This window comes from Phascolarctos cinereus, unplaced genomic scaffold (genome assembly GCF_003287225.1).
Source record: "Phascolarctos cinereus isolate Bilbo 61053 unplaced genomic scaffold, phaCin_HiC Scaffold_1;HRSCAF=81, whole genome shotgun sequence".
Lineage (NCBI taxonomy): Eukaryota > Metazoa > Chordata > Mammalia > Diprotodontia > Phascolarctidae > Phascolarctos > Phascolarctos cinereus.
Genome location: NW_027555514.1, coordinates 209,666,992 through 209,955,349, shown reverse-complemented (window position 1 = coordinate 209,955,349; position 288,358 = coordinate 209,666,992). Strand labels below are relative to the sequence as shown.

The 288,358-nt window shown below is 39.7% G+C and overlaps 4 protein-coding genes across 7 annotated transcripts; 2 read left to right on the top strand and 2 right to left on the bottom strand.

Annotated features, from left to right (window-relative positions):
• Positions 1-3,885: 3,885 nt before the first annotated feature.
• Positions 3,886-40,650, bottom strand: CCDC184 (coiled-coil domain containing 184). Of its 2 annotated transcripts, XM_020977200.2 has the most exons (2): positions 39,684-40,650; positions 3,886-4,312 (listed from the first exon to the last, which is right to left on the bottom strand). In XM_020977200.2, exons 1-2 carry the CDS (start codon positions 40,238-40,240, stop codon positions 4,309-4,311), a joined length of 561 nt encoding a protein of 186 aa, XP_020832859.1. In that variant the 5' UTR covers positions 40,241-40,650; the 3' UTR covers positions 3,886-4,308. The 2 variants fall into 2 exon arrangements, with proteins under 2 accessions (XP_020832859.1, XP_020832861.1); XM_020977202.2 differs by lacking the exon at positions 3,886-4,312 and having other exon boundaries at positions 38,442-40,650.
• Positions 40,651-81,151: 40,501 nt separating this feature from the next.
• Positions 81,152-90,390, top strand: ASB8 (ankyrin repeat and SOCS box containing 8). Of its 2 annotated transcripts, none has more exons than XM_020977179.2 (4): positions 81,152-81,282; positions 84,050-84,210; positions 86,633-86,737; positions 88,306-90,390. In XM_020977179.2, the coding sequence occupies exons 2-4, from the start codon at positions 84,082-84,084 to the stop codon at positions 88,936-88,938; spliced, it is 867 nt and encodes a 288-aa protein (XP_020832838.1). In that variant the 5' UTR covers positions 81,152-81,282; positions 84,050-84,081; the 3' UTR covers positions 88,939-90,390. The 2 variants fall into 2 exon arrangements, with proteins under 2 accessions (XP_020832838.1, XP_020832839.1); XM_020977180.2 differs by lacking the exon at positions 81,152-81,282 and adding an exon at positions 81,822-81,910.
• Positions 90,391-92,558: 2,168 nt separating this feature from the next.
• Positions 92,559-143,208, bottom strand: PFKM (phosphofructokinase, muscle). Of its 2 annotated transcripts, none has more exons than XM_020977149.1 (23): positions 143,125-143,208; positions 117,346-117,438; positions 108,053-108,126; positions 106,661-106,738; positions 104,068-104,257; positions 103,377-103,542; positions 102,653-102,697; positions 102,029-102,137; positions 101,342-101,437; positions 100,806-100,898; positions 99,984-100,109; positions 99,369-99,433; positions 98,751-98,817; positions 98,038-98,184; positions 97,671-97,741; positions 97,269-97,356; positions 96,973-97,125; positions 96,274-96,438; positions 95,330-95,391; positions 94,960-95,071; positions 93,482-93,581; positions 93,289-93,394; positions 92,559-93,079 (listed from the first exon to the last, which is right to left on the bottom strand). In XM_020977149.1, the coding sequence occupies exons 2-23, from the start codon at positions 117,428-117,430 to the stop codon at positions 92,935-92,937; spliced, it is 2,343 nt and encodes a 780-aa protein (XP_020832808.1). In that variant the 5' UTR covers positions 117,431-117,438; positions 143,125-143,208; the 3' UTR covers positions 92,559-92,934. The 2 variants fall into 2 exon arrangements, with proteins under 2 accessions (XP_020832808.1, XP_020832807.1); XM_020977148.2 differs by lacking the exon at positions 143,125-143,208 and adding an exon at positions 121,414-121,638.
• Positions 142,454-216,254, top strand: SENP1 (SUMO specific peptidase 1). Its single transcript, XM_020977150.2, has 18 exons — positions 142,454-142,489; positions 159,135-159,182; positions 162,961-163,088; positions 163,850-163,934; positions 168,532-168,685; positions 177,401-177,572; positions 183,434-183,537; positions 183,624-183,916; positions 187,369-187,423; positions 188,667-188,705; positions 190,778-190,862; positions 191,060-191,215; positions 193,234-193,365; positions 206,578-206,781; positions 207,924-208,003; positions 210,791-210,875; positions 211,382-211,477; positions 214,549-216,254. The coding sequence occupies exons 2-18, from the start codon at positions 159,179-159,181 to the stop codon at positions 214,609-214,611; spliced, it is 1,935 nt and encodes a 644-aa protein (XP_020832809.1). The 5' UTR covers positions 142,454-142,489; positions 159,135-159,178; the 3' UTR covers positions 214,612-216,254.
• The last annotated feature ends 72,104 nt before the right edge of the window (positions 216,255-288,358 follow it).

The window sequence follows — 288,358 nt, the reverse complement described above, 5'->3', positions numbered from 1 at the left end:
AAGGGCCACCTCATTATGTGAGATGGGTGAAGGAAGAGATAGTGGCAGAAGTCATCTGAGTGATGTGTGAGGAGAAAGGGGGGAGAAGAGGAAGCTTTCTGCAAATGGCCTCAATTTTCTTCTGCTTAAATATGGGACAAAGCTCTCAGGTGACAGGATAGGGGTGGGGAAATGCATGGCAGGTTTGGGAAAGGATGAGGAGGTTTGAAAAAATCTCTGTGGTGGGATAATAGTCAAATAAATATACGTAAAAGAATTGCCTTGGTGCAGTGAGAGCCCAGCTGAAATTATATAACATGAATTTGTAATGGACCAAGTCAGCAGTTTCATGATTTTCTTCAGCTCTATGCAGCAACATACAAGTAAGGAGTGAAAACAGCAGATGGTGGGAGGACTATAAAGCTGAGACTTGACAGGACAAGATTGGTTTTAAGATAAAGAACAAGGGACCAAAAATAAGAGGACAGTGTAGAATTGTGAAGGGGTCAAGGTGGGGAAGGGAGGAGAGTATAGTCAATACAGGAATGATGACTGGGGAAGACCTGAAGGCTAGAGAAATTAGAGGTAGTGTGGTGATGAGATAGAACTGTGTTCAGGATTGCAGGGCAGAGGGAGAGGCTGCATGGCAAGAGACTGTGATCATAAAAGGAAATTTCAGAGTTCATTAACCTGCAAGTAGAACATTTGCAGGAGATGGCAAGATCAAGGGGATGTTCATCAAGGTGAGGTGGAAGACTAGGTCATGGAAAATGATTAAGTTGAAGTTACAGTGTTTGAGGGATTATCAATATGTATATTGAAGTCCCCTACACTGAGGGCAGAATTTGGGGAGGAGAGAAAGATTATGAGTCAAGTACTGAACTATTGAGGAAAGAAGGGGAGTGTTCATAACAGTTTCCAGGATCTTGATTGAGTGGTAAATACGGATTGAATCAACCTCAGAGGAGAGGTTACTGAGGAATGGTGATAGAGGAAAAGGGAGGAAGGAAACAAGCATTTATTAAGAATTTTTTAGGCACTGGCTAAGCATTTTACAAATATCTCATTTGATTTTTACAACAATCCTGGAAGGTAAGTATTATTATCCCCATTTTACAGTTAAGGAAACTGAAGTACACAGAAGCAAACCTTGCAAAGTTACTCTCATTACCTCTACCCAAATTGACCCTTGCCAAAGGTCACATAACTGATAAGTATCTGAGGTTAGACTTAAATTCAAGTCTTCCTGATTCCAGGCCCACTACTCTATCCACTTCACCACCTAGCTGCACCTTGTCTAGAAGTAGCAATGGGGAGCAAGGAATGTTCCATAAGGGTATGAGGGAAAATGCAACCAGTGATGGAAAAGGTGGCCAGAAAGGGGATATCATGAGGCAGATAGGTGACACAGTAAATAAAAGCTGGGCCTATTATCAGGCTAGAGCTGAGTTCAAATCCAGCCTCAGACACTAGCTATGTGATTATGGGCAAGTCATTTAATCTCTGTCTGAATCATTTCTTCAGCTAGCTATATAAATGCTAGCTATCATTATTATTATTAATAGTAGTAGTAGTAGTAGTGGTAGTATGATTAGGATTTCAATGACAGCCAATAGATGGAAGGAGTAGGAAAGGAAAATATTTCAGATGAAAGCAAGTTTGTCACCTATGGGCCAAGCATTTCAGAGAGCAAAGTGGGAGGGGCATGAAGCTTTAGAGTGGGACATTAGGAGAGTTGAGGGGGATAGGAACAACGGAGCAAGCATTGGGGGGTCGGAGAATGGGTTTTTGGAGGGTTCAGAATCACTAGAATAGAAAGGGCACAATAGGATAGGATTTTGTCAATTATTGAAGAATGAGTTCATGTAGGTTATCGTCATCCCTAGAGATTCAGGCTCAGGGGAGAGTGTTCTCAGGGGGAGTGCTATAGAATGGTGTCTCTCCTTTCCCAGTGGGCAGGCCCAGGCAGGTTACTTGTGAAGAGAGCAGGGTGGAATGGTATATGGCTCCTTCCCTGGCCAGGGGGCTAGGTCAAGCCAGGAAAATGATGGAGGGAGCACTATTTACAAAGTACTTTCCTTTAAACAACCTTATGAGATTGATGGCATAATTATTATTATTTCAATTTTACAGGCGAAGAATTTGGAAAATCAGAAATATTAGGTGCATTCAAAGCCCAGGTTTCCTGAACCCAAGTCCAGTGTTCTTTCCCCAAGACTTGTGGAGATACAACAGAAATATAAAACATGTTCTCTGCCAGCATGGCTTAGGAAATAAGATGCACATGAAACAATGATTTTTTAAAATGTGCCCCAGTATGGAATCAAGTATTTTTATGTGATGCTGACTAACTCTAAATGCTACATGAATTTAAAGAAGACAGTGATCATAGAGAGCTGAAGAAGGAAAGGAAGGCTTCTCAGAAGAGTCTGGATTTGACATGGGCCCTAAAAATGGGCAGGTTTTAGAAAGGTAGAGGAAAGGACATTATTTTTTAAAAGACAAATATAAGTAAAAATGTAGGGACAGGAATAAACATGGCAAGAATGATGGGGAGGAAATAAGTAGACTTGCTTGACTCGAGTAAATTGTTCATATTAGACTATAGTGGGGAATGAGGCATATAAGACAGGTAAGATGGAGTCACTTTAGAAAGAGGCTTGGATGCTTGAACTCTAGGTAAGAAATTTGGATTTGATTTCCCTTGAAATAGTGAGATATTGCCAATTGATTGGATTCTTGAATTGGAGAATAAATTCTTGAGTTGAAAGTGACATTTTAGGAAGGATGGTTAATCTTGCTGCGGCATGCAAGATGGATTGAAGAGATTTTTGTGCATTTTGAAAGAGGCTTTCTGTTGATGATGACTAGTCAAACTCAACGAAGATCCCATTGGTAGAATATGGAGGCCTGGAAATAACAGCTATTTAGCCCATGGAGGAGATGTTTTGGGACATTCTACTGTTGCCCCTTAAAGAGTGCTGCAGATGAGATTGGCTATGGTGCTAAGACAAATTACTTTGAATACTAAGAAAGTAGGGGAGGTTTCTGGACTCCTGAGCTGTCTCAGCTCTTTTTCTGCTCATTCATTTTACAAATCCCTCTGTAAAGTGCCCCTGATCTTCTCTAGACTGTTGCTGGGAGAATTTTACTAAGGGCTCCCTTCCTAACTAATCTCCCAAGACTCATTTGCAGCAAAAGTGAAACTCTGGCTGGGCCTAATTGGTCTGATGCAAAGCTGCCTTTGGAGACTTCTAAATTGTGCAGTCTCTAGAGGCTGCTAAGCCCCAAAAGCTAATGAGGCCAAGTTGGTCTCTACTTCAACTTTCTCTCTCTTTGCACTATTGAGGGTATCTTTTTCCACAGGGACTAGGACCATGAAAGATGATTGTTTAGTGCTTCTGACTTGGCAGAAATACTGCTGAGACTTAGATGCTTATTCAGAGAATGGGCTGAGGTTTATTATTAGGACTCCCCAGGGAGCAAAGTTTTGAAGTTCAAAGTCATTGCCATTGACCTAGCAGTAATGATATGCTAGGCATTGCCATCCACATGCTATAAGTCACTGGGGGAGCTAGAAAGCTTGAAATTGACGTATTTAGAAAAATTATAAATGTAAACTAATAAATGTTGCCAGGTCTAGATAAGCTGGGACCATTACCATTCCCCTCTCCTTGTCTGTCCCTTTCAGCTCTGGATCCATGTATGTAGACCCTATCTAGTAGTGTGGGAGTCTTAGGATCAGGTTCTGGGGGGTTTTTTGTTTGTTTTTTTGCACTCTTTGGCATACTATATCTCTGGACCACAGACAAAGGGAAAATTCCTTAAAGCCTAGTTTTTGGCTTTTGTTTAGGGTCTTTCCAAGGAGAGGGGCAGAGTAGAAAGATATTCAATATACAATGTTGATCAGGTATACGACAACTATTTATTTCCTCCACAAAAAGAAATGCTAACCACAAAAGGCTCTCACAAGTTGAACATATGAATATTGTTCTCAAATGAACAAAACTTAAAACAAGCCATAGCAGTAGTAATATAACAACTGTTATACTCTTCTGAGGTTTGAAATTTAAATATTTAAACATGAAGTAGGGACTGCTGAATAGTTATGTTTCACTTCAGTTCTTCACTGTCCAAACAATTCCCTCCATGTCTTCTGGCAAGCTAGGCTGGGTATTGGATCCATCATGTGGCCAATGGTCATCTTTTCCTCTATGAAGGGCTGTAATGGATGTGGAGAGGACAGCTCCCATGCTGACAGAATATGCAGAAGCTCTGTACCTCCTGAACTCAAAAGCTGGGATTGTGCATCTCAGGATCACTGTTCAGTTACCTATATTCAGGAAAGAAACATAAAATTGAAAAGTCAGCTAGGGTTCTGAGATCCAGTTTTAAACTCACATAAGCAAGATTGGAATTTTAGCCACTATGTGCTCACAGCTACCATGTGGCCAGGATTGGGAAAGGCATCAGCTCTACTCCAATCCCTACAAGGAGTGAATCAAATAATCCTGATACAATCGGCAAAGAAGAAGAGAAAGCAGAAGGCAAGTCACTCACTTTTCAAGATTCATGAAGTCAGCAGCATTTATTGTTCAATGGCCATTAAGGGGTTTGCTTCATTATTTCAAAGTTCAGTGCCCTTCAGCATTGTCACCCATGTCCCTGGAATATTCCACACATTTCCTGGGATAGACCCTATAGCACCATTCTTATATATGGTCCATGAGGTTACACCTCCTATAGCTGCCACTATGTAATGAAAAAGTTTAACCCTTTCTTTTATTCCCTTGCATTTCAAAGAATAAGGTATAGAGAAGCGTGTATAACCACAGGAAAAAAGAACCCTGTGAGAAGGGCATATGACTTTGAGGGCCAGGCACATTTTCAGAAGGCCTGGCTGGTGGCAGATCATCTAGAAGTTCTAACCATGGTTCCCTACTTCTTTCACTCTGGAAAAGTATAGGCCAGAGAGGGAGCTAAGATGGAGAAATAGCAGGGAGCAGTGCAGCCAAGCTCCCCATTGCAATTCCACAAAGATCCTGGAGACACATCACACCAAGTCCTGATCAGGAAATCCAAGAAAAAAATCACAGTGAGTCCTATTTCCAGTCCAGTTCAGAATAGGGAAACAGATAAAGACATCTGCAGACACTAGGGATAGGCGCTGGCCAAAGAGTAATGAATCTGTGCACCAGGTCAAGAAGAGGCCCAACGCCTATACGGGCGTTTATTCAGAATGTAAGAACAAGTGTCAGCTGGCAGATCTATTGTTCACTATCCAGCTGATGGTCAGAGATCCAAAGGGGACAAAGGACGAGATCTGTGCCTAGGGATGGCATTCCAGGGCAAGGAGTGGTCATAGGCTGTAGGTTGTATACTAAAGAATAAGTTCCAAAGCAAACAGTAGCTATGTGTCTGACTCCAGGAGCAGAGCAGGGAATCAATCCTAGCCTCCAGTCAAGTTTTAATCAAAGGCAGAATAACTGGGGCAGAAATCCCAAGACCAAACAGGAATCTGCAGATCTGTTACGTTGAAAATGCAGAGCTTTCTAGCTGAAACCAGCAGCAGCGTGCTGGGATTTCCAATCAGGGGAAAGCCCGCAGGAATGTTGCACTGGCTTAAACTCAGGGCAGGAAGTGGCAGAGCTCAGATGAGGAAGGCAGTGATGAGACTTTGTCTTGGATTGGACCACTTTGGGAGCACCAAAAGATTATGAGTCCCCAGCTAGAGCTGTCCCTGACATCTTGATACAATGCCCTAAGAATGCCTACCCCGAGAAAGTAGCAACAGAACCAGTCTAAACCTTCCCTTCAGAAGTGTGCAGAGTACCGCTCTAACATTAAATCTGAAGTCAGGAAGTAGGTTAGTAGAATGAATAAGAAAAAGGGAATCCCACCATAAAAAGGACACTCAAGACACAAACCCAAAAGAAGAGCATGACTCTTAAATATCTATAAGCAAAATCTTAAAAAACAAAAACAGCTTGGGCACACATTCAATTAGAATTCCTAGAAGAGATGAAGAAAAATTTTTAGAAGACTTAAAATATTTTTTATAAGGGGAATGAGAGTACTAGAGGAAAAAATGGGAAAAGAAATTAATACCATGAAAGAATGACTTGGAAAGAAAATTGACATCTTGGAACAAGAGGTACAAAACCTTACCCAAAGAAAAATCTATCCAAAAAGTAGAATGGAACAAATAGAAATTAATGACTCAATGAGATAAGAAATATTCAAAAAAAGTCAAAAGACTGAAAAATAGAAAATATAAGGTATCTCATGGTAAAACCAAACAAATAACTGGCCTGGAAAATATATAATTTAAGTAAGGCTCATTGGACTACCTAAAATCCTTGACCAAAACAAAGGGCCTAGATATCATAAATCAAGAAATCATAAAAAGAATAGTACTCAGATTTCTTAAAAGCAAAGAGAAAAGTGGAATAGAAAGCATTATCCCCAAGAATATTATAGCCAAGATTAAGAGTTTCTAGGTCAAAGTAAAAATACTGCAAGCATTCAGAAAAAAAGAATTCAAGTCACAGTTGGGACCACGCATGATTTAGCAGCTACCACCACAAAGGAACAAGGAGGTTGGAATATGATATTCCAGAAGGCAAAGGACATGGGCTTACAGTCAAGAATAATTTATTCAGCAAAAATGAGCTACAGGGGGAAAACAATAGATCTTTCACGAAATAGAAGACCAGAGCTTAGTAGAAGCTTTGAAATATAAACACAAGAGTTAACGTAAAAAAGTTAACAGGCAAAACTTCTTCAAAAAGATCTAGAAAATGCGCCACTACTAATACTGATAGGGAAATCTAGAAAAACAATAGTGAGTCATTTGTCCAGTTCAAGTCGGCATAAAGAGACAGACAGAAATGTCTGGGGACATTAGGGATAAAGTCAGGCCAGGAGCATGCTGTGTGGAGTGCTCCAATGCCCAGGGAGAAACAGTATACCAGGGCAAAAGGAGATCCCAGATTCACCTTGGAGCACCCCAGACCCAAACTGGGGCACTGCAATAGAAACAGGTGCCAACTGGCAGCTTAGTTACCAACTACTCAGTTCTAGGCCACAAATGCAAAGTGAAGTGAGGAGGGGACCTGCACATGGGTGGCATTCTTGGGTAGGAAGGCCCTGGGCTGTGTATGGAGAAAAGAGGAAGTTTGGAAGCTGGTGGTGGTGTGGCTTAGATCTCAGATGCGGAACAGGGTCTCTCTTAAAACATCTAGCCCAGCATGAAGAGGAGCAACCAGGGCGGGAATCTCAGATTAAATGGGTAGGTACGATTCTGCCATTCTGAACCAATAGGGCTTTCTAGCTGACTGATTAGGACTGAGTCCAGCAGTGGTCTACTTTTACATAGACCCAAACCCAGGCCAGGAATTTGCAGAGTTCAAACCAGTGGGATAGCAATCAGACTTTGCCCTGGATCAGACCACTTTTGTAACACTGAAAACTTGCAGGTCCCCAGTCTGTTCTTGAGATCCTGGAATAACACAACATCAAATTGCAACAGGATCAGTCCAAACCCTCCTTCCAGAAGCTAGCCCTGATATTAAATCTGAAGTCAGAAAGTCAGCTAGAAGAATGGACAAACAAAATAAAGAACCCCATCATAATGAACTATAACAGTGGCAGGGGTGAAGAGGATGACTAAAAAACATCTACAAGCAATGGCTTAGAGAAAAGCACAGCTTGGGCATCAATTCAACTCTAATTCCTGGAAGAGATAAAGCAAGAGCTTTTTTTAATTTAAAGAGTTTAAAATGTTTTTTGTCAATGAAATAAAAGCACTTACGGAAAAGAAATAAGAGCTATGGAAGAAAGATTTGGAAAGAGAGTTAATAGCTTGCCACAAGAGGCATAAAACCTTTCCCAAGCAACAAACTCTCTGAAAATTAGAATGGATTAAATAAAGGCCAATTACTCTATAAGACAACAAGGAATATTAAAACAAAGTCAAAAAGCTGGAAAAAAAAGGAAAAAATTTTAAAGTGTCCCATAGCAAAAAACAATTGATCCGGAAAACAGTGTGAGGAGAAAAACATGTTCTAATCATTTGGACTACCTGAATATCATTATCAAAAAAAGATCCTAGACACAATATTTCCATAAATTTTTAAGGAAAACTGTCCAAATCTCTTAGAACCAGAGGGCAAAGTAGAAATAGAAAGAATACACTGGGCACTTCATGAAAGAACCTCTCCCCCACAAAAAACAAAACAAAACAAAACAAAACCAGTATCATGGCCAAAATCTAGGTCAAAGAAAAAAAAAAAGATACTGCAAGAAGCCAGAAAGAAAGAATTCAAGTACCAAGGACTCAGTCAGGATCACACATGATTTAGCAGCCACCATTTTATATGAGTGGAAAACTTGGAATATGGTATTCCAGAAGGCAAAGAATATGAATTTATAGCCAAGAATATTTTACCCTGAAAAACAGTATTATGCTACTTGGGGGGGGGGGATGGATCTTTAATGAAATAGAGGACTTCCAAGCATTTCTGATAAAAAGATTGTGGAGAAACTTTGAAGGTCAAACACAGAAATGATGAGAAATATGAAAAGATAAACATGAATGAACCATGATAAAGAACTAAGGGAAAACTGCTTATTTGGGGAAATGATACATATATCTCCTCTGAACCCTATTAGCATCAGGGATCATAGATGGAGTCCAATTAGAAAAGACCTGGGAGTGGTCCTGTTATGTTCTGATGATCTTAAGGAAGAATGGAAAGACAGGGAAACAGGAATACATTGGGAGGAAGGGGAGAGGAAGGTTGGGGGAAATTACCTGGTTGTACAAATGGGTATCTAATACAAACAAGGAAAAGTGGGTGGAGTGAAGTGGCAAGCACTGGAACCTCATTTTCATCTGAACTGGTCAAAAGAAGGAAGAACACACACATATATATATATATATATGTATATATATATATATATATATATTTGACTCAACAGGGAAATGATAGGAAGAGGAAAAAGGGAAAAGGAAGAATTGGAAGGAGGGTAGATTAAAGGAAGAATTAGTTTTGACCAAAACAAAATCTAAGGACATACAAAAATATTTATAGTTCTTGTTAAGGTGGCATAGGATGGGTTTTGAGGGGGCTCCCATATATTGGGGAATGGATAATTAAGTTATGGTAGAATGCTATTGTGCTGAACTCTTATCAACATCATGATCAACCAAGATTCCAGAGAGCTAATGATAAAACATGCTACCTCCCTCTTGATAGGGAGATAAAGGACCCAGAAAGCAAAATAAGACAAATAATTCTTTTGGACATGGCCAATGTAGAAATTTTTTTTTTAATTCACTATACATGTTTGTAATGAGTTTGTTTTTCTTGTGTTCTCAATTGGAGAGTGGGTTTGAGGTGGGTGGGGGGGTAAAGAGGTAGATCTTAGTTGATTAAAGCAAATAAATGTTTTGAAAACAAACAAAGACAAAAGAGCCACAGTGGGATGGCTCTGTGAGAGGAGGAGGGGGAGAAACACTGGCTATAACAGTATGAAACAGAAGCCATCGATAAAAATTTATTTTTAAAAACATAGAGAATTAACACTTGGCAACTTTATGGATACTGCAGGTGAGGGAGATGGTAAGGTCAAGGATGACTCCAAGGATCTGGAAGATTGAAAAGTATGATAGAGTTCTCAAAAGAAATAGAGAAGTTTAGAAGAAGAGTAGATTTAGGAAGGAAGATAATGAGTTCTAGTTTGGACATACTGAACTCAAAATGCCTATGGGACATCTACTGGAGATACCCAGCAAGCAGTTGGCTATAAGTTGATTCAGTAGAAAAATTAGGTTGGATATCTAGATTTGGGAGTTATCTATGTGGAGATAATTGAACCCGAGAGTGCTCAGAATGGAGTCTCACGGAACTATAGGAACAACTATAGGAAGATGATCCAGAAAAAGAGTCTGAGGTCAGCTTGAGACAGACTGCTGAAAAATAGCCAGATGGCTATAAGAGGATGGTCAGGAGAGAGCATCATGAAAGCCAAGGGAGTTGCTAAGAAATTACTGAGGCATTGAAAAATAGTTTACATGTTACTGGGAGTAACTCTCTTTCTCTCTCTCTCTCTCTCTCTCTCTCTCTCTCTCTCTCTCTCTCTCTCTCTCTTTCTCTCTCAATTATTTACACATTGTTTCCCCATTAGAAGGCGAGCTTCTTGAGGGCAGGTACCAATTTTACCTTTCTTTGTAACCCCATTGCTTATCATAGTATCTGATACATACTAGGTTCTTAATAAATGCTTATTAATTGACTCACTGGCTGATGTATTATAAATAATAATTTATATCTTTGTTTAAAATTTGTTATTCTGTTAATATATAGTGTATCTAAACAAATTATTTAATGAAATTAGTTACTATTGCCTAAAATTAATTAATAATTAATTTGGTAGGATTCTTATTTAATGGTATTTCTTTATTTTCTTAACAAGTAGTATAGATAAATAAAACTACTTAGGAGATTGGGGGTATGATATAGAAAGAAGGAAGAACACACTTAGGGGAAAAGAAGTTTCTCTAATTTATTGCACAAGTAATATACAATAAAAAGGGGTAAAAAAGAAGGGAGGGTTTAGCGGAAAAATAATGAATTCATTTTTGGACATGTTGAGTTTAAAATGTCTATGGTACATCTAGTTTGAGATAGCCAATAAGAAGTTGGAGATGTGATACTTGAAGTCAGGAAAATGATTAGGGCTGGATATATTGTACTGAGAATCAATTGCAGAGATGACAATTGAATTCATGAGAGTTGATGAGATCACTAAGTGATATAGTATAGAAGGAGAAGAAAGAAGGGCCCAAGGCACAGCTTTGGGGAACACCATTTGTGGGCATGACCTGGATGAAGATCAGTGAGACTGAGAAATGGGTATGCAGGTAGGAGCAGCAAAGAGTAATGTCACAAAAATTTAGAGGGAAAAGAGTATCAAGCAGAAGATGTTGATTGACAATGTCAAAGACTGCAGAAAAGTCAGGAAGGCTAAAGATTGAAAAAAGGCAATTTAATTTGGCAATTAAAAAACCATTTGTAACTTTGGAGAGAATGGGCTCCAATGAATGATGAGGTAAGAAGCCAGATTGTAGAGAGTTTAGAAGAGAGAGGAAAAGAAGTGGAGGCACTGATTGCAGACTGCTTTCTCAAGGAGAGATATAGGATAATAGCTAACAATGCTGGACAGCTTAAGTGAGGGTTTCTTATGAATGGGGAGATGTGGGGGTGTGTACAGCAGGAAAACAGTAGATAGGAAGAGATTGAAGATTAATGAGGGAGTGGGGATGATAGATGGAGCTGTATGCTGGAGATGACAGATTAGAATGTGCATGTTAACCTTTTATTTTTAATTTAATTTTTTTTTGTTTCATTTTAAGTTCTGAGCTGTCTCTCTCCCTTCCTTCCAATGCCTCACTAGAAAAGGCCAACATTTGCCACAGATATATATGTGAAACCGTTCTTTCTCTGAAGGTGGATAGCATCTTCTTTCATATGTCCTTTGTAGTTAATTTGAATATTCATATTACTCAGAATAGCTTAGTCATTCACAGTTGCTCTTTGAACAATATTGCTATTACTGTATACAACGTGGCTTGATTCTGCTCATTTTCGCTCTTCATTATTTCATTCAAGTCTTTCCATATATTTTTTCTTTTTCTTTAACAGAATGACAAAAAATTTTACTGTAAACATGATAGATTAAAAAATTGACACTTAAATATATAAGGTGCGTTAAGAAATAACAGAGGTGGGCAGCTAGGTGGTGTAGTGGCTAGAGCTCCAGCCTTGGAGTCAGGAGGAGTTCATATCCGGCCTCAGACATTTGACACTTATTAGCTGTGTGACTCTAGGCAAGTCACTTAACCCCACTGCCTCACCAAAAAGCAAAAAAATAAAAATAAAAAAATAAAAAAATGACAGAGGTGATATCCAGTCCACAATGGATCTGTAATCAAAGATTATAAATAGGAAATTTAAATAAATATTATATATATACATACACATACACAAATACATATGTATATACATATTAGAAACTTTCCATTAAATATCATTACAAAGAATTGTACTTGTTTAATAACTAAATTAATTTAAATACGTAAAGAATCAATATTTTAATAATCTACTTTAAAAAAATGTTTTATTTCCCCCAAATTACATGTAAAAAACAATTTTTATCATTCTATTTTTTAAGTTTTGAATCCCAAATTCTATCCCTCTCTCCCTCCTGTCCCTTCTCCCTGAGACAGTAAGCAATCTGATATAGGTTATACATGTGCAATCATATAAAACATATCTCCATATTAATAATTTTGTGGAAGAAAACTTGAACCAAGAAAGAAAGAAAAAGAAAGAAAAGAAGGAGGGAAGGAAAAAAGAAAGCAAAAAATAGTATGCTTCAGTCTGTATTCAGACACCAACAGGTCTTTTTCTGGAGGAGGACAGCATTTTCCATCATTAGTACTTTGGACTTTTCTTGGATCATCACCGTATTGCTGACAATAACTAAGTCATTCACAGATGATCATTGCACATTATTGCTGTTACTGCATACAAAATTCTCCTGGTTCTGCTCACTTCACTTTGCATCAGTTCATGTAAGTCTTTTCATGTTTTTCTAAAATTGACCTGCTCATCATTTCTTACAGCACAGTAGTATTCCATCACAATCATATACCACAACTTATTTAGCCATTCTCCAATTGATGGTCATCCCCTCAATTTCCAGCTGCTATAAATATTTTAGAACATATAGGTTCTTTTCCTTTTTCTCTGATCACCTTGAGAAACAGACCTAACAGTGGTATTGCTGGATCAAAGGATATATACAGTTTTATAACTCTTTGGGCATAATTCCAGAGCGTTCTCCAAAATGGTTGGATTAGTTCACAGTTCCACCAATGATGTATTAGTATCCCAATTCTTTCACATCCCCTCCAACATTTATCACTTTCCCCTTCTATTATTTTAGCCAATCTGACAGGTGTGAAATGATATCTCAAAATTGTTTTAATTTGCACTTCTCTAATCAATAATGATTTAGAGATTTTCTCCATTTGGCTATATATGGTTTTGATTTCTACTTCCAAAAACTGTCTGTTCATATCCTTTGACTATTTATCAATTGAGGAATGACTCATATTCTTATAAATTTGACAACGTTTTCTATATATTTGAGATATAAGGCCTTCATCTGAGAAACTGCCTGTAAAATTTTGCCCCAATTTTTTGCTTTCCTTCTAATATTGGCTACATTGGTTTTATTTGTACAAACTCTTTTTAATTTAATGTAATCAAAATTGTCCATTTTACATCTCACAATGCTCTCTATCTCTAGTTTATTTATAAATTCTTCTCCTATTCATAAGTCTGACAGGTAACATGTTCTATGTTCTTCTAATTTACTTATAGTACCTCCCTTTGTGTCTAGGTCATGTATCCATTTTGTCCTTGTCTTGGCAAATGATGTAAATATTGGTCTATACCTAGTTTCTGCCAGACTACTTTCTAGTTTTCCCAACAATTTTTACCAAATAATGAATTTGTATCCCCTATCAAACACAAGATTACTTTAATCATTTACTACTGTGTATTGTATATCTACCCTCTTTCACTGTTTCAACTTTCTGTTTCTTAGCCAGTACTAGATAGTTTTGATAAAATCTGGTATTGCTAGACCTCCTTCACTTTTTTCATTAATCCCTTTAATATTCTCGACCTTTTGTTCTTCCAAATGAATTTTGTGATTATTTTTTCAAGCTCAACAATTTTTTTTTTGTAATTTAATTGGGATGGCACTGAATAAGTAAATTGGTTTAGGTAGAATTGTAATTTTATTATATTGGCTCAGCCCACCCATGGACAATTACTATTTCTCCAATCATTTAAATCTGACTTTATTTGTATAAAAATGTTTTATAATTCTGTTCATATAGTTCTTGAGTTTGTCTTAACAGGTATATTCCCAGCTATTTTATATTGTCTATAGTATTTTAAATGAACTGTCTCTTACTTTCTCTTCTTGCAGGGTTTTGTTGGTGATATGTAGAAATGCTGGTGATTTATGTGGGTTTATTTTATATCATGCTACTTTGCTAAAATTATTAATTGTTTCAATTAACTTTTTAGTTGAACTTCTAGGATTTTTCAAGTATACCATCATATCATCTGCAAAAGAGATATTTTTATTACCTCATTGCCCATTCTGATTCCTTCAATTTCTTTTTCTTCTTTTATTGTTATTGTTAGCATCTCTTGTATATGATTAAATAATATTGGTGATAATGGGCATCCTTATTTCATTCCTGATTTTATTGGGAAGGCTTCTAGCTTATTATCCCCATTATAGATAATGCTTACTGTTGGTTTTAGGTAGATGCTTCTTATCATTTTGAGGAGAAACCCATTTATACCTATGCCTTCAAGTGTGTGTGTGTGTTTTTTAAATAAGAATGAGTGTTGTATTTCATCAAATGCTTTTTATGCAACTGTTGATATCATAATATGATTTTTGTTACTTTTGTTATTGATATAATCAATTATGTTCCTAGGTTTCCTTATGCTGAACCAGTCCTACATTCCTGGTATAAATTCCGTTTGGTCACAACACATAATCTTTGTGATATATTGTTGTAGCCTTCCAGCTAGCTTCTAGCTATATTTTATTTAGGATTTTTGCATCAATACTCATTAGTGAAATTGGCCTATAATTTTCTTTCTCTGGTTTTGCTTTTCCTGGTTTAGGTATCAGTACCATATTTGTTTCATAAAAGACATTTAGTAGGACTTCTTCGTTGCCTATTATTCCAAATAATTTATTTAATATTGGAATTATTTGATATTTAGATTCTTGGTAGAATTCACTTGTAAATCCATCTTGTCCTAATACTTTTATCTTAGGAAGCTCATTTGTGATATGTTAAATTTCTTTTTCTTAAATAGATTTATTTAGATGTTATATCTCCTCCTCTGTTAATGTGCGCAGCTTATATTTTTGTAAGTATTCTTCTATTTCACTTAAATTGTTAAATTTATTGGCATATTCATTGGCTTTAATTTCATCTTCATTAGTGGTGTATTCACCCTTATCACTTTTGATACTAGTGATTTGGTTTTCTTCTCTCTTTTTAAAAATCATATTAATTAATGGTTTACCTATTTTATTGTTTTATTTTAAATAAAACCAACTCCTACTTTTATTTATTAATTAAATAGTTTTCTTACATTCAATTTTATCAATCTCACCTTTAATTTTAGGATTTCTAATTTGGTGTTTAATTGGGGATTTTTAATGGGTTCTTTTTATAATTTTTTAAATTGCATGCCATTAATCTGCTCTTTCTCTATTTTATTGATATAATCATTTATATATTCTCCTCTGATTATAGCTATTGCTGCATCCTATAAATTTTGGTATGCTGTCTCATTATTATTCTTCTCTTTAACAAAATTATTTATTATTCCTGTGACTTGTTCTTTTACCCACTCATTTTTTTTTTGTTAGGCAGTGGGGTAAAGTGACTTGCCCAAAGTCACACAGTTGGTAAGTGTTATGTGTCTAAGGCCAGATTTGAACTCAGGTCCTCCTGAATCCAGGGCCGATACTCTATCCACTGTGCCACCTCGCCGCCCTTCCACTCATTCTTTAAGATTAGGTTATTTAGTATCCAATTAAATTTTTTGGGGGGTAAGGCAGTCGGGGTTGCGCAGGATCACACAGCTAGTTGAGTGTCAAGTATCTGAGGCCAGATTTGAACTCAGGTCCTCCTGACTTCCAGGCCAGTGGTCTATCCATTGCACCACCTAGCTGCCTCTCCACTTAATTTTTAATCTGTTTCCATGGGCCTTTATTAAAAGTAATTTTAGTTGCATTATGATCTGGAAAGGATGCATTTAGAATTTCAACTTTTCTACATTTCACTATGAAGTTTTTATGGCCTAATTTATAGTCAATTTTTGTAAAGGTGCCATGTACCACTGAGAAAATGGTATATTCTTTTTCTATTCCCATTCCATTCTTTCCAGCTGTCTATCATATATAGTTTATCTAAGATTCTATTCATCCCCTTGACTTTTTTCTTATTTGTTTTTTGTTTAGATTTATCTAGCTCTGAGATTAGAAGGTTGAAATCTCCCACTATTATAGTTTTGCCATTGATTTCCAATTTACACTTTCCTTTAAAAATTTGGATGCTATATAGCACTGGTACATATATGTTCAGTATTGATGTTACTTCATTACTTCATTATCTATTACTTTGTTACCTATTATCTTCATTATCTAACATAACATCGTTTCTCTGTTCATTTCTTTAAATTACATCTATTTTAACTTTAATTTTGTCTGTGATCATTATTGCTACCCCTGCTTTTTTTTTGCATCAGCTGAAACATAATAAATTCTACTTCACCCTTTTATTTTTATTCTATGTGTGTTTCTCATTTTAAATGTTCTTGTAAACAACATGTTATTGGGTTCTGGTTTTTGAACCATTCTGCTATCCATTTCCATTTTATGGGTGAGTTCCATTTATATTCAAAGTTATAATCGCTAGTTGTGTATTTCCCTCCATCCTATTTTTCCTCACTGTTTATCCTTCTCTCTCTCTTTTTCTTCTTACCCTATTCCTCCTCAGAAGTCTAGGTTACTTCTGACCACTGCCTCCCTGATCTACTCACTCTTCTAAAAGTCCCTCTCTTATCCTATCCCTTTGCCTTCCTAGTTCTCTGTGAGTTAAGAAGACTGTTATACTCTACTAGATGTATAAGTCATTCCCTCTTTAACCCAGTTCCAATGAGATTAAGGTTTCTACTTGCCCTCCACCCCCACCTGTCTTCTACTGTAACAGTTCTTTAATTCATGCCTCTTTTGTATTACATAATTTGCTCCATTTTACCACTTCCTATCCAATTTTGTTTTTTAGGATTATCCCATCATAATCAACTGAACCCCAAGCCTCCTATCTATGTATACTCTTTTGAACAATCCTAGTAGTGATAACATTCTTAAGAGTTACAAATAAAATTTTCCCATATAAGAAGTTTGGACACTAATGCACCATTGGTGGAGTTGTGAATTAATCCAACCATTCTCAAGAGCAATTTGGAACTATGCCCAAACGGCATACCCTTTGATCCAGCAATACCACTACTAGGTATGTGTCCCAAAGAGATTTTTTTTAAAAGGGAAAAGAACTTATTTGTTCAAAAATATTTGTAGCTGCTCTTTTTTTGTGGTGGCTAAGAAGTGGAAATTGAGGGGATGCTCAACAATTGAGGAATGATTGAACAAGATGTGATATATGATTGTAACAGGATATTATTATGCTATAAGAAATGACAAGAAGGATGATTTCAGAAAAAAACTGGAAAGACTTACATGAAAGACTTACAAAGTGAAGTGAGCAGAACCAGGGGAACATTGTATATAGTAACAGCAATATTGTACAATGAATGATGAATGAAAAATGAATTCCAATGAAAAATGCTATTCACCTCCTGAGGAAAAGCTAATGTCATCTGAACACAGAGTGAAGCAAACTATTTTTCTAATGTGGAAATGTTTTACATGATTTCACATGTGTAACCTGTATCAGATTACTTAACCATCTCAGGGAAGGGATAGCGGAGGGATGGATAGAATTCAAAACTCAAAACTTAAAAAAAAACCCAACAAATGTTAAAAATTGTTTTAACATGTAATTGGAAGAAAATAAAATATTAAAAAAAGAAGTAAATAGTTTAACCTTATTAAATTTCTTATAATTAATCTTCCATGTTTACCTTCTTATGTTTCTCCTGATTGTTGTCAGTCAAATTTTCTGTTCAGTTCTGGTTTTTTACTCAAGAATATCTCAAAGCTCTTTAATTCATTAAATATGTGTGTGTGTGTGCGTGCGTGTGTGCGCGCACGTGCATGTGTGTGTGTATTTTCCCTTGCAGGATTACACTAGGCTTTGCTGAGTAGGTTGTTCTTGGTTGCAAATATCTCCTTTGCTCTTTGGAATATAATGCCCTTCAATCTTTTAGTGTAGAACCTGCTAAATCTTTTGTTATCTTGACTATAGCGCTTCAATATTTAAATAGTTTCCTTCTAGTTGCTTTTCATAGTTTCTCTTTGACCAGGGAGCTTTGAAACTAGTTATAATGTTCCTGGGAGTTTTCATTTCGGGATCTCTTTTAGGCAGTGATCAGTGAATTTTTAAATTTTCTATTTTGGGGGCAATTTTCTTTAATGTAGTATAGTATAGTATAAGATAATGTAGTATAGTATAGAAGTATAGCGTCTAGATTCTTTCTGATCCTTAATTTTAGGTAGTCCAACATTCTAATATCATCTCTTCTTATTCTGTTTTCCAGGTCAGTTTTTTTTTAATGAGATGGTCCACATTCTCTTCTTTTTTTATTCTTTTGGCTTTGTTTTATTATTTCTTAACGTCTTGTGAAGTCACTAGCTTTTCCTTACCCAATCCTAATTTTAAGGAGTTATTTTCTTCCTTAAGTTTTTGGATCTCTCCAATTGCTTGGTTTTCTTTTCACAATTTTCTTGATTTTTCTTGTATTACTTTTACCTTTTTCCTAATTTTTCCTCAACCTCTCTTATTTGATTTTTAAAATCCTTTTTAAGCTTTTCCAAAAAATTTGGGCTTGTGACCATTTTAATTTTTTTTTTTGATGCTTTACAAGTAGCTGTTTTAACTGCATTGCCTTCTTCTGAGTTTAACTCCTGATTTTCTCTATCATCATAGTAGCTATCTATATCCAGGTTCTTTCTCTGTTGTTTACTCATCTTTTTTTCATGGCTTATTTTTTGGTTGTTAACTTTATGTAAGGATTGAGCTTTGCTCCTGAGGTTTTGGGGGGTAAAGATTTAGCCTTGGAGTTTTTCAGCTGCTGTTTTCTGTGCTCTATCTGGTGGTCTTTGACTTTTTGGTTCTTCCAATGTTCTATAATCCAAAGTCAGGTATGATCATTGCTCCTGTGTCTCATCCCTTGGTCTATGCCACCTCTCTGCCCCTAAGCTGTGACCAAAGTCCTCTGCACTTCTGCCACTGTAAATGCTCTTGTTTCCTGTGGTCTCTCAGGTGGCCACAAGCATCAGCTCACCCTTCTGCCCTGGAACCAAAATCAGGGACTCCACTCTTCTGCTAGTGACCACATCCAGCTAGGCCCCCACCCCTCTATAACTGCATTCACTAATGTGTGCTTACTGTTCCCCACCACATCCACAGCCCGGAATAGTGTCTGATCAGTGTTCCTGAGCCTCTCATCCATCACTAGTGGAGGGCCCTTCCCCGCTGCAATCTTTTGCTGATCAATGGCATGATCCCCATGTAATCCATAGGGCAAAATTTCCTGGAGCTGAGGCTGCCACTGTGCTTCCCCCAGGGCTTACTGTTTGTTGATTCCGCAGAATGTAAAATCTGCACTGTGCTCAGGCCAGACCACCACTCCAGAGGTCAGATCTTTCCTAAAATCCTCCCAAGTTGTCTCAGGCAGGACAACTGCTTTACTCTGACCTTTAATTATTTTTGCCACTCTAAAATTCACTTTGGGGTGTTATTTTAAATTACTTGGGGGTAGAAATTTCCCACTATTATTAGAGGAGTTAACCTTGACAAGGCAAAGGGCCCCCTCTTCAGGTGAGACAGGAGTGAATGAGAAGATAATGAGGGAAGACATTTGAGTGATGTGAGATGAAGGGGAAAGGAAAAGAGGAACTCCTAGAAATTGCCTCAACTTTTTCAGTGATGTATGAGGCAAAGTTCTCAGCTAAGAGAGTGGAGGGAATGTGTTTCATGGGAAGGAATTTTGAGAAGGGATGTAAACGTTTTTGGGGAAAAATCCCAATATAGTAAGTGGGATAATGAATTGATCAGGGAAGTAAAAGGATTGCCTTGTTTCAGTGTGGACCCAGTTGAGATAATATAACACAAATTTATGGTGTACCTCCAGTCAGCATGAGTTTTCAATTTCTCCAGCTCTATTAGCACATGAATAGGAGTAAAGACAACAGGTAGTAGAATTAATTCAAAGTTGGGACTTAGCAAAGCCTGATCAGCAGGAGGATAATAGGGCAAGAGACCTAAGTGTAGAAGATAGTAGAGTTGAACTGGTTCACCAAAGGGTCAAGATGGGGAAAGTGTAGCCAGTGAAAGGGTAATGGCTTTGGAATGAACTGAAGGGTAGTAGGATCGTGGAAGTCACAATAAGGATGAAGAAATCTATAAACACTGAAAGGAATTTGGCCTAGTCATCTACACAAGAAAGACAAAGTAGATTAAGAATGTCTATTCCCAAGATTACAGCATGCATTTTGATAGACAAACTATAGAACTCCCAGTATGTATATTTGGGACAGAAAATACAAATGGACAATGAGGTGGAACCAAAGTTGAAAAAGAGGAGAGTGGTCTGGATTACCTTGGGGAAATTGTAAAGCTTCTTTACTGACTCCAAGTTTCCTACAAAAATTAAGGCCCATATTTTTAATTCCAGTGAAGCCCCTCTTTATATGTACAGAAAGAGAGAGAGAGACAGAGACAGAGAGATAGAGACACAGAGACAAAGACACAGAGACAGAGCCAGAATGAGAAAGGAAGGGGGGGGGCTCACAGTTAAGTCTAGGCCTATTTGTTTGAAGGTTTCCCTTCTTCCTTCCTCATAGCGATCCTCTGTTTTATAACAAAACCTCAGAACGTAACTTTAAAGACCATTATAACAAAAAAAATTCATTATAAAAGTATAGACAACAAATAAACAAGATTCAAGGGTAAGCTACCAGTTTAACAGGCAGTGGTGAGACAGAGGAAGGGGAGGAAGCTGAAAGAGGAAATACATCCACCTGATTCTAGTAACAACAACAACAACTAACCTTTATATGTGCCAGGCACTGTGCTAAGTCCTTTACAATTATTATCTCATTTGATCCTCACAACAACCCTGGGAGGTAGGTGCTATTATAATTCTCACTTTGCAGATGAGGAAACTGAGGCAAATAGAGGTTAAGTGACTTGCCCAGGGTCACACAGCTACTAACTGTCTGAGGCTGGATTTAAACAGTAAGGTAGGTCTCTCCTTCAGCAGGTCAGGGAGCCAAAGGAAACTCCAGCTGTTCAAGATTATATTTAGTTTGGGGTAGCTGTACTTTTCCCTTGCAATCAGCTGGCTGATGTCCTTATCATCTTCAGTTTAGCCTGTGCATAGCTAATTTGTACACAGTCTTTTGCATGTTGTCTACTCCATTAGACTGTGAGCTCCCTGAAAGTAGGGATGGTCTTTTGCCTGTCTTTGTATTCACAGAACTTAGTAATAAATGCTTTTTAACCTGACTTAAGTTATACTTTTTTAGATGACTAAGATGGAGAGTTGTTCATAGCTGGTAGCATAACGATGAATAGCTTTTGTAGCTCATTCCCCCAGGAGAGATCTTCAAGGGAGGGGGGAAGTTTCTAAAGGAAATGGATTCCATGAATTGGATCTATATGTTCCCACACAAACTCAGCTCAATACCCTATAATCAGCCTGTATTTTAGATTTCATTTTCTGGGCAGAGGTCTAGCCAAGTGATGTGAGGCTTGATTTAGCTAGGCTTGTCTTCCATTTGAGCAAGAGATCTGAACAATATTGTCTGGGCCAATGCTACTCTTAGTGCAAATTGACAGTATTGGGAATGGGGCGGGGAGGGGGGGGGAAGTTCATGAAGACTGCCACCCTACAAGATGGATGGAGGGTAATGACACCTTCTTCTTAAGGGAACTTTGGGAGTGACTCCTGAAATACAAAGTTGATAAGAAAACAATCACCAACTTATTGGGGTACTAATAAATTTGTACCATAAAATGCAGCACAATAGGGATCTTTCAGCTCCATCCAAGCTAAAGATATTCCCTAAAGCCCTTTTCCACATATGGATATAAGGAGCTGCTGGTCACTGGCTATTATGATACCAAGAGACTTCTAATAACAATTAAAATAATAGCTTACATGTATAAAGCACTTTAAGGTTTGCAAAATGCTTTATATATATTGCCTCATCTCATAATAAGGGGTTATCATTTGATATTGGGGAGTTATCATGAGCTCATGGGAGCAGGTATCTGGCCATTTCATTATTTTCTTAGTGTGTTATTGTGAGTAGGGCCAAATGAAAACATTGAAGTCACTTGAGACATTCCATATAATTAGCACAAACAACATAAGCTCCCCAGGGTGGGGAGTGTGTGTGTGTGTGTGTGTGTGTGTGTGTGTATGTGTGAAAGATATTTCCTCTCTAGTGATCAAAACAAAGGAAGCTAGAGTAGTTAGCATACCAATTCCCCTTACAACATCACACTACATGGCTAGGGAAGAAGGAAGATGGAATCTAGTAGTTTTCAGTATACTGTAGAAAGTTGAGCAGTCATCATGCTTATCACATAACCATTCCTGATTTTTTCAATGTGGTAAACCAGGGACCCTAGGCCTGGGCTGAGCAGTATGAGGTTACTGATCTCACCAATATTTTTTTCTCCATTCCCTTGGCTAAAAATAGTAAGGAACCATTTGCTTTCACTTGGGAAAAAGTTCAGGGTACCTTCCCCAGGGCTACATGAACTTTTCTTCAGGCTGCCACATTCTGGTGGGCAGAGACAAGAAAAAAACTTCCCTTCCTTAGAGCATTGATGCCCAACACTACGTGGTTGCCATAATGTAAACCAGGCTAGACAAAGCCATAAGGTCTGTGGCCCATATGTGGGATAAGGAGAGACAAATCAACACAAAGGAAATCTAAGAAGGAGCCCACTCAGTCCAGTTTTGGGGAATATGGTAGACGTGGGGAGAACTCAGATGATAAGCTGTCAACACTTGCTTCCATTAATCTAAAAAGAAAGTCTAAAAGCTTATGGAACTCATCCTGTTTTGGAGAATGTGTGTTCCTCACATGCACATCCTAATGGCCCTCATTTACCAAGTCACTTGCAAGTCTGCCTCTTTTAATTGGTTTCTAGAACAAGCTATAATCTCTGGAAGACTTAAAGGGGGCCATCTAGGAGTGCTTCTCCCAGATCCTTGGGATCCTGTGGGGCCTGTATTTTTAGAAGTCTTTGTCCATAAAGATGAGGCTGATTAAAGCCTTTGGCAGGCACCTAGTGGTATCTAGGCAATGCTATGTAATACCTAGTGTGTTGGGGATCCTAATATACCTCCTCTCAGACCCAGACAAATCTTTTTTAAAAAAGGAAAAAAAGATAAATAGCACCTTTACAAAAACTGACCACAAGCTAGGGTATCAATCTGTAAACATTTATTAAGCATCTATTATATGCCAGGCATTGCACTAAGGACTGGGGAAAGAAAGAGGCAAAAGACAGTTCCTCCCCTCAAGGAGCTTACAATCTAATTAAAACACCGTAAACCAAAGAAGAAAAGCACAAATATTAAGCACATCCTTTATTAGTCACAAAGCAATAACATTATAATTGATAAAGGGTATTTGAAGAAAGAATGCAAACTTCGATGGAGAAGAAATCATTTACTTTTAAATAATAATTGGATCAAATAATAAACCATAGAAAATTAGATAATCTCAACAAATAAGACAACAAGGAGATAACATAACAAAACTTTTGGAATTGCAGTCCTTATCAGAAAATTTATATTTCTAAAGACTTTCATTAACAAAAGATATTTTTTAAAATGGGGCATACAACCTTTAAAAACTAGAAAAAACCCAAAAAACTAACTAAACACACAAATAGAAATTATGAAAATTAAAGAAGAGATAAATAACATTGAAAGCCAAAAGTCTTAATTGATAAATAAAACTAGGAGCTGCATTATTTTGGGGGAAAACTAATAAAATAGATAGACCATTAACTAATATGAAAAAAAGAAAGCAAACCAAATGTCTAATGCCAAAAATGTAAAAACAAAAAAAACCCCAAACAACCCATAACAAATGAATAGGAAATAAGGGAAATTATTAAAGACTATATTATTCAGTTGGGCCAGTGAGGTGACACAATGTGGCTATAGAGTGCCAGGCTTGAAGTCAGGAAGATTCATCTTTCTAAGTTCAAATCCCGCCTCAGATATTTACTGGATGTATGACCCTGGGCAAGTCACTTAACCCCATTTGCCTCTGTAAAATGAACTGGAGAAGGAAATGAGAAATCATTGTAGTATCTTTGCCAAGAAAACCCAAATGGGGTCACAAAGAATTAGATACAACTGAAACAACATATTGTTCAATTATAGGCCAAAAAAGTGACCAATTAAATGTGTGAAATTTTTAAAAAATATAAAATACCCAATAACAATAGCCAGCATTTGTATAGTACTTTACAAGTGCTTTTAAGGTTTACAAAGCACTTTACAAATATTGTCTCATTTTAACTTTATGAAAGCCTGAAAGCAGTTACTATTCTTATCTCTATTTTACAGAAAGAAATAGAGAAAGAAACTGTAGACCAATATCTCATAAGCATTAACACAAAATATTGAATAAAATGTTGGCCAAAAGGTTCATACAGCATATTAAAATGTTTATATATGATGGCCAGGTTTAGGCATTCAAGATTAGATCAATGCTAGAAAAAAACCAGAAACATAATAGACAATACTTATACAAAAACAATAAAAGTAATAGTATATCAGTAGATTCAGAAAAGGCTTTTGGCAAAATATAATATCCCTTTATGTTAAAAAAATTTTAAATATAGAAATATCACTCAACTTCCTAATATAGTAAAGTATATCTAGAACCAAGATCTAGCTTTATTTGTAATAATGAAACCCTGGAGGCCTTTTCAATAAGGTCAGGGGCAAAGCAAGGACATCCATTGCCATTGATATCATTTGATAGAAATAGTAGCTATAAAAAATACAAGAAAAATAAACCATGTGAATAAACATAAGTAAAAAAGAAATAAAATTATCATTTTTTGAAGATAATAAGCTGGCTTAGAGAATCCTAAAAATTTAACTAAAATTAATTGAAATAATAACTTCAGTTAAATAGCAGGATATAAAATGGGCCCAGAAAAATAATTAGTCTTTCTGTGTATTACCAACAAACTCAATAAGAATAAATTAAAAAAAGAAATTCCTTTAAAATGAATATAGAATATATAAAATGTCTAGAAGCTTTGGTGCCCCCTTGCCAGCTCAGTTGTTATTTCTACAGGATAAAATCACAAAAGACAGCGTTTTAATATGCTGACAAAGGATTAATATCCTGTTATTGCTTTGTGAAGCTTTGTGAACATCTCTGTCTGTCTGTCTGATTGTCTATCTCTTCCTCTCTTCCTCCTCTCTTAACAATTAAATTACCAAAGCATTATTTTATGGGCCTACAATCAGTCAACAAATATTTATCAAGTACCTACCACATGTCAGGCACTATGCTAAGGGCTGGGGATACAAAGAAAGGCAAAAAACAGCTCCTCTTCTCAAGTAGCTCACGTTCTAATAGAGGAGAGAACATACAAGTAACTATGTACATGTAAGATATATACAGTGCAAAGGGAAGGTAATAGCAGAGGGAAGTAGTAGTTAGAGGTGAGGAGGAAGAGCATTCCAGGTATAGGGGGTAAATAGTTCAAATTCTTGGAGTTGAGAAATGTCATGTGTGAGGAACAACAGCAAATGGGCTGTTGTAGCTACTGAGTAAAGTGTAAGAAGAATGGAAATGTAGGAAGAGGCCAGGTTGTAAAGGGCTTTAAATGGCAGTAGATTTTTATGTGTACCTTCAGTTTTCAGTCAAGCATAAAGCATTTTTCATAAGATTCTCCTCATTGGTAGAGAGAATGAAGTCTCCATGTTGTATTCATGAAGGATGGACCTGGCATAAGGGCTTTGGAGGGGAGAGACATTCTTCATTATTGCCTTGAGAGAAGACACGAGCAGTTCCAGACTTTCTAGGGAACAACCTCAGGCATTTAGAGCGAGAAAGAGACAGATTTTGGACAGTGGATGTGTAGGCAGAGACAAGCACTTCAACATATCATCCTTTCTACTTGCCTCCTTAGAGATTCTGGGGAATTCTCCCTTGCATGAGATCTAACCACTCTCTTGGTTAAGTGATCTCAATTCACTCCCATCTAAAGAGTTAATTCGCTCTAATGTAGTATCTGTTATACTCTAAACTACAGAACTCCAATTTTTGTTTGCTTATCTCCTTGGATAAATGGGTTTCATGGTTCAGTATTTGTGATAGTTTTTTGTGCAACCTAGCATTTGGTAGGAATAGGTCAAGCCTGCTTTCTCTTTAAAACAGCATAGCTGAGAAAATGACTTGACCCTAAAAATTGTGTCCCTTAGGCCAGCACCATATGTGTGTGTGGGCAAATAGATATAATTACACAAATATATTTAATTTTATTTATATACATTGTATGTTTACAGTTTTACATAAATAGAATTTTAGATGCACATGTATATGTGTCTGATAACCCTCTCTCTCAAAGTAAAATAAAGTGCCAAGCCTTGGGGCCCCCTCTCTTGCTCCTCACAAGCAGGAATCAACATCCTTTGGAGAAGAATGGGAAAGATTCCAGAGATATCTATCCATGAATCCTCTCAAGTATCCTGTCCATACATTTAGACATCCCACATGATTTTACATATGACCTACAAGGGCAACATGTAACCTACATATATTTGATCCTGGAAGTAACACGGAGCCACTTGGATTTATTGAGTGGGGAGGTGATAAGGTCGGAACTACACTTTAGGAAGTTCACTTTGTCATTTAAGTGGAAGATAGATTGGAGTGGAGAGAGATTTGAGGTAGAGACATGTGGAGGCTATTACAACAGAACAGGCAAGAAATGAGAAGGGCCTACAACAGTGCGGCAGCTGTATGAGTGGAAAGAAAGGGATACGAGAGAAAGTGTGAAGGTAGAAATGGAAACAGATTGGATATATAGAGCGAGTGCAAATGAGAAGTCAAGGATGATCCAGAGGTTGTAAGCCTGAGTTCCTGAGAGGATGGTGGAGCCTAGACAGTAATGGGAAAGTTTGGGAGAGGTGAGGGTTTGGAAGGAAAGAGAATGATTTCTGTTCTGGACATGTTGAGTTTGAAACGCCTGTGGAACATTGAGATATTCTAAGAGGCAGAACTAGAGCTCAGGAGATAGATTAGAGCTAGATGTAGAGATCTGTAAATCATCTGTATAGAGATTACAGTTTGACCTTTGGGAACTGGCAAGATCGCCAACTGAGATAATACAGAAGGAGACGAAAAGAGGGCCCAGGATTCCCAGGATTAGCGGACATGACCTGCATAAAGATCTAGCAAAGGAAAATGTTAGACTTGCAGTATAACTGAGAAAATAACAGTGTCAGGAAAACTAGAGGGAAGAAAGTATTTAGGAAGAGAGGGTGATTGAAAATATCAAAGGTTGCAAGAGGTCAAGAAGAATGAGTATTTAGGAAAAGGCATTTAAGAGACCATTGGTAACTTTGGAGAAAGTAGTTTCTGTTGAATGATGTGGTCAGAAGCCAGATGATAGAGGATTTTAAAGCAAGAGAGAAGAAAAGAGGTGGGGGCACATAGTATAGATGACTTCTCAAGGATTTTGGAAGAGAGGGGATGGTGGTATGATCCACTTCAACAGCTGAACCAGTTCCCCCCCCCCAGTAGACAGAAACCAGTGCCGAATTCCCTTTTTTTTTTGTCTAGGGGAAAATCAGATTCACACATTTACCCCCCTTTGTGAATTTGTGAAATATAAATCACTAAGCTTTTTTAAAATTTAGATCCAGAGCCTTCAGTCAATACCAACAATCTCCTCCAAAGATTCTATGTTTCTGTCTCATTCTCTGCAGTGAACCAGTTCATCCTTTGCCCTCAAATCCCATTCCCAATAATAGTGAAACACCTACAAATCAGAAATTGCTATAGTTGAATATACTTCTTATCTTACTTCAGCTTTCAATACAGACAACAGAATATAAACAAATTTTGTTGTTGTTTAGTCATTTTCAGCCATATCCAACATTTTGTGACCCCATTTAGGGTTTTATTGGCAAAGATAATAGAATGGTTTGCCATTTCCTTATCCAGATCATTTTACATATGAGGAAACTGAGGCAAACAGGGTTAAGTGCCTTGCCCAGGGACACATGGCTAGTAAGTGTCTGAGGCTAGATTTGAACTCTTGACTCCAGGGCCAGCATTCTATCCACTGTGCCACCTAGCTATCCCTTAGCAAACTTTAAATAACAATTAATTGTTAGAGTTAACATAAGCTCAGGAACAGGCAAATAAAGGCCTCTCCCAAATGCAAAGTTTAGCCAGGACTACTTACCCAGATACACTTCCTTCCTCCTCAGTCTGCTCTCCTGGCTGCTGTGGGCAGAGTCAGCAACAGCAACAGCAACAGCAACAGCTAAATTCTAGTAACTGCTCAAACACCAGCTATTTTGCTCACTTCCACATCCCCTCCAGTTTCTCCTAAAATTCCCAATCAGAGGGTTTGAATTGGCTTGTTTGCCAGCTACACCTCACCTTAGTGAGACCTCTGTTCCAAGGGAAAAGTTACACTGTCCTTTAAGACACAGGTCCTCACTAGTCAACAGATCAAAAATAAACTGAAGATTTCTGTCCTGACAAACAAGCTTCATCTCAGCTGCTCTACATCTTTTTGTAGAAGGAGTGATACTTAGGTGTCATAGAAAATACATAGGGAGAGGGCAGCTAGGTGGCGCAGTGGATAGAGCCAACCTCAGACACTAGCTAGTTGTGTGACCCTGGGCAAGTCACTTAACCTCCATTGCCTCCAAAATTTAAAAATAAAACCACAAAAATACATAGGGAATATAAAAAAAACAAAAAACAACAATAAAACCAAGCTATAAGTAATAGAGATCTATGGTATCCTTATACAATCCTCTTTTCCTTTCTCATGTTTGTCAAGTTCATAATAATAAAAATAATTTTTAAGAAAATGACTATGATGAATTCAGAGAATCATAAAGGTATGTATGAAGTGATGGAAAGCAAAGTAAATAGAACTAGGAATCAAAATATACAATCACTACAATAATGTAAAAGGAAAGAACAGCAATAGAAATTGTCATGGCCAAGCTTGGCTCCAAAGAAAAGAATAAAAATCGCAGGAGTGGGGAGATTACCCTGGATTTATAACATAATGTCAGATTTTTTCCATTGTGTTGGTTAATTTTGCTCAGCTATTTTTTTTTTGTTTGTTTGTGCTAGGCTATGAGGTTAAGTGTCTTGCCCAGGGTCACACAGCTAATAAGTGTCAAGCATCTGAGGCCAGATTTGAACTCAGGTCCTCCTGACTCCAGAGACAGTGCTCTATCCACTGCACCATCTAGCTGCTCCCTCTTTTTTCTTCAGTGTTATAAGGGGTGGCTCTCTGGGAGGAGTAGAGGAAGGGATACATTAGGAAATCTAGATGATATAAAACCAAAGTTAAAAATAAAATTTTATTTGAGTGGTGGGGAAGGAAGCCAAATTGTAAGGGGCTGAGAGGTGAGGAAGTGGAAGCAACAAGGGTAGGTAGCTTTTCAAGGGTTTGGTTGCAGAAGAGAGGATGAGTATAGGATGACAACTTGAATGGATAGTAGGATCAAAGAAAAGTTTATATGGATGGAGGGATGTCTGTGCATTTTTTTTTAAGGCAGCAAGGAAGGAGCCAGTGTGTGAGACGTTGAAAATTAAGCAGACACCCTTATATGCAAAGGGATATGGCTATGGAATATTGTACTGCAGTCATTTCCTTGCTGTCCATGCTATGACTATAGATCCCTGGGCCTCCTGCAATTTATGCCCACTCATCTTTAGAATCACCACCACCTTGGGGCTGTACTGTTCTGACTGATGAGTCAGCCAGCACAAACTCACACTGCCGATTATATCTAGCCAGTCTCAGACCCAGACATCCCATTTAAACATCCATCCTGGTCATCTACTTGCAATATGCATATATGCAATATGATCCTCCTTTCTACCTTTTGCTTTGTAAATGGCAAACATATCAATACTGCCAATGCTTCTCTGAAAGGCATGTCAATTGTCTCCCTTATCTTCACTCATCAACCTTATAACTTCTCAAATTAAAACACCTTTCGTTGGTCACTACTCTCCTTGAAGGGACTCTTATTTTTGTTTTTGTAACCCCCAGCACTTATCACAGTGTTTAGTATGTAGTAAGAGTTTAACTAATGCTTTCGTTTAGCCATCCATTCATAATTGCTTGGGCATTTGATTGGTTTTGCTGAACTTTTTCTTTTTTATTCTTTGTAACAAGGGATGACTTTCTGGGTGTGTGTATATAGGGGTGGGTGGGACATATATAGACATGAAGGTGATGTAAAAACAAAAGATACCGATAATTTTACAAAGAATATTAGGAAGAAATAGAGAGTGACTGGAGAAGCTAATTGCTGGAGGAGAAAGGAAGGGATGGGATCAAGGGTACAAGTTGGCATTGTGAAGAAGGGTCACTTCATCAGAGACTGGAGCAAGGAAAGAAAAAATGGACACTGATTCTTAGCTGATTATAAGTGTGGTATTAGGAAAGGAAGGAAACTTGTGATTATGGATGGCCTTTCAAGTTAATCCCCTGAAAGGGGCAGCAATGGATGGTGCAATGGATAGAGCACTAGGCTTGGAATCAGAAAGGCTAATCTTCCTTAGTTCAAATCTGGCCTCAGACACTTACTAGCTGTGTGACCCTGAGCAAATCACTTAATCTTCTTTGCCTCAGTTTTCTCATCCATAAAATGAGCTGGAGAAGAAAATGGCAAACTACTCCAGTATCTTTGCCAAGAAAACCCCAAATGGGATCATGAAGAATGGGATTTAAATGAAAATGAATGATCAATAATAAAAATCTCCTGAAAGATAGAGGACACGTGGTGGTATAGGTATAGAAGAGAAAGAGGAAAGAAGAGGAGAGAAAATTTGGAATAGTTCCTGTGGCAATTCAATAGTTAATCAAGGAAAAATAAGAGGATTGGTTTACAGCAGTGAAGGTCCAGGTGAGTTTTGAATAACATTCATTTGTAGTAGACCAAATCAGCATGGTTGTGTGACTTTCTTCAGGACTGTTCAGCAGAACAGAAATGGAGAAGGCGGATGGTATAAGTAATTCAAAGTTAGAAGTGAAGGACAATGGGGCAAGGGATTCAAAGGTTGAGGACAGCATAAATTTGAACTGGTTAACTAAAGTATATTTTGAAGGGAGGACAGTGAAGTCAGTTCAGGGGTGATAATTTGGGAAAAGAGGAAAAAGTGAACTCCCTGGAGGGGGAGGTGAGGGAAGGGAAGAAGGTTTAAGAAGGGTGAGACACAGGGGAAGCTGGAAGGACAAGCTACAATCAGAGAGAGGACTTTCAGAGTTAAGGATTGTGGAGGTAAAACACTGATGAGATAAAAAAACATGACTGTCCCCATGCATGTCTAGAGTGGAATGAAAGTGCAGGTCATAGGAGTTGAGGACATTGACCAACAAAAAACCAAGGGTATCTGAAGCAATGTCAACATCTAAGTTGAAGTCCCCAAGTATATGAGCAGGGGTTGAGTGGAAAGGAAGACAGACCCAGCTATTAAACTCATGAAAAGAGGGAGAATAACCCGGAGGCCAGTAGAGACCAGTGACCAGGTTCTAGATAGAGTGGACCTCAAAAAAGAGGTAGCTAGCTAGAAGAATGAGAGTCCAAAAGTGGTGGAAGATCTATTATTCCTTCCTGGCCTAATGTGTGAGAGGATGAGAGAAGGAACTGGAAGCAGTTGCCGAGCCTCTAATACCTTCAGAACTGAGCTAGTTCTCTTTGGCTGCAAGGAGACAAAGAGAATGAGAGGAAGTGGTCTAACATGAAGGAATTTGTTAAGAAGAACAAGATTCTGTCCATGGTACACAATGGAAGAGGAGGGTAGTTATATAGGAAGATGGGAGGGATGGGGATGATACGGATGGGTATAAGGGAGCTGAGAGTGGTGACCAAGGAAGGGAGTTTTGCTCTAGGAATGTCAGGATCACAGAGATTCTGGGTAAAGCAATAGTAAGTAGATTGCCATACCTTTTTCAATAGCAATGGATTTATTGATTTATTATCCCCTGAGTGAAAGGTAGTAGGGGGCAAGGAAAGTGGTATTCAGCTAGGCCCTGGTGTCCTAGTGGGATGGCTGTCTGGAACTAGCTATTTATAGAGAATGGATGTGAGCTTTTACTTATTCATCCTCCAATCAACATCCTCTGCTAGCACTCTGAGATCCTGACACAGTTTTATTTGGCCCTTTATCTCCCAATGTTGTGAGATTAGTCAGGGAAAAAACCTGATTTGCTTATACTAGGGCACCCTCCATGATATATGATTCTGGTACTTTTCTATGGAACATGTGTTCTGGCTTCTTGCTACAGGACTTTGTCATTTGATAAAGGACAAAGGAACACCTTATCGGTGGTCCCCATGACTGGAGGGATTCAGAATCCCTGAGGGTCTACCCCTCCCAAACTGATTCTTTTGGGAAGGCAAATTAGGTCATCTTTTGCTTTAATTCTTACTAGCCTTTAATCATTGAATGGGTATTGCTTCAGATAAATTGAAACCTGGGAAAAAAAACCTTAGCTTAAAAAGGCCAAGGTCTCCCATTGCATCTGGGGCCAATTGCCAGTAGTCCTGACCTAGGTTTGCCACTAGACTCCGAATGACTCTGGAGAAGTGAGGCTGATGACTTTGCACAGCCCTACCTCACTTAAATCTAATTCACTTGCAAGTCAAGACATCACTGTTCTAACATCATCGGTTCTCTTTGAGAACAAAGCATGAACAACAGCAATGACAGGAGGGTGGTGAAAATGATTGGTGACCGAGTCAGCGGGAACCATCCACTCTGGTGTATAAGAAGAATAGGGATAAAAGCTCCATCTCTATGTGGGGGGCTTTTTACTTTTGGGACTCTTCTAGAACTTCTTATACTTCCAGGGACCAGCAGTCCTGAGAAATGGATGCTTTTATGTTACTGGTTGATGAAAGCAAGTCCAAACCATGCCCTGGCTGGCCAGGAAGAAGATTTGGACCTCTTTGGTTGCTCAGACAATACAAGTCTGAGGTAAAAGTGAAATATCTGTGCGTGATTCCCACAATAACCTTTGGGATATATGTGGATAATGAATATAATGGACTAATTGAGGTGTTTTATATTTTCTATACATTAACTCATATTTGTGAGTCTGTTCAATCTTATGACATTTCTGTGGTCAAAGAAATAAAGACTTACCCTAAACCTGATATTCATAACGTACATTAGGTATCCTTTTTTAGAAGTGATTTTGTTACCCACATTTTGTGGAAACTCTAAGACACCTAATGTCCACTTCCACAGACATCTCTGAGCTTCCTCCTTGAACCCTGTTGTCACTTCCTACTTTAAAGGTTTCCCCAAAGTTGTTCCAGTGAGCCAAAGAGAGAATAAACTTGTCCTTCTTATTTGGGGTAAGGACCCCCAAAATGAATCTGGGTCTCTGTGAGTTCCAATGAGACTCTTCCGTTATGAGATGCGTATCCCTGGGCTATCAGTGGGATTCATAGTACCTGGCTAGGGGAAGATGGGTAACCTGCACTCTGGACAAAGGAGGTTATTTTAGGGAGTGGTACAAACTTCAAAAAAGCAAACAGAGTTGGAAGAGAAGAGAAATGGTATTTGAGATCTCCATAAGCCCTCTGCACCTTCCCTTTGCCTGGGAATAAGACACTGAGGATTTTCTACTCCTTTCTGTAATCTAGCAGCCCCCAGTGGGAAGCTGCTTCACTCCTGCCTCACTGAGTCAGAGCCAGGGACAGTGGAGCCAGGATCTTGGAAGTGGCAATCCTGATTTCTCCACATCTATGGAAGTAGCACCAACCTTGACAGAAAAGCCTAGAACACAATCCTCTTCTTACTCACCGTCAGTGCAGCTGTGAGCATCCCCTGCCTGGTTATATGCTTCTCTAGCAAGTGTCTTGAATGGTGACTATTAAATTAGGTAAACTTTCTGACTGCTTCTGCTTGGGAGACTGAAAGGAATGTAAATGAGCTCTAGCTAGGAAGGAGGGAGGAAGGCAGAATGAGAGACTGAGCCACAGACAGACAGATGCTTTGTTCTGGAGCACAAATCTGGAAAGCCCCGGCTGTTCACTCAGACCTAATCTGAGAGAATGTAGGGTAGTGACCCAAGTCCTAGTGCATGCCTATGCAGTGAAAAACCAAGTGAAAGAGTTATGATGAAAAACTGTAATAAAGATTCTGTCTTGTATATTATGTCTGAATTGTGGGCTTATGAGATTTCCCTAGAACAGTTTTGGGAATACATACATGCATACATACATACATACATACATACATACATACATACATACATATATGTGTGTATATATATATACACATACATGTATGTTGTGGAGGTCAAGTGCACTTGTCCTATTGGTACAGGCAGTGTACCTATACTATGAAAGGAGATCTGAGCAATGGCTCTCCCTTGGATCAGTCTGAGATCACATACACACATATACACAGATTCACTCACAATTCCACTGCAACAGCAGAAACCTGAGTTTAGGCTCACTGAACAGAAGAGACTGAGCCCCCAGAATAAGATAAACAGCTAGGAAAGAGGGGATCACTCTCCTTCTGGCCCCAAGGAGGCAGGGGTCAGATGAGTCTGGAGTCTGGAAGGAGACTCCAGTGAGACTTTCATATTCTAGCATCATCTCAGGCAAACAGACCTCAACCTTGACTCAGAGATTTGGGTTGTTCCTTTAGTAGCCCTCAGCCTTAGTCCTGTTGAGGAGCAACAGGAAGAAAGAATAGCTAAATGCTGACTAGGAAGCACTTGAGAAGGCTTTTTCATACATAGTCCAAGGGGAGCTAGACAGTTCCTCTTCTGATCCCTATATGGCAGACTGAATTCAAATACTCTGGATCTGGAGATGCTGCAGTGCTAAAGGTGGGGGTGTGGGGTGTGGAGGAGGAGCGTAGGAGAAGAAGCAGCTATGCACCAAAGACTTCAAAGGGACGCAGGTGCTGGTTTAAGAGTGTTAGGAAGTGACAACAGGGTTCAAGGAGGAAGCTCAGAGGTGTCTGTGGAAGTGGCCATCTGAGGGAACATTGAATGGTTCTAGAAGCATGTTGTAGAAAGAGTTGTTCAGTTTCACATTACTGGGGAGAATGATTTGTGTGTTTGTGTGTGTGTGTGTGTCTGTGTGTGTGCGTGTGCGCGTGAGAGAGAGAGAGAGAGAGAGAGAGAGAGAGAGAGAGAGAGAGAGAAACAGAGACACAGAGAGACAGAGACAGAGAGACAGAGAGAGGGACAGGAAGAGGAAAAGAGGGAGGGAGACAGAAGCATTCAAGGTCTTTCACAGTTTGGCTCTAATCCACCTTTCCAATATTACCTCATGCCCCTTCATGTAATCTAGGTTCTAGCTGAAGTAGACTACTTTTTATCCCCCATTTTCATTCTTCCATAGAATGCCTGTAATGGACTTCTGCTATTCTCTGGCTTCTGAAGTTTTCTCCCATAAAGTAAGCTATTTTCAAATGCAGGTTGTTTCCCTCTTTATTCTTGCATCCCCAGCACCTAGTATGTTACAGTGCCTGGCACATAGTTAGTCCTTTATACTTATTGACTGATTCCTTCAAGACCTATCTAAGATATCACCTCTACTTTAAAGCCTTACGTCATGCCCCAGGTGATAATGATCTTGGACTTTCCCTCCTCAGATGTACCTCTCCTTTACATACTCTTTCCCTTCAATCAAATTATTTGTATCCGTCCCTCCTTCCCTCCTACCTAAGAACAAAATCTGTGCTTTATCATTGTATTTGCAGTGTTGGTGCTTAATGTTTGTTGAATTCAGTTTTATATATTCTTAAATCTATTTCAACATTCCATAGATATTCCAAAGTCCAACAAAATCATTTCAGATTTATACACGTATTTCATTCCCTTGGGATCGGGAACTACTAACACCATATTGTTTATTTCTTGTATATTACTCCATAGTGCTTAGTAGTATGCTCTGCAAACAATAACTTTGGTAAGACTGAAAATTCTGTTTGTTGACAGTGGCCTCACATGCAAGGCTAAGGCCCCTTTCCACAAAGAGGATCATTGCTCATGGAACCTTAGGAAGCCTCCTTAGGTTCTCAATTCTCAAGACTAGACACAAACTTACTAGAACTCTAGGCCCTATTATGAGCCTCAACTAAAGAGGTACATGGGAAAATATCTAGCAGGATCTGAGGAGATACACAAATAGGGTAGCAGGGCTAGAGAATGAGATCCATGGGCAAAGACTAGACGATCAAAGACAGGTAAGTAGTAATAGTATTTAACTTTGTGAAGGATGGGAGACATTGAAAATTGTATGGCAGAAGAGATTTAGACTAATGAAGAGATAACTTCTTGACAGTGAAAATTGTTAAATTGGTGGATTTTTGTGAACCATCTGGGCAAAAATATAGAAGATACTAAGACCCAAAAGGGATATACAAAATGGGGTCATCCTGGGCCATTTCTTCTTGGGCAATTTTTAGCTATGATGAAATGTGATTGTTACATACTGAGATTTGCCATTTCGGTGTTTGTCTATTACTTTCCCCCTATCAATTGGTCCTATATCCCATTCAACAGGAGTGTATAACAAGGGACAGGTAATAAAAAGGAAAATGGGGTGAGGCATGGAATTTATGTTCAATCATTAATTCAGTTTGAAGAATAGTTAGTTAATACGTGTCTACTATATTCCAGGCAGTGTACTAAACACTGGATTCTATACAAAATGATGGAATGGGTGACTCATCTATAGCACTTTTAAGGGTTACAACAGACTTTCCTCATCACAATCCTATGAAGTGGAGTCAGGGTCCAAAACAGGTGTCCTTAGGAGATGGACTTAGCCAGGGTTCTTCCTACTGACTAAAGAGATTTGGGATATTGCTGGAATTTGTTCCTAGTCCTGGTTTGAAGGAAATGGATGAGGTACCAGAGTACAGTTGGGAGTAAGAATCCGCAAGGAATAATAGCTCCCTTCTCTTCAAGGAGCAAGCCTAGTCTTCCATCTTAGTGATGTCCTTGCCAAAGAAGTAAAACCATCATACTGCAGACTCTAAGGAGTAGGACAAAGGGAATTGTTTTCCATCTAACCTCAAGGTAGAATAAAAGACTAAAACTGTAACAAGAAAAATGAAGGATTCTTATCAGTACAGCTCTCAGACCATGGAGGGATAAGGGAATCTCCATCCCTTTAAATTCTAATGAATGCCACCAGATGCTGGAACTGTAACAGTCATAATTTCCCCAGGGACTCTTCCTTGTATACATACATAAGCCCCTATATACACTAGCTTAGTTCTTAGCTGTGAAGCTCCCTGGCACAGATTTCTGAACGCCATGATGGCTCTAGGACTCCCCTGACCACCCTGTGGGGACAGGGTAGGATTTGAAGTTCCATTTAGCCCACAATTGCACCAGAGGATAAATACATTCAGGTTCAAATCAGCCCTCAACAACTGATCAGTTTGAAATTCCCCATCTCTCCTGATTCAAATGTATTGGAGATAAAAACAAAGACAGAATGAAACAGGGTTATCCCAAACCCTTCCCAGGAAATTTGGATTACTAGAGGGGCCTATCCAGAAGCACTCTAGGCTACTGCAGATCCCCCAGGGTTCACAACTACAGCCCCCAAGGCAGCCTTAGGAAACTTCCGCACGGTGATGTTAAGGAAGGAAACCAAATTGTCTCTCTCCATTAGAGGCTGAAAGGAGTACTTTGGTTTTTGGAGGAGAATCCATCACTCTCTTGTTGCGCTCCCCTCCCTGACAACCTCCTTACCCTGCTTCTGTGGAAAGGGGTTTCCCTCTTCCAATGTGTGGTACGTTGGGAAATTCATGTATATTGATGCAAAGTGCCTCACTGGACAAGAGACTTTTTACCATATCTCAGCTGAAATTCTGGCTTCAACTTTAGTTCCAGCCAAGGACAGAGAAGTTGGGCAGAACTAGCCACTAACTCAGGCCCAACATCTCCTTGGGCATGGGGATCATGGCCCTGGTCAGGGAAGATAAAGGGTGGTGAATCAGCATTACAGGCTTTAGAGGTGGAAGGAATTATCTAGAAATTGTGACACAAGACATGTAAGGCACTTTGCAAACTTTACAGCACTGTCTAAATGCTAGCCCTATTATCTAGTCCAACCCCAAATATTAGCCATTTTTACTACTAGAAAGCTAAATCCCAGAGAAGTTAAGTGACTTGTTCGAAGCTGAACTGTAAAATGGCAAAGCCAGGATTCAAATTCAGGTCTTCTGGAGCTTTTTCCACTACACACACTTCCCCTGAGTTTGTGTGGCTCTCTGCTCTGCACTGGGCCCTGCATCATACAACGGAGAGCCAGACCATGCCCCCAGGACCAGTCAGCAAGGAAGGGAGATGACGCCTCTTTATTATTAAGGTCAACATTGAGGAAAGTGCTAAGAAAAAGGGTACACAGGAGCAGGGGATAGGGCACACAGAGTCACTACTTGTAAGGGGAGGGAAAGCAGCACATCATTTACAGAACCCCAGGACAACCACATGCTCCATGCCCTGAAGGGGTTGTGGGAAGCTTCAAGATAATTTGGGGCTCACAAAGGGGTCTGAAACCCTCTGAACCAGACATGTGAACCACAAACCCTGTCCCTTGAGGCTCACACACTACAACACAGTGGCCACATAGAATATAACACAGGACATCATGGAGGCAACACAGAGTGGCTGGCTACAAGAGGGGAAATTTTGTTAAGGAAAGGAACTGGAGTTAAGCAAGTCTGGCCAGGAGAGACAGATCTTGGCTATGGTACCCAAGAGTCCCTCAGGAGCACCCCAACACCGCTGTTGCTGAGCATCCCTGCGTCTCCAGGTTCCCAAGTCTCTGCCTGGGATCTGGGGTCATTGTTCCTAAAACCCCAATGATATGCAATCCCAGGTGAAGTCACAACAAAGCAGGATCTTCTCAGCATGCAATATCCTAAAAGTTGAGCTAACAAATCTTCATGCACATTGAGAGCCATTGCCTTTTAGCCCAGATGCCTTTGGAACCCCCTTCATTCACATTCCCTGGGCTGCATGCAGTTCATTCCTCAAGTTTCCTTAACCAACAAGAAAGTGAAGAGATCTCTGTACTGGGGGAAGGGGCTTTGGCAGCAGCACTGTCAGTGGGTTTCAGCAGAGGGGTGTTTCTTGCTGCCAAAACAAAAGCCCCAATTCCTTAATTTCTATATACATCTCTAGGGATTTAATTTGCCTGGGTCCTAAGGAGTACATCTTCAGAATATAAAAAGCAGAATTTTATTTACACAATTCAGGGGCTCTTGTACTGGCGGGGGGCAAGGGGAGGGTTCAGATAGATGGGAGTCCAGAGGTGAGATGGCCAATGGTTTCCTCTCCCTTGCATTTCACCTTTCCCTGTTAGCCTCTTTGTCAGTCATTCTGTCTGTTAGGCAGAAAGAATCCATGATGATCCCATTCATTACAGGTTCCTCTTTAGAGGAGTCTCTGCCTAGCATCCCATAGCAGACACCCAAGTGAAGCATGCTGCACCGAGTTGTCCAGTTCCCTCATCATCATGCACCAAAACCCCAAAACCGTGCCTCGGAGGTACTGCCCCCCGCTGGAGCCTCCTTACATTGAGTTCTCCCCCTCCAGATGTAGCAGGGCTACGTCAGGCAGGTCGTGAGCATCCACGAGTGGCCCGTCCCCCTCCAGCAGGCAAGCACAGGGGTTCTCCAGGCTCTCACAGTGATTAGTGGGTGTGGCCGGCCTGGGAACCTCCTTCCCTTCCTCCTCGGGATCCTGCGAGCCACAGCCCCATTCCTTGGGAGGGGGGGTGTCGGGAGCGCCCGGCGAGCCCCGGTGGCTTCCCTCGGGGCCAGCGGCCGCGCCCAGGCCCTGGCGGGGCGCGGTGGTCATAATCTGGCACATGGAGACGATGGCCCGCTGGTTGGCGCACACGTCGTCGGAAAGCACCTGGATGTGCGAGGCCTGCTCGTCCAGGGCCCCCCGCATGGCCCGCACGTCCTCGAACAGGGCCTGCAGCTGGGCCTTCAGGTGCTCCATCAGGTCCTTCATGCCGCCGTTGTACTCGCCCGAGATCACGTCCCCCACAGCGGGCACCGAGGACACCTCCCGGGGGCCCGGGAGGTCACCGTCCTTGGTCAGGATCTCCAGCGGTCCGTCCTCCATTGACTCGCGGAAGCGGCGCCGGTAGCGGCGGCGGCAGGAGGTCCGGCCCAGCCCCCCGGGCTGGGGGCAGCGAGGGGAGCAGGGAGGCCCCACCGGTGGAGGGTCCCAGGAGAGGAGTCGGGGTCCCGGGGGGAGCGAGAGAGTACCTGGGAGGGGGGGCCCTCGGACTTGGCCCCCGGCAACCCTATCAGATTCACCGGCCGAGTGCCGGGAGCCGCAAACGCAAAGCCCACCCCTGGCCTCGCAGGAACGTGCCCAGCAGCTAGCTCTGAGGCGGGAGCCGAGGCCGAGTCCGGCTCTGGGTCCGAGGGCTACCTCTACGCCGCCATTAACTGGCAGCGGCCGCTGGAGAGAGGCGGAGAGGGGCGGGTCTCCCAGCCGCGCCTCGGATGCTCCTCTGTTTCCAAGGCGACGCACGGCACGTATATGACGTGAGTCTCCATGGCAACTAGGAAAGGAGGACCAGAGAGAGAAGGAAAAAAAGAGATAGGAGGGAGGCGGGGGTATACCCAAGATGATGGTGGAGGACCGCAATCTGCCCCCGGAGCCAAAGTCTCAGACTATCGGGGAGCTGTAGTTGTTCCTCTGGCCTAGGGGCTGGAAAGAAAGAGAAAGGGCAGGATTAATGTTCATTGGGGAAGAGTGAGACTGCAGTTTGCAGCATAAACCCCACAGCAGCGCAGCAACAGAGCAGTGGTTCCCCTTGAGAAAGAGGGAGAGGGAGAGAGAGAGAGAGAGAGAGAGAGAGAGAGAGAGAGAGAGAGAGAGAGAGAGAGAGAGAGAGAGAGAGAGAGAGAGAGAAGATTCCCTGGGTTCCCTGCAACTTCTGGAAACACACACATATAATGGCTCCCCTTGAGAATCACCCTGGGAAAATACACACACAGTTCTCTTGGGAATCACCCTGGGCTAGGTTTCTTTCTCAGTCTTTCTCAGACTGAGTAACTGGAGCTGGGGTCATGCTCCACTCCCCTCTCTTCTAGTGCTTGGGGACTTCTGGAGCTCCCAAAGTACCCTGTGGATGGAGGCACCACTTCCAAAAGCAAGGGAGAGATTGCTGTCCATCTGGTGCTGCTGTGTGGACCACTGGCAGTAAGCACAGAAACTGAGAATGGTTAGACGCCTCCTAGATTATTGTAGTTGCAAACCTACAGTTCAATCTTTCCGGAAAACCTAGCAAATATTTTGTCCATATTAGCCCTTCCTCGTCTTTTCCAATGCCTGGGAAAGAAAGGAAACAAAGATGTAGCTAGAAATAAAACAACCTGTACTCCTAAGTAACCCTGTGGATAGGAACAGCCCTTTATTTGTTAAATGAACCCAGTCATCTATATCATTGCTTATCTCTTCAATAAGAATGATACATACCTCTATATCAGGTCACTGGGTGCAATGGGTTATGTGACTGAGCATACCTAGGTAGTTTAACATCTCAAAGGAAAGACCAGCATGCCAAGAAAAATTTCCTGTCTTATTCCCTTACTGAGAACTACCCATTCCTGCTCTCTTTTGTTCATCACTGAATAATAATGATGATAATATTTCATATTTTCATTGCTCTTTAAGGTTTCCAAAGTATTGCTTGCCCTCCCTGATGGCAATTGGTCAATCTCATTTTTAAAATGTGGCTCCCAGGACAAAAACAGTATTCCATATATGGTATTTTATTCTTCCCTGTTAGACTGACTGATTCTCTATTATTCCACCAAGGTCTTACTCAAAGTCACAAAGCCTGTTAACTCAAGAATTCAATTCAATTAATTTGTCATTAATGGTTCAAAGTCAGTATAGCTGGAGGTCTATACTGGAAAAATACAGGGATCTGTTGTGGCTCTGTGCTGTTTGGCTATGACATAAAGCTTGGGAGTGGTTACCAACACAATGAATGTCAGTCAAAATCTAAAACTATTTTGAAAGGCTGAGGACATTGAGATAAATGTAATAAGATGAAAGTCAATAGGAATACATGTAAATTTTTACACTTGTGCACAAAAAAAAAATCAACGTCACAAGCACAAAATGGTGGAGGCATGATTGGATAGCAGTTTGTAAAGCATAAGGGAATTTTTAGTGAACAGCAAATAAAAGTCAGCAAAGTGATGTGGCAGCCAAAGAAGGAAATGTGGTCTTGGGCTGAATTAAGAAGGGCACAGCTTCCAGGAACACGGTAGTCTTTTCTTGTAAGACCTCATCTAGAGTACTGTGTCCTAATAATAATAAACAGGGTACCTCAGTTTAAGAGGGCCGTTGAAAAGCTATAGAGAAGCTCTTCCTCACACTCATCAGATAGGCAAATTTAACAAAAGAAGAAAATGAAAAATGTGGATAGATGTTATGGATGGATGTGACACCAACACTCCATTCAGGTTTGACAGTGGAAAGAAATAAGGCACTCCTAAGTCATTGAACAGTAAAACAAAAGGAGCTTTACTCAACCTTAACATAGCAATGATAAAGTCTTAAACAATGAGCAGTAACTTATTACTACCATTATGTAACTACCATTATGGGGTATGGGTGTTCAAGAAGGACTAGCAACTCTGGTGTGAGGGCTTGTCAAATGCTTTTCAGGGCTGCTCATCCACCTTTGGTGTCCACCTGACACTTATCACCTGTGGCTCCTAGAATCTCTAGTATGCTCATAGGCCATAACCCAGTAAACCATCTTGGCAGATGGGCTAAACCAGGTTGAGGGTAACTGAGGGGCCTCAAACCCAACAGTGAGTTAGGGGAGTGTCTATCCTAAACACATGAAGAATTCCCCTGGATGAATGGGCAGATGAAAATAGTTTGTTTCAATGGCCATGAAGGTAGCTGACAAAGCAGCTGTGGAGTTTGGTCAGCTATCAAAGATACCAAGGTCATCCACTTTGTGCCGAGTCATTGCCAGTCTTCCTGACTTTTGTCTTGCCACTGGCTATCACTAACTCTGGAAGAGAGAGTGAGGCTGACATCTTTGTACAGTTCTGCCTCACTTAAATCCAATACACACAGGAGTCAAGACATCATCCTAAGATATCATTTGTCCTCTTTGGAAATGCAGGACAGACAATAACTACCATTAAGCTCTACGAGAAGGTTATTATCTAAAACATGAAAAGATGAAACATTTCATAGGAATGCTGAATCAACATTTCATCTTTGACTTGGTTATTCACGGTCTTTTTTTAGGTCCATGTCTTTTGGCTAGCTAGGCTAGGTGCTGGACTTCTGTCAATGGCCATCCTTTCCAATGCATAAACTTTCCTGCTGCTGGCAAGACCCTACTGAGGGACCCATAAGCTCCTTACCTTTGTAACATCTCTCACATGCCTCCTCTCCTCTGACACTGCCATCACCTCATGCCTAAATTATTGCAATAGCCTGCTGATTGGTCTGCCTGCCTCAAGTCTCTCCCCACTCCAATCCATCCTCTGCTCATCTGTCAAAGTGATCTTCCTAAAATGCAGGTCCAATAATGTTTACCCCACTACTCATAAAACTCCAGTGGCTCCTTGTCACCGGAGGGATCAAATATAAAACCTTCTATTGAAAGGCATTCAAAGCCCTTCATAACCTGCTCTGCCTCTAGTCTTCTTATATTTTGTACCTTCCCCTGACACCTCCCCCTGTTGTACTCTAACATCCAGTGACAGTATCCTCGCTGTTCTTTGCACAAAACACTTCATTTCCCTACCCAGACATTTTTTTTTTGGCTGTCCCACATACCTGGAATGCTTTCCCTCCTCACTTCTGCCTCCTGGCTTTTCTGGATTCCTTTAAGCCCCAGCTAAAATCCTATCTTTTACAGGAAGCATTTTATGATCATCCTTAATTCTAGTGCCTTTTCTCTGCTAATTATTTCATGCACACTACACTGAGAATGCACCCCTCAGTAGCTACAAAATTTTAGTTTTGAAATTGAGCCTTGCTATCTTTTTTTTTTCTTTTTCTGGAGAACAGAGCAGATTTCCCCAAACACCCACATCACCCAGCAATATGGGGTAGATCCTGTAGATACCATATTTGTACATAGTTATTTGAATGTTATACCTTACCCCTCACCTGTGCCCATTACCCCATAACTCTGTCATTAGATGGTGAACTTCCTGAGAGCAGGGACTGTCTCTAACCTTCCTTTGTATCCCCAGGGCTTGGAATAGTGCCTGGTACATAGTAGGGGCATAATAAATGTCTGTTGACTGACCAATTAAAGGATACAAGGTGTTGTTGTTATAAATAGAAATGTTGATGCCTGAAAGAAGAGGAAAAGAACTTTGTTTTAATAAAAGTTGGTAAAAATAATGTGCTTGAAGAAACACAGTTGTAAGACGGGATTTCAGTAGTTTCAGAAAAAAGATAAATTATGTTGTAAATATATGTCACAAATCCATCTTCATGACCTTGAACTGGTTATTCCTCGTACCTAGAATGACTCTTCTCTTTATCTCTGCCTCACAGAATTCCTCTCCTGCTTTAAGACGTAGCTCAGGCACCATCTTCTATATTGAAGCCTTTTCTGATTTCTCCCCCACTCCCAACTACTAGTGCCCTTCCTCCCCAAGTGCCTTGTATTTAACTACCTTGTACATATTTGTAAACTTTATATTTGGCTGTATATATATTTTTAAATATTCTTGTTATTGTACTCCTATCCCTAGCACCTTGTACAGTGTCCAATTAAGTACAGACACCTAATAAATACTTTGTGAAGGATATCACACAGTGCCTCACTTAGATGTAAAGTTTAATGGCTTAAAGTAGCATAAAAACAATTTTTATTTATTAAAAACTGGAAAAATGTTAGTATGAAGAAACAGTCTCTAGGATACAAAATGAGGTAGAGGATTGTTTGAAAATGTAAGAGTTGCAGGGCATTTTGGTCCCTTAATATATGTGTGTGTTGTGTGTGTGTGTGTATACACATATATACACATATACGCATATGTTTATGTACACACAAACATATATGTAAAGAGAGAGAGGGAGAGAGAGTTAATAAGGGAAACTTTTTTTTTTCCAGAGGGGGAGGCATCAAGGTTAAGTGACTTGCCCAAGGTCACACACCTACTAAGTGTCTGAGGCCCGATCTGAATTTAGGTCTTCCTGACTCCAAGTCCGGTGCTTTATCCATTATGCCACCTAGCTGCCCCACGAAAACGTTTTTTTTTTGTTTTTTGTTTTTTTAAATGAAATATCACAAATATTTGGAGACATGTATGATTTCAAAAGGATTATATATTCCCTAGGGAGATATTGGATGCAAGTGAAAGGTGAGTCAGTGAGTGCCAAGAGATTTTGATTTAAGTCACAGAAAGGTCCCAGGAGGTGTAGGAGATATGAGGCTGTTGGGAAGGTAAGTGAAGATTGAAGAGGCACCAGAGGGTCAGAAAAGTCACTTCATTGGAGCTGTTTGAAGGGACCAGCAAAAGGAGCAGTCAGTTGACAAGAAGGTTGTTTTTTGTTTTGGGGGTTTTTTTTGGTTAGGCAATGGGGTTAAGTGACTTGCCCAGGGTCACACAGCTAGTGTTACGTGTCTGAGGCTGGATTTGAACTCAGGTACTCCTGAATCCAGGGCCCATGCTCTATCCACTGTGGCAAGAAGGTTTTGATGCTGGCTCCTGGTCATCTGAGTAAGGACTACAAATTCCAGTTATTGCCCTTCAATGCCACCAAGAGTTTAAATGAGGTAAAGCCTCTCAAAAATAACTTGCATTCCTCCCTCTACCCCTATCCTGCTCCATTCTTTTTTCCTTTCTCTCTCTCTCTCTCTCTCAATCTCTCTCTCTCTCTCTCTCTCTCTCTCTCTCTCTCTCTCTCTCTCTCTCTCTCTCTCTCTCTCTCTCTGTCTCTCTCTCTCTTTTTGCACAGGGAAAACCATAAAGGGAAAGGACAATTGTGGTAGCTGCTTTGTTTTTTAAGAGCTGTGTGGGCTGATTTCCTCTGAGCTCTTTGCTATGAGCTCTATTCTGATTGGATGATGAATGTCACATCATGACGAATGAATAACTGGCTGGTCTGATTTTTCTAATCCAGAGAAAGTCAGCCTGATAAGCTTTGCAGTTCTCTGACTTAAAGGAACCTGATACCTAAATTAAGAGGTAACATTTTCTAAATGCCCTTTCAAAGGCGATTGTAAGTTAAAAGTTTGTAAATGCTATGTCAGTTCTAGTACAGAAGAGAAGAGAATGAGAGGGCTCTGAAGATCAGTAGAAAAGCAATTTCCAGAGAAGCAAAGCAGATTCTAAATGCACCAATGACATTAAAGCCTGAAGTCCAGAACTGTGTTACTCCAAACTCATGGATTTTCCTCCCTGCTGTACCTCCCCTCCAGGTTCTTATAAGTGTGTTCACTTCATTCCCTCCCCCCCCCCCCCCCAATATTGAATGCATTGGTGAGAGAATCTTACCCAGGCTTATGTATGAATTGTGGTATATTTTGTAATTCATATGCTTAACATGAGTATTTGTGATTTTTTTTTATTATTTGCCTTATTGCCAAGTAAATGGTTATATTTGTTATCTAAAAGTGTCATCATTGTGAGTGGCTGGTTTACATAAATAGAAATGCATCAGTGGGAGCTCAAGAGCTCAAGAGAACTTGAACACAGTGATATGTCACTATGTTAGAGGTCACTGTGTTGGATAAACCCAAAGATCTCAGTTACTGAGGAAAAGAATTACTATTTGACAGAAATTGCTAGGAAAACTGGAAAGTAGTTTGAGAAAAATCAGACCAACATCTCATGCTGAATATCAAGATTAACTCCAAATGGATACGTGACTTAGATATAAAAAGGAATACCATAAACAAATTAGAGAAGCAAGGAAGGAATTCTTTTTCATATTTATGGAGAGGGGAAAAGTTTGTGATTAAACAATAGATAGAGAAGAACACAAAAGATAAAATTTACAATTTTAATTATATAAAATAGTTTAAAGTTTTTGCACAAACAAAACTAATTGAGTTAGAAAGAATACAGGTAGCTAGGGGGGGAAACCATACAGCAAGTTTCTCTGATGAATATTTCATATCCAAGATATATAAGGAACTAATTCAAATTTGTGACTAACAGCCATTCCTTAACAGACAAATGGTCAAAGTATATGAACAGGCAGTTTTTTCTTCCTTCTTTCCTTCCTTCCTTCCTTCCTTCCTTCCTTCCTTCCTTCCTTCCTTCCTTCCTTCCTTCCTTCCTTCCTTTCTTTCTTCTTTCTTTCTTTCTTTCTTTCTTTCTTTCTTTCTTTCTTTCTTTCTTTCTTTCTTTCTTTCTTTCTTTCTTTCATCTTCCACCAGGTGGACTTTCCCAATAGTGGGTTATTTCCCCTCAGAACTCCATTTTGTTATTTTTAAATGATATTTTATTTTAAAAATGATATATAAAAATAACTTTTAACATTCATTTTTTAAAATTTGAGTTCCAAATTTTCTCCCTTTCCCATTATCCACTGCTGTCATTGAGAAGGCAAGCAATCTGACATAGGTTATACATGTGCAGTCATGTAAAACATATTTCCATATTAGTCATGTTGTGAAAGAAAACACAGACCAAAAAAAAACCCAAGAAAAATAAAGTTTAAAAAAAAGTGTGCTTTATGGGGCAGCTAGATGGTGCAGTGGATAGAGTACCGGCCCTGGATTCAGGAGGACCTGAGTTCAAATGTGGCCTCAGACACATAACACTTACTAGCTGTGTGACCCTAGGTAAGTCACTTAACCCCATTGTGTAGCCAAAAAAAAAAAAAGTATGCTTTGATCTGTATTCAGACTCCATCAATTCTTTGGAGGTGGATAACATTTTTTTTTATCATGAGTCCTTAGAGAATATTAAGTCTTTCACAGTATATCATCCTCCTGGTTCTGCTCACTTCACTTTGCATCAGTTTATGTAAGTCTTTACAAGTTTTTCTGAAAGCATCCTGTTCATCATTTCTTATAGTACAATAGTATTCTGTCATAATCATATTCTACAACTTGCTCAGCCATTCCCCAGTTAATGCGCATTCCCTCAGATTCCAATTCTTTGCCGTTACAAAAAGAGCTACTATAAATATTTTTGTAAATATAGGTCCTTTGCCTTTTTAAAAATCTCTTTGAAATACTATTGTTGGGTCAAAGGTATACACAGTTTAATAGACCTTTGGGTATAATTCCAAATTGCTCTCCAGAATGGTTGGATCAGTTCACAACTCCACTAACAGTGTCCCAATTCATGTCCCAATTTTCCCACATCCTCTCCAACATTAGTCATTTTCCTTTTGTGTCATGTTAGCCAATCTGATAGATGTGAGGCAGTACATCAGAATTTTAATTTGTGTTTCTCTAATCAATAGTGATTTAAAGCATTTTTCATGTGACTATAGATAGCTTTGATTTCTTCATCTGAAAATTGCCTGTTCATATCCTTTGACCATTTATCTTTTGGGGAGTGACTTGTAAACAGGCAGTTGTCAAAGGAAAAAATCCAAGCTATCAGCAAAAATTTGAAAAAAAATACTCTAAAATACTCATGAATAAATGTGTATTAAGCAATGCTAAAGTTTCACTTCACACTCATTATATTGGCTAAGATGGCAAAAGAGGAAAATGGAAAATATTGGAAGGCTGTGGGAAAATAGGCACACTAATATACTCCTGGTGATACTATAAATTGGTCCAGTTATTCTGATGGCATCTTTTATGTCTAAATCATGTATCTAAACGAAACTTACCTTGTTATGCAGTGTAAGATGTTGGTCTATACCTAGTTTCTGCCAGACTGTTTTCTATTTTTCTCAAAATTTTTGTCAAATATTGAGTTTTTACCCCAGTAGCTGGGATCTTCGAGCTTACCAAAGAGTAGGTTACTGTGCTTGTTTACTCCTGAATATTGTTTACCTAATCTATTCCACTAATCAACTTCTCTATTTCTTAACTAGTACCAAATTGTCTTGATGGTTATGGCTTTGTAGTATAGTTTGAGATATGGTATTGCTAGCCCCCTTCCTTCCCACTTTTTTTCCCATTAATTTCCTTGATATTTTTAACCTTCTTTTCCCTTCCAGATGAATTTTGTTGTTGTTATTTCTGGTTCTACAAAGTAATCCTTTAGTTGGCCCAGCCATTCTGGAAAGCAACTTGGAACACTGCTCAGAAAGTTACTAAACTGTGCATCCATTTTGAGTGAGCAATACTCTTTCTTGGCCTAAACTATATCCCAAGGGACACATATACAAAGATACTTATAGCAATTCTTTTAGTAGTAGCCAAAACCGAGAAACAAAGGGGGTGCCCACTTATTAAAGAATGGCTAGCTAATTTAATTATGGCATGTGACCGTAATGAAATGTTATTGTGTTGTAAATGATGAAAATAGATGATTTCAGAGGAACCTAGGAATATCTCTGTGAGCTGATATGGTGTGAAATGAGCAGAACTAAATAATTTATATGACAACAACATTATAAAGAAAAAAACAACTTTGAAAGACTTTAGAATACTAATCAATGCAATGACTAATAACGATTCCAGAGACTGTTCTTTGATAAACTATGCTATCCATCTCCTGAGAGAGCAGCTATGAACTTAAAAGGCAAAATGAAATGCATTTGTGCATATAGCCAATGTGGGAATTTGTTTTGCTGTGTGATGCATGTTTGTTAGAGGGCCTTATTTTTCTCTTTAAAATGTTATTGTTCAGTGGGGGACAGAGTGGGAGGAAAAGAAAATGAATGCTTGTATAATCTGCATCTCAAAGTCTATTTGCATAAGACTCCTCTCATTGGTGGAGATTCATTCCTCAATGCTCTGCACCTGTGTTTGACTGGAGTTGGTGAGAGCTTGAGGAGAGATATTAGGGCTTCGAGACACTTGCAAAAAACAAAAATGTAAACATTTTAAATATATAAAAAAAAAGAATAGCACAGAGAGTGCTAAAAAGCTGTACCTGGCAATAAATGCTTTGGACATTAAAAAGAAGAGGTGAATCTTGTTGCTGTGTGAAGAGCTATCTGGGTTTATTGCTCTCTAGTGCCATCTACAGGACCTTTGAAGGGTGCCTTTGTGGTTCTCTACTGCCCTCTCTGGTTGGAAAGGGAGAAAGAGAAAGATAGCCAGGTTTTGCATCTATTTTGTTTTGAGCTCTGCTTTACTGTGAAGAGACTTAGAACATGGTTGCACACAGAAAACACTTAAAAGTGCTTTTTCCATTCATTTAATAAAGATTCATGGTGTCATATATAATCCTCTTTTTATATTCTTTTTTAAAAGGAAATGTCATATTGATATTTTTAAAGTTCACAATAATAAAAAAGAAAAATTTTATATGGAATCAATTGAAGAAAACACAGGCCTAAAAGTGAAAATCTGAAATATGATTGGAATAAGGAATCCTATAAAATGGAAAAAGTGGCAGAATGGAAATGAAAAAAAATTTCTACCCTATCCTCAAATCAAGACTTACATAAAATACAATAATGAAACATTCTTCTAAAAAATAAAGGATAACAAAATTGTTGGAGGGATATTCGTTGCTGGACCACCAAACTGGAGTGAATCATGCTTAGCCTACAATATTTGGAATTAGCTGGCAGGATTGGATGGAAATGAATTCGTGGTTCTCATGATTGAAGTGTAAGAAGCAGCAAAATGGGGAAAATAGATGACTGGACAATCAGATGGTTCTATATGGGAACATGGCACCCTGGAGCTGCCATTGGAAAACTCCTTGTGTCACAGTAATTTTAAGAGATCAGCCTATGGGTACTAAAGGAAGTTGTTTTGAAGGATAAAGATAGTGCAAAGATGAGCATTCTCTGGTTATTATTGACAATCCTAAAAAAGCTAAATTACCAGCATGAGAAAAAAGTTGAATGTCCAACAACTAGAGACAGAGCTTTGGTTTTTAGGGATTTTATGGGGCCAGGTACAAAGAACTCCCTATCTCAGCCACCTAAGAAGGAACAAAGAACATCTATAGCCTTTACAAAATTTTTAGCTGATTCTGGGCAGAGGCAAGAGGGTGGAGAAAAGGCAGCCACTCACCTAAGCTCTCCCCCAAAACCTCTCTGAACACTTTTAAATAATGCCATAAAACAATTGCTGGAGCAGCAGAATCCACAAAAGGACAGGGCGAAATAATTTGCCAACCAAAGACAACTTAGAAGGTCATCAGGAAAAGGTCTGTTGTACCTGGGTGAAAGTGAAGCACAGTCCAGAGCAGGTTGCACCAGCACAGCTCCACTCCAGCAAACCAGGAGGAAGCTGGGAGCCATTGAAACAGCAGTGGCAGCAGCTGCTTCCAGAGCTCTCAGTTCAAATTGGTCAGAAGGAGATTATAGGGATCTCTTTGCTAGACTGAGGCAGGACTCTGTTGCTTTGCCCATACTCAGATATAAGTCACAGTCCTGTGGGGCAGACCCAGGGCAAGGAGGAGCACTAGTACAGCACAGCTTGTGGCCTCAGTGAAGTGGAGACCCTTCTCACAGTTTCAGGGCAGAAAAGAGTGCTTGTGGTCACTCACAGACCAAAGCACAGGACAGGAGAGTAGTAAACACACCTCTCCTTAAATCATACCACTTTGGAAGAACTGAAAACTTATATGTTCCTAGAAGTATCTCTGAAAACAGCTGCACCAAACCCCTCAAGCTTGGGACAGTGCATCCTCCATCCTGGAAGCAGAGCCTTAACTTAATTTAACAGTTAAAGTCAAGAAATAGGCTAGGGAAAATGAGCAAACAACAGAAAAAATTCTGACCATAGAAAGTTACTGTGGTGACAAGGAAGCTCAAAACACATGCTAAGAAGATGATAACAAAGTCGAAGCTCCTCCATCCAAAGCTTCCAAAAAAATATGAACTGGTCTCAGGCCATGGAAGAGCTCAAAAAGGATTTTGAAAAAATCAAGTAAGAGAAACAGAGGAAAAATTGGAAAGAGAAACGAGAGTGATGCAAGAAAATCATGAAAAATGAGTCAACAGCTTGGTAAAGGAGACACAAAAAAATACTGAAGAATATTTTCTTCACCTTAAAACACCTTAAAAAACAGACTAGACCAAATGTAAAAGTGGCCCAAAAAGTTAATAAAGAGAAGAATGCCTTAAAAAGCAGAATTGGCCAAATGGAAAAAGAGGCACAAAAATTCACTGAAGAAAAAAATTCCTTAAAAAGTATAATTGACCAAATGGAAAAGGAGGTCCAAAAGCTCACTGAAGAAAATAATTCCTTAAAAATTAGAATTGAGCAAATGGAAGCTAATGACTTTATGAGAAATCAAGAAACAATAAAACAAAACCAAAAGAATGGGGGAAAAAATAGAAGAGAATGTGAAATATCTCATTGGAAAAACAACTGATGTGGAAAATTGATCCAGGAGAGATAGTTTAAAAATTATTGGACTATCTTAAAGCTATGATTAAAAAAAGAGCCTAGACATCACCTTTCAAGAAATTGTCAAGGAAAACTGCCCTGATATTTTAGAACCAGAAGGTATCTAAAATAGAAATGGAAAGAATCCACCAATCACTTCCTAAAAGAGATCCCAAAATGAAAACTCCCAGGGATATTATAGCCAAATTCCAGAGCTTCTAGGTCAAGGAGAAAATATTGCAAGCAACCAGAAACAAATAATCCAAGCATTGTGGGGCCACAATCAGGATAACACAAGATTTAGCAGCTTCTACATTAAAGGACTGGAGGGCTTGGAATATAATATTCTGGAGGACAAAGAAGCTAGGACAGGGGTGGGGAACCTGTGGCCTTCTAGGTCCTTAAGTGTGGCCTTTTGACTGATTCTAAATTTTACAGAACACATCCTTTTATTTATTAATACATTTTTGTTCATTTTTTATATTTTTATTTTATTTTTTAAATGAACGTATTTAAAATACTAAAGAATAAAATAAGTTTCAATGAAATAATCCTCCCAGATTCACTGGCACAATTAGAACATTAGTAAGCCATAAGGGCTAAATTGATGGCTGCTATGCTTATTATTTAGTTCTAACTTCCTCTGCCTGACTGGTGCCACTACTACACGAGGCTGGTTGGTGAGAGTTTATGGGAGTCAAGTACATCAGTCTGTTATCAGCTTTTGACAATGGTGCACTGTGTTTCTGTTTGAAGTGGAATTTGTGAATATATAGCTTGACTGTATTTTTTAATTCTGTCTGCTTAACAGCCCATCATGTTAAAGAAGACTAAGAGAATGCTAAAGGAAGAAAATAGATTTTTTAATGAGGATTGGGAATTGCAATATTATCTTGTTTCTGCTACAGATAAGATGATTTGCTTGCTTTGTGATACTGCAATATCAACATTAAAGAAATTCAATGTTCATCATCATTATAATACTCATAAGGACCACAAATGTTTTAAATTAGAGGGAGAGACGTGAAAGGTTGTATTTGCAGAAATTAAAAGATGAACAGCAAAAGCAAAGACAATTCTTTCAAGCAGCAATAAGACCTGGAAATAATGCCACTGAAACAACTTATAAAGTAGCTTATATACTTGGGGAAAAAAGGAAAGCCATTCAGTGATATAGAAATTATGAAGAATGCATTGTCAAAGTTATAGAATATGGCATAGTGGAGAGAGCACTGGCCCTGGAGTCAGGAGGACCTGAGTTCAAATCTGGCCTCAGACACTTGGCACTAGCTATGTGACCCTAGGCAAGTCACTTAACCCCATTGCCTCACAAAAAAAAAAAAGGAGCTGCGAAGTTACAGGATGCTTAGACCCTGACAATGTTTCAAAATGCAAACAACTGCTTCTTTCAAGGAGAACCATAACTGATCAGCAGTATGAATTAGCCTTCAATTTAACAGAACAGCTTCATGCAATACTTCAAAAGGAAAATATATATGATTCAATTGCTTTGGATGAATCAATTGATACTACTGACTTGGCACAGGTTTTATACTTCATTCAGATCTTAACAGAAGATTTTCTTTGCTATGAAGTCACTCACTTTGGGCATTCTTGTGAACAGAACATGGGGAATGGATATCTTCAACAACTTTCAAGATAAATGCCATGGAGTTGGACTGCATTTGATAAATTTAGTGAGTGTATGTACAGACAGTGAAACATAAAGGATTTATTGTACAGATTTAAAAAAAAAAGTGTTAACAGATCCAGATGCTCTCACTTCTTTTCATTGCATTTTGCATCAGCAAACTCTCTGTGCCAAAGCTACTATTTTAAATGACACTTTGCAACAAGTTATAAGTACTGTTAACTGTATTTGTGCAAATGCAACATGACATTGTCAGTTTTGTAACAAGCTAAAAGTTGAATGTGATGTATTCAGTGTGGATTTGCAATATCTTTCTAAAGTGTGCTGGCTATCACAGGGACAGGTGTTAGCTAAAATTTTATCTCTGCAAGAACAGATTTTTTTTATGAATTTAAATTTTATGAAGAACTGAATCAGTAATGTGAATTGTTGAAAGATTTCCATAGACATGCTGAATTTCTGTGTGATTTCATGTCAAATCAAAATGACTTGAATATTTCTTTGCAAGGTAAAACTAAGTCTACACATGATATGTGGCAAAAAGTCTAAGCATTTCAAAAAAAGCTATCTTTTTTCAAAATGCTTCATCAAAAGGAAATTTCAGATGAACATTTTCCCCAGTTAGCAAAGGTCATTGATGAGCAGGATGATATATGAGAATCATTTGAAGAATATGCAGCTGTTATAGAGCTTTCAATTAGAGAATACAATGAAAGGTTCACTGACTTTGAGAATCATGACATCACTCAAATTAGCATTTCAGCCTCACCTGGTTGCTATCACCAAGGCACCTAAAGAACTACAGATGGAATTGACTGAACTCTCAGGCGATGACATTTTGAAGTCATTGTTTGATGCTAAGAAAGATCCAACTGAAATACGGAAAGATGCAGTATTATTCCCATGCCTTGGGCAACATGCAGAAAAAATGCTTTCTTGCTTTTCAACCACTTATTGCTGTGAATCTACATTCTCCTACCTAACCCAAATCAAAATGCCCTTAAGGTCATAAATGACTAATACCCATCTAGGAGATCAACTGAAACTTTGGGCCTCCGTTCTGCAATCAAATATTCAAATGCTTTCCAACAAAAAGCAGGCACAACAAAGTCATTAAAAGGTTAGTTAACTTTAAAATTAAATAGTTTTCAGTTTTTGAAATTATTAAGTACATAGTAGTTAGATTTTTACAAAATAATGTGCATCTTTAAGTATATCTAATTGAAGTTTCTTGAATGTGGCCTTATTTTATAACAGCTAAATATTAATGTGGCCTTCCAACATGAAAAGGTTCCCCACACCTGAGCTAGGATTACAACCAAGAATCACCTACCCAGCAAAATTGATTATAATCCTTCAGGGGGGAAAATGGATTTTCAATGAAATACAGGGCTTTCAAGGATTCTTGATGAAAAGACCAGAGCTGAATAGAAAATTTTACTTTCAAATACAAGATGCAAAAGAAGCATAAAAAGGTAAATAGGAAAGAGAAATCATAAGAGATTTGATGATAAGGTTAAGCTATTTACATTCCTACATGGGAAGATGATACTTGTAACTCATAAGAACTTTCTTATTATTAGCATAGTTAGAAGAAGTATATATAGACAGAGAGCACATGTGTGAGTTGAATATGAGGGGATTATATCTAAAAAATAAAATCAAGGGGTGAGAGAGGAATGTACTGGGAGAGAGGGGAAGGGAGAGGTAGAATGGGGCAAATTATCTCCCATAAAAGAGGCAAGAAAAAGCTTTTATAGTGGAGGGGAAGAGGGAGGAGGTGAGGAGGAATGATCAAACCTTACTCTCATCAGAACTGCCTCAAAGAGGGAATAACATACACACTCAATTGAGTATAGAAATCTATCTTAACCAACAGGAAAATAGAAGGTGAAGGGGATAAGAGAAGGGGGAAGGGATAGTCAGAAGTGAAACACTTTTGAGGAGGGACAGGGTGAAAGGAGAGGGAGAACAGAATGGAGGGGGGAGAAATAGGATAGAGGAAAATACAGTTAGCAAAATTGTAACTGTGAAAAATATTTTAAAATAAGATTCTCTGATAAAGCCTTTATTTCTCAAACATTTGGAGAACTGAGTCAAATTTACAAAAATAAGAGCCATTCCCCAATTGATAAATTTTCAAAAGATATGATCAGTTTTCAGATGAAGTAATCAAAGCTATCTATAGCCATCTGGAAAAATGCTCTAACTCACTATTGATTGGAGAAATGCAAATTAAAACAATTTTGAGGTATTAACTCATACTTATTAGATTAGTTAATGGGACAGAAAAGGAAAATGACAAATATTAGCTGGGATGTGGGGAAAATGAGACTTTAATCCATTGTTGATGGATTGTGAACTGATTCAACCATTCTGTAGAGCAATTTGGAACTATGCCCAAAAGGCTATGAAACCATACATATCCTTTGACTAGCAATACCAGTACTAGGTGTGTATCCCAAAAGAGATAAAAAACAAAAAGGGAAAGGACCTATATGTACAAAAATATTTATAGCACTCTTTTATGGTGGCAAAGAATTGGCAATTGAAGGGATGACCATCAACTGGGGAATGGCTGAATAAATTGTGGTATGTGATTATGACGGAACACTATTGTGCTGTAAGAAATGATGAGCAAGATACTCTCAGAAAAACCTGGAAAGACTTACATGAGCTGATGCAAATTGAAATGTACTTTGAACAAAGTAATAGTAATATTATAAGATGATCAGCTATGAATGACTTTCACAATACAGTGATCCAAGACAATTCTGTAGGACTTATGAAAAATGCCATCTAATCCCAGAGAAAGAACTGATGATGTCTGAATATAGATTGAAGCATCCTTTTTTTTTTACTTAATTTTTCTTGAGTTTGTTTGTTTTTTGTCTATGTTTTCTTTCACAACATGACTAGTATGGAAATGTTTTGCATGACTACACATGTACAACCTATATCAAATTGCTTGCCTTCTCAATGAGGGAGAGTGGGGAGGGAAGAAGGGAGAGAATTTGGAACTCAAAGTTTTAAAAACAAATGTTAAAAATTATTTTTACATATAACTAGGAAAAAATGAAATATTAAAATTTAAAAATAAAACTAAATAAATAAATTTAGCTGATGCTGTAAAAGTAAATTGATGAAGTTCACTTAATTGACAAGTCTTCAAAGAGCTTTCCCAGCCTATACAAGCCCAGCAGTGGAGAGCCTCTCAGCATTGACTTCATTAGACCATGACCTCAGGAGCTCCAGTGACTCATCAGATTTCTGTTTAAACTTCTCCTGAAGTTACCCTTGGTGGAGAAGGTCCACCCACTCCCTATACCTTCAGGGCAGGGAATTACTCTCTTCCCTGGAGCAGTAATAGGATAAACCTAGCCCTAGAGCTTTCTTATTCTTATTTCTCCATTGGTCTTGACCCCAAAGAGGAGAGCTCTTGATAGTCTAATCCTAGGATCTCTAAGCCCCAGAAAACTCATTCAAGATCTATGCTTATCATCCAGAAATCAGAGTAACTAAAAATTATATCTACCTCATCTCTCAAGCTTCTTTTCATATGCCAGTTATGGGTGTTACAATTTTGTTTACTTGAATCACTTGCCAGGACCTCCATTACTCCAGGTATCCCTCATTATACTTTTAATGAGCACCAAAGTCCAGGTGGTATGTCTCTTCCATTGTTTGATAAGCCAATGGTGAACTAGGCAAAACAGCATTCCTCAGGAGCCAGATCCTCAGCAGTATGGCCCAATGGACTAGCTGAGGAAACAAAGTCCCAGAACTGAAATTGAAGAGTTTAGCCTCTGGCTGAGTCACAAACTGTTTACCTGGGGCTATGTCACCTGGAAGACCTAGACAATTGTGATCTTGGATATATCATTTTCATTTAATAATAGAGGCCTCTTCCTCATTTCTAAAATGTATAGAGAATTAAGTCAAATTTATAAGCATACAAGTCATTCCCCAATTGGTCAAAGGATATGAACAGACAGTTCTCAGATGAAGAAATTAAAGCCATCTATAGTCATATGAAAAAATACTCTAAATCACTATTGATTAGAGAAATGCAAATCAAAACAACTTTGAGGTACCACATCACACCTATCAGATTGGCCAACATGACAAAACAGGAAAATGACAAATGTTGGAGAAGATGTGGGAAGATTGGAACACTAATGCATCATTGGTGGAGTTGTGAAATGATGCAACCATTCTAGACAGCAATTTGGAACTACGCCCAAAGGGCTATAAAAATGTGAATACCCTTTGACCCAGCAATAGCACTTCTAGGGCTATATCCCAGAGAGATCATACAAATGCAAAAAGGACTCACACATACAAAAATACTTATAGCAGTTCTTTTTGTGGTGGCAAAGAATTGGAAGTTGAGGGGATGCCCATCAATTGGGGAGTGGCTGAACAGGTTGTGGTATATGAATGTAATGGCATACTATTGTGCTATAAGAAATGATGAACAGGCTGACTTCAGAAAAACCTGGAAAGACTTCTATGGTCTGATGCTGAGTGAAGTGAGCAGAACTAAGAAAATGTCGTACACAACAACAGCCACGTTGTGCGATGACTAATATTGATAGACTTAACCCTTCTCAGCAATACAAGGATCTAACACATTGCCAAAGGCCTCATGATGGAGAATGCTGTCCACATCCAAAGAAAGAACTATGGAGTTTGAATGCAGATCGAAGCATACTATTTACTTTTTTTTTCTCTTCTGTTGTGTTTTGTTTCCTCTTTCTGGTGGTTCCTCCTATTGGTTCTAATTTTACCTACAATATTACTAATGTGAAAATATGTTTAATAGGAATATATATGTATAGCCTATATCAGATTGTGTGCTGCCTTGGGGAGGGAGGTGGGAGGGAGGGGGAGAAAAATTTTAAACTGAAAAGCTTATGGAAGTGATTGTTGATAAATCAAAATAAATTAATTAGTGGGGCAGCTAGATGGCACAGTGGATAGAGCACCGGCCCTGAAGTCAGGAGTACCTGAATTCAAATCCAGCCTCAGACCAAACACTTGACACTTACTAGCTGTGTGACCTTGGGCAAGTAACTTAACCCCAATTGCCTAAGAAAAAACAAAAACAAAACAAAATAAATTAATTAAAAAGAGAGAGAGAGAGAAAGCCTGAAAATGCCTGAGTAGTTAATGTAGTTTTCCTCCAAAACCCAAAGAGCCAAATGTTGAGCTTCATTTTTTAGATTGTGAGGAAGCAAGTATATGTAGTTTATCCAGACGTATAAACCTGTCCTGATGGGGGCAAGCACTGACAGACCATAGCCAGAAGCCCACTCTATAGTATCTGACCTAGAAATTCCAGTGCTTACTGTGATGGGAGCCATAAAACAGGAGAGTGAATGAGGTAGAGATTTTGGAACTCTCATCAAAAGAAGGTTCTAGGCTTATCCTATTACTGATCCTGGGAGCTAAAGCTCTCTGAGCTAAAGGAATAGGAGTGGGTGGGCCATCTCCGGAAGGGTGATTTCTGGAGAAGTTCAAACAGAAGCTTGAGGAGTCACCAGAGATCCTGAGGTCATGGTCTAATGGAGTCAATGCTGATAGACTGTCCACATCTAGCCTCCATAGGCTGGGGGAGCTCTCTGCAGATTTGTTAACCAAGTGGAACTTATCAACTTACTTTTATAGAATCAGCTAAATTTAGTAAAGGCTCCAGATGGGAAATGTTCTTTATTCCTTCCTTAGGTGGCTGAGATAGGAAGTTCTTTGCACCTGGTCCCATAATGATGAATTCCTATTGCAGCCAAGTCCACACTGGGGATATATGTGGGAGGCAGTGAAGTTCCCTTCTTTTTTTTTTTTGGCTAGGCAAAGGGGTTAAGTGACTTGCCCAGAGTCACACAGCTAGTTAGTGTCATGTATCTGAGGCTGGATTTGAACTCTGGTCCTCCTGAATGAAGGGCTGGAGCTCTATCCACTGTGCCACCTAGCTGCCCTTCAGCAGTGAAGTTCTTAAAGAAAATGGGTTTGAGGGGCAGCTAGGTGGCACAGTGGATAGAGCTCCAGCCCTGCATTCAGGAGGACCTGAGATCAAATCCAGCCCCAGACACTTGACACTTACTAGCTGTGTGACCCTGGGCAAGTCACTTAACCCCATTGCCTCACCAAAATGCAAAACAAACAAAAAAGACCCCCACAAACAAACAAAAGAAAAATGAGTTTGATCCATTAGATTTATGTAAAGCCCTGCCATACTCTATGTTTAGTCTGCCTCAGAGGTAATTAGATCCTATCTTCTGGGTAGAACCCCACCAGAATCACTTTAGCTATGAGTCTTCTCAGACACAATAAGGATAGTAGAAGTGATGAAATTCCTGCTGAGCTATTTAAAACCCTGAAATATGATGCTGCTAAAGTGTTGCACTTAATAGACCAGAAAATTTGGAAAACTCAACGGTGGCCACTGAGTTGGAAAAGATCAGTTTACATCCCAGTCGTAAAGAAGGCAATGCCAAGGAATATTCAAGTCACTGAACAATTGAGCTCATTTCATACACCAACAAGTATGCTTAATATTGGCTTCAGCAATACATGAACTAAGAATTCAGTTTCTTGGCATGGTGCTGGCATATTGTCCAGGTTTCATAGGAATACAACAATGAGGTCAGCGCAATGGCTCTGTAGACCTTCAGTTTGGTAGTCAGTTTAATACCTCTTCTCTCCCACACTTTCCTTCAGAGCCTCCCAGACACTGAGCTAGCTCTGGCAATGCATGTGTCAACCTCATTATCAAAGTATACATCCCTGGAAAGTACACTACCAAGGTAAGTGAACTTATCCACCACATTCAAAACTTCTCCATTTGTTGTGACCAATGGTTCCACGTATGGAAAGTGTGGTGGTGGCTGATGGAATGGCTGATGGAACACCTGTGTTTTCTTAGTGTTATTAGGCCAAAATTAGCACAAGCAGCAGAGAATTGATCCATACTTTGTTGGATCTTAGCTTCAGAGGCTGCATTGAGTGCATAATCATCTGCAAACAGAAAATCATGCACTAACACTCCTTCCACTTTGGTTTTGGTTTGTAGCCTTTTCAAGTTGAAGAATTTGCCATCAGTGAGATAACTGACCTTGATGCCATGCTCGTCTTCACTGAAGGCATTTGACAACATGGCTGAAAACATCAGGCTAAAAAGCATGGGAGCAAGCACACAGCCTTGTTTCACTCCATTGGTGATTGGGAAAGCATGAGAGCACTGTCCATTATCCAGAACCTGGTCAAGCATGCCTTATATACCAGCATCATGCCAGGAAACTGAATTACCAGAAGAGCAGGTTGGTTTTCAAAGAGTCAGAGGAACTAGAGACCAAATTGCCAACATTCTCTGGATTATGGAGAAAGCAAAGGTGTACAATAAAAGGACTACACTAAAGTCTTTAACTGTGTGGATCCCAGGAAAATGTGGCTAGTCCTCAAAGAAATGGGAGTACCAGATCATCTTACTTACCTTCTGAGGAGCCTGCATGTAAGGCCAAGAAACAACAGTTAGAACTGAACATGGAACAACTGATTACTTTAAGATTGGAAAAGGAATATGACAAACACTTATATTGTCACCTTATTTATCTAAGTTATATACAGAGTACATCATGTGGGATGACAGACTGGATGAATCAAATGCTAGAACTGAAGTTGTTGGGAGAAATATCAATAATCTCAGATATGTAGATGATACCGCTCTGATGGCAAAGAGTGAAGAGGAATTAAGAAGCCTCTTGATGAGGATGAAGGAGAAAAGTGTAAAAGCTGGCTTGAAGCTTAACATAAAAAACGACAACAACAACGACTCAAAATCTTGGCAACTACTCCCATCACTTCCTAGCAAATAGAGGGAGAAGAAATGGAAGCAATGTCAGATGTTATATTCTTGGGCTCAAATATCACTGTAGGTGGTGACTGCAGCCATGAAATTAAAAGACACATATTCCTTGGAAGGAAAGCTATGGCAAATCTGGACAGTAAACTAAAAAGCAGAGATATCACCTTGTCAACAGAGGTCCACGTAGTCAAAGCTATTGTTTTCCAGTACGGCCATGAGAGTTAGACTATTACAAAAAGCTGAGCACTGCAGAAATGACACTTTTGAATTGTGGTGCAGGAGAAGACTTTTGAGAGTCCCTTGGAAAGCAAGGAAATCAAATCAGCCAATATTTTAAAAAATAATTTTTTTATTCACTGGAAGGCAAAATACTGAAGCTGAAGCTTAAATACTTTAGCTACATAAAGAGAAGATAGGACTCATTGGAAAAGTTCCTGATGTTGGGAAAGATGAAGGCAAAAGGAAAAGGGACAGCAAAGGATGAAATGGATAGAAAGTATCATGGAAGTAATGAACATGAACTTGGACAGGCTGAGTAATAGTGAAAGACAAAAGGGCTTGGCATGCTATAGTCCATGGGGTCACGAAGAGTTGGACATGACTAAATGACTGAACAACAACAAATGTTTGGTTCTCTATTCCTGTGGCTAACACTAGTTGGGAATAGTTTTCTTTCGTGTGGGAAGGAATTCAATATACCTTCACTGTCCTTTCCCATGGATACTCTCTCATACTCTTCTGCCAGATTATGGTGGATAGAGATCTAAAAGACACCTCCCTTCTTGAGGGGACTGATGTACACCACTGCATTGATGACATAATGTTGACCAGAGGGCAAATGGTGGCCCACATGAGAGACAAGTGAAAATCCAAAGACAAGCCTATTCAGTCAGGTTTTAGGGAATGCAGAAGATGCCAAGCCCAGCCCAAAATAAACTACTGACACTTTTTTTTCTCCATAGTCCAAGAAGGAAACCTAGAGACTCTTTTGGAGAACTCATATTCCTCACCTGGGTATCCTGATTGCCCCATTTACTGAGTCACCCACAAGTCTACCTCTTCCCAGAAGAGGGGCCCAGAAAAGATTATAACCCTGGAAGATGTAAATGGATTGTCCAGCAGTCTGTCCACTTGGGCTTTTGTGACCCTGCAAGGCCCATGTTTCTGGAGGTCTCTATCCACAAATACCAGGTCAAGTGGAGTCTTTGGCAGCCAAAAGAATTGATTCTGTTATAAATAACTGTTAGGTTTCTAGAGTTCCAAGTTCCCTAAAGAGGTCATTCACTATATAATTTATGAAAACAAATTTCTTTCCTGTTAACTGGACCTTAATTGATACTGAACAGATCATACTGGACAATATAATCACCATTTATCCAGAATCCCCTATTATAAGTTGGTTCCTATAAAGATGGATAGAACATGGGAGGCTAAATGAAAATGGTACGTTAAAAATCATGTTTTTCTGAGTCCCTCTGGAGTTAGTACCATTGAAAAACAGATAGTAACTATGCCAGAGATTAGAGTTTCCAGTCCAAATCCTGGAGTCCTGCCTCTTCTACTGGGCCAATTGGTCCCCACCTATTAGGACTTGGCTCTTGAGGGAGGCCATTTTGCCTGGTTTACTGATGGTTCTGTCCTCTACAAGAGAGGCATAAATAATTGGACTTTAGCAGCTGCTGATCCAGTAACATGGGATAACCTAGGGGAATGAGGATCCTGGCAAGTCCTTTTAGTGGGCTCAGCTCCAGGCTATATGGCTATATGGGAAGCATTGAAGGAAAGGGCAGAGAATATCTTTATCTACACTCTGATTCTTGAGCAGTGACTGGGTCTGGAGTTAGACAATCAATAAGCATTTATTAAGTGCCTACTATGTGTCAGGCATAAACTCTGGGGATACAAAGAAAGCCAAAAGACCTCTAGGAGCTCACAATCTATGATTAAATACTCTCCCTTTTGGGGTCAGGACCAAGGGAGGAGTTTTGCCAATCCCTCCCACTTCACTTCCTGTTTGTGGGACATTCATTACCAATCAGATAACAGCAGAAGTTGGGGAGTAGGTCCCATGCCAATATGAACATTGGGGTGGTGATGTCATGTCATGCTGGACAAAGTACCATATTATTCCCCTAATGACTGTGTCTATCTAATTGGGTTCAGTCAGAGCACCCATCTAACAAAAGTGGCATCCAACCTGTCCCAAACTGGCAAAATAGGGGGGAGGGAGAAAAAGTCTAGGATTTCTGGCTCCACTTTTTTTTCTTTCTCTTTCTTCTTTTTCCTTTTGGTGACTTTGAATGGGGGAAGGGGGGAAGTTTTCTATAGAATGGGCAGGAAGATTGTAGTTTTTTTTCTTCTTTTTCTTTTTTCCCTTAGTACTTCCTGTGCCAGGAAAACTGTCCAGTAAAAGCCCTGAAAGCATTTTTACATAATGAAAGGTCCTCTTGAAGAACCTTGGCACCTTGCCACCATGAGATAGTATGTGATAGGACCAAGGTTTCCCTGCTTCCCTGCAATAAAGGTTAATTTTCTCTAAAAGTCAACAAAGCTGCCACCCCCCCCTCCAGGACTTGATGCAGCTTCCTTGTCACCTAAGAACATAAAAAATCTCACTCACATGGAGTCTTCCAACTTTGTAAATGTCTGAAGGTCATGTGAGTCATCATGCCCTTGCCCTGTGACCAGATAGCTTTGTATATGGAGATGAGGGAGGCTGTATTCAGAAAGCTAACTTTTGTATCCTTGTTTCAAGTCCTTGATGCGTTAGGACAAAGTAAACCTCCTTGTGTTAACTGGAATGCTTCATTCAGTTCATCCCAACACCAAACCCGAATGGGGTTTTAGACCCCTGGCATTATACCCTCCCCTAATAGCAGGTTACCCACAAATTTCATTTGAAAATAATTCACTAAAAGAAAGTAGAAGAACTCTCAAAACAAAAGAAAAAAACAAAAATAAGATTACAGAATTAATAGCAAAATAAAATTCAAATAATTTTGATGAGAAAAAAATGATACATCATCTTACCAGAAATAAAATTATCCTGTCAAAAAAATGCAAAAAAAGTACAAAACTAGGATTAAAATAATTATCAATACACAGTAATCTTCCACAAAAGTTGCTAGGATTGGGCTAAATTCAGCTCAAGCAATAAAAGAAAATAAATAAATCAATTATGTTAAAATAAAAATGCATAGGGAAAGAAAAAATAAAAGATTAAAATTAAAACCATTGTAGCACTGGCAGAAAAAACTGCTTGTATAATAAAACAAGCAGTCCTGCTTTAAAAACAAAAAAAAAGCAAAAAAAAAAAAGCCAAACATTGGAATGCTAATTACTCCCAATTCAAAGAAAAGAACTAAAACTGTAGAAAAATGATCCAAGGATGAATTTCCCTCTTTGTAACGCTAGGTGTTGCTGTAGCCTTAACTACTCGCTTCCTTTACCTTTCATCAGAGCTTAGTCTCCAGGACCTGTGCTCATAACCCTCAGGTAACTTATTGCAAGGGCTTAAACCTCCAGGGAAAATGTAAGAGACCTCGAAGTTCAAATTTTAAGGTTCTGTTCAAAAACAAATGTGATTCCAAATAGCTCCCAGGGAGTTCTTTACCTCCAGCCAGAATTGCAGGATCTTAGACATAATTTGTGAAATACAAAATCCTTTAAGACTGTCCTTCCTTGCACACTCTGATTCCAAGTGATGACATACCGATAGACAATGAGAACAAATTAATTTTTAAGAGGAGAATCAGGCTCACAAAATACCTTTAAAATCTGTTAGTAGTTGCTGTTTTTTAGCTCTGCCTACCCCCCCCCCCAAAAAAAAAGAGGAAGGGGAGAAGGTAGGCAAAAGATATCTTTCAGCCACTGTACTTAATAGGAGGAGTAGAATCTACTAGCTATCCTATCAAACTGCTATAGACCCATATGCCTGCTGTGAAAAATGATGCTTATTTTCCAGTGCATTACATAGTCTCTACACTGTATTGTGCCTCCTGGCCACAATCTTCTCTGCTCTTCCAATCTCCAAACTTCCTGGGACCGCTAGATCTCATCTCCTTCAGATCTCAAATACTGCACACAGCTGTCATATGTTCCCCCTTTCCGAGGGAGCTATTGACTTCCTTTCTGGAAACTTGTGGGTGTGGCTACGTTCACAGGTACCACTGCAACAGAGGCAAAAGTTATTGGTGACATTTGTCTTTACCAGCACTCAGGATCTAGTGTCCTGTGGGACCACCTTCTCTAAGATAGTCTTGCACCTCATTAACAACACCTTGCCTCAGAAGAAGGGAAACAGAGCTCCCACAAGCATCTGAAACCCAGAGCATTTGGGGTTCTGGGAGGGAATGGACCCAGAGATGTGCCCTTCTTTGAAGGGAGGAAATTTAAAAAAAATAAGTACTTGGAATACAAACATGAATCAGATATGGAACAGGCAGTTTTATTATCACACAGGAAGGGGTTGCTAACCAATAATCTCAGAATGATTACAATCATTTTAAGAAGCTATTATTCAGGTCTCACTGGGGCATTTGCAACAGGGCTGCTCATTTGATGTTTCACATCCACTGAGTACAGCCATATCAATGCCAAGCGGGTCCTTTTCTTTCTGGTATCTTCTATCTCTGTGGGCAACTCTTCTTCTCTTGGCCGGCTGGTGTGCTTTTGCTGCTTTTTGCACCACAAGTACTCCAGTAGTTGATACCCTGCTGCTGGGGTACTTGGTGGAGGGGAAGATGCCAGCTGGCTTTTCAGACCTCACAGGTCCTGTTCTAAAGGAAAGAAGACAGAAATAGGAGGTAAGCCCTGGTCCAGATGGATTTGCAGAAGAATTCTATCAAATTACTAAAGAATAATCAAAAACTAACCTATAAATATTTTTTCAAAACTTAAGAAAGCACTTTATTAAACTCTTTTTATAAGATATAGTCCTAATAACTAAACTATGGAATAATAAAGTGAACAATAGACCAATATTATTAATAAATATTGATTCAAAAATTATAAATAAAATCCTGGCAAAAAAAAAAAGACTAAAGCCATTTATTCCTGCCTCCACCCCAAGTCATTCATTATGATCAAGTTGGATTTATACCGTCTCTTCAAAGATGACTCAACTTAAGGAAAATTGAGGGCTATTGCCCTCTCTTAGCTGCTCTCTGGCCACAAGAGGATAACAGGCTCTTCACAGATGATTCCTCAGGAATTATCTTCATAATGTTTCTTTGTAAAACAAACTAGACAGTTCTAACAAGAAGAAAGTTTCTCTTTACCTTCTTTCTCTCTGTCTTCTCCATAGTTTAATCTTAGAGGATTACAGAGACTTTGGAAGCCTTCCAAAGATTTTAGAGAATTGTCATGGGCCTGACTACTCGGGTAATTTAGGTCTGATATTAGAATGAAATGAATATATGTCATTCAAAAGTTCACAAAAAGTTTGCTTATTGTAATATCCTCTATATGTAGCATGGATGTGTCATTGTGTGGTTCACAAGGAAGTAGAATAGACATCTCTAGCTTCTTCTTCACTATCTCTCCCTTCCCCCTTTCTCCAAGGAACACTTTAATTCTTGCCAGGAGTTTCAAAAGCAGGAGGTTTTGGGCCAGTCATTTGATCACTGTTGTCTCTTAAGAAAGAGGGAGTACTAAGCTAGAACTGTATCTATTTGCTTAAACATAGTTATTCTAGGGGTTGTTTTTTCAGGTTCAATCTAATTTTGTATTACTGTTTCATTCATTGGAAGGAGGAGGACCCTAAGCTTTATGTCTAAGGCTTAACTTTCTTCTCACCAGATACCAATTCTATAGTGAACACACATAGTAATGAGCAAAGAAACCCCATTTGTCCAAATCCACAGTCAAACAAAAATTAGAAAAAGGATAAATGTGAGAATGGGCAGCTAAGTGGTAGGGAAGATAGAGCACCAGGCCTGGAGTCATGAAGAGCTGAGTTCAAATCTAGCCTTAGACACTTGCTAGCTGTGTGACCCTTGGTAAGTCACTTAACCCTGTTTGCTTCAGGTTCCCCATCTGTAAAATGAGCTGGAGAATGAAATAGTAAACCACTCCAGTATCTTTGCCAAGAAAACCGCAAACGGGGCGTCAGCTAGGTGGCACAGTGGACGGAGCACTCACCCTGGAGTCAGGAGGACCCGAGTTCAAATTCGGCCTCATATACAAACACTGTAACATGTACTAGCTGTGTGACTCTGGGCAAGTCACTTAACCTCCATTGCCTCACATACACACACAAAAAAAATTGCATGGAAGAAAACCCCAAATGAGGTCATAAAGAGTTGGACACAACTGAAATGACTCAACAAGAAGAAGAAACATTTGTTGATTGATTGAAGCAAGTAGGAGTTCTGCTGCCCTAATAGCCTGATGCAGTTTGGGCAGGGCTTGACCCAAAAGGATAGCTAGTTGTCACTGTTATTGAGAATGAAATCTAGTCATCAGCACCTAAAGGAGAGATCTAACAGAGGGAAGCTCAGGCTAGTCATAGGGCCTGACAGGCTGTGCTGTGACAATAAATCCAATTTCTCAAACCCTTTTTCTTTAGAAACTTCAGTCCCTCCTTTTCAGAAGCCCACTGGGGAGCTGCCCACAATAGAATCTATGTTTGTGAGGGCTAAATATATCTGTCTTAGCTACCAAAAAGGGCCAAAGGATGGTTTCTGTCTGGGGTATCTAACTGCCTGAATTGACTCTGCAAAAGTAAGTCTTCTGAGAGTTCCCTAAACCTATGGTACTTTTTGCTGAAGTCTTTGAATCGGCTCATTTGGACTAGGCCCTCCACAATCACTGCTTGAGTGAACCATAATGTTGCTGTTTAAACTTCTCTTAAAATCTTTCCAATTCCTTGGTGGCAAAATTTCCTTTTCTCATAAGAAGAAAATCACATCCTGGGGGACATTAACAGGTTAAGTTCTGTGCTGTCTTACCATTGGTTCCCAAGTCTCACTCTCATTTTCCCTATCAGTCATAAGTCTTATGGTCCTAATCTCAGTGATTTGCAGTAAATTTTCAAGCAAAACAATTTGGTCTGTACTTCCTACTTATCATTTCCTACCTGAAGCCTACCAGTCCACATGCCTATAAACAATGCCCTTTTTACCAGTCCTGTTTTGCTTTTATTACAATCCTTAAAAACTAAGAGCTCTTTCAGCTGCTGAATGCACTAGGGTAGTTTACAGGCAGCTTTCTTATGCTATTAATTTGGATTCTCTATGAAGGTTAATAATAACCAGGGAATGGTAGATCTGGTGTTTTCTTTGCCTTCTTCCAGCACCCACTACATTAATCACTCTGTATAAGTGGGGCCTTCTTTCTGTTTCATTGAGAAGACTCTATACACCACAAGAAGGGCTCTTGTCACAGGGTGCCATGTTATCATATTTAACTGTCCAATACCTCTGTCTTCCTCGTATTCATAGCTCTTCCCCTCATTTTGACTAAAATGTAAGCCAGTATGCCATTGAATTTCTACTACCAACTTTAATGACTCAGGTCTGTCCTGTGGTAGATTAGGATCTGAAGCTGGAATGAAATGAAACACTTATAATCCACCTAACATTTTTAAAAGCAAGTTTGCTTAACCACAGTAGTAGGAGAATATATAGTTGCCCCAGTTATTGAGAACCAAGTCTAGTTATCAGCTCCTTTCTTCTCCCAACTTTCCCCAAAGTTTAAATCTGAATCCCTTTCTTCAGAAACCCTGTTAGAGTTGTTGGGAGGGTATTTCAATGTCTCTCTGAGTTTTTAAATAACTTAATACTGCTAATAAATTACATAGCTATTGATAGTGATTTTGCCTAAATCTATAAGTTTTGTGGTTGGAAATTGTGAGAGAGGTTGGCTTTTCACAGCAATGCAAGAATCTAAGACAACTCCAAAAGACTCATGATGGAAATTGCTATCCACATCCAGAGAAAGAACTATGGAGTCTGAATGCAGATGGAAGCATACTATTTGCTCTCCTTTTCCTTTGTTATTTTGTTTTATTGCTTCATTCTCATGGTTCCTCCCATTAGTTCTAACTGTTCTTTACATCATGACTAATGGGAAAATATGCTTAATATGTGTATAAGTATAGCCTATATCAGATGGCACACTGTTTTGGGTGGGCAGGGGTAGATGGGAGAGAAGGCATAGGAGGGAGAGAAAATTTAAAACTCAAAATCTTATGGAAGTGAATGTTGAAAACTAAAAATAAAGTAATGAATTATGAAGAAAAGAAAAGGAAAAAAAAAGAAATTGCTAGAGAGGAAACTACCCCATGGAGGAAGAGATCTCCCCAGTGTATATTGGGGTAGTGAACAAACAATTTACAGAAAGTTTCTGCAAATTTGATAATTTCTTATGCTAGCAATTCAGAGCATGCTCAATAGACTGCCCTTGAACCTGGAAAGAGAGGGGATAAATAAGATAAATAAATGAGACAATAGGGGTTGGCATAGCTATTCCCTAGTGTACCTGAAAAGCACTGCATCACTATATTTTTATCCACACACATACATATATATTTTGTAACATCAAAATCATATATATGTATATATTTGAGTTAATGTATATATATCTGCATATCTTTGTAAAGTACTGATGAAAAGTTCACCTTTAATAGTTTTTTTTCTCAATCATAAATTTTCTTAAACTCTGGAAAAAGTAGTTTAAAAAAAAGAGCAGTGTTTGAAAATTGAGGGCATGTCTAGTCTGGGATAGACACTGAAAGAAACTGCTGTTTCCCCCTGATGACATGTCTTGGAAAAATATTCCTGCTGCTAATAAACACTATTACTTCCTCCTCAGAACTGCTTATTCCTTCGCCACAGAACAAGGCTTTGCAGTGTAAAGGGCTTAATGAGTTCTAAGTTATGTCTCCTTTGGATTTTACTCTTTTTACCCATTTACTTCATTTCCAAACCATCCTTTAAGGTTGTTCTTTCTAAACTTCCTCCCCACCTTTTTCAGAGTCCGAGTACAGAAAAAACAATAATTCAAATAATTTGGCTCTGGTAGGTTTGTTTAATTCAGTTCATTTCAGTTCAATTCCATTCAGCTGACATTTATCAAGGGCCTCTTGTGTATGCACCCTGTAGTATGCTAGGCACCATGAGGGACACAAAGCAGTAGAATATAGATATTTGTGTATTTATCAAATACCTAGAGAACAGTTCTAAGGCAACATGTGAATTAATGTAGTACAGACTGTATAGATCAGAGCTGAGAGACTCCCCTCCCCCAAAGGGGAAGATCACTGGGGCGGTTATTTAGGTAAGGCTTTTTAATTTTCCATCTGCTCTGTCACTTACGTACTCATTATTCTTTCCAAAGTTTTTGAATGCTCACTTTGTCACCCACGGCCAGGGTAAAGGAGCACTCCAACAAGGAGCTCTGCTCTGGATTCACCCAGAGCCTGGGGTCACCTGACCCCAAAAAGAAGACACACGGTTTTCTTGCACCCTTTGGCTGGTTATTCCCCCTCCTCCAAGTTAAAACTCTGAGGAAAATCTCTAAAACAAAATAAGTATGGCTCACATACAGGCTTTCTTCAAAAGAGCTTACAAGGGTCCCTTCTAGAAATTGAATTCAATGTACAAAGTAGATATTGGATATAGAACAATTATTTCTTTTCTCCTCAACAACAAAACAAAATTTAAGACACAAAAGACTCATAAGCATATACTACCAGATTCTTAATATAAAACAATACCATCATTATCATTATAATCTCCTTGAAAATAAAGGTGCTTTGTAGGACTACTGACAGACACTCCATTTTCACCTCAGACCTGTACTGTCTAAGCAACTTCTTTCAGATCCAGATCTTTTGACCAGCTAGGCATGGCTTTTTAGTCCTTTTAAGTTCAAGGTAAGCCTGTCAGTGACCATTTCCTTCTGAACGCCTGAGGTTACACCAAAACTGGAAGTGTCCATTTCTCAGGATTCCCTGTGGTCAGGGAATTCAAAACACTGGACATGACCATACACTTCAGGACCATTCTCAGGCTCACTTAGGTAAGCACATGTTCTTGCTGCTGTGTAAGATTAGCCTCCATTGCCATTGGGATAGAGTAAAAAGGAGAGAAGTTCTATTTTCCACTTGCCGAAAGTCCAAGGGAGGGCTGGCAGAGCCTCAAAGTGATGAGCTCAAAAGAGTAGTGGAGCCTCCTTATTGTTTTATAACCTACTAAGGGGGTAGCTCTTCTTAGCTCAGTAACCAATCATCTTCAATGCCATACCAGTCCCAGGAACCAAATGACCAATTAGAAGTTGCGCTTCACATAGCTTAGAGCATGTTGAACTTCATGGGAAGTTCCCTGGCCCTTTGGGTTGAAGGGGTTAGGGAGTGCCTCTGCTAATTCCCCCTTGCAACCTTGTTACAACCTTTCCCCTTATGTTTATCTCCTAGAGAGCTTCAGACTGCTGCTAGGCTCTTGTTTTCTTTTTCCTCTGCTTTTGCCTTAGTCGGGAATTAAGAAAGGCTCCTATAGGAGCCACCTTGCCCTGCCCCTGTTTTTTTTTTTTAATTAAAACTTTCTTCTCCAAGAAGTAACACGGGAATCAGTTATGGTCAGAAGTCAGACTTCCTATGGAAGAACAGGGTAATGCCACTGAGGCAGGAAATAATAAGTAGATAGTCTACTTTGTTGATTTCTGGCTAGTAAGATTCCAAGAAGTAAGTCTCTATAGATTAAAAGAAAGCATATTTTTCTCTGCTCTGTACTGTCTCTCAGTCCAGAAGACCACACTCAGAGCAGAGAAAGAAGTTTTGCGGCAGTTGGGTGAAGAGAGGAGCTGTCTACCCAAGGAAAAAACATAAGAAATCCTGAGACCGTTAGGTACACAGGGCTCACCTGGCAAGAAACTTAGCTTGTAACTCAGAATCAGGGACAGTCATCAGAGGAAGATGGGTACTAATTCTTGTCAAACAGTTATAAAAGCAATGGTGACAAGCAAAATATCATTATCAGATTTCTAGGTCATGCTTAGGGTCAGGCATGAAAACAGAAACACCAGTCACACTGTCAATCAACACCCTGAAATGAAATCTTGTATTTGGATTGGGGGGGGGAGAAAAAAAAATAGAGAGAGATAGGGGAGCTCCCAGTCTGCTGAGAAATAGGAAATGTACAAATACTTAAGATCACATGTAATATAAACACAAAGAATAGAAAAAAATATATAAGCAACTACATCTATATTAGTGACATGTACATGGATGCTAATTTTTCATATGTAATAAAAACTTTCAGTCTTCCAGAAGTGACCAAATATGCTATCCAGACTAGTTATTTTACATCTGTGAATTCCATAATAGATCCAATGAAATGTTTTATAAGCAAGACAAAGGTTTTTCCAGGCAATTTTAGAGTATATGAGCATAGAAGAAACTTGGCTCACAGTGTCTGTAGCCTGCTTAGTTTGACTCATGCCTCTGAAGCAACCCAAACTTTTCTCTGTCTCCATGTCCAAATGCCCATTCATAGAAGCTTTTCCTTTCCCCAAATCTCCTTAGTCCCTCTCTTCAAAAATCTGTTCAATATTTCCCTCCTCAAAGAAGGCTTCCTAGATTTATATTCCTCAACTTAAGTACCTGAAGTCAAGCCAAGAACTACCCTAATTCTTCTGATTACTTAACCATTGTATAACTATTTCCATTCATATGAGAAATGAACAACATCAAATTGGAGAATATCCGATGTATTAGACATGGGGATGGACCTGCAGGGGTCATCCAATGGAGGGTGTACTGGGTTCTCCCGACAATTTCCAAATGGTTTGGTGCTTTGGGATGTTGCAGCCAACATCCCTGAGTGGCCTCTTGGTTTTTTCTTTCTCTTCCATCCTGTTATAGGGGCAGGATATTGCATCAGTTTAAAAAAATGAGACATGTTCCACTCTGTCTTTTCTATCAACTCTCCAAAATGTGTGGTAAGTAACTCTTCTTCCCTGGTCAGCCCATGAGGTTAAAGGAAGGGCTTTTCCTTCCTCACTATAACAGCATGGAAATTGTGAGCTCATGGCATCTAAAACACATGTTGACTTGGGTGAGGCTGAGCCTGGGCCTTGGGACCCTGGCTGCCTCTTGTGTTCCTTCCTTGAGGATAGGTGACCAAACAGCAACCAAACAGCAATCCTGAGATGAACAGGTCCAGCCTTGGAGGCAATCTTGTGAGTTTCAGAAGTCCTGACTTGTCTCCTTATTTCTTTTCTCTTTTTCTTTCTTTCTTTCTTTCTTTCTTTCTTTCTTTCTTTCTTTCTTTCTTTCTTTCTTTCTTTCTTTCTTTCTTTCTTTCTTTCTTTCTTTCTTTCTTTCTTTTCTTTCTTTCTTTCTTCTAGGCAATGGGGTTAAGTGACTTGCCCAGGGTCACACAGCTAGTGAGTGTCATGTGTCTGAGGTCAGATTTGAACTCAGGTCCTCCTGAATCCAGAGCCGGGGCTCTATCCACTGCACCATCTCGCTGCCCCTCTTTTCTCTTTCTGTAGAGCTCAGTTAGAGCTTATAATAGGGAAAGTGCTTTACACCCCATACTTCTTATTGAAGATGATCACCTCTAGCAGTGGTATGAGCCCAAGCCAAGCCTGGCTGGATAGATCACGGATCTGATGGAAACTGTTTGGACAGTGCAGAGCTAAGGTAAAATGTGAAACGTCAATTTAGCAGTCCCACAAGCTGCTTCATGATTTAATGTTAAGTCCCTACTTCCTTGGAGACTATAACAGTATTTCTAAGTTACTGCTGTTAAAGTCTTTGTTAATTTGAATTTGTGAGTTTCTTGTATCAAGAAAACACAATAGGGGTGGAGTGAGGAATGCTGCTGCTTCGAGGAGACCCTATATATGAGCCAGATATAGTCTTAATGAGATTTTTCTTGCCTTTAATATGGGGGTGAAGAGAGCTACACAGTTTGAGAAAGTCTCCACTTTCTTTAGAGGCCAGGCTCCCCCAAGACTGGACCTTTCTGTGTGCATGGTTCCAAAGCTGAGAAGTGGCCCTTTAATGGTAATAGAGGATGAGTGAAAGAAGCTTGTTTTGGTTTGGTTTTTTGGGGGGGGGATTTAGGCGTTAGGAGCAGTGAGCACTACAGATCAGGAAAGAGGAAATGAAATAGGGAAAATTTGTTTTGCTAGATTAAAGGGGAGACAAATGTTCATTCTCTCCATCTCCAACACTGGTGTTCCCTGCTTGCATATTCCCAACCCAGAACAGTTTTGCAGTTTCTCTGATATGGAGAAGGACAACTCTCTCATAGAACAAGTGGAAGAGTAGTAGATAAGCTGCATAGGAATGTATCAGGTTTTCAGGATAGTTTCAGGAATTCAGATAGCTATAGTTGATGGGACAAACCCTCTTTGCAAAATGGCAGATCTTAAAGTAGTACAGTCTTATGAATTATGTGTTCTAGAAACCTAAAGTGAGGATCATCACTACCTCTAAACTGGTTTAGAAAGTGGTATTTCTCCCTGGAAAATATGATGGAAAAGAGGGGAGATTAGGATACCCAAGGACAACAGAAACCATCACCCTCTCTAGATCTTACATTGGGCTTTCTCAGAACTAATTTTTCTTTGTAGCTCCATTACTGTGATCATATACACAAATATCTCACTTGAACTGGGCATAAGTCTTTGGGAAGCAGAGATTCTTTGCCCTTGTGAGAAGGAAAAATGTCAGACCATTTTAAAACTGGAAGAGATCTTGGAGATCATTCTGTATGGCCCCATTATTTTATAGAAAAGGAAATTGAGGCCAAGAAAGGTTAATTTATAAAAGGTCAAACAATGTGTCAGTTATAGAACTGAAACTCTTGATTCCTAGTTTAATGCTCCCTCATTGGTACCATCTTCATGACATTCAGCAGCAACCTCAAAGATACCAACTCTCTGAAAAGAAACAGATATATTATCTTTTTTATACTTTTGCTTGGTGAATTCTGTTTGTTACTAACTCAGCTTTCCTGTATACAGATGGAAGCCTCTTCTCTTTCTACGGTGAATATTTCAAAAACACAACAGAAGAAAATAAAGCCAGAGACCTAAGAGGAACGTAGCAGGGGTTGGATTAGAGCATATGCCATAATATGAGCATATGCTCGGAGCCTTCCTGGCTACTTTTAGGGACATAGGTGCTCAGTGCTGAAGGACTTGTCTTTAAGATGATGAAACAATCTTTGGTCCTGTCTCTGTGACACAAACTGTGTTTAAAAGAATTGGCCAGTGAGCCAAGAAGAGTGGACTGAGTAGAAATTATAAGTAGTAACTCTCTGCCCTTTGGTGCTTTCTCTGTTCCTATCTGCTGAACATAACGGGGACTCTGTGAGACTATACTGGACTTCCTAAAAGGAAGGACGGGTCTCCTTTCTGCCCCACCCACTCTCCACCCCCCAGCTGCTCATAAATGGCAAGAAGCACCTTGTTGGCTCTGGGCAGTCACTTCTATTTGTGTGGCCCCCCCCCCCCCCCCGGTGACTGATTGGGAAATTCTACATTCTTAAGTAAGGGCTTACTGACAGCAGAAGTTTTATACAACTACACCCTTCTCAGTAGAAGACCACTCCCAGTAGAATGAGCCCAAGATGTGAAATGACTTGTCAAAAGATATGGACAATGCACAGCCCAAATGAGAGTGAAATGGCCATTCAGCACAATGCTTCATGTTTTATTATTTCAAGCACAAATCTCCTGGAACAGTATGAGAAGTTGTAAGTTACTCTCTGTCAATGTGTCCTTGTGAGTCTTGTGTTTTGGGCATTTCTTTTATGTTGAGGAAATAAATCCCTCTACCATACCTGATCTGCATTGTACATTGAATACATTTCTACTCCTTTTTGGGGAAATTCCTGGTTTGGAAGTGATGGGCAGAGTTCCAGTGAAACTAGTAGTCTTGTGCCAGGTTCTGGCACCTCCAGTGATGGGATCCAATACAAAAGAGGGCAGTGTGCTCGAAAAACTTCTAACTTTACCCTGAGCCTCAAATCTCTGGTCTCCAGAATTATGTTAATTATGCTCTAGAACTTAGGGAAAAGTTTTGGCAACTATTGTTGCAACTTGGTAGGATATTGCATAATAGAGAAAAGAGCCTGAGTTGGAACAAAATATTACTTGCCTTGTTTATTTTGCTTTTCATTTCTAGATTTTCTACCACGTGATACTGGTTTAATTAAATTATATGTACTTTTAGTTAAAGTCTATATGTTTTGCATGTTAAGACCATTCCTTTGAGAAAGTCTAAAGTGAGGACTTTCTGATTGGGGAGGGTGATTACTTATAATTACATTGTGATTTATACTTTTGAAAACTCTCCTAAATATATAAGAAATAGACTTGCTGGAGGGCAGGCTTTCAGAGAATCACAGATTTAGAGCTGGAAGGAACCATAGAGCTCATCTTACCCAACCTCTTCATTTCATAGATGAGAATACTGGGCACCAGAGAGACTAAGTGAGTCGCCCCAGGTCACACAAGTGAGAAGTAGCTAAACCCATAATAGCCTTTGACTCCAAATCTAGCTTACTCTCCACTTCACCACGATGCCTCTCTGGGAACATCCAGACAGACCAACACTAGTGAGAAATAATTTGAGAATTGTGTATCAGTCTCTAGAAATTCAGGTTTGAAGGACTAGAGAATAGTGAGGAAGATTTCAGAGAAACACAAAAGGGGAATTTACAACTAAATGTAGGAAATTCCTCATATTGTCCAGAGTCATCTTCTAGGTAAGTTAAATTTACTAAGCAACTGTGTCAGTGGACAGCTATGGAAGTTGTGTTTCTAATTTATGCTAGAAACAACCTATGTTGCAAATAGCATTTAAAAAAAGTAGAAGGGTTTAAATACCCTCTCTAGTTGTCCGGGGTTCTTGATGGATGTAATCATTAATATGGTTGCCAGTATTCTACGGCTCAGATTCTCCTCTTGCTACCGATGTCAAGGGGGTGTTGTGAAGATCCGGTTGCTTGGTTGTTGTCCTTTGTTCTCAGAGGACCAAAATGACATCACTATGCTGATCAGAGCAATATGAGCTTGGGTCAATATGAGGTCGGGCACAAATAAACCATATGAACATTGGGGGTGGATTCTCTAAATTTTCGCATCTTGTGTTTCTTTTTGAGCTATTTCAATTCTACTTTGCTCATAGACCACTGCACCTTCTCTGAGGTGGTCATGCCATGCTGAGCGGTCCTATGCCAGTGTCTGCTATGTCACACAATCAATTCTAAAGTTCTTAAGGGAGACCTTGAGAATGTCCTTGTATCGCTTCTTCTGACCACCATGTGAATGCTTGCCCTGTGTGAATTCTCCATAAAATAGCTTTTTTGGCAAGCATATTTTGCATTCGAATAACATAGCCAGCCCATCAGAGTTGTGCCCTCTGAAGTAGAGTTTGAATGACTGGCAGTTTAGTTTGAGAAAGGACCTCAGTGTCTGGTATTTTCTCCTGCCAGGTGATTTTCAGAGTATTCCTAAGACAATGGAAGAGATTCAGTTTTCTTTTTCTTTCTTTTTTTTAAGCAATTGGGGTTAAGTGACTTGCCCAGGGTCATATAGCTAGTAAGTGTCAAGTGTTTGGTATGAGGCCATATTTGAACTCAGGCCCTCCTGACTTCAGGGCCGGTGCTCTATCCACTGCGACACCTAGCTTCCCCAACATTCAGTTTTCGAGCATGGCGCTAGCATACTGTCTCGGTTTCACAGGCATACAACAATGCGGTCAGCACAGCGGCTCTGTAGATCTTCAGTTTGGTAGTCTAATACCTCTTCTCTCCCACACTTTCCTTTGAAGCCTCCTAAACACCAAGCAAGCTCTAACGACAACTGCACCAATCTCGCTATCAGTGTGTACGTTCCTGGAAAGTACACTACCAAGGAGAAACACCAGGAGCAGAACAGAGGTCTGTACATAATGTGTGTAGACCTGACCAGACCTTTGATACTGTCAGTCATGAGGACTTATAGAAAATTATGTCAAAATTTGGTTGCCCAGAGGAGTTCATCAGAGTTGTACACCAATTTCGTGACAGCGTGCCTGCCCAGATTCTGGATAATGGATAATGCTCTTGTGCTTTCTCAGTCACCTATGGAGTGAGTCAAGGCTGTGTGCTTGCTCCCATTTTTTTTTAGCATGGTGTTTTCAGCCATGTTGTCCAATGCTTCCAATGGGGATGAACACAGCATCAAGGTCAGTTACCTCACTGATGGTAAATTCTTCAACTTTAAAAGTCTATAAGCCATGACCAAAGTGGAGGAAGTGTTGGTGCATGACTTTCTGTTTGCAGATGATTGTGCACTCAGTGCAGCCTCTGAAGCTGAGATGCAACAAAGTATTGGTCAATTCTCTGCTGCTTGTGCTAATTTTGGCCTAACAATTAACACCAAGAAAACACAAGTGCTCCATCAGTTACTAATACACCTTTCATATGTGGAACCATCAGTTACAGCAAATGGAGAAGTTCTGAATGTTGTGGATAAGTTCACTTACTTTGGGAAGATCTAATGAGATAATGGATGTGAACACTTTGTACAGCAAGTTGTAAAATGCTGCAGAAAGGCAGGAGGAAATTATTATTATGGAAGTGGATTCCCTGAAGTGGAACAAGTCTCTTGACTCTTCTGTTTTGCATCTTATACTGCAGATGTAAAAGACAGCTAGCACATTCTTAATATGTTGAAGAGAGTTATGTCTAGCAGTAAGCAGCACTGTGGAGAAGAGAAGGCAGCTCTCTAGCAGCACCACCTTCTTTCAAGTCCAAGGACACATGAATTTAGCAAGCTTCCACAATGAGGAGGGTAAAAGAGATAGATAGGATTACTCAAATACCAAAAAATCCCAACTATAACACAGCACATCAGTGTGGAACAAATGGTTCCTAATGTAATAAGACCATGAAGCTGGTCACATATTCATTGGTTGGAAGCATGAAATACAGATTTATGCCACAGATATTAAAGGATTGAGTCTTCCATATTACTATGACAACATTTATATAACGCTTTAAGGTTTGCAAAGTGCTTTACATAATTATCTCATTTAATCTAATAAGCACAGGAAAGAAGCAGGATAACTTAGACGGGTATGTAGAAAAACACAAAAACCTTTCACATGAGGTATAATCTTCCCCTGACTTTTCATCCTAAAATGGGTGGTGCTAATGAAATGGTCAAGCAGAAAATCAAACAATGGGAATTCAGTGTCCACTAGGTGTGGGCACTTGAACTAGGGACCAGAGAAATTGAAAGAGAATCTTACATTTAGAGTTAAAAGGGGCCTAGTCCAACTCATTTATTTTACAGATGATGAAACTGGGGTCTAGAGGAGTTACATAACTCACTAAAGCTCACACAATGACAGAGCTAGACTTTGAACTGCAGGTTCTCCGAATTCAAGTCCAGCATTCTTTCTAGTATACCACACTGCCTTCCAGAAGCAGAAGCTATGGTCCTCACTCTTTTAAAGTTTTCAACAGTGGAGAAATATGACAAACATAAGGTAGCATATTATATATTTGAAATAAATTATGCAGACAGTAAGTGCTATGGGCTTACAAGAAAGGAAAGATCACAGTCTGCCCAGGGATGGGCCAACATATGCCCATGATGAACGGAATTACCAGAGCTGGGGTGTAGTTTGGATTGGGAACCAAGTAAGCATAAACAAAACAAAAATCTACGCTGAGTCAATGCCGTGACTTTACTGAGTGCCCAAATCCAAAGAACTGAAACAGAAATTAGAAGCTTAAGAAAAGGCTCTTTCTGCACAAGGGTGAGGTAGGCAAGGCAAGCATTAAATTGCCACCCATTTTACTGATGAAGAAATTGAGGCTTGACTTGCTCAGTTACGAGGCTCGTAAAAAAAAGGAGGGGGCTGTGGAGGAAGCAGGGGTCTTCTGATTTCCACTCCCCCGCCCCTCCTCCCCTGGGGTTCTAGAACCACGCCTCAACCAGGGGCAGTGCCAGCCATTAATTGCCAGAGGAGGGAGACTGGGAAGAGGCCCAGCCAGCGGAAGAGCGGAAGAGCCCAGCCCCAAAGTGTGCGCAGGCGCCCTCCGCCGCCCGGTCGCAGGCATGTGCGCAGGCCCACTGGCCCCCCTTCTGTCCTCTGGTAGTCAGAGGGGGAACCACCTGCGCCTGACACCTTGTGCTTCCGGGTCAGCCTTGGTAGCGGTTTTCGGTACCCATTTCGACTTGGTGGTTCGGTAAGGCCTAGCTCCCAGCTCCGTCACCGCCCGGTCCCTCCAGAGACCTGGCTCCCAGTTCCTCCCTGCCCCCCGCGGAGCCGCCCTCTCTCCCGCTCCCTTCTCTCGGGCGAGACGCTGGAAGGAGGGAGGGGCTGAGGCCCGCGCCGTGGGGAGAGGCGGCGGCGGCGCCGTCCCCCCCTCCTCCGGCGGGTGTCTCCCTCCCCGGGAGAGGCAGTGGTGCGGCCTGGCCCGGAGCGGCCGGAGCGTGCGCCCCGCGGGCAGCCTCCGTTCCGCCCCCTCCTAGCAACAGGCCCTCGGAGCTGGGCCCCGCGGCGGGTCCTGGCTCCGGTCGTTCCCCGGGGCCGCCGGCGTCGGGCCCTGGGCAGCCCGGGGGCCCGCGGTGTTCGGGAGGAGGGCAGCCCGGGGGTGAGGAGCCGGCCACGTCTCCTCGAGGGCTTCTGTGCTGTCCGCCCTCCTGTCCCTTCGTCCGGCTTCGGGCGCCACTGCCCTTCACGCATCCCCAACGGTTGGAGTGACCATGACCCCAGACCGGGTGGCTAATGCCAAACCTTCGGACCCGGGCTCAGGGAGGCGCTGTCGACGTTCATCTTGTACACATCGCTTCGGTTCCGAAAAGAACCTCGAGGTTGATTGTCACTCCTCCCGCCAAAGGAAAAGCTGGGGGCCATCAGCCCCAGAAAGGGAAAGGGGTCTGCGGGGGGCCACAGAGCGGAATAAAAGCTGCACTAGTGCACGGACGCGGAAGTGGACTTGTCGGCCCTTCTGTTAGTGTAGTCTTCAGCCTGCAGACACCAAGTTTGGGTAGCCTGAGCTGCTGCTGCTGTGTAATGCCAGGGCCACTTGTTTATGGCTGATGTTGATCATTTCATCGATGAGGAGAATTAAAACACGCATACGCACACACCTTTTGAAGCATTTAAAAACTAGTTGAGAAAATACCTAAAACTAGAAAATAATTCTAAAACACCATATGTAGTTAAGTGAAAGTTTAATACAGAATACTTTATTTTCCCAGAAGAAACATGGAAAAGAATGTCCCAACTCAATTAGTGAAATGACTGAATTGTATAATATTTTAAAATTAATTTATTTCAACTACCATTATGTATACAAAGTGCTGAGGATGAATAAATAGGTGAACTTACTGTTTATAACATAATAATGTATCATAGCATAAAAATCTCAAACATGCTACCTCAGTAATAATCAACTGCACTGATCAATTATTGCAAATGAAATTGAGGCAGCTAGATGGCACAGTGGATGGAGTGCTGGACCTAGAGTCAGAAAGAACCAGATCAAACCCCAGACACTTACTAGTCATGTGATCCTGGGCAGTTCATTTAACCTCTGACTGCCTCAGTTTCTTCATCTGTAAAATCAAAATAATATAGCACCTGTCTCCCAGCTTTGTTGTAAAGATCAAATGAGTGTTTTTTATGAACTTAAAGTGCTATATAAATGCTAGCCATTATTAGTCTAAATCAGTAACGTTTTATTTTCTAGGTATATTCTCCAGTATCTAGAAGTTAGACTGGATCCTTCTGAGGTCCCAGCTTTAGAATTCTTTTCAAATTTTTCAATAACGTTTCTATGAAATTGTACAATCTTCATTTAAAAAAAAATCTGTATTTTTCAGTTCTCCCTGAATGGTTCCTTTATACAATTGAATCCTTTTGTAGTGGGACTCCTGGTGTAGTAGAATTTGAACACATTTTGCAGTTTTCCTTAGTTTTCATGACCCAGGAATTACTATTGTATTTTTTCCTAAAATAAAATTTCTCCCTCAAATGAAGGTATCTCAAAGTCTCTGGGTATATTAACTTGGTACTCTGTCCTCATTCTCTACTCCTCCTTTAAAGACATGAGCTAAGCAACTGTGTCATTGTTTTCCTTTCTTATAGTATGATGAAAAAATTTCCCAAACTGATTAGATAGTGGAATACTTTGAAACTTGACAGAAAGAGAGAAGGGGAAGGAAAGGATTGGTTAGTCTAAGGGAGAATATCCGTAGATTAAAAGAAAATTGAAGAAACTGAAGAATAAAATAGAGAACATTAAGCCCATTTTTAGTCTTGCCAGATGTTTTACAATAATAAGCATTTGTGATAATTTGATATTCACTATATTATTGCTAATATTGTAATTTTCCTATGGAAACCTTATTCACATCCTTTGAAACCCAAGGTTCCATGGAACACAGTTTAGGAAAAGTAAAGTAAGATACAGCATGGTAGATAATGGGCTAGCCTTGGAGTAAGGAAGGCCTAGGTTCATTTCCTTCCTTAGACACATACTAGCTTCTTAACTTCAGAGTCTCAGCCAACTTTGAGATGTTAAGTTAGCAGATCAATTGCTGATCTTCATTGGTAGAAGGAATTGCATACCAGGAGTTCCCTATGTGTTTAAACACCCCTCCCCCACAAAAACCCCAACCCTCTCACCATCCCATATGTACTCTTGCTGTTAACAGTATAGTATAAAAAATACTAGATTTTTCTAAAGACAGGTTGGTCATGTCATACACTCCTCAAAAACCTTTAATAGCTCCCTCTTGTTGCTAGGATAAGAGAAACTCAGGGCCTCATAAATTGTACCAACATAGACATCTGATCTCAATATCTTCATTTGAAAAGCCCTGAGCACTGGAATGGAGAATGGACTACAACATATGACACCTAGGTCCAGGTTTCCCTTGTTCACTTAATGATTTATAGTCTGGTTGTTTCACTATGATTAACAAAAGTTTTTTTGTTTTATGCAGTTTGGAGCATGTAAACATATCCTGAGTCCTTGATGAGTTCCAGTATGTGGTATATTATGCAGAGCATTCAGAGCAAATATTCTCTCTCAGAGCGCTTAATTCGAACAATTGCTGCCATACGTTCCTTTCCTCATGATAATGTGGAGGACCTGATCAGAGGGGTGAGTGTGCTCCTGCTTCTGTGAGAAACCCCTGAGGGGTAAAATGGAACCTGGGGACCATGTTGTGTTACAAGCCTGAAGCATCAACTCTGCACAGAGTAGAATTTCCGTTATCTAGGAGATAATAAGCTGTTGGTCCTTATTTGTTTTTTGTTTCAGTTTTCCTACCCTTCTCCCCTTTGTCACGTTGTAGTAGCCTTTTTGTCTTGAAATGTGTTGAGTTCTACATGGCTAGTGGTTAAAGGTCCAGTTAAGATATCATGCAGAGGAAGGTAGAAATACTGTACAACTTATATAACTAAGTTATTCTGTACAAGTGGTTTTCTGTTTGGCACACTGATCTTCCCATGTCTGGGATAGAGCAGTTAGAACTCTTATTTCTCTTAAGTAATTTATTACCTGTCGTACCATTTTTTAAAATTAGGTATTTTATTAAAGATACGTTATTGAATATCAGTAAAACCAGCTTGGGGAGAGGGGAACTTGGTGGTACAGTGGGTTTTAGAGCACTGAGCCTGGAGTCAGGAAGATCTGAGTTCAAATGCAGGCTAGGACACCTACATTTGTGATGTTGGGCAAGTCACATAACCCATGTTTGCCTCAGTTGCTCATCTGTAAAATGGGGACACACTAGAGAGGGAAATAGCAAAACACTCCAGTTATCTTTGCCAAGAAAAAACCCCAGGAATGACAACAACAACAACAAAAAACTAAACAGATGGAACAAAATCCTGTATTTTGGAAACTATTTACACTTTAATTTCAGTGTGTAAAAAATTATAACTTTTCAGTCACTCCAAGTCCTTTTCCTCTTATGCTTTAAAATTGAATGTGCTATATTTTAGTTGTTGTTTTTTAATCATTTTGCATTACTTCATTTAGGCCTTTCCACATTTATTTGTATTCCTCATACTCATGCATATGTTATTTGCATTAATGTGCTACAGTTTATTTAATCATTCCTCCGTTGTTGGGCATTTATGTTAATTTTCTTTTTTTTGTATTTATGTATAATGTGGCTATGAAAATCTTCAAACAGTTCCTTTTTTTGTTGTTCTTTTTGACACTTTCAGGGGATATTCTTAGTAGGTCAAAGGGTATGATTATTTTTTGTTTTACCATATACTGCTCTGTTGCTCAAATGCTGCCATTCCTGACTTTGGGTAGTATTCTGACTCTTGAAAAGCACAGTGTGATGTTATATTTAAGAAATGCTGGTTATAAACCTAAGACTTTCGAAAATCTGTGGCACCTGACCATAAATTTCTGTCGGGCAGTCGTGGCAGGTACAGTTTCTTGGCTGCTTCTGAATGCAACCAGACCATTGTCATGGTAGTAGTACGTGAGACTTAAGAACCATTGTGAGCAGCCTGATGTTTCATGGCTATGAAAAGTAAAATGTGCAGTTAATTAAGTCTTGGTAAAGGACTCCATACTAGAAACTCTTAAGTTCTGATTCTCCTGTTTAATCAGCCTGACTTTGGCTGTGACTTAATTATCTTTTTTTCATATTTACATTAGGAGCAACACTACCACTGGGCTAAACAATCTTTAAAATTTCTGTGCTGAAGATTGGTACTACTACCTATTGAAGTAGCAGTGGATACACAAAATTTTTTGTAAACAAAAGTGGCTATTAAGTTTCATTTCCTTCTTGTTAGGTGTAGCTACCTATAAAAATCATTGAGGGGCAGCTAGGTGGCGCAGTGAATAGAGAACCAGCCCTGGAGTCAGAAGGACCTGAGTTCAAATATTGGCCTCAGGCACTTGACACTTACTAGCTGTGTGACCGTGGGCAAATCACTTCACCCAGATGGTCTCACCAAAAAAAAAATTTTAAATATAAAAAAACAACAACATCATTTAAAGGGCAGAAGAGCTGTTACCTAGTTTTCCTGGTCCCCATGCTGATAGTGTTGTTGCCCTACCTTCTAAAGAGCATAGTGGGATAGGAAAGTATCTCAATATTCCAGCTTTCTTCAACACAGCAAATTCTGCTTAGTCTAACAAGGGCTTCACTGTTGGTACAGATGATAGGATTGAGCTTTTGATGGTGGTCTGAGAGTTAGACTTCTTAATAAAGGTGGTTATTAGTGTGATTCAAAAAAAAATTGGCAGTGCTTTATTTGATTGTCTCCAACAGTAGAGCTGTATTTCTTTAGTTTTCAAATGGAGAAAATGGGTTGCTGTGTTTCTATTGCATGGCATGTCTGTTGGAGGCAGGATTCATTTTCCTTGGTACCCAGTCTTGAGCCTTTTCCCTGCCTGTCTGACTAGCTTTTTCAGAACATGATGAAAGAGGGAAATGATTCCATTTTCATTCCATTCCAGCTTTCCTCAAAATAGCAAATTCTTCCTAGTCTGACTAGGGTCTCGCTACTTAGGCAAAACTGATGGAAGTTCTCTGTTTTTCGGCCTATAGGGAGCTGATGTGAATTGTACTCACGGCACACTGAAGCCACTGCACTGTGCATGCATGGTGTCAGATGCTGACTGTGTGGAGTTACTCTTGGAAAAAGGAGCTGAGGTAATTTGTTTTTAATAACCCACTCTAACACTTCATTGAAAAGGATCATATTTTCTAAGAATCAGTTCTCTCCTCCATACCTCTCCACCTTTTTTCTTACCCTCTAGATCCATTGGTTAGAACCACTTTTATTGCAAGGCATCATGGTGGCTAGCTAAAGCCCATGAATATCTGTTGTTTATCAGCCCGGTTGTGTACCTCAGTCACCTTCCCCCTCCTTAATTTGAACTGTTGTTGGTGTTAGTGAGGAGTAATTTCTCTTTCCCTTTTTTGTTCCCAGCCTATTTTTTTGGGTGGCACTCTTCAATATCCTTGAAACTTTTTTTTTTTTGCATGGAGAATGAACTGGAACTTTACAAAGGAAGTCAACCCCCAACTCTCACTCTTATGTTGTCTAGTCTAGGGTTGGACCTGATGTCAGACACAGCCTCCCAACATTAAATGAAAACAAAGATATACCTCTCATCCCTTCCTGGGAATTCTGCCTTCTCTGCTGTCATCTCTCTGCTATTTTGAATATTGGTCTCAATCTTGTTCCTTCTGTTGTGGCAATCACAAGTTTAGGGCCAATAGTAGGCTATTTTAAGGCAGCTAAATGAGCTTATGGATTAGAATATAGCAACTAACATCCTTATAATTTTGTCCAGGTTAATAATACTGTATATATTAGAGCTTTCTCTAGATTGTCCTTAACTGTACAGGACAAAAAGAACTAGGATAAAAGGTGATAATCCAAAATTTCTACTCTCTTTAAACTTTTCTTCGATAAACCTCTCCCATCACTGCTTAGTAGCAAAAGATGAGTTTAAGCTGCATCCTTCTCCTTTTCACCTTACCCTGTTATGAAAGTACTAAGTAGTAGCAGCATAGTCAAAAGATAAGAAGGAAGAGGAAAGATAACCACAGAGCCCTGGATGGTTCAGAATAGATAAGAGTCCATGAGTTCAGAGCTAATTTTTCTGTAACTAACAACTACCTCTATGCTTCAGTTATTTAAAGGTTTTCTTTCCTCCCATGTTAACAGGGTGGTTCTATTTTTTCCCTTTGACCGTCTTAATTGTATTTGTGGTAGCTACTGGATCTTCCTGTTAATTAAGTACTTAGGACTAAAGAATCGTTTCTACAGTCTCTTTTTGAACTTTCCTCTTAGGAATCCTAACAGAAAATTTCTTCTTACTAAAGAAGTATCCACTAGCTTCTCTGCTAAGAGCTCTATGGGCCTACTATAAAAACATCTCCTTTCATACCCAACCTTCCAAACTTATTTCCAGGGAACTTCAGTCCAACCTTACAGATATGGAAAATGTACTCATTTAAAATGGTTACTGCCAAATAATCAGTACCTTTTTCTCTGAACTTCCTTTGCCTTCCTGTTGCCTTATATGATTATTCAAAGCTGATTCCTCCCCCCACCCCAGGTACCTGTCATCTCCCTTTTGCTTATTGACTTCCTTGTGCAGCATAATAGATTATTAGTGATGGTGTGTAGATGAATAATTTGGATCTGCCTGACATTCTGTATCTGCTTATTATATCCACTGCAATATATTTGTTATTTCTTTTTATAGGTAAATGCTCTAGATGGCTACAACCGGACGGCTCTCCATTACGCAGCTGAGAAAGATGAAGCCTGTGTGGAAGTCCTGTTGGAATATGGTGCAAACCCCAATGCACTAGATGGCAACAGAGATACCCCGCTTCACTGGGCAGCCTTTAAGAATAATGCTGAGTGTGTAAGGGCCCTTCTAGAAAGTGGTGCCTCCGTCAATGCCTTGGATTACAACAATGACACACCACTCAGCTGGGCAGCCATGAAGGGAAACCTTGAGAGTGTTAGCATACTCCTTGACTATGGTGCAGAGGTCAAGGTCACCAACTTAAAGGGCCAGACACCTATCTCCCGGTTGGTGGCTCTGTTGGTTAGGGGAGTAGGAACAGAAAAAGAGGATTCTTGCTTTGAGCTCCTCCACAGAGCCGTTGGACACTTTGAATTACGGAAAAATGGCACCATGCCTGGTGAGGTAGCCAAAGACCCACAACTTTGTGAAAAACTGACTATGCTGTGCTCTGCCCCAGGAACCCTGAAAACATTGTCTCGATATGCTGTTCGACATAGCCTGGGACTCCAGTATCTGCCAGATGCAGTAAAGGGCCTGCCGTTGCCAGCATCTTTGAAGGAATACTTGTTACTTGTAGAATAACTGAGGAAGAGCTTGGGCCATCACACAACAATTCTACATGAGGTTTGCTCTGCAGACCTAGTTGTCCTGTTCTGTCATGGGGAAATGGGATGCAGATGCTCATGCCTGGTGCATAGATTTTGAAACAACATATCACAGCAATAACACCCTTGCCACCTCCCCTCTAAGCCAAACAAAAAAAAAATCCAGTGCTTTTTTGTTTGCAGAAAGTGTGTGTATTGCTTACTCAGCTTTTGTTATTTGCACCTTCTAATGGAAGAGGTCTCCATGTCCCCTCTCATTTAGGAGACTTGCAGCTAGAGCCAGCTGCACAGCTGAATTTCTTTAGGAAAATTAAATATATTTAAATAATGTGTGTGATCTCCCTGCAGAAACATTTGGTGACTAACCCTTTAGGAGCTTTTTAATTGGTCATTGGAGATTTTCAGGGAAAAAACAGACCAGTTAACACTGTTCACAGTCTAAAGAAGAAAATATAACAGTTTAAATAGTGCAATTTAATAATGACTTAACTGAATGACATGCTAGCATTGCCATGTTATTGAGGGGGGAATTTTCCTTTGTTTCCCATCATAAGAAATAACAAGCTGTCCTTTTTTTTACCCCTGTTTGAGTGGTACAGCAGAATTAACTTATCTGCTCTCCAGTGTAAAGAAAATAGTTATCTGTAGTCCTGAAAATGCTAGTTTCTCACATGTATTACCTCTCAGACTTTCCCCAATCAGGTGTTCCAACCGCACCAAGAAGCCATCGTCCCTATCCTTTAGATCTTTTAGTGTTTGATTCTAGAAGGGAAAGGTATAAGCTAGGCTGCTTTCTTCCAAGCTCAAGTTCATAGTCTCTGTATAGAAAACTCCACTAAATGTTTGGAATTGTTTTTCTTTCATTGTTAAGTTGTGCTTTGTACTAATTGACATTTTAGTCATTTCAGGCTGTGTGTATGTATGTGTTGGTAGTGGGAGATACTGTATGGAGAAGAACCAACTGCCTAGAAAAGTGTGGTTTGGGTCAGTAGGACTTTTTATTTCCATATTCCTAAACTTTGAATCAAATAATCTGAGGAATACTTGACTAAAACAAAAAACTCTGTGTATGTGTGTGTTGGGGGAAGGGAAGGGAGGGAACTAAGGAAAATGGTGGGAGGAAGCCATATGCAAAATAGGAATGGAATCTGTTGAGGTAACTTGAAAATAAGTGAGAAGAAAGGCAGTTTGATATATTGAATAAAGAGTAGACTTTGAATTCAGGAAGACCTGGGTTCAAATTCTTCCATACATACTGGCTTTGTAACCCTGGGCAGATCATTTAGTACTCTATTTAGCTTAAGACTATATATAAAGTACCGAACAGTTGCCAGTTGGTATTGACCAAAAGAGTTTCCTCATTAAGAGATCCCTAAAATCACATGTCTGGTCCAAAAGTAAAGTGAATCTGATTTTTTTGTTGTTGTTATTTGTGTGTTACATTTATTGAGGTGATAGAGTATGGAAGAGTAGTAGTTCCAAAGGGGAGCTTCTAAATACCTACGTTGTTCCAGTTATTTTCTGGGTATTCTTTTGTGTCCTTTTTTTCCACTTATAAGTATAAATACAATATCCCTGTCTCCTTCTCTCACATACATTTTGGTGATACCTAATGTAAATCTCTCTTCCCCTATTTCACATGTCACTAAGCTTGACACTACATTAATAAAATCATTTTCAGAAGGATTGGGTAGATAGATGGGAATCATACCCACGTGGAAAAAGGAATAGCCTTCATTTCATAGAAGGTATAATAGAGAGGCCCATAGAGAACATCTAATCCAACTCTCATTTTACAGCTGATGACAGTAGATGAGGTGAAATGTCTTGCCCAAATTCATACCATTTAAGTGGCTCAGTGAGGACTAGAACCTGGGTTGACTTCAAGTCCAGTGCCCTTTCCCCTATGTCATGTTGTCTTTTTCCTCTCTATTTAACAAATGTTTTTAGCTGGCTGAGAAACTCCCACTTCACTTTAATTTATAACTAGTTCCATTCATCTTGCCTCTGAGAAAATAGTTTTTCTTCCATTTAAAAAAAAATCATACTTGACTAGATTTTCAGAGTCAAAGCATGATAGGAAATCCCCTGCTCTCTCTGATTGTTTACTTACAAATTCTTAGCGCTTCAGTAAATGGTATTCCTCACAGCCTTCCTATTTCACTTTGTTGCGTTTCTATTCAATAGACATAAAGCGCTAGGCGCTACCTGGTGATGGAGATACAAAGACATGAATGAAAAATCACCTGCCTTCAAGGTTGTGTTCTTGTTAGGGGAGTTCTACGTAAATGTTTTATCATTTCATTTCTTGGTTTAAAGTAAAGACCAAGCTTCACATGTTTTCATTTATTATTAGCTCCAGACGGTTAAAAACAAAACAAAAAACAACTTGCAGTAGGAAGTATATATTTGCTCTTTAAATCTGCTTTTTCCCAGAAACTGATGCATCCCATTGAATTTAGAGGAGGAGGGCCTGAATTCAAGTTTTGGCTCTGCAACAGACTACCTGTGTAATTTTTGGCAAATCCTATCACAACTCGGTTGCAGTTATCTGCAAAATTAGGGGGTTGGAGTAAATAACCTTTAAGGTTTCTCCTATCTGTGGTCCTATGAACTCAACCTCCTTTTAATATCCCTTATGTTTCTAAGTTTGGACAAGCACTCTGAACATAGTTATAAAATTATTTTTCTTAGTGACTTATTTTTCTCTATTGACATAGATCTAAACTTAAGGAAAATTGATCATAGTCTTGTTGAATCGTTTCTATTGTGTCTGACTGTCTGCGATTCCATTCGGGGCTTTCCTGGCAAAGATATTAGAGTGGTTTGCCATTTCCTGCTCCAGATCATTTGATAGATGAGGAACTGGGGCAAATGGTTAATTGACTTTCCCAGGGTCATATAGTTAGGGTCTGAGGTTGGATTTGAATTTGGGTCCTTCTGACTCCAGGGCCAGCGCTCTATCCACTGCCCACCCAGCTGCCCCAATTATAGGCTTGGCTTCTAACAAAGATGGTGTACTGAGGGCACACTCTTCCTTTTTACCTCCTCAGTGCTTTGACTGGTGAATGGCAGGAAAAAAGCAGGACAAGAAAGAAAAAAAGAGTAGCTGTCCTTGCAAAACAACAACAAAAAAACTTGAGGCTAGAGTTTCCTCTTAGGAAAGTGAGGGAGGTGGATGGACAATAACACACTTCTTAGGAAGTTGTGGAGAATATATACCTGATGTTCAGTGGTATGAGCCCTTACAATGGGTGCCCCCATGAGAAATGTAAAATCTCAGCTATATCTGTCTCAAGATAGTCTAATGTTCTGATTTTGGTTCTAGGTGACCCAAAGCAAGTGTCCTGTTCCTCCAACAGTATTGAGTTCTGTGACCTTTAAACAAAATTGTAGGCATTACAGAGATTATTGCAATATGGAGAAGGGAGGTAAGAAAGATTTTAACACTGTGGAGAAGGGAGGGCCTGAAGGTGATAAGGAGTCTGACTCTTCCAACCTGTGCATAGATCATAAATGATCTATGAGAACAAGCTGAGACAAGTAGCTAGTACTGTCATAACTCATTTAAAGAAGATAGCCTAAGGTGAGCCAAAATCACAATGACATTAGCATTTATTACTATACCGACAGCGTTTGCCACTGCAACAGAAGTCACATGGAAGCCACAGTCATTTTGTCCAAATTACAAACAGGGAAATAAATAAAACTTGTTTTTAGGAAACTGGTAACCGAGTGACTGACATCTGGCAAGGAAACCTGCTTAGGGTAATAGATAAATGTGGAGTAGAAGTGACCCAACTTGCCATGTGCCTCCAGCTTTTAAGATTGAGCCACTTGCTTGTGGCTATGATTATAGGATGAGGTAAAATTTAATGAGAAAGGAGCTAAAACACTGAGAATTCAAGAATAAGGAGTTTAGGCATGGACTAGCCAGAGAGTGAGATGAACACTTCCAGCTTTCTCCATCGACTCAAGGGCTTGTAGAGTCTGCAGACATGCGCTTGACATGTTCCAGGTGGGCATGTTCTGCAGCCTCCAGGTCAGCATCATATTTGGCCAAGATTTTGAGGAGAGGCCGAATCCTCATCCACCATTGCTCCTTAGGGATCCTGTGTCTGTAGAGAAATAAGATAGGGCCAACTGGCAGCCTCCAAGCACCACAGTCACTTGTAAAAAATAAATCTAGGGGGTCCAGGACTTGTCATGCAGAAGAGAATATTTTGGAAAGGGATTTAGTAAAAGAGACTCAGCATTCTTAAGGAAGAGGCATGAGGCTGGGGAGATATAAGGAAGAGTTTTTTGGAACTGGGATAAAGGTACTCACTCAAAGTCTGTTTCTTCTTTGAGGTCAGATAGTGGTTGGAAGATCAAGGCCCTCTTACGCATCCCCAGTACACAAGCTGAGTCATGTGAATTGGCAAAAACACGTCCTGCAATAAGAGTTTGTCAATAAGGTTCTCATCCCGTAAAGTGCTGGGTGGATTCCAGGCCCCTCCCCCCACTTTAGCCTCACCTACCATTACGGATACTTTCTTGGATTTTTGTTGATATCCAGGTCATAGCTTTGGCTCCCATCTTGGTAGCAAAGTTTCTGTCAAATGGACTTGGACTTCCACCCTAAAAACAGTACAGGGGAAAGTTGAGAAAAAAGAGCCATGGGTTAAGAGGAAGAAATTTTGAGGTGCATATTAGGTGGGAGGATAAGATACTGGAAACCCAAGCAGGGGAATTACTTGAAATCTTTTTGAACTAGGAAATAAATGCAAGGGCTCAGTTCATAAGTAGTTTATCAAGCCCTTGCTGTTGCTGTGCATGTTTGGTCTGTTGAGGGGAAGACGATGGCAGGGGAGCCTTCTCTCTGGTATCCTATGGCCACCTGGCTCTGTGCTGGCACTCTAAGCCTATCCATTTACTGTGGGAATGCCACTCAGGGCAGTGTCCCCACCCTTGTTAGTCTAACTACACTTGCTATTGTCTTAGGGAAGAAGATATTAAAGCTTTTCCTGGGACGGGAGGATGTAGATGATAAATGAGGAAAAATGGAATTTGGTTAAGAGGGGACAGGGTCAGCCCTAGGCAAAAGTGTGAAGTAGGCAAAATTCATCCATTTATGGCACGTTCCCCTCCTTCGTAACACACACATTTTCTATGTTCCTTTTAACTATTTCCCCATCAAGGCTCTCAGCCAGTCCTGTGTTTGTGGCCTAGAGGAAAGGATTTGAAACCTTTTCACCGTGGACTTCATCTTTTACGCCAGATGTTCAACATTTGCCTGAATAAGCAACAGTAGATAATGAGCTCAGCTAGAGGGGATGGGGGTAGGGCATGGAGTGGTGTACAAGCCTCCCATAATAGGGTCCTCTACACCAGGGGGCCAACATGGTGAAAAGCTGGTTATAAATAGAACCATGCTGTGCTCACTGTCATTCTAAGGTCAGGCCAGGACTTATATTCAGCAACGAAGTGTGATATAATAGAACGAGTGGTGTATCAGGGAGTTGGGAAACCTAGGTTCTTGTCCATACTGCATGAACCTGGGCTACTCAGTTTGCCTCCCTAAGCCTGTTTCTTCAGTTATAAAATGCAGATGATACTTGCACTATTCTGCCCCATGGGGTTGTGGAGAAAGTGCTAGCTAAGTAGGAACTGTTATTCATCGTTTAAAGTGTTAGGTTTTCAATATGTTGTTTCTTCCTTGTGCTTTTGGTTCAGGGAGAGGGAAATAGTAAGAACCTTTCCTTGAAGCCCTACCCTATAAGGTCACCTAATTATCCAATGTCTTGACTTGACACTGAGGAGAGGAGTGAGGGAAAGAAGCTAGTGGACTTTGGGAGTGGGCCACAAGGGGGCCATCGTCCTAGCAGGTGAGACTTCAGAGAGGTGGCTTTTCCAGGTCAAAGGGTTAGAAGGGGGAGGGGGTTAAAACATCGTGGCAGGGGCTGGGATCTTGACAATGGAGAAGGGAGGGTCTGGGGACAGGTATGAGTTCCCCCACCTGTTGCATGTGGCCCAGTATATTCTTCCTGCTGTCGAAGATGCCTTTCCCCTCTTCTGAGTACAGGTTGAAGATAAAATCAGTTGTATAATTTTCATTGCACTTCTCGTTCCTGCTGAGCAGAGGCTACGATCCAGCAGCTGCAGCTCCGCCTTCCCATTTCCTCCCCCATTTATCCGTTGTGGGCTTTGTGCCTGCCTCCCTCCCTCCCTCCATCAGTGACTGACAGATGATAGGACTTCCCTTTCCTGTCCTTTCCATTCTCTTATGAAACATTTTCATAACGATGGGCCCTCACGCAGGTTTACCCTGAATTCTGACTTTTTTTCTGTTCTCTGGAGGAAGCATGGGAAATGGGGGCAAAAAATACCTTACAACCAATCCCCTCTTCACTGTCGACTTCATCTTTTGCACCAGATGTTCAACATTTGCCTGAATGAGCAACAGTAGATCATGAGCTCAGCTGGGAGAGGGGATAAGGGTAGGGCACAGAATAGTGGACAAGTACTTAAATTCTCCCTTCCTCCCATAATAGGGTCCTAGATATGAGGGGGCCAACATGGTGAAAAGCTGGTGGCACACGGAATCCACAGATCAACTGTGCTCGGTGTCATTCTAGGGTCAGGCCAGAACTTATATTCAGCAATGAGAACTAGGAAAGGGAAACCCTGGAATGAAAGGCACAGCTTTGCTCTGAGCTCCTTTCCCTTCTCTAGTGGCTTTAAGTTCCCATCTCCTATTTGGGCTGAATATGTTTTGGTGAACCTGATTAAAATGCTACTGTTTAGGTGTTTGTGTGCTAGAGACCATGTGAGATGTAGTTATCCATCAAATGGGAAGATGCAGGCCACCCTTGCTTTAGGTTTGGCGCCTGCCCCAGCTGCCCACCTTCCTCCCCAGGGCTTCTGGCGATTTTGTTCTCTAACAGGCTTCCATCTAACGGCTTCATGGCCTTTTTACTTCTTCCTCAATATGGAGGATAATAAACAGCATGTCCTTTCCTCTTTCTTACCCTCATACTTCCTATATGTAAAGTGGGAGTCTGAGCTCCAGCTCAAAAAGGGGATGGCCTGGCTGTGTAGCATGGAGAAGGGGGTCACTCAGGTGGGTAGTTGAAAAGATTCCTAAATGGACATTAGCATCCCCCTTCTAGGCTTCCTGCTGTATTCCACACAGAGGTCAATCAATCAGTCCTTATTCTTGAACTCTGGATGCTTCTAGGGTTCCCTGAGAGCTGGAGTGGGGTGGTTATCAGTGGAGTCAGAGATTGGGCAGGTATGGACTTGCTGTCCAGGTCCTAGCCTGGGCTCCCACCTGCAAGTCATGGATATTGAAGGGCTCTTCAAAGATGTAAGCAGCATCAGCCCCAGCTGCTAACCCTGCCATGGTAGCCAGGTAGCCGCAGTAACCACCCATGGTCTCAATGATGAACACACGTCGCTTGGTACCTTCTGCTGACTGCTTGATTCGGTCACAGGTCTAGGGAAAAGGGTAGGGAATGGTTAGAAATTCTTGTGGCTCCTCCAACTCCTTACCACTAATTCATAACAGGACATGTCACAGGCTCCACCCTCCCTAGGCTGCAGGTATCTCTAGCAAATTATCAAATCCAGCCCTCTGCTATCCAGTGGGGTAATCCACAAAAACCAATCTCCTGTAATGGAAATGTTGTAGCCTCTTTTCCCTTCTGCTCAGAGAAGGGAAGTCCTCCTATTTGAGGTCAGCCATGAAGAGACATTTGGTATGGGAATGCAACTGAGACATCTTCAGACTACTAAGGCATATATAAACGTCAGTGGGGAGGAGAATGGATGTTAGGAATGCAGTGATAACAAGCCCTCTCATTGTCTGAAGAAACAGAAGTACTTCCAAAGCACTGCCATCGCTTGCTTCAAGGGAAGAAAATTTGCCTCTTGTTCACTGTCTTTCTTCCCCCCCACCCAAATATGCCACACTCTTACTGATGGGGCCTTTGGGTATAGCAGCTGGCAAAAAGGGTGGCGGGGCCCTCACCATGCAAATAGCATTAAGCGCCGTGTCAGCTCCAACACTGAAGTCAGAGCCAGGGACATTGTTGGAAACGGTAGCAGGAATGACTACATAGGGGATGCAGAGCTCCTCAAACTTTGCACGGCCCTCCATCAACTCCAGAGCTCCTGTGTATGCCTGGGAGAGAATGGGTAGGGGAGAAGTGGAGAGAAGGAAGCAGAAAAGTTCACTGTCAAAAGGAATGGTCATAGTACAGAAAAGAGGCGTTAGAAGGAGGGTGGAAGAACAGTGTTAAGAATTCAGGTAGGGATTTTTCTCACCTCAAAGCCCCCAATAATGATCAGGCCTTGGATTTTAAACTTGGTGATGTTAGCACTGATCTCCTTAAAGAACTTCTTGGGCAGAGTCCTGGTAGATGCAATGAGCTTCAGGTAAGGATAAAAGAAAATCTAGAGGAGTACTTTTTACAGACAGAACCCTCCCACTGAAAAGGCCTCATAGTTGCACAAATCACAGACTTTCTGGTTAGTGTCTTTGCCCTCCTTGAAGCACCTTTGAGCTTGGATGATGGAAGGCCCAAAGATAGAAAGGTCTAGAGTTGAGAAAGGTGCAAACACTAATGACCCAGTAAGATGGTGCCCACTGTTGGTGGTTAAGCCCGAGTTTGAAGCAACAAAGCTCCAATGGCATAATCCTGAAAGGTTCTAATAATACCCACTTACCTCTTGGTTCCAAGTTTAGAGCCACCTTGCCCGGTCCAGCCTCCAACATAGGTCCAGCCAGCTTCCTCAATCTACAAGGGAAGAACACTCAGCACTGAGCTGGTTAAAAAAAGAAATGGGTAAAAAACAAACAGAATAGATACCTGAACCAAGATTGGTATCTTCTAGTTTTCCTCATTTTCTTTTTTTAGTTTTCCTCATTTTTAGAAGGAGCTTGACCCCACTTTTTTGAGTATCTCCCTCCCACCAGACTGTTGGAACTTGGGGAAAATGAAAATTTACTCCCCCATACCTATTCCTTCCCCCCCATGCCTCCTTTTTGGCTCCCAGAATCTGTGCCCTCCTCTCTAAGTCTTACTCCTCATACCTGACCCTTGGCCAGCCCCTCGAAGCCGTCATGTACAACCAGTACTTGGTTGCCTTGGATGAGGCCAATTCTTACAGAAGAACGAACAGCTGCATTCATGCCTGCAGCTGGGGCTCCTACATTCATCACAGCTATTACGTTCTTAACCTTGTGGGAGGGATAGGGGGAAGAGGAGGAGGGAGAAGGGGAGAGAGAGGGGGGAATATGAATCATTAAAGTGGGGGGGGTGGAGATCTTTGAAGGGATTTGTCTATTCTGTCCCATCAGAACATGTTCTAATTTCCCCTTCTGACTACAGTCCCAGGACCCCAGTGATCACTAATGCCAGTTACTATCATCATCTAATTATGAGAAACCCTTTTAGAAGGACCTGAGGACCTGTTAAATTTTTCACTCTCCCAGTACAGAGTGAAGAGACAGAAGTCCTTTCCCCTAACTGCTCCATCCCACCCCCACCTTTCCTTTGCAAAGAGAAATAAAGACATAGAAGAGTCAAGGGGTAGGGGCAATATATGTGGTTGGATCATGGGGAACCTGGGGAAGGGAAACACCCCAGAGGATACATGGGACAAGAGTACTGTCACTGGAAGCTGTGGTAAAAGCACCTGGGAGACTAGAGATGGAGGGAGGGGTCTTGGGGAATTGTAATAATCCTACAGGAAAGCATTAGGAGAAGCTGAATTGAAAAATTGGGTTGGTGGGTCTGTTAATACCTGGCTAATCACTGGGGCTTTGACATGAGCTAGCCGCGTGTATACATCCCAATTGTTCTGGAAGCTCCTGAAAGGAGGACAGGCAGAAGAGGAAAATATAATCATGTTAAATCCCTTGCCCAATAGCCTTGGGGACCCATCACTTTGACTACTTGCCCCAGTTGGGCATTAAAGCAGGCTAAGGGTCTGGGAAGAGACTCTAAGCTTAATTCTCCTGCTCCCTGTCTAACAGAAGCTGGTGACCCCTGAGAGCTTATTAGGAGGCACAGTGGTATAATAGAAATGAGCAATGTATTTGGAGTTAGAAGACCTGACCTCTGTAACCTTGGGAAAACTGTTTAATATCTCTGAGCCTCAACATAAAAAGATAAGTCTGGCCTGGATAACCTTCCAGCTTAAATACATGATCTCACAATCCTTAGGTTGGACAAGGCCTCCTGGTCACTCTTCAGTCATCTTCTTGAAGGAAGTAATTGGAGCCAACAGGATGAGGAAGAAGATTGGAAAGCCCATATCTTTTGTCAGAAGTTGCCATATGCAGACCTTTCTGGCATCTAATCCCTGTCCTTCCACAGTACCCACCCAGGTAGCTTCCTTGTCCCTTAACCATACTCTTACCGGCCTCTCAGCTTCATGGCATCATCAAACTTCTTATTTTGCATGGCCTTAGTCACATCTTTGGTCTGAAGGAGGAACACAGCCACAGTCACTGCTCCAGAATAGGAGTCTTTATGTCTGGATTTACATACCCAGAGAAGTCCCTTCCTCTTTGAGGAGGTCTTTTATATGGCCTCAGTTTTCCAAATTTCTCCCTGATTTTCCCCACCCAGGAGAAGAGTCTTGATTTTTTTTAAGTGATGGAAAAGAAAAAGTAGGGTTCTTTATTATGGATATCTTCCTCAGCTTTCAACATCCCAGCTTCACCAGTGTGGTGAACAACCAGACAATGTAAAAAAAAAAAAACAAAACCAAAACTCCTACCATCATCTACCTCTCTTGCTAGTTTTTGGAATTTGGAATTCCTGGGCCTGAGAGGAATGGTATCCTTGAGAGGATAACCTAGATTGGCACTGAGAATTAAACTCAAGTATTCTTGCCTCATCCCTAATGCTTATGATCTCCTCTCAGCCCTGTGGCCACAGTGGAAGAGGTATGGCTACCATCTCCCAAATGTCCCTTGGATTTCTACCTAAGACTCTGTCTCCTGGGAGTGAGATTTGGGGAGATACTCACCACTTGGACACATTCCATGAGTGGTAGACGCACAGCCTGGTTACCACAGAGGCTGACTACACAAGCAGGGGTATCTGGTGTTCCCTCCAATAATGCCATCACAGCCTCCATCCCCATTCTGCTACCCTGTGGGAATCAGGAGAGCAACCAGAGTCAAGGGTAGGGCCCTTTCTCTTGCCTCAGTTTAAGAAGAACCAAGGGACCAAAAACTCATCCCAAACAATATCTATGTTCTAAACTGAAGAACTGGGGCCTTGAATTCATTGTACTTTGTCTTAGTACCCACCATACAGCTAAAGATTAGCAATGCCACCAGACTAGGAAGGTCCTCAGAGAATTTCAGGGTCATATGATACTAGGATTTGTTACTTAGGAAGGTTGTCAAGTCTCCATCCTTGTCTTGGAACAAGAGAATGCTCTTCTGCCCAGAAGCAGGGGGAAAACACAACAGCAGAAGGCTAACCATTTGTGGTTGTGAGATCCCCATATACATCTGCACAGAAAAGGCCTTGTCAGTCAGGACTGGTTCAGATGTCTAGAGCTTCTCTTCAGTAAGCACTGCCAGGAGCAGGAGTTGGAAGGGCTATGTTTGGGAAGGATGGACTGGATTGAGAGGAACACAGATCTAAGATTTTCAGGCTTCCTCCCCATAGCACAGGGAAATTTGTTAGTTGCAGAGTATCTTGTCCCTACCTATTTACCTCATACTTGGCCCACTGGAAGATGGGAGAGGGACAGGGTTGAGAGGGAAAGTGTTAAAGAAGGAAACCAACAAATTGAGGCTTCTAGAGGGACAGGACAAGAAAACCCCATGGCTCCTACCAAAATTCGGTCAAAAGCTGAGGGGGTACCACCCCGCTGCACATGTCCCAGGACAGTGACGCGTGTATCATATCCCAAACGCTTCATCACCAGCTGTACAGAGGGAAAATTGAAGAAGAGATAGAGACAAGAGATATCAAGCAAGTCAAGAAGGAAAACAGCCACAGAAAGACTTGGGATGGGATGAATATACCTCTTACAATAATCAAACATTTTATAATAATGAAGGATAGAAAGAAGGAAAGATTAGGAAGGCACTGAGCTCTTCTGGGGATAAGCGGGTAGAAGAGCATAGGATGGGGTTACATAATGCTAAGGAAATTATAGACATCCTTAGGGGATAAGGAAACTAGGGATAAAAGGGATCAAGGATTAGAAGGCAAAGAGGAAGCGACAGAAGAAAGTGGATAGGAATGAAGGATCTGGGGACAGACAGAGACACAAAGAATCTAGGGGAATTCAGAGATCTGTAAGGAAGGAGGTGTGGGGATGGGTTAGGTGTGTTCACTGGGGACTCTCTGCCTCCAGCCACTAACACTCTTGATGTCCTCAGATGTGATGGGTTTCCCATGCCTGTCAATTGCTCCTTCAGCCACGATGATGATGTTGAGACGGGAACCACGACCCCTTGTCTGGCCAAGAATAGGAGACAGTCAGTGGGATAAGGGCAGTTCCGCAGAACAAGAATAGTTAGAAATGACAGTGAGACAACATGACTACTATGGAAGTGTTTTGCATAGCTGCGCATGTATAACCTATATCGAGTTGCTTGCCTTTTCAGTGAGGGTGGGTGGGGAGGGAGGAAGGGAGAAAATTTGGAACCCAAAGTTTTAAAAACACATGTTTAAAAAAAATGTTTTCACATGCAACGGGGAAATAAGAAATACAGGAAATGGGATATAGAAATCTATCCTGCCCTACAGGAAAGTAGAAGGGGAAGGGGATAAGAGAAGGGGGGGAGAGACAGAAGGGAGGGCAGACTAGGGGAAGGGATATTCAGAATGCATGCCATTTTGGGGTGGGGGGAGGGGCGAGATGAAAATTTGAAACTCAAAATCTTGTGGAAGTAAATGTTGAAAACTAAAAATAAATAAATTTAAAATAAAATAAAATAAAATAGTGACACTAGAAAAAAAATAAAAATGCCTTGGTATCTTCTGATTTAAAAAAAAAAAAGAAATGACAGTGAGATAAAGACAGAGAGATATATAGGGAGCCTTTACCTCAGTGAGCCGTCGGCAAAGATGATCCTCCCAATCATCATCTGGTGGACACTCAGGAACAAAAACCCAGTCAGCTCCACAGGCAATAGAGGTGATCAGGGCGAGGTACCTGGGGTGAGAACCAAAGAAGCCTCACTCCATAAATGTCTCCACCTAGTCAGGATCCTGCACCCAACCAGATGCTAACCTGTTCCCATCCCAGGTACAAATATTCTGTCCTCTAAAGACATCCCCCACACTATAATCAATCATCTACCCTAGACTGGCGAGAGGTCTGGGGTTTCCATAGGTAATTTGAGTTGATAAGGTCGAGGGCATCTTCTACTCTAATTCCGTCTCCAAAGGAATATCCAGGGAAACGTAATCCAGCCACCATGGCCCTCCAACCTCAGTGAGTGTGGGTATAGGCAGGAGTGTGGGATGAGCAGCATGAGGTCCTGAGTTGAAGCGCTTCTGTAAAACCCTTTAGACTAGAGGAGTATCTGTCCAATCCCTGCCCCCCTACAGTCACTCCAGAAGGAGGGGGTTGCTGTGGTATCTTTGTTAGACACGGGAATGAGAAAGTAGTACAAAGTCCTGAGTCCATGGGGGGGGGTGGTAAATGGATCAGGATGGAGCCCTTACCCACAGTGCCGGCCCATCACCTCCAATACAAAAGTCCTCTGGTGACTGCAAAAGATGAATATGAGAGAAGATCAGGAATTCTGATCACTGAGACCTGGATATCACTAGTAGGCTCTCCAGCCTGCCCCCTGGGACCCTGGAGGAACTATATTGCAGTGGACCCAGAAATCCAGATTGGGAATAAGGCAAAATTTCAAGAAGTCACTTCACTTCATTGATGGTATCTTGTGGCTTTCCTAGGCCTGAGGGAAACTGGTGGGAGAGAGTCAATTCTAAGACATAATTCATGATCCATTATACTCTACATCAGTTAGAGTGGGAAGGGAAGAGAAAGAAGGATTGGATTGAAATGAAATCTTCTAGAAGCTCTAGGAAGCACATCAAAATCTACTTTGGTGGGGTGAAGTAAGGGAGAGATGTTGGGGGTTCTTCAGAAATGACTCAGCCCTATCTCCAACCCTAGAGGGGTTCACATTGACTCTGGAAGCTCCAAGACTGAATATTCAAGGAATAGCCTGGAAGTCCTGAATTCACTGCCAAATGTTAAACTTGCGTTTAGTGAAATAGAAGGACAAGCTGGGTCATTTTGGTAAAGTTTAGTCCAAAAACTATCCTAGTCTTAGAAAGTGGTCGTCAAAGTTATTGCAGCCCCGAGATCCCAGTTAAGCAGCCGCTTCCAACCCTCTACCCTGCCACATCTCCCAGCTCTTAGCCCTTTTCCCACCTCTGGGCTGTGGTGGTGATAGCATCCACAATCTCTATGATACGGTGTAGGGCAGAATCAGTACCGATGGTCATGTCTGTGCCACAGAAGTCATTGTCGATGGAGCCAACCAAGCCCACAATGTTCAGGTAGCTGGACTTCTTCGCCTCTTCTTCTGTGATCTTGCCTTCAAGTAGGAAGCAGACCAAAAGCCATGTACATACTAGATACATATGGAATCCATAATGAAAAGGGAAGGAACCACAAACCCAAGAGTGGGCAGTGAAAAAGAAGGCAGAAGAAAAGGTCAGGATACAGTAGGGAACATTAACTGTTCTTTCCTGCTAGGCAATACTGTGCAGTGGATAAAGCACTGGACCTGAAGTCAGGAAGATCTGAGCTCAGATCCAGCCTCACTAGCTGCATGACGCTGGGCAAGTCACTTAACTCCCATTTACCTCAGTTTCTCATCTGTCCAATGGGAACATACTGGAGAAGGAAGTGGCAAACTACTGTAGCATCTTTGCCAAAAAAAACCCATGGAGTCACGTAGAGTTGGACATGACTGCATGACTGAACAACAGCAACTTCTAGGCAGTACCTTTCCAGCTGCAAAGTCAAGTTCTTGAGAACTGCTTAAAGAATTAGCAGGCATAGGGAGGGGAGAGTGGCACCAGAGTCTAGTGACTAGACCATGGTAGGGGCTTCTCACCTTCCTTCTGTAACTCGGCCAACAGGCTGCTCCATTCGGCACGGAAAGTGTCTGCTCCGGTGAGGCTGCCATCACCCCCAATGACACATAAATTGGTAATCCCAAGTTTCACAAGGTTGCGGGCAGCTTGAAGTCGGCCCGGACGTTCAAAGAAATCTTTGCACCGGGCGCTACCTATCACTGTGCCTCCCTGTGAGGAGAATCATTAGTTAGGCTCCTCGATGATATTGCTAAATTTATGTTCACCCTACTGGGCCAGTCCTAAGCCCAACTCTTCAGTGGGCCTACAGCGATTTATGGTCTCACCACCATCTCTGAGTCTCCCACCATCTTTTTGACCATGTCACTGCCCTGCTTAAGAAGTTCTAGTAGCTCTTTAGTGTCTTAGAACAGGGGCTCTTAATCTGAAGTCTGTGAACTTTTTTTAAAAAAGAAATATTTGCAAACTGTGTTTCGGTATAATTGGTTTCCTTTATCATCCAATGTATTTTATTTTATGGATTTAAAAACATGATTCTGAGTTCATAGGCTTCACCAGATTGCCATAGGATAACTAAGCTAGGACAAAAGGTCAAGAACCCCTGCCCTAGGATAAAATGCAGCTTCCTTTGTTGGGCATTTGAAGAGCTTCACAGTCTCACTCCAGCCTCTCTCCAGATGTACCTGCTGATCCCCAGACACCATATTCCATCTGCTGCCTCCAAGCCTGGGCTGCTCTCTCTGCTCCCCCATCTTTCACCCTGCTCCCTTGAATGCTCTGCTTGAGGGTTGCCTACTACAAGGAGCCTTTCCTGATTCTCCTAGTTGTTGGTGCTGCTGAGCCATGATTAAATTACTCGGCATTCATTTAGTATTTACTTTGTTGCACACGTGTTGTATCCTTCCAACGGAACGTAAACTCCTAAAGAGCAGGGACTATTTCATTTTCATTTTTGAACCTAGATCAGTACCTGGCACAGTGTACGTACTTAATATGTGCTTTCAAAATTAAATTATTAATTTGAATCTGTTCCTGCAGAAAGAAGTGTGTGTGTGTGTGTGTGTGTGTGTGTGTGTGTGTGTGTGTGTGTGTACACATGTGGTAGGGAGACACCATCAGGCTGTCTGTCCCCTGGTCTGAAGTCTTATCTGAAAGTTGATTCTCCCTCCCAGACAGCCTTTTGACTTGTGGTGTTTCCGAATTTCTTGAACCTTCCTAAGGCTATATGGAGAGAGTAGTAGATTTTTCTTTGTAACCTGGTATCACAGGATTGAACCTAAACTCCACTGGGGAGGTCACTGTTGTTGGATTTCAAGGTGGTTTTTTTTTTTTACTCTTCTATGACCTTTCCCATTCCACCACCTCCCCATTCATACCAGAATCTGTTCCTCATCCTTTCGATCCAAAGGAAAATACTAGGTACCAGGAACAGAAGCTACAGTGTCCAAGTTCAGGCAAAGATGAAGATACCTCTGACTCTGGAAATCTTCCTGGACCCCCAGAGTGCCATGGACACTTCTAGGGAGAGTGGTAGGCATGTGGGTTTTGTAAGAGCTTCATCAATTCTGAGGCAGCACTGATGTTAGAGAGTTTTTAGTATCTCTGCCCCGTCCTCAGAGTGTTTTGTAGAAGAAAGCCATCTGGGAAAACCCTAAGAACAGCCAGAGGCAGGCGCCAAGCCCCGGAGAAGGATTTAATTAGCTTTGAAGGAGGAGGGAGCTGGGGAAGGACACAGAGATAGGGGGAGGTGTGTAAGGCTATCTACTGCTTTCTTCGGTTCTGACTGTGGCATTTACTGGCTGGATGACTGGACAGCAAGACTGTTAATCTCTCTGGGTCACAGTTTCCTTATCTGTAAATTAAGAATAATTGGACTTGTGAAGCCTAACTTACAGGGTTGTAATAAAGACAACATTTTGTAAACACTTCCATGCCAATAAATTTAAGTTATCGTTATTATGTCTATAATTCATCACATGGGAATGAATATCGTTGCTCTGCTGGCCCTCAATAAACACATGGCATTCGGGTGGGGGGAGATGAGAGAGGGAGACACCTAACACAGCAATCTGAGCAGAGGCCATTCTGAGTGTGGTAGAAAAGCGATTATTTTTGGAGACCTAGTAAATTGTTGGAAGTTCTCTTGAAGGGCTGTCTGAGATATTACCTTGTAATGCCTCCCAATCTCCCTTCGCCCTGCCCCAAACTTTCTTCCCTGAAACCTAATCTCTATCACATGGTTAGTCCACAGGCTTTGGCTCTGCTACTGGATCCGACTCCTGCTCTCCAGTCAGGCTATTTTCAGGCCCAGACCTTCTCCACCATCCCAAAACAGATTCTGTTTATATGCCAGCTCCCAGATTCCTGTCCATGACCTTTCTCAAAAAGATCAAACTATCTTAGGGGTTGTCTCATGACCGTCCTCACACCAGAAAAACAAAATGAACTTGCAAAGCATAAAAAACAAATAGAAAATGTTGTCCCACTTCTGTCCTTGAAACTTTCCACCTCTAACCACTGGGTAGTGGAGCTTGAAAGAGAATCTAGACTCAAACCAAAATGCAGGGAGCCAGGGACAAAGGAAACATTGGCCGCAGGTCTCCTGGAACATACCAGCTGGACAATCATGGAAACACTTTCCCAGCTGGCCTCTTTGATGTGATGTTCACCATCTACCAGGCCTTGATAACCCTGTAGAACACAAAGGATCATAGATTTAGAGGCCATCTAGTACAACCCATTCAACTGAGAAACTGAGGCTCAGAGAGCTTACGCAAATTGCCCAAAGTACTCATGTTCCGTGACTCCAAATCCAGCGTTCTTTCCATTGCATCACACCATACATCCATTCAACTCCTGCTCCATTTTTAGGTCTGGTTTCAAGTTCTTAATTACCAAAGCCCCTGAGAATCAAGTGTCCTTTTTCAGCCCATGGGGAATCACCCATCTGTGTGCGGCATCCTCTTAAGTTCCTCTAGTTAGTTTCTGACGGGGGGCAAAACAGTTCTTGCTCTTAGTCCATGTAGACTGGGGAGCTTCTCTGTTCTTCCCCTTGCTCCTCAAGAAGGGGATGGCCAGCCTTTACTCAATATCCTCCCATACTTAACAGCAAGCAAATCCTATCCTTCAAATCTTAATCTCCCACCCACTTTATCCCTTATATTACAGTGCTCAAAGAAGATGGGTAACCAAGGGCCTTTCTGGAGGAGGCATGCCCTGATGAAGGAATGGAAGACTAGGGTATCAAAGGGCAAACAGACCCACCCAAAGGGGAACAAGAGGGATGAAGGCAGCAACAGAAAGGGAACTGAACTGAGAAGGTAGCTTTTCCGCTTTTCCAGGATGGGCTAATATCTCAGGATTAGGATCTGATCAAAGCAGAAGTTGGAGAACTAGCCAGTGAAATTTCTCCCATCCTGAGAAAAATTTTATTTAACTCTCAGATTGCCTCAGGTCTATTCCTAGATACACTCAGCTTACTGTGTTACTGACCTTCTCACCTCAACTCTTTTATCTCACTTTCCCTCTCTGAGGAAGAAACAAGAACAGGTGCATATGGAGATGCTGGCAAACAAGTCTCTTCTTTTTAAGTTCCCTATGCCCTGGAACCTTTAGGAAGCATGGCCCTATCATCTTGTCCATCAAGCTAGAAAGGACTGGCCTGAGAGGGAAAGTGTCATAAAGGACAGGTCAGGAGTCGGGGTGCTAAGTCAGGGATAGTCTTATTGATGACAAGAAGAGAGGAAACGGAAGAAATGGAAAATTTGGTCAAGGAATAAATGGTAAGTTTGTCCAAAAGTACATTTCTCTTCCCTATGAGACCTAAAATCAGGAAGAAAAAAATAAGATGAACTTGGGAGGGCCCTGTCACTTTTGGGGGAGGGAGGGAAGGTGGAAGAGAGGAGTTCCACAATATTTGCTCTATCCCTGGCGATATGAAGTAGAGCACATAAGACTGAGGAGAGAGCAGAATACAGAGGGAATGATAAGGAGCAGGATACCAACCTCATGGACAAAGAAAACCTTTGCTCCAGTGAAGAGTCCAACACGCACCACAGCTCGGACAGCAGCATTCATACCTGTGTAGAGAAGGAAGGAGAGAAATCGGGAGAAAACAGGGAATAAGGGGGTGGTAATGGGGGAGAATGGGAGTAAAACTCATCCAGGCTCCAGAAGAAGGAAGGTGATATTTTCCTGCAGGCTGTATTCTCTGAGTTTGGAATACCATCCTCATCTAAACCTATGAGAATGATCCATTTCTTCCTCTTCCATTTCAAAGTCATTAGAGACCCAGCCCCTTCCTAAAATCTCTGTGAATCCAAGATGATCTGGTCTGCCTTCTACACTAGTCCTACACATTTGATTTCCCTCCATGTTGACATGACTCCTCAGTGGGGTGTTTGAAAGGTCAGGTCCCTGTTGCTGGTCCAACCTGATTTTCCCAGGACCTCTACCCACATACAGTTGTGTGTGGCCAAAAGGGGGTAGAGAGAGGGGTCACAAACCTGGGATTCTGCAATCCACCCTTCCTTACACTGGTCAAAGGAGCTGTGGCTGAGTCAGCTGTTTCATTTTCTCTCCCTGAGTTCCTGGAGTCAGTCAATAAATCAACAAATACTTCTTGAGCATCACCTAAATCTTGATAACAGCTCCTGTCGCCGTAGCCCATCTGGAGAGGAATGAGGGCCCAAACCCCATGACATCACAAGCCCAAGGGGTAGCCCTAGAAACTCAATCAAGGGAGGGAACACATTCTGGAAGCTTTTCAGAAGGTATTTAATAATCCCAGGTGCTGTAAAGCAAAATAAGCTCGGGGTCATAGCAAAGCGGGCAGTGGATTAGGAAGGGTATAGCGCGGTCTAGCAAAGTCAGAACCAATGTGGAACTCCAGGTCTAGGAAGGTTCTGAAGACACAGGGATGAGCAAAGCCCTAAGGAGAAGTTGTGCATGGTGAGCAAGCACCACAAGCCACTCTATTGGTAGAGCTGGGGAGGTATGAGTTAATTCTCCACACTACCACAATACAAACTGGGGGCTGTCCTGAATGAGGGAACTTACTGGGCAGGCCTAAGGCAGTTTGGATTAACCTTGCCCCCAGGTAGACTGAGGTGACCCACACAGACATAAGCCTTTTGGGAAAGGAAAGTGGAAGAGCAGTTTTTAGGCTTTTGGTGGGGAACTCCTGAAACCCCAAGGAACCTCCTGGCTGACTGCTTTTTATCACCTTGCTGAATATTTTTATCTGTTTTTGTCATGCGTAAACTGCTTTCAAATTACTTAGAAACCGTTATTGGCTGAGAAGCCATATGGAATATGCTTTTAGTAAAAGGATTGTTAATTTAACAAATTCTTGGGTGATTCATTGACCCTGATGCAGAAGAGCTACCTGGACATAAATCTATGGTAAGCGACATGAAACACACCCTAGAGTTGGGGAGGAGGAGTTGGAACCCTGTGAGGAGAGATATAAATCCTTGGACACCACGAGGCCAGTACTGAGAGGCTGCCCATCCCTCACATCCCCCCCTAGGAATCAGGCCATCTGGTAACTTCCTATTTAAACTAATTGCTCTTGGTAACCAGGAGCTAAGGTCAGGTGTTTCCTCATAGTTGGCATCCAAGAAGCCTGATCACTGGGGGTAAATCCATATAGCAAGGAGAACTCAAAGCCATTTCTCTCCCCATGAAATATAAAATTTGAACTGGAAGGGCCTTTAGACATCATCTATTCCAACTCCTCCATTTTATAGAGGAGAAAAGTGAGGACCAAGACAGGGGAAGAGACTTGCCCAAAGACTTTGCTCAGACAGCAAAGCTGACTCAAACCCTTATGAAAATTGAGGCTGAGCTGAGCTGGAGTTAGATGGAAGTCAAGTTAAAAACTCCTAGACTGCTAGAGCTATAAGACACCTTTTAAGATTTCCTTGAATAATTTCTTCATTTTATGAAGGAGGAAAGAGACTCAAAATGAGTGTCAAAGCAGAAATTAGAGCCCAATATCTGTTGAGCCAAGATGTCGAAATGTGGCTTTTTGGAGGGACAGCAGATCTTCCTGAGCAGTGGCCCCCAGTCTCATGGTTGAGGATTAAGTGGAGAGGAGACGCACATTCCCAGCCCAAATTTCACCCCAAACCACCCCTACCCTTCAGGCCCCACTCTCTGAGGTTCCATGACTTATGAAAATTCAAGATTCCAAAGAATCCTGACCACCAAGTAGGTGGTACAGTGAATGATTTCTGGACTTGGAGTTGGGAAGTTCAAATCCTGACTAATATTTACTGGCTTGGTGACTTTAGGCAAGTTTTAATCTCATTTTAGCCTCAGTTCTCACATCTATAAAATGGGTTGTTTAAGGGATGAAATGAGATAACATATGTAAAGCGCTTTGTAAATCTTAAAGCATTATGGAAATGCTAGAAAAAGTCCTTGGGATCAGGGAGGCATGGTTCTGGAAGAATAGGTGGTGCTGCTTCTTCCTTCCCTGGTTTTGCCCCACTTAAAGGGCGCCCCCTCTTTGTGGGCTGATCGTGGATTATTGCCAGGCCCAGAAACTGTACTCCCCTCCCTCCCTAAGTGGTGAGGCATGCTACAATGAAACCTTTGAAGAGCAACCCCTATTAGCATTAAGGATACCGGTGAGGTATAGGACTCCCTTCTTGGTCATAAGTTCAAGCTCTGCCAGATGTGATCTGTGCCCTTTTCTCACCAGACAACCAATAAGCTGGGCCTGTCATACACATAGCTGCATCCACCATGTCAAGTTCCACCCCAGACCTCTTTATTAGAGGAGTATAAGCACTCTCAGCTTCCTTCTCCAACTTAGTTTCCTCCCTCCCCTCCCCCAAATTACAGCAAATAGCACTGAGCCCCTGGGAGGGGTTATACTCTCCAGACCGCCAAGCCTTCAGTTTGGGTTGGTGAATTGGTAAGGTCCTGGGTGGGAGTACTTTCAGGACCCTTAGCTCAGTTTGTCTTCGAGTTAGTTTGGGGGCATTTAAGGAGTAGCTCTATATAAAGCCCAATCTTAAGTGTCTGAGCTTAAGGCTCTTTGCAGGAATAATATAAATCTTCTACCATCAGAATCAAGGCCAGAGCTGTAAACCAGAACAGTGGACTATAGGGGAAAATGCCTCATATGGAGTGTGGGGAAAGAAACTTGAGAAGATGATGATCATATTTAGACTTTGCATTTATATAAGCACTGTAGTTTTTAAAAAACACTTTCACATATATTGTCTCATTTTATTTTCATAAGAGCCCTGTGAAGTAAGTAAGAAGGTATGGTCCCCATTTGATAGATGAGGAAACAAAGATTCATGTAAAATGAACTGTTCAAGGCCACATAACAAGTAAGTGATAGAACTTGTTTCTATGTAGATACAACAGATTACCAATCCAGTTTTCCTTTCACTGGATCATGCTGAATCCCTGGAATCTAATACTGGCTCTGCTGTAACTTTCTTCATTACCCCAAGTAAATCATCGAGTTGATTTAGGATTCTCTTTGATTCTACAGGGTCTTAGCGTTTCTCTCATCATACGTACCTGCCCCTTCCCTGTTCCATGAAATAAGAGGAGGATATTTTTTGATGGGTGGTGGGGAAGTAGGGGAGGGGAGCAGCAGGGGTTGGGGTAGAGTAGAAAGTGTGATTCTACCAGCTATATAAATAGGGAGAATGAGATAGAGAGAGGATTCAAAGATTTGACCAGAGCTGTATGCTGTCATAGGTGGAGCCAGAGTCCAGATTTCCTAACTCTCATCCCAGTACTTTGAATACTGTACTACCACCAGCTACCAGCCTGGGAACCAGGTGCAGAAGGAGTCGACAAGAGAGTGGAGGTCTAGAGTCAATCCTGGAGCACTCCTCAGGCCTAGTGTCCTCTGGAAGACCAGCTCTGAGCCTCAAGGCAGGACGGTCACTTCTCCAGCTGAGGACTTTCTTGCACTGAGATAACTCTTGGCAAAGAAGTTTCACAGCCTCAATTTCCTGAACCTGTCTCTCATACCCTATTTCTCTGGGATGAATATCAAGAAAGCTTGGAGGGTAAAGGTCCAGGAGCACCCTCCTCTGCCCTGCTTCAGCCCTTTGGTTGGTTTGGTCTCTAAGCAGTCCTGGTCTATCTTTCTTTAGCTGCTCCATGTCACTCTTAACGAACCCTCTATGAACAGCTGCCAGGTCCATTAGAGGCAAGAAGAAGAATAGGGTTACAGGCCTCGCCTAGAGTGAATTTTCAGCTGCGCCAGAAGCCCTAAGGAGTTCTAGGGAACATCACAGGCACGTGATTCAGATTCTACAATTACTACCTACCCAGGAAGAGGTATGGCAACAACTTTAGATGACAATGATAGCAGAGGATGAATCAGGCAGAGAGCAAAGGAGCTCCAGCTTCAGCTGGGGCTGCCCAGTAAGACAGGCAGCTGAAATTACAGACTGGGCAAGATTAGACAGAGAAGGCTGAATTCAGTGAATCTGAAAGAAAATGGAGGGCTAGTTTCTCTCCAGATTGAGTCTAAAACTATAGTGCAAGAACCTAAATTGGAAACAGAAATGATTAAAGCTAGACACCAAGAGAACTGCTTGAGTGACACGGTAAACATATATGAATAGAAGTACTGAAATCTCTTTTAAAATAAAATAGACAGTCATATACCTGGGGAGGGCTGGACCACTAGATGATCCCTTGAGTTCCCTTCTGGGCCAATGATTTGTTCCATAAGGCTCAATGATAGTGAGTTTGTGAAATTGGGAGACTGTGACAAGTTGACATTGAATACATTTAGAATCCCAGGCTTTTTACATGTAGGGATGAACCTGTAGCAATCTTGGCCCTGCTCTGATTTTTGGCAGATGTGATGAAGTCCGTGAGCTCATGTTGACATAGATCCTATAGCTCTGAAAGAGTCAAAAGGTCTGTTTCTGATAATTCCCATGATACCTGCTCCCAGCCCCTGCCCCCGCCAAGCACTAGAAGATCTTGACTGGAGGCTCTGAATGTCCAGCTCTGGGGAGCAAACGAGACTATATTATTTCTACTCTACTCTCCCCCATATTGTCCTTCCTATTATACCGGCTCCAATCTAGACCCATGATACAAGAGACCTAGGGCTCCACTGCAGTGTGTTTTTAGGCTTTTCAATTTCCCCTCAATTATATTCCCTCCAATTCATCTTGTCTATATCTTATATGTACACAAATGCTTTTGCATGTTGTTTCCTCCATTAGACTGTGTGTTCCCAGAGGGCAGAAACTGTTTTTGCCTTTCTTTGTATCCCTGGTACTTTACCACAATGCCTGGTATATAGTAAGCTCTAAATAAATGCTTGTTGACTGATATTTCAGTTGGAGGCCTCTTTGAAGGGCCTTATTTCTGACCCTCTGCTCTATTCTGTCTGTTTGCCTTCCCAGGTCTTACTCTCACTTTCTTTAGTCCCCAGTGACATGTTCATAAATGCTACGGGTGTAACTTTGCACCTGTCAAAGAATCCTGGGAAATTTTGTCTAGAAGAAGGTCAGTAGCTAGACTAGATGACAATAATAACTCAGATTTAGACAGTACTTCATGGTTCACAAAGCACTGATTTCACAACAGCTCCAAGTGGTAAATACTTCTCCTCTAAACTACTTTCGAACCCTTAAGATTTTGTGATTCTACAGCATTTCACCCATCATGCTCTGTTTACAGAGAGAAAGGCTATTCCATAAATATTATGCGTCTGTTATATTCAAGGATACTGAGCTGTGTAGTGGCAATGGAGATATATACAAAACAATTCCTGCCCTTAAGAAAGTTCCTAACTCAGGAAGATGTTGCCCACTCCTGGGCTAAGTGGTCTTCAAGGAAGTAGCTATCCTAGCCACCTGTCTGAGTTTGGCTCTCAGAATCTATAGTTGGAAGGGATACTAACCTTGAATGAAAGGAATTATATATATATATATATATATATATATATATAATATATACATATATATATATATATATATACACACGCACACACACACACACACACACACACACACACATATATGTATGCATGCATTTTCCCTCTCTTTCTCTAAATAGTCCTGGCATGGCATAGTGGAAAGAGCCCTAGATTAGAAGTCAGAAGACCTCTACTATATTGTTGTTAGTCAGTCAACAAACGCTTAGGAAGCACTTATGTGACAGGCATTGTGCTCGGCACTGAGGACACCAAGAAAAAAAAAACAACCCAACAACCATTTCTGCCTTCAACGATCATCTGAATGAGGGAAACATGTAAATAACTAGGCATATGCAAGATATACACAGCATAAATGGAAGGTGACTTCGAAGGGATGTCACTGGAATCTGGGGGACCAGGAAAGGCCTCCTGCAGAAGGTAGAGTCTTGAAGGAATACAGAAAACTTAAGAGGTAGAGGTGAGGAGGGAGAAGTTCCAGGCATGGGGGACAGCCAGTGCAATGGCATACAGAGGGGAGATGGAGTGTCTTGTATATAGCTGGATAGGAAGTAGCATGGAGGGAAGTAAAAAGCAAGAAGACTGGAAAGATAGGAAAGGACCCGGCTATGAACTGTGCTAAATGACAGAGGACTTTCTGTTTGATCCTTGAGGTAATAGGGAGCCACTGACATTGATTGAATAAAGGGGTGATGTGATCAGCCCTATACTTTAGGAAAATAATTTTGGCAGATGAATAGTAGATGAATTAAGAGTGGAGAGAGGTTTGAGGCAGGGAGAACAATTAGAAAGCTATTGTGATGGACCTAGGGAGAGGTGATGAGAGTATGTGAGTGGAAGAAAGGAGAGGTATATGAGAGGTGTGGAGATAGAAATGACAAGACTTGGCAATGGACTATGTGGGGTGAGTGACTTATGGATATGCTTTCAACTAGACCATATATGTCTTATGTCTGTGTTTTGGGTATGTATGATACCTCCCTATTGAACTGTAAGCTCTCCAAGGCAAATGCTCGTTCTTTCTTTCTATTGTTGCATAGATTACAAAACAAAATTCTAGGTGAAGTTGGACTTCTGGGTCACACGATCAACAAGATGGAGGACTAGACATTTTCTATAATTCCTACAACCTTCAAACCTTTCCAAAACAGAAATTATGTGTCAAAGTAAAGCAACTGCAGCTATCTCCATGGTTTAGGACACCTGGAACCTAAAAGATGGTTTTTTAAAAAACCTATAAATTGGCACCTACCCCAAGATCAGCATCACTCAGCATCACCTCCCCCACACCTCACCATGCTACTGGCATTGAGGCTGTGTTAGCTGACGCAAGGACCTGACATATAGATTTGCAACAAAACCCAACCTCACAAAAAAAAAAACCAACCAACCTCACAACCCAGACTCTCCTCCCTCTTCCCAGTGCTATGGAGATCAAGGATCCAGGCTATGGAAGTTTGTAGCCAGTACCTAGGAAACTTGCTGGGGACACTCTGTCTATAGACAGCCAGTGCCATAGCAGCACTGTTCTGTGCCATAAAAGATCTCTTCAGGAGAGCATACATCTGGCCTTGAAATAGAACTCAACCCCATGCCCCACCCTACTCTCCTCCCAGAGCCCTGGAGAACCAAACTACAGAAATCAACCCCCACAGCACCCCATGGCAGGTCTCTGAACATTTGGTGCAGGGCCAGAGAACTAAGGAATGGAGTGGGACAGGATGCTAAGGCAGTATATGGGGGGTAGGGAGAGAAGGAAAAAAGGTGCTGTGCAGCACTCCACTAAGCCTGAGGAAAAGAGCCAGCACCCAGGTAGGCCCAATTCTGTCCTCCCAAAAATCCCTTGAGGCAGGGAACCAGAACCAAGTGAACCATGAATTGCCCATTGTGGGAGGAGGCTGAGACATATCCAGCTCCCCCCCCCCCCCGGGATACAACTATCAGAGGGGAGGGAGTCAGAAAGTGAGCAAGAAGTGAAAATAACAAAAAAAAAAGAAAGACTGAAATTATCAAAGATCTCAGGAGGAAGAAAACTCAAAGACCTTGAACATAAGCAGATAAAATCAATATGGGAAATATGGCTTCTGGATCTCATAAAGAGGGCATCTATAAATACTGCAAAACAAATGAAAATAAATGATTCAAAACCTAATGAGGCAGAAGACCCTGTGGAATTTGAGGAAGACATAGAACCACAACATACTGTTCCTGAGTGGTTTAAAAGAGAATTATGAAAATTATGAGAGCAGAATTTATGGCCTGAACAGCAAAAATAATTAGCAAAATAGAAAAATGTGAATCCACAATAGCGAGTCTCACCAAAGAAACTAAAGAGAAAATAACAAGTTGGCAATGCAAATGCACAGAAGTGAAAAACATTTTAGAAAAAGAGAAGCAAAAAAATAATTTTGTATATAATAAATGCTTTACATAGCCTTCAGTATAAGGGTTAACTAAGTGACCAGGTGCCTCTCTCCTCTCTTCTAATGGGTTTCTGTTAGGGCCTGAACAGGATGGTTGTTCCACTGTCCTTGATTGTCTCCTATTCGTCAGTTCAGGGATTAGACAAGGCAAGAAAAACCAAGGAGAAAAAAGGGGAAATCCTTCCACTTTTATTCCCTACTTCTTTGTCCTCCACATCTAACCTTCCTGCCCCTCAAGCCTTCCTTGTCCTAGCTGATTCTTTCTTTATTGCTCTTCTCCCCACGGTGGTCCTAGTCTATTCAACTATTTCTATTTCTGTCCTGTTTTTACCCTTCAGGAAAAGGAAGGGCAAATGTTTAAAAAAAAAAGGGGGGGTGGGAGGAAGCAAGGAAGAGGAAGGAGCAGAAGGCAAATAACTTGTTAGGGCTAAGACAGCTGACCTGCTGTTTAATCCTAGGATATTTAAACTATTCGTGTTAAAAAACATGGGGGCATATCAGAATCCACTCAGGTCTTAGCACCCCACTTGCCACTGATCCTGCATACCTCTTCCAGGAACCTGAGTCTCTGTCTTCCATCCCCCATTTACCAAATCACTGCCACTCCCTCTTCCTCTTTTATCTATTGCTGCTTCTTCTACTGAATAAATGAATGACAAATAAACTTGGTGCCAAATCCCTTATGGTACCAAACAGTCCAGGGGACACTCTATCTATCCTGCCTCTATTCTGGAAAAACTTAAAAGGAAGTTTAAGAATCATTTCGGTAAATAAAAGTAGTGTGGGGACTTCATAGGCTTCAAATCCACTGAGGGTATTAAATGTGACAGTGGCTTTTCAGTGAGGCCCAGTTTTGGAGGCTGAAGTTTCTAATGAGGTCTTGTCCACTGATCACAGCTGTCAGATCCTTCTTTGAGCAGAGCCCTTTCACTTACCTTGGGCATCTCCCCCAGAGGTGAGCACAGCGATGGCTTTGCCAATACCCAGTGTTTTTGCCTGAAGATGTGAGTCATGCTTCATGGTCCACTCTGCAAGGCAAAAATGGTCAGTTAAGAGAGATATGGATCACTATGTTGCTCGCTTGGACAGGCTGTCGGCCCCTTTTTTCTGCTCTCCGCTTCTTTCACTGAGTCTGGACTCTGTGACTTGGCAACTTGTTGAACTTTCCCGAGACAAGAGCCCCAGAGCTGTTCCCTGTCAGACTGACAAGCTGAAATGTCAGTGTAATCGAGCCCAAGGCTGTGTCAGCCCTTGGTTAATCCCTCCTACTTCCCTCCCACTACAACTGGGGTCTATTTGGAGAACAGGGCTAAATTAAGGGGAGGTGTCTGACTGGAAAAAAAGAAATGGGACAAACTCCAGGGCTCTTCCCTTTTTTAAAGGTATCATGATGGAAAGAGAGGTAGAGGTGGCTGGGTAAAGAAAGAAGAAACTTAGCTAGGAGAGTAGAAGGGTAATGGAGAGCTAGTAAAGTAGCAAGATTACGTCTCATGTTAGGGTTGGGAATATAATCTGTATTTTAGGAATATGGAGAAGGCCTAGAATTAGGAGTTGAGTTAAATCTAGGACTAGGGTTAGGAATAGGCACTAAAGTTGGAGTGAGAGTTACTGATGACTTAATTAAGAAACTTTCTATGGTTCTCCGCATCCCGTTCTCACTCTCAGGCTCTTGACTATCTTCCAGTTTTCTCTGTATCCAGGGTTAGCTTTTCATATTGTCCATGTGACTGTATGTACCTGTCCTACAAACATATACACCCCCAATACACCATTTTATTCTATCTTATTACTGTCTCTTATACACGACAATACTTGCATCCATTTCCCTATCTCCACCTACTCACTTCTGAACCCCTTCTAATGTCTGTCCATTATTCTTCAGTCTCCTTTGTAATCATCCAAGTCCTTCACCCTTCAGGTGGATATACCTTTGGATTCTGACCTGGGTGCTCTTATTTCGTTATACTATTCATTTTTGGTGATCTCATCAGCTCTTGTAGTTTCAACTATCATCTGTATGCAGCTATTTCCTAAATCTACACATCTTACCCTCATCTCTTTTTTGAGCTCCAGTCCTAAATCACCATATGCCTACTGGACATTCAGCTAGATATCCTGTGGGCATTTCAAACTAAACATGTTTAATATAGAGCTCACTATCTTTTCTTCCCCAAGCCTATACCTCCTCCAAACTTCCCAATTTTTGGTTGAGTGTACCACCATTCTTACAGTCACTAAAGTTCACAACCTCAGAGTTATCTTTGATTCTTTATTCTTCCTCACTTCCAATCCAATCCAATCCAATTAGTTGCTATCTTGTCAATTCTACTTCCACAACTTCTCTTGTATCCATCCCTTTCTTTCTACTTACAGAGCCTAATTCAAGTTCTGACCACTTGTCACCTGGACTATTGCAATAGCCTCATAACATTCTCCTTGCAACCAGTCTCTCCCTCTCTTCAATCCAGCCTCCACACTGCTGCCAGAACAATACTCCTCAATCACAGTGACCATGTCATACTCCTTCCCCCAAAATCTTTAGTCTCTCCCTATTGCCTCTAGTATAAAATATAAACTCCTGTGTTTGGAGGCAGCTAGATGGTGCAGCAGATAGAGCACTGGCCCTGAAGTCAGGAGGACCTGAGTTCAAATCCAGCCTCAGACACATGATACACTAGCTGTGTGACCCTGGGCAAGTTATTTAACCCCAACTGCCTCGTAAAAACAAACATACACAAACAAATAAAAGAACAACCTCCTGTGTTTGAAATTTAAAGCTCTTCAAAATGGGTTTTAACCCATTATTATTTCAGACTGATTTTACTGATCCATACTCTGTATTTCAGCCAAATTAACCTATTTTTGCTCCAAATCCAAAATCCCATCTCCTATTCCTATGCCTTTGCACAGGCTCTCTCTATACCTGGAACACTTTCCCTCTTCCCCCTCTGCCTCTTAGAATTCCTCACTTCCTTCAAGGCTCAGCTTAAATTCCATATCCCAAAGAGACCCTTTCTGATTTCCCTAGGTATAACTGCTCCCCTCTAAACTTAGAGTCTGCATACATTTTGCTTTCCTTCTGTAGAATATAATCTCATTAAGGGCAGAGACTGTCTTATTTTTTCCTTTGTATCTCCAGCATAGTACCTGGCACCTACTAGGGATTTAATAAATGTTTGTTCAATTGAACTCATACTCATAGCATAGAGAATAGATATGTCTTCATTCTCTCAGTCATGTAACTTAAAATCTCAGTTGCTTTTTTTCTTCCAAAGTAACTTTTGATTTCATTTTAATCAATTATCAAATCATGTTAAGGCTTCTTTTATGTCTTTCTTGCTCATCCCTTCCTTTCCATTTTCACTATTACCAGCCTTTACCATTTCCTACCTGAATTCCTACATGACATCCCTGTTTCTAATCTCTCCAGTGTTTAATTTATCATACATGCTGGTTTTAAAACATCACTTCAATCACTTCACTACACTGCTCAAATATATTCAATGTGTGTGTATGTGTGTTTCCATTGCCTATGTGATCAAGCCCAAATTGCTTTGTTGGGCAATCAAGATCTTCTCCCATCTAGATTTTCAACCTTATTTTCCACTGTTATCCAATACAAACCCTCAGCACTTGTCAGGTTGGTCCACCAACCACCACATTTCTCATTTTTGCTGGTGCTTATGAAGTATGAACTCTCTGCTTACAATGCCCCCTCTTTTTCAATCCTTTAAGGCATAACCCAATTCTAGCCACTTTGATGAAAAGCTTTCTCTGAGTATTCACAGTCCACTGAACTCTCATTTCTCTCAATTCTTTTTATAATCTATACTATTTTGTACATCATATACTGCCTTGTATTGATATTTAATTATTTCACACATGTATTTCTTATTTCTTCCAACCAGACTATAAGTTCCTCGAGAAAAAGGAATGTCATTTAATTTTTTTTTGTATTCCTTAGTGCCTAGCATATTCATGCTCATAATGACCACTTAAATATTTAGTACATGAATGAAAAGAGCCAAATACATAGATACAAACACAGATACAGAAACACCATATTTTTTCTATACATATAAGACATGGAGTCATACAATAACAAATAGTTACACATATAGATACATTCATTCACACACGGACAAAGACACCTCAGTCACTCAAGTAACCTCAAAAGAATGGAAAAAACAAGAATAAAACAAAAAGAGGTGTAAATGAAAGAAGGGAAGAGCTATTCAGCATTTGAGTTCACTGATTCCTTTCTGCTTGACCATAGCCCATCACTATCAGTGCTCCCTTCAGAAAAGAAGTGACTACATAAAGGTCTCATACCCTTGAGGCTTCACTGCTAAGGGAATCATAGCAACAAGGGGAAAGTCGAGTCAGTGCTAGGTCAGAAGTCTGTGCATCACACACACCCAGATGCATTAATATACTCTCACAGATGCACACACAAAGACAAAAATCCGTGGGCACTACTGAAGAACTAAATCTGCACAGGTAGATGCATACATATATTAAGAGAAGCAGTCATACGCTGGTATATACAAACACGTCCAATGACATACATCTATCTATACATACATCTTCCCCACCCCCACTCCCCACGCACACGTGGACATAAAAACAAAACACAGAGAGAGACTGCGTCATGTCACAGGGGGCACTTCCTTGTCCTTAGATGACTGCTAGGGCAGGGGAGTAGATGGGCAAGGGCTGGGCCATCTAACTAGCCTTCATTACCTTCTTGCACCTTAGACTGCTGAGCCGTTCTTGGCAGGTGAAGCAGTCAGGTAGGAGTGGGGTGCCTGGCTGAGGGACCAGGATTCTCCAGGTCTGTCCTTCCCCATCCCCCTTCTCCCCTCCAGCTTCTCATTCCACATCCGCTGTTTCCCTTTCCCATTTTCCTCCCGTTCGCCCCACCGTATCGTCCTAGTACAGTTCACCCCCATTTAACTTGCTCTGATTCCCCCTTGGCTCGTCCCCGGTAACCCCCAGCTTGCCTGTAGTCTTGAGCTTTCTTGTGCGGCTGCTTCCCTGCTGACTGTCCTTGGGGGGAGGGGAGCGTGCTGAAGTTGGGGCGGAGCCAGGTGGAAGCAAAAGAGGAGGGGGAAGGAAAAGAGACTTTCTCCTTCTCTCAAGGAGATATTTCCCCGGCTGCTCCGCCCTCTCCTCTCTTTTCTCTCTAAGGAACCAGCCCGGTATTTTCATTCACTCTCCAGATGGCTCTGGTTCTCTATTAATATCTGGGAAGTTACTAGCACCTGCACTTAGCAGGAAGAAGATGGCATATACATTTAGCATATTCACTTGTTTATAAGCAGGACAGCCTTCTCTCGGCTCAGATTGACAGGGGTTTCTCCTATTCAAGCTGATCAAAACCGAGATAGCACAGCCCTCTTCCCTGGTCTGATCCAACATCTGCCTATGACGGAAAGTTCTTTCTAAGACATAATTTTAGTCCCTCCTGCTGCAATGACATAGCAAACAAAGTGCTAGATTTGGAGTCTGGAAAACCTGGATTTAAATACTTTCTCAGACACTGCATGTATCCTCGGGAAAGTCATTCAACTTTCTCCACCCCCCAATTTCCATATTCAATACAGTATCTATCTATCTCCTACTATCTGTAGCACTTACCTCACAGGGCTATTGCAAAGATCGAATTTTAAAAAAACATGCAAATCATTTTGCAAATCTTAAAATGCTATGTAAATGTCATTTAAAAATTATTATATACTTCCCTCAGGTTGTATCCTTAGGGGAGCTAGAAATACAGGCTCAAGAGGTTTCTGTGCTTCACCTGTTTTGCTTTCAGCTTTCAAATCATTATTACATCATCAAAGTAATTAATATTTTCCTGTGTATGTGTCATTACTGGACCTGGTCAGTACAGATGTGGAGTTGGAGGAAAGAGCAATAAGTGGGGGAAGATGTCTAGTGTAGAACAGAAGGGCAAGTAGAGAGCTGCCTTAGACTGTTTGGGGATGCTGAAGCCCATGGCTGCATGTGTGCTAAGGTGCTACAAGGACTCAGGGCTTTGGGAATGATGAAATCCCCTTATTGGCTGCTGAATAGGAAAAGCTGCTGACTCAGTGAATCTTTCAAAGAGAATGACCGTGACAGTGACTGGTCTTCAGTCACTCTCTTCTCCTCCATAGAGTATGTTAGGACTATTCTATCTCTTGAGGGCTGGGGAGAGGAACCACCCTTCTCCAACCCCAGTTAGAGAAGGGGAACTCAACTAGGTGAACATGAGTCTGGGCCCCTCACTGCTTTTTCTGCTTTGTGTTTCCTCCCCTGATTACAGCTGATCAAAAAGCAGGTCCAGGATGGGTGTGCTGGAAGCAACCTTTTGAGTTGGAGAGCTCTGTAGTTAACTTGGTACACAGTCAGTGCTGCCTGTATTTGGGGGAGTCTTGGAGAAGCTAACCACCACTAGGAGGAGCTGGAGAGAGTTGTTTGGACAGTGCAGAGCCAAGATGGAAAGTAACAATACCTATTCACCAGTCTGGCAAATTCCTTTGTATTCTGAAATTTAAGGCTCAACCTCGCTGGAAAGTATGACAGTAGTTATTGCTGCTGCTTGTTTAAGTTTCTGATGGTTTGTGCTTGTAGGTCTTGTGTATGTTAAGCACTTTGTGTGTGTGGGGAGAGGGGTGGGGAGGTAAGGGGGGAGAGGAAATAAACATCTATCCCATACCTGATTTATATTGTACACTGACTACCTTTCTTTTCTTTTCTTTTCCTTTTTTTTTTTAAGGCAACTGAGGTTAAGTGACTTGCCCAGGGTCACACAGTTAGTAAGTTTCAAATGTTTGGTCTGAGGCCGGATTTGAACTCAGGTAGTCCTGACTTCAGGGCCGGCACTCTATCCACTGCGCCACCTAGCTGCCCCCCTGACTACCTTTCTACTGCTGTCTTTTGGGGAAACTTTAGCTAGCCAAACCTAAACTTTAAGCAATTTTCCCTGGGGTATCAGAGTATGGGTGTAAGCAGCCAAAAAGAACAAGAAAAGGAATCTAACTCCTCTCTTTAGAGGCTGGGCTCCTCTAGCACTGAATCCAATCACTGATTGGATTGGAGCTTAAAGGAACCCCTTAGTGGAAAGGGTGAATAGAATGTGCCCCAGCCCCATAAGGCCATAAGTAGTTAATAAGTTAACTTATATGTTAAGTTAAGCCCCATAAGTAGTTATAATTGTTAGACTATGAAGGGACATCAAAGCGTAAGCAAGGATCAGGAAAAGACTTTAATTTCCATACAAACAGATACACTCACTTCTATATCTCCTCCTCCAAACGCAATATAGGATCATAGACCTTAGAAGTCATTGAGTCCAGCCCCCTCATTTTACTGATGAAGAAACTGAGGCACAGAGAGGCCCAGGGTCACACAGCTAGAAGTTTCCAAGGTGAGATGTGAACCCAGGTCTTACCCAAACATAGGAGTTCTGGACTAGAAGTGTCCTTAAGAGGTCATCACCTTGTCTCTAGCATGTTCTTCCATACATGAGGAAATGTCTTTTTCTTTAAGATCTTCAGGAAAGATACCATAAATTCATTCTATATCTCACAGCCTTAACCACTGGAAAGTTCTTCCTCAGGTCTAAGCTCATTCCTTCTTGAAAGGTCCTCTAGAGAAATGGTTCTTTTCTGGATACTCACCAGAAGCCACATATTGCCACATTCCCAGGTGTGTGTGTACAAGTATATATCCACGTACAAATGACCCTCTCTAGATTCAATGGCTTTTTCTCAGTCCTCAGCCTTCTTTAATTCTCCACAGCATTTGCAATGTTGGTCACCTTTTCTTATTGGATACTTTCTCCTCTCTTTGTTGAATATTTCTTTCTTGGTTCTTCTCTTACTTGTCTCATCCCTCCTTAGAATCCTTTGCTAGATTTCATCCATATCCCACCTCCTGATGATGGTTGTACACCAAGGCGTTGTACTGGCCCTCTTCTCACTCAATACCCTCTCTCTTGGTGACCTCATTAGTTCTCATGGGTCCAACAATCATTCTATACAAATATCTTCCATATATATATTAACTATACATATGTAAATTGTAAATACATGTATACACACATATGTGTGTGTGTGTGTATGTGTTTACTGCCCTCATTTCTCTCCAGGGCTCCAGTCTTGCATTATCAACTACCTGCTGAACATTTCCAACTGGATGTTCTGTGGACATCTTAAATTGAACCGCCCAAACCCACTCATCTTCCTTCCTAACTTCCTATTTTTTGTTGAAGGTACCACCATCCTTCCAGTCACCAAGGTTCACGACTTCAGGGTCATTTTGCCTCTTTTTTGTTCCTTCCCACATGCTCTCCCCCAATATCCAATGAGATGCCAAGAAATCCTGTCAATTCTTTCTTTATGTCTCTCATGATTCATCTTTTTCTCTCCACTTCACTAGTTTAGGTCCAATCTCCTCTCAACTATACTACTGCTATAAGTGAATTCCTAAATTCAGTCTCTCCCCTTCTATTTTTCCTACAAATGCTCCTAAAGCATGTCTGACCATACCATTCCCCTTCCAAAAATGCTCCAGAATCTCACTATTACCTGTAGGATCAAATTTAAACCAATCTCTTTGGCATTTAAGACCCTTCACAACCTGGTTTCAGCTTATCTTTCTCATTTCATATATTTTACACATGTTCAGCTCATGTGTATGTTTCCCTGTAATAAAAGCTCCTTGGGGGCAGGTACTGTTTCATTTTTGTTTTCCTGTCCACTACACCTAGCACAAGATAGGTGCTTACTAAATGTTTGTTGATTGAATACACAAAGGCCTAAGCTACAAGGGCCCTGACATTTCCCCTAGGCATACAATTCCTGCCCAGAGCATGGCATAGGAGGGAAAACTGTCACTCTCATTCCTTGCTTCAAGATGCTGGGAGGGCAGAGCTTGGTGCCTGGTCAAGGTCCTTCTGCTCTAAGTTTTACAGGAAGACTCCTTTGCCTTCTGGTTCTCCCTTTATTCCCTGGATAACAAGTTTCTCCTTACTCCAGTTTTCCACGAATAAAAAGGAATACCCACGACATTAACCCTCACATCCCATCCCTACTGTCTTCTTGATCCCACTTTTCTTCTTTCTTCTTAAACCCATCCCTATTATTCCTAAATCAGGGGTTTTAACCTGGGGCCTCTGGAAAGATTTTAGGGAATCCATGAATGTAGATGGGGAAAAAAAAATACATCTTCATTTCAGTATAATTGGTTTTCTTAGTAATCTGATGGCTTTTATTTTATGCATTTAAAAACATTATTCTGAGAAAGTGTTGGTTCACTAGACTGCCAAAAGGCTCAGTGACATAAAAAATGGTTAAGCGTGCCTGGTCTAGTTGGTTACTTAGTTAGCAAATCACTCTTTCCTTCCCTCCACCATGATTTATCCTCTGGGGCCCCACATTTTTGGAGACACATCTTTCTTCTTTCTGATCCCAGCAAACTTGACCGTGAGACCAGATCTTATTTCTCATCTCTCTTATTTTTCTAGATAAAGGGAAAATAATGAAGAAAGTACCCTATCAGAACCCTTTTATAAGACAGAGTCCTAATATCTAAATTAGAGAAGGATAAAACACAAAAGGAGAACCATAGACCCACATCATTAATGAATGAATATCAATTTAAAATTTTAAAATTGATCTTCTGGGTCACATGATCAACAAGATGCAGAACTAAATATTTTCCCTGATCCTTACAACCTCTCAAACTTTGCAAACTAGGAATGACTCACCAGACATAAAGCAAATTTCAGCTGTCTAGGAAGGACATCAAGAACCCAAAGAACGTAAAAACTCCATGGACTAACACCTTACTTAAACTCACTCAGCAACCCCTCCCTTACTACATACAATGCTCCTAGTTGCAAGTGGACTTGACTCACAGGCTAGCAATAAAATGCAACTCTATACCTTAATCCTTCCCCTGCCCTCTTTCTAGTGCTTTATGGTTTGGGATCCCAACTCCAAATTGCAGAAATTTCCTGAGCACACAATAGCCAGCACCACAGCAGCATCTGTGCTTCAAGAGTTCTTCAGAGAACAAATATAAAGAGGGAATGGCGTAGGACATATGTCTGCACTTGTAATGGAACTCAATTCTACACCCTGACCCTTACCTCTTCTCAGTGCTGCAGAAATCCAAACTCTAAATGGCAGAACTTTTTCCAGGCAGAGATAGTAGTAACACGGCAGTGCTCTAAACCACTGGGCCAGAGAACTGAGGAACAGAGGGAACAAGACAAGACATTGTGTGTATGGAGTTGTATGGCACTCCAATAAGCCTAAGAGAAATGATTCAGCATCCAGTTGGGGCCAGTTTGTCCCTCCAAAAGTCACTCAGGCCTGAGACTTAGACTGGTGAACTGAATTGCCCAGTGTGGAAGAAGGCTAAGATGCTTTGAGATCCAACCCCCAAGGAAACTACCATCAGAGGGGAAGGAGTCAGAAAGTGATCAAAAGGAGAAAATAACAACAACAACAAAGACTGAAATTACCAAAGATCTAAGGAAGAAGAAAACTCAAAGTCCTTAAGCAAATAAACCAATAGGGAGAACACTAGCAGCAGAAGGAAATATGGCCTACAAATCTAATAAATTAGTTTAGGCATAGCAAAGCATATAGCAAAACAAAAGCAGAGGACCCTGTGGATTTTGAGGAGATCACAGAATCACAATATGCTATTCCTGAGTGATTTAAAGGTAAAATGGGAATTGTGAGAATAGAATTTATGGCTTGCACAGCAGAAATAATTAGAAGAACAGAAAATGTTGCATCTGCTGTAGCAAGTCTCATCAAAGAAACAAAAGAAAGGACAACTGATTGGGAGTGCACATAGACAAAGTGCAAGTCTGGAAGAAGAAAAGCAACAAGCAAAACCATTAAAAGGAAACATGTTTTCCAATAAGCAAAACATAATGTCTTTATCAACTTAAGGGTTATAGGTCTCCAAGAAGAGCATGATGAGTCAAAAAACATGAATCTCAAAATGCAGCAAATAATACAAGAAAACTTGCCAGGGCTTCTGAATCCATAGAACATTTCCAGAAAACAGCCTGAGGCTGCAAACTCTGAGATACATAGTGGTTAAATTGAACAAGTTCATGGAGAAACAACAAATTTTGCAAATAACCAAGGGAAAGACCTTCAAATACAAAGGAAAAGAAATTTGAGTAACAGAAGAGTATTCTGTACCAACAGAAAATGCAGGAGGGAATGAAATAATGTGTTCTGAAGAATGGGGTGATCTACCCTGCAAATCCGAGCTTAAACCAAAAAATAAAATGGATGTTCAATAATTAAAAAGCTATTTGAAACATTCTTAGGAAGAAAACTAGACCTGAAGAGATTATTTGCTTCTTAAACATCCCAGACGACAGAAATGCAGGAGGGGTGAACAAATGTAGCAGCCAAAGACAGCAAAAGCAACAGCAGCAGAGTAATAGCAGAGAGAGCATTAAGAAATTTGTTCTACATTTGTTCTAAATTGTACAGAAGGAAACAGAGGTGAAGGCAAAAGTCAAGTGGAAGTGATGATGGAAAGGCAGGCCTCAGACATGGACTGAACTTTGTGGCATGCCTAGACACGGATCAATGGTGAATCAATGGGACTAAATAACAAAAGGAGAGGGGGTGTAAAATGGAGGAGGGAAGGAACAGGTTAGAGAGCAGTATGTGATGTGCTTTGGTCAAGTCAGGGGCTAGCAATGAAGGGAATATGACTTGTCTGGTCTGTCAGGAAGAGGACAGCCTATAGAGGAGTGGGTGAAGAGGTATTGAAAAGGAGGGAGGAGAGAGAAGGGGAAGTCTTGATTTGGTAGTGATGGACTTCTTTGAGTGAAGAGGGATATTTTTGTGAAGGGAGAAGAGGACCTTGTGCTGGGTGTTGTCTTCAGGGGTCTGGTTCTTGGAGAGACCATTCATCCTGCCTTGGTGTGTGTGTGTAGGGTTGGGTAGAATTAGAGCTCCTGGGGTCAACTGATGTCTGGGGGAGTGGGAAGTCATGGACCCAGAGATTTTGAAGCAAATGAGTAAGGATCAGAGGGAGGGCAAAGGTCAGTGGTGGGCTGCATCACTGAGGATGTAGGAATGGCTCTTGCCGTGGAGCAGTGTCCTATCACCTGAAAGAACTGGTAATTTTCTGGAAGTGAAGCACAATGGAAAAGATGGAGAGGGAAGTAGGCTCTACAAGGCAGTAGCAGAGATGCTAGAGGGAAGAACCCAGAATGGGTACCCCAGAAATTTGATTCCATGAGGAATAGAGACTAAAGAGGGACTAGATAAATACAGAAACAATGAATCAGAGAATGAGGGTCTAGAGTACACAGAAAGGGAAGATGGATTATGATAAAGACAAACTTTCTTTTTTTGGCTAGGCAGTGGGGTTAAGTGACTTGCCCAGGGTCACACAGCTAGTAAGTGTTATGTGTCTGAGACCGGATTTGAACTCAGGCCCTCCTGAATCCAGGGCTGGTGCTCCATCCACTGTGCCAACTAGCTGCCCCTGGGAGGTTGGATTATGAAGAGAGTGAGGGAGAGAAATCCTTTCTGGAAAGGGCTGCAGAAAATAAAAATTTAAAAACTAATGAACAGGACAAGAGAAGGTGAAAAGAGGAAGGGAGATTTTGTTTGATTAATTGAGAAGAAAAAGAGAAAGGAAGAATTAAATAATCTAGATAAAAACAGGGAAAAAAGGAATAAGCAAATCTCTAAACGGAAAGGGGTAACAAATGGGAAGGAGCACTCAGCGGTGATCCTTCACCTTCACCCTTCAGAGAACCAATGGGAATAGAGACACCTTATAAAAGATTAAGCAAAAGTAACTAAAGAGACCATAGTACTGTGTTTACAATGGAAGAGGAGAAAAAGTCATAACTTGAAAAAAATCCCCAATATCAGAGACAAATGGGTGAAAATATGAACCTAATTCTTTAAACTTTAAATGTGAATAGATTAAATGATCCAGCACAATGAAAAAAAAAATGACAGATTGGATAAGAAAATAAAGCCCCACAATCTGTTGCTTCCAAGAAACACATTTTAAAAAAACAAAGGCTTACACAGAATAAAACTGAGAAGTAAGGAAAATTCATAAAGGAAAAATTAACTGAGCTTCATGAATACATAAACAATAAAACTATAGTGATAGGAGATTACACTATCCCTCTCTCAGTTTTAGATAAGCCTAAAAGATAAATGAAGGGGGAAATATAGAACTGAACAATTGCTGGAGAAATTTGACACATCTGGTATTTTCTAAATGAGACTGCAAAAGAATACATGTATTTCTCAGCCATACATGGAACTTTTACAAAAGTGACCATGTATTAGGACATGGGTGTTACAAACAAATGTAAAAAGGCAAAAATAGTAAATGCATCCTTTATAGGTCATTAGGCAGTAAAATGACTTACTGGGTCAGGGACTATAAACAAAAGACACAGACCGAAATAGAGATTTAACAACAAAATCCTTAAGAGTGAGTGGATCAGAGGACAAATCATAGAAACAATAAATAGCTGTGTGAAATAAAATGATAATGATGAAACAACATATCAACATTTCTAGGATGCAGCTAAAGCAGTCCTCAAGGGAAAAATCATATCCCTATAAACATACATTAACAAAATAGAAAAATATAGGATTAATGAACTGAATAGATACATACAAATTAGAAAGCCAACAAATAAACAAATCCAAAATAAGCACAAAAGAGGAGATATAAAAACTAGGGGAAAATAGATAAACTGGAAACCATCAATTTATATAAATGATAAATAAAACTTAAAGTTAGTTGTTTCAAAAGATTAATAAAACTGCCAATCTTACAGCTTTAATCTGCTTAAAAAGAGGGAAGAAAATCAAATCAACAAAACAGTAAATGAGTAACATGAAATCACAACAAAATTGGAATAAATAAAAGGAATAATCAGAACCTAATATGCAAGTCATATGTTAACAAAACTATGAACACAAAACAAATAGAGGAATATCTTCAAAAATATAAAACACCCAAACTGACAAAAGATCAGATAGAGATCTTAAATAACCCAATCTCAGAAAAGGAAATAAAACTAATTGTAAAGGAAGTACTAGAGGAAAAAATCTTGGCCATGATGGATTCACAAAAGAATTCTAGAAAACTTTTAAAGTGTTCTTTATTTGCTATAATATAATTGTTATTAGTACTCATACTATATAAATTATTATGAAAAACTGAGAAAGAAATCACCCTATCAGAATCCTTTTATGAGACAGATATAATCCTAATACCTAAACAAAGAAGGGTAAAATATAAAAGGAAAACTATATCACTAATGACTATTGATTTAAAAGTTTTAGACAAAATCCTGTCAAAACAGACTATAGTGATTTATCCAAGAAATCATTCATTATGACCAAGTTGGGTTTATACCAGGTATGCAAGGATAGTTCAGCATTAGGAAAACAATCAACATTCAACAATCAAAAAATCTAAAATTTTAAATAATATCCTGTCAAAAAGACTACAGTGATTTATTCAAAAAAATCATTATGACCATGTTGGATTTATACTAGGGACATAAGAATTGTTCAAAATTAGAAAAAATAAACACAGTCATATTAAAAGCTTTAACCAGATTCCTGGGAGTCAAAAGATCACATTCCCAAATGAGTTGTTGTTTCCACCCTTCTCCCTCTCAGTTTATATACAGGCTCCACAACTCCCATGTCTTCAGATCAGAAGGAAGACATCATTGGAGGATCATCTTCCTCACCCCTAGAGCATGATATAATTGCAGAAGGGCCAAAGCCTAGATGACTTAGTCACCCAACCTTTCTTTCTCTCTATTCTGTTTATTATACAGTTGAAATGGGATGCTTTTTGTCTTAAGCCCTTGGGAAACCAAGTTGAAGAATTTCCCCAATGTGAATCCCACCAAAAGGTGCCACACATTTTCTTTCCTTCCACCAAAGTTGCCACTCATCTTTTGTTATCTTGTAGAAGAGCATGTCTTTAGAGTAAGTCTTTACATAGCTAATGGGACTTGGGACATAGGTATTCACTTATTCCCTGATTAAGAGGTTCTGGTTCTTTCCTCTGTGTTTCTCTCCTCATTCTTGTCTTCTCCACTCTTCTTCTTGGCCATGCCTTTTGACCTTATCTCTGTCCCTGCTCTTTCCACAGTCCTTCCCCTGTTCTTATTGGCTTCAGTCATCAAAAAAGAATGACTGGTAGGCAAAGCTGTGTCTAAAGAGAAGAAATAGGCACAGACTCCCCATTTAGTGACTTATCTATAAGCTCGGAGAGATTCTATAGATAGGTCCCCAAATAACCATACCATGCCCTTCCTGTGCCCTTGTGAGGAAGATTTCCATGCCATCCTCTTCCAAGCAGTCTGCCTTGAATGGAGCAGAGGAATGACAAGATATCACCCAGTTATTCTGAAATATATCCCAAAACAGGTAGTTCTTTCCCTCTATTCCCCTTCTCCAGATCCCTATGGCTCAAGTTTGAGTTTGAGGCTTTGAGGATGCCAAGAAAATCAAAAAGTACTACACCAAGGTGTCTCTCATGAGAGCACTCTGTGGGACAGTCTAATACCAAAGGAGTCTAATACAGGTAACCATTGCAGCTAAGTTCACCTCTTAAGTGGTTATCTAGGCTTGGTTTTGCCCATGGCCATTTCAATATTATAATGACATTAACTCCTATGTTGAATTGTATTATTGTTTTTCCTATAGAAATTTGTTATAATGTTAATAACATGTTTTTTATAAGTTTCCATTTTAATGGCAATTTTCCTTCAATCAAACAAATATTTATTGGGTACCTGCTATGTGCCAGACACTGTGTTAGGCTTTGGGGATACAAGAAAATGAAATAATTCCTACTCAGAATAAGTTTACAATGATACACCTACTAAATGGATTCCATTCAACTGACTTTTAATTTATTTAATGTCAAAATGCAGACTTTCTTACTATTCCTCTGCCCACATCCCTTTCTTCTTATAGCATTTTCAACTCCATCTTTTTCCAACCCAGAACTCCCAATTCCTGTTTTACCTGTGTGTGCTTTTAGCCTAGTTTTTAATACTGCACATAAATCTGCCCTTCTCCAACTTGCTTTTCCCAAATTCCTTCTCTTTCTTTTACCTCCTGCTTCCATACCACAAGTTCTTCACCTATGTCCAAAATAATTATGCCATCTACAATGTCTCCAATTTTTTTTATATAAATGATCTGTCTTCAAATTTTCCATGATGCAAGTTGAAGATGGGGTATGACAATTGCTAGTATGACTCAGGATCAGATGAAGAAGCAAATTTCAACCTTTTCTTTACCCCTTCCCCCTCTCCCTGCAGGTGTTGTTCCCAACTGTCTGATGCCTTATTTTCATGGAGGAAATGGGAGTCCAAGCTCCTCTTTTAGCTCAACTGGGCCCTGTGCCTCAGGCAGGGTAAGGTGGAAAAAGGAAACAGAAAATTCAGTGAGACAAGGAATAGAATCTTCTTTTCTATAGACCCTGGTTTCTTGGTATTCTGGAGTGTTGGATGTCATAGAAACAAAGAACCCTACAGAAGGAGTACTTGAGGTTGGGATGATTTATAAATGGTGAAGTGGGTAGAGAACTTACCAGGTTCTGGATTCCAAATTCAGTTGTTACTGCTCAGTTGTTTTCAGTTGAAGGGTTGTGTCTGACCCTTCGTGACTTCATTTGGGGTTTCCTTAGCGAAGATACCGAAGTAGTTTGCCTTTTTTTTTCATTTTACAGATAAGGAAACTGAGGTAAACAGGGTTAAGTGACTTGCCCAGGGTCACATAGCTAGTAAGTGTCTGAGGCCAGATTTGAACTCATGAAGATGAGTCTGATTCCAAGCCCAGTTCTCTATCCACCATGCTACCTAACTGGGCGTTTGGATCTTTAGTGTTATATTCTTAGCAATCTGTCAAAAATTCTGGACAAAGTGCCCTTCTATGTATAAAACCCTGTCCTAAGTACTGTGGGGGTGATTAGAAAAAAGAGGATGCTTGGTATCTATGCTCTGGAAGTTCTAGGATAATTAGCAATGCTAGTCAACACATGAAAATAAAACTGATTTTAATGAATATTTCTTATCCCATGGATAGAAGAAATACAGAAAATGCTGAGTTTAATTCAGTAAGAACTCCTCTCAAGTAGTTAATGATTAAAGGTAGACAAAGCTGATATGGGGGGCAGCTAGGTGGCACAGTGGATAGAGAACTCAGGAGGACCTGAGTTCAAATCTGGTCTTAGACCAAACACTTGACACTTACAAGCTGTGTGACCCTGGGCAAGTCACTTAACCCCAACTGCCTGACCAAAAAACCCCAAAAAACCCAAAGCTGATATGGACAAGGTATGCTGACTACTGCTAGTAGTATACTGCTATACTGACTACTCTTAAGGCTTAATAATAATAGCATAATAAATAGGACACATGAACTGATATAAACAATTCACTGTGACAGCATGCAATTTGTCAAACTCTGTTGGCCTTTTGTGCTCCCTTGTTTCAGGATCTATGTTTCCCAGAATCCTGAGAGTCACTGAATGGTTTTAGACCTTTAGAAACCTCCTTCTCCGAGATTCTTGGGTGGCTGGTAGGGTAGCTTTGGTTGCTTAAGCCTGCTTGGTTGTTCCACAGACAAGACACTCCATCTCTCAGCTCTAGGCATTTTCTTTGTCCCCATGCTTGGAAAGCTCTTCCTTATGGGCTTTGACTACTCACCTCCCTAGCTTCCTTTAAGTCCCAACTAAAATCTCACCTTCTACAGGAAATCTTCCCTAACCCCTCTTAATTCTAGTGCTTTCCCTCTTTTAATTATTTCCTATTTATTCTATATGTAACATATTTATTTGCATGTTGTCTCCCATTAAATTGTAAGCTCCTTGAGGGCAGGAACTATCTTTTGCCTCTTTGTGTATCCCTAGTACTTAGCCATAGTGCCTGGCATGTAGTAAGCATTTAATAAATGTTTACTGATTGATTGGTTGATTAAGCCTAGGATGCCTTCTCTTAATTCTAGTGTCTTCCCTGTGTTATCTCCAATTTATCTTGGATATATCTTTTTTAAAGTGAAAAAAATATATTTGATCTGCATTCAAAAATCCATTAGTTCTTCCTCTGGATGTGGATAGCATTTACCGTCATGAATCCTTTGGAACTGTCTTAAATCACTGAATTGCTGAGAAGAGCTGTCATTCATAGCTGATTATCACACAATGTTGCTGTTATTGTGTACAATGTTCTCCTGGTTTTGTTCTCTTCTCTCAGCAACAGTTCACGTAAGTCTTTCCAGGTTTTTCTGAAATCTGCTTCTTTGTTATTTCTTCTTTTTTAAAAAATTAATTTATTTTGAATTATCAACAATTGCTTCCATAAGCTTTTGAGTTTTAAATTTTTCTCCCCTTCCCTCCCCACTTCCCTCCCCAAGATGGTGCGCAATCTGACATAGGCTATACATATACATTCCTATTAAATATATTTTCACATTAGTGATGTTGTAAGTAAGAATTAGAACCAGTAGGAGGAACCACCAGAAAGAGGAAACAAAACACAACAGAAGAAAAAAATAGCAAATAGTATGCTTCAATCTGTATTCAAACTCCATAGTTCTTTCTTCCTATGTGGATAGCATTTTCCATCATGAGGCCTTTGGAGATACTTGCATTGCTGATAAGGGTTAAGTCTATCAATATTAGTCATCGCACAACATGGTTGTTATTGTGTACAACATTCTCCTGGTTCTGCTCACTTCACTCAGCAACAGACTATACAAGTCTTTCCGGGTTTTTCTGAAGTCAGCCTGTTCATTATTTCTTATAGCACAATAGTGTTCCATTACATTCATATACCACAATTTGTTCAGCCATTCCCAATTGATATGCATCCTCTCAATTTCCAATTCTTTGCCACCACAAAAAGAGCTGCTATAAATATTTTTGTACATGTAGGTCCTTTTCCCATTTGTTTGATCTCTCTGATCAAAGTATGCATATTTTTATAGCCCTTTGGGCATAATTCCAAATGGCTCTCCAAAATGGTTGGATCATTTCACAACTCCACCAACAATGCAGATATATCTTTTTTTATACATAGTAGTTTACGAGTCGTCTCCTCCATTAGACTGTGCGCTCCTTGAGAACAGAGGCTATCTTTTGTTTGTATCCCTAGCGCTTAGCATAGTGCTTGGCACATAGCAGATGTTTAATAAATGTTTACTGATTGACTGACTGACTGTGTGGGGACACCTATTCAGATGCATTTTCCCAAGGACTAGAGAGTGAGATTTGGGTAAAGAATGCAGGTGATAGAGGGGTTTAGCGAATAGTACCTGAATTAATAGATCATTAGTTAATGTAACTATATTAACATAGATCTCTAAGTTTAAAAGAATAACAGTAGAAATGCTCTGTAATTCACAGGAGAAAAGAAGAGGGGCAGAAATCAACCAAGAAATATTCATAGGTGTTAGGAATGCAAAAGACAAAAAATGAAACAGTTCTTACCCTTAAAGAGTTTACCTTATGTTGGAGGAAACAACATATATATTCTTTCAAATGTGCAAATGAATCTGTGAGCTCATTGATTTGGACGTTGTCGCCAGTAGTAACAGAGATTACAACCTATCCAGTTCTGCATATCCTGCGCTACTCTTGTCCATGACGTTCCATAAAATCACTCTAGGTGGTTCCTTGCTGCCTTGTCTCACTGTGAGGATACTAGTAGAGCACTTGTACCGTCTGATTGTCAGCCTTGATTCTCTCTCATGTGACCAGTCCATCTTTTCTTCCTATCAACATTTTCTCCACCTTGGTTATATATTGTAGCTTTGCCATTGTGTGCCTTCCTGTTGAATATCTGTGAGATATTCATTTTCAGTTCTTTGGAGACTGTTGTTATATATCCACAGCCAACTGCACAGGAAGAATATTTACATTAAACAGGTGAGGATTTGTTTTGGGGAGAAGCTTGGAGTCAACAGAGATTTGCAATTTCCTAAAGGCAATCCAGAGGTCCTTCTGTGTATTTCTTGGTCCAACTCATTGTCTATTTGTATGGTCTGTCTCAAAAATGCATGCTGATGGGAAAGTTGTATATTCAACTGCATGTCATAATCTAGGCAATAGTCTTTTTTTTTTTTATCTACTTGGTTTTTCCTGTGTGGATGGACAGACCAAACTTCTTTTGAGGGATAATGGATCTCTTTTCCAGGAGGCTCTACAAAATTTTGGGGCTTAATGCAACAATGGTATTTGAAAACAGGAGCAACTGGAAGACATCACCAGCTATATGGAATCCTCTTCAACCTGGACTCTGTGATGGATTTCCTTCACCAAAGCAGCAAACACTTTTTCCAATCAAACATATCCCTATTTTGTGTGTTCCCTGATGTTTATGATTTATCATTCAACAGAATTATTTATATTTCAAGGAATTTTGAATTATTTTGATGTATGGATAGAAGACATATTGTTAGAACAGTTACTCCAACACAGCATTTTGTTCTACTGAATAAAATGCTTTTTCATAATCTACAATAATAAGCACAGTGGGATCTTGTATTCTCTGCACCTTTCAGTCAATTGTCAGGTGATCTGTGGTAGAATATCACTTGTGAAAGCCATCCTGTTTCCTATTAACATCCTGGTTGAGAGTATCCTCAATTTATGTAACTTTTTTTGTGTAAAGAAAAAAGTAGGCAATATAGGTAAAAGGTTGCTGATGTTCTATGGACTCTACATAAATACATACACAAGGTCTGAGGCCTTTGGCTTTTCCTTCCTTCAGATGCATTATGAATCTTTAACGACATAATTCAGTTACCTCTAGCACAGATATGTACCATATATATATATATATATATATATATACATATATATATATACACATATTTTCCTTTCCCAACCCTTGTGATACTGATTGTCAGTTGACTAAAAGGAAACACTCCCCTCTCTAATCTCCACTTCCTTCAGTCTCATATACCTCAACTCTACACCTCCTCATGTCACTCACTATTGTGCTCTTTGGTGTTCCCTTCACAAATCTCTTAATTTTCATCTGTTCCTCACGTGTTCCTCCCATTTCCTGGCATTAATAGAATCACAGATCTCTGTGAATATCATTCTCTATACCACCAACTGTAGCTTCTCTCCTACCTTCTGAAACACTGGTCCTGAAAGTTGGAACACTCCTTGCATCCCTCTACCACTTTTCCTTTGCCGCCAATACTCAACAGCCTCTCTTAATTTGAGGTTCATGCTATCCACATTTCGGGCAGTCAGGTGGCATGGCAGACCTCTAGAGCACTGGGCTTGGAAACAGGAAGACTCATCATGAGTTCAAATGTGGCCTTAGACCCTTACTAGTTGTGTGACTCTGGGTAAGTCAGTTCACCATATTTGCCTCAGTTTCCTCATCTATAAAATGAGCTGGAGAAGGAAATGGTAAACCACTCCAGTGTCTTTGCCAAGAAAACCCCCAATAGGGTCACAAAGAGTCAGACGTCACTGAAATGATTCAACAACATTACCGCCACCACCAACTATTCAAATTTGTCACCCAATCCACATCCTCATGGCAGTTAACTTTCGGCCTCCCGCTTCTCAAGAAGTTTAGTTCTGGTCTCACAATCTTCCTTTCCATTGCAGCTCCTGCCCTTATACTACAGGACTTTAAGATATATGTTGATGTTTCCTCCAACAGTTATCAATTCCTGAGCATCCTTAACTCCCATGATCTATTCTAACTCAGTCACACAGCAGCATACTTAGATTTTTTAATCTTACAATCTACAGATTTTTTCATGTCTGTGGTTACAAACTTTTCTGAAATTCCACTCCTCCTAAACCTATTCTTTGTCATCCACCAGGATCTCTAATGCCTCTACCCCTCAGTACTCTCCCATGTCATACCCCCTGCTTTGGCATCACTCTTCCCTTTCTAGTTTTAACTCTTTGGTTAACCAGTTTAACTTTTAAGTTTCCTTTACTCTTGAATCCCTTGCCCCCCTACTCTAATGAGCAAATCATAATCCTGGATTAGTCAAACCATCTTCACTTCTTTCCACTCAAGTGCTACTGACTGAATCCACTACAAATCTATAGCTAACATTTATATAGCACCTACTTGGGGCAGCTAGGTGGTGCAGTGGATAGAGTGCCAGCCCTGAAGTCAGGAATACCTGAGTTCAAATCCGGCCTCAGACCAAATACTTCACACACTTACTAGCTGTGTGACCCTGGGCAAGTCACAACCCCAACTGCCTAAAAAAAAAAAAAAAAATATATATATATATATATAGTACCTACTATGTGCCAGGTATCCATCTTCCATTTCATTTCTGTAATGTTATTCCATGTTCATGTCCAGTACTTACCAATTCTCTTCTTGAACATTCATAATATAAAGGTGTGAGACTTCCATGTAGTCTACAAATTATATATTTTTGGTTTCTCTCATTCCTTCTTCCTCAACTATGTATTCCAAGGTATGTTTTCACTATCCTCAACCATTCCCACCTTTGCCTTGAAGTCACCAACTATCCAAAGACATACTGATTTAACTCGGAGGGTCTTATTGAGTTCTTGGTACCAAGTTTCTCGCCCCCACCCTGGCCCCCCACTGTCCTCTGTAAACAATGTTGGTGTATAAGTGGCATTTATTTTTAAGTGGTATTCTTTTTGCAAACCTTATTATAAGCATTCCATACAAAATGACCACATTTGTCAAGAAAGTAGTTGTTGCATTTCGGCAAAACAGAGGACCAACTCTACCTTTGCTTCAACAAGGGGAACCACTTAGTTACAATGCCCTTCTTTCTTCTGGACTTGTTTATAGTGAAAATGTCAAGATAGAAATGACATGATTCAGCTCCTCTTTCGGTATATAAATATATACAATAAATAGTTGTTGTTCAGTCGTGTCTAACTGTTCGTGACCCCATTTGTGGTTTTCTTGGCAAAGATACTGGAGGGGTTTGCCATTTCCTTCTCCAGCTCATTTTACAGATAAGGAAACTGAGGTGAACAGGGCTAAGTAATTTGCTCAGGGTCACACAGCTAGTAAGTTTCTAATGCCAGATTTGAACTCAGAGTCTTTCTGATTTAAGGCCTGGCACTCTATTTGCTTTACCACCTAGCTGCCCATACAACATATAAGCATACCCAAAATATATACAGAGTAAATACAAGGTAATTTCAGCAAGATGGAAGAGAGGTATAAACAGCTGGAGGGGATAAGGAAAGGCCTCACGAAGGCAATAGCACTTCAGGTAAGCTATGAAGGAATTGAGGGATTCTAAGAGGCAGAGATGGAAGAAAAGAGGAACATACTCTAAGCCTGTGAAAAATTATGAAGACTACTGGTTTTGGTTAGGGGGGAGGTGTAAGATGAGTTCTGTTTTTGACATGTTGAGTTTGAGATGTTTATAGGACATCCAGTTAGGTCCAATAGGCAGCTAGTGATGCATGACAGGAGCTCAGGACAAGGACCAGGGCTGGATATATAGACCTGGGATTCATTTGCAGAGTAGTCATTGAACCTGCACAGAGGCAGGGGGTAGATCAAAGCATTTCCCACGGAACTGGCCCCTTTCTGTTGGAAGTGCTCTAGTCCATCCCTACTACAAACCCATGGCAGCTAATGAGTTTACCCAAAGAGGAAGGTTAGCTAAAAGAGTCAGAAAAAAGCCTCAGGACACACCGGAAACAACATTCATGTCTCTATGTATATACCAATGTGCAGGTAATAAATAAAATAGAATTCTTGGAGTAAATACGACCTCATAGGTATCACTGAGATTTAATAGTATGCATTTCAAGGTTGGAATATGAAAATGGTATGTTCTGAAAGCATTGGTGTGACTACGCCATTCCCTTGCTCAAGCTCTAGAAGCTCCCTTTTGCCTCTAGGATAGAACTTTTTGTTTTGTATTTCTGACTTTGAAGGCTTATTGCAAATGACTTCCCCCTTCAATGGAGGGGAATGTCCTATATGGCTTATTTGTACCCGAGACTATAATTTTAAAGACTTCAATAATTTAGGTAGAATCCCATGGCCTGAGACTCTAAAAAGAAATCTGTTCTAGAGGGATGGGAAACTAATGAAAAACAATTCTAGTAACACATTCTGAATTCATTTCAGTAAGGAAGAAGGGATAGTGTCTAAAGTGACCAATGTGGTTACAATGAAATTCATATTTTAGAAGTACATGTACAAGACTAGAGGGCAGGTAACTGAGAATAAACATAAAAAGTAGCATACTCCTTGAAGAACTCAGAAGGGCAAATTCATTCTACTATGAATTGAATCTTGAAATAAGGCAAACAAAAAGACTTTTAAAAAAATCTGTTAGGAGAAAGAGGAAGATCAAGGAAGGACAGGATCCCTACTTGGGATAATGATAAATGATGGACAGAAGTAGAACTGTTTCCTTTCTTATGCCTATTTTCTGTCAAGAAAAAAGATCTACAGAACTATAAGGATGGGTCAAATATAATACCAAATTGAAACCCAATAATTAGGGTGAGGGGGATAAGGGGAAGATAATGCTAGGGTTACATCTGAATGTGGAAAGCCCTCCTGACCATCTTCATCAACCCCATTTTGCACATCAATCCAACCCTCTCCCCTTTCAGCTTCCCTTTTGTGTACTGTCTTCCCCCATCAGAATGTAGGCTTCTTGAGTGCACAGACTGTCTTTTTGCTTGTATTTGTACACAAGCAAACTAAGTACAGTGCCTGGCACTCAGTAAGGCTTAATGAATGCTTGCTTCCTTCCGGTATTTGAGTTTATCTCTGCCCCAGTCCACTTGAAAGGCCTTTCATAGTATGTTCAACGGGGATTTTCTTATCACTGTGATGAACAATGCCGCAAAATGTTACAAAAACCCTATCTACAAACTCCTTGTCCTACCCCTATCTCTCCTTGTAAGGAATATTGTTTTCATATATTTAGAAACAACTTGTAATCCAGCCTAATTGTCATCCATTTATCTTCTTTTTATACTGCACATAAATATGAAATGGCTCCAAACAAAGCCTATTTGGCTCAGTGACTTTTCTGTGAACCAAATTGTCATTCCCTGCCATGACTTGTATGACAATAAAGCTTTCACCTGACCTGTAGCCTAAAATTATGAGATCTGGGATACTACCTAATTGTATTATCTCATCCATATTTCTCTATTCCGTCCAAAGGATAGTTTCAGAGATTTTGTCCATTTCTCTGCTGGAACCTAGGGATATCATAGCTACAGTATTTCTCCTAACAATTTCAAAAAAGGTAAACGAAGATAATGAAGAAAGAGGGAAGAAAAATACAACTTAACCTGTTCTTGCCAGGTTAACTTCAAAAAAATCACGATGGCTTAAGACAGGCCCTTAAGACAGAGTGGCTTACACGTTAAGAAACTTACATGTAATTTGGAGGAGGAAGTAATTAAAAAAAAAGTTAGGAAACTCTTGCTCTGCAACTGGGAAGTTTTTATTTGACCCCACTCTTACTCGACCCCGACCCTTGGCCAGCAATAAGGGCAGTGGGCGCCCCTGGGCAAGGCAGATCATAGGAAAGAGACCTCATCTACTCCAACCCCACATTTTACAAATGCGGAAACTGAGGCGCAGGAGGGAAAGTGAGGTGCTTTGACTCCAACTTTGGGGACCTCTCAGGAGGTCTGAGGAGAGGGGGCACCAATGAAAAAAACTCGTTTTCGGACGCTCCCCAAAGGAAACCAGGCGATCCTAATTCTGCTGCTTCTTCGAGCAGCAGCTGCCTCTCTCTGGAGCTGATTGCAGCCGAGCTTCCTCTCCCCACGCACGCGCAGACGCTCAGCACGGCCCCTACCCCAGCTCTTCCCCCTCCGTGCTCTGTGTACTCCTCCTCTGCCGCTGCCCGGCCGTTGCCACCGCCTCTGCCGCCGCCGCCGCTGCCACCGCCAAGGAAAGCTTCCGGTGCGACGGAGGTGGTTCCGGTTCGCAGCGGTTCCCGGGTTCTGTGTTCGGCTCCCGGCCGGAAACCCCCTCGCGTGGCGCCCGGTTCCGGTTCGGTGAGTGGCGGCGGGAAGCGGGAGGGGGAGCCAAGGGAAGCCGAGGCCCTGAGGCCGAGCCAGCCTTGGTCCGGACAAACGTGACTGAGGTGGAGCCGGGCAGAGGAGGCAGCGGCTCGGCACCCCTCCTCTCTCGGGACCTGCCTCTTTCTCACCCGTCCCCCCTCCCGCTCGCAACCCCCCGGCTTCTTCCCCCAGTCCCCCGGCAGCCGTTAATCCTTAAGGCCTGTGGGAGGAGGGGGCGGCGCGTCACTACCCGCCGCCCTCCCGGGCGAGCACAGCCTGCGCCCCGCGGCTGAGGCCGTCCTCAGCTCCCGCGCCTCGGGGGGCCCTGTGGGTCCAGGGCAGCTCCTAGAGGGGAGCTCCATCTTTCTGGGTGGCGGGAGCGGGGCGGGGTGGGCGGAGGCGGGAATCGAGGTGGAGGGGGTGCCAACCTCCTTGGAGCCTGGACGGGAGGCCTCTCAGGAGCATCTACATGACGACCTCCCTCAGTCCATTGATCCCGCCTCTGCACCCTGATCTCGCTCCCCGGGGCTGTCACCGGAGTCACCACCTCCACGACCACCATTTGTGGAGAAGTCCCGACTGTTGGAGGCGGGTTTCCTTCAACTCCCCCCTCCCCTTTGTTTGCTCACCTGGTTCATTCCTCCTGGTGATTTCTCCAGGAGCTGTCACACTCACTCCCTTGGAGTCCCCGAACGTGCGCGGTACTGGAGAGATGCCCAGTTTCTTCTGACTTGAGCAGGAGGATGCCTGTTTATTTATCAGTAGCCGTGCAGTATATTCAGTATCTTCCTTTGCAATAACTTACACCCCTTTTATCACTTCCAAGCCAGCCTTATTGAAGACTCTTTGTACCATATTTGGTGCCGTTTACAAGGATATCAGCTGAGGTGGTCATTTTAAAAGTTAGGTACAGAGCCTGGGATTCTGTCCTTTCTCATCTACATCTCCTGGCCTCCTTGGCTTCCTTCAAGTTCCAACTAAAATCTTGCCTTCTACAAGAAGACTTTACTGATTCCCCTTATTGCTAGCGTTTTCCCTCTGCCAGTTATCTCCAATTTATCCTATCTTTGTTGTTGGAATATAGTTATTTCTGTGTTGTCTCCCCATTAGAATATGGGCTCCTTGAGAAGAGGGACTTTTGATTTTCTTTGTATCCGAAGAGCTTAGCACAGTGCCTGGTTCATAGTAGGCACTTAATGCTTGTTAACTAACTGGTGAGCCTTTCATGGTTGTAAACAGGTTAGTTGGTTGCAGGACCATGATCACTGGTTGAATGGATTCTAGAACTTTTCACCTCTTAAATATTTGTTTCACATAAGGACTTTGAAATATAAATCATATCCAATTGAGAAATTGTATTTCATAGTGAAACTTGAAGCATATCTTTAAGCATGCCCTCAGCCTTCTCCCTTTTTTTCCTCTCCTTGACACCTCTTGCCGTTCTACTCTGGGATGGGGAGAAATGATGGTAAATTCTATTCTGAAATCCTGAGGCCACTCCTTTCATTGCCTTCAACTAATTGCAAAACAGGTCTTGCTGCTACCCATTTGATGAGATCCAAATCTGGTGGTGGTGGGAATGGAAATGAAAACACGGTCTACTGCTTCTTATTTTAGATGATAGAACTGTTGGATATTGCTTTAAAGCTTAAAGTCTTTAGCTCTTTCTTCCCATCCTTTCTGCTGGCCTTTATTTGGAAGTAGCAATAATGTTGCTACTCTTTTTGTTAACATATCCTTTTCTTATGCTTTAGGAATGTAGAGACAGTGATAACATCTTTGAAATAACTTTCCTCCTCCCTTCATCACCTTGATCCCCAAATGTCATCCCAGATTTCATAGGCAACTTACATTTAACATGTACAAAATTGAGTATTAGAATTAATTATTTGTGATATGTTTGGTAAAATTTGCATGTAAATCTATCTGGTTCTGGGATTTTTTTTCTCGTTTATGACTTGTTCAGTTTCTTTTTTTAAAGGTAGGGTTATTTAAGTATTCTGTTTCCTGAACATACACAAAATGGAACTCATTGATTTTCTCCCTCAATCTGACCTTTCTCCAGACTTGCCTATTTCTGTTGAGAACACCATTAACATTACAGTCAGGAAGATTCATAACTTCAGAATCATCTTTGGTTCTACTCTCTCCCTCATATCCTATATCTAATCAGTTGCCAGATCTTCTTAATTCTTCCTATACAACATTTTTCATCTGTTTCCTTCTCTTCACTCATATGACTACCAGTCTAGTTTAGGCCCTTGTTTTTCAGTTATGTCTGATTCTTCCTGACAGTATGGTCCACGGGGTTTTCCTTGGCAAGCATAATGGAGTGGTTTACCATTTCCTTCTCTAGTGGATTAAGGCAAATGGAGGTTAAGTAATATGCCCATGGTCATACAACTAGTCACATAACATTCACTGAGCCACTTAGCTGCTTCCTAGGCAAACAGAGGTTAAGTGACTTGCCCAGGGTCACATAGCTAGTAAGTGTCTGAGGCTAAATTTAAACTCAGGTCTTCCTGACTCCAGGCTCCATGCTCCATTGAACCATCCAGCTGCCCTTGGTTTTCGGCCCTACTCATCATTTCAGTAGCCTTCAAACTGATCTCCTTGCTTCCAGATTCTCTCCTCTTCAGTCCATGTTCTACACAGTTGCTAAAATATTCTTCCTAAAGTATAGATGTGGCCATGTCATCCTCCCGTACAAGAAGCTTCGTTGACCATCTGTTGCCTCTATAATAATGGAAAAATATTTTAGCCTGGCATTTTGAAGCCCTTCACAGTCTTGCTTCAGCTGATCTTTCCAAACTTATTTCACATTATCTCTGATTTATTCACATTACATTTCAGTCAGGCTGGCCTACTTGTTAATCCAACCCCTACTTGGCATTCCAACCCCTACTCCTCTGTCTTTGACTTTGTCCTGTTTGGAGTGCCCTCTTTCTGCCTCCTTCTTAGAATCCTTAGTTTCCTTCAAAGTTGCACTTAAGTCTACTTTTTGTGTGAAGCCTTTGTGGATCTCCCACTTATTAGAACTCTCACCTTCTGCATGTAATATCTCCTAGTAGCATATGAGCTCCTTGAGTAATATTTTTTGTTTTGACTTTTCTAACTTAGAGTAACTACTGCTGGATCTTATAGAACGGGAACATTCACCCCCTACCTTTACTATACCCTGCCAGTCCTGGGAAACGCTATCGTCTAACTAGGAGGGTCAGGTTCTTTGTTCTCACGTTCTTGGGCTCTTTAATAAACTCCCACCCAGCAGCTGGTTTCCCAGGGACAGTTTTATTTATGGTTTAGTTTTAGCTAATGTCTTGAGTCTCCTTAAATTGAAGAGTAAAGAAATACTCAATATACGATATGAATCTAATTTGGGACAGGTAGTTTTATTCCTATACACAGAGAAAGGCTAAATATAGAACCACAGAAAGCACTGTAAAACAATTTAAACAGAATTCAGTGACATAACTGTGGGTTACAATCTGCTGGGATGCTGAAATTAATCCTTATTAAAACATGAAATGCTGCTAATTAGCTATTTTACGTTTTAACTTGGCTTAGTCCAGTCAACTTTACTGGTGAAACAGGTTAGGCTCTGCCCCATTTCTACTGGTGGCTGTTCTCTCTAAGAGCACTAGAGTAGTTACTAAGAACTCCTCCCCTGATACCAGCCTGATCCTGCTGCAACCACAACCAACCATTCCAGGATATCCAGTTTGAAATGTCCAATAGGCAGCTGGTGATTCAGTTTGAAGTTCAGGGGAGGGTCTGGGGCTGGATATATAAATCATGAGTCATAAGTATAAAGATAATAATTAAATCCATGGGAGCTGATGAGGTCACCAAGCGAAAGTATAGAGTAGGGACTATGACAGAATCTTGGGGAACATATACAGTTAAGGTGCATCATATGATGATAAGTCCACAAAGGAGTCTGCTAAGGAGTGGTTAAGCAGGAAGAGAACCAGGAAAGAGCTTGGTCATGAAAGCCCTTCACTGTGCTTTTGAATGAGTATCTAGAAACAGGGTGGTCAGCAGTGTTAAATGCAGCAGATAGGTCAAGAAGCATGAGGATTGAAATAAGACCATATAATTTGACAATTAAGAGATTATTAGTAACTTTGGAAAGTAGTTTCAGTTGAGTGGTGAGGTCAGAAGTCAGATTGTAGTTGGTTAAGAAGGGAAGGGGTGGAGACAGCAAGTGTAGATAGCTTTTTCTGGAAGTGTGGCTGAGAAAGGGAGAGAGATGTAATTATGAACTCTTGAGAGGATGGTGGGATAGTTTTTTTGAAAGATTAGGGACCCTTGGACACATATGAAGACAATAGGGAAGGAACTAGCAATTAGGTCAAAGATTAGAAATGAGATAACTGAGGTTGACATCTGCTGGAGAAGATGAGAAGGGATAGGATCAAGGTCACATGTGGAAGGGTTGGCTTTACCAAGGGGGGAGGGCTACCTCAATGTCAGATACTGGGGGAAAGGAGAGAGTGGAAATAGCTGTCTTCTCAGTGTCACCCTTTTGATAACTAACTACTAAATAGCATTCTCCGCAACCACCCTTCCCAATATATGTGTGTATATTGGGCTTCCCCCCCCCATATTCTGTTTGCTTTATGTGTATGCACCTTATTGCTTTTTTTCCTCTTTCTCTTCATTATAGTAGTATAAACATACCAGAATACTTGTCATACATATTCAAGAAGAAAGTTAAAGTGTTCCTTTATATGAGTGAGTTGTCAGTCATTCTTCTAAAAGGAAACTACCTCACATTTGTAAAATAAGGAGAAAGAATCACAGAGACTTAGAATGTCTGAACTAGAAAGAACTTCAGATGCTACCTTGTTCAACTTCTACATTATATAGATAAGAAAATTGGATTTCACAGAGGCTAAATTACTTTCTCAAAGTTGCATAGTAGTATGGGGTTGGTATGGCATTTGGATTTAGGTCAGTTTAATAATATGATATGTAACTCTTATTTTTAAGGAGAGGTAGCATAGTGAATTGGGGGTGGCCTTTCAGGAAAATCTGAGTTCAAGTTCTGCTTCTGACACATACTAGCTATGGGACTGTGAGCAAGTCAGTGTCCCAAGTAATTCCCATGAAACTCTAAGACTCTCTAAATTACAGATATGTTGCCATTCTGCTTCAATGAAGGGAGTTGTGACACCAGAAATTCCGTATACCAGTGACTCCACTATACCCTACTCCACAAAATCAAGCCAAACCTATTATTTTTTAATGTTTTTGTCATTCTCACATCCAGTCACTTGCCAGGTTTTGCTGTTCTAAATATCTGTAATGTTTCTTCTCCATTCATAGTGCTATCAGACCTTTATTACTTCTTGCATAGATTATCATTGTAGGCTTCTAAATGTTCTGGTATATCCAGTCTCTCTCCCCTCTATGATTTACATGACTTCCAGAATGAATATTAAAATACAGACGCCTTAGTTTGGCATTTAAAGCCCTTCACAAACAGGAAAAAGCTGACCTTTTCAGTCTTAGTCCACATTATTTTCCTTCTTGAACTCCATGTTCTAGTCAAATTGGCTTATTTGCTGTTCCCTAAACTTAGCCTTCCATCTCCTGCTTCCTTATGCCTTTGTACATGTGGTCTTCACATATTCTTTCTTTACCTCTTACACCTCAGTTTTCTTCAAGGTTTAACTTAGGTACTGCCCCATTTATGTAGCCTCTCCTGATCCTACTTAATCTGTCTGTACCTCGTCTTCCCCTTGTGAAATCTCCTTGAAGATGGGAACGATTCTTTCTTCGGCTTTGTTTTCTCAGAACCTGGCACAGGACTTTGTGTGTAGTAGTCACTTAATAAATCTGCTTTCTTTTTTTTTTAATCATTTTTATTTATTTCATGACATTTCTCAATTATGTGTAAAACTTTTTTTAACAATCATTTTAAAAAATATTGAGTTCTAAATTCTCTCTCTCCCTCCCCCCTCTTTGAGAACGTAAGCAATTTGATATTGATTATACATGTGTAGTCATGCAAAATATATTTCCGTATCAGTCATGTCGCTTAAGAAAGCACAAAATAAAACAGTAAAAATAAAGTAAAAAAAGTATGCTTCAATCTGCATTCAGAGTTCATCAGTTTTTTCTCTGGAGGTAGGTAGCATTTTTCATAATGGGTCTTTAGGGTTGGGTCATGGGTCTTGGATCATTGTCTTGATTAGAGTAGCTAAGTCTTTCAGAGTTGTTCATCTCTATAATATTGCTATTCTCCTGGTTCTGCTCATTTCACTTTGCATGCATTCAAATAAGTCTTCCTAGGTTTTTCTGAAACCATGCTGCTCATCATTTCTTATAGCACAATAGTATTTCATCACAATTATATACCACAGTGTGTTTGGCCATTCCCCAATTGATGGGCATCCCTTCAATTTCCAATTCTTTGCCACCGCAAACAGAGCTCCTATAAATATTCCTGTAGAAATAGGTTCTTTTCCCTTTTCTTTGATCTCTTTGGGATACAGACATAGTAGTGGTGTTGCTGGGTCGAAGGGTACACACAGTTTTATAGCCCTTTGGACATCATTCCAAATTATTCTTCTCCAGAGTTGTTGAACCAGTTCACATCTCCACCAGCAGTTCCTTAGTGTCCCAATTTTTCCATATCCCCTCCAGCATTTGTCATTTTTCTTTTTCTGTCATGTTAGCTAGTCTGATAGGTATGAGGTGGTGCCTCAGAGTTGTTTCAGTTTGCATTTCTCTAATCTATAGTGATTTAGAGCGTTTTTTCACATGATTATAGATAGCTTTTATTTCTTCTTAATAAATGCTTCTTGATGTGAATGCCTTGTCTGTTCCAGTATGCCTTGGACTAGTTCCTTGATGTCTCCCTTTCTCTCTGCAGTTGTGTAGGTCATCATACTCCATGCCTGAGACTCTTCCTTCACACATCTTCCTCTTGTCAACTTTCTCTTCTGAGTCCAGCTGAGGTGCCATCAACCCCTGGAAGTTTTCTCTGCCCTTTCCTACTCTCCAACTAAAAGTGAGCTCTTCTCCTTCAAATCATCTAATTTTTTGACTAGATCTCTTCTTTGCAGTTTTCACATTTTACCCTGTAGCATTCTTATTGGTCTACATACCTATTTGATTGTAAGCTCCTTGAGGTTGGAGACTATGTTTGGAACTTACTTTTAGCACATGGAAAATCATAGTAAATACTTACTAAATTAAATCCACCTGTCACCTCAGATGAAGTGTGTCTAAAACTGAAGTCATTATCGTGTTCCATAAGCCTGTCTCTCTTTCTTTGATATGTACATTTCCCTTTTCCTCATCTACATATCAAGTCAGTGGCCAAGTCCTGTTGATTCTGCTTTGCATGCATTTTACATTCATTTCCTCCTCTCCATTCCTACTACAACTGCCTTAGTTCATCTCTTCTCACTTAGATTATGATAGCCTTCTAGCTGTTTTCTTCTGTTTTTAGTCTATTCCTTTTGTAGTGCATCCTCTACCCTACTGCCCAAGTAATTTAGTGAGTTCTAATGATCATGTCATTACTTAAACCCCCTTCATTGACTCCCCATGCCTACTCAAAGAACTATAAACTGATTCTAGAATTTAAGGTTCTCTACATTGAGACTCAAACCTATTTTTCCAGCCTTCTCATCATTGCTTTTTCTAGCCAAACTGGACTACTTTCTACCCTCCAGTTCACCACTTATTCTTATCCTGCCTGCAGGCCTTTACTCCTGTTGTCTGTCTGTCTGTCTGTCTCTCTCTCTCTCTCTCTCTCTCTCTCTCTCACCCTCTCTCCCCTCTTTGAATTAACTGTTTCCTCTCTTCCACCACCTCTGCCACATTCATCTTCTTTCATTGAAGCCCTAACTTCAAAGCCACATCTCCTATGAAGCCTTCCTTGACCACTTCTTACTACTAATCCCTTCCCCCTTTCCTTCTCCCCACCAAATAAAAATGATCTATTCCTTTTTTTTTCATTTCCAGTCTTTTTTAAAAATAGTATTTTATTTTTTCCTTCAATTACATGTAAAGATAGTTTTCAGCATTCATTTTTGTAAAATTTTTGAGATTCAGATTTTTCTCCCTCCCCTCCCCCCTCCCTAAGACAGCAAGCAATCTGATATAGGTTATACATGTACAGTCATGTTAAGCATATTTCCACATTAGTCATGTTGTGAAAGAAAAATCAGAATAAAAGGAAAAAACCTTGAGAAAGAAAAAAAAACAAAACAAGTGAAAATAGTATGCTTCAATTTGCATTCAGACTCTGGACGTGGTTAGCATTTTCTATCACAGGTCTTTTGGAATTGTCTTGGATCAGAAAATGATCTATTCCTTATAGGCATCATGGTGTGGTAGAAAGAGACTGGAATCAGGAGAGACTTAGGTTCAAATCCTATTTCTGATACTTACTAGCTTTGTGACCCTGGGTGAATAACTGAGGCTATTTGTTCCTTTCTATTTACCTGAACTAATGTATTTGCTCTCCCCAATCCTCTAACCTTTCTACTCTCATAGAGTTTTTAATTTTATACTTTTTCCTTTTTTCCACTCATTGCCTTGCCTCTTAAAGAGTATTCTATACTAGATGCTTCCAAGTAAATCTGACTACTTCTAGGCCTACTGTAATCGATCTTCCTATCCCAATGTTCCATGGAAATCATTCTCATTTTCTTAAAGGTCCAGTGACTCATTCATTTTTCATCCTCTCACTTCTTTATAGCATTTGACATTTGTTGACCACTTTATCCTCCTCTGGCATCTTTAAAAGTCTGGTTTTCCTCCTCTGACTACTCTTTTCTCTCTCACTGGTTTCTCCTAACCTGTTAAGTTGGACATTTTCCAAGATTCTTTGGCTTTCCTTTCTCTTTCTTTGCTTACTCCTTTACCGATCTTATTTATTCACTCCCCGTAGCTCCTCTGTTCAGGTGTCTCCCATATGTTCAGCTCCAACTCCTCCCCAGAAATACTTCTACCCAAATGTTCTATATTCACCATATACTGAAAAGATTATATTACCCTACAAAACCATTGGGGCAGCTAGGTGGCTTAGACTCAGGAAGACCCAAGTTCAAAATGTGGCCTCAGACACTTACTGGCTGGCTGTGTGACTTTGGGCAAGTCACTTACATCTGTTTGCCTCTGTTTCCTCATCTGTAAAATGAGCTGGAGAAGGAAATGGCAAACCACTCCAGTATCTCTGCCAAGAAAACCCTAAATGGGGTCATGAAGAGTAGAACACAACTGAGCAACAATAGCACCATTCCCCAATATGCTATTTCTGTCAATTGTACTAGCATTAATCAATTGTCTTTAGTTTTTTTTAACTTTTCTATTTCCCTTACCTTCCACGTCCACTTAGTTGCCAAGGTATGCCAGTCTAAGCTATGTAGTGCAGCGGATAGAGTAGACCTCAAGTCAGGAAGACCTGAGTTTGAATCCTGTCTGAGACACTGACAAGCTGAGTGACTGGGCAAATCACTTAACCTCCATTTGTCTCAGTTTCCTCTACTGTAAAATGGGGATAATAATAGTATGAAATTTGACTGATTCTTGCAAGGTTCTAATTAGATAACATGTAAAGTGCTTTGCAAACATTAAAGCCAATATAAATGCTAACTCTTACACTCAAAGCTATTCTGTTCTTTCTCCTGTTGCTACCCTATTGTATGCCCTCATTACCACCAGCCTGGACTTCTGCCATAAACTCCTTCATCATCTCCCAACGTCTGGTCTCCATCCATCCCTTCAGAATCATTGTTCACAACCTGTTTAACTTGACGGATAAAGAAGATTAATTTATCTTTCTTATATACAGATCTGATTGGTCATTTTGTTGTTCTATACCCTTTGGTCTTAGTTGCCTAGTTGAGTAAAGTCCAGGCAGTAAAGTATGGCATTCTGAGAGGGAGGCACCCTGAGGGAAATTACAAAGTTTAGATAAGACCTAGTCTTGATTAAGGCACTTCTAGTGAGAAGATGACCCAGTACACAACATAAGCAAAATATCAAACAGTAATAAAAGATGTGAAACTTGAAAGCCTGAAGAATTATTCTGCCAAGTATAGAATAAGAGAAGCACAGTGCAAAGTCTTAAAAAGCTATATGCTATTTTTGTTCTTTTGTTACTTTAAGTTTTATTGGTATGTTTTGTTTTTATATTACATGCATTTATTTATAGTTTATTCCAACTTTATGAGAAGTTTCTTGTAGCAAAGTAAAACAGTCAAGCAAAATTAGTAATACAGAGACTTCATCTGAGAGTGCATACAACATTCCATCTGTAGCACGTCCCATCTCTATTTTTAAAAAAATAGCAGAAATATATTTTCTCTCCTATCCCCATCCCATTGAAAAAAAAGAAAAAAGACAAATTTCTTTTAACATATATGCATAGTTGTATGTCTTATTCTGCACCCCAAATCTATCACTTCTCTGTCATGGATAGCATATTTCATCAGTTCTTTGGAATCATGAATGGTCAGTGTATTAATCATAGTTCTTAAAGCTTTCAGAGTTGTTTCTTTTTACAGTATCGCATAAATTGTTCTGGTTTTGCTTATTTTATCAGTTTATAAAAAAACATCAAAACTGCTCATTTTTAGAATATTGATATGCATTGTTCTGGTTTTGCTCACTTCACTCTGCATCAGTTCATGGAAGTCTTTCCATGTCCTTTTGAAATCATCTGTTTCCTCATTTTTTATAGCACAGTAGAACTCCATCACTTTCATATACCACAACATATTCAACCATTCTTCACTTGTTGGAACTGGAGGGGGAAATGGCATTTGAGCTAGACCTTGGCTAATGAATAGAATATCTTAGGTGATAAGGGGAAAACAATATTTTAGGGTTAAGGAATATATTCTGTGCTGCAGCCAAGTCTAACAGAATGATTTAGGAGTAATGTGAAATAAAACTTGAAAAACAAGGCAACGTCAAATTGTGGAGGACCTGGAATATTAGAAAGAAGAATCTGAACTTTATTTGATAGGCAATAAGGAGCCACTCACTGAAGATTTTTGAACAAAAGAATAACATAACCAAATGTATCTTTGAGGAAGGAAGTCTGGCATCTTTATGAACGGTGGGTCAGGGAGGCAAGAGATCCAAGATAGGAAGACCTTAGGAGTCTTTTAGACCACCTTCCTCCTTTTACAGATGAGGAAATTGAGAACCAGAGAGGGAAAGGGACTTGCCCAAGGTCACACAGGTAGTGTCAGGCCAATAGCAGGTCTTTGACCCCAAATCCAGTGCTTTTGCCCTTGTACCACACTATTTCCTTAATTCCTTTCAGTTTGGTTCTATTCTCCCCACCCTAATAAAACTGTTCAAAGATAACTAATGACTTCATCCGGCCAAAACTAATAGTCTTTTCTCAGTCCTCATACTCCATTTCTTCTTGGCGCTTGTCGTTGTTAATTCTAGTACTGTTAATACCTATATGCCATTGGATAAGCCTATTCCCCTTCAGCTATAGTGATGACCTGTGGTGTTGCTCTAACCTAGGTAGTATGTTTTGTAGAGTGTTTTGGGAAGTTCTTTGCCCCCTATTAGGTAAATAGAACTTTTTTTTTTTTGAGGCATTCAGGGTTAAGGGATTTGCCCAGGGTTACACAGCTAGTAAGTGTCTGAGGTCACATTTGAACTCAGGTCCTTCTGACTCCAGGACCGGTGCTGTATCCACTGCACCATCTAGCTGCCCCGTAAGTAGAACTTTTAAGGTGTTGTTTCTAATGTTTTAGGATGTCCAAGTTTCTTAAAGTGATGTAAAATTGTGACAGAATTGTTAGCGATTTCAGAATGAGATGATTCATTTGGTAGGACTTGGTCAGTTGAATGCACACAGCCATGGGACCTGGGTAGCACTTACTCTGTACTCTATTTTCATTATTTCAGTGACAGCAAGAAAAACTGAGATTGTTGTTTTTCCAGAGTTCTTTCTAGACAGATTTTTCCCTGTTAGAATTTTCCTTCTCTTTTGATTAACATGATATAGTCAGATATTCAAGAGATGGTTTAACATACATTTTTAACCAATTAATTATGTTGGAACTTCAGAGAATCTCCCAAATGATTTAGGTTAGAGCAGTACCAGAGGTCATCATTATAGCTATCATGGCATTTGTGGGCCCTAAGCAAACCTTGAAATTTCCACATTCCATTTTTTTGACTTTGAAAACAATGTTTATTCCTTTGGGTTATTATACCCTGAAGTAAACTTATTTTCAGTCTTTACCTGCCTATTGGCTCATTTCCTATTGCATACAAACATACATGTTTCCCCTACTGTCATCATATCTCTTTTGTCCTTTGTAGCTAAACTCCTTGAAAAGGCCATATTCCAATAGTTCCTTCATTTTCTCTCCTTTCACTTTCTCCTTAACTCCCTAAGTTTTCTGACAGAAATTGCTGTCTCCAAAGTTATTAATGATCTCTTAGTTGTCAGATCCCAATGGCCTCTTCTCAGTCCTCATTCTCCTTGATCTTTCTGTAGCTTTTGATGCTGTTGGTCCTTCTATCTTTGATACTGTCTTCTCTCTAGATTTTTGAGACACCACTGTCTCTTGATTCTCCTTCCACCTTGTCTGATAGATATTCATCCAGATCACACCCTCTAACCATAAGTGGCCCACAGGGTTCTGTCTTGGGTCTACTTCTTTTTTCCTTTTATACTACTTCACTTACAGATCTTATCAGCTCCATGGATTTAATTACCATCTTTATGCTGATGATTCTCAAATCTCTCTATCCTTCACCAGCTTCTCTGCTGATCTCCAATCTTACATCTCCAACTCGATGTCCAGTAGACATCTTAAACTTCATATGTCCAAAACTGAACTCACCATCTTTCCCCTTAAACCTCCCTCCCCAACCTTCCCTCTTGCTATAGAGTGCAACACCATCCTCCCATCCCCCAGAGTCATCTTTGACTCCTCACTGTCTCATGCCCCCTTATCCAGTCTGTTGTCAAGGTCTGTTGATTTCACCTCTACAACAGCTTTTGAATATACACCATTCTCTCTCCTGATACTGCTGCCACTCTAGTGGTAAACTTATATCACATCTGGACTATTATAATAGAGTGTTGGTAGGTCTGCCTGCCACTACAATCCATTTTCCATTCAGCCACTACAATAATTTTCCTTAAATCACAGGTCTGATTATGTCACCTTGATATGGTTTGGGAGGTTCAGGGATTCTCCCCCCGCCACACACACACACAAAGGACCAGAGTACAGAACAGGGTTGTCTGGAATGAATTCACAGACTCAAGCATTCTTTAAATCAAGTTCACAAAAGTTTATTATAACACTAATATGGCATTATAATAAGCTAATGGCTTATAATGGCTTATAATGGCTAATAAGGGCAGAGCTCCCTAAGGGAACTTGCCACGGTGGACAGAGCTCCCTAGGGAACTTGTAGCCTAACAGGAATGATGCTAAAGCTTATATGGGAAAAGTAGTGGATTGTGTGCCAAGTATGCTAATCAAGTGATAACATACAACCTTAGTCATAGGCATTATTTATTACAGGAAACTGGGGAGGGGGATTCCTAAGGGGTGTTTTGAGAGTTGATGTCTATAACTTGACCTTTGGATTGTACATAACTCTGGGAATCAGTACATGATAGTTTTATTGATATAAGATAGTTTTGTTCATACAAAGGCAATTCTACAGAGGTCAAACATGTTCTTGTAACAGGGAGAGATAGTTTGCCTCACTGGGTCCACTCATGAGTTATTGTCAGAGATGGGGTCTTTGGGCTGGAGAGAAAACTGTCAGGGATAGTGTTTTGAGGCTAGGGAGAAATGTGGTGTTGGAACTGGGGTCTGAGTACAGGTACCCAAGCACCCCATCAATCTCTTTGCCTCCAGGATCAAATACAAAATGCTGTTTGGCATTCAAAGCCCATTTTATAACCTAGCCCTCTCCTATTTATCCAGTTTTCATGCACCTTTCTCTCCACCATGTACTGTTTAATCCAGTGACAGTGGCCTCCTGACTATTCCACAAACAAAGCATTCCATCTCTTGGCTCTGGGCATTTTCTTTGGCTGTCCCCCATGCCTAAAACACTCTCCCTCCTTCACTCTGACTACTCACCTTACTTGCTTCCCTTAAGTCCCAACTAAAATCATACCTACCTGGAAACCTTCCCCAACCTCTCTTAATTTCAGTGCCTTTCCTCTGTTAATTATTTTCTATTTATCCTATTTTTGGCTTCTTTGTATATATATATATATATATATTTGTATATATTTATTTGTATGTTGTCTCTCCCATTGAATTGTAAGCTCCTTGAAGGCAATGTCCTTTGCCTCTTTTGTATCCCCAGCACTTAGCATGGTACCAGGCACATATTAGGTGCTTAATAAGTGTTTATTGATCCATTGAAGTCTTTGAACCTAAATTGTACATACATCAGTTATCACAAAGTAAATACATGTATTCTGTAGAGAGGGGAACGAACTATATGCATTTTTTTTTAATGTATCCCAGGGACAGTTAGGTGGTTCAGTGGATAGAGCTTTGGCCTTGGAGTCAGGAGGACCTGAGTTCAAATGTGGCCTCAGACAGTTGACACTTACTAGGCGTGTGACCCTGGACAAATCACTTAACCCCTATTACCTCACCAAAAAACAAAAAAATGTGTCCTACAATCCTCCCTCCCCAAAATCCACAACCATCCTACATGTTACATTCTAGTGGCTGTGGTTGGGAGAAGGGTTGAGTGTGGGACATGGTGCTAGAATTTCAAAGAAAGATTATTTCCCTTTTTATCTTCATTTCGCTAAAATATAAAAAGCTGTTGAATGGGGAATTTGAGGTGGAACCCTTCTGTCCTTAAAGAGCATTCTTTTTTTTTTTGGTGTGAAGATGAATGCATAAACAAACAAATTATGTGCATATGGTATCTAGGAAGGAGGGCTTTGGCCCATAAAGTTAGAAAGCTGGTGAACGGGGGCAGTTGGGAGTAGGTCAGCAGATCTTATATAGGAATAATAGGCAGAATTGACTTGGTCATGGTTGTGAAAGGTGGGTGATGTTTAAGGAACGAGTACCAGCTCTGTGGAAAAGTGGAGTAGATAGTAAAGCTAGAGATTGTTGTTGCTTTCCTGAGACTGGTGCTGGAGAGGCACCTAATAAACAGGTTTGGGAAGCGGTAGAGGCCTACTGAAGAAATTTTTTTAGGGTGGTTGTTTTTAGGGTGAGGAGAATAGTGAATAGTGAAAGTTGATTATTGAATGACTTGCCTGATGGAGTGAACTGAGAAAAGGCTATTTTAATTCTGTGGCAAATCTAATTTTCTCTTCTTTTCCAAGATCTGAAGATTTTTTTCATTTTTCATTCATTTATTTTTTTTGGTTAGGCTGTGGGGTTAAATGACTTGCCCAAGGTCACACAGCTAGTAAGTGTTATGTGTCTGAGGCTGGATTTGAACTCAGGTCCTCCTGAATCCAGGGCTGGTGCTCTATCCACTGTGCCACCTAGCTGCCCCTGAAGACATTTTTAAAAGAAAATATGAGGATAGGGTGGTTGAGAACAGTGTCTTTTGAGAGGAAGAATCTGGCTCATTAAGCGATTTTAAAACTTAAATTTTAGCTGGGGAAACCTTTTTAACAGATCTAAGTGATCAGACACTTTGGTCTTTAGCAGTTCTAGGAAGGAGTTGTATAGTATAACATGTAATCTTTACTGTATATTATGCATTATTTCACCCTTAGGGAATGTCTGTTAATGTCAACCAGAGAAAGGCAGAGAATTATATACTGCCTGGAATACTGCCAGGCTTTTATCTGTCTATCAATCTTTCTATCTATGTATAATTTATGATGAGATATATGCGTGAACTAAGAAAGTCCCTCAGGCTCAATTTTAGATAAATCTGCCTGAATTAGATGGTAGGAAAGAGCTCTAGACCATGATAAGTAAGAAGGCTTGAGTTCTGATTTTGACTTTTTAGCTTTTCAAGTTATGATTATTTAACTTACTCTCTGGTTCTCAGTTTCTTCATTTGTAAAATGAGGAGGTTGGGCTAGTGATCTCTAATGTCCCTTCTAGATTTCCCATCTGTAACATAATGTTTACCCCAGCTTAGTTTTATTACTTCCTAATCATTCATTTTCCTGTCATAGAATCATGGGATTGTAGATCTAAAGTTGGGACTTCAGAAAAGACCATCTAGTCCAGGGGTTCTTAAACCTGACATCTTTGACCTTTTTTTAAAAAAAAATATTTTGATAACTATTTCAATATAATTAGTTTCCTTTGTAATCCTAAGTATTTTATTTTATAAATTTAAAAACATTTTTCTGAGAAGGGGTCCCTAGGCTTCATCAGATTCCCAGAGGGGTCCATGGCATAAAAAATGTTAAGAACTGATCTAGTCTGACTGTTCATTTTGTATTTAAGGGAAACGGGGCCAATTCCCTCTTGTCTTATATTTAGTTTGGTTGTAAGTATTTACAAGGAACACAAAGATTAACTTGTCCCCTTATGGCTTCTAATGCTACTATTATAAGCATGTGTATGTCTATATACACACACATATATGTATATGGATATATATATGGATACATATATACATACTGTTCAGCATGTAATATTCCTTTGTGTAATGTCTTTTCTAGGAGTCTGTATCTTCTCTGAATTATGTGATCTGAAAAGACTGGACATGGGTAAGAACAACCATATGAAGGTAGAAGTGTTAACTCCTATGACATCTCAGCTGCACTAGAGATAAGAGTACAAAGGTCTGACCAATCTTTTCACATAGTTCTAGGGTGTATATCTTTGTACTTGATGTTAATTTTAAGTGCTTTTTCAGTTCTAATTACTTAATATGTACACAAACCTCATTTTGATAAGGCATTTCTAAATAGAGCATTTAGGAGGCATCTTCTAATTTCTTTTACAGAAGAAAGCAAAGTAGAGTAAATCATCTGCTTTATGTGAATTTTTGGCTCTGTTTATATGGTCTTGGGAACTGTTGCGGCTATAACATTTCCCACTGTTTAGTTCATAAGTCTGTTTTTTTTTTCCTATGGAAGAGATTAATATAAGAATCTACTGGTAGCCAATTTGAAAGAAATTTGAGATTGGCCATAAAAAGCTTTAAGATTACAGCTTACCATATCCTCTGTGATGTTTATATTCTGTTAGTTCCCTCCTTCCTTTCTTTCTGTTCTTTTTCCCAACTGGAACTGACAGGCGGCTCAGACTACTCACAAGTTGTGTTTGTCCTTTGTTCTTGAAGAGGACCATGACAGCAGGGAGATGATGACTTGACTTGTAATTGACTTTGATTTGAGTGAGGGAGGGCTGTGCAAGGTCACCAGCCTCACTTTCTCCTCCAGAGCCATCTGGGTGCAGTGGCCAGATTTGACTGGAGATGGTCCAGGATGGCTCTGGAGCTCATAGATTGGACAACAATAGGTCCCTGTCCACTTAGTTATTGTTTTTTGGGCCTTTCTTGCTCAGAGTGAATGTAGATAGTAACTGCTTCTCTTTTGGCCAGCAGTTCTGAGGGTCTTCCCCTCCCAGTTCAATTGACTCACTTCTTAAAGAGGCCTATTCACCGAGTGGGTATTATCTCACTCAAAGTGAAAACCTGAAAAGACTTTAGCTTTTTAAACTAAAGTCCAGGGTCTCCCATTGCATCCTGAGCCATGTCCAGTCCTGTTGAATATCTGGCCACTGGACCCAGATGGCTCTGGAGGTGAAAATGAGGCTGATGACCTTGCACAGCCCTCTCTTACTCAAATTAAAGTCATGTCATCATCTCCCTTATGTCATGGCCTCTTTGAGAACGAAGGACAAACACAAAAAACACAACAACAACCTCTTTTTCCCATTGTCTTCTCTTCTACCTCTTTCCAACATTCCCTCCCTCCTATTTCTGTTCCCCTCCTTTCCACCATATTGTTTGTTGTTATTCTCATTGAATTTCCATGGTTCTTACCAATTTAGGCTACCTCTATCTGGTTAGTAACAAATATCACTGAGTCATAGAACTCATCTCAGAGTTAGAAGTACCTCACAGGTTATCTAGGACAGTACTTCCTGAATAGGAATTCCTTCCACAATATTCTCAACAAGTAGGTGTTTAGCCTTCACATGCAGATCTCCAATGATGGGGGAATCCACTACCTCTAGAAATAGCTCAGTCACTTTGGTCCCATCCTCTAGGGCTAAACAGAAAATCCCTCTTCTAATATAACTACCCCAAGTTACTTGAAGACAACTCATGTCCCTTCTATGCTTTTCTTCTCAAGACTACACATTTCCAGTTCTTTCAGTTGAGCCTAGTAAGTGTGCTCTTTAGTCTCCTCACCTTCCTAGTGACTCTGCTCTTCATGCATTCAGGTTGTCATTTTCCTTACTAAAATGTGGCCAGAACTGAACAAAGCTGTCAAAACATATTTTAAATAGGACAGAGTACAAGGGAGACCATTATGATCCCTTACTTTAGATACTATGCCTTTATTAATGCAATCTATCATAGAATTAGATTTTTGACTGTCATGTCACAGTGCTGACTAAATGAGCTTGCAATTCACTGAAACTCGCAGAATTCTTTTATGCAAAATGGATTTTGACCATGCTTCCCTTATTCTGTCCTTGTACGGTTTACTTTTGAATCTAAGGGCAAGATTTGACATTTATCCTTAACCAATTTTTTCTTCTTTGATTCAGCTCATCATTCTATTCTGTTGATAATATTTTAGAACCCATCTCTGTTTCCTTACCAGCTTTCTGTCATCTGCCAGTTGTTCAAGTATAGTATTTGTACTTTTATCCAATATAGTTATTTAAAAAAATACTGTACAGGGCCCAGGACAGGTTCCTGGGACACTCCACTATAAACCTCCTTTCAGATTGTTGTAGACCCTTTATTCCTTATTCTTTGGATCCAGCTATTCAAATAATTCAGAACCTACCTAACTCTACAGTCATTTAACCTACATCTCCCTATTTTGTCCAGTAGAATATTGTAAGAAACTTTAGCAAATGAGTGGGAGAAATTCCAGTATTCACTATCAGTGTAATTATCCTGATTGAGTAACTAGTAACTCTATCAAAACAGGGAATGAGATTCATCTTCCATAATCTGTTGCTGAAGCAGTGCTTGCTCCTAGAGGGCACCACTTCTCTTCCTAAAATCATGCATTCTAGAATTTTGCCAGGAATTGGTCAAGCCGACCTGCTCATCCTATGAAGACTACTATCTATTTTTTTTATTTCAAAATCAGTATTGTATTTTCTTGCTTCCAGGTTTGTGGCATCTTTTCCCTTCTCTATGATTTTTGAAGTATCACTGCTTGTACATGTGCCTAAGTTCTTTCGTTACCTTGGGATGCAGTTTGTCAGGACCTAAGAACTTGAACTACTTGAGGAGAGCTAGGTGCTTTTTGATCACCTCACCTATTGTGAACCTCATGTGAATTTCACCTTCCTGCTAATCATTTTGATTCTATCTTTTGTAGTCCAAAGATTTTTTTTCCTTACTTAAGCCTTTTCTATCATCCTTTGTCATTCTATCCGCACCAAGTGGTCTTGTCCCTTTTTTGATCATTTCTGTCCCATTATAGCTAGAAAGCTTCTTTTTGTTGTCTTTAGTATTCACCATCAACCTCTTAGCTTTAGGATTCCTGATACCATTTTTACCCCTTTGTTATTTACCCTTAGTTACCTGTCTTTGCTTCTATTTCCTATATGTGTCTGACTGAATTTACTATTTTATGGCAGAAATCAGTGATTGGCTGATATAATTCCATGTTATGCCCCAGTTGGACCCTATGGGTATACTTATTGTAAAGAAAGTCTTAAAGAAAATCAAAGAAACAGATGCAAATTAAAAAAGAAAACACCAAAAAAAAAAGATCCATCCCATACTTTAAAAAAAAATTCAATAGCATAGAGCATAAGAATGAGTAAATAGAATTATTTATTTTTTATTTAAATACAAATTGTGGGGTTTTTTGGGGGAAAGTCTGGTTTTTAGTAACATGCTTAGTTTTTAAAGCTTGAATAAAGCATTTTGTGTACTTCTGAAGGTTCTATCTGCTACTTTGCCTGTAGTACACCCTACTTGTAAATAGGCCAATTTCTGCACTTAATCCTTTTTCTTGCTCAAATTAAGATGGCTTGCTAGTGATTAGAGTAGCTAGAGGAAGAGAATCCACTTAATTGTGGAATTGTTTTATAACATCATCTTTGGAAATCACTCAAATTATATTGCATCCAAAAATTAGTTCTTTTTAAAAAAAATGTATCATTTGTTTGTTTGTTTTGGGGGACAAGGGTATGGGGAGAGGTTCCTGGGTTATGATTGTGGCAAAAAAATGTGTCAATAAAAATTTTAAAAGTAAATTATAACAAAAAGTTTGATTCAGCAGGAGAGAATTTAGATTGAGGTATACAGTAAAATGGACTAATTTGTGCTCTTTCCTTCAGATGAGATTTCTGATACTATGAAGATGGAGTCTAGAGAAATGACTTTAGTAAACCACAGCACCATATTCAAAACACATCTGCCAGAGATAGGTTTTCAAGAGAACCAGCCTTCACTTTCTGACCACCAGGTTTGGAATCACTTCTTAACTTATTTTAAATGTTTTCTCTTTTAAATTTTTCTTCAATATAGTTATATTTCTCTGTCCAAATGACCATTATGTGAATTTTCATAGATAAAAAACATTAATGAGCAAATTTTACTGTTTGATATTTTGCAGATGAAACACTTATCAAATTACTTATGAGCTCTCTGAAGCAACACAACATTGAGAAAACATGCTACATTCTGAATAGATAATAAATATTATAGCATAAATATAAGTGCTCTAATAAATTAGTAAAGTTGCTGAGCAATGATAAAGAAAATGTGTCTGCTTGTAGCTGCTCTGAGAATCTCTAATTGAATTGTTGCTAATAGTTTCTACCCAAAAGCCTCTGGGAAGCAAGTAGTATCCACTAGCGAGCCACATTTTTCTCTTTGGTGCTTTAGGCTATAGCTTTCTCAGCAAAGGATGTAGAATAGATTCATTATTCAAACAAGTAGATGCATTTCATATCATGAGATCTGTACTTTGCTAATGAGCATGCTTTGAATTAAAATAAAATCGTGAAACAACTTTTGAACTATTCCATTCTTTTTCATTTTTGTATCCTTAATCACTTCGTCCAACTGCCATTTTTTTCCTTCTCAGATTCTTTGCTTAAATTTCTTGCTTTCTAACATATGTTGTAGTCTCACTTAATGAATAAAATTTCTTTTAATATGTGTTTTTTCCTTCACATCTTATTATCTGAAATCTAATTTTAAAAAATTCTTAATTTTGTTTAGGGTTTGCCTTCCAGGCCTGAAAATTTGGATCCACCTTTTACTTGTTCCGCAAGGAGTACAGTATATAACCCAAATTATTATTCAGGTATGATGCATTTCTTGGAGTCATAAAATGTGCTTCTAATGTGCTATATATTTCTTTCCAGTTGGATGTTTGTAGTTGCTATCACTTAAAGTTTAGCAGGTGTTAAGAATGATGTGTCATTTCTCCCTTAAAGCATTACTTTAAAGCTCTTCTTTTGGTTGCTGTTTTTCAATTCTAGTCACAACTAAATTCAAGTTTTTATTTAGATGTTTGGTCATTCAGTTGTGACCCCATTTGGGGTTTTCTTGAAAAGATACTGGAGTGGTTTGCGATTTCCTTCTCCAGCTCATTTTACAGATGAGGAAACTGAGGCAAACAGGGTTAAGTGATTTGCCCAAGACTACACAGCTAGTCAGTATCTGAGGCCAGATTTAAACTCAGGTCTTCCTGATTCCAAGCAGAGCACTCTGTCCACTGTGCCACCAAACTAGTTAGATAGTTTTCTTCTAATCCAGCCTCCTGTTTTATGGTTACATTTCTGTGTGGGGAGAATAGCAGGTGCAATTGGAAAAAAATTGAGGTTTTTTTTTTTTGGTGATATGCAGAGAGCATGGCATTGATTTAAAACCTGTATATGTTCTTCGAAAAACTGTGGTTTGGTTTTAAAAGGTTTAACTTTGCAATGAGAATCTCCAAAAAATCCTTAAAAACTCCGGTGAAAGAGGACTACTAAAAAATAGGAATAATTAAACATAAACAGTGATACTTTACTTGGACCCAAGCTTGTTCATTGACACATTGGCCATAAATTCTTTCTAGCACCTGTCATAGCTATTCCTTTTTGTTCATCATACATTCTGTAGTTGGCAAGTGCCTACATTCTTCTGGGCTGTCCCTATTTCCTGACCTGCCAGCCTGTGTTCTGCCTTTCTCCTAACTGATACTCCGATATAAGAGAGGTATACTAAGCATATTGAGAAGTTGCATGATAGAGTGGAAAGAGTCATTGACCTCTAAATTGGGTTGTGTAGAGGACAGGGCACTGAACTGGAAATCAGAAGTTTTGTATTCTAGTTCTGAGTCTGTCATTAATCTGAAATGTGACATTGGGCAAATCATGTGACCTATCTGGGCTTTAGTTAATTTATACAAAATGAAGGGGTTAAGCCAGATGATCTCTAAGGTGTCTCCTTGCTCTGAAATTCTAATTTTTCAGTGTCCTACTGACTTACCAGTCAGTAAAGAATTTGTGTGATTAGTGTTTCCATTTGAATCCAAGATATATTTCTTCATAACTTTCTCCTACCCATTTGATTTTTTGCATAATCTTGCTTGTTAACTGTGTATTCATTTTAAAATTTCTGTTTCAGTCTACCCATGTCCAAGCCATTGGACTTTCTGTTTGTTTTTACAACTTCTTTTGGACCTATTTATTTATTTAAACAATTACTACCCTAGTCACCTTGGCCTTGCTTCTTGCCAACTGATTGGACCAAATGGAGGTCTTTGGTTTTATCTGTCCTGTCATCATGACTGTATACTGATATTTGCTTCTTCTCTGATTCTGAGATTCTTTCCTAGCTCTTCATCACATAAAGCATTCCATCTCCCAATTCTCAGCATTTTCCTTGGCTCTCTCCCATGCTTAGAATGCTCTCCCTGCTCATCTCTGGCTTCTCTCCATCTTCTGGCTTCCCTGGCTTCTTTCAAGTCCCAGCTACAATCCCATCTTCTACTGGAAGCCTTTCCCAGTCCCTCTTAATGCTAATGCTTTTGCTCTGTTAATTATCTCCAATTTATCCTGCAAATATCTTGTTTGTATACAGTAGCTGTTTACATGTTATCTCCCTTGTTGGACTGTGAACTCGTTGTGAGGAGGCACTGGATGTTTTTTTGTTTGTTTTTGTTTTTTGTCTTTCTTTGTATCTCCTGCATTTAGCACAATGCCTGGCACATAGTAGGTGCTTAATAAATGCTTGTTGACTGACTGAAATATCAATATAGTTGGGTGTACTGGGAATCTTAGAGTCATAATAACTATTACTCTTCAGTAAGTCATAGAGTTTATTCTTGTCTTCTTGAATCAAGTTTTTTAAAATCTAATTCTCCTATCAATTTGAGACCAATATTTTAAAAAGAAAAACAATATGGTGCAATGGATAGAGAATTGGGCTTGGAGCCAGGAAGACCTGGATCCAAGTTCTGTCTCTGACATATACTGGCTATCTGACCTTGGGTAACCTCAGTTCCCTAGGTTTCTTTAGACCATAAGTTGCAAAAGAAGGTGCCAAACACCTGCATTGGTAGAGGAAGTAATCTCACTCAGGAATTCCCTCTACCAGTGAGCTCACAGGTCTAATCCTTCTTCCTATCCAGTTTTTTAAAACCTGCTTCTGAGCTATTGATGAACAAAACAAAAGGATATTCTTGATAACAGGAAAATAATTACACTGTTTCAGTCTTATAGTCAGCTATAGATATTTAATTTAGATTCTTAAGTCACTTTAAGTTTGATTTGAAGGAAGACAAAAGCTTTTTCTTCTGAACAAAGAAAAATAGCTTGGAGTGAAAGTGATTTAATTTGCATATATGCCTTAGAGCTATAGATTATTGTTCTGAAGGTGCATTAACCTTTTAGGCTCTCAAGTTAACATTTACTAATATGAGACTATTTGCTTGTAAAAAATAATTCTGAACTTGACAAGTAAATTAGCATGTCTATGTATGTGAAACAAAAAATATTTCATGAAACTGCATCTCATATATGTAGCTTGATTTTCTTTTTTTACGTATATAATAAATTTGACATGTGTCTTTCAACACTCTCCAGCTTATCTGTAATTCCTTCTGTTGCCTTCTGTGTGTTTAAAACAAATGTTTTAATGACCTTTTCTTTCCTTTTCTTTATTATTCTTAAGTCTTCCAAAGATTTTGTATAAATTGTTCTCCTGGTTCTGCTCACTTCACTTTGTACCAGTTCATGTAAGACTTCTCTGAAAACCATCCCCTTTGTCATTTTCTTGTAATGCAATAATATTCCATTACATTCAGATGTCAGAATGTGTTAAGCCATTCTCCCATTTTGTTATCAGTTTTTTTTTGTCCTAACAAAAAGAACTACTGTATTTTTTCACATATGGGTCCTTACCTCTTTTTTTTTTACCTCTTTTGGTAGAATCACTGGGTCAAAGGGTATGCATAGTTTAGTGACTTTTTGGATGCTATTTACTTTCAAGATATTTTATTGCAGTAGTTTTTAAGTGGATATTAAATTTAGTGCTCCTCCAAAAAAGGGAGCCATTGTTGTTCACCTCTTTGGCAAGTTATTGCTTAATATGTAATCTTAACCATGACATTTACAACTCTTGACTTCTCAGTAATGCCAGAATCTCAGATCAAAATCCTTCCTAGGCTGAATGTCTGTGGTGCTCCCTGGTAGACCTTGTCTGGCTTTGCTTGATCACTTTAACAGCTGAAGAGAATTATATGATTTCACTGAGACCCTGATAAAACCAGCTAATTCTGGATGTGATGACTCCCTGGTATCATGCATGTTCTTTGAGGCTGAACCTTCTATCACATACCTTTAGGAAGGTCACTCTGCATCAGCCCTTGTCTCAAATTTCATGCCTGTCAGGATAATTTGGGTTTCTTGACAGACTTATTCCTCAAATAGACATTAGTACTCAGAGACTATTTCTTGGTTAAATTTAAACAGAAGAGCGTGAGGGATGAAGGTCAGTGTACTGTGCATTTTAGGATTTGATTTTTATGGCGTTCTTTATGAGACTTCTATCTTTTTGGCTTTGTATGAAGATAACATCAACAGGTGAATGTAGTTGTTAGGAAAATGTATTGGGATTTCTTTAACACGAACAAAAAAAATTACAATCTAATTTTGAAGTCACATTAATGTGAATTTCTTGTCATTAAGCTAAGATTAATTGATGAAATATCATTTTGTGCTAATCTAAATAGTAGTGTTTTGAAAAAAGTTCTGTGACAGAGACCTTGGATTTATAAATAGGTTTAGAAAATGAGTCAGTAATAATTATTCTGATATTTCCATTCTGTAAGATCATGTAATTTAGAGCTAGAATGGGTCTTAAAGATTATCTCATCTACCCTCCCTGATTTGCAGATGAGGAAACTGAGACCCAGAGCACTTAAATAACTGACCTGAAGTCACACAGATACTACATACCAGAGCTGGGATCTGAATCTAGGTCTTCGGACTCCAAATCCATACCTCTTTCACAACCATACAGTGGAGGCCACCATAGATGAATAGAGGGGAAAATTCTTTATCAGCTAATTTTATTGAACGAGTTGTAGATTAATCAAAAGATCATAGTTTATTTAGCCTTTTTTTTTTTAGGCTGTTGGGGTTAAGTGACTTGCCCAGGGTGACACAGCTAGTATGTGTCAAATGGTTAGTCTGAGGCCGGATTTGAACTCAGGTACTCCTGACTTCAGGGCCGGTGCTCTATCCACTGCGCCACCTAGCTGCCTTTTCTTGAAGGACGAAGTGTTAATTGATGCAAATTTTAAAAATACTTTTACTATAATTTTTCCTTTCTCTATAAATAATACTCTAAATATGGATAATTTTATACAGACATTATAATTTGTGATATACACAATTTTTTTCTTTTAGATAGCCCTTCCTCAGACAGTTTTCTGGTTGAGCCAAGAACATTTGGTCAGAGTGTGAATGGCCACTGGAGAAATTCTACTCCTGCACCAACTTCAGCTTTACAGAAACCCAGAATCAGCCGAAGTCTTTACCATGACACTCGAAAGACCTCCAGGTTGGTATGCTATCCACATAAGACACTACTTCCAGTCCTACTTCAGATTTGAAGAATGTTCACACGCGGTAGCTGTTATTGTTACTTTTTAGTAGGAAGGAGTTTTCCTTTGGAGTCTAGAGTTGACAGTTGGGACAAATCTATTCTTGAATTTCATGTAATTAGAATCACTTATTATTAATTTTGGTGAAGTTCAAACCCTATCCTCAGGTATGGGAAGGTTAGGGGAAACCTTATTGATGGCACATAAGTATATGAGAGTTCCTTTAGAATCATGATGATTACTTTGGATACTGACCAAAGTTGATCTCTGTGGTTCTTGTAGTAGGGAAATCAGTACTTTTTTCAGTTTCCTTCCTCATGTTTACCCAGTCAGTTCTCTAATTGATTTAAACAACTTGACCTTGTTTAGAACAGAGGTACCGCTGCTCACCTGATAGTTTGTGGGAAGATATCTTTGACAGCTATAGAGAATAGTTTTATCCTAGTCACCTCAGCCTCAGATCACCCCTGCGGCCTCATCCATTCCCCAAGGGGTCTGTACTGAGCGGGGTGGCCTCATCTATATTTTCATTACTCTAAAGCAGGGGTTCTTAACGTTTTTTGTGTTGTGGATCCCTTTGTTGATCTGTTTGATGAAGTCTATGTCCTTCTCAGAATAATGTTTTTAGATGCATAAAATAAAATACATAGCATTACAAAGGAAACCAATTATATTGAAATAGTCATAAAAATTTTTTTAATAATTTTATTCCAATTACATGTCAAGACAATTTTTGCCATTCTTTTTTTATTTTTCTTTTGGTGAGGCAGTTGGGGTTAAGTGGCTTGCCCAGAGTCACACAGCTAGTGAGTGTCAAGTGTCTGAGGCCAGATTTGAACTCAGGTCCTTCTGACTCCAAGGCCAGAGCCCTATCCACTTCGCCACCTCACTGCCCCAAAGCATACATTTTTACAGGATTTTAAATTCCAAATTTTTCTTCCTTCCTTCCCCTCCCCCCTCTTCTGAAAATGGTAGGCACTTTGATGTAAGTTATCCATGTATTATCATGTAAAACATTTCCATATTAGTCACAGTTGTGAAAGAATAAACAGATCGAAAGGGAAGAAAAACACAAAAGAGAATAAAGTGAAAAAAATGTGCTTTGATCTGCATTCAGAGTCTATCGGTTCTTTATCTGGATGTGAATAGCATTTTCTTTGTGTTTTTCTTGATCATTGTGTTACTAAGAAGACTGAGTCATTCATAGTTAGTTGATCATCACACAGTGTTGCCGATATTGTGTACAGTGTTTTCCCGGTTCTTCTCATTTTACTTTGCATCAGTTCATATGAGTCTTGCCAGGTTTTTCTGAAATCTGCTTGTTCATCATTTCTTATTGCACAATAATATTCCATTATATTCATACACCTTGACTTGTACAGCCATTCCCCAGCTGATAGGCATCCTCTCAATTTCTAGTATTTTACCTCTATGAAAAGGGCTGCTGTAAATATTTTTGCACATGTAGGTCCTTTTCCCTTTTTTGTGATCTCTTTGGGATACAGACCTAGTAGTGGCATTGTTAGATCAAAGGGCATGCACGGTTTGGTTGCCCTTTAGGCATAATTCCAAATTGCTCTCCAGAATGGTTGGATCAGCTCACAACTCCACTAACAGTGCGTTAGTGTCCCAATTTTCCCACATCCTCTCCAACATTTATCATTTTCCTTTTTTGTCATATTAGCCAATCTGATAGGTGTGAGGTGGTACTTCAGAGTTGTTTTGCTTTGCATTTCTCTAATCAAAAGTGATATAGAGCACTTCTTCATATGCCAAAAAAAGCCTTGATTTCTTTATCTGAAAACTGCCTGTTCATATCCTTTGACCATTTATCGATCAGAGAATGGCTTGTATTCTTATAAATTTGACTTAGTTTTCTATATATTTGAGAAATGAGGCCTTTATCAGAGACACTTGTAAAGACTGTTTCCCAGCTTTCTGCTTTCCTTCCCATCTTGGTTGCGTTGGTTTTGTTTGTACAAAAGCTTTTTATTTTAATATCAAAATTATCTATTTTACATTTCCTAGTGCTCTCTATCTCTTGTTTGGTCATGAATTCTTCCCTTCCTCATAGATCTGACAGGTAGACTATTCCTTGCTCTTCTAATTTGCTTATGGTGTCACCCTTTATGTCTAAATCATGCACCCATTTTTAACCTTATCTTGGTATATGGTGTGAGGTTTTGGTCTGTATCTAGTCTGTGTCCTATTGTTTTCTAGTTTTACCAGCAGGTTTTTTTTTAATCAAATAGTGAGTTCTTATCCCAAAGGCTGGTAGAATTTACTTGTGAATCCATCTGGCCCTAGGGATTTTTCTTGAGTTCATTGATGGCTTGTTCAGTTTCTTTTTCTAAGAGGGGTTATTTAGGCATTCTTTTTCCTGATCTGTTAATCTGGGTAATTTATATTTTTGTAAATAGTCATTGATTTCACTGAGATTGTCAGATTTATTGGCATATAATTGGGCAAGATATTTCCCAATGATTGCTTTCACTTCTTCGTTGGTGGTGATTTCACCCTTTTCATTTTTGATAATGGATATTTAGTTTCCTTCTTTCTTTTTTTTTTAAATTAACCAATGGTTTGTCTGTCTTAGTGGTTTTTTCATAAAACCAGCTCCTAGATTTATTTATTAGCTCAATAGTTTTTTTACTTTCAGTCTTATTAATCTCACCTTTGATTTTCAGGATTTCCAATTTGGTGCTTAATTGAGGATTTTTAATTTGTCCTTTTTTAAGGTTTTTTGGTTGTATGCCCAATTCACTGATCGGTTCTTTTTCTATTTTGTTGATGTGTAAGAATTTAGAGAAATAAATTTTCCCCAAAGTACTGCTTTGACTGCATCCCATAAATTTTGATGTGTTGTCTCATTGTCATTCTCTTTAATGAAATTATTGTTTCTATGATTTGTTCTTTGACCCACTTATTCTTTAGGATTAAATTATTTAATTTCCGGTTAATTTTTAATCTCCCTTTCCATTGCTCTTTGTTGAATGTAATTTTCACTGCATTATGATCCAAAAAGAATATTTAATATTTCTGCCTTTCTACATTTGATTTTAAGGTTTTTATGCCCTAATATATGGTTGGTTTTTGTGTAGGTGCCATATACTACTGAGAAAAAGGTATATTCCTTTCTGGTCCCATTCAGTTTTCTTCAAAGGCCTGTCATATCTAACTTTTCTGATATTGTATTTATCTTCTTAGTTTCTTGTTGATTTTTTTGTTGGATTTATTGAGTTCTGAGAGGGGACAGTTGAGGTCCCCCATTAGTATGGTTTGCTATCTATTTCTTCCTATAACTCACTTACCTTCTCCTTTAAGAATTTGGATGCTATACCACTTGGTGCATATATGTTTAGTATTGATATTTCTTCGTTGTCTGTGGTACCTTTTAACAAGATGTAATTTCCTTCCTTATCTTTTAAAATTAGGTCTATTTTTCTTTTACTTCATCTGAGATCAAGATTGCTACCCCTACTTTTTTCAGCTAAAGCATAATAGATTCTGCTTTAGCCCCTTACCTGTATTCTGTGTGTATCTTTCTGCTTCAAGTGTGTTTCTTGTAAACAGCATATTGTAGGATTATGGTTTTTGATCCATCCTGCTATCTGCATATGTTTTATGGGAGAGTTCATCCCATTCACATTCACAGTTATGATTACTAACTGTGTATTTCCCTCCATTCTGTTTTTCCTCTCTTTCCTTTCACGCTTTCCCTCTTAACAGTGTTTTGCTTCTGTCTACCACTTCCCCCGATCTACCCTCCCTTCTGTCAAGCCCTCCCCTTTACTTGCTTTCGTCCCCTCCTACTTCCCTATTGGGTGTGATGGATTTCTAGATTCTACTCATTGTGTATATGATTGCCTCTTTGAGCCAGTACTGGTGAGAGTAAGGTTCAAGCGATGCCCACAGCCTACCCTCCCATCTTCCCCTCCACTGTAATAGGTCTTTTGAGCCTCTTCATGTGAGATAATTTGCCCCATTCTAGCTCTCCTTTCCTTCTGCACCCAATGTACTCCTCTTTTTCATCCCTTACTTATTTTTTTATGTCATCCCCTCAAATTCGCTTTTATACCCATACCATCTGTCTATGTATATTACTTCTAGCTGTACTGTTAGTAATACATTTTTTTTTTAACAAGGCAGTTGGGGTTAAGTGACTTGCTCAGGGTCACACAGTTAGTAAGTGTCAAGTGTCTGGTCTGAGACTGGACTTGAACTCAGGTCCTCCTAACTCCAGGGCCGGTGCTCTATCCACTGTGCCACCTAGCTGCCCCAAGTAATGCAATTTTTGAGAATTATAAGTATCATCTTCCCATGTAAGGATGGGAATAGTTTAGCTCTATTGAATCCCTTATGTTTTTTTTTCCCTTTTTACCTATTTATACTTCTCTTGGGTCTTGACATTGGGCATCAAATTTTTGCTTGCGTTCTGGTCTTCTCCTTATGAAAGTCTGAAATCCTTCTATTTCATTGAATGACCATTTTTTCCCTTGATGTATTATGCTTAATTTTTCGGAATAAGTGATTCTTGGTTGTAGTCCTAGCTCCTTTGCCTTCTGGAATATCCCCATGAACTCTGATCTTTTAATGTTACAGCTTCTAAGTCCTGTGTAGTCCTGATTGTGGCTTCCCAATATTTGAATTGTTTCTTTCTGGCCACTTGCAATACTTTTTCCTTGACCTGATAGTTCTGAATTTTGGCTCTAATGTTCCTTGGAGTTTTTATTTTGGGATCTCTTTCCTGAGGTGATCAGTGGATTCTTTCAATGCCTGTTTTGTTCTTGGGTTTTAGGATATCAGGGCACTTTTCCTTGATAAGTTCTTGAAAGATGCTGTCCAGGTTCTCCTTTTGATTATGGCTTTCAGGTAGTCTGGTGATTCTGACATTTTCTCTCCTGGATCTGTTTTCCAGGTCAGTTGATTTTCCCATGAGGTATTTTACATTTTCTTCTATTTTTTTTATTCTTTTGAATTTGTTTGATTGTTCTTGATGTCTCACAGAGTTAATAGATTCCACTTGCCCAATTGTAACTTTTAAGGAGTTGTTTTTCTCAGTTAGCTTTTGTACTTTATTTTCCATTTGGCCAATTCTGCTTTTTAAGCAGTTGTTTTCTTTTTGCAAATTGTCGACTTTTTTTTCATAATTCTCTTGTATCACTCTCATTTCTTTTCCCAGTTTTTCTTCTGCCTCTCTTATATGATTTTTAAGCTCCTTTTTGAGCTCTTCCATGAGTTCTTTCTAGGCTTGAGACCACTTCCTGCTTTTCTTTGGGGTTTTGCCCAAAGGTGTTTTGACATTGTCATCCTTTTCTGAGTTTGTGTCTTGATCTTCCTTGTCACCATAATAACTTTCTGTGGTCAGATTCTTCTTTTGTTCTTTTTTGGTCATCTTTTTTGGCCTTTTTTCTGCTCTCAGGGTATCATGGGCACTGCATTAGGCTTCTTGTGGCTACAGGCTCTGGCTGTTTACTTGGTGCTGCACTGATGTTGCCCTGAACCCCATGGGGGACCCTTGTGTTGCCCTAAGGGGCTGGTGTAGGGGGTTGTTGGCGCTGTTGGAGGCTGTAGGGGTCTGGCATCTGATGTGGTGCTGAGCTGGGGTGCCAGTGTTGGTGGTATCTGGCGTGTGCTGAGTCTGGTGGGGTGTTTCTGCATTTCCCTAGGGATACACTGAAGCATGTGGTGCTTCTTATAACTGGTATCTGCCCGTTCCTTGGCTATGCTGAGGGACACGTGGGGTCCTGATGTTGATGTTTGCCTGCTCCAGCACACACCATCAGGATCTCTCACTGGTTTGCTGAGATGGGGCTTGCTGCTGGCTTCCTGGGATGCTTCCTGTCCTGGACTGTGTTGCACTTTTACCCAAGTGAGACAGACCTTTCCAAGTTTCTTGGGCTCAAAGATTGTTTCACCTCACCTTGTTGATAGTCCTGCTCTTTCATGTTTTGTTTGGGGGTACTACTTTATGGTTTTTTAGAGGTGCATGTGGGAGATCTACAGCAGTTTATTGCTTATTCCACCATCTTGCCTCCCTGAAGTCTGTATATCAAAAAAAATTTTTCATAGAAGAGTTCATGGACCCCTGATTTAGAACCTCTGCTCTAGAGCCATTAACAAATTTTCATCTTTTTTTTTAAAAAAGTGTATCACTTCCTCACCCAGAGAGCCATCCACTATAACAGAATTAAAAAGAGGAAAAATTGACAGTGCAGCAAAACTAATCAACACATCAATCAAATCTGACACAATATATAGTGTTTTGCATAGTTCTCTACCTCTGAAAAGAAGGGTTACCTCTTCTTCAAGTCATGCTTGATCATTATAAATATGCAGTGTTCAGTTTCAAATAGTGTTCTTGTTTATATTTACATTTCTGTAGCCATTGTGTGAATTATTTTCCTGGTTCTGCTTATTTTACATTATCAATTCATATGTCTTCCAGTGCTTCCCTATGGTCCCCCTGTCATTGTTTCTTATGGTATGGCAATATGCCATCACGTTCATGTACTATGTAGTCATTCCTCAGTTATCAGTATGGAATTTGTTTCAAGTTCTTTACAACCATTAAAAATGGTACTATAAATATCTTGGTGTGTATTGAAGTTTTCTTTTTAATGATTGACTTTCTTTGGAGATAAAGCACTGAGATGTTTTGCTCAAAGGGTATGGACATTTTTGTGGCTTTATTAACATAATTCTATATTCTTTCTGGAATGGTTTGACCAATGCACAGCTCCACCAATAGTTGCTTTAGTGTATGCCTTTCTTTCCACAATATCTTCACTATTGACTCTTCCCATCTTTTCTCATTTTTGTCAGTTTGCTTTGTGTGAGCTAAAAGCTCAGAGTTATTTTGTTGTGTTTCTTTTATTTGTGTTTTGGAGCAGTCTTTCGTATAATTGTTAATAATTTGCAATTATCCTTTCGAGACCTGTTTGTTCTCAACTGTTATGATTTATCTAATGGAGGATTGCTTAACTAAAACCATTTTTTTTGCCTGAGTGTAGTGTGGCAGCTTCTAAAATTCTGCTTTGGTGATGGACCTTTGGGTGATGACAAGATAATTCTGTTTTCTTGTTGTATGAGGTTGTACTTTCTGATTAGCATTGGTGGCCATTTGCCTATAAAGTACTTTTTCTGTGAAATATTCTTTAACTTTAGAACAAATAATAACTAAATAACAGATTGCAAATAGATATAATTTGAAGACCCTCATACATTCACCAGGGTGCACATTTTATTCTAACTTTGTCACCTGTTCTTATTCTATTCTTGTTTAACTACATCCATTTCTCTCTCTGTTAGAATGTTAGCATTTTTCCTAGTCAGTAATACTGGAGTTCTTCTAGGTTCAACTATCCCGTCCATCCCCGCCACTTCTTCCTCTTCTATACCATCAATATTGATTACCATGAGGAGTTGATAAAGACGGAATAGAAATGAGATAGCGTATTTCAAATTTCTTTACTCTTGTTTCCTGATTATTTTGTCCTGATTTCCCTTAGACAAGGGAATCAGTGGCATGTACTGATTTAAAGGATTAATTTCGTGTTAACTCTGATGCTGTGCTTTATTGTGATTTAGTCAGATATGTAGCCTTTTCTGAGCTCTTAGCTAATGGGCAGGCATCTTATATGTATAGGATGAAAACAGATGAGAAAGAGCACTCAGAGTCATTGACTCAGTCTTACAAATGAGGCTCGATTGGTTCTGCCCACAAGGATGCTTTACTTAGTTCAGCTCTCTCTGGGCAAGACAAAGAATATAAACTGTTCTTTCTTATTTGGCCTTCTTTGTGATTGATGGTTGCAGAATTCTAGTTTGACAGGGAGTTTTTTTAGATAGGAGACAATTGAAAGCATTAAATCTGTGAGTTGAGGAACATTGGCTATATCGGAATAGCTACCGAAAGGAAGTGAATCATGAGATGAGAGAGAATGACAGTGATACAAGGAAATAAAGCCATGTTTGTTTTTGAGGAAAACTTGGGCGCCCTCTGGTGTTGCTTCTCGGGATATTTTTGCAATTCTGTTTTCCATCTTAGTTGCAGTGCTGGATCAGAAGATCATAAATCTACAGCTGGAAGGGACTCAGAGACCATTTAGATTAATTCCCTCATTGTACAGATGAGAAACCTGAGACCCAGGGCAGTTAAATGAGTTACCCAAGGTCGTGCAGAGTGTAAGATCCAGAGACAGGATTTGAAGTCAGGTCATCATGGCTTTATAGTCAATGTTCTTTGGCCATCTTGCCCAACCTACTCATTTTATAATTGAAGAAACTAAACCTCCATCACCCCGTGTTCACACAAGGTCATAAATCTGAACAAGCTCACACAAGTAGTAATTTGAAGAGCTGGAATTTGAATCTAGGTCTTGAGCTTTTTGCTTCATCTTTAATTTATTAATTTATCCAAAAATTTGAGGTACAGAGTGGGGTGGTCATGAAGAAATATATGTGTGTACATACGTGTGTGTGTATATGCTTAAGTGTGATCTAACTAGCCACTTCCTAAGCATATGATGGATATGGATCATTTCTTTCAGGTATGGAAATTTAGTACTATTGCATTTAGTTATGTTCTTTCCAAGAGAAAACAGTGATTATTAAATTAATCTTTTTTAATTGTCAACTGATTTTTTTTTTGTCATCATTTCTTTTCGCAGTGGAATGTCAAACACTTTTGTTGGAAAGTCAAACCATCACTGTCATATGACTGCATATGAAAAAACCTTTCCTATTAAGCCTGTTACAAGTCCATCGTGGAGTGGTTCATGTCGTCGTAATCTTTTAAGCCCAAAGAAAACCCAGAGGCGATATATTAGTGCAGCAGAAGAGGTAAGAAAAGCTGTTGGTATTCAAAGCTAAGATCTCTCACTCAGCTATCTGATATCCCATTTTGTCTTTGTTTTTCATCATTTTAAAAAAATTTCATTCTCTTATTTTTCATGATGTCTTTTGTTTTGAAATTACATTCATTTCTGAATCTTCCCTCCCCCCCTTACATAGTGAGCCCTTTCTTATAGTAAAAAGTTAAAAAAGAGAAAAAAAACCAGTTCAACACAAAACCAAATGATAAATCATCTGTGTCTGACAGTGTATTCAATATTCTATACCTAGTCCCCCACCTCTTGACCCCCTCTTGGTTCAAACTTGGTCATTATAATTACTCTTGTTCAGTTTTGTTTTCTTTTGTTTTCATTTACATTGTTGTATTCTTGTAAGTTGTTTTTCTGGTTCTGCTTACTTCATTCTGTATTAGTTCATATTAGCCTTTCTGTCTTTCTCTGAATTCTTCATATTCATCATTTTTTATAACACAGTTGCTGTATTACATTCATCTATCTCAATTTATTTAGCTAGTCTCCAGTTGAAGGGCACTGACTTTGTTTCCGTTTCTTTGACACCACACAAAGTGCTGCAATGAATAATTTGGCTTCTGTGAAACTGTTCTTTCTGCCTTTTATTTGCATAGAGTATATGCCTAGCAGTAAAATTTCTGGGTCAAAGATTATGGACATTTTAGTGACTTTCTTTGCGTTATTCCGTATTTCTTTTCAGAATGATTACAACAATTCACAACTCCACCAACAATGTATTAATATGTTTGTGTTCCTGCAGCTCTTCTAATATTCGCCATTTCTCTCTTTTTTCATCTTTGCCAGTTTGCTGGGTATAGGTTTTGTTTTATATTTATCTCATGAGTGATTTGGATCAATCTTTCATATGATTGTTAGTAGTTTTAAATTCTTCTTTTGAAAACTTTTTGCTCCAATCTTGAGGAAGTTCAGATAATTTTATTGTCATTTTCCAAGTCAGTAGTTCTTTTGTAAAGCACTTTGTATGCCTAAGTTTTTAAAAAACTTTTCTTGAAGAAAAAAATTTTTTTTCTCTAGCCATAGTTATGAAAGGGACCTAATCTCATTCCTTTCTATTTTTTATGGTATCATGTCCATCTTTCTAGCCTTCCTGTGTTTCTATCTAATAACCACCGCAGCGATCGTTTACATTTTTTAAAGAAATCAAGGAGGTATTTTGAGTGGGTTCTTATTTTCTCTGTTACCCCCATTTCTTTCATTTTTTGGGTGATAGATTTCACTGAATTTTCTCTTCTCACTTGAACAATGTCCATCCCTCATTTAGGATCTTACTTTAACCTTGCTTCCTTTGAACCTAATAGACCAGGTGAGTTAGATGTCATTTCTGTTAAATAACTTTCACTCTCAATCCATCTTTAAGAAACTCAACATAGAGAAAAAGAAAAGAAGTGAAATACAATAGTCGCTGCACCCCCAGCCCCTTGTTCCCCAAAAAGGAGGAGAAAGGATATGTATGTGTGTGTTTGTATGTCATCATACTTGAGAATTAGAACCTTTTGTGACCATGGACTGTTATGTTTCTTTGGGTGTTAAGAATATTCTGTTCAGCATTCAATTCTTTATGGACATTAAGCAAATGTTAAACACCGAAAGCCTATGATTATGATTTGATTATCACCTGCATGAAAGGAAATATAGTATGCAGTTGGCGGATACTTATTGAATACTTACTATGTGCAAGGCTGTGTGTTAGAGACCATTATAAAGATATGTGAGGTGTTATTATGTTTGTATAGTATTTTGTAATTTTAAGAGTTTTCACATACATTATCTTGTATAATCCTGATGACAACTTCTTGAGGTAGATAGGATAGGTATTATCCTAGTTTTTCAGATGAGTACTTAATTGAGACCAATTAAGGGCCTTAACCAAGGTCACTCAGTGTGGTTTAATGGAAAGAGTTCTTGACTGTCTTTCTCAAGACCCGACTTTATATCCTTCCTCGTACACTTATTTGGGTAATAACTTTGGACAATAACTTGTCTAAACTTCAGTTTCTTCAACTGTAAGATTGGAACACTTGTACTTACTACCTCTGGGTTATTGTGAGAACTAAATTTAATAGTGTATGTGAAAATAGTTTATAAATTTGTAAAGTGTTATACAAATATAAGGAATTACAACTAGTACTAATAGTAGTTATATGAGAAAACCACAAGTCTTTTGACTCCTTTCACTTTGCTGCATTGCTTTACATTGCCTTACATTCTCTGGAGTATGGATGGACCCTGCCCTCAAAGATTTAGTTGGAAAGATAAGACAAAAAATAAGTTAAATAGTGACAAGAGATGTCACAAAACAAAATATGACTAATTGCTATATCCTTGGTTATAAATGGTGTAATTTTTGTTGGTTCCCTTCTAAAAACAGGAGGAAATTGGGAAAGAAGGTATCGAAGGGCTAGAGTGACAGAACAGTCAATCAATCAAACATTTGTTAAGTACCTACTATGTGCAGAGCACTGTGCTAAGCTCTGGGAATACAAAAAATGTAAAAGATAATATCTACCCTCAAGGAGCTCACAGTCTAATGGGGGGGTGATAAACAAATATATACAAAGAAGCTATATACAAGATAAATGGGAAATAATTAACAGAGAGAAAACACTAGAATTAAGAGAGGTTTGGAAAGGCTTCCTGTAGGAGATGAGATTTTCTCAGTCGTTTCCAGTCATCTCTGACTCTTCATGACCCAATTTGGGGTTTCCTTGGCAAAGATATTGGAATGGTTTGCCTTTTCCTTCTTCAGCTCATTTTACAGATGAGGAAACTGAGGCAAACAGGGTGAAGTCACTTGCTCAGGGTCACATTGCTAGTAAGTGTCTGAGGCCAGATTTGAATTCAAGAAGATGAGTCTTCCTGACTTCAGGCCCAATGCCCTGTCTCCTTTACCACCTAGGAAGCCAGTAGGTGGAAATGAAGGGGGACAGCATTCCAGACATAGAGTACAGTCAGAGAAAATGCCTGGAGCTGAGAAACAAAGTGTCTTGTTTGTGGAACAGTGAGGAGGTCAGTATCACTGTATCGAACAGTAGATAAATACTTGGTGGGGAGGAAGGTATAAGAAGACTGGAAAGGTAAGAGAGAGCTAGGTTATGAAGGGCTTTGAAATGTAAACAGAAGAGTTTATATTTGATGTTGGAGACAATAGGGAACTATTGGAGTTTATTGAATAGTGGGTAACATGGTTGGACATGAGCTATAGGAAACTCACTGTAGTGGCTGAGATGGACTGGAGTAGTGGTGAGAGACTCAAAACAGGTAGATCTACCAGGAGGCTATTGTAATAGTTCAGGTATGAGGTGATGAGAGCTTGCCCTAGAGTGGTGGCAGTGTCAGAGGAGAGAAGGGATCAAATATGAGATACTGCAGAGGTGAAATCAACAGGCCTTGGAAACAAATTGAAGGGGAACGAGTGGAGTGGGGAGTCAAGGATGACTCCTAAGTTGTGAGCCTGAGGAAACAGGAGGAAGGTGATGCCCTCTACAGTAATAGGGAAGATAGGGGCAGCTATTTGGCGCAGTGGATTAGAGCACTGGCCCTGGAGTCAGGAGGACCTGAGTTCAAATTTGACCTCAGACACTTGACATCTTGACATGACACTAGCTGTGTGACCCAGAGCAAGTCACTTAACCCTGATTGCCTCACCAAAAAGCAAAAAAAAAAAAAGTCAGCAGAGAGGTTGGGGCAGAATAAGATTTGAGTATCACAGTATAAAGTTGGTAATTAAATCCATGGGAGCTGCTAAGATCAGTAAGTGACGTAGTATAGAGGGAAAAGAGAAGAGAGTCTAGGACAAAACCCTTTGGGACACTTATGGTTAGCTGGTATGCTTCGGATAATGATCCAGCAAAGAAGACTGAGAAGGAGAGATCAGACAGGTAGGAGAAGCAGGAGAGAGTGGTGTCCTGAAAACCTAGAGAGAAGACTGTCAAGGAGAAGAGGGTGATCAGCAGTGTAGAGGCTACAGAGAGGTCAAGGAGAAGGAAGACTGAGAAAAGGCCATTGAATTTGGCAACTAAGAGATCATTGATAGCATGAAGAGAGCAGTTTCGTGGAATGATAAAGTCAGAAGCCAGATTGTGAGGGTTAAGAAGAGAGTGAGAGCTAACAATACCACTACTAGCTTTGTATCCTAAGAAAAAGGAAAAGGACCTATCTGTACAAAAATATTTATAGCAGCTCTTTTTTATGGTGGCAAAGAATTGGAAACGGAGAGGATACCTATCAATTGGGGAATGACTGAACAAGTTGTGGTATATGATTGTGATGGAATACTATTGTGCTATAAGAAATGTAGAGCCACTAAATCACTATTGATTAGAGAAATGCAAATTAAAACAACTCTGAGATAACACCTTACACATATCAGATTGGCTAATATGACAGAAAGGGAAAATGATAAATGCTGGAGAAGATATGGGAAAATTGGAACACTCATGCGTTGTTGGTGGAGTTGTGAACTGATTCAGCCATTCTGGAGAGCAACTTGGAGCTATGCCCAAAGGGCAACCAAACTGTGTATATCCTTTGATCCAGCAATGCCACTGCTAGGTCTGTATCCCAAAGAGATCATAAAAAAGGGAAAAGGACCTGCATGTGCAAAAATATTTATAGCAACCCTTTTTGTGGTGGCAAAGAATTGGAAATTGAGGGGATGCCCATCAGTTGGTGAATGGCTGAACAAGTTGTGGTATATGAATGTAATGGAATACTGTTGTGCTATATATAAGAGATGATGACTAGGAAAGACTTGTATGGACTGATGCTGAGTGAAGTGAGCAGAACCAGGACAGTGTTGTACACAGTAACAGCCACATTATGCGATGAATAATATTGATAGATTTAGCCCTTCTCAGCAATGCAAGGATCTAAGACATTTCCAAAAGACTCGTCATGGAAAATGCTGTCCACATCCAGAGAAAGAACTATGGAGTCTGAATGCAGATTGAGGCATACTATTTTCACTTTTTTTGTTGTTTTTTGCTTTTTCTTTCTCGTGATTTTTCCCTTTTGTTCTGATTCTTCTTTTACAATATGACTAAAGTGGAAGTATGTTTGACATGATTGTGCATTTATAACCTATATCATATTGCTTACTGTCTTGGGGAGAGAGGAGGGAAGGAAAGAAGGGAGAAAAATTTAGAACTCAAAATTTTACAGAAATGAATACAGAAATAGTTTTTACAGAAAACTATCTTTGCATGTAATTGGAAAAAAATGAATATCGAAAACTATCTGCATATAATTGGAAAAAAATAACATGCTGTTAAGAAAAAAATTCTCAATTTAACACATACTCAAAAAAGGCCATTTCAATATACAAATTAGAACAGAAAAAGAGGATCTTGTGTGAAACTACAAATCTCTATTGTATATAGATTGCTTCTTTTAAAAAAGTATAAAGTAAATTAAACATGTTACACTTTCAAAGCCATCCTACTTGTCTGTGTTTCCCTCTGAACTTCCTTTTGTTCCTCTGTGCCTCTTTTAACATTGTACTGGGGGACGTCAATATGTATGCAGATAAGTAAGTACTTGGTAATTTGAAGAGGGAGAGATCATTAAAATTGGGGAAGCCAGAAGAGGTTTCATGGAGGAAGTGACGTTTGAGTTGAGCTTCTAAGGAAAATAATGATCTTAAGGTGCTGACAGGAGGAGGGCCTGTATGTTAGGTGTGGAGTGTACAAAGGCACCATAATTCCTGACTTTTCCCTTTCTCTTCCTTAGGAACCTGCCAGGGTTTTGGCAGAACCTTGGGAAGTCCCAAACACTGCTTTCAGAAATAAATACTTGACTCTTTTTGTATTTTCTTCACAGACAGTTCGAGAAGGAGAGAGAGAGATCTACAGACAGTTGCTACAGATGGTTACTGGAAAACAGTTTTCCATAGCCAAACCCACCACACATTTTCCTTTACACCTGTGAGTCACAGAAACACAAATTTCAAGTCAACCTGATGCCACTGTTTAAATTACTTGATATTGAGACTGTATTCTTCTCTTGTTAGGTCTCGATGCCTCAGTTCCAATAAGAGTGCTTTGGAAGATCCAGTGTTTAAAGATTCAAACTCCTGTGCAGCTCAGACCATTGGCTCTGACACTCCATCGAGCAGCTCAGCCAGCATTTTAAATACCCAAGAACAGCTGTCCCACCCCACTATACCATTTCCCCAGTCTCCCTATCTTCCAGATGTTGCTACAAATGAATCCAAGAATTCTGATCTCCACAGTCAGCCTCACCAACACCCCTCTCCTCCACATCAGCCAAATCACACACCAGCTCCAAATGCTCAGTCTGAAGGTAAACTGTTGTTGTACAAATAGAGTATAACCAACTACTTGGGGTTTTTTCCCCTAGTGTCTAATTTCTACTTCCAAATCAGAAATACTGTATCTAGTCTGACTTAACTAGATCTGGAGGCTTCCTAGCTACAGTACAACTTACGATTAACTAGACCTCAAAAAAATAGAATCCCCCAATTTTTAAATAAAACATTTATGAGAGAAAGGCAAATGGCAAGAGACAAGCTAGTAACAATTTATCTGTGCACATTCAGACTTATAACCTACTCTTGAAGCTATTGGGTTTTTTTTTTCCAATGGGACTTGTCATTCAAAAATGTCCGATGGCTCTGTGCTCAAGATTGACATGATTGATGGTTGTTCGTGGTTATCCTGCTGAAGCGCTTCGGGATCCTCAGGGTTGAAGGAAAGCAGTCCTATGTTCTAAGCAGATGGGAAAAAGCCTCAAGCATACTTTCATAAAGCAGGGGAAGACAGTTTGCTGCAGATAGAGAGATGGGGCCTGCCCTGGAGTCAGGAAAGGAGGCAGCAATCTGTGGGAAAAAAAACCATTTTGTTGGGAAATCAAAGTAATTCTGGATCTGCCATTTACTGCCTGTGTGACCTTGGGCAAATCACAGAACCTCTCTGGGTCTCAGTTTCCCATTTTGAAATGAGGTGTTGGACTAAATAACCTCTTATGTCACTTCCAGCTCTAAATCTTTAATTTTTTTTTTTTTTAGGCAATCGGGGTTAAATGACTTGCCCAGAGTCACACAGCTAGTAAGTGTTATGTGTCTGAGGCTGGATTTGAACTCAGGTCCTCCTGACTCCAAAGCCAGACCTCTATCCACTTCGCCACCCAGCTGCCCCCTAAATCTTTAATCTTTTAATGCTCCTATGACACTGGTTCAAGTCCTGCTTCTGACACATATTAGCTTTGTGACTGTAGGGAAGACATTTAACTTCTCGGTGTCCTCAGTTCAACCCTCTAAGACTGTAAATTGTAGGCTGGTTGTCCGTCTGCCTTTGTGGAGGAAGTTTCTGTGCTTGAAATTCCCAACACAGGTGAAATCACAGGTTTGAAAATCCTTCTGTTGCCTTCTACCCCTTGGGGAAAAAAAATCAGAAAAGTAGTTTCATAGATTATAGAAGGATTTTCAGGAAGTGTTGCATTGATGGGTTCTGCTTAACTTTTTCATTAACAAAATTAAGTTAACTAGAACACCCTGTTCGCTCAAGCATTCCATTTTACTGTACTAGGTCTTTTTGCTGAATCCTTGGCAATTTTTTCCCCCCGTACTTATACATTGAATACTTTTGGCAATTAAAGCACATGATGATACTTGCCAAAGAAGGTAGTAGTTCTCCATATTTTAATTTTTAATCACTTGTTTCTTCTCTACCTATACTTTAAAAAAATTCTTTGAAATTAAAATTTTTATGTAGGTGTGAAATCTTGAAAGTGCTTATATACTGTAAGATTTGAGTTAAATGAATTACTTGTTTTTATATTATATTCATTTTCATATATATCCCTCTCTCCTTTCCTACCCAACAAGTCATCCCTTGTAGCAAAAGTTTTTTTTAAGAGTCATGTTTCCCACCTCAAGGTGGGAAGTGATAGTCTAGGTGTAGAATAAGACATACATTTTCAGACAGGGCCAATATATGCATTTGTTTTGCTTGATTGTATTTATTGGTTACAAGAAGTGATTTTAATTTTTTTGTTGTTGTGGGAGGGAGAGTTATGAGTAGTAATGGTAATGATTTCCAAGAAAAAAGAAAGAAAAAAGTTATCATTGAAAAATTTTAAGATTCGCAGAAGAGAGCAGGAAGATATGGATAAGTAAGATGGTTTTGTAACTACCATTTTAAACTTGTGCTTTAAAAAAACTAAGTGTGATAGAGACACAGAGTTTCATATGCCTCTTTTTCTGTTTTTATATGGAAGGGATCACGTTTGTTGAGGTTTTTCAAATTCACAATACTTTTAAAAAAAATTTACAAAGAGAAAAAAAATTCAGCAAAGCTAGCTCATCAACCATGTCAGACCCCACATCTGCAAAGAAGAGTAGAAGTGACATATTCTCCTCTCTTTCTGGGCTAGGCTTGGTCATTATAATTATACAGCATTCAGATTTTTTTGTTCTTTCTGCTTATATTATTGTAGTCATTGTGTATATTCTTTTCCTGGTTCAGCTTTCTTTACTATGCATAAATTCATATCTCTTTCTGTGCTTCTCTGAATTCTTCATTGTTTCTTATGGCACGATAATATTCTCTTACATTCCTGTAACTATAGTTTGTTTATCCTTTCCCCAATCCATGAGCATCTGCTTTGTTTCCAGTTTTTTGCTACCACGAAGGCATTGCTTTTTTTGTTGTATGTGGGGTCTTTTTTTCCATCTTTTTCTTACAGTATATTCCTAATTATAGGATCTTTGGGTTAATGGTATGGATATTTAGTGCCTTTCTTACTTCAAAATTGCTTGCCAGAAGACATTAGCCTGTTCACATCTTCAGCTCTTTCAACATTGACTATTTTCATTTTTTTGTCATCTTTACTAATTTACAAGGTGTGAAATGAAATCTCATAGTTGTTTTGATTTCTGTGTAGAGATGCTGAGGTTTTATGTGTGTATTTATTCTTTGTCCTGCTCCTTTACTGAACCTTCAGTTGTCTCAATTTCTTTGCTAATTCTTTGGGGCTTTTTAAGTAAAACATGTCTTCAGCTAGTAGGTATACTCTTGTTTCTTCTTTACCAGTGTTTATGCTTTTAACTTTTTTCTCTTAATGTTATCAGTAGTATTTGTAGAACCGTGTTGGATAACAACAGGGAAAAGGGAGTGTCCCTGCTTTGGTCCTTTTGTGGGAGGGATGTTCATCTCAGGATTTGCTTCTTAATGTTTCTGTTTCTCTTACTACATTATCCAGGACCATGAGATCTAAACCTGCCCCTATGCCATATTAATAGGAAGAGATAAAATGAAGGGAAAATCATGAAAGGGCAAACCGATGAACTAATATCATTGTATTTCATCATGACAATTTATGCTGCAGGATTTTTCAGCTGGAAATTTAATATTTTCTGGTATTGGATCTGGTTCTCATTTCTTTGTGAATTCATTAGCCCTTCTAACTCATCACAGTTTCATCCAACTGTGTTCTCTTTGTGGAACTGGGATATAGCCAAGAATGGGAACTTGCATTGTAGCTGATTAAAAAATGTACCAGGGGCAGCTAGCTGGTGCAGTGGATAGAGCGCCGGCCTTGGAGTCAGGAGGACCTGAGTTCAAATCTGGCCTCAGACACTTGACACTAGCTGTGTGACCTTAAGCAAGTCACTTCACTCCATTGCCTCGCAAAAAAAAAAATTTAAAATGTACCGAAGTACTATTGATTATTACTAATAATTGTATAAGTAATTATTACTTCTTATTAATTGAGTGCTCTTTGTTTTTGTCTAGGATCAGACTCTGTCATTTTACTCAAAGTGAAAGATTCCAGAGCTCCCACTCACAGGTAAACTTTGGAAAGGTCCGTGTTCTTGCTCTTATTAGTACAAGTGTGGATAGCAGGCCAGTAGGAATCCCTGTCCAATGAAGACTCCCTTGATTGCAGTGAGGGCATAAGGAATATGAGGCAAGATTTTCTGTTAGTTGTTAAACTAATAATATTTTGGAAGACAAGGAGATTCACTATTTAACACAATTAGTAAACACATATAGTTCTATACTGAGGCTTATGAAGGAAGGGGTTATTGGGGTGGGGTTGACCTTCACTCCAGTAGGCGTGGAGTTAAGTTGTTACCCTGTTTCTGTACTTACTATGTTATATTGGATATATGTGGAACCTTGTGATTTTCAGCAAATAACTCTGATTGGGTTGGGTAAATTTTAATTCAAATGGGATTTTTTTTCTTGTCCTTTTAATTTTACTTAACTTTTGTATTGTTGTATTTTGGTTTTTACATAACCTTCATTTCTCAATATATTTGTTTTTCTTTCCCCTTCCTTGAGAACCATTCTTCCTAATAGAGTCAGATGGGCTTTCAAGAGCTTGTGTGTGCATGTATTTTTAAGAGAATATAAATACATTTGACTAACATTACATTTTTAAGAAATGGTGAAAAACTCATTTACTTTGAATCATGTGGGGAAGAGAATAATAATTTCAGTCCATTTTATTTATCTTGGACTGGGATGTGCTTCCTCATATTATGTTGATGTCTCCTCTGGCCCCTTGGGATAGTACTAACCTTTATTTCTTTGCCAAACTTTGGCCCTTGTCTCTTGATTTTATTAATATGTGTACAGTTTCTATATGACTGTTTTCCTTTGATGCCCAATTATAGCTTTTTTCTTTAAGACCTATGATTTCATTGGTGTTGGAGGCCTTACTGTTAAGGAACTTTCTTGACCAATGCAGATCAGTACCTTCTCTGTGTCATATGATTTTAGAGAATTGTCTAGAAGCACTAAGAGGTTAGATGACTCACCCAGGATCACAAAGCCAGTGTGTGCTTGGGGCAGGACTTGAACTCAGAACTTCCTGATTCTGAGGCCAGCTCTCTATTCACTATTCCATGCTCCCTATCACCTTTCTACCCAATTATAATTATTTCATTTGGTGTAAATGTCTTTTACTTTGCTTCTAAGTCATCATATTTAGTTCAGTTTTAAATCGTTGGTTACTTAGTGAAACTACTTCCACTTCCCCATAAGCCTACCATTCATTTGTCACATTTTCTTTTCCTCTTCTCTAGTTCTTCCTTCTTCCAGGCAGAACTGTGGATCAAAGAATTGTAAGTTACTTATTTTTGGAATGTTTTTACTTTTTTTGTATCCATTTTTTTATCCAAGTAGCAAGCCAGTCATCTGGTTAGTCAATAAGAATTATTCAATTATACTGTCAGTTGATTTTTAAAAAATTCTACTGAAATTAAAGTATTTTAAGTACTTAGTTTTGTTAGATATAAAATAATAATTGAAGCCAAGTTCAATTGGAAAAGTATTTCAGTGTTAGTCATTATTTAGAAATGAAAAGTAAATGTTCTTTTAGTTTTCACATTGGTAAATATAATGTAATAACATTTCAGAGATCCAGAGTACATTGGCAGAAGTGCTAGAGCCTGTAGCACTCAGTTTCCAAAACAGATATGCTAAATGGGTTTTTTCAGTATTCCATACCAGGACTGGTTCTTGCTCCAGAAACCCAGGCTTTGGAGACTTCATACACAGTTATTCCTCCAACCTGCTACCAGCCTTCCTACTTTTACTAATGTCCCTTGCTGTCCTCTTTGGTTCCGTGGGGGAAAAAACCCAATATATTTTACCATAGCTTGTACATTCAGATTTTTTCCACAAATACAAATTGTGTTGAAAACCAACGAGACTACTAGAAAGGAAAAGTATTTTAAACCATCTTCTTGGCTTCTTTTTGGCCCTGAGCACCCAGGATCATAGATAAAGAGCTGGAGAGCATCTCAGAGGCCATCTATTTCAGCCTTTTTTTTTTATAGGTGAGGAAACTGAGGTCCAGGGAGGGTACTATCTAAATTGAGGCAAAAGTCACACAAGTAGTGTTCAGAAATCGGATTTGAGCCCAGGTCCTTTAATTGCAGAGGTAATGTTCTTTCCACTGTACCGTATTGCATAATGGTGATATGTGTGCAGTCCTATAGAGAAAGAATTCTCACTTTATTCATTCTTAGACAATTTGATTTAGTTTCTTTGGTCTGAGAAGGATATTAGAATGGATAAGAATAAGAAAGGGAAGGGAGGCTGGTACTTTTCACTGAAGACTGTGACTTGTAATTGCTGTAGGGCATTAGATAAGACTTCCAGAGCCTTCATAGTAAAAAATCACCAGAGCTAGTATGCTGATGTTGAGCTCTGATTGTCCTATTATCCTTGGTGGTTTTTTGGAGGAATTGCATTGAATTGACCATTTACAAATGGTCAATAGTGTAGGACAGTCTTTTTCTAGAATAGTGGTTTTATATATCCCATATATTCTGTAGCTCCTGTGGTGCAGACAGTAAGTGGGTATGCTTACATGGAATGGTTTGGGTATTACCTTACTGGGAGCTCACAATGTTGTTAGGGTTTTTCATTTCTGGTGCTCCCTTAGAGTCCCTTCAGGACCAGAAGCAATTTCAGACAGTGCTCCTTATTACTCTCCCACTCCAATTTGGAGTAACCAGATCCCCTTTCATGGTTGATTTTTTTTGGGGGGGAAGGCAGTGGGGTTAAGTGACTTGCCCAGGGTCACACAGCTAGTAAGTATCAAGTATCTGAGGCCAGATTTGAACTCAGGTCCTCCTGACTGTAGGGGCCAGAGTTCTAAGTGCCACCTAGCTGCCCCCATGGTTGATATTTAAAGCCATATTTCTTCATTTTGTCAGTTACTGAAGTAGCAGATTGAGTCAAGATGTGCTGATTCCCATTATCATCTTTGGGAAAGACTGTAGTTCCAAATGTTTAGTTTCCATTTCAAAATCTCACCTTTAAGAGCCCCCAAAAGATTATACTGACAAGCATCTGATTTTTTTCCCCTCATTTATACCAATATGATTGCCCTCTATCTCCTGATTACCAGTACTGTAAGGTTAACTCTGTCCTGGAACGAGGTGTTATAGTGGGAACAAAGACTGTTATAGTGGGAAGTTAATGTAGGGGCTTTGAGATCTGGGCACCTGAGATCATAGATAAACAGCTGAAGAGAATTTTGGAATCCGTCTGTTCTAGCCTCTTTTTACAGTTGAGGAATTGTATGTAAACTCGCATAATTCATATTCATTCTTAATATGCACCTGAAATATGTTCAGTGCTAAAGAGATATCAGTATTTGCATCATCTTTTTTCCAATTCCTAGAACCAGTGTTTATGATTCTCGCGCACGGGAGAGATTACGTAAAATTGAAGAACAGAAAGCTCTGGCATTGCAGCTTCAAAACCAGGTAAAGGGGCTAAACAAGTCCATAAACTATCAACAATCTGTGACTTTATAAAAGGGCGCCTGGTGCATTGTATGTTAAGTCTATCAAAACATTCTGCAGGCTGAAAAAAGAATAGTTTTTCTTTCCCTCTCCAGCGAGATAGCAAGCCTAAGTACAGTTATTGCACAGCCCTCTGATTCTGAAGGTCTCTCTTTCAGAGACTGCAAGAACAAGAGCATTCAGTACATGACTCAATAGATCTGCATCTTCGAGTGCCTCTTGAAAAGGAGATCCCTGTCACAATCACCCAGGAAGAAGAGAAAGAGCCTGGTAAAGTGACTGATAGTGAAGATGAATTTCCTGAAATCACAGAGGTGAGTTATATCCAAGGGATATGTATGAACAAGCAGATAGATCATGTTTTCTGCTACAACTGGAAAGACAGGAGCCTGTTTCAGAGAGCAAAAGAGTAGAAGAATAAAATTCATTTTCACTGCTCTTACTATGATATTGAGCTTGATTTTATATTAGAGAACACTGAAGTCATATTGATGATAGAACCCTAATTTCTTTGAGGAACTTGATTGAAACACCCTTTATAAATGTTAGTATCTACTTTTACTGAGCCACACTTTTGTTTTTATATCACATTATCTTCCAAATAACTCATATTTGACCCAAGAAATCTCTTCTTACTTTCACTGTTAATTAAAATTGACTTTGCCATGTACCTTCAAGTTAAACATTTGAATAAAGCCTCAATGGATATCACTTCTTGAGCATTTAGGTCTCAGAAATATGCTTTTTTAAGCAGCATGGGATGATTACTTGTTTGCCCTAAGACTGTGTACCATTTAAATGTACCTCCTCCCTTACCCTAAGATGTACTGCCTTCCCTTCCCAGAGAGCCATCCCCCTTAAAAAAGTATATAAAAAAGAAAAAAGCATAAGGGAAAAGTTAGTTTAGCAAAACTAACCAACACATCAGCCATGTATGACAATGTATTTTGTGTTTTACATTCACAGTGGGAAGAAGGCACATTTTCTCTTCTCTCCTTCATGGCCAAACATCATTAAAATTATACAACATTTGGTTTCTTTTGTTGTTGTTCTTTCCATTTATATTGTTGTAGTTATTGTTTATATTGCTTACCTGGTTCTTCTTATTTCACTTTGTATCAAGTCGTCTGATCTTCATTAGGTCATCATCAAGTCATGCTTCTCTGAATTCTATTCATATTCATTGTTTCTTATAGCTCAGAAATATTCCATTACTGTTATATAACACAACTTATTTAGTCATTACCAAATTAATGGCCATCTACTTTGTTCCCAGTGCTGCCAATGAGTTTTTAATGTTTTATGTGTTTAAAGATTTTGCTTTCAAAGAATAAGGTCAAAAATCTTTGAATGTTTTAATGAGCCACTAGTTAATCTATATTCTTCTTTACAAAGTTTTGTTGGTAGCAAGTAAATATATATCCTACATACATATTATATTTTTTATCAGAAAAAATAGCTCTCATAGGAAATAATTTTTTTTAAGAAAGGTTACTTTTCCCAGAGAACTTGCAAACTAGTAAGACAAATATATTGTTTTATTGAAAATATTTTGGGCTAGAGCATAAAACTAGAAGACTTTGATGAGCACTGAATGTTTGAAAGCAAAATTGGACTGGAGAATTGGAACGATATCCCAGGCTCAGATAGTCATGTAAACATTAGTCTGGCCCTAACATAGATGTCTGTCAGTCAATAAACATGACATACCTACTTTGTACCAGGCACTGTGCTAAACACTGGGGATACAGAGAATGACAGAATATAGCCTCTGTTCTCTCTGCTCTCTGTATGTTCTCAAGGAGCACATAGTTAATAGGGGAGATAACATGCAAACATTTGTGGACAGATAAGCTCTGTGTAGGATAAATAGGGAATGATCGATAGAGGGAAGGCACTAGAATTAAAGGATGTCAGAAAAGGCTCCCTCTAAAAGGTAGGTTTTAGCTAAGACTTGAAGAAAACCAAGGGGCAGAAATTGAGGAAGGAGAGCATTCTAGGAATAGGAGACAGCCAGGGAAAATTCCTGGAGCTGGGAGATGTTGGAACTGTCTTGTTTCGAGAACAATAAGGACGCCCCCTGTCATTCGATCGCAGAGTAAAAAAAAAAAAGGATTAAGTAAAGGGAAGGGGAGGAAAAGGTGCAATGGTGAACTCTTAAGTTGTCAGGGGGACTACTGGAAAGCCAAAACATAGGTGAGAAGGATGGGGAAATATTCCTTTGCATCTCAGTGAAGATTATAGCCTTGTGGTGATGGTGGTGGATCTCTAAGGATCAGTGGAGATTGGCACTTGACTGCAAAAAATGACATTTATTTGATTGGTTCTTTAGGAAATGGAGAAAGAAATAAAGAATGTGTTCCGTAATGGCAACCAGGATGAGGTTCTCAGTGAAGCATTCCGCCTGACTATCACCCGCAAGGATATTCAGACTCTCAACAACCTGAACTGGCTCAATGATGAGGTAATTTCTCATTTGTTTCGATGTTCAACCCTTTTTGGCCAAATGGAATATTAGTGAATGGACAGTGAACGTAAAAAATAGATTCATAGACCAGCTTCGTTTTTCCCCTATTGGTAGAAATTGGAAGGAGTAGCAAACATTTGCTAGCTGCCCATAATGTGCTGAAGCACTTTACAAATATTATCTCATTTAGTCCTCACGATAACTGTAGGAGGTAGATGCTTATTATTCCCATTATATAGAGAAAAAAACTGAGGCAGGGAAAAGTTAAGTGACTTGCCCCAAGTCACATGGCTAGTAACTGACTGGGGTTGGATTTCAACTCATCAGAAAGATATTCCTTTCTCCTCCTCTTTTTGTCTTTAGTTGTTCCACTTCCAGACTCTGATCAGTTTTCTAAAACCTCTTCTAGTTTCATCTATCATCTTTTGAGCAGGCATCGCATGAGTCACTGTTTCTTCTACTACCATCAGGCATTTCTACTTTATAAGCAGAAATTCTACTTTACTATATAAATCAGCTTCTATTTTTTTTATTTTTATTTCCTCCTTTTGTCCCTGAAGGGAGGTGAGTAAAGTGTGAGAAGTTAGGCACAGGAGCTTAAATCCCTAAGGAAGATGCCCAAGCTTGCCACTTTAACTCAGAATTTTGACCTGGAGAAACTTCTCACTTTCATACCATGTCAAAAATGACTTTGCCATATAGTTACTTTTAAGTTTTGAGCAGGGGCTAGATAGAAATCAGTTGTGAGCATTCTACGTATCAGAGATGTGCTCTTTAAAATAACACAAGAGGATTATTTGTTTGCACTCTGAAACTATGTACCATTTGAACATGCTTCTTACCCTAACCTGAGACCCACTGTGTACCAGCCCTCCTGATGTGTTTACATGGCAAGAGGAAACAATCTAGCAAAATAACTCAATGAATTTGTTTAGGGATTTGTGGCCAATTATAATTGGATGTGTTCAGTGATAGGACTCTTGAGCTGTGTCTGTTACTGCTGAAAACAGTTGATGTCTAACCTAAAAGACATTGTAGAAGTTTTTTGAAATTGGTATACTGCTCTATCTCATGTTGTTAACAAGGAAGATTCACATTTGTCTTTTCTCACTAAAGCTCAGAACTTCAGGTAAATTAGTATATCTCCCAATCTCATTTTATCTGTCTTTCACCTAAGCAACTAGGGGTTTGTCTGATTTGGAGAAGATTGTTTCAAAGCCAAAGATGACAACTGGGTTGAATATCTGTTCCTGATTATCCAGTTTTTAAGCTTACTTACTGATTAGGGTCAGAGAGCTCCTGTGACTTAAGATCTGGAGTAAAACTCAGTCCTAGTGTGCAATGCCAAACCAGTTGAGTGTTTTTAGTATTTTGTACAACTGAATATAGTAGATACTCAGATCCTGCCTTTTTAAGAACCTTCAGATAAGTATCAGATTCTTGAATTTGAATTGTCTCAAGTCAGTAGAGTCCTGGGGCTTTGATTGGATGGCATGGTGTCCTGAGCCCACCACTTTGGGCACCATCTGGACCATATCAGTCAGACTACTTCCATTTTCTATTTTGCCACGGGCCACTTTGCAAAAGGTGCACATCAGTGGCACATTACTCTCTCGTTGTGGTATTTTGATTCAGACAAAGGTCTGAAACTCTCCTACTCCTGGGGAAGCTAGTCTTGTTTATCTGAACTCTGCAGAGTAGCATTAGGACTTTGGGCCAAGCAGTGTAAAAAAAAAAATAGCCTGACTTTCCCCTAATTCTTTCAGGGGTGGGGGACTAAGGGTATGGAACATTACCCATAATTTCCAGTTTTTTGAGTTTGTTAGTTTTGCTGAACTGTTTTTTCCCCACTTTATTCTTTGTTATAAAGCAGCCATTCTCAAACCTTTTGGTCACAGGACCTCTTTACACTCTTTAAAATTGTAGAGGAACCCCCCAAGACCTTTTGCTTATTTGGGTTATATCTATCAATATTTACTGTATTGGAAATGAAAACATCTTAGAATTAATATTAAAATAGTCTTGATCTCATGGACCCCCAAAAAGTGTCTTGGAGATCCCCAAGGGTCCCCAAACCCTATATTAAGAACTGCTGTTATAAAAGATGACCCTCTGGGAAGGGAGATACATTGGGAAATGTAGATGATATAAAATCAAAAGATATTAATAATTTATTTTTTAAAAAATAAATCTGACCATGTCTTTGGGGAAGATGAGAACCAAAAGACAATCAGCTCCCTCATTAATCTGAAAACTTTGGCTTGAAGACACTGCTTTATGATTTTATTTTTATTTTATTTTTTTGCTCCCTTCTTCCTTACTAGTGTTTGAGTAAAGTGGCTAACAGGACCAAGAATTGTAGTTTTTTTTGGTCATACTTGGAAAGAGCCTTCCAGGGGGCAGCAGTGAGTGGCATATAAATTCAATTCTTGCTGTTTGCTTTTTTGTTGAAAGCCCTTACTGAACAAGCATTTATCAGAGTTCTTTTTCATTTCCTTGTGTTCTTAAGAGGTGTGGTTCTTCACACGTAGGGAAAAGGGGTCAGGGCAGCTAGTGGCAGGGCATTATTTAGTGGAGGAGAATGGAAAATTGGTAAATACTTAGAAGGAGAAGGTAAGTTCCCGTGTCTACTTCCCAGCTCATTTACCTGGGACAACCCACACTGAGAGTTTGGAGCTCTTTTGCAGTGCAGGGAACACCTGTCTTCTGAATAGTTTTAGGAGCATTGTCAGCCCTGAAGATAGACACAAATGCCCAAGATGAGTACTCTATGGAGGCTACCAACACAGAGCCACACATCTCATCCTCACACAGTAGACATTATAGGAAGGAATTAACAGTTATCACCTGGCATTTCTTTACCCACTTTGAAATACATCATTTCATTTCTAAATTATGGTCTCTTTATTTCCTTCTGAAATTTTCCCCTTCCTCACTCCCTTCAAACAGGTATTTCTGTTAACAAAGAATTCATAACCTTTTAAAAAAATGCACCTTTCAGTGATTTATAGGTCTTTCTTCATCAGAAGAAGTGGCTGACAGGTATTATTCTCCCCATTTACAGATGGGAGAACTGAGACCCAGGAAGGAGAAGGGAAGGCTCCCTCTGGTGCTGTGCGGAACTCACAGAAATTCAAACTTTGCACCTGAGAAGCTGTTGTGCCAAAAGTCATTCATTAAATCAGGAGTGGAAATCAGAACTCTCTTTTTTGCTCCATTTGTGCATAAAGCCATTGGATCACTCCATCTCTGGGTGACTCCCTTAAAAGAGGAGCAGGCCATTACTAATGATCAAAGAGCAAAGCAAAATATGAGCAAGTCCGTTGGACTCCTGTGGCCTTTGCGTTGGAGTAGGCTGAACATTCTGCCTCCTTTTTGTGCAGGGTAAATCTGCTTGCCAGAGTACCCAAGGTGGTTTGTGAAACGTCATCTATGTTAAGAAATTGATAGAAGTAATTCAGGCGCTTAGGAAGAACACCACTTGCCCAGGGCAAAAGCAGATAAGCAATGAGTACTTTATTTCTCTATATAGCCCAGCGCACTCATGGTCATTTCATTTCTACCAGAAAAGCCAGAATGGTTAAAGGATTCTTCTCCCCCATCTAACTTCTGTCCTGGAGTGATCTAACTTCTATTTGCCATTTTCTACTGGTTTTTTTTTTGGTGGCAACTGGGTGCAATTTCTTTTCTGATTTTAATTTAAGAATCTGCAATAATAACTACCAGTGTTCGCCAGAATGAGTTAGAACAAAAAAAAGCATTGGGAGTTTCAAGTACTGCATTTCCTACTTTCCCCCAAAAGGGAGAGACTATGAGGAAATCACAAGCAGCACAAGTTTGGAAGATTACAGCTAGAACACACACAGCAGATGTTAACAATTCTGGAGCCCTAGCTGACTGGACAAACTAAATGTCTGCTTTGCAGATCTCATCTCTTGAAGTCGATGATCACAGCTGTTGACTTCACCAGCTATTGAGCTTCAAAGCATCCCTGTGCTGTAGAGGAAGTGTTCCCATTCTATCACTAATTGGGAAAGCCAAGGAATGGACTTTACCAGAGGTCTCATGATCTCTGTGGCAGAATCAGTTCTAGAATCCTAAGCACTTGACTTCTCTTTGGTGCCTGGAACCGCTCAGAATTATAAAAGTGTCAGACTGGCCGTGGACCTGGACATGGGATTATCTCAGTTCCTCAATGGGCAACAACTCAGACTAAGTGGTGTTGAGGAAATCAAGCAAGGTAATGATGAGAGAAGTACAAATTCACATAACTCTGAGGTTTCACCTCTCAACCAGCAAATGAGCAAAAATGACAAAGTATGGAAATAGTCAGAAGGGCTTCAGGAAGACAGGCACACTAATAGACTATTGGTAAAGTTGAAATTAGGCCAAGTTTTCTGGAAAGCAATTGGAAATTATGCTGAGAAGTTACTAAGATGTCCATACCTTTGACCAAGAGATGAAGACAGAAAGTCTCCAATCTATACTAGAATATTCATAGTACTTTTTATGGTGTCAAAGAATTGGAAACAAAGTAGGTGTCCATTGATTGGGAAATGGATAAACAAAGTATAGTATATTAATATAATGGAATAATACTGCTTAGAAGAAGTGAAAAATATGAAGAATTCAGAGCACGGAAAGACTTATATGAATTGATGTAGAGTGAAATAAGCATGGTCAAGAAAAATGGTATACAGGACTACAATAATAGACCTGGAGAGAACAAGAAATCCCAGACTTAATACCACATAATTATAATGGCCAAGCGTGATCCCTGAGGAGGGTTGAGAAAATGCACTTTCCTCCCTTCTTTATAGAAGTGTGGGGTATTATAGTTGTGGAATGTTGCATATGCCATCAGATATGATGATATGTTCAGTTTATTGAACTGCTTTTCTTTTCTAATCTTTGTCTTGTGGGTTGGTTAGCCTAGTAGTAGAGGAGGGAAGATACATTGAAGAATTATTGTGTTGTGACAACCAAAGGCATCAAAAATAATTTAAAAAGTTTTTTTAAACCTCTTATTTAAAAGAAATAAAGGAAATCAAGAAGGGAAGTAACCTGCAAAACACTAGGCTTCTTCACTAAGCAGAGGGTTTTCTATAGGGTGAAAATTGACTAAAAAATCTTGGAATTTTTTTTCTTGTTGTTGGGGAGTTGTGGGGAGGCCTTTTCCAAGTGCTCATAAGAAAAAAAGAGACGCCAAACAATTTAAGAGAATTGTCACTCTGGTGTTTGTTGAATTCTTACTGTGGGCTCACCACTGTAATTACATACGAAATAAAGAGATATTCACTGTGATGGTCCCGAGGTAGATCATAAACTGGCCCAAAAGCTAATCTTCCTTGAACAGTTTCTTATGGTTCCCAAAGGGAACCCAGGATTAGTGAGGTCTCCTCAGAAGTAATTAGAGTTTTAATGTTGAAGTCCTTTGAAACTATAGCAGAAGGGTAGAGCTGACAGTTTTTCACTTGCATTTTCATTAGAGAACAATCTTATGGTATGCCAATTATGCAGGTCAGGGCAATACAGAGCTCTTTCCTGACCCTTCTGTTTTGTAGATTCCTGATACTTTGGTATGTGTTATTTGAATGGAATTGAAGAAGCTGTTTGTGGTCAGAGTGCTAGATGAGAGTCAAGAACACCTGAGTTCAAATCGTACCTTAGACACTCACTAATTGTGAAACCTTGAGCAAATCGTTTAACCTGTCTTAGCCTCTGTTTCCTTCACTATAAAATGAGCATAATAATCATAATACCTACCTTCCCAGGAATGTTGGGGGGATAAAACATGTAAAGAGCTTTGTAAACCTTAAAGTGTTCTATAAATGTTAGCTGCTGATTATTATTATTGGTGAACAAATAGCTTTTTGCAGAGCAAAAGTAGTAGTAAGCATTCTCTGATTTAGAGTTAGACCTCATTCCACATCCCAGTTCTGCTGTTTGCTGCTTGTGTGAACTTGGCCAGGTCCCTTGACTTCTTTGGGTGTCACTTTCCTGTTGGGAGGGTGGGCTAGAGTGATGCTTTAATTTTTTATAAATGAAAAAAATAAACTGAAGTTGAAAATCAGAAGGGACAAGTAAAAATTAAAATCTGTAGATAGGATTTGAAAGATCTGTTTCTTTTCTCAGGAATAAAATGCTACCCAGGGCCTTATTCCCTTTACTTCTTAAATGGAAGAATTTAAATCTTAAATCCATCCTTACAGTGTAAGAATTATTTCTCCCTTTTCTTAGGAATATAATTCTACCCAGGGCTTCAGAACAATTTTTCCCTAAACATGCTTCACTTTACTCCACTGCCATCTTCTTACCAGTCACCTTACTTATAGAATCAGACACTATATACCTTAGAAAATTTAACCTCTTTAGCTCCTGACCCCCCCGTCCTGGGGTCTTAGGTTGTGACTAGTGAATGCCTAATATTAGGCCCACTATAGCAGACTGGCTCTTCCAGTCATATTTCACGGCTCCCCTCCCTCTGTCTCCCCACTTGCCTTGCCACCAAGCGTATGCACTTTCCACATACCCCCATCGTCCCTTTGTAGTTCTTAAACCATAATCAAATCACTATTGATATCACTACTGGATATTCCCCTATATGAATTATTTCCCTCTATTAGAATGTAAGTTTATTGAGGGCAGAACTATCTTCAAAGACCTTACACTGCATAACAGTTATAAAGCCAACTGTCGGGGCAGCTAGGTGGTGCAGTGGATAGAGCACTGGCCTTGGATTCAGGAGGACCTGAGTTCAAATCCGGCCTCAGACATATAACACTCACTAGCTGTGTGACCCTGGGTAAGTCACTTAACCTCATTACCTAGCCAAAAAAAACCAAAACCCAACACCAAAAAACCAACTGTCTTTGGATTTGTTTTTGTATCCTCAGCATTTAGCACCATGCTTGGCATATAGTAAAGCACTTAAGAAATTCTTTTCAATCATTCATAGGGAAGGGAGCAGAGAAAACAAAATTGGAAAGGATGGGGGAAGTAATCATTTTAATGATATAAAAATGTTTTATTTCTAAATAAATGTATAGGAGAATACAGAATTGACCATTCTACAAGGCAATGAGGATGCAAATGATAATGGCCATTCATGTCGTTATGAATATGTGTCATAGGAAAAATATTGAGTTCTCTTTTAAAGAGTGGCTTTTTGCCAAAGTATAGCGGCACTTTTTTGTAGTATAAAAGATTGGTCACAAGTAGGTGCCCGTTGATTGAGGAATGGCTAGACAAATTGTGAAACGTGAATGTAATATAAGGTTCCTGTGCTGTAAAATATGATTAATGTGAAGCATAGAGAAGCATGGGAAAACTCATATGAACTGATGCAATGTAAAGTAAGCAGAACCAGGAAAACAATATAGATGACTACAATGTAAATGGAAGGAAGAATAATAATTAAAAAGAACTCCATGAAGCTGAATGCTATGAAATTTATAATGACCAAGCTTAGCCCCAAAGATGAGAAATGAAGATGCTCTTCCCCACTTCTTTACAAAAGTGGGAGACTATGGATGTGGAACATTGCATATATCAAACTTGGCTAATGTGTTGGTTAGTTTTGCCAAACTTCTTTATTTCTGTTTTTTTTCCCTTCTTTGTTATTGGGGTTTACTGGGGAGTGATGGGGTAGGGAAAAGAGGAAAGAGTTATTAGGAAATGAAAATCATATACAAGTAAAAGATGCCAAAATTTTTTAAAAGATAAAGAGATTTTTTTTGGTGTGTTTTAGTTTGACTGCTCTTAAAATAAAATCACAAAGAAACAAGACATGTTAAACAAAACCCCATTACTCCTAGACAGGATTGTATAGCCAAGCAGTGTTTCCCACTAAGGATGTAAAAGTAAGTTGGGTATCTTCTTGGGTACCAGTGGCAAAGACAACAAGGAAATGGAAAAGAACACAAGTCCAGGGAAAGATGGAAAATAGAAGCAAATCCTGCAAGTGACTTTTCATTTCTTAAAAAGACAAAGCAAATTTGAAGTCATCAATGCTTGGAAGACTCAAGTATGAAGAAAAAAAATTTTTTTAAAATCAGGCATATTGGACCCATCTTCCCAAAAGGAGATAAAAGAAAGCTTCCCTTTCATCCTAGGCTCCTTATTACTTTGACAATTTTATTTTTCATCATCCTCGTCTCTTGTCCATGAGCTAGTTTATAGAATTCTTTTTGTTTTCTGACTCTTCACTTGTTCTGCATAATTGTGTCTCTATTGCATCAAGCAGTGGCCTGAATAAAGGCCACCAAGTTTTCTCCCAGGTGTCTACAAAAGAGACAGTAAAGTGTAGACATAATCCTAAAGGGTCATTAAGCCCTGACTTTAGAAAAAGTCTCTGCCTTCTCAATGGAGAAAAGTTGGTAATAGAAAACATAACTAAATTCATGAACAAAGGCACCTTAAAAGCACTGTAGACAACAATGCATCCTGAGAGAGCTCTATACTCTCTAGCTTTCTCAAACTTTAGCTCTATTGTCTACCCTCTCAAACTAAGAATAGTCTGTATAGGTCAAACTCCGTGTTCTTGAGGTCTTTCATTGAAAATGTAAAAGGAAAGAAGGGTATGTGTATGTGGTGTGTGATATTTGCTTGTTTTATTGCTTGTGCCTCAGACTAACCATATTGATAATGATACCTCCTTTTCTGGTAGGTGTATCAAGAGTGTTTCTTTTATTTTTTAAAGTTTTGTTGATATCTTTCATTTTTACTTCATCTACATTTCCCAATATATCCCTACTCCTCTCCTTCCCCAAGGTCCATTTATGACAAAGAATTAAAAAAAGGAAGAAAAACAGTTCAATGAAACTAACCAATTCTTTGAGACCAACTTATATTCAGTGTTCTATACCCATAGTTCCTCATCTCTTCAAAGAAGGGAGGGAAATACATTCTCATATCTTTTCTTTGGAACTGAGCTTAGTAACTAATTTCACAGTATTCAATTTCAATTGTTTTGTTGATGCTCTTTCCACGTGCATTCTAATGATTGTTTATATTGTTTCCTGGTTCTTACACTGTGTATTTAACAGGAGTTGATCCAACACTGGTCTCTATTTACTTTATTCCCCATCCCCGCCCTGACCCCATCAAGCATTAAGTATTGTTTAGGATTATTACCCTGAAGAAAACTGCTACCTTCAAGAAAATTAGCACTGCAATATTGTGTTAATAAGGCTTGTATTTTCAGTTATCCTTTACACTGTTAAGATAACATAATAATTTTGTATATTGTTTCCCGATTCTCTTTGCTTCACATTCTGTCAGTTCACACAAATTATCTCATACTTTTCTGTTTCCCTCATATTCTTAGTTTCTTAATATTCTATTACATTCATTTAGCACAATTTTTCAACATTCCTCAACAGGCATCTATTTTGCTTCTAGTTTTTTAAATATTTTGGTGAATATGGGACCTTTCTCTATTATTTACTTACTTAGCATAATTCCAAATTACTTTCTGAGGTGCTTTACGATTTACAGCCTCAACAACATTTTATTAATGAGCCTGTCTTTCTGCAACCCTTTCAACACTGACTATTCTTATTTTTTGTCATCATTAACAAATTGCTGGTTGTGATGTGAAACCTGAAAGATATCTTGGTTTTTATATTTCTTATTAGTGATTTGGATAAATGGTTTTTATTTTTCCTTTTTTAGAAAAACATCTTTTGTTTTTATGTCACCTAAATTTCTCCCTATATTTCTTCCATCCCCCTCCCAGAGAGCCATCCTATGTAGCAAAAAAAAACTTTCTTGAAGAAAAAAACAAGAGGAAGAAGAGAAAAAAATAAACAAAACTGATCAATATCATACATTTAACAACTCTGAAAATAGATGTAATATTCCTGCTTGTTCTTTGTAATTTTGTAACATTCACTTTCACTAAATGTTAACAGTGTTAACATTCACTTTCAGTTCTTTCCATTTGTGTTTTTGTCATCATTGTATATATTATTTTCTTTGCTTTTCTTACTTTACTCTGCATCAGTTCATGTAAATCTTTCCATGCTTCTCTGTTCTTGTCATAGTTGTTAGTTCTTATTGACAATTGATATTCCATTACATTCATGCACTGCTGTTTGTTTAGACGTTTCTCAAATGATGGGCATCTACTTTGTTTCCAGTTCTTTGCTACCACAAAAATGCTGCTATAAATGTTTTGGTGTATATAGGAACTTGCAGCAATCTCATTGGAGTATATGCTGACGCATAGAATCTGGGTCAAATGATATGGACATTTTAGTCACTTTATTTGCATAGTTCCAAATTGCGTTTCAGAACAGCTGAACAAGTGCACAGACAGCTTCACGAAGAATCCATTAGTGAACCTGTTTCCCCACAACTCCTTCAGCATAGACTACTCCCATTCCAATCTGTGTCAGTTTGCTGTGTGTTAGGTAAAGGTTGTTTTGATTTGCTTTTCTCTTTTTATTAGTGATTTGGAGCATTCTTTCATATGATCGTTATTAGTTTGTACTTCTTTTTTTGAGAACAATGTGTTTATATCCTTTGACCACTTATCATAAAAGAATGCCTTTGGGTCTTATGTATTTGTGTTAGTTGCCTGTGTGTCTTGGATATCAGATCCTTATCAAGGATATTTGAAACAGATATTTCACCCTTACTTGGCTGCTCCCCTTATCTTAGTTAATTTTTTTTTCTCTATAAAATCCTTTTTGTCTCTGTAATTGAGATGATGTAGCTTCTCTTTTGTGACTGCCTTTATCCCTTGTTTGGTTAAAAATTGTCCCATTAGCCATAATTTGTAAAATTACCTATAGCTTAATTAGTTTGGTTATATTTGGTTCTAGTCTGATCCACTGATTTGCTTTCCATTTTTTAAAATCAGTATCAAATGGTTTTGTTGATTACTGCTTCGCAATATGATTTTAGGTCTATTCCTCCTTTGTTGCTCCTTTTTAAAATTATTTATCTTCATATTATAAACTTATTTGTTCCTTTATAGATGAAGGGTATCTGATCTTGTCCTTTTCTAATTTTTTCATAATATAAGCATTAATAGTCAGACCATGTATCCACTATGATCTTATTTGTTATGTGATATAAGATATTGGTCTGCTAAATTCTGCTCACTTGCTTTTAAATTTTCCCAAATTCTTATCAAGTAGTTGGCAATGTTTATGGTTGTCCCTACCTTTTTCAAGACCGAATTACTGAGAGGTCAGAGGAATAATAAACTACAAAACAGCAAATGAACCACAGAGAATCTTACTGATGTTTTCATCAGGAAGCATTAACTTTACACTGTGTAGGGGTTTGCTAGGAGTTAATACAACATTGGCCCTTATTTTCACAACTCTTTCTCCCCCTGAAGAAAACTGGTACCTTCAGGAAGAGCTACCCTGCAATATTATATTAATAAGGCTTGTGTTTTAGTTATCTTCTATAGTGTCAGGGTAACATTGATTGTTGTTTTGGGGTCCCCTTGCCACTTCCATTCGTAATACCTTCCTCTACCATTTTGTTAACAAGCATTCATTTCATATAATAATTTATCTTGTCATATTATAAGTAGTAATTACTAGTATTTGGTTTCTAACTACTTTATTAATGTCATTTAAAAACTTGAGTGGAAAGAGGCTAGATATTGAAAATTCAGACTCTATGCAAAGTCTAAGGGAGACTCAGCCCATTTTAGTAGTCACTAAATAATTATTTAGTGACTACTAAAATTGGGCACTACACAGACTCGTAGCCTTGGGGCCTTCTGGGCCCATCACAGCTTGATCTTTCTTAGGTCTATGGGCAGTATGATGTCCTTGCCCAGCCCATTTTCCCTACAGCACCCCCACCATTGCGGTTTGCCAGCTGCTGCCCAGCCATCTGCATCTGTATTGCTTTTCTCTAGGCCATGTTCCGGTGTGTTCCTGGCAATGTTCCTTACTGCCTGCCCCAGTATATAGTTGCCTACTGTTGGCTTAAAGGGCAGTAGCTCACTGCTTTGGCATCCTGGTGTGTAAATATTTGTCAAAGGGTGGGGGTGTTTTCCCATTCCCCAAAAAGTATTCTGAAAAATGTCCCTGTTTTCTTAGTCATATTTCCAGGCTGTGGGTCAGGCAGCCCATTCATTCCTTGGCTGTTGGCAGACACTGGCCTGGCCTCAGCTGGCCATAAGCAGCATGCAGCAGCCTTCCACACTATCACCTTAAAGCTTCTGTACAAGGGAGTTCTGGATTCACAGGGAGTAGTGGGAAATGTGTTCACTGTGAGGGAACATTGCTTCCTTCATTGAAGGAGTCATACATCTTTCCCATATAACTTTCCTACCTCTTCCACTCCAACTTGGTATCAGTACATAAGTAGGATCAGAAAAAATGGGGAAAGCTAACCAAGCAGACTCATTGGGGAGTTTGAGTAGCATTTAGTTATATACAAATTTTTTCATTTCAGACTTGAGGTAGAAATGATTTCTATGCCATGTTTTATCTTTCCTATATCAAATTGTTGAATGATGTCACCATTGTGTGTTTTGAATTGGTTTTTCAGTATTGGTGATGGATTTACACTGGAACATCCACACTTTCATCTAGTTCTTCTTATGAACCTTTGCAAGGTGGTTGACTAAACTGAGGTGTGTAGCTATGGAGCAGAGTTTGTCTTTGGGTAGAACTGAGGCTTTGTTCTTGATCTCATTAGAACCATTCTTTAATAAGCATGAACTGAAGATATACTGAAGATTTGTTTCAATTGTGAGCCCAGCCCCAGTTGATTAAAGTGACTGTTAATATGCCTAATTCACATGTACTTCTCTTTTTGCTCTTCTACCAACTTTCTCCAAGTCTTAACTTCTAAAGCCCCTTCATTCTCTTTCTCCATTCACTCTTCCCAACCCCTGCATCCTTTTATACCTGTCTTATACCTGTACAGTCATTTGTCGTTTTTCTCAGTCACACGCGCACACGCACACACACACACACACACACACACACACACACACTCTTCTTCCTTTATGTGCCGTGTTGCCACTATCTACCCTTCATCTTCTTTGTCAGAAATTGGTAAAGAGTGTGAGGAACCCTTGAATGTCTTTACAGAACAAGGGCATTGGCTTTCAGACTGAATTGACTGGGGAAGCATACTATAGTTGTTAGTACATAATTGCTTTTTCTATATATAGCATAACTGTTTAAAACCAATGTAATATTTATACAAACTCTCTTTCTTCCCCAGATCATCAATTTCTATATGAATATGATAATGGAGCGAAGTAAAGAAAAGGGAATGCCAAGTGTCCATGCATTTAATACCTTTTTTTTTACCAAATTAAAAACGGCTGGGTATCAGGCAGTGAAACGGTGGACAAAGAAAGTGGATGTATTCTCTGTGGACATCCTTTTGGTACCTATTCACCTGGGACTACACTGGTGTTTAGCGGTGAGAACCTTTGATGAATTTTAAAAGAAACCATAGGCATGAAGAATGAACAATGGTTCTTCATCTTCGCATAGGACCAGGAAGAAATTAGAATGACCTTTAGGGGAAGGGTTACAGATTGGAGAGAAGGAAGAACTTCCTGTCAGGATTAGGTGACACCAGATGACTTTGAAGAAAACTAGAATTTTCTTTGGTGGGGATTAAAAACCAAGGGGAAGAGAGCAGCTAGGTGAGTTGCAGGATAAAGTGAGGACCAAGAAGACTTCTCAGGAGTGCTGTACCACAGGGTCTGTGACTCTTATTTGCTGACTGAATCTGTGATCATGATTCATCTTGCATGCCAACTGATTTAATGATTTATATGACTAAGTACTAGTCATGTAATTAGTTTGGTACATTTGTGAAATTGTCCAAATTTTTTTTTAACTGGAAAGTAAAACCTTTCATAGCTCACTGTTCACTTTTGTGTTGTTTTTTAAAAAAAGTTATTTAACACATACAGTATGCAAAAAGTATGTAAATTTAGTGCTCAAGAAAATACAAAGATAAATAATAAAGTCCCTACTCTCATAGAACTTCTAATCTAGTAAGGAAAATAGGACGTGCACAGATAACCATAATATAAGATAAAATGTTGGTAAGTGCTTAAGAGAGACAGAATGCTATGAGTTCTGAGGACAGAAATATTCTTGATATAGACAATATCAGAGAAGGTGTGGTGGTGGCAGAAAGAACAGAACCTAGCATCAGTCAATCAGCAGATAATTATTAAGCACCTACTGTGTGTCAGGCACTGTGCTAAGTGTGGGGTATCACCATTGGTCACTGGTATAATTAATCACATTACTATCACATAACTATCTATTAGGCATGGTGATCCCAGTGATGCTTTTGTCAGGTTGCTTTTTTTTTTTCTCATTGATCCATGTTTTGTAACTGAAAAAATTGAGGTCCATAGAGAATCTTAGATCAGCTCATGAAGCAAACAGATGCTCAGGCTTCACCTTGGGCTTTTAGTGCCTTCTATCACTCAGACATAAATTCAGTGCCTCCCAGCTGGTGACCCACAAAGTGCCTGGGTAGAGAAGGTTCAGGAGTCCTGTTTTGTTCGCTTTGTAAACACAATCTTTTCTTACTTCTAGGTAATAGACTTCAGGAAGAAGTATATCACCTATTATGATTCAATGGGTGGAATAAACAGTGAAGCTTGCAGGATCTTGCTGTAAGTAGGGAACTTTCAACAGAGATAATTAGATATCAGGTTGCATATGTGATGTTTTCCAACTCTTGAATGATTCGAAAATTAGAGAATGTGTCTGGTAAACCATATCTATTTTTCATCAAAAATTAGGGTATGATATGAATGCAAAACAAGTGTATATGTAAATAAATATATGTTTATATACACAATATATACAAGTATATGTGTATTTGTATGGGTGTGCATATATTCCACATATTTTATTATGTGTATATATGTGTGTACCCCTATATATATCTCTATATACACACATACATATGCATACATACATACACATATATACCTATACACATACATACACGTATGTGTGTGTGTGTATATATGTACGTATAATGTGGAGTGGCATCATGGATGAGAGTCAGGGTCAGGAAGATGTGAGTTAAAGTTCCACCTTAAATACATATTGATACTTAGTATCTCAGGCCACTCCCTAAGCTGAATCGAAGAGCAGGTGCCCCATTATGCTAATAGAGAGAATCCTCTTTGGGAATTCTCTATACCAATGAAATCACAGATTCCATTCTCAAAAAATGTGTATATAAGTAAAATGGAATAACAGTAATAACAATAATATTAAAAATTCAGCTAGATTGGGAGAAACCAGGAAATAACTATGTCATTGTACCAAATCAGAAACTATTAAAACTAGAAATGATCTTAGGGCTCCTACTTTGTTAGATTAGAAAGATTAAATTAACATCATTTATTAAGCATCTGCTATGTTTCAGACACTCTGGTAGGGCTAAGGATACAAAGACAAAAGTGAAATAGTTCCTGCCCTCAAGGAGTTTACAGTCTTGTGAGGGGAGGCAAGTTTATATCTAGGTCTATACAAAATAGGACAAATAATTTGCAGCATATGGGGATGGAGCACTATAAGCTGGGGATGATCAGGAAATACTTCATGTCAAAGGAGGTGCTTAATTAAATTGGTTTTGGTTGAGTGATAACAGTTCATAAGGTAGATTACACAAGGTTGAGAGATGTAGGAAAGAAAGTGTAGACAGCTTTTTCTAGGAGTTTGGTTGTGAAAGAGAATGATTCAGAGGATGGTAGGATCTATTGAGAAATTTTTAAGGATGGAGGAGACTTAGGTATGTATTCAGGCAGCAGAGAAGGAGCAAGTAGATAGGGAGAGAGAAAAGATAAAAGGAAGATAGAAGGAAAGACCACAGGGGCAATTTGCTGAAGAAGACAGAAAGAGATGGGATCATGTAAAGGGTTGGCCTTTGTGAGGAGAAAGGCCCCACCTCTTCATCAGAGTTAAAGGAGGAAAGAAGGAAAGAATGGAGGATGATGTCAAGGAGTTTGGGGATGTAGAGAAGAGGAGAAGAGGGAGCTCATGGCAAATGGCCTCGAAATTTTCTCAGTGGATGACATGAAACGGTGTCTTCAGGTGTGAAGGTGGGTAGAGGGGTTGGTGTGGGAGTTTGAGAGTTTAGAAAGTTGCTATGGTAAATAGAATAGAGACCAATTACACATTATTAGGGACCTAGTCAGTGTAGTTAATATGACTTCCTCTAGCTCCATTCAGCAGGTTGAATAGAGAGACTGAATAGGGAGTAATCCAAGATTAGGGTTTGTAAAGAATAATCAGTGACAGGACAGGGACACAAGGGATTCAAAAGTTGAGGAAAGTGAATGTTGAACTAGTTAACTAAAGGGTCAGGATTGGAAAGGGAGAGAGCAGCTAGGTGGAACAGTGGATAGAGCACCAGCCTAGGAGTCAGGAGGACTTGAGTTCAAATCTGGTCTCAGACCAGACACTTGACACTTACTAGCTGTGTGACTCTGGGTAAGTCACTTACCCCTAGTTGCCTAAAAAAAAAAAAAAAAGATTGGAAAGAGAAAAAAGTGAAGCCAGTGCAGGGGTTTGGCCAGAGAGAGTCCTTTGGAGTGGAGAGATTGGAGGCCATAGTGAAAACAAAGAATAGGTTTGATAGGAATGAAGCATTGAGATATCAGGTTATGATTGGAATAAAGGGATTTCATAGTTCTTGGTCACAGAAGTGGTATATAGTTGTGGATGATGACAAGACCAAGAGTGTGACTAAAGGTGGAGTGGGACAACATATCATGGGAGTTGAGTATGTTAAAAATGAGGAGGTTAGAGTATTTGAGAGAACCTCAGCGCCTTGGTTCAATGTTCTTTGGTCTTTTGAATATGAATAACAGTTTAGGGTTCTTTCCTCCATGTTATAACATTCCACTTGTTGCCCTCTTAGCTGGGGTGAGTTAGACTTTAGAGTTAATTTCTTTCACAAGATAAATAAAACTTAGTAATAGTGTACAAAGCTATCCTAATCAATGTCATTGACCACCTAGACACTTCTAGAAATGTAGTTCTTACCACTTGCCCCCTGAATTCAAAAGAAGTAGTAATTTATTCCTGAATGTTAATGAGAAAGGGGAAATCATATCTGACTCATCTCTATCTTTGGTCACATGGAGGATGCCAGTTTGGTTCTTAAGCATCTTGTGTAATTTGGAAGGCAAACAATGCCCCCAAGATTCCCAGAGAAAGCATAGCAATTCTTAGGTTCCACTCAGTCCCCCACACCCCAGCTCAGAAATCATCTGAGAAGATAGGTTCTTAATGTATAGATAACAGAACTGTTTGGAAAATAGAGAACTATGATTAGACTTCTCTGTGGCTCATATTTAAAATCATTAAAATTTAAAGCTGGAAGGAACCTTGGATTTAGCCTAAATCTTTCATTTTAATCGTTCTCTTTCAAACTCCTGTAGGCACTATCTAAAGCAAGAGAGCCTTGACAAGAAAAGGAAAGAATTTGATACCAATGGCTGGCTTCTCTTCAGCAAGAAAAGCCAGGTATGCTGCTTCCTGTTCCGTTGATGCATCCTAGAAGCCCTGAGACTGGAGTTATTAGCTTAAAATTCCCCAGCAGATTCTCCTCTCTGTTTTTGGTGTCAGCTTTCAGTTTTGCCTTCAGATACTGGGACCCCAAACTCCCTTTGTTAAATGGGGCTTGCTAAAATGATCACCACTAAGGTCAGAGCAATTAGGAGAGTTATTGAAGATTTCACTTCAAGTTAGATCTTCTTGGAGGTCAGGTGGCCTGAACTGGTACCAATTTAAATGCTGGTTAAGTGGGGCTGTGGGAGCACAAGGAATTCAGCTTTGCTACAATTTAAAAAAAAATACAGTCATACCCATGACTGAAATGCTGCCTTTTGTCTTTAGTTCTTTGTTTTTTTCTGAAGGAGAGGTAGTTGGTTGATTTAGGACAAGATTATCGTGTCTGCCCCTTGAGGCCTACTTAAATGCAAGAGTAGAGGAATTAGGAGTCAGATGAGTGTCAGTTGTTTTTCTTTCAGGAAATTCCCCAGCAGATGAATGGGAGTGACTGTGGGATGTTTGCGTGTAAATATGCTGATTGCATTACCAAAGACAGACCAATCAATTTCACACAGGTGAGTGGATGAAGTTATGGGGAAGGATGTCTGGAAAGCCTTCCTATCTTCAGACTGCCCCAAAAGCAAACACACACACATACACACTGCTGTGGGCATTGGCATGACCTTTAACATACTTCAGCTTATAAGTTATGACATAGTAGTCACTGGTTATTCCAGATAACATAGGCTGAAAGAATCATGAGTGAGATAAAGTAAGTCCAAGTTATTCCATTAAGGGGCACAACTCCTGTTAAAAACTAAAAACTTTGGACTTAATCAGAACCTTTTCTCTTCTCAGCCTGCCCCCCCCCCCAAAAAAAAGTCAAAAAAACCAAGACCAGTAGGTTTGATATTGTTTGAGGTTTTGGCATGTGGCTTCAAGCTAGGTTGGAAAAAGTCTTAACCTCATCCTCTTTTGGAACCCCAATTAAATCATGGGGCTCTTCCTCTTGTATTAGATATATATTATTACGTATTACATATAGCATTTTAAAGGGATCTTGTCTCTGCCATGGCCTCTGAATAGCCATGGAGATAAGTGTGGCACATTATTAGAAACCTAATCTCATTTTGTTGGGACAGGAAACTTCAAATAATAAGTTACTTAGGGTGTCATGTAAAGAAATGGGAGCCAACCAGAAAATTTTTTGAGTAATATAATAGGAAGAGACATAAAAAACATATGAATTAAAAGTAGAATCCAGGCTTGAGAAGAATGAGTAGAACATTAAAAGCCTTTGGGCAGTGACACATGATGCCTAAGGAGTCTGTGTTTGAATGTGTGAATATTATAGATTGGAGAGCTCAGGGAAGACTTCATAGAACAGGTGGTATTTGAGTGGGACTTAGAAGAATGCACTTAAGTAGAATGCAAGGGAGAAGAAGGACATAGAAAGCAGTTTGAACAGAGGCCAGAAAAGCCCAGGGAGTGTTTGGGGGACAGAGAATAGTCCAGTTTGACCAGTGCTTAGGGGACTTGGAGGGGAATAATGTGAGATAAGCTTGGAGAAGCAGGATGATTTCCCATTATGGAAGGAATTCACTGCCAGGTAAAATGGTTTGAACTTTACTCAGTTGGTTGTAGGGAACCATTGAAGATTTTTGAGCAAGGGAATGACATTACCAGATCTGTACATAGGAAAGCACATTCTGGCCAGCAGGATTACAAAAAGATTGGAAGGGGGAGAGATTAGAAGTAGAATAGAGTGCAAGGAGGCTATTGCAGTAGTCAAGGTGGATGGTAATGAGTCTTATACTAGTATGGTAGCAGTAGGAATAGAGAGGAAGAAATGGATGGGAGGGAGATTTTGGGAGGAGACAGGACTTGGTAAGTAATTGAATATAAGAAGTAAGGGAATAATAATAAAAAAGAAATTTTAATTTAAAAACCAAAAAATAAGGGAGATAGAAGTTTGACTCAAAAGTAACACCAAAATTTTGAACCTAGAACACTGAGTGAATAGTGGATCCACCAGTAGAAATGATGAAGTTAGGAGGATTGGGAAAAGATAAACTACATTTTGGAAATGTTAAGTTTGAGGTGTTAATGGAACATCTAGTAAAGATGTTCTGGCCATTGGAGATGAGAATATGAAGATCAAAAGAGAGATCAGGGTGGAGACAAGTATTTGAAAGTCAGCTGCACAGAATTGAAACCAGGAGAGAATCAGGATGCTAAGGGAGAGGCTGTAGAAATAAAAGAGAAGAGGGCTAAGGACAGAACATTGGGAAAGAGAAGAGGAACTAATGAAGAAGTGGAGGACTGGCTGGAGAGGTAAGAGAAACAGGAGAAAAATATATTTCCTCTGAAACTATAGGAGAAGAGGCCCCAGAATTTTGACTACCCCAAGGGCAGTCCTCAATAGTGTCAAATGCTTCACAGAGGTTAAAAAGAATGAAGATTTGGCCATCGAAATATAATTGGTTGAAATTGAAAAGGTGGTTTCAGTAGAGGGGGAAGCCGGATTGCTACAGGTTAAGGAAAAAGGGTAGTGAGGAAGAGATCAAGACATCAAGTATAGACAACTTATTCCAGAAGTTTGGCAGTGAAAGGAGATGGGATGATAGGTGGCTGGACTGCAAGCACATACTGCAAGCAGAGTTTTTTCTTTTTTAGCACCAGGGACACCTGAACATGTTTGTAGGCCAATGGGAAAGACCCAGAAGAGTGAAAAGATTGAGAATGCAGGAGAGGGAAGGGATAATGGCTAGAGCAAGGTCTTGGAGGAGATGGAAAGGGAGGGCACAAGTAACCTTACCAAGGAATAGATACATCTTACACTAGAACAGAAAGAAATTCTGTTCAGCAAATACTGAGTAGGAAAGAATATATAATGCTGGATGAGAAGGTTTAAGTGGAATTTGGAGAGTTCCTGCCCAGTGACCATTATCTTAATGGAGTGGAAGGTTGTGTCATCTACTGTAAGCATGGAGTGTTTGGAGTATGATTTAGACTTGAAGGTACACGAAGAGATTTGTTATTGAGACTGAAAATGGAGTCAATAAGAAGAGAGCAGAAGGACTGGCTAGCAGCTACAAAGGCTTATCTGAAGTGATTCACCGTAATGTATACTGGCTGGAATCAACTTGATTTGTGACTTACACCAACTGAAGAGTAGACACAAATTGGATATTAGGGGTCACTTAGGATTGAAGGTCAGGTCAGGTACTGTAGAAGGCCTGAAGAAGTAGTCGGGGGATTCTAGGATAGCAGTCATTGAAACATTGAAGTTTCACACATGGAGCCAAAGCTTAGGATGAAGGAATTGAAATCCAATACCTTTCCAAGTACTTTGGGTAGAGTAGGCACACCTTGTGTCAGTAAGAGAGCTACAGTATCATTTCAGGTAGAAAGTTGGGGGGAAGTTGAAGAATGAAAAAGCATAAAGTACAATTAAGAATATACAATTTTAAATAAATTACTGCTGCAGATCCTTGCAAATCAAGAGGGCAAAAATGAGGAAAGTAGGGCTGGGACAGATTCTTGAGTGTCATTAATGTCATTAAAGGGCTCTACATGAGGGCCAAGGGGAGAAGTTTGAGGGATCGCCTTAAAAGACCTGAGCATGTTTCTTTGTCTTCCCTAGCAACACATGCCATACTTCCGGAAGCGGATGGTCTGGGAGATCCTCCACCGAAAGCTTCTTTGAGAGCCACCATGATCAGCAGTCACTGACCTCGTGGGGGACCAGCTCTGGGCTGTTTCCAAGGTCTCTGGCCAAGAGGCCTTGGGAACAATTACTGTCATCTTGTTTTTTGTTGTTGTTGTTTTTTTAAACCCTAAAGAACTTCAGTCCTGGACCAGATCCTGGCAAGATGCATTCACAAGCACACCTGCCTTTCCTTTTATATCTCAGAACCTATTTTTGCAACGTAACTTTGGTGCTGTGTGAAGAGAGAGGGTGAGGGATTTTCTCAAGCCGAAGAGAGAGACTGTTTTCCCCTTCTCCCATTCTGCCATCTTCTTTTGAAAGGGCTCTAACCACCCCAGTCGTTGTTAACCAAAATGAGCCCTACAAGTTTCATTAAGATCTGAACAGGCTTGGAAATTATCTTTGTTTCAGATGTACTGCTGGTGTTGGGTTGTGTTGGGAGGTTAGGGTATGTGTACATGCATGCTTACCCACACATAACTGTCAAAGTTTGTGGACAAGAATGTGTTCAAACTGGAATTCTGGGTACGTGCATGGACAAATGTTCCTGTTCCATGTCTGCCACATGGAAGCTGACATCTTTGTAAAATTCTGATTTTATCATCTCCCATCTCTTCCTGTTCCTTTCCCAAACTTCATATGAAGAAGAACATGCAGGTCCTAGAGCCCCCAAAAGCCCTTTCCCTAGATGTGGGGTTTTGCCTATGATGGGAGTTTGTGGGATAGGGAGACCCACACAGGAAGCAGATTAGAGAAGCAACAAAGCACCATTTTCACTGGCTCCCATTTCTGAGCAAGAGAAAGGACCTCAGTCTTTAACATAAAATTCCAGCATTGAATGAATGTAGGTCCAGTCCGATCTGTGGCAAGTTAGTTTAAATATATTTCTAACCACAGAGAATGTAATATATGTATTTCACAAGGAAATGCTTCTTTTTTAAAAAAGGAAAAAAAAAAGCTGAGTGTGTTCATCAGTCGGCCTGCAGACTTGTTTCCATTTTCCAAATTTAGCTCTAGCACGCACAGAGCCCAAGCCTTGTATGCAGGGTATTCATGGGCTTTCTGACAGAACCTTTTGAAACTTGAATGAATTCTGGCTGAGAAGAGGGTGGAGGGTGCAGCATGCAGTGGATAACTGGTTGTTCAGCTCTAGGACAGACAGGGTTTGAGCTTCCTGACTTGGGATGCAAAAATCTCTGCTCTTTCTAGCACCCTCCTTCCCACCATCTAAGAGGCTCCTTGGGCTTGGGTAGTGAAGATGAACTGTCAGTGTCATTTTGTACTTAAGTTCCAAAAAAAGGGACATTTTATACTCTTTTTCTGTATTGTAATAGGTAGTTTTGTATTAAATCCTCTCCTCTTCCCCCATCCCCATCCCATCCCTTCTCATATCGCACTTTCCCGGTCTCATTTGAAGATCTTATTGTTTTCTACTGAGCTTGTTTAGTACATTTTTGTATGTTTGCCACGAGTTACAATTTTGAAATGAAAATTATTTTTTTTAATATTCCATTGTTAACTGAATGTTGATGTGTCCACCTCAGCAACCATCCTGTATCTTTAACAGTCTGCCTTCTTGGGAAAGGCCACTTTTTTTGTGTGTGTTTTGTATAGGAAATAAATGGCTTTCAATACCATGACTGTGGTTACCCTTCAGATTCTCTTTCAGAAAGCCGTTGGCATGTTAGTTGGCGACAGAACTGTAACACTTTGTCCGGGTTTCATTATTTGTTGTTATTAAAAAGGCCACATGGTATAGAGGCTAGAGCACAGAATTTAGGGTCCAGATACTTCAGTTCAAAGGGCAAGGACTTGCACTTGCTGTCTGTGTGATGTTGGACAAGTTACTTCTTCTCTTGGTCTCACCTGTAAATACAATATGAGGTTGACTAGAGAAGTCTAAGTTTCCTTTAGGGAGTATGTGTGATGGAAAATGCACTGGGCCAGGAGTCGGGACAACTGAATTCTTATCTAGGCTCTGTCATTAGCTAGCTGTAGAACTGGGTTCAAGGTACTTTATTTCTGTGTCCTCAGTCATCATTTTTCAAAGGAAGATGGAAAATCTAACCTACCTAACTTACAGGGTTAGTATGAAACTCAGATGAGATAATCTATAATAAAGTGTTTTGGAACATACAAAGGTCTGCACAAAGGACTGTTGATGAGTGCATCTCCCTGTCCTCTTCTTTTAACTTTACTAGATTTTTCAGTAGGTATGAGTTGATGATCCTGTTTAGGGTCCATATGGTGGGAGAGAGACAGGCCCCTAGGGTGGCACCATCCATCTTATGTCCTTCCCGTAGATAAAAAAGACATACTTATTGCATAATGGGATCATCCATCCTTAGGTGTCTAGGTAGACCCTGATTGCTCGTGTGTAGAAGCTCATTCTCATCAATCAGGTCCATGCCTCAACCAGCTAGCAAGCATTTTTTAAACACCTACTATGTGTTAGGCTCTGTGCTAGGTGCTGGGGTCATTCATTGGATGAATGAACACAATGAAATGAATGAATGAAACAATCCATACTCTTAAGGAGCTGACATTTTAATTCATTGGAAAAGAAAGAAGGTGGACAGAGGAAGCCCAGTACTGGTCTGCAGGGTGTATTGCTTACCTTAATTTCAGAAAAGAAAAATCAAGCCTACTCAAATGCATTTGTACCACATTTAAAGGTATTACTGCTTGATTGTTTTAACTTCTATATTCTCTTTCTTGTTTTTATTTTTCATACCCTTTACTCTTTCCCTGCGACCAGAACCAAATCACTACTTTTAAAGAAGAATGCTTTTAAGGAGTCTCAGTAGAGCTTCTGGATAACCCAAGGTGAAACATCCTGAGCCCAGAGTTCTTAAGAAATGCCTCCTCTTCCCTTACCTTAATAGGCATATTGCTACAGTCCCTGAGCAGTGGCTCCTACAGTTTTGAAAAGGGTAAAGGAAGCTTCTCCACAACAGGGCAAAATAGGGAAGCTGGTTATCTTGCCTCTTTACCCAGAATCCTATCTTCGCTTTGGAGGAGTCATGCTGATAATGGAAAGAAAAGGTTTGTAAAACCACTCCCTGACTTTTTTCTTCTCCCTTCAGTTTTGCTCCTGACAGTTGGGACTTACATTTTACGTGTAGTTGTATGTGTGTCTTTTTTTTTTTTGTATGTGTGTCTTTTGAGCGCTTCAGAAGACAAGAGCCTAAGTCTGAAGAATTCAAGTAGATATAGGATGTTGACATGTCAGGAATTTTGTAGAAGATGTTTTATGAGAGGTGCATTGGTTATAGGATTTTTTTAGAGTCTGAAAAAAATATGGAGATCATCTTGTCCACTTTCCTCATTTGGTAGTGGGGAAATTAAAACCCAGACAGAGAGGCGGTGTTTTGTTTATGGTCATCTGGGAAGCAAGTGGCAGAACCAAGATTTGTACCTTCTGACTCCAGATACAAGGTTCTTTTCTACACTATGTTGGTTGAACCAGATGGTCTCAAAGGTCCCTTCCAATGCTATAATTCTACAAAGTGGATTGTAACCTCCTAAAAGACAACAATTAGGTCCTGTTATTCTCTTGTGCTCATTCAGCATTCATTTATGAAACATCTACTTTGTGCAAGTCACTGCCCTCATAAGTGGTGATGGGTAAAAAGGCAAGAGCCCAAGTCCTAAAAGTGTTTACATCCTACTGGGTGGAATACATATAATGTCAAGTAGGAACTAAACAGCGATCTATGCATGCTTGAAGAGAGAGATACCATGAGCTGTGTGGATCAGGGAAGGCTTTACCAGGGAGGAGGCACCTGAGCTGAGCTTGTAACCTTGGTATCATTCTCGGTCCTTCACTTGAGCTCACCTCATGGATCCAGTCTGCTACCAAGTCTTCTTTCTACCTTCACAACATGTCTTGTATGGGAGAGTCTTTACTCACAAAGCCACCACCCAGATGCAAGCCCTTATCACTTTCCTCCTAGATTACTGCAATAATCTGGTTGATCTTCCTACCTCAAGCCTCTCCAAGCTCCAGTCCATCCTCCACTCAGCTGCCAAAACGATCTTCCTAAAACACAGGTCCAATGATGTCACCACCTCCAAAACCCTGCATCATTCAATAAACTGCAGGAGCTCCCCATTACCTCCAGGATCAAATATAAAATCTTCTGTTTGGATTTTAAAATCTTTCACAACCTGGTTGCCTCTGATCTTCCTTGTACTCAGTGATCCAGATACACTGGCCTCCTTCCTATTCCTCACGAACAAACTCTGAGCTGCTTTGCTTGCTGCCTCCCACCTCCACCCCCTCCCCCGCCTCCGGGCTTCTCTGCCTTCAAGGCATCCCATCTTCTGCTAGAGGATTTTCCTGGTCTCTTCCCCCTGTCCCGATTCCCCCTCCCCACTGAGATTACCTCCCATTTAGACTTGTATGTACATAGTTGTTTGCATGTTCTCTTCCCTATTAAAATTTGAGCTCCTGGAGGGCAGGGACCATGTTTTTTGCCTTTGCTTGTATCTTCAGCACTTAGGGTAGTCCCTAGTGCACAGTAGTTATCCAATAAATGCTTATCGACTGACTCCAAGGTACTGATGAAGAGAGATTGCATCCTTGGCATGGCAGTGGCCTGCATAACCCACAGAGGCACAAGGAAGCACCGCTAGAAATACAGTTTCATTGGGATGTTCGGAATAGGAAGAAGAATGATACGAAACAAATTTAGACAGGTATAAACTGGAGTCAGTTTGTGTTCTTCATAGTGTTTAGCCCAGTATTAGGCACATAAGAAGTGTTCAGTAGACACTGGTCAATTGATATCATGCTTTGTAGAGCCTTATGCTCTTGGGAGGAATAATAAAAGAAGATTCTAATCCTGCCTGGGAAGAACTCATATTCAAAATGGAAGGGCTGAGACATGCACATGTGAAATGACCTAAGTGATGTAAAGCATCCCATCAGCACAAATTATATCCCCACCTATAGGAGTTAGGTAGACATTATCTAGGAAAGAAGACTTCAGCCACAACTCTTCATGTTCCTCTCATAATCATTTGTTCACTATTAATATTTCTCTAGATTTCTTCCCTCACATTGGGATAATTCCCTAACACTGAGATGGTCCCTGACACTGAGGACTAACTTTCTCCTTCTTTAGAATATTCCTCCAATGCTCAGGGCTAGGCTAAGTCCATAGAGCTTCCACTAATTGAAGCCCGGTGGTGATGATGTGTCTGTCTGTCTCTCTATCTCTTTCTCTGTTTGTTCTGTCTCTGACTCCCCGTCTGTCTCTGTCTCCTGATCCAGTAAGGGATCAGTGATTGGTCCACCAGTCTCGTCTGGATTCCTCTGAGCCTGGCCCTGCACCAAGGATCTGAATACAGCTCATTCATACATTTAATTTCACATACCTGGAGTTAGGAACTGGAACTCAAATTACATTTAAATGAGTAGAGCACTGCACTTTTAAAACCAGACTTGTATGTGGACCCTAAATGTGAGTCCTCCTGAAACCAGATAACAATGACTGCTGAGATTTTCCTACCCATCCTTATTAACTGCTTCATTACCTGTTGTTTTCCTGGATCTTTTTTCCCTTTTTGGCTCCTTAGCAACCCTGAAATACCCCCTAAAACATTATCTCTAATGTTTTCTTCATGAACCTTTCAGATCAAAAAAGGGAAAAAAAAAATTAAAAGGTAAAGCCATCTTTAAAAACCCCCCAACATGTTTAATGTTTGTAGAATTGATGCTTTGTTAGATCTATGCTCTTTTCTGACTTTTGCATTCTTTTTCTTGAGCACAGTTAAGATTTTTCAGGCAACTGGGGGTGGGCAGGGAGTAGGGAAATTTTAAGTAACTTCTTTCATTCTCAGAGTTGTGGGTATTGGGTTTGGAATCTAAGTACTCCATCTCTACCCCTAACTCTCTGTTATATTGAGCAAGTCACCACCTCTGGGACTCAAATTTCAGCTTTCTCATCTATAAAATGATGGGGTTAGATGAAATGATCTCTAAAGTCTTTTCCAGCTCTACACCTCTAAGCCTCATTTCAGAGACCACTTCTCTTCCTAGTTTTCTTGGCTCCCCCTCTGCTCCCCATTTGCTAAGACCGCCCTCACCTGTCCCTGGCCTTTGCTGCCACTGCATCTGACCTGATGACCTCAAGTCTCCTCTGGATAACAGAAATACTTGTACAGTCCGTCACAGGAGCCATCTAGTTCAACCTACACGTGTAACAGACATTCTTAACATGCCTAGCGAGTGGTCATCCTCCCCTCATTTGAAAACATCCAATACACATATTATCTCCTAAGGTGACTTGCTCCACTTCTAGAAGAATCCAGGTGTTAGGAAATCTCTTGATTACGTAGACCCCAATTTTGCCCCTCTCTGCGCTTCTGCCATTTGCTCCTAGTTCTACCCTTTGGGATTAAGCAGAGATGAGTAATCCATCTTTGACATGACATCCCTTCAAATAGTTCACACATCTACCCTGGATCCCAGATATTTTCCAGGATAAACATTCCAAGTTCCTTCCAGTAATTTTCATATGACCTGGTTTTCAGGACTTTGTTCTGGACCCTCTCCAGTTTGTCAATGTCCTTTCAGAAAATATGACACCCAGAAGTGAATAAAATGCACTATCTGTTACTGACCAGAGCAGAGGATAGCAGGACTATATTACTTCCTTTTGTTCTGGAAACCATGCAGCCTAAGATTATTTGTGCTTTATTTTTTTTTTTGGCTGCCGTGTTCAACTCTTCATCAGATTATAGATTATAGATTTAGACCTGAGTAGGAACTCATCTAGTCCATCACTGTCATTTTATAGATGGCAAAATGAAGCCTGGGAGGCAACGTGATTTGCCCAGTGTCACAGCTGGTAAGTAGTAGAGCCAGTCTGTAAACCCAGGTCCCTTGGCTCCAAATCACTTTTCACAGTATCATGTTGCCTCTTGTGCCACTGTCTCCTATTTTCATAGACCACCCTCCCTCATTTTGAGTTTGCAGTTCACTAAGATCCTCAGATCTTTTAAAATAGGAGCTAAAATCTAGCCTTACCTACCCTGTCCTGTATCTGTAGAGTTGATTTTCTAAATTTAAGTGAGAATTTTACATAGACCCCTGTTACAATTCATCTTTTTAGGCTCATTTCACCTTTTTAGACTGTTAAGAATCCTTTTGGATCTTGGCTTTACCATCTAAAATGTTATCTAGCCCTCTTAGCTTTGTGTCACCTGAAAATCTCATAAGCTTCTTATTTATCCAAGTCATTGATAAAAATATTTAAAAGAACAAGGCCAATTGCAGATCCCTGAGGCACTTCACTAGAAATCTCCCCCCCAGGTTGAAATTTACCTCCCTCCAGTTGAAGTCTAGCTGCTTATCACTATTTCTTTTTTTTTTTTAATTTTTAAAATTAATTTATTTTGAATTATCAGCAATCACTTCCATAAGCTTTTGAGTTTCAAATGTTTCTCCCCCTCCCTTCCCACCTCCCTCCCCAAGATGGCTTACAATCTGATATAGGCTATATGTATATATTCCTATTATGCTTATCGCTATTTCTTGAGACCATTCAATCACTTATATATTTACCTACCTGTACAGCCATCCAGTCCATATCTCTCCATTTTCTCTACCAGGATACCATAAGTGGTTTTGCTGAAATACAAAAATACCATTTTCATGGCATTGACCAACCATTGTTTCCCTTTCTAAATGCTCGCAAGTCTTTCTGATGACATATTTTTATAATTTTGCCAGGAATCAGTCAAGTTCATTGACCTAATAATTAAGAGACTCAGTCTTCTTTTTTTGAAAAAGTCCCATTTGCCATGATTTTCCAGATCATTAGCACTTTCTCAGCAATAACATTAGCCAATTCTTTCAGGACCTTGGGGTATGGTTTAAAGCAATCATTCTCAAACTTTTTGGTCTCGGTATCCCTTTACATTCTTAAAAATTATTGAGGACTCCACCTCCATAGCTAGCAATACTTAACCATATTAGAAATTAAAACATCTTGGTATTATTATGAAAATGATTTTGACCTCACAGACCTCCCCCCCAAGACAGGGGCAGTCCCCGACTTTGAGAAATCTTGAGTGAGAGACTAGATAGTCCTGGTGATTTGAACTCATTTAGGGCAATCAGTTAGGCCTCTTTTACCATTTCCTTATAAAGGATTCAGAGAATGTTAGAGCAAGAAGGGACCTAAGAGGATGGATGATAGGGAGTTCAGACCCCTTCATTTTACACATTAGGAAGCAATGTGAAAAAGGTTAAGTGGCTTGCACACAAGTATCTGAGCCAAATTCAAATCCAGATCCTTTGACTAAGTCTAAACAAGCAGAAGGGCTGCTTGATGTGTTTGCTATGACTGAGGTCATCCTCATGCAGCCTATGAGCCTTATAAGAGAAGGGCTGGTCTATAACCCCCTTATCAAGGGCTATCTGCCCCATACATTGCTTCCTATTTTTTCTGGAGAAACTCTGGCTCTAAAACCAAACTGGAAGGCACTCTTAGTGGACATAGGCATCACCTAGTCATCAATCAGTTCTATCTTTGGTCACTCCCTGTATGCCCAGCTCTGTTCTGGACTCTTGAAGAAGATAAAACAAAACAAAACAAAATAAAAAATTTCTGCCCTTGGGTAACTCAGTGCTGGTTACTCGGCTTTTCTTGAAACCTTGGATGTATTTGCCGTGCTCCTCCCCAGTCCATATCCCCACATCTCTGGCTGATTTTTTCTTCAGCATCTCTTAAATCCCTCTCTTCTCTTAAATATCTGTTGCCTTTGATAATTAGAGCCTTCATTGGCTGCCCTGGAATGTGGTGAATTCCCAGTATTGCAGGTCTTCAAGTGGGGGCTGGAGGATTACTTATCAGAGACATAATGAAGATTGACAGGGTTGGAATCAGTGGGACCTTCCTTTAGCATCTCTGCCCATTATTGCCATATTTCTCTAGCCACAGGATACCCAGAAGCAGGTCTCCCCTTCTACCTACTTCTTGTATAGCCATTCCCCATTTCCTTAGAGCATGAGATCATCTATCTACATTATGAGAATAGCCCTAGACAACGGTTCATAATTTGGGGGTCTATAAACTTTTAAAAAATATTTTAATAACTCTATATAATTTGCTTCCTTTATAATCCTATTTACTCTGTATATTTTAAAACATTATTCTGAGAAGGGGTCCATAGTCTTTGATAGACTGTCCAAAGTGGTTCATGATACAAAAAAGGCCAAGCACCCCAGCTAAGAGTCTGTCCATCCTAACAGAGGGAAAGAGAAAAGAAAGCTGGTGACTTCAGAATGGAAGGGCATCATAAGGTTAAGGAGGGGAATGTAAGGAGGTTTGTTGAAAAGCCCAGGTTATCAACCACAAAAAGGTGGCTCTATAGGGGGACTGGGACCTTATCCCCCATTAGGAAACATTTTTCTGTGGGCTATTTAGCTCTATGATCTTCCTCTCTCATTATTCTGTCTTCTTTCAAGGCTCTCAAGGTGGAGTTTCCTCCACTGGACTCAGAGGGTTTGGGAATCTCAGGAATGCACAACCCTGCCCCCACTCCAGCACACAGAACACCTCAGTCCTCTGCAAGGACGACTTTTCTCAGTAATAAGGTCAGGGCTTCTATTGAAGACTTGTGGAGGAAAGGAGGCTGTACACCTCGTGCTCTCCACCTCCCCAGGACTAAAGGGACTGTATTACTCCCCACGTAGAGACAAGTCTTTTTTTCTCTTTACACTGCACATCCCCACTTTCCTACTTTCCCCTCCTTGTCCCCAATCTTGTGCATTCCCTGCTCTCTGTTATACCCTGCCTTTCCTCATACTGGCTTCCCTCCTCCCTCCTACTCCACTTCCCTCCTCTAGGGCCCCTTTTGATGGTAATTACTCCTAATTGTTTTCCGTTGGCTCTCTAGGTCCGCCCCGCTACTCTTTCCCTGGAAATAGGACTGTTTGCTCCTCTGTATCTCAAAGCCAAGATCTTTCCAGATCTAATTGAGACTTCACACGCCCACTGGGTGGGGGTGGGGGCAATGGGCAGGGCCTGCTACCCTGGGAATGGGCTGGTCAGTGGGGAACTCTGAGGGAAAGCTGCTGGGGGCCTCTCTTCTCTGACTGCAGTGTATGACAAGAGGTGAAGACTGCAGCTGCACTGTGATTAGACGTCAGGAACACCTCCAGTCCCCAAGGCTGTGTAAAGGACTGGAGGTCTTTCTATCACTCTGGAGGCCCTCATGGCCTGGGAAGTTGAACTGTCTCTGAGCTCTTGCTTCTTTCAAAACAGAGCCAGCCACTCAATTTCCATTCAGCCATCTCCCTTTCTCTCAAAATTTTTTTCCCCCTTTCCCCCTCTGTCCACCTCAGGACCTATGGTACTTTCTCCTCATCCTCAATACTAAGCCTTCTCTCTGTACTCACAACCACTGCCTTTAGCCTGGGCACCGTGCAAGCCTTGGGTCCTGTTGGGGGTGTGGGTAAGGAGGGGAATCAGGTGAGGAAGGGCCTCTTTCCCTGGGCCCCAGCCTTTCACAGGCCCCACCCCTCCCAGCGCACACAGAGTGGTTTTGTGCAGCTCCCTCCTGGGGTGGCCTCAGTGTCTGGAACCATTCCATGATCAAACAGTTCCTCTTAGCACGGTGGGGGCTGGAGCTGGGGCTGACCAGAATTGGAGGTTTGGAGGTGCACAGGGTTCCTTGTGGCTCACCCTGTCCCTCAGTCACTTGGAACAGCTGCCCCCTCCAAAACCACCCTCCAATATTCAGGTCTTCAGGTCCCTGACCATGTCCTAACTAGTTATGGACTAACCTGAATCCTCCTCCTTTGATCCCTTTCTACAGACTTGGGGGCCTTAAGTGGCATTTACTTCTAATACTGGGAAGACACATCTTGGAAGTATAAGCCTGGGGGAGAGAGAGGGTGAAGAAACAATCTGTTTTTAGTCAAGGCAGAGAGGATCACACTTCATATCTGAAGGCCCCCATCCTTCAACCCCCACCCACCTTATGACTCTTAAAGTCACCAGACTTTAAGACTTTAACTCTGGTTTCACTAGAGCAACCAGTTTCCCAGCCCCCAACCCTGAGCCCCCTCCACTACCCAGTACCAAAACCTACTAAACCAGAAAATGTCATTGGCAGGAACCAGAGCAACTTCCATAAAAGGGGCCCTGAGAACCTGAGGCAGTGAATGAAGAGGAATGGAGAAGAAATAAGTTTTCATATAACCCACAGAAGGGCTGGCCTGAAAGAGGCTTCTACAGCCTTGCATTGGGTCTTTTGCTTGTAATTTTCTTTTAAGATAAATTGACATCTGATTGTTTAAACATCATTTAATCTTGACTTTTCCTTAAGTTTTGTTGTTGTTGTTTTGCTTTTTGGTGAAGCAATTGGGGGTTAAGTGACTTGCCCAGGGTCACACAGCTAGTAAGGGTCAAGTGTCTGAAACCAGATTTGAACTCAGGTCTTCCTGATGTCAAGGCCAGAGCTCTATCCACTGTGCCACCTAGCTGCCCCCTTTTCCTTAAGTTTTTAAAATGAAATTAGGAAATAAATAAAATTTACTTTATCCTTTCTTCTCCTCTCTCTTCTTTGTTGGAGCCAGGGAATCTTCAACAGCAGTGTTATACAGAGCTTAAAAGTAAGAATTTCTGCCTCTTCAGGTCCCCTTTTAGTGTCTCTACCTTAACCGCTCTGGGCCTAGACCTCTGCTATAACATTTTAGGATTGTGGATTTAGAGGTCATCTGACCACCCAAGAGGCCATCTGGTTCAACTTCCTCATTTTGTAGTTAGGGAAACTGAGTATCACAGGGGTTGTGACTTGTCCAAGTTCACACAGAAAATAACAGAGCTGGGATTTGAGCATAAATCTTCTCATTCCCAATCCAGTGCTCTTTCTAGTAAGCCACACTGCACCTCCCGCTCAGGGAACAATGCATACTCCATACAGGAGACCCCCACCCACCCTTAGCAGGTGACTTAGAAGTCCCAACCATGAGTCCATTGAGAATCTATGGGAAAGGGAGAGTCTGTATGTGTATGACTGGAAATGGAGGGAGGGGGAACATAGCCAGGCCAGTGGGCCCATCGCTGTGGGTTTGGCTCCTTTGGTGAAAAAATAGCAAGTAAGGACAAGTGTCTCCCTGTATCCTGAGCTCCCAACCTCCCAGACAGGAGCCACTCAGTTAACCTGGCCAAAGGCAACAGGGGCCCAGACCCAGGCAAGACAGGAAGATGGTGGTGGAGGGAGGGGACATATAGCCTTGGCTTGGGCCTACATCCAGGTCCATCCATCACAAGAAACATGCAGCCTGCCAGCCTGTCAGCTAGGGATATATTGGGGAAGGGTAGAGGGAGGCAATATGGGGTGAAGAGATGGCTCACAGGCTGAAAGGAACATACACAAAGTAATACTGACAGATGAGGACAGCCAACCCCCAATTAATCTCTTTCAGGAATTATCTAGCCTCCGTGGTTCTAGGCTGCTTGACAATAGAGTTAAAAAACAGGACAAGGGCACAAGCGTGTGTGTGTGTGTGTGTGTGTGTGTGTGTGTGTGTGTGTGTGTGTGTTTTAAAATTTGTATTTGTATATAGTAGCTTTCATTTCATTCCAAAATCAGATCAGAAAGAAGTGGCTTTTGGATCATTCATACCACTATTCAAGCCCTCCCATACCTACACACAGTCCCAGAACATGAACATCTACACGTAGGCGCAGATGATTTTAACCCCTTCACTGCCATGTGGAGAATGGCTATGACTTCCCCAGTTCGAGGTCTTGGTGCTTTTCCTCAACTCCTCTTGCCCCTTCTAATCCCAAGCCATGGGCTGATCTATGTGCATCTTCAGAAGGAAGTAAACAAGCGTCTACTAAGCACCTACTGTGTGCCAGGCACTGTGCTTTACAAAGATCTCCTTTGATCCTCATAATAACCCTATTTTACTGTTGAGGAAACTGAGACAAACAGAAGTTGTAACTTGCCCAGGATGTCACAGAAAGGTTCTGAGACTGGATCTGTATTCATGTCTTCCTAACATGAGTCAGCAGCACTCTATCCATTACATCACCTAGCTGCCCATTCAGGCAGTCAATCCACCTTCTGGCACATATTGAATAACCCAGAAAGAAGAATGAATAGAGCCTCTGGCGGCCAAAAAGGAGTCAGTATAATGATGGAACTATGATCTCATTAGTTAACAAGTATTTATTAAGCACTTACTAAGTGCTAGGAATACAAATACAAGCAAAAAGGACAGTTCTTGCCCTCAAGGAGCCTACCTTCTAAAGGGGGACACAACACATAAAGGAAGCCAAAAGGTTGGAGAAGGCAAGGTACCCAGTGCAGCTGTAGGATGGAGAAATCTGGAGGAAGGCAGCCCATTGGATATGGGGACACTCTTTCCAATGGAACAAGATCCTATTTCTTCTGATCCTGTGTGATGCATATCCACATCCTCCCAGAAACCTTACACAGGCTATGCACCTAATGTGCTGGGGCCACCTTCTTGATCTTTTGATGTTGTGTGGGTGCCAGTGGAGCACATGGGCTGTCCACTGGTTATCCTATGTTCTTGCAAGAATGAATTGATCCATCTCTTCTCCAAACATACAGGTCTCTGGTAATATATTTTATTTCACTTCCCATGTGAAATTCTTCTTTGGTACTCTCCATAATTGCCTTTTGGGTGACCCCAAGTCATATAATGTCAGTAGAAGACTATTAAGGATATCACTTCAAATTAAATTAGTGCTTTGGAAGTGACAGAAATCATAGGCCTTTGAATGGGATTCCATTCAACCAATTAGCCAGTCAATAAATATTCTGTATTGAACAACTGAATTGTAGTGTACCTGTACTGTTCTGGGAGCCTTAGAGAGATACAGAAATATCTGGTACAATTCCCACCCTCAACGATATTACCATCTAATTGAGGTAACATAACTGAAATGAGAAAACAGGAAGAAAAAAAAAGACTATAAGAACCAAATCTGGTACAGAAGGCAGAACAGTTTGGTAAAATTTCATTGAAGTTAAAGATTTCATGGAGGAAGTCCAGGCGTGTTCTGATAAATGTTTAACAAGTGGCTCTCCAAAAAAAAAGTGCACAAAACACACTTTTAAATTTATTCTGCATATGAACATTTTCTCCATGATTTTCTTAAGTTTAGACAAAAAATAAAACAAATCAAGCTCTTGTGTGTAGCATTTCTGAGGTATAAATGCTCAGCTCACACTGAAATTTTAATTATGGGCTCTCGTGAACCTAACTGGCTCTAGTACACCTCCTGACTTAAAACTGAACATTCTTCTTTTGCTCTCCCTAAGCATAGATAGCAAATACTCTCCCAGGACGAGGCTGGATACTTCTTCCCCTTCAGGGTTTTAGAAATACCCCTAAGGCCATCTTCTCTGCTGTGATTGGTTTAAGCCCCTATTCTGATGTTTCCTCCCTACTGTTAGCTTCCTGAAATGAGCACCCCAGATCCATATAAGCAATTAAAATCAATTAGCTTTTACAAAAGGATATTTACTTTGCAGATAAAGCAAAACAGAGAAGTACAAACATCTCCGCCCTTCAACACCTGCGGCACACTCTCCCTTATGCTTTCTCAATCTCAGAGATCAAACACCATTCCTCTATAGTACAACTAAATGAACCACAGCCACTAGTTGAGCCCACGTCTAAGCTACCTTGGGGCTGGGTCCTGAAGGATATTCCTTAGGGCATTGATGCTGGGCTGGCTGGCCACAGACTCAGCATGGACTCTTCTCTTCTACCTCAGATGGTTCTCTTCTGAACTTTAGAAAAGTCATAGCCATCTCCAATCTCCTTCCCAAGAGCAAGAAGGGATAGACATAGAGATATAAGCAACAACAGGGCTATGCATTCTTGGCTTCATGTTAGCACCAGATGGGAGAGATCCTGGGGGCTATGCCCCTCTGCACTCCTCCACCCCCCCCCCCAATTCTCCTTCAGTGCTAGTATATGCAGAAAAGTGTGTGGGCCAAGAACATGATTCCGTACTTGAAGAAGGTCCTCTTCATTGAAGGGCTAGAAGAGCAGTTACATAGTGTGTAAATTCCAGATCTCTCTAAAGCACTTCCATTACATGTCATCATACCTTTCTAGCTTTGTCCTCATGGGAGATTGCATCAGCTGAGTAAGCCTGCTCACCAGCTCCCTATTACACTTATTTCACTTCCCTTTCTATAATAGACTTGTTATCCCTCACCCTTCCTTCCCCACTGTATACACTGTTAGTACGGCCCCCTAACGGTTCTGTAAATGATTTCTGAAGACAGTTTTCCCAATTTGAATTTGCCTTCTGACTGCCTAGCACAGGGTCCACTGCTGGGTGAAGGAAGAATCTTGAGACCAAGCCTGGGCATAACCCAGGGCTAAATATGCTTGTGTAATGGATGTAATCAGGGGAGTGCCTCTGCTAGGCTGGATTAGAGCCTATAAGAGTCATCTCTTGTAACATGCATACATATGGATAGCCTTGGAGTTCTAGAGAGACACAGAAAGTGGTTCAGTGCTCTCTGGGATGGCACAGAAACCTCTTATTGTTCTCTGTGAATGTGCACTTGGGGAAGACAGTATTCTTTTATTGGTCCTTTGGTCCCCATGATAAGGGAAATTTCAGAGTATGTGCACTGACCACTTGCCATAACTCATGCTTTGGCCTCTTGCTCAAAGACATGCACAGGCAGAGACTCCTAGTTAATCTTTTGGTCCCTATGATGGTGGGAGATAGACAGAGGACAGTCTGTCCCAAAGAGAATTGAACTACCTGAGGGGAGGGGAGAGACCACCTTCTCTCCCTCTTTCTTTCTCTCAATTGTCACTTAGGACCCAGGCAGCCACTCTCTCTGACTTTCCCCCACTGAAGTGGGGGGAAAATTTTCTCTTCCTTCTCTGTCTTTCCTCCCTCCCCCATACATGTAGTTGCCTTGGCAAACCTGAGACTAGCTATTAAGTCCCTGGCTGCCCCTTTTGCTTTGTGTTTCTTTCCCCGAGGACAGGTGACTGAATAGTGATCTTGATTCAGATATTTCTGACCTTGGGGACTACCTCATGAAATCAAGGGGTCAGGAGTTCCTAGGTGCTTATTAGCAGCAAGAGATGCTTTCTGCGTGTATTTTTTTTTCTAGCAGGAGGATGACCCATGCCTTGGCAGACCAAAAGACAATCTCAAATGAGTTACTTGGACAATGCAGAGCCAAGGTGAAAGTGATATGCCTGTTTAATAGTCCCACAAACCTCTTGGTAGGCTTTATTCCTGACACAGTATAAAAGCCATGATGAATTAACTCTTTTGTGCCTATGAATCATATGTGTTTTAAGCATATCTTTGTTTTGGAGGAAATAAATAGCTCTCCTATGCTTAAAAGAGACTCTGTCAGTACACTTTGTGGAAACCATCTGATGGGAGCCAACCTTGAGGTTGGGGCATAATGAACAAGAAAGTTTGAGAGGAGCCTCACTTTGGGAGCCAAGTTTTCCCAGGATGGGAACCTGGTTCATGTAATTCCAGAGCTGGAGTTCCTTGGTTGGAAGAGGAATATGCTTCACCCTTGAGGCCATGGGTTTTAACATTTTGGGAGCCTGTATAAGATCAGTGGGTAATCCTCTTTGTTGTAGCCTCCGCATTCTATCCTATTACGGGGATCAAGGGAACAGAAGCCCCTGGTCAAACATGACCTTCAGCAAGAAGCCAGAGTATATGTGTCACTGGAAGTAGCTGGAACATATGCTCAGCCCTATCTACCTACTTCTACATCAAGAGGAGCAAGGGACTGATAAATTAGCTATGGCATCCCAAGGAGTAAGTCCTTCAATGCTGAGCCAGAGCAGAGGCCTCTCCAGAAGAGGCCCAGGGAACAGCTCTATCCTTATGCATACTCCAAGGGATGTACTCCAAGCCCCCCATCTTGATTAAACCCATTCCACTTGTTTTCCCATTACAGTTTCAGTGGTCAGACTGAGCAGATTTCTCTATCTTCTCTCCCTGTCTTCTCTTGGTGGTGGTGGTGGGTGGGGTGGGACATAGGGGAGGAGAATGAAAAAGCCCAAAGGTGTTAAGAGGGCTCTGTTAGAAAGTGTTCCCTTCTCAGGGCCCCTTGTTCTCATTAATACCACCTCAGTCATAGCTCAGAGAAGCATCAAGCCTCCTTATGCCTGTTCTCCACTAGAAATCCTGACTCAGCTAACACTCATTGTTGGTAAGGTCCCATAACTCTGTCAGGAAACAAAGGAAAACTCAGCCCCAGTCACAATGTTTTTTTTTTCCTGACCCCAAATATTCAGCTTCAACCCTTTTCCAGGCAGCCACTAGATTAATAGCTTTTGCCTTCACCTGTTTCACCCTGCCCTCACCCCCAAACCCTAGGGTAGTGTCTGGGGTGAGAACATACTCCCACACTGCAGGTTCAGGAACCCTGCATCTCTTTCTGCCCCTTCCACTTGACCCCAGACTCACTTCTGCTGAAATTCCTGTCCTATTGGGAGGAGGTCTGGCAGAGGGATTGGGTCAGAAAGGGAGGGAATGTGGAGTGGTTAGAGGGGAGGCCAGGGCAGCATGAAGAGAGAGTTATAGGGCACCAGGGCCAGAGCTGCCTGTCTGGTGATCTTTTGCCTGACTGCTGGAATTTCAGACAGAACAGAACACTTCAATTCCTTGGTTCAGAGGTCATCTGAGGAGGCCCCTTTGGTGAGAGGAGCCAGAGCCTTAGAGGGAGGGGGGAAGTGCGTTGTGGGAGTCCTGAGCAGTGTGGTTGGGGGGGGTGGAGAGTGTGGAGGCTGTGCTGAGGAACTGGCCCCCTCCCAGGCACTAGCCTCAATGTTCTCTTTGTTCACTACTGTGGCTCCTACAAGAGACTCCTTTCCACTCCTTGGCTCCTCAGGTACCTCAGGCAGCTACACTGGAGGAGAGGGATTCTTGGCCTCTTCTAGCCAGCAGCCGGGGAATGGCTAGCCCCAGGAAGAGGCTATCACCCCATAGGTCCCAGAAAGGATTGGGCTCATTTAGGGGAAATGGGGACAGAGGGGGTCATGGAAATCATAATCACTCAAATCAGGGTGCCTTCACCAGTCCCTATCATCACCTCTCACATTGAGGTAGACTGAAGGACTCAAATTTATTCACATATTGCTCAACACACTTTTGCATGCTTTATAATTTAAAAAAAATTATTATTAAAGTGCTCAGAAATCCTCCAAGCTGCTGTTCCCTCTCATCTCAGGAGCCTTTTCTCTTGCCTCAGGACGGCAAGTTGCCACCCACCCATTATCCTTTCACTACTTTCCCAACCTCTGTACTGTCTAATTAAAATAGTGTAGGCTAAGAAGAACTCTCATTTGATTTTTTTATACCCAGATTCAACTTCACCAACTTGCTGGGATTGGGAAGGGGAGAGTATGTGAATATGTACATGTGTGGATAGGGAGGGCACGCCTATCTCACAAGGGGTTTTTCAGGCTTGTCTGACTTTTCCAAAGAGATTGAGTGAGGGTTCCTCTGTTCTCAGTTTCCTTCCCTTCTTCCCTAGTCCTATCTAAGACCCTCTCATTGATTATCCTAGGCTTACAGATCCCTTCACAGCTTTAACCTCTCCTAGATTTTGTTCCAGTCCCACTTCAATCCTTTCTCTGATGCCTTCCAGAGCTGGTAAATATCACATGCTCAAACCAACAATTAATCTTTCCCCATCTCCTAATAATCCCAAAGGTATTCTGAATTTACTCACAACTGTATGCCACAAGCCGTCATTTATGATGTGTTTATCTTTTCTAGTTTCAGGAGGATACAATTAGCTCAAAGCAAAGACATTTAATGAAATACCATAGGAAGAATGGTAGCAATAAAACATTTCCTCCATAAGCCTGGGGCATAGTCTCCCACAGATACACCATCAGTGAAAAGAAAGGATACATATGGAGATATATATATGTGGAAGTATACACTCCCCTTCTTTCCTCAATGAGTTCATTGTCTGGCTCACAGTTTTCCCTTCCCAACTCCTGCCCTAACACTAGGGGACTTCAAACTACATATTGATATTCACTCCAACACCCTAATCTTTCGATGCCTCAACTTTTTAATTTCCCATTGCCTACTTATTCACCTCACCTCAGCTATACACTTTTTGTTGTTCAGTTGTTTTCAGTCGTGTCTGACTTTTCGTGACCCCATTTGGACTTTTCTTGGCAGAGATATTGGAGTAGTTTGCCATTTCCTTCTCTAGCTCATTTTACAGATGAGGAAACTGAGGCAAATAGGATTAAGTGACTTGCCCAGGGTCACACAGCTAGTAAGAGTCTGAAGCCAGATTTGAACTCAGAAAGATGAGTTTTCCTACTTCGGGTACACAGAGATGATCAATAACCTTGATCTTGGATCACCCCAAAATGATCCGCTTAGAAGTACATGAACTCTGAAATTTCCTTATCTGATCATAATCTTTTGTCATTCCACCTCTCCTGTAGCCTTGCAACCCTGTCCCTTCTAGGAAAAAAAAAATCTCTCTGGCTTTTTTCTTCTTCAAGGAAACTCTGGTTCTTTCAGAGTTTTAGCTAAAAGGCTTTTCATCTTTAGTGGGAAATTCTTTACCCCCAAGTGTCAAGTTCTTTAGAGCATAATGTGGAATTACTCTTAGGTAAATAGTGCCCTCAGGCTTAATCTATTTTTTAACCAAACTTCCTCTTTGCTTCGTGTTAGACACACTCTAGTTTAGAGTACTCATTTTTTATGCCTCCCTATTTTAGTTGTCAGTGTCTAGACTAAAACTAATCAGTATTTATCCCCAAAACTACCCTCTAAACAAATTACCAGGGTTCCTGTAGTTTGGAGTACCTATATATTTTAATATTCCAACTCCTTCCTGTCCACTTTTCTGATCAGTAATGGGGGACGGCCAGAGGCACTAAGACAAAACTAAGCTTCAGGGGTCAAGTTTTACCTTCTCTAGGCTTAGCCACTTTCCTGCTTTTATTGTGTCTATGTGGCAGCATGATTGACTTGTCCGGGTGGCATGGTGGGGAACAGCACTGGACTTGGAGTCAAGAGAACCTGAGTTCAATCTGGATTTAGACAGTTATTACCTGGATAACCCTGACTATTCACTTAACTTCTCTCAGTCTCAGTGTCTTCATCTGTAGAATGGGGATAATTGTAGCATCTATCTTACAGGGTTTTTGCGAGGAAACACTTTATAAATGCTAGCTATTATTATTCCTCATCAATACATAGCAGCTTTATGCTTCTCCTTTTAATGTGACTCGAACTAGACTTTGAATTATAAGTAGAAATGATTGGATAGACTGGAGAAAGGGTGTTTCAGGAAAGGAAATGTCTTTCCTTCTCTCTCTGCAAAAGTTGTAGAGTTGGGGGGCAGATAGGTGGTGCAGTGGATAGAGCACCAGCCCTGGAGTCAGGAGGACCTGAGTTCAAATCCAGCCTCAGACACATAATACTTCCTAGCTATATGACTCTGGGCAAGTCACTTAACCCCAATTGCCTCACTTTAAAAAAAAAGAGTTGGAATGTGCGTGATATATTTGAGAGTTACAATTAGATTAGCAATGCTAAATATATAAATAGCTGATAATAATAAATAATAATATATATAATATATATATATATATTATATAGATAAATAATAAATAGCTAAAGCTAAAGAAAAGATAAGACTAGTAAGAATTGGACCTAGATTTTTGAGGACCTTGAATCTTGTGTTAGAAGTTTGGGTTTTTCCTTTAGTCAAGAGGATTATGAGATTAAAGTCAAAACCATTTAGTATTCTGAAGCAAGCCCATCACTCCAGGTGACACCAAGGAAGAACCTGTCCTATTTTGATGAGCTAAATTACATTAAAAATATTTTAGATAAGCACCTCCATTTTTTTCTAACCAAATGCTATTTCATAGACTCATTGATCTGTGAATTCTCTAAAGTCTTCTCAAACATGCTTCATTTCAGCTCTAAATATATAATACCCCCACCCCCAACTTCCAAGTCAAGAAACACGAATGCCCAGTGTCTAGCACAGTGCCTGACAAACAGTTATTTGTTGTTTGTTCTTCATTCTCAAAAAGGATCATGACATCAGAAAGGTGATGCCATGACTTGAAAGTGAATTAGGTTTAAGTGAGGGAGGGCTCTGCACAGTCACTAGCCTCACTTTCTCCTCTGAAGCTGTCTAGGTCCAGTGGCAAGACACAGATCAGGATGTCTGGATATGGTCCCCCCTGACAAAGAATAGGTTCTTAATTAATGCTTTCTTTTGAACCTGCTAAGTATGTAACAAGTTCTGCAGGTGTTTATGTGCAATCTCTTTTTTCCTGTTATTTCCCAAGTAGATTGATGTAGAGTATTCCAGATTCAGCATACTGTCCATTGGTGTAGCCATCCAACTAGAAACTTCCTTTTCTTAGATTCATCCATGAACAGTCATGTAGCCCTCATATAATAGTAAATTAAAACATGCTCATTGGAACAGGAAAAGATGGGAATATCAAGAAGCATTCGGCAAAGGGAGCACTAAAATTAAGGAAATAAAATTAAGGTCAAGGTTCTCTTCCTCCCCTATTTTGATACTCAAAGGGATAGTCCTGTTCAACTATCTCAGAACAACTCTTTTTTTTTTTTCACCATAAGCCTATTTTATTTTTCCCTCAGTAGCATGTCAAGAAAATTTTTAGCATTTTTTTTCTTTTGGAGGAAATGGGGGTTTAGTGACTTGCCCAGCTCACACAGCTAGCTAGTGAGTATCTGAGGTCAAATTGGAACTCAGGTCCTCCTGACTCCAGAGCCAGTGCTCTATCCACTGCTCCCCTAGCTGCCTCTTAGCATTCATTTCTACAAGATTTTGAGTTCTGAATTTTTCTCCCTCCCTCCCCTCCCCTCTTCTGAAAATGGTAGGCAATTTGATATGTTATACATGTATTATCATGTAAAACATTTCCGTCTTAGTTACAGTTGTGGAAGAAGAAACAGATTAAAAGGGGGAAAAAAAGCCACGAGAAAGGATAAAATACGTGAAAAAAATATACTTTGATCTGCATTCAGAGTCCATCAGTTTTTTATCTGGTTATAGATAACATTTTCCTTCATGAGTCCTTTGTACTTGTCTTGGATCATTGTATTCCTGAGAAGAGCTGGGTCATTCATAGCTGATCGTCACACAGTGTTGATGATACTGTGTGTAATGTTTTCCTGGTTCTGCTCATTTCATGATGCATTAGTTTGCACAAGTCTTTCCAGGTTTTTCTGAAATCTTCCTGTTCATCGTTTCTCAAAGCACAATAGTATTCCATCACATTCGTATACCACAACTTGTTCAGCCACTCCCCAATTGATGGGCATCCCCTCAATTTCCAGTATTTTCCCACCATAAAAAGGGCGGCTATAAATATTTTTGCACATGTAGGTTCTTTTCCCTTTTTTATGATCTGTTTGGGATACAGACCTAGTAGTGGTATTGTTGGATCAAAGGGTATGCACAGTTTGGTTTACCTGGTACTGTGCTGATGTTGCCCTGAGGCCCCCAGGGGACCCCTGTGTCTGGTGCTATGCTGAGGGGGTAGGGTTGGGGGTGGCTGGTGATGCTGGAAGCCATAAGGGTCTGGCAGCTTACCTGGTGCTGAGCTGGGGTCCTACTGGTGGTGTCTGGTATGTGCTGAGGCCTGGTGGGGTGTTCCTGCATTTCCCCAGGGCTACACTGATGCACGTGGAGGTCTGGCTGCTGGAGGATGCCCTTTTGCCCCGGGCTGTGCTGAAGCACCTGGTGGTTCTTGGAGCTGGAGTTGGCAGGTTCCTCTGGCTATGCTCAGGCATGTGATGGGAGGGCTGTGTTGGTGTTTGCCTGCTACACTGCACTGGGGCTCAGTATCTCCCACTGGTTTGCTGAGGTGGGGCTTGCTGCTGACTTGCTGGAATGCTTCCTATTGGGAATGTGCTCCCCTTTTATCCGAGTGAGATGGACATTTCTTGCCGATCTTCCAAGTTTCTTGGGCTCAAAGATTGTTTGACCCCGTCTTTTTGCTGGTTCTGCTGTTCCAGGATTTGTTTGGGGGCACTTTATGGTTGTTTGGAGGTAAATATGGGAGAGTTATGGTGATTTACTGCGATTTACCAACAACTCTTAATCTAGGTGACATGGATATGAGGATAGGACTTTGCCTGTCACTACAAGAACACTGGCATCTCTAAACCTGTAAGCTATTGCTTTACTACACCAAAATGTCTCTTCTTTGTAGATGAAGTTTGCCTAGAAGAGTGTTGAAACTTCACAACATTGCTTTAGTACAGGTCCATCTTTATTCAATATTCAACATCAGCAGTAGAAGAAGAGAAATTTCAAAGTTGCCAAAACTCCTAGGAGGACATGGCCATAACATTTTTCTTTTTTCCTTTCCTTTCTTTCATTTCTCCCAGAGTTCTTTTAGAAAAACCTCATCCCCAAATCTATGGATAGGGATAGAATTTGTGACCAAACAGGGGATAGAAAGGATCACAAAAGAAAAAATGAACTATTTAATTATATACAAATAAAAAGTTTTTGCATAAACAAATCTAATATAGTAAAAATTAGAAAGGAAATAGGAAATGGGGAAAAATCTTTACAGCTGGTTTCTCCTCTATAGGTTTTATAATCAAGATATATATGGAACTGATTCAAATTTATTAACAAGAGCCATTTCCCAATAGATGAATGGTCAAAGAATATAAACAGGCAGCATTCAAAGGAAAACTATCAACAGCTGTATGAAAAAATGCTTCAAACCACTAATAGAGAAATGCAAATTAAAGGAACTTGGAGACTTCACTTCATGACTTTCACATTGGAAAAGTTAACAAAAAAGGAAAATGACAAATGTTGGAGAGGCTATGGGAAAACAGGTGCACAAATGCAGTTTTAGCGGAGCTGTGAATTGGTCCATTGATTACTATACCCCAAAGAGTTAAAAGAAAGGGACCCATATGTACCAAAATATTTATAGCAGCTCTTTTCATAATAGTTCCAAACTAGGAACTAGGGAGTGTCACCTCTTCAGGAGTGGCTAAATCAATTATAGTATGGGAATATAAAGGAATATTATTATGTCATAAGAAATGATGAAACAGAGAGTATCTCTATGATGAAGTGAGAAGAACTAGGAAAACACTTTACACAATGACATTATAAAGAAAAATGACTTTGAAAGACCATAGAACTCTGATCAAGGCAATGATAAAGTATAAGTCCAGAGGACTAAGGATGAAACGTGCTCCTTACCTCCTACCAGAGTGATGATGGATAGACATAAAATACAAAATGAGGCATACTTTTCTGGACATATCCAATGTGGGACTATGCATATGGACTCTGCATATTTGTTATGAGGGTTGTCTTTATCTCTTATCTCTTATTTTTCAGTTGGGGGAGGCAGTGGGAGGGAGAGATAGTAAATAATTATAAAATTAATCTTTTATTTTAAAAAAGAGAGAAAATTTCCAGTGCTCTGGACTATAGATGCAAATACAATAATATTCTTTTCTTTTGAAACACTCATCAGAACTTGAAGCCTTTTTTTCTTTGTTTAAAAATTTGCTTTTAATTTATAAACAGCACTAAACACGATCATTTGTTACTCTGAATGTACTTATTTGAAATGCAGTTGGGAGGAGACAGTTTAGGTAGAACATTATGGGAGAGGGGAGCAAGGAGGAGGGTTTTGAAGAGAGAGAGAAAGAGAGAGAGAGAGAGAGAGAGAGAGAGAGAGAGAGAGAGAGAGAGAGAGAGAGAGAGAGAGAGAGAGAGAGATTTAACATTAAAGTGTTTTGCCTGGTGGGCTTTCTCTGGCTTAGGGATTCAGAGATAAAAAAATTGAATTATAGATCTTTTTGTTACAACTTCCCAGATAGGGAAGATGGCAGAGTAGGTCAGAAAATTCCAAGTTCTCTAGATTTTCCCCACAAACAATACAAAATAGCACATCAGGGTGAATGTAGAGCAGTAAAAATAATCAAGAGTTGGGCAGGACAGTAGGCCTCCTGGGACAACCAGAGAAGGACCAAGGTTTGGTTCCTGTGAAGTGTAAACACCTCCAGGTTAATTCTGATGAAACAGCAAGCAGTGAGCCCTGGGGCTAGCTGGGTTGGGAGGTAGCCTAGGCCCCAGCCACAAGAATTTTTACTTCCTGGACAGTGTGGGGAGTCAGGCATCTGAGTGGTGGAAGATTTAGGGAACCTCTGCTGATAAGAGACGCAGGCCCAGCTGTGCTGCTGGGACACAGCCCTGGGTAAGAAAGAATCAGCACATGTCCATGCAGAAGCAGTAGGGTAGGGATGCCACTGACTGTGGGCACTTACAGGAGGGCAGAATCTGGTTTCAGATTCCAAGCCAGAGGGGAAAACTAAAGGAGGATATGAGGTCAGAGGCACCATCCCATATACCTCAGGATTAGAAGTGATTAAAATAATATTTTTTTAAAAAATGAGCAGACAAAAGAGAAAGAACTCAACCATAGAAAGTTACTATGGAAACAGAGAAGACCGGGGTTCATCTTCAGAGGAGGATCCTAAAGCAAAAAAAGCTTCTCCTACCCCCAAAGAGTAATGTCAAATGGTCATCTAACCAAAAAGAATGCATAGAATAACTTTTAGAAGACTTTAAAAAACAAATGAGAGAGATGGAGGAAAAATTCTTTTAAAAATTAGAACAATTCAAGAAAAATAAGAAGATTATGAAAAGAAAGTTAAGCAACTAGAAATGGAGATCCAGAATCTTAAATAAAAAAATGACTCCTTGAAAATTAGAATTGGGCAAGGGAAAGCCAGAAAAGTTATGAGACCAAGAAATAATAACATAAAATATGAAGAAAAAAATAAGAGAATATGAAACGTCTCATAAGAAAAACAACTGATCTGGAGAACAGATCAAGAAGAGAAAACATAAGAATAATTGGACTACCTGAAAACTATGACCAAAAAAAAATCTTGATACAATAATACAAGAAATAATTAAAGAAAAATTTCCTGAAGTGTTAGAACAAGAGGGGAAAGTATAAATAGAAAAAGATCCACTGATCACCACCTGAGAGTGATCCTACAAGAAAAACTTACAGGAATGTCATAGCTAAATTCCAAAACTCCCAGCTAAAGGATAAAATATTATGAGAAACAAAAAAAAAACTGATTCAAATATCACAGAGACACAATTAGAATCACATAAGACCTAGCAGTGGCTACACTTGAAGACCGCAGGTCTTGGAACACTGCATATCAAAGAGCAAAAGAACTGGAGGTACAGCTGAAAACTTCATACTGAGCAAAGTTAGGCATAATCCTAAATGAAGAAAAGGACATTCAATGACTTGCTAGACTTGCAGGATTTTATTGCAAAAAGACCTAAACTCAATAGAAAATTGATGTACAAGATCCAAGAGAAATATAAGGTAAACATCAAAGACTAATTACAAGGGACACAATAAAGACAGACTGTTTACCTTTTATGCAAGAAATGTAAACTGTATGTCTAAGATTATAATTAGTAATTGGCTAGTTTGAAAGAAGGATTGGGGTACAGCTGAGTATGATGTGATTCTAAAAAGTAATAATGTCTAGGAAAAGGTAAAAAGAGTAATTATCTTACATAAATGAGGTATAAGAGGAAGAGCTGACACAGAGGAATTAGATGGGGGAGGAGGGTTGGTAGTTCTGGGGAACCCTATTCTCATCTGGAATGAGTTAAAGAGGCAATAATACATATATATATATATAGGGTATAAAAGTATTCTAAATTCAGAAAGGCATAAAAGTGTAAGGGGACAGGAAGGGAGGAGAAGATGAGAGAGGAAAAGAGGGTGAGGGAGTAGGATAAGGTTGGGGTGGTATAGAAGGGTGTTTAGATGAATGGAAATGGGATAAAGAGGGAATAACATATATATTTGGAAGGCCATAAAAGTCTTTTAAATTCAAATAGAAACAAAAGGGTAATAGGAAAGGGGGGGGCAAGGATAAGAGAAGAATCTTTGGAGGAGAGGTAAGTTAAGTAATAAAGCAAGGTAGTGGATAGAGGTAAAGTAGAGCAGTCAGGAGGGATAGGAAATAAGATATACACACAAACATGAAATAAAGATCAGGAGTGGGATTTACTAGGAAATAAGGTAGGGATAGTAATCATAATCTTAGACAAAGCTAAAGCTAAAATAAATTTAATCAAAAGAGAAAAATAAGAAAACTACACTGTATGTCAACCATATTAGTCGATATTGTTTTAGACTATTTAAAATAACTAGACAGTATAAGGTTGGAATATTACTATGGTGTAGGAAATGATGAGTTGGTGGACTTAGAAGAATTTCAAAAGATTTGGATTTATCAAAGGAATATGTTATTCACTCTCAGAAAAATGGGACAAACAAGTATAGTACAGTCTTACCTAGGTGTATATAAATATGTATGTCTATATATGAGTATGATTGTAGATCTCTAAGTATATGTATGTGTATGTAAGTATATGTATGTATATATGTTTGTGTATATATGTATGTGTGTACATGTATGGGGGGGGGTGTATCTGAGCTTAATTGTAGCCTTCTTGTGTGGGAAAGAATGGGGGGAAAAGAACAAAATAAAAAGTGCACAGCAGAGAACAAAAGAAAACTTACAAGGCAGCAAAGGAAAGACAGACAGCTTGGAACACAATATTTATTATATAGATTTTCTTGAAATGGAAATTTATTGCTATATATTTTGAATGCTCTCTTATGTTCTGCTGTGCTCATGGCAATGCTTTTTTTTCTCTTCTTATTTTATATTTAAGTTTTAGTATTTAATTTTATAAAATGTTTCTTTTTCTCTTCTTGTGTATTTAGGTTTAAAATAAATTTTAAAAAAATTATCTATATATGAGTATGATTATAGATATTTAAGTGTAAGTATACGTGTGCAAGTATATGTGTGTGTACATATGTTTGTGTGTATATGTGTATATATGTATTGTGTCTGTGTATATATGTGTATATACATATACATATACATATACGTATACATATACATATACATACACACACATATATCCTTGATTAATTGTTGCTTTATTGGGGGAGAGAAGTGAGTAAGGGGGAAAAAAGAACAAAGTAAAAAGTGCACAGCAGAGAACAAAAAGAAAACTTACAAGGAAGCAAAGAAAAGATGGACAGCTTGGAACACAATGTGTAGTATTTATTAATAGGTTTTCTTGAAATGGAAATTTATTGGTACATATTTTGAATCCTCTCTTACATTCTGTTATGCACATGGCAATGCTTTTTATTCTTTCCTTTTTCACATTTAAGTTTTAGTATTTAAGTTTATAATATGTTTCTTTTTCTTTTCTTATTGTATATTTAAGTTTTAGATTTTAAGTTTAAAATAAATTAATAAAAAACTTCCCAGATAGGAGAGAGAACATTTATATGTAGAAATATATACATGTATATGTGTGTGTGTGTATATATATATATAAACATATAATTATATATATTTATATAAGTCCATCTAAGAATAGTAGTAGGGTAGACAGCAAACAGGAGTGGCTGAACAGACCTGCTCACCATATTATACCATCACTGCTATGCTTATATATAACTTGTAACCATAATCCCAATCACAGCATTAACCAACATCTAAACCAGGGGTGGGGAGCCTGTGGCCTTGAGGCCACATGTGGCCTTCTAGGTCCTTGGATGTGGCCTTTTGACTGAGTCCAAGTTTTACAGGACAAATACTTTTATTAAGAGGATTTGTTCTGTGAAGTTTGGATTCAGTCAAAGGGCCACACTTGAGGATCTAGAGGGCCACATGTGGCCTCGAGGCTGCAGGTTTCCCACCCCTGAAAACCCTTGAACCAGCTTTTATTCTAAACTCAGACATTGACTCTAATAAGATCTCTAAACTCAGATCTAACCCAGTTTTATCTCTGATCCTAAAGTTAACTGTGCTAATATCGACCATAATCGCACCCCAAACTCTAACGTTCCTCTTGAACCTAACCTAAAATTTGAGTCTCGAACCTAAATGTAACCTTAACTTTCATGAGATCCTGAGCCTAATCCTAACATTGACCAAGAACGCTTCATGAAACTGAACCTTTCCTCTCTGTGATTGACTCTTAAGTGAGAGCTCAGAGGAAACTAAAAGAATTTTGTCACTAGTTCCAGGTTCCTTCCTGCCCTGCGAGTGAGAGCTTCTCAAGTCTTCCATGCTCATTTCCAAGCAGCCTCAGAGAATTCTAGAAGGAGGAGAAAAGGGAAGGAGATGAAGAACTCCATAGCAGTCACCAGTTTGGGGGCCCAAGTTATTGATTTGCAAGAGTCTTACACCCTCTAACTACTTGCTTTCCTCTGCAGCATTTTTCCCCACAGATGCCTCTAGTCCTTTTCACTGGTCGCTTTCTGCCCCTGGATCAGATCTCTATTAATATCCATCAAAAAGTTGAGTTTAATGTTAGGATCAAATATTTATTATTATTATTTTTAGGCAATTGGGGTTAAGTGACTTGCCCAGGGTCACACAGCTAGTTAGTGTCAAGTGTTTGGTCTGAGGCCAGATTTGAACTCAAGTCCTCCTGACTTCAGGGCCAGTGCTCTATCCACTGTACCATCTAGTTGCCCCTAGGATCAACTTTAAAGCCTTGTTTTCACCCAAAGAAGAGGGAGGGAGGGGGAATAAGCATTTATGTAGTGCCTACTACGTGCTAAGTGTTTTTCAATATCTCATTTGATCCTATCTTCTCCCACTCCTTTTCTGTAGCTGTGTTGAGATTACTACCATCTTCCTAGTTGCTCAGGTTCATAACCTTATAGCCATTCTTTACCCTTCCCTCTCCCTCACCTTATCCCAGTATATGGGTTGACCAGGGAGGACTAGCACCTCTGGTGTGAGGGCTTGCTGAGTCCTTTTCAGGGTTGTTCATCCTTTGATATCCACCTGTCACCCAACTCTCACCTGTGGCTCCAAAAAGCTATGGCAAATGCAATGCCCACACGCTGGTAAAACTGTCTCAGCAAACCCATCAGCCTGTCTGTGAGTTAGGGAAATGTCTACTCCAAGCATATGAAGACATCCTCCGGTGGCATGCACAGATGGAAGCAATTTGTTTTAATGACCATGAAGGTGGCTGAAGCAGGTGTAATGGAGCTTTTAGAGCTTGGTCAGACATTGAAAATGCCAAGGTGATTCACTGTATCCCAGAACTTCACCAATCATCTTTTTGTCTTGACATTTCATGACTCAGGAAGAGAGTGAAGCTGATGACTTTGTGCCATTCTGCTTCAAGACATCACCCCATCATGTCATTGGTCCTCTTTGAACATGAAGGATGAATAATTTTTTTTGCACTTAATAGTATTTTATTTTTCCAATTACATGTAAAGATAGTTTTCAACATTCATTTTTGGTAAAGTTTGAGTTCCAAAGTTTTCTCCCTCTCTCCTTTTACTCTACCCTTCCCAAGACAGCAAGCAATCTGATAAAAAAAAATATACATGTACAATAATGTTAAACGTATTTCCACATTAGTCATGTTGTAAAAGAAGAATCAGAATAAAAAATAAAAACCATGAGAAAGAAAAAACGAAAAACAAAAATAGTGAAAAAATATGCTTTGTCTGCATTCGGAATCCATCAGTTTTTCATCTGGATATGGATAGCATTTTTCTTCATGAGTCCTTTGTACTTGTCTTGGACCATTGTGTCCCTGAGAAGAGCTGGGTCATTCATAGCTGATCATCACACAGTGTTGCTGATACTGTGTACAGTGTTTTCCTGGTTCTGCTCATTTCACTTTGCATCAGTTCATACCAGTCTTTCCAGGTTTTTCTGAAATCATTTCTTATTGCACAATAATATTCCATTACATTAATATACCACAACTTGTTCAGCCATTCCCCAGTTGATGGACATCCCCTCAATTTCCAATTCTTTGCCACCACAAAAAAGACTGCCATAAATATTTTAATATAAGCCGGTCCTTTTCCCTTTTTTATGATCTCTTTGGGGTACAGACCTAGTAGTGGTATTGCTGGATCAAAGGGTATGCACAGTTTGATAGCCCCTTTGAGCATGAATAATTTGATCCTCACAAATCGAATGTGAGATAGGTATTGTTATTGTCCCCATTTTATAGTTGAAAACACTTGGCAAACAGAAGCTGCTACTTGCCCGGGATCTCACAACTAGTGTAGTTGAAAAAAACTAGGCAAACTGAAGTTTTGACTTGCCCAGGATCACATGACTAGGGTCTGAGCCCAGATTTGAACTCAGGTCTTCCTGACTCCAGGTCCAGCACCTGAAATCCATTGTACCACCTAGCTTCATGGGCCTAGATCTCATGGGAGCACTAATGGTGAGGTCATAGGTGTTGTACAGGGTATACTCAGACACATCCTAATGTGTTAGCACCCCTTTTGTCTGCATCTAGAGCACATCGGAGTGAGAGTGTCTTCCTCAATCTCTTAAGGTCCCAATTTGCTACAACCACTACTACTGCTGCTTCCTTCCTTCTTTTCCCACTTGCACCAATCACCTCATTGCTTCTTGAGGTCCATCTAGTGCAAGGGCTCTGACTATGGTATCCATGAACTTTTTTTAAAAAAGTATTTCAATAATTGTACTTCTGTGTAATGGGTTTCCTTTATAATTCTGGGTAGTTTATTTTGTGAATTTTAAAACATTTTGAGAAGGGCTTCACCAGACTGCCAAAGAGACAAAGGAGGTTAAGAACCCCTGATCTAGTAACCTCATCATCCTGCAGTTCTGTGGCCCTCTCTGATCCTCTTTTAGACTCTCTGTGGTACCACCTTATTGGCTCACCGGCATTTCTAGGTGGAATCTAGCTCCTATTGGGGTCTGAGGTGTGGGTTCTTCTTTCCCTGTTTCTGCCCCAGGGGATCTCTATTGTGCCTTGGGACTCCAGCTGGTAGCTACAGCCAGGTCAGGGAAAAATCAACTAGACATTTTTCTTCCTTCAGGCCACTTTATTTTCCCTGGCTCATTCTGTATTGTGTGGGCTTAAGATTTTAGTTGGTACAGGTGAGAAAGGCAAAATATTTAAAATTTTAAAAGGATGCACACTGTTCACCAGTCCTTAAATTCTGCCATTCTTCATCACAGAGTGTGGGGCTAAAGAAACAGAGCCTAACTGGAAAAAAATTATTTTAGCCTAGAAAATAAAGATGAAAAGGTTGTTCTGTATCTAGGAGAAATGGAAAGGGAAGGGTTTGACTAAAAGGGCCTCTTCAGACAATAAAGTTTAGTTGTTAATTTCTAAAAATTAAGTTCTAGTTTTATGAATTAAAAAATGTTTTTTATGAATGAATACTAAATATTTGCCTTAAAAATTAAAAATAAATTTCTCTGAGTGCACATTTTAATACAGTATGCTATGACAAAAGTAGACTTCTTCCCTGACCCTAGGCTCTCTCTTCTAACCTGGCAAGGGCTAGAGAATGCTGTGAAGGATGCTGGTGTAAGACCAGAGCAGGGGATTGAATGGGACCACTGAAACATCTTAATCTTTGACTCAATCCTATTCAATCTAGGCAAAAATAGGTCACTCCTGTTCTAAAAAATTTACTGGATCACAGATGGAAGGAACCTGAAAGGTTTTCTTTCTTAAACTCCTCATTTAACAGATGAGCAAACAGGTACAGAGGAAGGAAGTCATGGGATCATAGTCACGGGATCTAGGGCTTAAAGGGATTTCATAGGTTTATTTTTATAGATGGTGAAACTGAGTCCCAGGGAGGTTAAGTAACTTGTCCAAAGTCATACAGGTAGTGTAAGTGTCAGAGGTGGAATTTGAAGCCACTTTAAGGCCATTGTACCACACTGTCTCCATGACTTGTCCAACATCATACAGCTACTAAGTGGCAAAGCTAGGATTTAAGCAAAGGTCTTTTGATTCCAAAATCCAGCACTCTGTTCACTGTCCCTCCAGATTTTCAAACATCTCTCAGCTCAATTGATTTTAATACTTTATAGTCATACAGATGATGATGATAACATCTAGTGTTAAGAGAAAAATCCCCTAGTTATAGGGCATAAATTAAATTCAAATACCAATTTCAGAAAAAAGTTTTCCTTTCCATTTCCTAACTACAAAATAAAGAAGTCTTCACTGGAGAAAACTCCTTCCTTGAGTAAAGATTTCTCCCTGTGCCTTCCCACGACCTCCCAGCTTATTCAGAGTTGCTTGGCCAGTACTTACGCCAGTGGTGATAGCTATTCACAAATCTTCCTGCTGAAGTGAGGCCAGAATGGGGGTATAATGAAACCCCAGTTCTCTGAGATGTTTAACTACTATACGCGGTGCCACCGCAGTCTCTGAGATGATAATTGGCTTTCCTTGGAAGGGCCTCAATCTCCACAGGTTTGGTTTTTTGTTTTTGTTTTTTTCATCTCTTCTACCAGACTCACACATAGATTTATCTTCTCTGTGTGAGCTATTCAGATGTTTCTGTTGTGGGAAACAGCCAGATCAATACACTCCACTGTCTTACTAGGTTTGACAAACAGCAGCAGAATATCTGTTTTGTTGATTAGACTTTGTGGTCCTATCATCCCTCCTCCATCCCAGGACATGCTACACTAGCTGTTTGCCCACCCTCAGCATATAGCCTAAATCTATTTTTTAAAGACCCATGAGTACTTGATGCTAAGGTCCATAGCAGCAGTTTTATTGCATCTATTGCTAGAGTGACAGCTACAGTGTAGAGAGCACTGGGTTTGGAGTCAGAAGACCTGAGTGCACTTACCTTATGTGGCCTTAGGCAAAGCTTTTCTGAGCTTTAATTAATTAATTCTTCATCTATAAAATTAAGGGGTTGAACTAGATGATCTTTTTGACCTAGTGCTTCTGGGATTTGGCTCATAATGCTCCTTGAAGTTTTCTTTTTGGTTTTTCTTTCCAGAGGTGATCACTGGATGTTTTCAATATGTTTTGCCCTCTGGTTCCAGGATATCAGGGCAGTTTTCTTTGAAAATTTCTTGGAATATGATGTCCAGGTCCTCCTTTTGAGTATGGCTTTCAGGTAGTCCAATGGTTCTTTTTATTAATTAATTAATTAATTTATTTTTAGTTTTCACCAATCACTTCCATAAGCTTTTGAGTTTTAAATTTTCTCCCCCTCTCTCCCCAAGACAGTGTGATATAAGCTCGATGCATACATTCCTATTAAATATATTTTCACATTAGTCATGTCATAAAGAAGAATTAGAACCAATAGGAGGAACCACAAGAAAGAAGAAAATAAACAAAACAGAAGGAAAAAAAAGAGCAAATAGTATGCTTCAATCTGCATTCCAACTCCATTGTTCTTTCTCTGGATGTGGATAGCATTTTCCATCATGAGACTTTTGGAGATGTCTTAGATTCTTGCATTGCTGTAGTCCAATGATTCTTAAATGATTTTTCCTGGATCTATGAACTAGATGATCTCTTCCAATATTATGCTTCTCTAGTCATGGTGGTCATGGTACTGCAGTAGCCAGTTCCACGGTCCTTTATAAATTCATTTCAACAAGCCCTTACTAAAAGCCCGCTATGTCAAAGCAGCATGGGACAGGGGACAAAGGCAAGCCTTGGAGTAAGGAAGCTTGAGGCTCCAGTCCTGCCCCAATACATACTTATTGTGTGGCTGTGAGCAAGTCACTTCAACTATTCCAGTCCTCTAAGTCTGTCATTTACAGAAAAAAAAAATACTGATCTTTATTGACGGAGTTTTCACACAGATAAAATCCAGTTTGGACCCCCCAAAAAACGTCCTAGACTTAGGCACTAGGGATACAAATGTAGCAAGGGGGTAATCCTGGGGCTGAAAGAGTTATGCTTTGTCATGACACAGTAATCCTTTAGTGATGCCCGTGACTGTAGTTATGTCAAAGATGACTGGCTACTGATACAGCAAGAGCCCTTACACAGGTGGCTGTGAAAAGTGGAGACAAAGACTCCTTTTATCCATCTCTTTCTTTTCCCTTCTTTTTGAGTGTGCCACTTGTGACTCAGGCATCCTCTCTCTCTTGGGCTTCAATGAGAGAGGAAGGGAGAAACTTCTCTTCTACCCCCTCCTCCCTCCCACTCCGGATGTAGCCATTGCAGCTATGAACGCAAGGCTATGTATGCACTTGCCTAGGGAAACCCTAGACTGGACTTCAAGTCACCGGCTATCTCTTCTACTTTGTGTTTCTTTCCTTGAGACCAAATCACCAAATCAAGATCCTGAAGGATGGACATTTCTATCCTTGGTGGCTATCTTGTGAATTCAAGAAGTCGAGTTCCAGAATCACTGATAGCTACCCAGTGCAAAGTGCATTCTACAATTACACCATTTTTCAGAGAAGAAGCGGGACAAACTGTCCAAAGGGTGCTGTAGCTGAAAGGAAATAAGAAAGCCCAAGCCAAGCCCTGGATTGACAGGAGATCCGGTTTTATGAGCTAGTCAGAGGGACTGTTCAGCTGTCCAACAAAGTGCCTTTACCTTTTGGGAGAGTATAATTAATAGGTACATGTCATTTGGTAATCCCGTCAGGGCCCATGGGTTCGAGTTACCATTTCTATACAGATAATTCCCAATACACACATGTGCACATGTCTGTACATATATACACACATATGTATATGTGTACATATATACATACAAATATGTTGAGTTTGAGATATCTACAGAATATCCAGATCAAAATGTAAAAACAATAATGTGACTGTAGCTGAGGAGAGAGACTAAGGCTGGATACACACACACACACACACACACACACACACACACACACAGATGCACGCGCACGGCCCTGTGTGTATATAAACATATATGTATGCACACACATGCATATGCATACACATCCATATAAATACACACATGTATATATAAATGTATGTATGTTTACATTTACACATATACTTACATGTACGTGCATGTAGATGTGCATATACATACACACAAGGCTGGATATATGCTGGATACATGTATGTATATGTGTGTGTATCCAGCGCTAGCCTCTCTCCTGAGCTACAGTCACATTTTTTTTTTTACATCTTGATCTGGATATTCTGTAGATATCTCAAACTCAACATTTTCAAAACATAAATAGGGTTGATTCTCTTCCCTTCAACTCCATTCTTCTTTCCAAATTTCCTCATTATAATCTAGAGAATCTAAGGTGTCATCTGAGACTCAATCTCACTCATCCCACAAGTACAATTCAGTACCAAATCTTGTTGTTTGTACTTCCAGAATATCTCATATACATTCTTTTTCTCTCAACTCACATAACCTTATTACCTCCCCCTTGCTTAATTGGAATAGCTTTCCAGCCAATCTATCAATCTCAAATCGCTCCCCGCTTTAATCCAGCCTTTATTCCCATGCCAAAGTTATTTGTCTAAAAGGTAGGTCCTGCTTTATGTTCATTAGGAATATTGATCTGTAGTTTTCTTTTTCTGTTTTGGCTTTCTCTGAAGACTATATTAGTATCACAGAAGGAATTTGGTAGGATTACTTCTTTTCTTATTTTCGCAAATTGTGTAATATTGAAACTATTTTTTCTTTGAATAGTTAATAAAATTCATTTGTAAATATTTGGTCACAAGGGTTTTTTTCCTTTGTGAGTTCATTTATGATTTGTTCAATTTCTTTTTTTTTGCATTTAAGTTATTAAAATTTTCTATTTTTATTTGGTTTATTTGGGCATTTTATATTTTAAAAATAGTAATCCATTTTATTTAAGTTGTTGGTTGTGCTGATGCATATGGTTTCTAGTAATTTCCTTTTTTTACTTCCTTTTGATATGAATTTTCCATTTTATTTTTTTTGTAATTTAGTTTTCTTCTTTCTTTTTAACAATTTAAATTAACTAATAGTTTATTTTATTTGTTTTCTCAAAAAAAGTTTAATTTTATTTATTAATTCAGTTGTTTTTTGCTTTCAATTTTGTTAAGGCCTATGATTTCTATTTTGGTCTTTGATTGAGATACTTTAATTTGTTTAAATTGCATGTCCAGTTCATTGAGTTGTTCTTTTTCTTTTGTTTAGAGATATAAAATATTTTCTAAGGACTGCTTTGACTACATCTTCAAAATTTTGCTATGTTGTCTCACTGTTGTCATCAACTTTAATTAAATTATCTATTGCTTCTATGATTTGTTCCTTGACCTATTAGTTCCTTAAGATTAAATTATTTTGTCTCTAATACTTTTAATCCTTTCTTCAAAGACCTTGTATTAAAGAGAATTTTTATTACATTGTGGTATGCTTAACAAATAATTTTTTAAAATTTGTTTTGATGTTTTTGTGTCCTAATTTTGTAGACACCAGACTTTTCTGAGCAATATGTATTCTTTTATATTTTCATCTACTAATAACCAGAGAGCTATCATTATCTAACTTTTCTAAAATTTATTCTTTTTTTTTTCCTGGTGAGGCAATTGGAGTTTAATTGACTTACCTAGGGTCATACAGCTAGTAAGTGTCAAGTGCCTGAGGCCATATTTGAACTTAGGTCCTCCTGATTCCAGAGTCAGCTCTCTATCTACTATGCCACCTTGCTGCCCCAAGAGGAATTTAAGATTTCATTCTTATTTATTTTTTGTTAGTTTTATCTACATCTGAATAGGGTACATTGAGGTCCCTCATTATTATAATTTGATTGTCTATTTCTCCCTGTAACTCATTTAACTTTTTCTTTCAGTATTTAAATGCTTTGTCATTTGGTGCTTATATGTTCAGTATTAATATTAAGTCGTTGTCTATGGTACCTTTTAGCAAAATGTAGTTTATCTGTTTATCTCTTTAATTAAGTCAATTTTTGCTTTTGCTTTTTCTGACATCATGATTTCTATCTTTTTTTTTAGTTCACCTGAAGCATAATAGATTTTTTTTCAGTTCCTTATTTTAATTTTGTCAATCCTTGTTTCAAGTGTGTTTCTTGTAAATATATTATTGGATTCTATCATCTTCCATTTTGTGAGTTTATCTCATTCATATTTAGCTTTGCTTGTTAATTGTATTTTTCCTTTTATCCCATTGTCTTCTACCTTTTCCTCTCTTGATTCCCCGTGCCCTCTTTACAGAGAAAAAGGTGGTAAAAGAGGAGTAAAAGAGAGCTGAAAACCACTCTTGTAGGAGCAGCTAGGTAGCACAGTGGATAGAGCACTGGCTCTGAAGTCAGGAGGACCTGAGTTCAAATCTGGCCTCATACCAAACACTCAACACTTATTAGCTGTGTGACCCTGGGCAAGTCACTTAACCTCAATTGCCTAAAACAAAACAAAACAAAACAAAAAACCACTCACATTATGCTTAATGCAATCTGCTTCTGACCTTTACCTCTTTTTTCTTCCCCTGTTCCAGAGCCCAACCATTAGTTCTATCCTTTATTTTCTTTTAAACTTTCTTCTTGATCCACTCTCCAAGATTAATTTGTTTTGCTTATGACTAATCCTCCTTTATTCTACATTCTCCCTTCTCCTCATTATCTCCTCTTTCTTTGTTCGGTTGAATGTATTTTTACAACAGATTCTGTCTGTATTCTGCCGTCCTTTAACCAGTGAGACTACAATGTTGCCTACTCACCTCACCCCTTCCTCATTGTTTGTGTAGTCTTCTTGGGACTGGATTTCTTGAGATAAGTTCCTCTTTTCCTTCCTTCCTCCTTCTTCTCTAGTGTATTTTCTTTTCCCCTCCTTTCCTTTCTTCCTTCAAAATCATCGAAATGTGACAAAACCACTCCCTAGTTGCTCTCTTTCACTTAACTTCCTTTATAGCCCTTTATGACATTAAAATTTGAACGAGGTACTTGTATCATACTCACCTTATAGAATTTAGACACTTCATGCTTGTGTAGTTTCTTCAATTTCTCACTAATATTTACCTATTTATATTTCTCTTGACACCTATATTTGTATTTTAAAGTTTTTGTTTAGTTCTGTCTTTTCATCAGTAGTATTTGTAAGTCATTTCAATAAAGGTTAATTTTATCCCCTGTGGAATCATACTCAATTTTCATGGGTAAGTTCTTCTTGGTGGTAAGTCTATAACTTTTGCCTTTTGGAATATTATATTCGAAGTTCTCTGAACCTAAAGATTAGTAGCTGCTAAATCTTGTGTGATCCTCGTTGTGGCTCTTTGGTATTGAAACTTTCTTTCTGGCTTCTTGGAATATGATTTTTTTCTTTGATCCAGAAGCTCTGGATTTTGGGTATAATGTTCCTGGGCGTTTCCATTTTGGAATTTCATTTAGAAGATGATTAGTGGATTTTTTAAACTTTGCCCTCTGATTCTAATAAATAGACACTTTTTTTTAGCAACTTCTTGAAATATGATTTCCAGGCTTTTTGATAGTCTTGGCTTTCAGATAGTCCAATGATTCTTTTTCATCTTGATCATGTGCTCTAGGTACTTTGTTTATGATACTTGAGATATTTTATATTTTTCTCTCTCCCTTTCTCTCTCTCTTTAGCTTTTGACTTTGTTTTAATAAATTTAATTGTCTCATTGTCTCATTAACTTATATTTGGTTCATCTTAATTTTCAGGGCATCTATTACTTTGGTAAGGTTTTGTACTGAGCTATTAATTCTCTTTTTAACTTTTTCCTCCAATCTCCTCATTATTTTCCAAATCTTTCCTCTAGCATTGTTATTTCATTTATATTATCACTTCAAAATTCTCTTAAAATTATTGCTTTATTTCTAGTATTTTTCTTTAAGGCTTTGCTTGCTGATGTTTTGGAATTATTTTCTTTTTCTGGGTTTGTGTCTTGGACATACTCGACAGTATAATATATTTTTATCAAAAGAAGTCTTTTTTGTTTACTTATTCTTCCGGCCATACATAATACCTGGATTTGGAATTCATGTTAGTGCCGGGATCTGTGCATTTCCAGAGAGAATATCAGATCTTTCTTTGGCCCTGATTTATATTAGGAAGCAGCTAGGTGGCACAGTGGATAGAATGCTGATTCTGGAATCAGAAAAAAGTGAGTTCAAATCTGACCTCAGACACTTATTAGCTATGTGACCCTAAGCAAGATACTTAACTGTCTGCCTGCTTCAGTTTCCTCAACTATATATATATATATATATGCACACACACACACATACACACACACATATATACATATATACATATATATACATATATACATATATACATATATACATATATACATATACATACATACATATATATATGTTTTAGGCAATTGGAGTTAAGTGAATTCCCCAGGGTCACACAGCTAGTAAGTATCAAGTGTTTGGTTTGAGGCTGGATTTGAACTCAGGTCCTCCTGACTTCAGGGCCGCTGCTCTACCCATCTAGCTGCCTCCAGTTTCCTAAACTATAAAATTTGGATAACAATAGCACTTAACTTCACCAGGTTGTTGTAAGGAACAAATGAGATATTTCTAAAACACTTAGCACAGTTTAAATGTTCGTTCCCTTCCTCCTCTTATCTGGGATCCTGCTGCTGCTTTCTCCAGTTATTGAGTTCTATATTCTATAAGGATCTCAGGAATGTCTCAGGGACTTTTAGTGAACCCGAACTGGTCTAGGAGAAAATTTTATTGTTGCTTTCCTTATCTGAACTTCGAAAGTACGAGAGGGTATGATTGGGTTTGGGCAATGCAGCTGCAGGCTTATACCTGTTTGGAGCTTCAGTAAACTATTTCTGCCTTAGCCCCTGCCAGTCATCTGGAAGGTTGTGCAAGTTTAGAGTGACAGAAGTTCAGGCTTCACCCTTGGTCTGAGTTCCCTGCCCCGGTTACTTAGCTGCAGTGCTAAGCCTGGGTCTATAGGACCAATTTCCAACTTAGCTCTAGGATCAGTGACACACAGCTGCTGCTCACTTCTGTTCCTTCTTCTGGCTCAGTACACAACCCCAGGAAAGGTCTTAACTATATCAATACTATAGCTTTATGCCAGATGCTACTAGCTGTGGTTCTTTTCCCATGCTGCGTCTAGGGTTAGAACAGCACAGATGCTGGCTCTTTTCTGCTTCTCTTCTCTACACTGTATACAGTATCAAGTCAAGTCCAATCCTAGCTGGACCCACAACCAGTTCTTGCTCTGGTATACAGCCTAGGCCTCAGTTCAATCCCAGTGCTACAATGGTTCTTGACTTGACTTCTTCCCCAATGCCTACAGCCCCGTTGATTTTTCCTTATAATGATATGGGTTGGAAAAATGAGTTTTTTGTGGATTCCCTTTGGATTTCCCAATTACCACTTAGTTGGGCTCTCTTCCTAGATCTTTGTTGGAATAGTTGTGAGGGAGAGCTGATCTATACTGTTTCCTCCTACTCTGCTATTTTGGCCAGTCTCACCTTAGAAGATTTGGAGTGGGCTACCCAGCAATCTTTCCCTTTGTGCTCTTATAACCCCACGAAGCTGATGTTCCTGGAGTTCTCTGTTCATAAGAAGCAGGCCAGGAAGAATCTTTGGCATGTACCAAGGCAAGGTTAAGTGACAATTGGGCTTCTGGAGCCATGAATTCTTTAAAACAACCACTTATCATACTAGGTTAAAAAAACAACTGCTTTTATGTTTTGATGCCTTAGTTGCTTACTGAATGGATGGCGAAGGGCTGCATGATTACCTTTTGGTCAGAACTGCCCATCATGAGTTGGGCAATGTAAGATAGAAGCTCTAAAAGGATGGGTAGGCTATAAGAGAACTCTATTATCAAATGGAAATAGTACATCTACGATTACATTCTCCTTAGTCCCTCAGGAATTAGTGCTCTTCATGAAAAAAGTTATATCATTGCTGGAGGCTGACTTCCCATTCCAGCCCTGATGCTTTACCCCCCTTGCTAGCCCAATGGGCTAGCTCTTAAAGAATCTTGCTTTGCATAGTTTACTAATGATTCTGCCTGTTATGGGAAAGGTATATGCTTTTGGAAGTTAGTGCTATTAACCTAGTGATTGAGGATACCTTGAGAGATGGGGGTTCTGGAAATTCTATCCAATGAGTTGAGCTGTGAGCAATATGGCTGACCTATGAGAGTCTTAAAGGATGGAAATAGAATTTTTATTTATACTGATTCCTGGGCTGTGGGCTTCACTGGATGGTTTGCAGAAGAGAATTGGACATTTGAGTCAGGATCAATGGAAGAATTCTGCTGATGTTTCTTGCAGCATACAGTTGTTTGTGGGGAATGTTAACATCCATAAGATATATCATATGTACTCTAATGAATGGAATAACCTGGCTGATGACCCCACAGAAAGAGCATAAATTGGGGATTGGGTTCATTATCAATCTGACTATGGAGGTTGTGATGATCATGACACATCCAAACGTCACAGAACAAATCCCCTTAATAAAAGGATTTGTTCTGTAAAATTTGGACTTAGTCAAAAGGCTGCACCCAAGTTCCTAGAAGGCCCCAGGTTCCCCACCCCGATCTAAACTTTATATCTACTTGAGGATGTAGTTAAGTGCTTTAAATACAGTAGATAGTCTGACAAATGTTGAATGAGTGCGTGCATGAATAAATGGATGGACGAGTCTTCCCTTGAATTTCCCTTTTAATGTGTGTCTCTCTTCCTTGTGTCACTTTTGGTCTTGGAATTGCTGAGTGTTTTCCTATCTCTTTTTAATTTCTTTTTCTACCTTATGTAGTGATTCTAGAAAGTAGATTTAATGTCTGGGTAGTTCAGTTGAGGAGGCTATGGTGGAAAACCCACCTGAGACACCATAAGGTCACCAAGATTCTCATCTGGGGTGCAGCTGCCAGGGAAGAACTCTGCCATAAGGTAGCTTTCCATTGTAATGATTCTTACTAACTCTGTGCTAAGTTGAGTTGTTCCTATTCTGTTGATGGAATGCAAATTATGTTGGAACCTTCTAAATGTTGGCACTTTGGGGAAAAGATTTGTTTGCCCAGCCCTAGTTATGGCTTGACCCTAAAGGCTGTTTGGCTAACCCCCACCCTGCATGGGGGCCTCCCCCTTGCAGTGTGGAGGTCAGAATTATCCCCTTTATGGTCAAATAGACTAACTCTAGAAGAGCACCAGCCCCTGTGCCTCTCTCCTTCCAGTTCTAGCCTTTAATTGCCTTGTAAGCACCTCCTTGATGCATGTGGGACTCAGGCAGAGGGGTGGAGAAACTGTTAGAACCACTTTCCTGGATACAAAAGCTTCTTTCTCCCCCTTCAAGATGAGGTTTCCAGGCAGGTTATTTTTATAGCCAGGCTCTAGCAGGATCCTTTAGAGAAAATAAACAAAGCTATATACAACAGTTCTTCACACACACACCCCATCCTTCCCTGGAGAGGGGCCCAGCCTGGCTGAGCCGACATAGGGGCGCCCACAGCCCCAGAGGGTCTGTTGAGTCCTGAAGAAGCTTATGTGGGCCCCACAGCCTCTCAAAATGGCAAGGGAGGAAAAAGTGGCTGAAGAAAATTAATTCCTGATAATTCCAGCTTGAGTCTGACTGCACCTGCCTGGTGGGATCCTTGGGACTTTGGAGACTCAAGGGTTTGGGGGAACCCAGGTCCACATTAGGGACTCAGGTCCAAATTCTTGGAACCAGAAATAGAGAATGATTGTGGAGACAAGAAGAAAGGCAGAGAAAGTGTAAAAGGCAGAAAAGGGGATCAATGGTTAGGTTGTGAAGACTACCCACCTTCCTGCCTTAAAAAAATACATGGAATATTCAAGTGGTTCCCTATGTAAAGGCTGGGCTATTCCAAACCTAGAAGAAGAGATGTTAGCACAGCAATACCTTGATGAATAGGTTTGTACAGTGATACCCTGATGAATAAGCCCTCTGGAAACAAAGGTCCTTTATAATTAAAGGTACCCTTTAATTTTGCTTTACAAGGAAGACCAACCCCACCTCTTAATAAATCACCTTTGAAAAAGCAAAACCAAAAATATCTTTATAAAGTATACATTTATAGTTGGTCATGATTTTTTAAAAATCCAATGACTTCTAGCTATTGCTGTACAGTTAGAGCTTATAGTAATAATCCACATTAACAGAACACTTATAAGATTATCAAAATGCTTTCTTCAGCATGAAGCAAGATACTATTACACCCATTTTATATATGAGGAAACAGTCTCATCAAAATTAAAAATAACTAAAAGTTGGAAACACTATGCAAACCCAGATCTCCTGATTCTAAGTCAGTATTTTTTCTACCAATCTATGCTACTGACCCTAGACAGAATATTTCTTCTAGGTAGCTTTCTTCCACCATTCTCCCCCTTTAGTAGGGGCTCTCTCTCTCTCTCCATTCCAAGAACCCAGGGCCCTTCTGCTCTCTTAAAGACCTCTCAAAACAGGAAATGATTTGATATCAGGTCTTTACTCTTACTGATTCGCTGGTCTCTCTTGGTTACAAATGAGTTTCAGTCAATTTGTCTACTCTATCAGCTCTCAAATTTTAAAGTTTTTTATTTCTAATCCCTGAACTAAAAGCCTTTTCCCTTGTTGAAGGGATTTTAATCATTATATAGCAGGGTGGAGATGGGGACCGTTAATTACGCATTTAAATCTTTCTAGAGCATTTGGTTCTTAAGCTTTTTTTTTGGTGGCATAGCCCCTTTTGGCAGTCTGGTGAAGCCTATGAATCTCTTCACAGAATCACGTTTTTAAATGCATAAAATAAAATGCATAATATTACAAAGGAAATTAATTATATTGAAAGGGAGTTAACAAAATATTAAAAAACAAACAACTTAAGTGTCTGCCCTGGGGAAAGGTTTCTCTGGGGAGAATATATTGGGAGTTGGTCTGGCTATGATTGCTAGAAGTCTATTCCTAGTATATTCTGTGGGCAGAAAACAATGTCCCCCAGTGTGAGCAGCACTTTTTCTAGAATCTGGAGTTTGCCCTGTCCTCAAACAAATACTGGCACACCTCTTCCTCCAGATCCTGCCCTTTGACACTCTTTAAGTGTTGAGCTGCTTCTAGCACTTCTGGCTTCCAGCTTCAAGAAGAAAGATGGAAGAAGCCAATCCTACTTCAGGTGGCTGAAGGAAAAAGATTATCCCTGGGAATATGTTAGAGGAGTGAGAAGTCTCCATCATGTCCCTATCCCCAGCTTTCTACACTAGAGACTTTAGTGAGTTTCCCTTTGGGTGAGATCCTCTACCTTGGTTGATCTGAAGTATCTCCCCAATGCGAGAGTTCCTTAATTTTGTATTGTCTAGTATATATTATCCTATGCAAGCTGTGATTTAGATAAATAGATTTCCTTGTTATTTGCTATGTGTGTTCATTGTGGAACTGATATTTGGTGGGATAGGGGTCAAGCCTTGGATATAAAGCTTGGGATCCTCCCTTGCCCCCAATAATGACAAAGTGATAGGAAACTAGATTGAATCTGATCCTACCCCCTAGACTAATAACATTTAAAGGAGTAGATAGATATAGTTGTAGTCCAGTACCCCCTCTCTCTGAGGAGAGGAAAGCAGCTTTTGGTCCCAACCTCTTACTTCCCTTCCTGGCAGGAATGAATCTCCCTTGAAGAAGGGGAGAAGAGGCTAGAGATGTTGATTATACCTCCCTGCAAGTCATACAATGATTGGTGATGAGTGGCTGCTGCTATGGGAGGAATGGGGGGGGGCAACATAGTCAAACTTGCACTTTAGGGAGATTGCTTGACAGCTTAGTGGAAGATGGACTAGAGTGAGGAGAGACTTGTGGAAGGGAGAGCAACCAGAACGTTATTGCAATAACCCAGACATGAGATGATGAGGGCCTGTACCAGGGTGATGTCAGCATAAGTGGAAAGAAGATAGAATATCCAAGAGATATTATGAAGGTAAAAATCAATAGACCTTCTCAACAGATTGGATATGGGGGGTTGAAAAAGAATGAAGAGTTGAGGATGATACCTAGGTATCCTCAGCAGTAATAGAGAAGTTAGGAAGAGGGGAGGGTTTGGGGAAAAGATGATGAGATTAGTTTTGGACATGTTGAGTTTAAGATGTCTATAGGACATCCAGTTCAAGATTTCCAGTTGGAGACGTAAGACTGGAGGTCAGTCAATAAGTATTTATTAAGAGGGGAAGCAAAGTGGTGCAGTGGATAGAGCACCAGTCCTGGAGTCAGGAGGACCTGAGTTCAAATCTGGCCTCAGACATACAACACTCACTAGCTGTGTGACTCTGGGCAAGTCACTTAATCCTAATTGCCTCACAAAAAGGAAAAAATATATATATTTATTAAGCACCTGCTATGTGCCAGACCCTGTGCTAAGCTCTGGGAGTATAAATACAAATAAAAACAAATACTATCCCTGCCATCAAGGAGCTTACAATCTAATGGGAAAAGATAGCACACAAAAGGAAGCTGAGATGAGTTGGGGGAGGAGGGAGAGAAAAGAACTTGGTGTGGGATCATGATGGAGAATTCCAAAAGAAGTTCCAAAAGCCATGTAGCTTGTGGGAAATAGGGAGAAAAATTTTGCTGAGGTCAACAGAGAAGTTAGGGCTAGATAAGTAAATTGGAGAATCACCAACACAGAGATAATAACTGAATCTGTGGGAACTGGGAAGATCATTAACTGAAAGAAAACAGAGCTGTGTGGGACACTCACAGTTGGCAGGTGTGAGCTGGAAGCAAAGAGGTCCTAAAGTTCCGTAGTAAATTTGAATGACAGATTGGGGTCATATTTTAGGGGGTCTTACATGCTGAGCTAAAGATTGTGAGACAGCTAGGTGGTGAAGTGGATAGAGTGCCAGGCCTCAAGTCAGGAAGACTTATCTTCCTGAGTTCAAATCTGGCCTCAGGAACTGTGTGATCCTGGGCAAGTCACTTATCCCTGTTTGCTTCAGTTCTCATCTCTAAAATGAACTAGAGAAGGAAATGGCAAATCATCCCAGTATCTTTGCCAAGAAAACCCCAAATGGAGTCAGGAAGAATTGGACAAACAACTAAATAACAAATGGCCATATATATGTACATATGAAAGGTCAGGAATGTGACAAAATTGGCTGATGAAAAATGACCTTTTGCCTTCTGGGCTCAGCTTTTCTCTATAGCTTTTCCTCTAATCACTTATGGACATGAAAGAACAGAAAGGTCTTGGAGATGGAGAAAGTGGGGAGTCCTTGAACCTCATAGAAGCTTGGTGGTTATTGGATGAATTACCTATTTATGGATAGTACACTCTGACTTTCAGAGATTAAAATCAGGAAGCTAATCATAAGTGACAGTGAGGTCTCTGACAGATAGACATAAGCCCTATGGGGATGGTGATTCCAAAGAAATGACAAGCTTGAACCTGAATTCACTAGCTAGTTCCTTAGCTAGGAATGCCCTCTGCTCTGTTCTGTAAAAGATGTAGGCTCCCAAGACAGGACTGAGAATCTCCTGCTGGATATGAGAGGCCTCGTGGACAAGAGACTAGGCAAATTAACTTGGACATTTGCTGGTCCATGCCTTTGGTAGGGGATTTTCTCCAAGAACTATTACAAAGTAAAAACCAAAAGCAAAAACAAAAATAAAACCTCTCTGGCTTTTAACTAAAAGAGCATAGCAGAACTCTTTTTCTCATGAGGCACTTTAATAACAGACCTTGGCTGGTGGCAGAAGCTAGAAACAGAGAGAACCTCAACAGCCACGTGCACAATGGGGCTTGGCTTGGAAGCATCTGGATAGATCAAGGTCCAGCTTTGACTGTGTTCAGCAGACAGGAATCAATAGAAACTTCATGTCTTACAGAGATCACCACACAGCAGCCTGGTAAGGAGGAGGCAACAACAGGCATCAGTGGAAGGTATCAAAGACATGAGTTGCCCCTCTACACATGTGCCTTAGCCATATATATTCCTGGGGCATGCACCCCTCCATGCATGTGCTCCACCCATCAGTGTGTGCTTCTCCACATATATTTCCTCTGTATGTCCTCTCTTCCCATTTATGGTGTGTATTTGTGAAAAAGTGTGCCCCAGGTTTATGGGAGAAATGTTTTGTTCCCACTCTTCTTATTATGCATTTTCATTAAGTGCTTTTACTTTTTAGTCACTTCTCTGACTGGCTCAAAAGATAAAGCAATGTTGAAGCAACATATTATACTTAACAATTTCTCCTAATGTATCTATCCTTCATCTCTTCATTAATGTGCCACCTCCCACCCTCTCAGCCATTTCCTTTCCTCAATCAGATATCTCTACTCCAAGTCAGCCTGTTCCATGAAGCCTACCTAGATTAGCCAGGTCTCAATCCTTCTGGTGAAATCCCCCTTCGCAAAGTAACCTCCCTCCAAACTGGTCAATCTGCACGTTGGCATCTCCCTTCTGTAAATGGGTTGATTCATCTAACCCTGAGAATCCTTTGGAGCCATTGAAAGCCATTAGGATGATTGACTCTAACTTCAGATAAGCAGGATAAATAAACTCCTTGTCCCAGGGGGAGCTAGTTCTGCTCTCTTCGTCTGCTTGTCATACTCATCAAAGTCACGTTCTCAAGGCCAACATAAAACACCTTTCTCAGAAGCACCTTTTAATGGATTTCCTTGCTTTATTTATTGGGTTTATAAAAAAAAAAGCAGATAACTTGTTAGCTATCCAGCTAAAAGATTGCTTTTAAATTGTGCTGATTTTTCAGTTTGAATGGTCTTAATATTTGGATAAACTAACTCATTCACAGATTACAGGTTATTGAAAAAATTAATAAAGGAAATTTAGGGTATTCTCAGGCCAGAGACTGTGATTTTTGAGTTTCTACTGTGTCTCCCTTTCCATTCCTCACTCTACCTTGTGCTTTCTTAATCATCTTTTGAGGCTCAGCTCAGATGCACTATGGCATGATGAAACAGATTTGGAGAGAGAAGACCTAGGTTTGAATTGCACCTCTGCCGCTTACTACCTATGTGACCTTGGGCAAGTCATTTATTCTCTCTATATCTCAGTTTCTTCATATGTAAAATGATGGTAGCTGCATGAGATTATATCTGAGGTCCCTTCTAGCTCTAATCTATGATCATAGATCAAGGAAGGTCTCATGTATGACTTGCAGGGAGGCAATAATAGATAGCTCTAGCATTTTGTCTCTCTCCCCACCCCACCCCTTCTCTTCCTTCTTCCCTTCCTTCTCCCCCCAACAACTTCTCCAAAGGGAGAGTAATTCCTGTCAGGAGGGGAAGCAGGAGATTGGGACAAGAGGTTGGCTACTCTGCTCTTCTTAAAGAGAGGAGTTACCAGGCAAACATTATATCTATCTGCTCCCTTAAGTAGTGTTAATCTAGGGGATTTAATCTTTAAATTCAAGCTAAACTATTGACCACTATTCATAAATGGAGAAAGGGGTGGGGGGGTAGGTAAGTTTTATATCTAAGGCTTGACTGCCTTCCCACCAAATACCAGTTCCACAATGAACCCACATAGCAAATAGCAAAGAAATCCAATTTATCCAAGTTGATAGTAAAACAGAAATCACAAAAAAGTATACATATGAGAATATATACCAGATAATATAGATTGAAGGAGCTCTTCTGTTGGAATGGGTTATTTCAGCTGAACCAAGAGTGTAATAAGGTTTTGAGAGAGGCTCAGATCTCACCCAAAAGGAAATTCCCCAAAGTCTCTAATTTAGCAAGCTGAAAATAAGGACATAATTGAAGTTCTACATGTTGACTTCTTCCCAGAGTCTTTCTCCCTTCATCCCATGTGTCTTCTCTCCAGACACTGGAAGCTAGAAGCATTAGAAGAAAATGAAGAGATTGGATCTCTCTTCTCCTTGTTTCTCATCAACTCACAGTCCTGAAACATTCATCTATACCAGTGAGGAGAGACTCCCATATAAATGGGCTTTGGGGCTTGGGTTACAATCCTATAATTGTTTCAATCCCATTTAGCAAACATTTGTTAAATGCCTGCTGTGATTCATGATTACTTGGTACAAGTAGTAATTTTGATATGGTTTCATTTTGTGATAGCAATAGTCTTATGTATGTTTCTGCTGACATTAGACTGACTCAGAATTGACCAGATGAAACTAGATTGAGTCCATTACCCCACCGTTAGGTAATCCTCAATTAGTTAAGGGCTAGATTTCACGCCATACACATTTGTTTCATTACTCACTTTTATTGTATTTTTAATTCTGTGGTTTTTTAAAGAATAGTTATTACTCCAAGGAAATATGCAAAGGTGTAGCTTTTAAAGTACTTTGATGACTGTCACAGATGTTGCAATGGCCTTTGGTGTGGGGAAGTCAAGTGTTTCAAGTATAATAAGGTTTTAAGAACTGATTAGCATTTGATTTGTGGTTCAGTTCCACCTCAGCCTTGAGAAAAGATTTGGCCTATCATAGTCTTTGAACTAGGAGGCAGATTTGAGTCATGCCCAGGAGTTTTGAGAACACATATAATTTGCAGAAAAGTAGAGTAAGGAAGATGGTGCTGAGACTGCTTGAAATAAGCAGCAGCAGCAGTAGAGGAGGCATTGTTCTCAGTCCTGCATCCCTGCATGATGGAGTGATGGGTAAGAAGAGACAGAAAGACAAACACACAGAGATGAGAGAGGGGCAGACAGAGAAAGAGACAGAGACACACACACAGGGGAATGGGGGAAGAGAGAGGAGAGAAGGGAATGGAACAGGAAGAGGGGAAAGAGGAGAAACAATGAACCTGACAACTCAGGACAGAGACGTGGTGTACACTCTGCAAAGGAGACTGAGAGAAATCAATGAGACAGCAGAGAAGACCAGGATTGAGCAGTGTTTCCTTCATCCCCACCCTCATCCCCTCAAAAAAACCCTCAGGGAGAAGAGAGTATCTGAAAAGAGAAGGTAGACAACAGCATCATATGCTGCAGAAAGTTCAAGGAAGATAAGAACTGAGAAAAGACCATTCGATTTTTAAATAAAGGAAACATTAGTGACCTTGGAGAGAGCAGCTTCGGTTGAGTGTAGAGGACAGAGGCCAGATTGCTAGTTGAGAAGTGAGTAAGAGGTGAGAAAAGTGGAATCAGGGAAGGTAGACAGCTTTCTTTTTTTTTTCTAGAGGTTTGGCTTTGAAAGGGAACAGAGATTGAGGATAGTAGTAAGATTTAGTGAAAGTTTTCTTTTATGGATGGTGGAAATATGGGCATATTTGAAGGCAATAGGAAAGGAGCCAATGGATAAAGAGAGTCTGAAAATTAAAGAGAGATAATTGGAGGGTCAAGGTGCTGGAGAACAAGGGGAGGAGATGATGGGATCAAGGATATAAGTAGAGGCGTTGGGGTGGGCAAGAATAACCAGCCATCTCATCCTCAGAAACTGGAGCAAAGGAAGAGGAAGAGAGCTTCAGAATCATGCTTCCCCTTCCCCGACAGGAAGGAAGGACTGAAGATGGATGTGAAGGAAGATAACTGAATTTTAGCTAAAACCTTTGTATAACCAGTGGTTGAAAAATGAGTATCATGATTTAATAAGTACAATCAAAGATGTACTTCTTTTGTTTAGGTCCACATGTCTTTGTGAGACTCTGTCAGCCACAAGAGCCATTAAAACAAAGTACTGAAATATTCTGAACTTAGAACTAGACCTTTAAATGGCTGTATAACAAAATGTTAGACCAAGATTTTCAAATATAATAAAGTATATTTAATCATGTTGCTTTCATTAAAAAGCACTATGGTATATTTTAGTGGGAGGAAAAAGTTTCTGTACCATTAATAAATGAAAAAAATTAAAATATCTTATTTATCCTGATTTCCTTTTTCATCTTTCATGTGTAATACAAAATGTACATAATACAGGGTGTTCCGAAAGTCTTGGTGTAGTTTTAGGCTTGAGTAGCTTAAAGCTTCACGAAGACTTTTGGGAACGCTGTATATTTATACAATAGCACTTTGGGATTGATTGTGTGCCATAGGAGGCACTGTCACAGGAACCACCCAGCATGGCATGCCTGTAGCAAAGAAGGTGCTGTGTGCACTCTAGGAGCAAAGAAGAATTGAGGTAGCTCAAAAGAAATGTGAGATGTACACATTTAGAGACATCTCTGCTCCAAATGTTCATATAGACTATATGTGCCCGACTATATGTGCAGCCTTCTGAGCTCACACTGGTTTGATCAGCCACAGTCAAATACGTTGTACCTTGACCCCAACATAGTGATGTCATTTTGGTCCTCTTTGAGATTGAAGGACAACAACTACATGTATATAATTTTTATAAATAAATTTTTACATATGGGGAGGAAGGGGGAGAAAAATTTTAAACTCAAAAGCATTTGGAAGTGATTGTTGATAAATCAAAATAAATTAATTAAAAAATAAATATACATATAATGGGGAATATATGATGAATTAATTTTTTTTTAACTGATAGACATCCACAGTTGAAAAACACACTTGTTTAGGGGCAACTAGGTGGCTCAGTGGCTAGAGCACTGGCCCTGGATTCAGGAGGACCTGAGTTCAAATCTGGCCTCAGACGTATAACACTTACTAGCTGTGTGACCCTGGGCAAGTCATTTAATCCCATTGCCTAGCCCCCCCCAAAATACTTTTTTTAGAGAGCTAGAGACTATATCACATGAGGATCAGTTGAAGGAACTTGAGGTGTTTTGGTTGGAGAAGACCAGAGAAAACTTAGTAAGGGCATGACAGCTATGAAAATATTTGAAAGAATGTGATATAGAAGAGGGATTAGATGTTTTTTTGCTTGGCTCCAACAGGCAGAACTGGAAGCAATAGGCAGAAGTAAAGAAAAGCTTTCTCTAGCAATTAGAAATTTCCCAAATCAGAATATGCTACCTCCAGAAACAGTGAGTTCCATATCACTGGAGGTGTTCAGGTACAGATGGTCCGAGATGTTGTCAAGGAGGTGTCTGTTAAGGTATGGATTGGAACAGATTATTTCCAACATCCCTTAGAACTATTAGATTCCCAATGCCAAAGGAGACATAAAAAGGGAGCTCTTGCAAAGCAGAAAGTTCTCTGTTGTTTAAAATTTAAGAGCTGTTAAGAACTATTCAAGGTTCCATATGGTATATAGAGCAAAGAGAAGTTGCTGACCTGCCCCCAAGTTCATAAGTCCAAGTATAGCCAAGAAAGGCAAGGTTGCTAGATTTGCAGTCAGATGATCTGGGTTTGAATCCTGGCTCTGTTGCTTGTTGCCTTGATGGCCTTGGACAGGTCATTCCAATTTCTCTGATTCTTCACTTTCCTCATCTATAAAATGAAGGTGATGGACTGGCTCACCTCTAAGGTCCTTTGAAGTTCTAAATCTATATCCCTATCTCCCAGGGTTGTTGTGAGGATCCATTGAGACAATGCATGTAAAGGTTTTGCAAACTTTAAAGCTATTATTGTTAATGAAGCATTTCTGAGGCTAGTCAGGGAAAGACAAGGGGAAATGAGAGCAAAAGGAGAATAAGTCTGTGGCCTTTTGTCCTCTTGTGTGCTGAACGGGAGGTTAGGGAGGAATGAATCACGGTGCCTTTTCCCTTCTCCCACTGCTTGCAGCTGATTGCCTCTGTTTGGTCTAAAAGGAGGTTTCCTAGCCTTCAGTCAGGTCTTTAATGTCTATTCTAATAGTAATGAGATCCACTGGTCATAAAAGTAATTGACAGTTGCTGCCTGGCTATCATGTCCTATATGTGTAGTCTCTTTGTATTAGAATGTGAACTACTTGAGGGCAGGGACTCTTTTCTATTTGTGTCTTTAATGTTTAAGCACATAGTAAGTACCTCATAAATATTTTTTGATTAATTCATAAAAATAAATAAATCTATGATTCTATATGCCTATAATAAACAGAGAGTTGTCTGGAGGATAGATACAGAGCCATGACACCCATGTGTATATATGTATGTATTATGGAGACAAGGGCCCTAATGGAAGTCAGGTCTGACAATCAAGGCTCCTTTTGCCTAATCAGAGAAAGCTTCCCAGAAGAGGAGAGCTTGAAGCTGAGCTCTGAATGCTTCATTGATAGATTGGGAAACTCGGTTGCAAGTTCCTTTGGTCTGAAATCGCACATTGGGTTTCAGATCCCAAACCATTTTTCTTCTTTCTTTATTTACATTTCCTGTGGAAAGTCTAGAGAAAAAATCCATGGAGCATCTTTTGAGTTGTTTGCATTTGGAAAGGGAAAAATGCTCCTTCTCTGCTTGGAAAACTTTTTTTTTGGTGCTTTCACAACTCAAACACAACTTGGGTTTTCAAAGCCTCTGGCTTGGCATATTCAGCCTATCCTCATCCTGGAGGAGGAGGTCTCAGACACCTGGGCTAATGAGAAGTTTGCTTTGGGCATAAAGTTTGGAATTTTTGCACTTTCTGTCTTTAATACATCCAACCAATCCAGGCCCTTCTGCCCAGGCTCAGTCTTAGACAGTTAGCATGATTCCCATCTGTCTCTGTGGCTCCAGGGAGCCTCTCCAAGGCACAGGGCTCTTTCCTGTCTTAGACCCTGGAGGAGTCTTTTAGCGGCAAGTAGGTAGAGCAGCAAGCGTCTTTAATGGAGGCATCTGCTTTGGTCTCAGTGACCCTACAGATGGCGTAGGATGAGCCAGGTGGGCAGTTTATCCAGCTACTTTTTCAGGTCTACTTAACTTCCTCCAGAGAGACAATGTATTGGAATAGAAACTGTCCCTTGAGGAACTCTCTAATGGGGGGATACATCCTGTGGGCCACCTGGCCCTTTCTATTCACCTAATAGTAATACTGGGAATGATTAAGCCTAAAGGAAGAAAATTTGAGGGGGATATGATGACTCTCTTCAAATCAAGGATTGCCGTGTAGAAGGATATGACTTATTCCTTGAGGTTCTAGAGAACAAAATGAAGAACAATGGCTAAAAAAGAGGCTAATTTTAATATAAAGGAAAACATTCTAAAGGAGTTATCTTAAAATGTAATGGATTGCCTCATGAGATGGTGAGTCCCCTGCACTAGAGATGTTTAAACAAAAGTTGTTTTACTACTTAGTGGTGATGGTCTATGGGGAATCCATGCATCAGATAGGAGTGTTGGGACTATGTGGCCTCCGAGTTGCTTTCTAACTCTTAGCTCCTATAAGAGGTAATATATTTTTGCAGAAGAAATCTGCAATATTGCTGGGAAAATCAAAAAGTAGCTTGGCAGAGATTGTGTTTAAGAGAACATCTTACAACACATACCCTGATAAGCTCAAAATGGATTTTCTACCTGGATATGAAAGATCACATCATTAAAAAAAGAAGAAGAAGAAGAAAACCAGATCAGGTTTAAATAAGCTATAGCTAGTTTTTTAACTAGATAAGAGAGAGAGGTCATCACAAAAAAATAAAACAAATAATTTTAATTATATGAAACTGAAAAAATGTTTGCATTAACAATCAATGCAATTAGCATAAGAAGATAAAACCGTAGATTGAGGAAAAATTGCATTAAATATCTAGTAACACACATATAAGAGGTCAAAAACCATTTCCCCAAAGGATCAGTGGAAAACAGAGTTGAAAACAGTTCTCAAAATAATTACAAATAACTAAAAACTCCTATGAAAAATTGTTCCAAATCAATAATAATCAGAGAAATGCAAATAAAAATGCCTTTGAAGTTTCACCTCATATTCCCCAAATTGGCCAACGTGACAAAAGATGGGAATCGTTAATATTGGAGAGACTATAGAAAGATAGGCACACTAAAGCAATTGTTGGTGAGGTTGGTAATTGTTCCAACCACTCTTTAAAACAATTTGGAATTACACTAAGTAAGTCATTAAAGTGTCCCTATGCTTTGACCCAAAGATTCTACTGCTAAGCATTTACCACAAGGAAAGCAATGACAAAAGAAAGGCTACATCTATACCAAAATATTTATAGCAGCATTTTTTGTGTATGGAACTGGAACTGTAATTGAAAATGAAATAGATGCCTGTCAATTAGGGAATGGCTAAACAAATTGTAATATATAAACATCATGCAATATTGCTATACTACAAGAAATAATATACGGATATAGAGAATCACGGAAAAACTTATAGGAATTGCTACAAAGTGAAATAGGCAGAACCAGAAAAACAATATGCACGATGATACAATAATGTAAGTGGGAAGAATGACAACAGAACAATTGAAATTGAACTCTGTGAAATTTTTTTAAAAACTTAAAAAAAATTTTTAGGCAATTGGGGTTAAGTGACTTGACCAGGGTCGCACAGCTAGTAAGCGTCAAGTGTTTGGTCTGAGACCAGACTTCAGGGCTGGTGCTCTATCCACTGTGCCACCTAGCTGCCCTCTGAACTTTGTGAAATTATAAATAAATTTGATTCCAAAACAGAGATTTAAGAAGACTCATCCACTACTCCGTATTCCTTCACAGAGGTAGGGGTATGGACTATAACATCAGTTTTTTCTTTTTTGGATATGTTGATAGAATTGACTGAATTCTTTTCTCTTTTTCCTTATTAAATAAGTCTTCACTATAAGGCATGGTTTTCTGGGAAAGGAAAAAAAAGAGGAATGCAGGGGGAAACATAAGTGATGTAAAAACAAAAATATCAATTAAAAATCCATCAAAAAAATAAGAATAGCCCTGGGGCAGCTAGGTGGTGCAGTGGATAGAGCACTGGCCCTGCAGTCAGGAGGACCTGAGTTCAATTCCAGCCTCAGACACATAACTCACTAGCTGTGTGACTCTGGGTGAATCACTTCACCCCAACTGCCTCACCAAAATAAATAAATAAGAACAGCCCTGGCACTGATGCTAGTGCTATAACTCTGGGCAAGGGTTCTTTGTACCTCCTCTTTAATTATAGTTGTACTGCCTCTTGTACCGCACAGATAAGGAAAGCACTTTGTCAATCATGAACGTGTGTTATTAAGATGACTTTATAGGGGACTGATTGGCTTAGTCCTCTGATCAAATGGATGATTTAGCAGGTTGGTAAGCCATTGTTTTTGCCTGATTACAACTTACTAAATAACGGATGAAATGATTGGCTTAGTCTGTTATGGATCAATTGAGGTGCTTCCTTACAACAACCCTGTGATGTAGGTGCTATTATTATCCCCATTTTATAGACAAGGAAATGAAGGCTAAAGAAGATTAAATAACCTGCCCAGAATTATATACTAAGTGTCTTGAGGCAGGATTTGAACTCAGATCTCTCCTGATCCCTAAGTCTGGCACACTATCTAAATAGGCCACCTCACAGTCTCTAAATCCGATAAGTTGTTTGGCTCAGACTGTTGTGGTTTGGAGCCAGGATCTTTGTTCTGCACTATCAAAAAGGCAGGTCCTTTGCAAAATCGCTCTCTTGCCTTATACCTCTTTTCAGTCAGATCCAGAGGTTAGCAGAGCTAACAGTACAACTGGTTCCCAGTATGTCCTTTGCTCACTCTGGGAGACACTAATGGCTGCCTTGCGACAGAGACATATCAGAATTTCCTGTGACCCGAGAAGAAAATCCCAAGTTCTGGGATCCAGCCTTCTGGAAAGAGGAAGGGGAGTTCCTGGGCAGCAAGTTCATGAGTACAGAAGTCCTGCGTTCTAGAGAGATAATGGGAGTTCCAGAACAGTCCCAACCTCTTGAAGAAAAATAGCATCATAGAGTCCAGAAGGGAGAATTCCTGGGCCTCCTCTGAAAGAGAATTATTTACATGGTCCGCGGAGCAGGAATAGGCAACAAGAGACTAAATCATGATCTGAGGGAGAAAAAGACCTAGTGGCCTGTACTCTCCAATCTTAACGAGTTATTCAGGTAGGCCAGATCTAACGTAAAGGGAGTCACCCGTCTGGCAACCCCGTAGTTGTTTTTGTTTTGGGGGATTCTCAGACCTTGGTGCTGTAAGGATGGATCCCTTTATGGGTGTCTGCAGTGAAAGTGGGACTCATTTAAATGTGTGTGGTGGTTGCAGTGGTAGCAGAGCTTGGGGGCTGGGAGGGCTTCTCCCCTAGCTACTTCACTTGTTTCCCTAAGGAGGGGAGTCCAAACCACAAGGTAGTTCTTTGAGTGTGCTGCACTATATAGGCCCTGGAAGAAAGTGGAACTCCCTGGAGAGGGAGGAGAATTTATCAACTGTTTATAGGCTACTATGGATCTTTTATGTGTTTTCTATATTTTCTATGGGATAAAATACTGGCTGTCCTAGGCATTGTTACCCATAATATTTTTTATGGGAGCTGGATACACTTTCCCTTTCACAGATATACATCTGTGAAGACATTGATACTACAGTTGTATAGATATTATAGAGCGTTATATATTCTAAGATTTCCCAAGAGAAACTGTGCATAGGGGCAAAACAAAGCATGATTGAGGGTGCTTGCCTCCAAGACTAAACCTTAACTATGATAACCCAGAGCTCCTCATGCTGGACCTGCTGTATAGTAACTTATATAGCTAAATGCCAAAGTGAATGTTTGATATAGCTCTATACCAAAGGAAATGTTTCTTTTAATAACCCTAAGTATCGGTAGTTACTTTTAAAGGCATTCCTTTACGTTTTTAAGCTTTAGTAAGCCATTAACCTGTGCATGACACTATACTGAATGTTTGTCATAGAGGAATAGGAAAGCTAGACTCTTTCCCTCGAGGAGTTTTTATCATCTAGATGGAATAAAACAAAACATACACATGAAATAATTACAGAACTATTACAAAGCTGCAGGTAAGAAATCCTGGACACTGTATGCAAACACTGAGTGGATAAGACTCAGAGTGATCTGTGAGCTTTCTTTGGCGGATATCCTTTAATTGCTTGCTTATTGAACAGTTGGACTAGTTAGTGGCTCTTAATGTGTATATTTAGTACCCTTTATAAATTATTTGTGATAAAGGCAAACTTATTTTACACAAGACAAACAAAATGCTTGGATCTTGGACCAAGTCTAACTTGGGAAGAGCTTCTAAGAATGACGATCAAAGCACTGGGTTCAAGAGGTTACCAGGCTTACAAAGTTGGACAGGAAGCTGGTTCCAGCAGTTGGGTCAAAATCAGAATACTGCAGGAGAGCAGGAGGGGCCTCTTGAGGGTGAATAAACAAATAAACACATTTTCGAATGAGGAAATAAATCTCTATGTTATTTTTCCCTTTGAGCAGAGACTGAGGAACAGAGTGACTTAAAAGCTTGGGGGATTTGGAAATAGACTTTGATGATGGTCTCTACCCTTTCTACCCTCGGTCGAGAGAAAAGCTCTTAGAACACAACAATCTCCTATTGAAGACCAAGACCCAAGAGACATTTAAAGAAGTTTTAAAAAAGGAATCCCAGAAATAAAGAAGCAAAGGAAGAACATATTTACTTACCTCCTCCTCCTTCCCACTCCCCATCCCACCCCTTACTGTGATCTGGAGGTTGTTCCCAATGAAATAAGGTATATTTAAATATGCCAGCGGCTAGGTGGCACAGTGGATAAAGCGCTGGGCCTGCAGTCAAGAAGACTCATCTTCCTGAGTTCAAATCCAGCCTCAGACACTTACTAACTATGTGACTCCAGGCAAGTCACTTCATCCTGTTTGCCTCAGTTTCCTCACCTGTAAAATGAGCAGAAGAAGGAAATGGCAAACCACTCCAGTACCTTTGCCAAGAAAACCCCAAATGGCATCATGGAGAGTGGGATATGGCTGAAACAACACAACAACAAAAACAATTAGATTCCAGCAGATATGTGGCAACTGTTTCCCTTTGGAGGAATATAGTGCTGGATTTAGAGTCAGAGAGCCTGGGTTTGAATCCTAGTTATCTCATTCACCATTTGTGTGACCTTGGGCAAGTCACTTCTTTGGCCTTAGCTTCCTTAAGTGTAAAATGAGACAGCTGAACTAAATAATTCTAAAGTTTCTTTGAGCTCTAATATATGATCCTATGTTCTTACACATTCTTCTATCTTCTTATAATTATTTTATAGACCAAGAAAAAATAATAATAAAATTTACATGGAAGACCAAAAAAGTCAGGAGTCTCAGGTATAATGATGAAAAAAAAATGAGTAGAAAAGGAATCTCTCAGTACCAGATCTCAAATTTTACTACAAATCGGTGATCGTTAAAATGATTTTGTATGGGGGGGGCAGGGAGAGAGATTTATCAGTGGATTAATACACAATTTACAGAAGAAAACACAAAAACAGTGTTTAATAAACCTAAGGATGACAGTTATAAGAGCAAGGACTCACTATTTGACAAAAACTGCTGGGAAAACTGAACAGCAGTCTGGCAGAAATTTGGTTTAGACCAGCACCTCACACTATACACCAAAATAAACTCCAAATCAATACATGACCTAGATATTTGCATAAGCAAATTTGAGAAGCAAGGAAGAAATTACCTTTCAGATTTATAGAGAGGGAAATAGTTCATAATGAAACAAGTGATAGGAGGATAATCACACAAGATAAAATAGATAATTTTGATTTTATAAAGTTAAAAAGGTTTTACACAAACAAAACTAATATAACAAAAACTAGAAGGCAAATAGGGAAAGATCTTTTCAACAAAGTCTTATTTCCAAGCTATATAAGGAACGGATTCAAATTTATGAGAATACCAGTCATTTCCCTAAAGATAAATGGTTAATATATATGAACTTTCAAATGAAGAAATCCAAATTATCAACAATGAAAAGTGCTCTAAATCACCAATAATCAGAGAAATGCAAACTAAATAAAATTTTAAGTTATACTTTATGATATCAGATTGGCAAAGCTAACAAAAAAGAAAAATGATAAACATTGGTGAGTCTGTGGGAAAACACTAAAGCATAGTTAGTGGAGCTGTGAATTGTTCCAGTCATTCTAGAATGCAATTTGGAATAATGCCCAGAAAGTTATCAAATGTGCATGCCTTTTGAGCCAGCTATGTTATTGTTTGTCCTTCATTCTTAAAGAAGACCATGACATCAGGCAGGTGATGCCATGACTTACAAGTGAATTGGATTTAAGTAAGGGAAGGCTATTTGAAGACACCAGCCTCACTTTCTCCTCTGGAGTCATCTGGGTCCTGTGGCTAGATATAGATCAGGATGTCTGGAGATGGCCCTGGATGCAGTGGGAGACCTTGGCCTTTTTAAGCTAAGGTCTTTCCCAGGTATCAATCTGACTGAGGCAATACCCATTCAGTGATTAAGGCTAGGTAAGAAATTAGGCAGATTCTAGGGCTGTATCCCAAAGAGATCATACAAATGGGAAAAGGACCTACAAGTACAAAAATATTTATAGCAGCTCTATTTGTGGTGACAAAGAATTGGAAACTGAGGGAATGCCTATCAATTGGGGCATGGCTGAACAGTTATGGTATATGAATGTAATGGAATACTATTGTGCTATAAGAGATGATGAGCAGGGCAGACTTCAGAAAAACCTGGAAAGACTTGTGTGGACTGATGCGGAGCAAAGTGAGCAGAACCAGGAGAGCGTTGTACACAGTAACAGCCATGTTATGCAATGACTAACGATGATAGACTTAGCCCTTCTTAGCAATGCAAGGATCTAAGACATCTCCAAAGGTCTCATGATGGAAAATGCTATCCACATCCAAAGAAAGAACTATGGAGTTTGAATGCAGATTGAAGCATACTATTTGCTATTTTTTTCTTCTGTTTTGTTTTGTTTCATTTCCTCTTTCTTGTGGTTCTTCCTATTGGTTCTAATTCTTCCTTACAACATCACTAATGTGAAAATACGTTTAATAGGAGTATAGCCTATATCAGATTGCAAGCTGTCTTGGGAAGGGAAGTGGGGAAGGAGGGGAAGAAAAATGTAAAACTCAAAAGCTTGTGAAAGTGATTGTTGATACATCAAAATAAATTAATAAAAAAAGAGAAAAAAAGAAATGAGGCGGAAAATGAACGGCCTCTTTACTTAGTCCAAAAAAAAATCAATCTGGGAGGGGAAGACTCTCAAGGTTTCTGGCCGGAAACAGAAACAATTGCTATTTAAGTTCACTCTGAGACAATCAGGGATCAAATAATGACCAAGTGGGGCTTGGTCTAGGACCTATTGTTGGCCAATCAATGAGAGCCCAATTGATTTGGCTTTAAGGCAGAGTCCTTAAGAGAAAAAAATTAGTTTCAGGGATCAAAATTGACATTCTTCTGGCAAGAGCACCTGCAGGTAAGGGTATAATACCCTATGTGGACAGAGGGAATGGGAATAAAGAAAGAAGGAAAGAAAGAAAGGAAGGAAAGAAAGGAAGGAAGGAAGGAAGAGCTGTGCTGCCCAACTGACCAGTTCCAGTTGGGTCCCCAGTGGGGCAGCTCCTATTTTCTACTTATAGAGGTTCTTGTTTGTCCCTTATTCAAGAAGAAGACCATGACGTCAGGGAGGTGATGCCATGACATGCAAGTTAATTGGATTTAAGTGAGGGGGAGCTGCTGAGAGTCACCCGCCTCACCCTCTCCTCCAGAGCTATTTGGGTACAGTGGTGAGATATAGATCAGGATGACTAGAGATGGCCCTATGAGCCAGCTATACTATTAGCCCACACCCCAAAGAAATCAGAGAAAGAAGAAAAGGGTTTATATGTACAAAAATATTTAGAACAACCCAAACTGGAAATTAAGAGGGTGCCCTATTTTGGAATGGCTAAATAAATTATTATATCTAAATGATGTAATATTATTATGCCATATTAAATTTTCAAGATGTATAATTTCAGAGGAAACTGAAGACCTCTATGAACTGATTCAAAACAAAGTGACATTATAATAAATTACTATTTATGCAATAATAATATTATAGAGACAAACAACCTTGAAAGATTTTAGAACTCTGATCAGTGCAGTGAAAGCCATAAATTCAAAAGAATGAAGATGAATTATACTACTCACCTCCTGACAGAAAGGTGATGAACTTAAAATTCAGAAAGGAATATGTTTTTGGATATAGTTAAGGTGGAAATTTGTTTTGCCAGACTGTGCAGCTATACATGGAAAGTTTCTTTTTTCCTTTTTTTTGCTCAGTGGAGGAGAGTAGGAAGATAGTAGGAGGGATAGATTAATTAAATATAGTTGTTACTTGAAAAATAAAAATAATTAATTCTTTTTTAAAACCAACCATTTTTGTACACCTACTATGTGCCTGGTGTTGTATTACATGCTGTGAAAAGGTATAATAATTGTAACATATTTATTACTAATAATAACTAACATTATGCTTTAACATTTGTAAGTCACTTTTACATATATTACCTCATCAAAGTCATAGGAACATATTGATATAGTGCTTTTAGGTTACAATGAATTTAGCTACATTATCTCACTTGATCCCTACAGTCCTGTGACATAAGAAGTATTATTGGCTTTTCAGCAGATGAACTCTAAAGAAGCAAGGGGACATAGTGGAGATAGTGTTGTTCAGTTGTTTCAGTCATGTCTAATTCTTTGCAACCACATTTGGGGTTTTCTTGGCAAAGATACTGGAGTGGTTTGCCATTTCCTGCTGCAGCTCATTTTACAGATGAGGCAACTGAGGCAAACAGGGTGAAGTGACTTGCCCAGGGTCATATAGCTAGTAAGTGTCTGAGGCTGGATTTGAACTCAGGAAGATGAGTCTTCCTAATTTCAGGCCTGGCACTCTATCCATCACGCCATCTAGCTGCCTTGAAATTAATTAGGAAGATTGAGTTCAAATCATGCCTTATTCTTCCTGTGTGACTCTGGGCAAGTCACTTAGCTGGTTTCTGCCTCAGTTTCCTTATCTGTCAAAGGGGGAAAATAATAGTACTTATCTCTCAGGGTTGTTGTGAGGAAGAAATGAGGTAATATTTATAAAGTACTTACTTCGAAAACTTTAAAGTGCTCTGCTGGCTGTTGTTGTTACTGAACTAAATGATTTGCGGAGCTCAAAGTGGTAAAGGCAGTACTTAAGCTCCGGTATTCTGATTCTGAATTCAATATTCCTTCCATTATATACATACAATGACCCCTTGATTAATGACCGATTTAGGAATGAAGTTCCTTTTAATGAAGTTGGCCTGGTAGCTGAGGCAATAAGGAGTCCCGACCAAAGGTACTGAAAGTACAGTGTCTCCCTCAGTAATGGGAGGGGAAGGGGAAGTTGTATCTTAGAACATATCCTTATGCCTCTTTTATGATTTTGTCCTTATATGATACATGCTAATAATGAAATTAGACACCGGAATACTTCTTTCCTGGCTATGCAGAGTTTAAAGTCTGATTAGACAGATGAGACTTATTTGACGCTTGAAATATAAGTAACAAGATGGTGCACTTGGATTGTGTCAGGAGATGTGTAATAATCTGATGGTGACATGCTGTGTGACTTTAGGCAAGCCATTTAAACCTTAGGGGCCTATTTCCTAATCCAAAGCATATAGATGTCTGACTAGGTGACCTCCACAGGCCCCTCCGTTGCTAAATTCTATTATTTCATAATTAAACTCCATCAATCAACAAAAACACAATTAGAAAAAAAATAAAGGACAGTATTTTTTAAAGAGTTAATTGAGCACCATAGGAGTTGGAGAAGGGACAGAGTTCAGTATAAGCTGAATTCATCAAGGCAAGCTTTACAGAAGAGGTAGAAAAAGACAATGTTTCTCTTGGTTTTCTCACTCAGGCACCATTTCGTATATAGCAACATTTCCTGTAAGGCAATGAAAGCGACAGAAATCTACTTCAGCCTCTTTCTGAATTCTGCCCCTGAAAAAGTGGAAGGAGGGAATATGAGTTCTCTCATTTGGGATAAAGAACCATTTAGTTGTAGCCTCTGGCTGGTGAAATCTTTGCCAAAGCATTCTCCCTTGGGAAGTGGGAATTGCAAAAGGAACAGTGAGCATTGTAGGATACTTGAGCGAGTAAGTGTGGCTAATAGATATTCCCAGGTATAGAATTGGAAAGACTTCAGAGATCATCTTATCCAGTTCCAGACCACCTCCCCCCCACTTTTTTTTTTTAATGAGGAAACTCAGGTGCAGAGGTGGGGAAACAACTTACCTACCTTCTTCCTGGCTCCAATAATTCCCTCAAATGGGACAATGGACTGGCATTTGCCTCTCCTATAAACTTTTGGAAAGCTTTCCTCTAGAGAACTAGGCTTCGCCTAGTGTCCCAGTCAAAGACAATCGAACAGGATGCATTATGTCATAAAATTCACAGTTCATGAGAAGAGTATCTTAAATGATAATAATATGAAATGTTATTATATTATAGGTGAATGAGAGCTGGTCTTGGAGTGAGAAGATCTGAGTTTGGCTAGCAGATCAGATACTTGAGCTGCGTGGCATTAGTTTAGGGGATGTCTCTAAGCATAACTGAACCTCTTAGTTAAAAAATGGGGATTATGTCATCATCATCATCATCATTATACTTGCAATTCCATGGTGTTGATACATGGAAAGTACTTTGTTTTGCCTTTAAATGCCAAAATGCAAACTATTATTATTAAGCCCAGGATCCCAGCTCTAGGGAAATTTCCAATATTACAAAAAGACCATTTTCTATGTGAACTACTGCATGGTGGTACTGGCGCTTCTTACAATTAAATAAGCTCTTTAAATGCATGATTTTAGAAGAACATTTGTTGTATGTTCTGCTCACAGATAGAAACTCATCACTTCAGACTTTAGTTAGCACTAGAAATTGGCTGGAGTCTGAGGTGCAAATAATATGAACAGGAAGGGATTCGGGCTGTCCAGGAAAGTCTGACATTTTTACTTGACTCAGGTGACCCTTGAGAAACACACAGAGAGCCTCAGAATTTTGAATCTCAGGCAGGATTGCAAAGGCAGAGTGGCATCAGAAAAACCAGCTGTCCTCTGACTTGAAGGGGAATAATAGGTCCCTTCATCAGAGATGTTTCCTGGCCAGCTCTGTTATGAGGGAAGGGATGCCAGTGATAATCCAAAAGCTGAAGCTGGGAAGTAAATCAACCCCTCCCAGCCTTCCCTAAACTAGATTCATTCAATGCCTCTTGGTTATTTGGTATTTGAACATTTTGGCTAAATGCTAATGAAGATTTCAATTCAGCATTGAAGCCAGATACAATCTTTGGCCAATTCTCACACTTGCTGATTATGAATAAGTCCCTTTGGCTTCCTAGACAGCTGTGCCTCAGAAAGGATTTCAGAAGCTCAAAAATGAGTTGTTGGCCTCATGTAGACTACACCATCATAGCCCATTCCTGTCTAGTTGCTTAGTTCCTGAGCATTTCAATCTTCTTTTAATTCCTTTAGGACTTGGTCTATCTCACCTAAGTTAGAACCTGCATTCTAGTCCTGGTTTTGCCACTAATCATTCATGTCACTTTGGACAAGTGACCTTCCTTCTCCAAGACTCGGTTTTCTAAATTTTACTGATGCTTTTTTTTTAACATAGACGTCATTTTCCAGTAATTTCTCCCACTCTCCACATGCAATGGAATCCTCTTCTGTAACAAAAAATTACAGTGAAGCCAGATAAACACATTTATCATGTCTGACAGCAGACACCTCATTACACATCTGTAGTCCATCTCTTCTGTTGAGGCAAAGGGGGAATGCCTCATTACCCACACTGTGTAGTCAAGATTGATCAATGCATGGAACACTAATGCATTGTGGGTGGAGCTGTGAAATGATCCAACCATTTTGGAGAGCAATTTGGAACTATGCCCAAAGGGCTATAAAAATGTGCATACCCTTTGATCCAGCAATAGCATTTCTAGGGCTGTATCCCAAAGAGATCATACAAATGGGAAAAGGACCCCTATATACAAAAATATTTATAGCAGCTCTTTTTGTGGTGGCAAAGAATTGGAAATTGAGAGTATGCCCATCAATTGGAGAATGGCTGAACAAGTTGTGGTATATGAATATAATGGAATACTATTGTGCTATAAGAAATGATGAGCAGGTAGACTTCAGAAAACCTGGAAAGACTTGTATGGACTGATGCTGAGTGAAGTGAGCAGAACCAGGAGAACGTTGTACACAGTAACAGCCACGTTGTGCAATGACTAACATTGATAGACTTAGCCCTTCTCAGCAATGCAAGGATCTAAGACATCTCTAAAGGTCTCATGATGGAAAATGCTAACCATATCCAAAGAAAGAACTATGGAGTTTGAATGCAGATTGAAGCATACTATTTGCCATTTTTTCTTCTGTTTTGTTTTTATTTTCTCTTTCTTGTGGTTCCTCCTATTGGTTCTAACTCTTCCTTACAACATCACTAATGTGAAAATATGTTTAATAGGAATGTATACATATAGTCTATATCAGATGGTGTGCCATCTTGGGGAGAGAGGCAGGGAGAGGGAGAAAAAATTAAAATCAAAAGCTTATGGAAGTGATTGTTAACACATCAAAATAAATTAATAAAATAAAAATAAAAAAAGAAAGGAAAAAAGATTGATCAACGCATTGGTAAGAGTCTTAATGTGTTTTAATGTTGTTTTCCTTTATGTTATTGTGGTCATCATGTATATTATTCAGTTGGTTCTTTTAAAATGATTTTTAAAAATAGAAAGTAAAATAAACTTAAAATATAGTCAATATCTATTTGATTAATAGCAACAACAGCATATAAAAACAGCTAGCATTTTCTTGATTCTGTTTATTTCACTTGATCAATGTATTAGTGTGTTTTGTTGAACTACTCTTTTCCTTCTTTCCTTTTCCTTTTTTTGTTTGGAGGAAGGGAGAGATTCAGAAATGAAGATAATATTAAAACAAAACGTATCAATTACACATTATTTTCAAACAGAGGAGGGAAAGAAATGGCCTTGAGCCAGAAGCATCAAAACTGTGACTTGAACAATAATTTCTCATCCTAGAGAGAGTTAAAATTTAGCTGAGGATATGATTTTCCTCTCCATACCTGTGGTTTCATTGACATAGGGAGTTCCCAGTAAGGACACTCCCTCTATAATACAAATGGGCAGCTATTCTGAGTCATATGGTCTTAGGAGTTGATTGGGGGACGGAGATATCAGCTGACATATGCTAAAGGCAGGACTCGAACCAATTACTCTTGACTCTAAGGCCAGCCTATGGTCCACTATCATGTGATACTTCTCTAAGACTATACAACAGTTAGTGCAACTATCTGCCTTGGAATAGAATCATGGGAACGTCAATTTAGAGCTAGAAAAGACCCTAAGGCCACTCTTCATTTTATTTCTAGGGAAACTGAGACCTGCGGAAGCAAAGCAACTTGCTGAATGTCACAAATATAAGATGGAGATACATTAAACAGTAATACAAGATGACAGGACCATCGGGTTCTGAACTAGACAGGATCTTAGAAATCTCTTTCCATACCCCTCTTTCAATAGGTGAAGAAACTCAGGCCCAATTAAAGTGTTCATTCCTTTTGACCCAGTGATGCTAGTTCTGGGCATTTGTTCCGAGGAGGTCAGAGACACCAGGAAAGATCCCATATGTACCAAAATATTCATGACAACACTTTTTGTGACAGCAAAAAACTGGAAGATGGATGCCTATCATTTGGAGAATGAGCGAAGGAATTGTGGTTTAGTGGAATCGCGTTGTATCTTAAGAAATGAAGACTATGAAGGATGCAGAGAAACTTGGGGAGACTTCTATAAATTGATGCAGAATAAAGCAAAAATAACCAAGAGAATAATACACATGGCGACTACAATAATGTACTTCAAAGGGCCATTTTTTCTTTAATTTTGTAATTGATATCTTTTGTTTTTAATATCCCCTTCATCTCTGACTCTATTTCTCCCCATTCCCTTACTTGTAAACTGTTACTTGTAACAAAGGATAGACAGGAAGGAGAGGTGGGAGGAAAGCAATTAATCAAAACTAACCAACATAACAACCAAATCTGATAGAAAATACAACATTACACATACACATTTCCCTGCCTAAACAAAACAAGGAAGGAAATGTATTTTCTCAATTACCAAAGGGCATGTCAATAAGTATTTGATGAACTGATAACTCTGTTGGCTGACCAGGTGAAGCACAACAGGGACATGGAAACTATGCTATTCCTGTGACAGCTAACTTGGCATTTCTGCTTGGTAGATGAATGGCAGCTATTAGGATTCACTAGTAGGGGAATTCTTTTCCCTGTTGCCTATTCAGTCTGAGGCTGAAGCTCAGGAATGCACAGCTTCAGGGCCTCCAGGTGGGCTCCGTAATTGGCATGTCTGCCCATCACTAGTCATTAAGAGGATGGAGACTGCTTGGGATGCCCTACTTCATCATTATGATGGGAGTACATGTGTAGTTGTTGGGAGCTGTTTGCATTTCTGGCCCAAAAGGGAGAAAATTAGTCTGGACCTGTTCGGCCCTTGGAGAAATTTGCTACTGTCATCAACTAAGCCTCTGAGAAAATGTGAAAGGTTCTAGAGAATTTGCTATTTTTCCCTTGGGTCTTATACCAGGCAGCTGGAGCAGTGGCAGAATGTCAGATGGTGCTAGGGTAATAGCATAATGCCTCAGAAAGAACACTGGATTGAGTGTCAGAGGACCCAGGTTCACATCCTGGCTCTACCACTTTCTACCTGAATGATCCCAATTGGTCTTATCATTTTATCACTATAAATTCAGTTTCCTCATCTGTAAAATGGGGTGGTGGGGGGATGGACTATTTGTTCTGTAAAATCCTTCCAGCTACAAGCCCATGATTTTGATCTGTTGACCTCTGCTGTATGATGTAGTCCATCCCAGATTTGAACTTAACTCAGGACCTCAAAGGTAATTTATTTCAACTCCCTCATTTTAAAGATGAAGAAATTAAGTGGTAAAATTACTTGCACAAAGCCAAACTGGTAATAAGTAGCAGGGCTAGGATTTGAATCTTTCTCTTTCTTCACATCTTAAAATGTAGTAATCTTCCATTATATTCATATCTTATAACTTGTTCAGCACTCCCCAATTGATTGTCACTTCTTCTTCTTCTTCTTCTTCTTCTTCTCTTCTTCTTCTTCTTCTTCTTCTTCTTCTTCTTCTTCTTCTTCTTCTTCTTCTTCTTCTTCTTCTTCTTTTTCTTCTTCTTCTTTTTCTTCTTCTTCTCCTTCTCTTTCTCCTTCTCCTTCTATATATTTTTATTACTTATGTTATTATTTATTATCAAATTATTATTATTATTATTATGCCTGTCTCAAAGCCTGTTGATATGGGATTCTCCTTATTGGTGGAGATGAATGCCCTCCCCTGCATGAAGGTTGAGGCAGAGTTGGTTAGAAGGGAAGAGCTCCAAGCCTTTTTAAATCCTTTTCAGGACTCTTCAAGCTTCAAGTTGCTTTGGGTACCTCTGGCTTCCACCTTCAAAATGGAAGATAGAAGAGACCAAACCTACATCAGATTGTTGAGGAAAAAGACTTTGGGAAGACCATGAGAAGAGTTAGCAGTCCCTAGCTTGTTGCACTAGAGACTGCAGAGTTTTCCCTTGGGTAAGATCTAGAACTCTCTTGGTTGAGTTGGGTTGCCTCACTCCCAATGGGAGACCTCCTTCATTCTGTATTATCTGTTATATTCTCCTATGTATAACCTTTTTTGATTTCTGTTTTGCTATGATTTGGCTAAATAGATTTCTTTGCTATTTGCTATGTGTGTTCATCATGCAACTGATATTTGTTGGAAAAGGGGCCAAGCTTTGAATATAGAGCTTGGGATCCCCAATTTCTCCCAATTATAATGATAAAGAGATAACAACTTAGACTGAACCTTATCATATCCCCTACCAGCAGTGGGGAACACGGACTTCTAGGTCCTTGGGTGTGGCCTTTTGAGTGAGTCCAAGTTTTACAGAACAAATCTTTCTATTAAGGGGATTTGTTCTGTGAAGTTTGGATTTAGTCAAAGTACTGCACTTGAAGATCTAGAGGGCCACATGTGGCCTTGAGGCCACAGGTCCCTCATATCTGTACCAAGACTAATAATATTTAAGGGAGCAGATAGATATAATTCTAGCCTAGTTACCTCCTCTCTCTGAGGAGAGCAAGATAGTCTCTGGCTCCTACTTCTGCTCGTGGTAAGAATTAAAGCCTCCTTTGTTAAAGAGGCTAGAGATATCTATTCTGCCTTTCTTGGAGCCACACAGCAATACTCCTGGCCACACATGGACCTATTCCTTGACAATCATAATAATAATTTAATTTATTTAGCATATAACATAGTTGCGCAGGGTATTGCACAGGGTATGTGCAGGGTATGAATAGTTTATTGAATTTTTGGTCAACAGTTTCATATTTGTTTCTAGAATGGTTGGACCATTTCACAGCTCTATCAAGAATCATTATTTCATACATATTTTTGTCATCTTTGCCAATCTAATGGATGTGATGTAAAATCTAATAGTCATTTTAATTCGCATTTCTCTTATTATTAATGATTTGGGATATTTTTATTTGGTTGCTGACGTCTTGCATCTCTGCTTTTGAGAATGGTCTGTTTATATCCTTTGACTGTACTAGTGGTAGATGGTTCTTATTCTTATATATTTATAGGAAATACTTCAAAAAATCTTCCAGATAAATTAATGCTCACTACAGGCTCCCAATTAGCTCTAGGATCAGATAAGAAAAATTTTGCTTGGCATTCAAAGCCCTTCATAACCTAGCCTTCTCCTACCTTTCTGGTCTTTTTATGCCTTATTTCCCAACAAGCACTTTTCAATCCAGTGACACTGGCCTCCTGGCTGTTCTGTGAACAATACATTCCATCTTTTGGCTTTGGGCATTTTCTTTGGCTATCCCTCATGCCTGGTATTCTCTCCTTCCTCCTTCTGGACTATTGACCTCCCTGGTTTCCTTTGTGCCCCAAATAATATCTCATCTTTTAATGGAAGCCTTCCCTAATCCTTCTTAATTCTAGTGCCTTCCCCTTTTAATTATTTCTTATTTACCTTATATATAGCTTGTTTTGTATATATTTGTTTATGTATTGTCTCTACCATTAGAATATGAGCTCCCTAAGGGTAGGCACAGTCTTTTGCCTCTTTTCATATCCTGGATTCTTAGCTCAGTGACCAGTACACAGTAGATATTTAATAAGTATTGATTGATTGTTGGAATAAATTTTTTAAAAAATTATGTAATCAAAACTGCCCGTTTTATCTCTTCTTATCTTATCCTTTATTTGGCTATGAATTCTTTCCCTGTCCACAGGCATGATAGCTTTCCCTTTCCCTGATCTTCTAATTTATTTACCACGTGACCTTTGATATCTATGGCATATATTGATTTGCAGTTTATTTTGGTATATTGCAGTAGATGTTGGTTTAAACCTAATTTCTTTCAGACTGCTTTCTAGCTTTCCCAGCAGTTTTTGTCAAATAATTGAAGTCTTTGGATTTATCAAACACTATGCTGCTATGCTGTTTGCCTCTGGACTTTGTAGTACAGTTTGAGATCTGGTAATGCCAAGTCCTATTCTATCCTATTTTTTCATTTCCCTTGAGATTGTTCTTTTCTTTCTAAAGATGAATTTTATTTTATTTTTCTACTCCCATGAAGCAGTTTGGTATGGCACAGAATGCATGAATAAAAATAGTGATAATCATAGCACCTACCTTCCAGGGTTATTGTGAAGATCAAAGGAAATAATTTTTGCAAAGTGCTTTGTAAACCTCAAAGTGCAATATAAATGCTATTATTGTTGTTATTATATAATATATATATATATATATATATATATGCATGTATACATATACATAAATGGACCAATCAACATTTCTCCATTTGTTTATGGTTGTTTTACTTCTGCAGAGGCAGCATGACAGACAGATAGCCTTAGCACCAGGAAAGCCTGGGTTCAAGTCCCACCTGTCACACATATTCACTGTATGACCTCATGCAAATCACTTAATACTTTAGTCCTCTAAGTGCCTCTATAAATCTATAAGCTGCTGAGAAGGTGCCAACATATACTGGTAGAAGGAGTTTCCTTATCAATGAGCTCACTATATCAGTAAAATCATAGGTCCAGCCCCCAATCCAATCCTTTATTCTAAAAAGTGTTTTGTAGTTCTGGTCACAAAGTTCTTATGTGTGTCTTGGTAGAGGAATTACCAGATATTTTACATGTTCTTTAGCTATTTTAAATAGAATACTTTTTTTTTTGGTTCTCTTTCTGCTGGGATTTCCTAGTCATATACTGATGATTTTTATGAATTTATTTTATACCATCCTACTTTAGTGAAGTTATTATTTCAATTAATTTTTAGCTGGCTCTCCAGAAAAAGTGACGACTTTGTTTCTTTTTCACCAAATTGATTCCCTCAATTTTTTTCTTGTCTTTTTGCTAAAACTAGTATTTTATTTTATTTTTTATATTTTATTCCTCCCTAATTACATGTTAAAACAATTTTAAAACTTTTTTTAAAGTTTTGTGTTCCAAATTCAACCCTCCCTTCTTCCTTCTCCTCCCTCCTCCCTAATATACATGTGCAATCATGTGAAATATTTCCGTATTAGTCATTTTGTACAAGAAGACTCAATAAAAATAAAAATAAAAAAGGATGAAAGACAGAAAGTGAAAAATAGCATTAAAGCTAGTATTTTTAGAACTATATCAAAAAATGGTGGTAACAATGGACTTCCTTGCTTTACCCCGATTTTATTGAAGCTTTTCTAGCATTTGTCCATTACAGATAAAGCTGGCTCTTGATTTGATAGACAATGCTTACCATATAAATGAATTCTCCATTTATTTTATGTTTTTAGTGTTTTTAACATAAAAGCACCATTTATTTCATTTTTTTAGGCAATTGGGATTAAGTGACTTGCCCAGGGTCACACAACTAGTAAGTATCAAGTATTTGGTCTGAGGCAGGATTTGAACTCAGGTCCTCTTGACTTCAGGGCCAGTGTTCTATCCACTGCACCACCTAGCTGCCCCCATTTATTTTAATACAACCATGTGATTT

Coding starts and splice junctions, on each gene's coding strand:
- ASB8 (XM_020977179.2), top strand. CDS start 84,082: ATGAGTTCCAGTATGTGGTATATTATGCAGAGCATTCAGAGCAAATAT. Junction 84,211..86,632: donor TGGAGGACCTGATCAGAGGG/GTGAGTGTGCTC, acceptor TTCGGCCTATAG/GGAGCTGATGTGAATTGTAC. Junction 86,738..88,305: donor TCTTGGAAAAAGGAGCTGAG/GTAATTTGTTTT, acceptor TTCTTTTTATAG/GTAAATGCTCTAGATGGCTA.
- CCDC184 (XM_020977200.2), bottom strand. CDS start 40,240: ATGGAGGACGGACCGCTGGAGATCCTGACCAAGGACGGTGACCTCCCG.
- SENP1 (XM_020977150.2), top strand. Junction 190,863..191,059: donor CATTGCAGCTTCAAAACCAG/GTAAAGGGGCTA, acceptor TCTCTCTTTCAG/AGACTGCAAGAACAAGAGCA. Junction 191,216..193,233: donor AATTTCCTGAAATCACAGAG/GTGAGTTATATC, acceptor TTGGTTCTTTAG/GAAATGGAGAAAGAAATAAA.
- PFKM (XM_020977148.2), bottom strand. CDS start 121,621: ATGAAAATACCGGGCTGGTTCCTTAGAGAGAAAAGAGAGGAGAGGGCG. Junction 100,110..100,805: donor CAGCTTTTGACCGAATTTTG/GTAGGAGCCATG, acceptor TGATTCCCACAG/GGTAGCAGAATGGGGATGGA. Junction 98,185..98,750: donor AAGCCCCAGTGATTAGCCAG/GTATTAACAGAC, acceptor CCCTCCCACAAG/GTTAAGAACGTAATAGCTGT.